Source organism: Armigeres subalbatus, chromosome 2 (assembly GCF_024139115.2).
Source record: "Armigeres subalbatus isolate Guangzhou_Male chromosome 2, GZ_Asu_2, whole genome shotgun sequence".
Classification (NCBI taxonomy): Eukaryota; Metazoa; Arthropoda; class Insecta; order Diptera; family Culicidae; genus Armigeres; species Armigeres subalbatus.
Genome location: NC_085140.1, coordinates 128,377,620 through 128,665,977, shown reverse-complemented (window position 1 = coordinate 128,665,977; position 288,358 = coordinate 128,377,620). Strand labels below are relative to the sequence as shown.

The window sequence follows — 288,358 nt, the reverse complement described above, 5'->3', positions numbered from 1 at the left end:
TTTCCTCTACCGAGAATTGATGACATTCTTGATCAACTCGGCAGAGCCAAATATTTCACAACTCTAGATCTAATGTCTGGTTTCCATCAGATTGAGATAGACAAAAATTCAAGAGAATTCACTGCGTTCTCATCACAAGAACGTGGCCACTTTCAGTTTAAAAGATTGCCGTTTGGATTGAATATAAGTCCAAATAGCTTTCAGAGAATGATGTCCATGGCACTAAGTGGCTTGAGTCCCGAGTGCGCATTTTTATATATTGACGACGTGATTGTTGTAGGTTGCTCGGTATCACACCATTTAAAAAATTTAAGAAAAGTCTTCCAATGCTTCAGAGAACGAAACTTGAAATTAAATCCTGAAAAATGTTGTTTTTTTCAGCCCGAAGTTACATTCTTAGGGCATAAGATTACCGATAAAGGCATTTTACCCGATGATTCCAAATTTGAGGTAATAAAGAATTACCCCATACCACAAAATGCTGATCAAATTAGAAGTTTTGTGGCAATGTGCAACTATTATAGAAGATTCATTCCGAATTTCGCTACTATTTGTAACTGCTTGAACAAATTATTGAGAAAAAATACAAAATTTTCTTGGACAAAAGAATGTCAAACTGCTTTTGTTAAACTTAAAAATAATTTACTCTCGCCCCATATCTTACAATATCCAGATTTTGAAAAAACTTTTATTGTTACAACAGACGCATCTGACTTTGCGTGCGGTGCTGTCCTATCTCAAACACATGGAAACGATGATCTGCCTGTTTCTTTCGCCAGTCGCGCGTTTACAAAAGGCGAAGCAAATAAACACATCATCGAAAAAGAATTAGCTGCTATTCACTGGGCGATAATGCATTACCGACCATATTTATTAGGTAAAAAATTCATAGTGCGTACTGATCATCGACCTTTAATTTACCTCTTTGGCATGAAAAACCCTTCCTCGAAGTTAACTCGGATGAGAGTCGACCTCGAAGAGTTCGACTTCGAGATAGAGTTTGTCCCAGGTAAAAGTAATGTCGTAACAGACGCTTTATCTAGAATTAACGTAAACTCTGATGAATTAAAGAATATGAATATCTTACAAATGCAGACAAGGTCAATGACAAGCAAACCTTGCCTAGCAAAAAGCAACGAGAAAAATAATAAAGTGAAGCCTGATCATCTTCACATATATGAAGCGATAAATAATGAACAAATTTATAAATTACGTAAAATCGCATTCAAAATATTGCAAAATTTAAATCCACCGGTGGGAAACATAAGCTTATTTGACAAAAAATATAAAAAAGGCCTAACTCTAGCGTTAGGACTAGAATTTACTTTGAAAAATTTAAAAAACATTTTTCATATTATTAATGATTATTTCCAACAATCCAAATTTGAAAACATTATAGCAATTTCGAAAAACGATGATATATTCAATTCTATACATCTTATGATTTCAAACAAATTGGAAACAAAATTTTAAACAAAGTTCAAATTATTATTTTTGAACCACCTAAATTTCTATCAGATAGCACTGAAATACAGAAACTACTGGAATTAAATCATTGTTCACCAACTGGAGGACATATTGGTATATCACGATTATACAAAAAAATACGAAATTCATATATTTTTCGCAACATGAAGTACATTGTTAACAAGTTTGTTAAATCGTGTGAGTCATGTAAAATAAACAAACATTTCACACCCGTCAAAGAAAAAATGATTAAAACAACGACACCTATCAAAACTTTCGAAATTGTTTCAATTGACACAATTGGTCCATTTAGCTTAACCTCTAACGGCAACAGATATGCTGTGACCATGCAATGTGATCTCAGCAAATATACAATTATTATTCCAATTCCAGACAAATCATCAGCTACAATTTCCAAAGCAATAGTTGAGCATTGTATCTTAGTTTATGGTCCTATGTGTGCCATTCGCACGGACCAAGGAACCGAGTACAAAGGAATATTTGATAACATATGCGATCTTTTAAAATAAATCATATTTGTTCTACGGCATATCACCCTCAGACAATAGGATCATTGGAGAAATCATAGGTGTTTGAATGAATACCTACGATCATTCATCAATGATCTGAAAACTGACTGGGATAATTGGCTTCCATTCTATAGTTATTGTTACAATACAACTCCAAATTCATCACATGCATACTCACCTTTCGAAATTCTCTATGGTAAACCTGTACACAAATTCGATCACATAGACTTAAATTATATAGACCCAATTTATAATTATGATTCATACTTACAAGAAATAAAACACAAATTACAAGTGATACATAGATATGTCTTTAATAAAATAGAAAAACAAAACTCTAGAATACAGAAATTAAACAAATACTTGAATCCAACAAATCTGAGTTTAAATGATACAGTATATTTGAAAATAGAAGGCAGAAAAAAGTTAGATAACGTACATAATGGACCCTTTGAAATCATAAAGTTAGATGGAAGTAATGCTGAAATTAAGCACAAAATTACAAATCAAACCATAACCGTGCATAAAACAAGATTAATAAAACACAATAATTAAAAAAAAGGTAATGTCAATACAAAATGATGAATGAGTGAACGACAGAGTAACCAATTTTTTTTCATTCGAATGGTTCCACCATTCTTCTAAAGGAGGGAGGTGTAGTAATACAACACCACACTAAGATTCATATTTCAAACATGTATAAAATGTGTACCCTTGCACAAACCCATAAATTAAACACTTCCTCAATCCGACACAGTTATTTGCCTAAATTCCGACCACCCGTACTTGACCTAATGAGAAGGTCTCACTAGGCCAATTTTACACGTATTGTATTTACTCTTCGTTATTATGAAACCTCCAAATTATTACCACATGTGCACAACAAGCACCATGTGCATTCACGCTGTTTGTTAAACACACCGACCGTCGTTTGCTCACTTCTCGTTCAAACATTATTTCCTAGATGATAAGTTAACTTAAGAAGTTTGGAAAAATACAGAAGACACTTGCAACTAGACCTTCTCCTCGTTAAGTTCATTCTATCCGAACAACCTACGGCAAGCTCGTTACAAATGTCTTCCTCTAGCTACCCATTTCAATGTCTGTCGGGTTAATTTCGTATGTCTTCCTTTCGTTATTGTTTCCCAAGAAAATGTTTGTTTGTCCCGTTACAGATGTGAAACATCGCGAAGAATATCAACTATGTGAACATCAGCATCGTAATTACTTAAGCACCCTAAATTAATAATTAATAAATCCTACTGTATTATTGTATTCCCTAACCTCGACCAAACCGCGAGTCTTTCGGTTCCCCAAAATCTAACACTATATATCAGTGGTTCTCAACCTGGGGTACATGTACCCCTTGGGGTACTTTCGCTAGCCTCAGGGGGTACCTTGGACAAAAATGCGCAATGGCGGATGTATTGCTATTCCAATAAACACTTATTGATAATGTTTTGATAATTGTGTAATTTTTTATTCGAAAAATTTGTATTGTACATAATATGCATGGTGATCAGTAAATCAAAATCTATTAAATCCTGCCACTACAACCAGCACAATGTATGGAGGGCTGTGGGACAAAACGTAGAGTGATTAAAATCCAGATCCTAAAGTCTCACAGGCCTCTATTTGAGAGGCATAACGCCTTTTTCCAAAAAGCTAAATAGCTTCGTTGCAAAAGGATTGGAAGTCTCCTTCCAAGCAGCTCGTAAGCTACCTTTCGAAAGACTCCAAAGCTTCCTTTCGAGAGACTTCGAAGATTCCTTTCAAGAGGCTCGGAAGCCTCCCTCGCAGCACGCATGTTCTACATAGGTTACTGCAACTCATATGTGACCAGATTCAGTCACAATCAAGTTGCGTGATTATTTTTGAGTAACTTATGCTGCTCAGGCTCCTTTCAACAGGCTCGGAAGCCTCCTTTCAACAGGCTCGGAAGCCTCCTTTCAAGAGGCTCGGAAGCCTCCTTTCAAGAGGCTCGGAAGCCTCCTTTCAAGAGGCTCGGAAGCCTCCTTTCAAGAGTCTCGGAAGCTACCTTTCAAGAGTTTCGGAAGCCACCTTTCAAGAGGCTCGGAAGCCTCCTTTCAAGAGGGCTCAGAGCCTCCCTTTCAAGAGGCCTCGGAAGCCTCCTTTCAAGAGGCTCAGAGCCTCCTTTCAAGAGGCTCAAGCCTCCTTTCAAGAGGCCTGGAAGCCTCCTTCAAGAGGCCTGAAGCCTCCTTCAAGAGGCTCAGGAAGCCTCCTTTCAAGAGGCTCAGAAGCCTCCTTCAAGAGGCTCCCAGCCTCCTTCAAGAGGCCTGGAAGCCTCCTTTCAAGAGGCCTCCAGCCTCCTTCAAGAGGCAGAAGCCTCCCCTTCAAGAGGCTCGGAAGCCTCCTTTCAAGAGGCCTCAAGCCTCCTTTCAAGAGGCTCAGGCCTCCTTTCAAGAGGCCTGGAAGCTCTTCAAGAGGCTCTGGAAGCCTCCCTTCAAGAGGCCTGGAAGCCCTTTCAAGAGGTCTGGAAGCCTCCTTTCAAGAGGCAGCCTCCTTCAAGAGGCCTCCTTTCAAGAGGCCTCAGGCCTTCTTTCAAGAGGCTCGGAAGCCTCCTTCAAGAGGCTCAAGTCTCCTTTCAAGAGGCCTGGAAGCCTCCTTCAAGAGGCCCGGAAGCCTCCTTTCAAGAGGCCTGGAAGCCTCCTTCAAGAGGCCTGGAAGCCTCCTTCAAGAGGCTCGGAAGCCTCCTTTCAAGAGGCCTCAAGCCTCCTTTCAAGAGGCTCAAGCCTCCTTTCAAGAGCTCCAGCCTCCTTTCAAGAGGCTCAAGCCTCCTTCAAGAGGCTCCGAAGCCTTCAAAAGGCTCGGAAGCCTTCCTTCAAGAGGTCTGGAAGCCTCCTTTCAAGAGGCCTGGAAGCCTCCTTCAAGAGGCTCAGGCCTCCCTTTCAAGAGGCCTCAAGCCTCCTTTCAAGAGGCCTGGAAGCCTCCTCCAAGAGGCCTGGAAGCCTCCTTCCAAGAGGCTCAGCCTCCTTCCAAGGGGCTTGAAGCCTCCTTCAATAGGGCCTCAGCCTCCTTTCAAGAGGCTCGGAAGCCTCCTTTCAAGAGGCTCCAGCCTCCTTCCAAGAGACTCTGGAAGCCTCCTTCCAAGAGGCCTGGAAGCCTCCTTCAAGAGGCCTGGAAGCCTCCTTCAAGAGGCTCCGGCCTCCTTTCAAGAGGCCCAGCCTCCTTTCAAGAGGCTCAGAAGCCTCCTTTCAAGAGGCCTGGAAGCCTCCTTCAAGAGGCCCAGCCTCCTTCAAGAGGCTCAAGCCTCCTTCAAGAGGCCTGGAAGCCTCCTTTCAAGAGGCTCAGAGCCTCCTTTCAAGAGGCTCGAAGGCCTCCTTTCAAGAGGCTCAAGCCTCCTTTCAAGAGGCCTGGAAGCCTCCTTTCAAGAGCCTGGAAGCCTCCCTTCAAGAGGCCCAGCCTCCTTTCAAGAGGCCTCAAGCCTCCTTTCAAGAGGCCTCAGAGCCTCCTTTCAAGAGGCTCAAGCCTCCTTTCAAGAGGCTCAGGCCTCCTTTCAAGGGGCTCAGAAGCCTCCTTTCAAGAGGCTCAGAAGCCTCCTTTCAAGAGGCTCAGAAGCCTCCTTTCAAGAGGCTCAGAGCCTCCTTTCAAGAGGCTCAGAAGCCTCCTTTCAAGAGGCCTGGAAGTCTCCTTCCAAGAGGCCTGAAGCCTCCTTCCAAGGGGCCGGAAGCCTCCTTTCAAGAGGCTCAGAAGCCTCCTTTCAAGAGGCTCAAAGCCTCCTCCAAGAGACTCCGGAAGCCCTTCCAAGAGGCTTGGAAGCCTCCTTCAAGAGGCCTCAGGCCTCCTTTCAAGAGGCTCAGGCCTCCTTTCAAGAGGCTCAGCCTCCTTTCAAGAGGCCTTGGAAGCCTCCCTTTCAAGAGGCCCAGCCTCCTTTCAAGAGGCTCAGAAGCCTCTTTCAAGAGGCCCGGAAGCCTCCCTTCAAGAGGCTCTCAAGCCTCCTTTCAAGAGGCTTGGAAACCTCCTTCAAGAGGCCTGGAAACCCTCCTTCAAGAGGCCTCAAGCCTCCTTCAAGAGGCCTCGGAAGCCTCCTTTCAAGAGGCTCAGAAGCCTCCTTTCAAGAGGCTCAGAGCCTCCTTTCAAGAGGCTCAGGAAGCCTCCTTTCAAGAGGCTCGGAAGCCTCCTTTCAAGAGGCTCAGAGCCTCCTTTCAAGAGGCTCAAGCCTCCTTCAAGAGGCCTCAGCCTCCTTCAAGAGGCCTGGAAGCCTCCTTTCAAGAGGCTCAGCCTCCTTTCAGGAGGCTGAAGCCTCCTTTCAAGAGGCTCCTGGCTCCCTTTCAAGAGGCCTCAGAAGCCTCCTTTCAAGAGGCCTCAGAAGCCTCCTTTCAAGAGGCTCAAAGCCTCCTTTCAAGAGGCTCAGGCCTCCTTTCAAGAGGCTCAAGCCTCCTTTCAAGAGGCTCGGAAGCCTCCTTCAAGAGGCCGCAAGCCTCCTTTCAAGAGGCTCGGAAGCCTCCTTTCAAGAGGCTCGGAAGCCTCCTTTCAAGAGGCTCGGAAGCCTCCTTCCAAGAGGCTCGGAAGCCTCCTTTCAAGAGGCTCGGAAGCCTCCTTTCAAGAGGCTCGGAAGCCTCCTTTCAAGAGGCTTGGAAGCCTCCTTTCAAGAGGCTCGGAAGCAACTTTCAAGAGTCACGGAAGCCCAAGACTTTCAATAGGCCCGAAGGCCTCCTTTTAAGAGGCTCGGAAACTTCAAAAAGTCGTCATAGTAATTTTTTGGAGTGCCATGATATATCCCGTAACTTTTCAAGTCCTTTTTTCATGCTTATGCGTTATGCTTATTTTCATTTACAGCGAAAAAATGGGGGGTACCTCAATGAATGTAAAACTTCGAAGGGGTACCTCTCAACAAAAAGGTTGAGAATCGCTGCTATATATAATAATTCAGAAATAAATTGTTAAACTTGATTTCGGCTCCGTAACGCTTCACGGCAATTGAGCCTCCAAAATAAACGAAAGAATAAAAATAAAGCAAATATGTTCGTTGTAGTTTCCGACTGGTTTATATATGATATTTCGTTTCTATTCTATACATCGTGAAAAACTAAAATTGAGTAGTTCACAATGTGCATTCACGCCTATACTACACCCAAAAAAATCTTCACGTTGTTTCCACCTGAAAAAGTACGTAGAATTTTTCCACCTGAAATTCACGTAACTTTTACCTGATTTTCCGATAAAATTTTCATTCTACGTGAAAGTCAGGTAAGTTCTACCTGAGTTTTTGGATAGAATTCACCGGACACGTAAGTTTCACCTGAATTTTCTGAAGCATTTACAGTTACGTGTGCACGTAAAATGTACCTGAAAAATCAGGTGGAAACAACGTTTAGATTATTTGGAGTGTATGTAGGACAACGTCTGCCGGATCGCCAAGTTTAAGACTGCTGACAAGATATCTATCTGCGATCAACATTGTAGAGCATTGTTGTAGCAGTTCATAATAATCAATAGCTCAAGTAAGCCATGAGCTTCCACTCTGCTCATTGTTTAGTTCCTAAAGATGCCATGCTTTTGTCAGTTCTTCAACAAATCCAAACAACATCGTACTGTGACCGGTGCCGATGGCGCGCCATCGATTTCCAACCATTCTAACTTTGACCGTGAAGGCAAAGTATCGGCATCGGAGGTAGTTCAACTAAAAGCCGAGATATGGACGCTCAGAAATGCCCTCTCGGACTCCACTGACATGAACAACAACATGCAGGTAAGCCATTATTCACTTTCCTATGAATTGCGAGGAAATAAAATCGCCGAATGGGAAATGGAAATGAAATTGCGCCGTTTTTCATTCCTTTTTTTATTCCCGCAGGATGCCATCACGCAAGCGGTGGCAGAGAAATACGCGCTGCTCGATGAGCTGCAACGGGCGAAGAACGACGTTGCCTTGCTGGAAACGGAACGCCGGGAGGAACGTAATCTGTACTGCCAGGAAAAAGATAAATTTCTACAGGAAATTGCATCCTATCGGGTGAAAATCAACGAGCTGTCCTTTTTGGTGGTTTGTATTTGGCTGTGTTCTCGATTAAATGCATGCAATAATGTGATTTATGATTCCCCAGGATGAAATTTCCCAGCAAAATATTGATTTGAAACAGTCACTTTATGAGGCAAACGATACGGTTTATAGAATAGGTCGAAAATATATAAAAATAAAATCACTCAGTTGAAAAAAAATGTGTGCAATCTCAATTAACCCTTACTGTTTGAGCTAGAAAATCCTGTTGACTAGTCTTCGTGTCTTTTAGGTATGTCTCAGTCTATTGAAGTTTTTTGCAAGAGCCGTGAGTCCCGTGGATCATGTGCAAATAGTTTCTTAAAAATACTATTATAGCCATAGTCTAGCAGAAGTTCATTAAAGTTATGGTATATTAAAAATATGTTTCACTTTTAGATTTGGTGCGAAGATAATTCATTATTCGGCCTACGTCATTGGGTGTTTGTTTGAAGCTGATTTCCTGAACCCTTCAAAACGTTACATACTGACGAAAAATGTTTCCATAAAATACCATTATCCTCGCACCTAAGCGCTCTACAGCATGGCGCAAATTGAGTGAAACATTCATTATGTTTATGCAAAATCCTTGTTCCTCGTTTTTTGTTTCAGTATAGCGAGTGGTAACTTACCAGCAGCCGGTCACCAAAAGGTGTGAAAACCAAGTCCCTGCTTTGCCAATAAAACAACTTGGCGCTGTAGTGCGATATTGCTCTTCGCATGTCATGGCCGGATGCAAAACAGCTTTGGATAGTCAGATTCTCACACCACAGCTGGAACGACGAGAATCGAGCCACGTTTTGTTGTGCCGACAGCAGAGAGCACTATACGCGAGGTCTGTGGGGAAAATTTTCATCATCCTGTCCCGCTATTTCCGATGGAAGAGGCGCCCGGCAGCCAGGTCGGAAAGAATCGCACCGGACGAGCGACCCAACAACGTTAGTTCAGATGATGTGTGTTCTTTCGTTTGGCCCACGATGATGCCCAGGGGTACCATTTTTGCCGCGCATACCGAATGGTTCCAACCTGAGGAACTGTGTGTCCGATCCGGAATACACGCAAAAAAAAGCGTTCATGAATTCGTGAACTAACGAGTTCACGGTGTATTTTTTCGTGAACAACAATCACGGATTCGGGAATACAGTCACGTTTTCAGGAACGTTCTGGAAAACGTGACTGGTGTTCCCGAATCCGTGATTGGTGTTCACGAAAAAATACACCGTGAACTCGTTAGTTCACGAATTCATGAACGCTTTTTTTGCGTGTATAAGGCGTATTGTGGGGAAACGGTACCGCTAAGCCGCTGGAATAGATGATGTTTTGGCGAGGTGGAAATTTTGATAGTGTTTCGATGATTTGGTTGGACCTTGTGAGGATTTATTAGAACAATATTTTAAAAATCTGTTAACAGACGAGTCACATTGGTTGTACTTAAGTTAATAAACTTGCAAACGATAAGTTATAACTTGTTTGATCCATATGGGTGTAAGGAACAGAGTCGGGTAAGGTACTCAGTTATTACAATACCAAACGCATAACAAATTATTTTTCGTTTGATATCAAAATACCTAAGCATATTATGCTCAAAGTATTTTGCATATTAATTTTTAATATTATTTTTTGGTATTTTACCTCTTATGCAAACCAAGTTCCGCTATCGTGGTCGTCGCTTCAGCTCGGGTACGTCGTAAATATACAAATGTTGTAGATTTATGGCATGACTCCAAATTTTAAAACATGCTAACAGAAATATGATGTGATGCTTAAAAACTCAAAAACATGCCAGATAAGAACTAGAAATCTTAGATTTGAAGAGGTGTTGGTTTTACCCACAATTTATTCTTTTAATAGGTTTTCATAATGTCGCCAAGAAGATATATTGTAGCAGGATTCAAGAAATTATCTAATCAGATGATTGCCAAAATGTGAAAAGGATCTTAAACAGTTTGTAAAAATAATCTTGTTTAACGTAAGGATCACAATGATTATGTTACGAATTGATGCCATTCAATTGCTCGAAACTTCTCGAATATCCTTCCATTGTCATCGCCTTCAAGACCCAGACTGAGATAACCCTCCCTAGTCTGAACTTGAATCGCGTAGCACTACATCCTATGTAACGCAAACAAAAATCACCTGCTGGAACGATTGGAAACCGAACCGTCCGTAAATGGTGAGTTTGCGCACATTTCGGGCCACACACGAATCAACTTTGGCAACACTGCTCCAGCACATGTTTACTCTTTATAAAATTCTAATCTGATAGCGACACAATGTTCTTTGTGTTCAATCGTGTCAGTAGCACCCTTGATTGCTCAATCAGTAGCTGATAAAATAGAGCGAGCCTCTCATCGTTCGGAACCTTCCTCAGTTCGCATCCTTGAGCCTGCCGTATCATCTGCTACCAATCTAAATGCTCCACTGCAGACCGGAAATTGGATACTAACCAACTTCTCACTTCCCAACCGTGAAGGAATCGACTTCCTGATTGAGCTTCTTATCTCGTCCGGAGCGCGGCCCACGGAGACGATGACGACGGCGAACGACCGACGACAACGGAAGGCTCATCAAAGCATTTCAAGCACAACTATGACAGCCAGATAGTGAACGGCGAATAGAGGTGAGAAGCAGCCAATGGCCTTGAGCGTGGAAGCGATAAAATGTGACATCCTTTTTTGAATAATACACACACCTTTGGGCGGCCAACCTCACCTTACCTCACACTTCGAACGTGTGGCTTTGTAAAGGGGAGTTTAGCAACCTTTTATGAAGTCGTCTCACTTCTGGTTCTTAAAGAGAACACCTCTGTCAGAGATTCAGTCAGACTGCCGTCGAGAGCTAGAAAAAAGTGAGCCCACCCGACACGATTGCTTCAGAAAAGGCACAGATAAGAGTCATCAAGACTGCTAGTGGCAAAATATTTTTTCATTAAAATTATCTGATGCTTAGCCACTGAAAGAGATGTATGCCGACGTAGGCGAACGATAGCGACACTGAAAGCGTAGTGCTACATAGATGAAGAGGGTGATTAAGCACTCTCTTCTGGATGATGCTGGGAGTTTCCGGATTGAGTGAAGGGTTCTTTAAGGATGTTGAAACTCCACAGAATGCTTTAATGTTGGCGCGGGGTAGTTCTGTGAGTACGGGTGAAGTGCACATATAACTTTCGAATGATGATAGAAGGTGTCCACACTACTCCACAGTTAAATTGCATTACTTTCATTGGTCGTGTTTTTAATGAAATGGCTTTAGCAGATGTTATTTACACTGCGTGAGTTTCAGTGCGAAATTTACATTTCGAAAATGCAGCCGAAAGAATGACATGTGTGTGAGAAAATTTTGCGCACCCACCTAAACAACCCATTTCTTATGAAAAGATGTTAGGGGAAGAGGCCCCAAAACGCGAAAAAAGTTTCAAAATAGTGTATGGGAAGGTCGGAAAAACCGAAAATTTCCACATTTTGAAGAAACATCTAACATTTTGGCGAGGCAAAACGCCCTAGTGGCAATAACCTACAAAGTACTTGCGTCTCTGCGATTCGCCGACGCGTGGTACTTTGTTCCCTAGGAGCTGCCAGCTAAAAGGCGTTTTGTCTCATGAGTTTTCCGGCAACAGAATATCACCACTTTTTTTAAATGTGAATATTATCAATATGATTGAGATTTTTGACAATTTTTGAATGGCATCAACTAGCTATCTTGTTTAACTGGTGCATAATGTAAAAATACCCATGAATAGCGTTACAAATAAGACAATAGAGCAGTGTTTGCTTAGATAGGGCATATTGTCCCCCCTTCCCCTATGTAGTGATCAAAAATATATCGGAGGCACCATAATTTTTCATTACGGATTATTAGATGTTGGATTGACCTCTCTGGTCAAAATTTTTATAACACTAACGTCTGTTACGTTTAGTTTTGATTTTCAATAATTTTGGAAGTACACTCAACCCTCTGTTTACGTCACTTATTGGGGGGGCGTAAACCGAATGTGACGTAAAAAGAATTTTTGCTAAAATTTCTAGTAGGCTAGATGTACCAGTTGTGGCTACCGTGGGGCATCGAAATCCGTACACTTAAGCACCTTAGTATATGAAAAAGTCATTAGAAAATAGGAATCGAATGTAAATAAAACGTTTGTCATCGACACAGGAGCATGGAGGCTCTACTTGAAGGTTTCACATTTAATCATTAAAAACTACGAAAAACATCAACCGTCTAAGACGAATTAAGTACTCTCCATTTAATTCTACCAATTAATTGGTGGAATTAAATGGAGAGTACTTAATTCGTCTTAGACGGTTGAATACATTCCACTAAAAGAGCTTTATATATTTTTCTACGAAAAACATGATAAAATAATGAATTGAATCAACTACTCCTGACTCGTAATCCGTCCACCGTGGACGGATTTCGAATCAAAAGATCAAAATCCGTACAGCTATTTTTTAACTAAATATTTAAATTGAAACAGTCTGATTGACTAAACTACCATTGCAAATAGTTCGATACGCACCTTGAGAAGCGATCCCTTCGATTTGTATTCCGCTTATCTTATGTAATGATTCTCAATTAAAACACAGTTACTTTTGGTGCAATTATGCTCTTCCCGAAAACAAAATAGCGGCACAAACTCCGCGTTTGGTGGGTGGAGATTTGTTTTTGATTTTTGTTGTTTTAATTTCGTAGCCTTCTTTCCAATTCTATGCCCTAAAAACTTACTGTCAAGAATCTGAACAGGATAAGGTTAATTATTTCTACATGAATTACCTTTAACCCCCTTTTGTTTATTGATATCTCATGAGGTGGACGGATTTCGGTGCTGTACGGATTTTGGTCCCGCACGGTATAGCACCAGTTGTCGCACTAGTGCTTTATATGCCAAATGGCCAATCAAATAATCGCAAACCATTTTCATATCGATAAAACATATTCATATGATACTATAACACCTTTGATTTCCTCTAAAACAAGCAAAGCATAATTGTAACAATTGATTTTGCTTAACTTTTGACGTCCTTTGAACCAGTTGTCGCACTAGTGGTCCCAATTTGGCCAATCCCATAAGAAGACAATGGGATTCGCCAAATAAGGAACCAAAATTAAGAATAGTGCCACAACTGATGCATGCGTTCCCATTATGGATTAATCAATTTTAAGGATAATAACAAACTTTATTGTGGCTTTCACAGCTGTTCTAAGGGGCAGGAAGTAAAATCTTTCGCTTGATATATAAAGACCACCCAGATGCCTTTTACTTATTTTTGACGTAGGACTTACGTCTTTTCTTTACTATACTGGGTGTCATTTAGATTTTTGGAAATCGAGAGCGTTACGCTGGAAAGGAAGATTTTGAACGCTACTAGCGCCTTTATCTTTCGATGGATTTATAAGATTTAGATATCAATCGACTCGGACACTCTCCACCATTTTGTCTATTTCATTGAAACTTAAGATTATTAACAATAAGCTATTGAAAATTTCAATTCTTGTCAAAATTTCATATGTAACCAATCCCGTGCATTCCTAACACGGACATCAGAATTCGGTATGTCACGGGCCTTCGGGTCTACCGGAAGATTTTCTTTGTGTATAAAAGATGCAGTGCCTGCCGTGTGCGAGTCATTCCAGTTCGAGACAGCAACACGTACGGACGTGTTTTTTGCTCGCGCATTTTTTCGAAGTGTTTTTTCTCGTTCTTTCGCTGTTTACGTTTTCGCCTGTCGCGTTGGCGTTATTTTCTCCCGGACCCGTCATGGGAGACTCGGTGGCCGATTCGGTCGCTGGAAAAGTGCCTAAGCGCACTGCTCTTGGAGGCGCGGGTAACCCCTCCAAGCAGCTTTTGCAGAGCAACGTGTTTTCGCCGTTGCCGCTTGATGACGCCGGCAATCCGCCGAAAAGAGGAAGAAGCAGCAATCGCAGCTACGCAGGTGCAACCGGAGCGGAAGGAGAAGTGCCCGCCCGTGTTTGTGAAGGGCGATCCGCCGGATTTACGCCCAAAAATTCGCCAGCTGATCGCTAAGGGGCTGAAATGTACTTTTCGGCTCTGCAGCGAGGGCGTGAAAGTGATGCCGGCCAACAGGGACCATCATCAATCCGTCGTGGAGTTCCTCGAGGTCCACAAGTATGAGTACTACACTCATGACCACCCCGGCACGAAGCCGCTCAAGGCTTTGCTGCGAGGACTTCACGACATGAAGGAGGAAGAGCTCCAAGCAGAGCTTGAAAGTTGCGGACTGAAGCCAGTAGCCGTCCACAAGATCGCTCGTCACGACAAGGCGAGGAAATATCGCGACCAGCTTTACCTGATCCATCTGGAGCACGGCTCCACTACCTGGAAGGACCTGAAGCTGGTTGGCGTTATAAATTACACCGTCGTTGACTGGGAGCGATATCGGCCAGTGCACCGCGATGTCACGCAATGCACCAACTGCTTCAATTTCGGGCACGGCACCAGGAACTGCCGCATGAAGCCGCGCTGCAACAAGTGTGGCGAACCCCATCCGACGGACGAGTGCGACAAAATGGAGGTGGCCGATCCCAAGTGCGCCAACTGTGGCGACAAACATCGGGCCACCACAAAGGGCTGCCCAAAGCGAGCCGAGTTCCTGGAAATCCGGAAGAAGGCTTCCACCAGGACCATTCCGAAGAAGAACCGTGTTCCTGTAATCAACGAGGTGAACTTTCCAGCCATCCCGGCTCCCCGTCGTGTGATTCCAATACCCCCACCGCTACAGCCGCACAAGCGACTGGCAGCGGCAGCTGCATCGGTCCAAGCTTCAGCATCGTCGGCATCATCCACCGGTGAATGGCCCCCGCTTCCTCCTCCTGGGTTCCGTCGGCAGTCGGAGAACGAAGCCGTCCCACCGGAAGAATCTGCCCCGCTGTACACTCCGGAGCAACTGATGCCGATCTTCGCGCAGCTCGCCACTCGGCTGTGCGGCTGCAAAACCCGCTTCGACCAGGTCTTCACTCTTGGCATGTTCATCATTGAAAATGGCTGCTAGGGTGGGCCTGGTCAACTGGAACGCTTGCTCGCTAAGGAGCAAAATAATTGAGTTGTAGGATTTTCTTGAGGAGAAGGAAATAGACGTCAACATCCCGGACTTCCGCATCGTGCCACTTGACCGGCCGACCAGGGGAGGCGGTGTGGCTATCGCTCTTCGCTACAACATCAACTGTCGTCTGCTTCCAAGCTTCCAGCTCAGTGTCATCGAGGCCATCGGTGTCGAAATCACCACTTCGGTCGGCACAATCGCGCTCATCGCGGCGTACTGTCCAACGCAGGCCAAAGCCGGCGATGGATCATCGGCTGCCCTTCGGAGGGACATCGTCAAGCTGACGCGGAGGCAAGGCCAGTATATCATTGCCGGCGACTTGAATGCCAAAGATCAAGCCTGGGGCAACAGTCGCGGCAATCGAAACGGCACCATCTGGAGCAACGACATGGAGGAAGGCCACTACACGATCCTGAGCCCGGATTCCCCACTCGGCTGAGTCGGTCCGGTGCCCACGCAACGCTCGACCTCTACGTAACAAACCTGAGTGACCACGTCTCGCAGCCGGTTGTATACCAGGAGCTCAGTTCGGATCACTATCCGGTGGTGGCGGAACTGGGCTCCTCGGTCAATCGGCACCAGCAGTTACGGCGGAACTACCACCGAGTGAACTGGCAGCGTTTCCAGCAGTGCGTCGATAACACCGTCGACTACGAGGTGCGTCCGGAGACGCCGGAAAGTATCGACCGCCAGCTGTGCGCTATCGAGGAGGCGATCACGGCGGCCCGAGAGCAACACGTACCGACGGCTCGGCAGGTAAGCAACTCCTTAAACACCGATACACTCACCAAAGATTTGATTCGATTGCGGAATGTCACTCGCAGGCAGTTTCAGCGTACTGGACTGCCTGAGCTTAAGGCACGCTGCAATCGAATCACAAAAATTATCAAGGCCAGAATGGTGGACCTCAGAAATAACGACTTCTCGAATAAGATCCGCACTCTCCCAGATTATGCTAAGCCGTTCTGGAAAATGACCAAAATTCTAAAATCCAAGCCTCGGCCCATTCCACCTTTGATCCCACTAGACAATAATGGCTCTAAGGATCGCTTGATAACTCCTGCAGAGAAGGTCGCTGAAATAGGTCGTCACTTCGTCAGCTCACACAGTCTTGGGCAGAACATCGTCAGTCCACACGAAGCAGCCGTCAACGAGCATGCTAACAACATCCATTTGATTCCCAACGACTTCTCGGAGGAGTTGGAGATCTCAGCTGACGAATTGACGGCCTATATCAAATCGTCGAAGAACATGAAGGCCCCAGGCTTCGACAGCATCCTGAATCTCGAGCTCAAACACATGAGTGCTCCGTTCTTTGAGCACCTCTCGCTGATCTTTAATCAGTGTCTCCGGCTTAGCTACTTCCCATCGTCCTGGAAGTCAGCGAAAGTCATCCCCATCCGGAAGCCTGGGAAGGATCCTTCCTCTCCCAAAAGTTATCGACCCATCAGCCTTCTCTCAGGGTTATCCAAGCTATTCGAAAAAGCTATTCATCATCGGTTACTTGAGTCTGCCGAAAATCTCAACATCTTGCTCGAGGAACAGTTTTGTTTCCGACGCGGTCGGTCAACTGTACACCAACTGACCCGAGTTACCAACGTCCTCAGACGGAACAAGTTTGACTCAAAAATCTCCGCCATGGACTTACTCGATGTCGAGAAGGCATTCGACAATGTATGGCATGATGGCCTAGTGCACAAACTACAACGGTACAATCTTTCCAGCTACTTGGTGAAAATCATCCACAATTACCTGTCGGCAAGGACATTCCGGGTCTCAATCAGCGGAGCGAGTTCCAATGCGCACAACATCGTCGCAGGCGTCCCCCAGGGCAGTATCCTCGGGCCCCTGCTTTTCAATCTGTTCACCTCCGACATGCCAGAACCTCCAGAGGGCGGCATTCTGTCTCTGTTCGCAGATGACACATCCATCGTCTACAACGGTAGAGTGATCAGAGCGCTAGTGGCAAAACTCCAACGAGGCCTGGATGCCCTGACAGAGTACCTCACCAGCTGGAAGATCTGTATCAACGCGGCGAAGACCCAGGTCATCATTTTCCCCACTCCAAATCCCCTAAACTTATTCCGCCTGGGGACTGTAAAATCATCCTCAATGGACTGTGGAATGGGCCAATGAGGCCGACTACCTTGGCTTGACCTCGACAGCAAGCTTATTTTCAGGCAGCAGGTTGACAAAACGGTGACAAAGTGTAACGTCTTGTTGAAACTACTGTACCCTTTGATCAACCGCCGGTCGTCATTGTCCCTGAAAAATAAGCTTGCTGTCTACAAGCAAATCATCCTCCCTGTGATCGAATACGGCATGCCGGTCTGGGAGAGCTGCGCTAAAACCCACCACCTCAAACTTCAACGGGTCCAAAACAAATTCCTGAGGATGATCCTCAACACCCCTCCCAGGACAAGAACATCCGAGGTAATAAAAAATCTATAAATGCCCTACTTTTGCTTGAGTAAATAGGGGTTTAATAGTTAGAAACAAAGCAATTCTAATTATGTATTTAATTATTAGTTTTATTTCCAGAAGTTTTGAACACCAAAGTTAGAAGTTAAATGTAAATACGTTACGTTTATACAAGTCCTACGTCTACTCGCGGTTATGTTTAAAACATTACCCATTGCTCGTTTTTAAATATATTTGTTCTTATGTATGGCGACAATTGGTACACCCACCCTATTTCACATAATTTATTGATCGTAGGATACTTTTAAATACATTCACTTGCGTCTTACATGAGGTATTGTAAGATCTCTTCAAATCCAGACATATGAGATGTTATGAGATTTCCAAATTGTCCTGGAGTTTGAATCAAATGGTCAACCGAATCAACCAAAGCCTTCATGATAACCCAAGCCGTGGTTTTAACTCAATTTTGTCCTCCGAGGATTAGTCTTTCACTTGCGTCTCAAAACAAGACAGATTTAAGGTCTCCAAATTGTCCTGGAGTTTGAATTAAATGGTCTATCGAATCAACCAAGGCTTCCACGATGTCCTCAGCCGTGGTGTAAACCTAATTTTGTCTTCTGAGTATTAGTCACGAGTATTAGTCGAGACGTACTCACATACAGGAATATGAGATGTTGTAAGATCTCCAAATAGGGCCCTTCTTAGCCGTGCGGTAAGACACTCGGCTTCAAAGCAAAACCATGCTGAAGGTGGCTGGGTTCGATCCCCAGTGCAGGTCTAGAAAATTTTCGGATTGAAAATTGTCTCGACTTCCCTGGGCATAAAAGTATCATCGTGTTAGCTTCATGATATACGAATGCAAAAATGGTAACCTGGCTAAGAAACCTTGCAGTTAATAACTGTGGAAGTACTTAATGAACACTAAGCTGCGAGGCAGCTCTGTCCCAGTGTGCCCTAGCAGCACACATGTTTCACATAGGTTACTGCAACTTATATGTGGCCGGATTCAGTCACAATCAAGTTGCTGCAACCATTTTTGTCTGACTTGTGCTGCTCGGGTGGGGATGTAATGCCAATAAGAAGAAGAAGAAGAAAAAGATTTCCAAATTGTCCTGGAGTTTGAATTAAATGGTCCATCGAATCAACCAAAGCCTTCATGATGTCCCAAGCCGTGGTATCAACTCAATTATGTACTCCGAGGATTTGTCTTTCACTTACGTCTCAAAACAAGACATATGAGGTGTTGAAAGATCTCCAAATTGTCCTAGAGTTTCAATCAAATGGTCTACCGAATCAACCAAGGATTCCACGATATCCCCAGCCGCAGTGTAAACCTAATTTTGTCTTCTGAGTATAAGTCTTTCACTTATGTCTCAAATATGTGATATCAACTCAATTATGTTCCCCGAGTATTTGTCTTTCACTTGAGCATGAGCATGAGCATGAGCATTATGACCGCACAATTCGTAGTTGCTACTCCGTGATTGACTAGAACTTGCGAAATTGTACAGAGAACACAATAAATGGGGCTTGGCACTAGCTACCCATTCTCAATATACACGTTTCGGGAGCTAAAAATATCTAAAGTCAATAACGGCGCCGGCCACGTCCTCACGGTCATATTGGAAGGGAAGGATTGCTAGTCCGACTCTCGTTGCTACTAGAGACCGAGAGCACCTCTGCATCTCCACGATTGTCTTGGGATAGGATATCGTTTATAACCCGCCAGCCTGTCAAGCTTCCCGTTCGTAGATGGGTGATTTAAGCGCCACTTCTAGAAGGAGACCACCCAGCAGTTTGCAGGTTTGTCCGGCCTGAGACCATTCAAGGAAATGGGTTTAGTTTCCTGAACTTGGGAAAGAAGCCGACTGGTTGGCTAAAAATAATGGGGTCAAGTTCAGAAGTTCTACTGCCACCTATAAATTTCAGTTACCCACTTACAAGATGCGACAGAACCAAAATATTTTAAGGGGGGGGGGTTGTCATCTTCGGAACAGCCCGAAAATTCCTTAATCTAGCTGCTTCCAATTGGAAAATGGTCAAGGGTCGATATCGGGTCGACTTACCCAGCAAATAGAAACTACTACAGTTACTCGACAACGAAACACAGGAAAAACTCTCGTAAAATAAAACTAATTCTTTGTAGTGCTCTACTTTACGTTAACGTTAAACGTTAGGGAACCGCTGATGACCATTTATTTGCTTGCCATAAAACGTTTGCGCGTAGCCTATCCAAAGGCTTAACTCTCAACCTCCAGTAAAAACCATAACTAGTCGATATACATTTATTCCCGGTCGTTCTCCTTGCTTCTCATGTTTGCCTAGACATTCTTTCTTTCCCCTGCTACGTCATTACCTTTTCAACAAGCATCTCTACAAATGTAGGCTTGTATACTCCCTCTTCACAACTTCTGCTCTCCTGGATATGAACTTCGGCTATTACGGCTTCTCTCATTCATGTGGTCTCACAGCTCATTCACAACAATAACCTATTAATTGTGCCTTTCGGTCACGTGCGCATGGACAACACAACGAATAGATAGCATGCGTTCTCAGTACTTAATCTACCATGGATTTACGAGTCGGCTGGATATCAGCTAGCGTGGGTGGATCAGCGGCGAGCCGATGTTACAGACAAACTTCTTCGGCTGAGCAATGGTCGCGGTTGCGACCAGCGGATAACGATTTGATCCTCCACCAGAATCGCGGGCTTAAGCGTGATTGAATTGCGCTTGACCGGGATCTAGCGTTGTTTTGATTTCGGCGCTTGCAACTGAGTTGGGGACTCATTTACGCTGGCGTATGCCAGTTGCAACATCTGGAAGCACGTGGTTCCCTTGCGGTGTATCAACTTTTGGAATAATTTAGAAAAACGAAAAGACATGTAGACAATTTGAATGACGAACATTGATTCGAATTTCCAGAGAAAATTATAAATAAAAACCCAGATTAATCCACCTAGCGGTGATAGTGCCTTTCTCGCGCAAAAAGGTAATAAATGAAACCTTTACGCTTACACCTCGATGATGTATAGTAAAGGCAAAACAGTTACACCGTCTAATGTTATGATAGAAAATTTACACTAGTAGATGATAGATAGCGCTGCCAAAAGTTTCTCGAATTTCCTATGTTCGAATTTTGACTTTCGGACAATTTCATAGTGCTATGAATCTGAACGAAGAGCATACTTAAGCCTAAATGCGTGCAACACGAGCATCTTCATAGCACGATGAAACTCTTCTAATGGGAGCAAGCCATGGATAAACTTTAAAAATATTTTTTTTTCTATTTCTATTTACACACACACACACACACACACACACACACACACACACACATACCCACACACACACACGTACACACGGACAGACAGACATTTGTTCAGCTCATCGAGCTGAGTCGAATGGTATATAACACTATGGGTCTCCGGGACTTCTATCAAAAGTTCGAATTTGGAGTGAAATGATAGCCTTTCGGTACAACTTAGTTGTACGAGAAAGGCAAAAAGCGTACTTGAACCGTTTGTTTGAGAAACTGCATATGTAACATTTTTGGTCAAAATGAGATTTTTATATATTCTGAATCCTCGTCCAAAAATACGTATTCTGGCAAAAAATACAAAAAAAAATTTTTGTTCAGGAATGTATGAAATTTTTTTCGTTTGTTTGAGAAACTACATATGTCCACGTACTTTGAAAAGCAATTGTGGAGTACTGCTTACATTTTTTGCACTGAAAGTGCCCCAGGGTGTTGACTTTTACCAAAATCTATTGATCTGTATCGAAGAAATCGAAAGATTCGGTGCAAATTTGTTCCAAAAACAGTTTTTTGTTGTTTTCTCGAAAAAGTGTAAAATGTACTTATGCAGTTTCTCAAACAAATGATTCACTTGTTGCACGTTTTAGTTACAAAGGATAATTTATCTGTATTCACTTCGGTAAGTGATGCGATCTATGGGATGGGAAACAACACTCTCGCTGTCTGAAACTTTCACTTTCTGATTTATTCACTCACCCGCGCAAAGCAGAACAAAATTACTGCGACCGACCGATCGTTTTGCCTTCCCGGATAAAAAATTACAGTAACTTGAATGACATAACCCATTGAAATACAATAGATTGTGTGGTAAACAATATAAACTATTGTATGCTTATTGTAAAATGTTCACGGTTGTAAAAGATCTTTATTGTACTTACATTAACATAACAATATATTTAAATGTTACCAATACATTCTATTATATTTTTATTGTTCGCTTATGTTTGGTATTGCACATCCAAAAACTAAACAAATTATGAAAGTTTTCGGTTTGGATGATCTGGAAATTCCTCTAATGTAATTGAATTATTATAATTTTGGAATATTTCATGGATTTATTATATTTTTATTATATTACTGGGCCTGAGCGCGAGTATTTTGTTCACACTCGCAGTGCTATCATTTTAGATTTGTCAAACTTTTTCGCATCGGTTACTATTTTCGGTTATCATTTTGGAGGCTGCATTCTGTACAGGTAACGTTTGACATTTGATAGTTCATCAAATAGCAGCGGTGTTATCGCGCTGCCAAATTTGGTCACCTAGCGCGTTTAGTAGCGACTAGGGATCCTATATTAAGAGATGTGCGAATACTTTTCCAGACGATTTAGCAACGCTGTTACTTTCTGAACGCTGCCAGCACTTGCCGCAGGCTTGCACATGACGTTACATTTGAAGACACTTTTTGATTATTTTGTCTATTCTCTAGCAGTGCATTTTCACTAAAATTAAAGAGCAATACGAATGAACACGATATAAGGCATCAACTAGGCTACTTTTACTTACGAAAGCAAAACTAATTGTTTATTCGATAAAACTTTTCATAAAATCTATTTCACCAAAATAGCAATACCTTTCGATCTGCAACAGTAACGATGTTCATTTGGCTCAGATTTTGACAGTTCTCAATGCTCGATTTGCTCATGATGGCCGCTTTCGCATATCTCTGATATTTGTCAGAGGTTTATAACTACATGTATTGTCTATCCGGAACAAAGTTAGTACGCTTTTTATACAGAAGTTGGATTTTTCTCCAGATACAGGCAACTTACCCAACTTTGAAAGTAGTGCGCAGGATTCGCCTAAAGATGCGCTAAACAACACATCAATTAGTTTGACAGATACAACTTGGAAAGAAAGTTAGGTTCGGAAGTCCCGACAGCAAAGCGAGGTAAAATGAGTGAAAATGGAGTTTAAACTGATTTAAAATTAAATTGAAAATAAAATAAATTGTAAAGCAAATAATTGTATTGTATTTTTATTGTAATGTTGGAGTATAATGTATTCTAAATCCTGTTGTATTTCTATTGTAAAACAATAAAAACAGTAATTGAAAACATTTAAAAAACAATGTTTTCTATTATTTTGTCGCTCAAAATCATCCCATTGAAGAACCGTAAAATAAATTGTTTTGCTCAAAATTTTGTATGGTAAATTTCCTTTTTTTATTGTAAAGATACATAACAACCCCCTTTTTTATTGTAAAAGTGCCATTTACCATTCATGTTATCGTGGAAAACCATTATTTACCATTCATGTTATCGTGAAAACCATTATTTCTCATGTGATTTTATTGTCAAAATTCCATTATATTCAATGGTAAAAATTATGTCTTAAATGGTGTTGTAACAATAAAATTTATGATATTTTAATGATATTTTTTATCCGGGTTCCGCCCGAAGCAAAACTAAATTTCGACGACCGGCCGATCCGCTTACTGGAGAAACACGACCGGACAAGAAACAAACTGTCACTTTCTGATTCATTTACTCACCCGCGCAAAACAGAACAAAATAACGAAATTTTGTATTCCGCTTAAAGCTTCCGAGTATTTGTCTTTCACTTGAGTCTCAAAACAAGACATATGAGGTGTTGTAAGATCTCAAAGTTGTCATGCAGTTTGGATAGCTTGCAAATTGCGTCTCAATTGTTCTAGAGATTGAATCAAATGATATGCCGAATCAACCAAGGCTTTCATTATGTCCCCAGCCACGATATAACGCCATTATGTCCACTAAGTGTATTTAGATTACTTACCAAATGAACAACGAATTGCATGATGGCCTTAGCAACGATATCACTCCAATTGTGTTCTCCTAGCATTTATCGTTTACTTGCGATCCTCTAAATTTCCCTAGAGTAGGAATCAAACAGTCTACCAAATCAATCTCGCCCGAACTATGTCCCCAATGAAAAACAAATACTCGGAGGACATAAATGGGTTGTTACCACAGCTGGGGACATCATCGAATCCATTGTTGATTCGGTAGACCATATGATTCAAACTCAAGGAAAATTTGGAGATCTTAGAACAACTCATATGCCTACGTTTGAGACGCGAGTGAACGACAAATTGTCGGAGAATATAATTGTGTCGTTGTCGCGTCTCTGGGGACATCATGGAAGCCTTGGTTCATCCGGCAGAACATTTGATTCAAACTCCAGGACGATTTGGAGATCTTACTACAAGACCATTTGATTCAAACTTCAGGACAATTTGGAGACCTTACAACATCTCATACTTCCAGATTTAAGATGCAAGTGAAAGACAGATACTCAGAGAATATAATTGGGTTGTTACCGCGGCTGGGGACATCATGGAAGCCTTGGTTGATTCGGCAGACCATTTGATTCAAACTCCAGGACGATTTGTAGATCTTACCACATCTCATATGTCTGGATTTGAGACGCAAGCGAAAGACAAATTCTCGGAGGACATAAATGGGTTGTTACCCCGGCTGGAGACATCATGGAAGCCTTGGTTGATTCGGTAGCCCATTTGATTCAAACTCCAGGACAATTTGGAGACCTTACAACATTTTATACGCCCAGAGTTGAGAGCGAAAGATAAATACTTGGAGGACATAATTGGGTGGTTACCGTGGCTGGAGGCACACTTCCGGCACCATGAGCTGACGAAAATCGAATGCCTGGTGGTGTGACTGGTGCGAGGACAGGCTGAAACGCTCATCGGATTGAGCAGAAATACCCCGTTGGGTAAGTGCCGGAAGGGAATTTAATCGTGGATATTTTTCTTTGTGGTTTTTTCGATTTTGTTATGGTTTAGTCCTCCAGTTTTGTGCACTTTTTGTCCGCTTTGGTAGTTCTGCGCTTGCAGAACTTCTGGAAACTTGCAATACGTAAACATTTTAGATTATTTAACTTTTCAGGCCACCTTCCCCTACGAAACCATACGTTTGACGCCTCTATAATAGTTTATATTCAAACCAAAAAAGTGTTGATATATAATTTTGGACTGATCTTCGGTAGATTTTAGGTTAACCTCATGCTTATTCTTTGGCCCGTCCTTGACCTCCGCCGAACTTTGGAGGCGGGTAAATGCAATTGGTGGAAAATCGAGGGCGGCTCCCATTCACCTCGATCAAGGCAACCGCACAATTTCTGACCCTGCACAATAGACTGGCGTTGGGCCTATCCAGAAAAGCAGCGTGCCTAACCGTGATGAATCAGGCCAATCTCCCTGACCTCGTGTGCCGATGAAAGGTTTGTCTACCGTCAACACGCTTTTTGCCCAGGCTATGGCACCCGCACATACTTTGCCAACCTGGGCAGTGTTCTCCAAGAAGCGTATGAAGAAGAGAAGCATGTTGACCTTGCGTCACTCGATATCGCCAAGGCTTTTCACCGGGCCTGGACCCCTTTGGTCCTTAGAAAACTACAAAACTGGGGTATCACAGGCGACATTTCATTGGTCGCGGTCGGCAGATCGCCTGGATTAAGACTCAAGCGCCAGTCTCCCCTCAGGTGGCGCGGGTTCACTGGCACGGAGCAAAGGATTGGCTGATGCCTCATGTCAACATCGACCGCACCATCGCCTCCCGGTTCAAAAGAGGTGATAACACAGATGAACTCCGAAGATCCGTACTGGAACACATTGCACAACGCTTTCGAAATAGTGAAATTCGGTTTACCAACGGGTCCGTATTCAGCCGAGGAGTTGGCTTTGGAGTCCGTGGACCTAATCTGGCCAAATCGGAAAGCCTACCTCACCAGTGCAATATTTTATCCGCCGAAGCCACCGCCGTTTTTGTCGCGGCAACCCGTCGAACAAGTCAATCGTTGCCTTCAAGAACTCCGCAAGTGTATTTTCCGCCCTTTAAAGTGAGACTCTAAAACACCCCTGGGTCCAGAGAATCCTTTCAGGTATGATCCCTGGTACCAACGCCTGGGTCCCCGGCCACTGCGGCATTAGGAGAAATACCGAAGCCGATGCCCTGGCCAGTGTCGGATACGAGGGTCTACTTTGCACCTGGTCTGTCCTGCTGGCCGACGTTAAGAAATGGACGAAGAGCGTCGTCGGCCAGAACTGGGCTCGTATTTGGAGCAATAGCAGAAGATTGTTTTTTCAAGTGAACTCAAGCTACTCAAAAAGAACAACAGGTGATATCGAGACTCCGGACCGGTAACACAAGGGTATTGCACAACTTCGGTGAAGGCCGCTTCCGGTCACGTTGTGATCTTTGCGAAACCGAAAACAGCGTGGAGCACTTTATCTGCAGGTGTCCCAATTATGACTAGCCCCCAAATCTCGGGTAGTATTCGGGACGCACTGGCAGATGACGAATTGTTCGATGCCGGATTGTTCTACGAAGTTTAGTACTCCTATCACCCCCATCCCCCCACCCCCTCATCGGGGATGAGACCCTTACCGAAGACAAACGGGCATTTTTCGTATATAAGTTTCACCACAACCCCCCTCCGTGTTCGGCGATTCGGTCGCGGGAAAGGTGCCTAAGCGCACTGCTCTTGGAGGCGCGGGTAGCCCCTCCAAGCAGCTTCTACAGAGCAACGTGTTCTCGCCGTTGTCGCTTGATGATGCCGCCAATCCGCCGAAAAAGAAGCAGCAATCGCGGCTGCCGCAGGTGCAACCAGAGCGGAAGGAGAAGTGCCCGCCCGTGTTTGTGAAGGGCGATCCGCTGGATTTGCGCCCGAAAATTCGCCCGCTGGTCGCTAAGGAGCTGAAATGTACTTTTCGGTTCTGCAGTGGGGCGTGAAAGTGATGCCGACAAAAAAAGACCATCATCAATCCGTCGTGGAGTTCCTCGAGGTCCACAAGTATGAGTATTACACTCATGACCACCCCGGCACAAGGCCGCTCAAAGCTTTGCAACGAGGGCTCCACGACATGAAGGGAGAATATCTAATTGCGGAACTTGAGAGCTGCGGCCTGAATCCAGTGGCCGTGCACAAGATCGCTTGTCACGACAAGACGAGGAGATATCGCGACCTGCTTTATCTGGTCCATCTGTAGCACGGCTCCACCACGTGGAAGGACCTGAAGCTGGTGCGCGTTATAAATTACACCGCGACGTCACGCAGTGCACCACCTGCTTCAACTTCGGACACGGCACCAGGAACTGCCGCATGAAGCCATGCTGCAACAAGTGTGGCGAACCCCATCCGACCGAAGAGTGCGACAAGATGGAGGTGAGTGATCCCAAATGCACCAACTGCGGCGACAAACATCGGGCCACAACCAAGGACTGTCCAAAGCTCGCTTTTGGGTATCCGAAAGAAGGCCTCAACCAGGACCCTGCCGAAAAAAAACCGTGTTCCTGCTCTCAACGAGGTGAACTTTCCAGCCAGCCGTCGTGCGATTCCAATACTTCCACCGTTACAATCGCACAAGTGACTGGCAGAGGCATCAGCGTCGGTACAAGCTCCAGCACCATCGGCACCATCCACCAGCGAACGGCCCCCTCTCCCTCCTCCTGGGTTCCGTCGGCAGTCAGAGAACGAAGCCGTCCCACCGGAAGAATCTGGCGCGCTCTACACTCCAGAGCAACTGACACCGATCTTCGAGAAGCTCGCCACTCGGCCGCGAGGCTGTAAAACCCGTTTCGATCAGGTCTTCACTCTTGGCATGTTCATTATTGAAAATGTCTGCTCGTGTGAGCCTGGTCAACTGGAACGCTTGCTCGCTCAAGAGCAAAAGCATCGAACGTGGCGTTCATCACTGAAACGCAGCCACATCCTGGACTTCCGCATCGTGCGAGTCGACCGGCCGTCCAGGGGAGGTGGTGTGGCCATCGCACTCCGATATAACATTAACTGTTGCCTGCTGCCAAGCTTCAAGCTGAACATTATCGAGCCCATTGGTGTCGAAGTGACTACTTCCGTCGGCCGCCCTTCGGAGGGACATCGTCAAGCTAACGGGGAGACAAGGCCAGTGCATCATAGCCGGCGACCTGAATGCCAAACATCAAGTCTGAGACAACAGTCGACAACAGACCATCTGGCGTCCATTCGACAATCGACTTGTACATCACGTACATGAACGACCACGTCTCGCAGCCGGTCGTCTATCAGGAGCTCAGCTCGGATCACTATCTGGTGGTGGTGGAAGTGGGCTCCTCGGTTAATCGGTATCAGCTGTCCCGACGAAATTATCATCGAGTAGACTGGGGCCGGTTCCAAAGGTCCATGGACGCCAACGTCGACTACGAGGCGCGGCCGGTAACGCCTGAAGCTATTGATCGTCATCTGCGTTCCATCGAGGAGGCGATCTCGTGGGCCCGTGATCAACATGTACCGACGACTCGGCAGGTAAGCAATACTCTCATCAAAGATTTGATTCGATTGCGGAATGTCACTGTACCCGAGCAGCACAAGTCAGACAAAAATGGTTGCAGCAACTTCAATGTGACTAAATCAGCCATTAACGAGTATGCACGCAACATTCATCTGACTCCCAACGACTTCTCGGAGGAGTTGGAGATCACAGCTGACGAATTGACGGCCTATATCAAATAATCGAAAAACATGAAGGCCTCAAACTTCGACAGCATCCTGAATCTCGAACTTAAACATATGAGTGCTCCGTTCTTCGAGCATCTTTCGCTGATCTTTAATCAGTGTCTCCGGCTCAGCTACTTTCCATCGTCCTGGAAGTCAGCAAAAGTCATCCCCATCCGGGGATCCTTCCTTACCCAAAAGTTATCATCCCATCAGCCTTCTCTCAGGATTATCCAAGCTATTCAAAAAAGCTATGCATCACAGGTTACTCGAGTCTGCCGAAAAGCTCAACATCTTGCTCGAGGATCATTTTTTCCCCACTCTAAATCCCCTAAACATGTTCCGTCTGTGGACTGTAAAATCATCCCCAATGAGGCCAACTACCTTGGCTTGACTTCCGACAGCAAGCTTATTTTCAGGCAACAGGTTGACAAGACGGTGACGAAGTGTAACATTTTGCTGAAACTGCTCGCATATTTGTCCCATATGAATAGGAAACCCAGCAAAGATGGGACTGATATGCGATCATTGGCAGTACTGTACCCTTTGGTCGGGGGTCAACTGTGTACCACCGGAGAACAGCGCACAAACAGGATTATTGGAGGACACCAAGGTCGCAGAAGGACCATAACTTTCCCGTACCATGACACAGTGATATCTACTCTACAAGACAAAACTCCCTTGTTGTGTCAATTTCATTACTGTTTGCTTTCATCAATTTTTAAGTTTGATTATAACGTTTATTTTAAAGTGTTTAGGTTAAGCTACAATTAATGGCGATGCCCTTGGTTGGCACGCTAGGGCGGCCCCTCTGGCCTACCCTTCCCTTCAAATACGTTGGTTCCACTGCAACTGGCGCGGCGGGACTCTAGGGTGCCCAACAAAGGGGACCCCTGCAGTCCCCTTTTATACTAGTGTTGAACTTAATCTAGAATTAAAAAACACTTTATATTCATTTATTTAGTTTACATCTAAACAGATAACACCGAATCAACAATTTGACGCCACAATACACGGTTCGAGGCCGCATCTCTCCTTCTTCGAAAACGCCCCACATTCGCCAAGAGGTCTGCCCGCCTCGCTCGCTGTGCTCCACGCCGTCTCGTACCTGCCGGATCAGAAGCGAACACCATTTTTGTAGGGTTGCTGTCCGGCATTCTTGCATCATGTCCTGCCTATCGAACCTCTTCCGGCTTCAGCTACCTTCCAAATGCTGGGTTTGCCATAGAGCTGGACGAGCTCGTGATTCATTCATCGCCGCTACACACCGTCTTCTTGCACACCGCCAAGCACCCGTTTCTCGAATACTCCGAGTGCTTGCAAGTCCTCCTCGAGCATTATCCATGTTTCATGTCCGTAGAGGACAACCGGTCTTATAAGCGTCTTGTACATGACACATTTGGTGCGGTGGCGAATCTTTTTCGACCGCAGTTTCTTCTGGAGCCTGTAGTAGGCCTGACCTCCGCAGGTGATGCGCCTTCGTATTTCACGACTAACATTGTCATCAGCCGTTAGCAAGGATCCAATGTAGATGAATTCATTGACCCCGAATATATCACCGTCTATCGTAACACTCCTTCCAGGTGCGCCCTGTTGCGTTCGTTTCCGCTCGCAAGCATGTACTTTGTCTTCGATGCATTCACCACCAGTCAAACTTTTGTTGCTTCACGTTTTAGATTTTGATCAGTCTGGTAGGCTTCCCAAGGAAGCTGCTCTCGTCCATAATTTTCCATATCTGTACGTGGTCAATACTGTTTTATGCCGAAATCGATAAACAGATGGTGCGTTGGGATCTGTTATTTGCGGCATTTTTGGAGGATTTGCTGTACACCACTTGTCTACTAATTAGCTGGGAGGGAGATCCAGATACTACACACGAAATAACAATAAAATTAAAAGTCATGACGCAAGAAAAAGTATGATATCAATCCAATGATATATTATGGCAAATAATTTCATAAATGATCACCACTACACCTTTATCCCTTTTTGTTCATCGAATCATCGGTATTTTGGCGTTTGTTTATCTCCGTTATCTTGTTTATATTTTTGAGATAAAAATTTATTGAAAGAAACGACATTAGCTTTTTGATTATAAAGGGATAGCCTTGTCGTCATGAAGAACTATTTCACAAGGACATTGCCAGTAATTGATGTTTTGGGGTAAGGAAAATAATCCCCCAACATATTGATTATATTCGAATGAAAATTATATGGGATAGAATGTTGATGCAATTTAGCTATTACCAATCAAAACTTCATTGTGGTCTAATTATTAAGATCTCTGAGCAAAGGTTCTACAGTATTCTTTCTTCCAGGTTCGATGAACGATTGAGCAAAAAAATAAATAAATAAAAATCTGCATAAAAGATAATTCTCGATGTTCCTTTGAAGAACCCTTAAATCAAAAATTCTGACATATCGATAAAATGTAACAATGAAAAATCATATCGTTTTAACCGATTTAACGGTATCGATATTTTGGAAAAGATCCTTTGCAATTTTTGAGTAATTTAAAATTCTTTATGAAACGACATCTATCGCTATCGATGGTTACTAAGGAAACTTTCAAAATTGGATATGAAGAATTTTAAAGAAACATAAAAAAATGGTTGGCAAGGATTGATTATTCATGTTGGCAAATGTGTTTTTTTTTTCTTTTTTGCATTTCGAAGTAGCTTGTAGCGGGTGGGAAAAGACAGAAGTTGCAAAGCGAAATCTCTCTTCCATTCTTTAACCATATATGCTAGATTCGGACGACGAACACTTTACAGATTTTTTCAAATCGTTAAAATCCGACTATTCACGACTAAAATTACGAAAAAAAAAATTTATGGTAGCTGCAGATTGGGTTGACTTTGAAAAACGTGAAACGAGCGATGCAAATAATGAATTAATAAGCGATAAGCAAAGGGAATCATTGCAAGAAGATGTATCCTAGATGTCTCCTTTTCGCTTTACAATGGACACCATTTTCAAACGAGTTTCACAGTTCGATTGTATTAGGCATTTTTTTGTTCAACAACCGTCGTTTCAAATATAGATTGATAATGTTCAATATAATTTTCTGCTTTTTATAGTTTTCAAGCAAATTATCAGTATCGATACTCCCCATTTATTAAACATTTTCAGCTAGGTCTGCGGTGACGTTTCATGACAACTAAAGTTAAGTCTGCACTGACATTCATATTTTTTTAATCTGAATCTCCCTCCCAGCTAATTAGTGGTTAAAAATCTTTTTCTTTTTCTTCTTCTTCTTATTGGCGTCCCCACACTGGGACAGAGCCGCCTCGCAGCTTTGTGTTAGTGCTCATTAAGCACTTCCACAGTTATTACCGAGGTTTCTAGGCCAAGTTACCATTTTTGCATTCGTATATCATGAGGCTAACACGATGATACTTTTATACCCAGGGAAGTTGAGACAATTTCCAATCCGAAAATTGTCTACACCGGCACCGGGAATCGAAGCCAGCCCCCCCCCCCCCTCAGCATGGTCTTGCTTTGTAGCCGCGCGTCTTACCGCACGGCTAAGGAGGTGGTCAAAAATACTTCTTTTTATTTCATTGAACAAAAAAACGGATAAATTTACAATACACAGGATTTTGTTTTTACACGATTTTTTTTCGCTCGTATTTTTGATCGTGTGACTTCAATTTACCACCAAACTCTTCGCAACATGTTTCAAAAAATCCAAAATAAATCGAAGAAAAATCACATGATAATTAATATGCGTTAAACATTTAGGATGAGTAGAAAATTGAGATAATGTAAATCGCGTAAAAACAAAATCCAGTGTACTAATTTTTATTTAAAACTTTTTGAAGGAATATTGTGTGGGCTGTTTGACATTATCTTTGGATTTTTGCGTAGAACAAAGTTGTACAGAAAGGAGATCATTTTACTCCAAAAACGAACCTCTGGTAGAAGGCATAAACCAACTTTTTATATAGTAATCTATAACCGACTTCCTCGAAATAGGTTGCCTTAGACACGGATGAAGCCTAGTTGATAACTATTTAATTAGATAACGATAAAATATTAATCGAATTGAAATGGTTGGTGTTTTGGGCAAATGGAGGAATCACTACTAGGCGAAGAATTTGTTTTTTGATAGGGGTCTCCAGTAGCCTGGCGGGCAAAGGCGTAGAATTACCAATCCGGAGATGGCGAGTTCGATTCTCGGTCCGGTCTAGGATGTTTTCGGGTCGGAAATTTTCTAAACGCCCTTGGGCGTAGTGCATCCATTGTACTTGCCACACAAGATACATATTCATGCAATGGTAGGCATATAAAAGCTTTTAAATAATAACTGAGGAAATGTTTATAGAACACTAAGATGGAAATGTCGATATGTGCAAAATTATAGACTACTAGACCGCCTCTGGCCAATAACAAACAAATCAAAAACAAGGAATCCCGACCAGTTAGTCATAACAAAATTGTATCACAATTATATCAATATGTGTTACAAATAACAAACATTACAATAATTTTGTTTTAAGTCTTTGTCAAAGATGTTGGAAAGAAAATTTCTTGATCGTCATAACATGATTATAACATAATGTGCTATGTTCATTTTCACCGAAAAAAATGCCTACAATTCTGGTAGATATGAATTGAAAAAACCCAGAATAATCCACCTAGCGGTGATGGTGCCTTTCTCGTGTATTATAAAATGTAGCAAGAAAAGCACATAAGAGAGGTGAAAATTGCACTTTAGGGAGATAGATTCAGTTATTTTCATCAATTCACATTTATTTACGTTCAATTGAATGCATTGCAGCAGTTTTTGAAAAAAAAATTTTGATTTTGAAATTTTTTTTTCCGGGGGGGGGGACCCTTGGGAAAAATGGGGAAAAAAGTAATGTTTTTTTAATAACTCCGGAACGCAATGACCGATTGGGCTTATTTTCAATAGAAAAAAAAGAAGGATTCCGCGTCGAATGCAACTTGTTGCAAGCAAATCGGATGAGGCTAAGTACGAAAAAGTGTGTCTCACATTTTTTGTACACACACACACACACACACACACACCTACATACATACACACATACAGACATCACCTCAATTCGTCGATTGGTATATAACAGTGGTTCTCAACCTTTTTCTCGAGAGGTACCCCTTCGAGGTTTTGCATTAATTGAGGTACCCCCTATGTTTTTTTTTTGCTGTAAATGAAAATAATCGTAGCTCTTAAGATATATGAAAAAATAACCTGAAAACAAAACTGGCTCTCCATAACCTTTGCTAAAATTTTCATTTGCTTTGAATCTTCCCAATTCAAATTAAGTTCATACATCGAGCTTCCTACAGAATATGTTTGACTATTGGAGGCTTCCGAGCCTCTTGAAAATAGGATTCCGCGCCTCTTCCGAGAGAACCTTCCGAGCCTCTTGAAAAAAGGCTTCCGAGTCTCTGAAAAGGCTGTTTTCGAGTCACTTAAAAGGAAGCTTCCGAGCATCTTGAAAGGACGCTTCTGAGCTGCTTGAAAGTATATTTCCAAGCCTCTTGGAAAAAGAATTCCGAGCCTCTTGAAAGAAAGATTCTAAACCCCTTCAACGGAAGCTTCCGAACGTCTTGAAAGTAGGCTTTCGAGCTTCTTGAAAGGAGGCATTCGAGCCTCTTGAAAGACCTTACGAGCCATATTTTGGAAGGCTTCCGAGCCACTTGAAAGGAGGCTTCTGAGTATCTTGAAAGAACGCTTCTGAATCTCTTGAAATTAAAATAAAAAATAATTCCGAGGATCTTAATTTGAGGTTTTCGAGGTCTTTCAAGGAGGTTTCCAAGCCTCTTGAAAAGATTCTTTCGAGCCTATTGAATGGCGGCTTCTGAGCTGAGCCCGCTGAAAGGAGGCTTTGGAGTACATATCTTGAATAAACACTTTTGAGCCTTCCGTGCCTCTTGAATGGCGGCTTTCTAGCCACTTAAAAGGCGGCATTGGATTATCTTGAATGGACGCTTCCAAGCCTCTTGAACGAAAAAATCCGAGCCTCCTAAAGGGAGGCTTTAAACCTTTTGAAAGAAGGCTTCCGAATCACTCGAAAGGAGGCTTCCGAGCCTCTTGAAAGGAGCTTTCCGAGCCTTTTTGAAAAAAGTCTTCTGAACTAATTCCGAGCCTCTTAAAGGAAGGCTTCGAGTCTTTTGAAAGAAGGATGCTTCCGAGCCTCTTGGAAGAAGCCTTCCGAGCCTTTTGGATGAAAAGATGCTTCCAAACCAGGTTTCTCAGCCTTTTGAAAGAAGGAGAAAAGATAAAAGAAAGTTTAAAAAAGAAAGCTTAAAAGAATACTTCCGGGTCTCTATAAAAGAGGCTTCCAAGCCTCTTGAAAGTAAGCTTCTGAGCCTTCCAAAAGGAAGCTTTCGAGCCTGTTGAAAAGTGCCTTTTTCCCGTTTGGGTGCACACACACTGCGACCAGTTATTAGATCTATTCTAGCATTCTCCGTATCCTTAGTGTAAGAGGGCATGTCGAATTACTTCATTACTATTGATAAGCAATGCAGTTTTGGTTTCGATTAAGGGTATGCGATAACACACTTTTTCCTAACGAAACGAAACGAAACGAAATTTCAAATGTCCATGTATATTCGAAACGAAACGAAACGAAATATAGATTTACTTTCGAGACTTCGAAACGATACGAAATCAAGGTCCATTTAATTCGAAATTTTACGAAACGAAACGAAATTTGAATTTTTTTTCCGCGGATTTTTTTTTTAATTGATTTTACATTATGTACGGAATTTTGATTTCACTTTTCAAAGTCAAATAACTGTTTTGCGACCAACAGAGTTATAATAACAGAACATACAGTCTGTGATAAATCGCCGCGTTCCCATTTATATACCATTGGCGATTAGGCAATACCCCAGAATTTGTGCCGCTTTCAAAGGAATACATTGTAGAGCGTGTGCTCCCGAATTTTAACAATCAGTTCAGTTTTATGTAAGTAAGTATATAAAAATATAGAAATTGGGTAATTTTTCGTTTCAAATTTCGTTTAAAACCTTATTTCACATTAGAATTACAGAAGCATACTTCATATTGATTTATCAGCGTGGTTTTATGGCATTGAGCTAATCGAAATTAAAAAATGTATGCATAGACTTACTTTTTAACCAGTAGGATACTCCGCCGTGCGTATACGCAGATAGAGAATTGATAATACCTAGTTTATATTTCCTCACTAGAAGAATCCCCTTTCTAAAAAGCACAAAGATATGTATTTCAAATTGTATTTCACAAATGTGTACGCAAAGTTTTTACGGCAGCAGTTCATCAGATATGAAATATTTTTTGCTTTCTCATGCAAAAAGTTGTATCAGAAGGCTATCATTTCTTCCAAATTAAAACTTTTCATATGAGGCTCGGTCCATAGTCTTATATACAATCAGCTCGACGAACTGATCTATTGTCTGTTTATCCTCGTAGGTGATAATTCATCAACATAGGTGATAATCATCATCAACCGACTTCAATTATGAGCAAGAAATAGCTGTTATGGTCAGTATGAGCTGAGAGCAATCCTGAGTAAAGAACTCAGCAATTTCAATGATCTTCTCGCCCTTCCTGGATTTTTTTTTGCAAAGTTCATTCAAAGATCTAGAAATTCCCACGACTCTATAATAATCCGTACATATTGCGCAAATAGTCAAAGAAGAGCTTAGCTTAGATTGATTAACTGTAGATACCTTAGCTGCTAATCATGATTGGCCGAGAAACAGCAAATATGCTCAGCTCACCAATTGTATAATCTACTTTGGATAAAAAAAAATTATCCTCATTGTACTAACTTCGGAATTTCCAATTCATGACCAATAACGATGCCGGTCATGTGCTTACAGTCAATTTATCTCTTAGGGCTTCTTAACTCTTAAGCGGTGCTTACCCATGTGCTTAAACCTGATTTGAGGCCTAAGTGGAGGTGAAGAAATCGGTCATTAATAAGAAAAAGGTGCCTTAAAAAGACCTCACAAGGGCCCTTGGAATCCACCCCACGGCTTTGCCTTTGACAAAGCTTTTTATATTGTCTTTATTAAGGAGACTTTCAGCCCTAGGCTGGCTAGTCTCCGAGATTGACAATGTATACTGATCTGATTTATATCTGATTACATGTACACAAATAGGATAAAATAGTTAAAGATACTTTTCGTGTTCTGTTAGAAATTTCTAACAAAATACAGAAGACGTTTTATAGAAGAAAACTAAATACGTATTTGTCGACTCAGAATGGGGTTATGTAGTAAGCGTCTCAAGTAGCCATGCGAGCAAAGGCGTAGGATTGCGGAAGTTGAAAAGCAGGCCAAGTTCCAGTTGGAATCTAGAACCATTTAAAAAGAAGAAGTAAGCGTTAATAGATAATTTGTATAACATAAAGTTTTGAAAATGTTTTAACGATTAAAATCAGCGGCGCAGCCAAAAATTTTTAAAATATAAAAAAAAAGGTTTAAGTTTAAATTTGTTTCCGTTAAGTTTAAAAAACATTCCGCGGAATTCCGTTAAATTTCGTTAGAAGCTAGTTTTTTCTAGCGAAATTTTTGTAATTTTACGAAACGAAACGAAATCAGATTTCGTCATGGTCAAATTCCGCGAAATTCCACGGAATTTCGTTTCGAATCACCTGAAACGAAATTTTTCGAAATACCGCATATGCTTAGTTTCGATACAGCTTTTGTTTAGTTTTTTCAAGAGTATCATAACAAGGTCTCGTTATTTTGGTCCTTCACAGAGAAAAATCTCATTGAAGGCGCGCCCCTTATCAATTTTTCCTTTAGAAAACAGAACATGTACCCCAGGTTGAGAACCGCTGGTATATAACACTTCAGTATAACTGGAACTTACATTCTAAGTTGAACCAGCTGGACAAAGTTAATTGCTTACGTTATGGATATTCATAATCTTTTCAATATCATAATTTGTTATAGTATAAGCTATTTTCACCCCTTTTTTATGTAACACATTGAGTTATATTTTTTATTCAATTAATAACATATTTAATAATATTTTTGTTAAAACTAGAAGAGATTTTGTTACAAAACATGTTTTATAACAACCTCAGTTACAAAAAAACTGCTGTAACAGAATAACAAGGTCTGATACAAATCTGTTACTATCCACTGGTCGGGATGGCATTTGTTTTGTTGTCGTTTTACATGGCAACTTAGCTTTCTTAGATCTAGTACCCATTTCAGTTTTCCTCTCATTTCTCGATCTCTCCTTATCTCGATGGTCTTTTCAATATCGAGATGTGGAGAGGCGACTGCAACATGTTCAAACTTTTTATAAAACTGGAATTTATTTATATAATTATTTATATGATAAAACTATGAAACTATTCATCATAAATTTATTTTCTTTACATACATGCAAAAATCTATAATACAACAAAAGTTCGTTTGGACATCCCTTAAAATTGCATATTAAATAGGTAGAAAACAAATCGATTGCGGAGTGGCTGAAAACAGTCGGTAGCTATTTGTAATTAATATTTCAACTGTATTTACCAACATAATACATATTGACGTCAATATTTTGGTTTCCAACAGCAGAATACTAAGCAGTCAAGCCACTCAGTATCAATCAAACTGTTTCATTGCTGTATTTTCCGCAAACCCCGAGGTGGCACCACCGTTCAAATAAAATATAATCTATTTGTCTACTCAACTATCGAACAGGCACATGCGATGTGTGAACTTCTAGTATAAACAAATGGAACTGATAGAAGGTGATATGCGAGTTTGCTAAATTCCGTTAATATTTTTTTCATCATAAATCAGCAATACGAATATATTTTCCTATCGTGTCATAGAGAATAGAAAAATCAAACAAGTTGGCTATTGCTTGTTTAATTGTTTGAAAACAAAGGTGACTGTGGTACACATTTTCATATTGTTATTTACATGACAATGGATGGAAAGGTAAGTGAGATACTCATAGATTCAGCCACAGGTGCCAATTCCCGGAAGATACAGCAATAGAACATGTAGTGTCTTCTTGGAATTAAAACTTGGTATAGAACACGGTATGAGAAAATAACAATTGAAAAGCATGGCTTTAAATTTATTAGGCCGTTACAAATATTTAATTAACATTTTGTCCTACTGGTCTCCGAAAGGTCAAGGGGGGGGGGGGGAATAAAAAATAAATATTAAAATGAAAAAAAATCAAAACTCCTCGGATTTGTTAAAGAATGTTTTGAAAATCCTCAAAATTATCCGAATTTTATTTTGTTGCCCCCTCAAAATATTATTTTTTGGAAAAAAAATCCGAGGGGGAGGGAGACAAAATAGTTTTTAAATATTTGTATCGGCCTTATTAGTTCTACCTAAACTCTGATTCTTATTGTTCTACATTTCCACAAAGAAGCACGGTCTCCAAGTTTTAAAACAGTCGAATGAAAAGCTTACAGTTCCATATTCAGACACAATTCCCTGCAATCGGCTTGAGGAAATGAACTAGCAATAAATCTGTCTAAGCTCGTCTAATCCAGCCGCTTCCGATTTGCCATGCACCGGACCAAAGACCCTACCAAGATTACTTACGGTTTGGTTACCGACTGCTTCTCGAACATTCACATATCATCCACCCACTCATAGACCAATCCTCTTCCCCGTGTTGAAATCGATAAATTATACTTTGCTTGTTATTACGAATCTATATCCTTGCCAGAGTGTATCCCCTGGTCTTGACTGGTACTAAATTGAGGCTTTCGGTTCACAAGCGTATTGAATTTACAAAATTATGCTCCTGGGACTGTGGTTTAGGATCTACCTCCCTTTCAGTCAGGTAACAGTTCGTTGACCAACCCTTCGTACATCATTGTGTACCTTTAACATGCATGTTCCATAGCTAAAACATGTACACACTCACATGCTAAGTTCTGAATTTATTAGCAATAAATGTTAAGTGAAATAAAATGTTAACGATCTGCCCAAGAGGTGCTAACTTGTAGGCCGGACATTTTCATCTTCATTCTATCGACCGACGACCAAGAACCCGACTGGATGGCCTTCGAAGTCGAACGAACTATGGAGACGCACGGTGCCCACAACATCAACTGGTTGGCAACAATTCAATTCTACTGGCTGCCAAAGGCCGTTCATCCTGTGACGACGACAACGTCGACCACAGAACATTTTTGCCATCTGAGTAGCAGTAAATCGGATTTACTAAATGGTTTCCTGGCAAATAATTTCGGTTGATGTTGGTTCTAAAATGACGTGTCGCAATGGCAGCTGTAGGGGAAGCGTTCAAAGGAACTATAACAATCAAAACCCCAAACACACATTCACAAATTTCAATGGAACTTTCTGAACCTGTAGTTTTAGTCACAAGCATCCACGGCACCTCATGGTAATAGAATTAATACCTTGAAAATGTAAAATGGGTTAATTATCCATGTATAATATAACTGATATTAAATTTGTCAAATCATGTTAATTTCATCTAATTTTCTTTTAATATTAGCTTAATAAGTGATTGTGTTCATTATAAATAAAATCTCCAATGGGTTTATAGAAAATTTTCTCCGTAAAAACCACGAGTAAGAGTAGAATTAGGATTTCTATGAAACTTTGCATGTGCAGTTCATAACTCGCATTCTTACTTACTTTTCGGGACACCGTCATCCGGGTAAGTAGGTTATTAGTTAATATATTCAACCATAAATGTAATTTGCAGTGTTCAAATTTCTGACTTTATATTTGTGATCGAGAATGTGTGACACATACGCGTAAAATCATCTTCCAAAACCCCTCATTTCATAATGTTCCTTTTATCGCTACTCTATTTTAAGTATGTACACATGAATCCATGAGCACATGCTTGTTTGTGCAGTCAATCCCGGTTGGAGTCCGCTGCACGGTAAACCAGTGATGCAAAGCATAAAAAGATTTATCTGCTGTTGGCTTTGGGGTTGCTTTTTTCCCCCCACTGACTGCCGGAACCGGGATGTGGAACCACCATCCGAACATTTTCTGGAGGTTTTTCGGTGACAGAAATCCACTTGTGCGCCACTTTGCGGTTGATGAAGGGGCAAAGCCTTAAAACTATATTTTCCTGTCCGGGAGCAGGCAGCCTGGTGTCAGTGTGCCAGTGAGGTTGGCAACGTGTTTTCATGGATCAAGACTTGAAAAAAAAAGTTACAACTTTCTGGCTAGCGAGTGGATTTATACTTTTAAACTTGGCTTACAGTGGAAATGACCCGTAAAGCAGCGGGATATTGCGGTGTTCCGGCTTTGGTTGTATGTAGTAGATGTGGACTGAAAAATAGTTTGCAGTGAAAATAGGAACGATTTATGATGTTTTTGGGTAAGCAGCTCAAAACTTTTGTGTTAGCAACAGGGAGATATAAAACAACTGCTTTTCACATCTAAGTATGGAGAACCTTCTATAATGTTATTTGCTCGATTCTCATAACTAATGTTGTAATTATGAATCTTGAGAGAAATTCGACCTTAGATTAATCTTGGGGTAGCTTCGCTGCAGTTGTCTGTTGGGGTTCTCTGACTGATGTAGTTCACTGTCATTTGGCTAATTTGTCGGAGACTTGTTAATGCAAGGCCTATGTGGGTTGTAGTCCCGTTACATGGTGGATCACTTTGACGTAGTGTGTTACGGTGAAAGATCTAGAGCCCTAGCTTAATCCATTTTTCGATCTAGGGCAATAAGTTATGGTAATTAAGGATGCTTCGTATTTAGTCCTCACTACCAATATCAGTGCTTGAACTATAACAACATTAACGTTACCCTGCAGGGACCCTCCTTAGCCGTGCGGTAAGACGCGCGGCTACAAAGCAAGACCATGCTGAGGGTGGCTGGGTTCGATTCCCGGTGCCGGTCTAGGCAATTTTCGGGTTGGAAATTGTCTCGACTTCCCTGGGCATAAAAGTATCATCGTGTTAGCCTCATGATATACGAATGCAAAAATGGTAACTTGGCTTAGAAACATCGCAGTTAATAACTGTGGAAGTGCTCAATGAACACTAAGCTGCGAGGCGGCTCTGTCCCAGTGTGGGGATGTAATGCCAATAAGAAGAAGAAGAAGAACGTTACCCTGCAGATAGTTCAAAGACTCTGATTTCTATCGTTTGAGGCTGTACTGTATGCAGCGGAAATAACTTTTCGGCAATTAGTTGAAAAAACCTCGGTGCCCATTCTAGGCTGAGCTGATCGCTGGAAAAAATCGAGTTGGGGGTTTAAATACGTACTAACTCTTCATGGACTGTTAACAATGGTAGTGAGAGGAACAACCAGAAATTCTTGTTACTAAACAAATTCTTTAGCTAGAAATCGTTTTCTTTTTTTCAGATAGAGCTAAATGGCCAACTAACAGTATTACTATTCTGTTTTCTCTAGAAATTGAGAAAACAAAACAAGAACTGTATCTAAACCGATACTGCATTGCTTCTCAATAGTAATGGAGTAATTCGACATGCACCTCTATCAAAGCTGTTTTATTTCGGTTTAATCTGTCGGGGGCGGAGTCAAAGTTCGCAAAACATGTTTTAGCGTTTATAGTGAAGTCGTGCAAACCCCCATATTTTTTTTTTGATGGTTGGTGTTCAAGTTGGCGCGTCGGTCATTGGTGTGATATTGTTGGTCGAATAAATGTGTTCGTGTCATTATTTGTGGAACATGGTAGATGCTTGACTAAACAAGAGGTGTACGCTACATTGGACCGGATGAGGAAGAACAGCAACACAATATTTGCCATGCATGAATCCTGGAATATTGGTCGCCAGGCAGACCGAAATCAGTACACAGAGGTATTTCCTCTCCTGCGTTATGCGAAACCAGAACGATACAAACTGTCAATTTGAATACTCCCTTAAGCCAGGGTAAGGCTATATGTATCGTTCTGGTTTCGCATAAGGTACACCGGGGCAAGTTGAAACGGTTTTTTCAAAGTTGAACTTTGAAGTGCTGTAAAAAAATCACCCTTTGATAAATTTTGAATCCGTTTGCGGTGTTTGCCAGTTCGGGCCAAAGATTATACATAAAAAATAAGCAACCTTTCAAAAACTTTTTATTAATATTTTGCATACTAAAATTATTTTTTATATGCTCCGTTTCAACTTGCCCCGCATATCGGGGTAAGTTGAAACACTGCGCTGTATACAGACATAAGCTAACTGTACCGTATCAAAAAACAAAATATATGTACTCAGTGTGACTCAAGACGCACGAGGTTGTAAAGGTGACTATACTGCCAAGATTCGCATAAGAGTCCTATGTATATTTTTGACAATTTTGATTATCTTTCAGAAATTAGCTTAAAGTTGTCTCCTTAAACCCAGATAAAATAGTAGGCTTTGTTCTAGAAATTTGAAAATTAAACTCCACTTGTCTCATCTTGATATTTACTCCATAAAAGTCACATTCCAGATTTTGATACTCTATACTCTTTTCTTTGAATTGTACACTTGATTAATTCGGCTGTGGCTTCTTCATAAATTCACATTAATTAACCAGCGTATCTCTCATAGACCCTCGATTGGATAAAGGGTGGCTGGGGAAGTCAAAGGTGGAGTTAACGAAATGTTTACATGCTCTGTGATTTATTTTTTGAGAGCCAGTGCTCACAGCGAGGCAAAGTAGATTAAGAATCTCAATTATTCTATTCTTCAGTGGAGATTGTAGGAGGGTTGCATTCACGACGGAATGGGCAGAAATTTATTAAATTTATTTTCAGAGTTTTGGACCTTTCTATTAATTTTTGTTTTCCGAATGTATTTACGAACCATGTTGAATTCTGGAAATTTTAATTGCGAGGGTGACGTTCTGAATCGTTGTTTCAACTTGCCCCGCACCACGCATTTCTATTTGCCCCGATGGGTTGAAAATGCGGAGCAATATCAAACTACCAAAATACAAAAATTAAAACGTATCTTCCATCGATTTTTCATAATCATTATGTTTATTCAACAATTAATGCTTACCTACCGTGAAAATTTGATGAAAAACACTTCCAAACATCATTTTGGGACCTGTTTCATTGGTACGTCAAAAAGTTGGTTCGCATTTTGCAAAGGGCAAAAAATAAACAATGACAGGGATTGCTTTTAGTAGCTGCAATCTTCCGGGAATAGCAGTCAGAAGGTGCGTTTAGAGGAGTAATTTGTTGAAAAAAAATAATCAGGGCATTCGGTCATTGCTGATCTAATTTACAACTTCCGTTTCAACTTACCCCGCATTTCAACTTGCCCCGGTGTACCTTAACGCAGGAGAAGGAATAATGGGTATTTCTCCATGGGAAAACTGTCAAAACGCACGCAAACGTATCAATTGTGTTTGGCCCATAACTCTGCGTACTGATTTCGGTCTGCTTTGCGACCAACAATCAGCTTAACCTAACGCTAGATCTCATATAACCATCGCACAACACTTTATTATGAGTGACATCGCAAATAGAACAAAAACTGCATCTTAGATAAGTTCAAAAGAAAACAGTTCCGACTCATTGCCTGAGTTAAACAATGACATCTGACATCGTTTCCACGGAAGAAGGATATCTGTGGGTCCTGTGCATCCCGGGAGATGGAGACTGTCTATTTGCCCAGCATGGATGACATGAAGTTCAAAGTAAGGACGTTGCAAGCAGCAGTAGTACAGTTCTACAGTAGGAACCTTACCTGGGGCGGCGGTATCGGCATTGTCAGACATTAAAAAGGAGATATCTGCAGCGATTATTCAACCACCGAGGTGATTCAGTATTATCTGAATTATTTGAAACAAGCCGAATTCTGGGGAAAAATGTTTTGACCCGCTTAACGGCATTTATTCGCCATAGTGTCTTCCTGTGACATGTGAAGATTGGACAAATCAAGCATCCGAAAGATACTCAATTTGCAAAAAAGAGCTAACCGCGGTGGTGGTTAGTAATCAGATTCTGATGACTTTTCCGCAAACGTGACTGTAGGGATTGAGATGGGTATAATCAAATATATAGATTGAATTGAATAAGAGGGCATGTACATTAGTCATGAGTATTAGATGCGAAATTAACAGATGAACGAAGTCAGATTTCAGTTTTGTGCTGTATTTCGCGGGAAGTAGTGGTGCTTCCGAGCTACTGCGGATCGAGCAGCAGCTGGAGACGGCTGATTCGGATGCAGCCGTCTCCTCCGGACACGACAATGGCCAAGTCGGTGTAGGGTCTGTGGGGAATAAAGTGAACATGCAAATTATCCTTCGGTGTTCCGCGCTTGTTTTCGTTGGTAAAAGGCAAATCGGAAGACGGATTTGCTTGGCTACGACAGGGTCTTGCCCTAATAGTATCAGAGATCAAAGTAGGCACTGAAATAGATGACAAGGAGACAGTTAGTGTCGGACACCGAAAGCGAGTGGGTGGTTTGTGACAGACTGTATGAAGTGAAATAAAGCCAAGTGGAATTCCTATCCGAGTGATATAATTATCCTGTTTCATCATCCGAATATTCTACAATTAGCGACGAGGATGGGATCCGAACCCACGCGTGCAAAGCACATTGGATTAGCAAGTTGTTCATATTCCTGGAAACCAGAACATTGCAGATTGTCTTTCTCGGTTAACAACAGTAAAGCCAAGGGCCTTTGACGCAGATGAATAACTAATAATTAGAGAAATAGTTGCAAAATGGCTGCAAAATGGTGGGTTGACATCAAGGAAGGAGCGCCCAACAGAGCTCTGGTCCCCACTAGTCCCTATCTCACGCTTCCACGGGTCGTCCGATGACAAAATACCGCCAGCTAAGGGTTGTGTACTTAGCTGGTAGTGCAGCCTGGGCACTGTTGTCCTTCTGACATCAGCTAGAGTGAGAAGGTACGCCTCGAGCGACTGTTTACCAGGAGGTGCGGCTCAAACAGCGTCTGCCTGGTACCCAGCGGCTGATTAACGAAATGCTGTATCGCGTCAGCTATACCTAAGGTGGCAGCCCCATCATCGCGATGTAGGTAACGCGACCCCGGTAAGGTAGCTTACTGAAGCCTCTCAAATACCACGAAAAATGGAGATAGAAGAAAAAGAGAACGTTATTTTTGGCAACCGACCCGGCAACGAAATAAGGACTATGATTGGAAACTCGGTACCTGGAATGTCAGGACCCTAAATGAACCTGGACGAGTGAGCCTTCTGGCTCGTGAACTGCAGAAGGTTGGAGTGAACGTGGCTGCTAAGGCTTGTACGCGACAAAATCTGGACACCTTTAAACACGTATAACTTTTGAAATAGAACATCAACAAGTGAAATATTTCGTAGATTGATGAATGTATGTGTGTACTTTCTGAAAATATATTTCTTATAAGTGTTACAAGTTCGTAGTGAAAAATGGCGTCGAAGAAATTGTAGGTTCGGAAAGAATTGTGTGCAATCGCCATTGAAATTCGGGTCTCTCGATCCAGAAACTGACTAAAAACATTTTGTTTTCATGTGAACACTGCTCAAAGCGTTTTAAAATATGTCGATGCTTGTTTGACAATATCTAAAACATCAGAGAGTGGATCAAAAACGAATTTTATGAGCCACCAGAAGGATACGAGCTCGAAACAGATTCTACTGAGGATGTCAAATCATTCGGCACGTATTATTTCTTAGAAAATTCAAATATCACCAAGTTTCGTGCATACATTGAAGCATCGATAAGGAATGAAGCCATTTGAAGTGAAAAACGTACCGAAATAAACCAACAGCAGTTTATTTTTATTCTTAAAGTTATGTGTCCAGATTTTGTCGCGAACAAGCCTTATTCAAGAAATCCGATGGCCTAGATCCGGAGAACGTGAATTCCGAGCCGTGGACCCCACGACCAACACTGCATTCAAGTATAACATCTATCACAGCGGCGGTGAAAAAGCAGAGCATGGAGTTGGTTTCGTAGTGATGGGCAAGCAGATGAAGCGAGTGATGCGGTGGAAACCCATAAGCGAACGAATCTGTGTGTTGAGGATACGGGGCAAATTCTTCAATTACAGCCTAATCAACGTTTACGCACCGACAAACGATAAATCCGACGACGTGAAGGACACGTTTTATGAATGTCTTGATAAAGCCTATGGAGAGTGCCCAAAGCATGACGTGAAAATTGTTATCGGAGACGCTAACGCTCAGGTCGGTAGAGAGGACTTTTTCCGTCCCATAATCGGTAAGGAGAGTCTTCACTCCGCTACCATGGCCATCAGTAGCACCTTCTTTGCCCGAAAGAACATCCGAAAGCACACCTGGAGACACCCAAATGGTGAAACTTGCAACCAGATAGACCATGTTCTGGTGGATGGGCGCCATTTCTCGAATGTTATCGATGTGCGGACATTCAGAGGTCCGAACATTGACTCTGATCACTACCTCGTTGTCAGTAAAATTCGATCACGGTTGTCAACTGTATCGAACGAAAGATCACAGCGAACGATGCGTTACAACATCCAGCGATTGTCGGCGGAAGGAGTATCGGCTGAGTACCGCCAGAAGCTCGACGAACGGATAAGTGCAATCAACGTTAGCGACAACATCAACAATCTGTGGGAGTCGATCCATGGAGCGGTGAGTACAACAGCACGAGAAGTGGTAGGCACTGCACAGAGGCGACCCAGGACGGGTTGGTTCGATGTGGAGTGTCAGAGAGTGACAGACGAGAAGAACGTTGCCAGAAGCCGGATGTTGGTGTCAGGTACCCGATCGAATAGAGATCGGTACAAGGAAGCAAGAGCAGCCGAAAAACGAACCCACCGCAGGAAGAAAAAAGAGTACGAAGAACAAGTGATTAGTGAGGCGCAGGAAAAAATGGAGCAGAACGATATGCGGAGGTTCTATGAGTCTGTCAATGGCGTGCGGAGAAAGACAGCGCCATCTCCCGTCATGTGCAACGACCAACAAGGAAATTTGCTGACAGATAAAACTGAAGTGGCTGCCAGGTGGAAGCAACACTTCGAGACTTTGTTGAATGGAGGAAGTGACGGTGCATCGGTGAACAGAATAAATATTAGCGACGATGGACAAGCTGTGGAGTCACCTACACTAGATGAGGTTAAAAAAAAGCTGTTAAAGAGCTGAAAAACAATAAGGCTGCGGGGAAGGACCAGCTCCCGGCTGAACTTCTCAAACATGGCAGTGAGCAGCTTTATGAAGTTCTGCACCATATTATGTCGAAAATATGGGAAGACGAGGAAATGCCTGCTAGCTGGTTGGACGGCCTCATTTGCCCTCTCTTTAAGAAAGGGCACAGACTGGAGTGCGCCAATTACCGAGGAATAACCCTCCTTAATTCGGCGTACAAAATTATGTCCCGTATTCTGTTCAACAGATTGAGACCGCTTGAAGAGTCCTTCGTCGGCGAATACCAAGCAGGTTTTCGTGAGGGCCGATCAACGACGGATCAAATGTTTACCCTGAGACAAATCCTTGATAAATTCCGGGAGTACAACTTGCAGACACATCATCTGTTTATTGATTTCAAGGCGGCGTATGATTCAGTGAAACGGAATGAATTATGGCAAATTATGCTTGAACATGGTTTTCCGGCGAAACTGATACGGCTGATTCGTATAACGTTGGACGGATCGAAATCAAGTGTAAGGGTTGCGGATGAAATATCGACGTCATTTGTTACCTTAGATGGATTAAAGCAGGGTGATGCACTCTCGAACCTACTGTTCCTCGAGCGAGCGATTAGGAGAGCTGGTGTGCAAAGAAGCGGTACCATTATCACAAAATCGCATATGCTCCTAGGATTTGCGGACGATATCGATATTATCGGAATTGATCGCCGTGCCGTGGAAGAGGCTTTTGTGCCTTTTAAAAGGTGTCCCCCTGCGAGGATTGGACTCACGATCAATACCAGCAAAACGAAGTACATGGTCGCTGGCAATCAACGTGGGTTCATTAGTGGTGGTGGTAGCGAAATAGTGCTGGATGGTAAAAATTTGAAGTGGTAGAAGAATTTGTGTATCTTGGAACATTAGTGACGTGCGATAATGATGTTACCCGCGAGGTGAAAAGGCGTATTGCAGCTGCAAATAGGGCTTATTACGGACTTCGTAACCAGCTTAAGTCCCGTAGTCTGCAAACGAAAACAAAACTCGCGCTGTATACTACTCTGATTCTTCCGGTGGCTTTATACGGCCATGAGACATGGACGTTAAAGAAGGCTGATCGGAGTATTTGGGCGTAAGGTGCTGCGGACAATACTCGGCGGTAGACAGGAGAACGGTATCTGGCGGCGTCGCATGATTCACGAATTGTACCAGGTGTATAAAGGGCTGGATATTATTAAGCTTATACAACACGGCCGACTACGGTGAGCTGGTCACGTTGTTCGTATGCCGGAAGAACGTCAAGCGAAGATAATATTTAGTAGAGAACGCGGAAGAGGCCGCAGGCTTCGTGGAAGGCCGCGTACACGATGGCTTTTTGCAGTTGAAGAGGACCTGAGGGCGCTCAATGTTCAGGGCGACTGGAAGCGATTGGCCCAGGATCGAGTCCAGTGGAGAAGGATACTCCATTCGGCGTAGGTTTATCGAAGAGCTGTAGCCCATCAAGTATCAAGTAAGTAAGAGAAATAGTTAGTTCAACAAGCTCATCCGTTGCTTTTAAATGGAACACAATTGAAGCAGCCAGCGGGAATGATCCCGAAATAACCAAGGTCATTGAATTTATTAAAACTGATCGCGAAAAAGACATGCCTATTGCTCACAGAGTCATCTCTACAGAACTTTGTGTTATTGGTACTGTCCTGATACGAGTAGACCGAATTGTCATTCCCGCCAGTTTACAAGACAGAGTATTACAGCTAGCTCACGAAGGACATCCAGGGATGAGAATGATGAAGAGTCATCTAAGAACAAACGTTTGGTGGCCACGAATGGACCAGGATGTGAAGAAATACGTCAAACAATGTAAGGTACACTGGGGGAAGTGGAAAAGGAAAAGTCGATAGTACATGTTTGAATTAGTGTAAAATCAGTTTAAATGATCTAAACGCATTCAATCAAAATGGGCTATCAAAAACAGTCAATCTTGCACCAACTGTGTGGTCATTCATACCATTTTGGTCGCTTGAAATTTATGGAAAAAGATTTAAAAATTAGAAGTTGTTTTTCCACTTAACCCATTGGGATGGGGTAAGTGGAAAACCCATGTTACCTTGACCTTTAATTGTTATGAGTAGTTACATATAACTAGAATCAAAACGGTAATAGCTCTGAGTATCTTTTGTTGAATAATTTTATTGGCTTAACGGAATATGTCCCCAAGGAATTCTTGTAATAGCTAGTGGAGGGCTGGTTTTGCCTTCTCGAACATTAAATGTACGTAAAATCGAAAATCGTAAGCCCCTAAGATGAACTTTTTATAAAAAAATGAGGCTTACAGGGTTATAAACTAATTAATTTAGTGCATTGAGGTGATGTCTGTGTGTGCGTGTTTGTATGTATGTGTGTGCGCAAAACACTTACAAAATTATCTCCTATTTTTTAGCACTTGTCCTTAACCAATTTGTTCGCACAAAAAATTGCATTCAACGGCAAAACTTGCTATACATATAAATAAATGTGAATTATGGAATATATTCACCTACCAGTGCATTTTTTTCTTTCTCATACATTTTTTCATATGTAAAACATGTGAAAGACATTAATACGGAAAGGTGGGTTAATCAGGCGTTTTCTAATGTACATTTGTCCAATCACCACGGAAATCACAATGATAACAAAGAAGGAACGTAGTAAGATTCACAGCTATCAAAATAAACCCTGTAGGGAAGAAAAAATTTACATGATCAGAACATTTTCCACTTCTCCCGCAGTGCTTGATACCAGGGGTAAGTGTAAAATAACTTGCTTTTATGGTACAAACCACTATAAACTGATTGTGATTAGTTTAATTGTATTGTAATGGTTACCTGTGATTCAAATTCACTGAAAAAAGGGACAATATGTGCAAAAAAAACTGAAAATTATGAATGCAAAAATTAACTTCTCGCGAAATCTAAAATGACAGTTCAAGCGTTAACCGTGTTAGTGTATGTATTATACAAATTTTAATATAGTATTAGTGTGGGCATCAAAGTATATTCTTGCACAATGTTATGGTGTGGTAAAAAGTATGTACAATTCCTATTTTTTGAGTCGATTTTTACACTTACCCCTTTTTTCCACTTCCCCCAGTGTACCTTAAAGGATGTACTCGCACTCGCACATCTCTTAATATAGAATCCCTATTCGGTACATTGTGGATTGTGATTAGTGGCGCTCCCGAAATGACAAGCTCGGTCACGGTAAAGTGTGGAAAAAGAAAAAAAAATGGAAATCGCGTGTGGTTGTTTAGATTGAAAAGAAATGCACGGAAAAAAATATTTTCGTTCGTGACATTAGTGACACTGAACTTTTTTTTTTGCAAAAATAAAATGAGTGCCATTAAAGAAACCTCGCTTAACTTTTCAAAAGGACCTGAGTAACATGAGTTTTTTTTTTGTACACGTAAATTAGTCGAGACACATTATTTTTATTATTTGAATATCGCACACTTATGAAATTTGTTTTATCAATACGTTTATTTGAGAGGCTCAGTCGTGTATTTACACTTTGCGGAGCCGCAAGCTTGAGTCATCTCGGCGGCAGCTCTAATATTTTCTCCTCTTTCTGTAGCTTCTTTTGGTGTACCATTACCTTGCTCTTTCACTACAGCTTGCTTTTGCACACTTTGCCGTTCCAACCTATTTGGACATGACTTCTTTTTATGCGTGTCCGCCTTACAGGCAAAACACTTCGGTTTTAGTCCGTCATAATAAATTCTCCCCTTCAAAGTGCGGAAATAGAGAATCTCCGGTATCTCCTTCTCTACCTCCATGTAAACACCACGGACCCCAGTGAATATATTCAGGTTATATTCTGCTGGGAACCGTTCACGTATCGTGCGTCTTATTTTTCCGAATTTCGCCAACACAAATGATATGTCGGAATCCGAAATTTCCGGCGGCAGATCGAAGATCCTCACATAGCGGCTATTACCACCAGCCACAGACATCTGCACCATTACCACTGTACCATTGCTATAGTTGAATGGAAGCATTTGTTCATTGCTTTCGAAAGCAAACTTCATCGCTTCTTCCGATTTGAAACGAATAAATACGGACTTTTCGTCCGATATTTTGTATGCTGTTTCCATCATTGTCTGGTCCCCTTTCAGCGATTTTATGAAACTAGCCATATCCACTAGATTTGGCTGAGTTGCACTTTCGGGGAATACGAAAGCCAGCGTGTTTTTTACTGCAACCTCACGAAACATTGCGATCGGTAGGTAGATACCACGTTCGATAAAAACAACGCCAAAAATTAACCTACGAGTGAACAAACGCGTGTACTCACATCGAGGTGTGATCGCCCACTGAATAAAATTTGTTGATTGCATTGATTTACATATAACAAAGTATGGTATATTAGTAGTGTAGACTAGACAATTTTCCGAGAGGTAATCCCTGATAGGGTAAACAATCATTCCCCCGAGAGGGTATCTATGTAGAACATGTAAGCAAAGAGTTGCGTAGAATATTGTTGATATTTTTTCCGATTTTGATTCAAGATTGATGTAGCCTGGTAGCACTATACATGACTGCATTCCGAGATCAGTGGATGACTTGAATTCAGTGTTAGAAAATGCAAACAAAGAGTGAGAAATAGTAAGCAAAGAGTTGCGTAGAATTTTGTTGATGACTTTTGTCTGCTTTTGATGCAAGATTGATGTTCTGGAGTCTGGTAAGCTCTATCCATGACTGCATTTCGAGATCAGTGGATGACTTGAGATCTATGTTAGAAAATGTAAACAAAGAGTGAGAATAAGTGAGGAAAGAGTTGCGTTTAATGCTGTTGATGAATTGTTTTCGGATTTTGATGCAAGATTGATGTTCTAGAGCCTGGTTAGCTCTATCCATTACTGCATTCCGAGTTCAGTGTTAAAAAATGTAAACATTGATGTTCTAGAGCCTGGTAAGCTCTATCCATGACTGCATTCCGAGATCAGTTAATGATATAGGATCAGTGTTAGAGTATGTAAACAAAGAGTGAGAAAAAGTAAGGAAAGAGTTGCGTAGAATGTTGTTGATGACTTTTGTCTGCTTTTGATGCAAGATTGATGTTCTGGAGCCTGGTAAGCTCTATCCATGACTGCATTCCGAGATCAGTGGATGACTTGAGTTAAGTGTTAGAAAATGTTAACAAAGAGTGGGAATAAGTGAGGAAAGAATTGAGTAGAATTTTGTTGATGACTTATGTCTGCTTTTGATGCAAGATTGATGTTTTAGAGCCTGGTAAGCTCTATCAATGACTGCATTCCGAGATCATTTGATGATATGATATCGGTGTTAGAAAATGTAAACAAAGAGTTAGAACAAGTAAGGAAAGAGTTGAGTAGAATGTTGTAGATTACTTTTGTCTGCTTTTGATGCAAGATTGATGTTGTTATCGCAGTCAGCAGGCATTGTTGATAAATAACTGGGGGCATCATCGATCAGTACCTAAACGATGACAATATTTCAGTTGCCTGGTTGTAGGAAACCCGTGAAGTGCCTGTTTGTACGAGACACGGGGATTGTGTCTTCCTCACAATCAGTTAAGGTTAGGCCAAACAATAGACAAAAAATAACAATATTTCCCCCCTGAGGAAGACACAATTCTCGCATGAAACGTGAAACGTTTGGTAAATAACATACTCGTTTTATTAAATTAAGATTGAGTTGCCGTTTTTTACTACTATAAAAAAGAAACAGTCGTCACACAGACTGTACAATATACATAAATCGAAGTTGAATTCCAGCCTTTCACTCCACTAGGGAAAGTAGGGAAAGCACCTGTCTATCGTACTGGGGTCGTGGGATCAAACCCCACCGAAGGGGCGGTTACTCTCCAATACCTTTTCCGAACTAAATCTATCACATGTTGTTCATATGCATAATCGAGTTTCAGACATAGTAAAAAATCCAGATTAATCCACATAGCAGTGATGATGCCTTTCTCGTGCATTATAAAATATATTGAAAAAATAACATTAGAAAGGTCAAAAAAGCTCTTTAGGGGAATAGATCACATTTTTTCGATCATTTTTCATTGATTAAAATGCATTGCCACCATTTCTGAAAAAAGAATCGGATTTTTTTTTTCAAGTCCCCCAAGTTTCCAAGGGACCCCTTGGGAAAAAAAACAATGATTTTTCAATAATTCCGACATGCCAATCGGGCCAATTTTCAAAAGCAGACAATGGGACCGCATTCCCCGTCGAATGCAACTTGTTGCGAGTAAATCGGATAATGCTAAATACCAAAAAAAGTGTGTCTACAAAATGTGTACACATACACACACATACATACACACATGCAGACATCACCTCAGTTTGTCGAGCTGAGTCAATCGGTATATAACACTATGGGTCTCCGGGCCTTTTATCAAAAGTTCTTTTTTGAAGCAATCATACTTATAGTCTTTCGGTACAATTTTGTTTTACGAGAAAGGCAATAACATGAGGATTACTACTCCTGGCCACGCCCATCTTCACAGTAACTAGGGAGAGGAAGAAAGTGTTGATGTGGTACTTACTTAACGAGAAGCCACCGACTTAGCGACACCCTCGTAAGTACCACGGAGTTGGATAATAAGGAAGTTATTCGTTGAGTCAGGATTTGCCTATAGCTGGAAATGTAACCGTGGTAGATCTGACCCTGTAACACACCACGTAAAGTTGTCTACGCAGCGTTACGGGTCATAAATAACTTCTTTTTACTTAGTCTGCACAAAGTTGGCGTCGATCAAAAATTAAGGCCGCACCGATTCTGTGCGGCCTAAAATATTATCCTCGGCAAATAAGCGTTAAATCTATGGAAAAGACAGAAATTTTCAGTACACTTTTTTTTTACTAAATCCAGTGTTTTATTTGTCACTATGTAATAAATACATACATTCAAATCGATTGATTGATTCCAAAATATGTTTCCTCCAACAAGTACAGGTAAATATAGAATCGTCTTTGTTTTACACCATTTGTTAATCTGTTATAATTTTGAATTTTAATATGAACATTTCTTCGTCTTTGTCCAACATAAATTAGTTAACATCTTAAAAGTAAGTTAAACTTTACTAAATAAAAACAATGCTAAAAGAGTGATGCTAATTGCCGTGTAAGAATCGTTTGAGCTCCTCCTGCGTATCGAAGATCAACACCGGGAATGGTGATCCCGGTACCAACTCGCCGGCCCATTTCACCTCCACGCGATAATCGCCCGGTTCCGTTGGATCGTACTGAAAAAATAAGAATGCTTTATTCCGAACGGAACGCAAATTTCATGTCTCCTCACCTTGCAGAGAATAGTCCTATCCTTCTGACTCTCCCGCTGCATCTCCACCCTGAACGCACCCTTGGGACCACGTACGCGAACCGTCAACTGACCGGCTCCCGCACCCCGTGTGTCAACGATAAACCTCGACTGGAACGTAGCCAGCACGCCATGTTCGATCCCCGGTCCGTAGACGCGAACCTTACTGGCATCGGGAGCCCCTGCCACCCGAAGTGTGTAGGGAGATCCTGGAACGTGTTGGCCTCCGTACTTGATGGTGAGCGTATGCCGTCCCGGTTCCTGGGGTTTCACATTCAACGTGAAGGTGGCATCTCCGTGATCGTACAGCTCGCAGTAAGCAACCTTCCGCGGGCCGGCGCAATGAGCCGTCAGTTCACCTGGCCCTGCCCGTCTGGTGTCAATCCAGGATTTGATGTCCCTACCAACAACGCCGTTTCGAAGGCCTTCACCAGAGCACAACACTTTGGCGGCATCTACTGCCGGACCGACGGATATCGTCAAAGGGCATCCCTTGATAAGGCGGCCATTCCATTCGACCGAGAGACTCAGTGGTCCTCCGCTCGATTTGTGTGGATTGTACGATGCGAGCCAAATCAGTTCATTTGGCCGTGGTTGTAGGAGAGTTACTGGCAGATTCTCACCGTCTTCGTATTCCATGTGCACTTCTGGTTTACCGGATATCGTTTCCGATGCATCTATGGTGAAATGAGAAATTTCTCCTACTTGAGCGGATGTCAACCCTCTTCCGGTGAGTACGACCTTATCGGCAGACGATGAATTTCCCGTAACGAAAACGTATCCGGGACTTTGAGAAATTGGAAGCCCAGACCAAGTCAAATCGAAACTATGCTCTCCTTTTGACAGTTCCTCATCGGACAAATATAACAGACAACGTCCATTGCTCTGCTTCTCAACTGTTATTTCGTTGTTGTCTACGTAGCAGGTTAGTTCGCCTGGACCTGCCATACTGGTATCGAAGGCAATCTTCGCTGGCAAAAGCAGCTTTCCATTGTTGTCCAGCAGGCTACCCCAACCTCCAATTGGCGTGACCTTCGCAGGATCCAAACAACAAATGGTCCACGGAGACCCTGGTAAAGGACCTCTGTTAGTACAACTTGCCCGGATTTCGTACTCTCCAACCGTCAGTATAGTATAAAATATCTTCCACTCGTTGTTACCCAAATTCTTGATCTTGGGTTCGATTCGTTCCGCTTGTTCGTCGCATCGCTCGATCTGCACGTTGGGCATCGTCGGGCAGAACACCACAAAGGAGGTCTCCTTGCCACGGTGGGCCACTTCCAGACCATTTCCGGACGCGTGGCTATCGGTTTTGCTGCCGACGGCTTGCACGGCAAAGGTAATCGGCGAACCCGGAACATTCTCCCCTCCGTACATGATGGTGGCTTTGTAGTGACCGGCACTCAGTGGCAAGAATTCAACCTGGTGAACGTAGTCCTCCTGTTGGGTCAACTGGACGGGCACATTCTGTCCGGTTGGGGATAGGACCGTGACTTCGATTTCGGCAACGCCGGCCGCTTCTGATTCAACTGTGGAATGGGTGGAAGATATTGGTTTACTCTGTTGTGGAAGAGAGGTTTAAAGACTTACCATTCCAGGTTATCGGTGAGTTGGTGCAAAGGTTCATCTTGGGCACTTTCTGCAGGTGGATCTTGGATGGGTCGTACGACTCGCAGGTGTACGGACTTCCTGGCAAAGGTTTCGATTGATGGAGAACGTCTGTTGGTGATAATTCGAAAGGGTTATGTAGTAGATAATATCAGGTTTATAAAAAAAAAACAAAACTAACTGTGAATTGTAAAATATTTTAATTTTTTCCATCATGTAAAGAAAAATCATCGGAAAAACGATGTGAGGATCTGTTTGCTAAGCATTGTTGTGAAGGAATTAAATCCAAATTAAATTCAAATCCATTCCAAATTCAATCCCAATCTATTACAATCCATTCCAATCCAAATCCAATCCAATCTCAATAAAATTCAGGATTTTAATTGCATTGGATTGGATTTGGATTGGATTTGGATTGGATTTGGATTGGATTTGGATTGGATTTGGATTGGAATTGGATTGGATTTGGATTGGATTTGGATTTGGATTGGATTTGAATTTGATTTGAATCTGATTTGGATTGGATTTGGATTGGATTTGGATTGGATTTGGATTGGATTTGGATTGGATTTGGATTGGATTTGGATTGGATTTGGATTGGATTTGGATTGGATTTGGATTGATTTGGATTGGATTTGATTGATTTGGATTGATTTGAATTTGATTTGAATTGGATTTGGCTTGGATTTGGATTGATTTGGATTGATTTGGATTGATTTGGATTGAATTTGGATTGATTTGGATTGATTTGGATTGGATTTGATTGATTTGGATTGATTTGGATTGATTTGGATTGATTTGGATTGGATTTGGATTGATTTGGATTGATTTGGATTGGTTTGATTGATTTGGATTGATTTGGATTGATTTGGTTTGATTTGGATTGATTTGGATTGATTTGGTTTGATTTGGATTGGATTTGGATTGATTTGGATTGATTTGGATTGATTTGGATTGGATTTGGATTGGATTTGGATTGGATTTGGATTGGATTTGGATTGGATTTGGATTGGATTTGGATTGGATTTGGATTGGATTTGGATTGGATTTGGATTGGATTTGGATTGGATTTGGATTGTTTTTTTTTTTTTTTTTTTTTTTTTTTATTAGAGACTCTTTAAAATTTTATTCGAGTCTGTCAAGAGTTTACAGAGTTTATTGACACTGCTTAAATTACTACGTTGTATGACATCGTTCGTTTTCTCCTTGAGAGTTATTGCAGGGATTTCATCTTCATCAAGGTGTTTCCATCTTCTTCTTCAAGGTTTCACTTTGGGGTCAAATCGCGTCGATCAGCGATATTTCTTGAAAGAACTCCAGTACTCTTTTTGCTTGACTGTTGTCGTCGGCTAATGCTTCCCTCATGTTTGGTTGGAGTCCGATTTTCTTTCTTGCGTCGTCGTATCCAGGGCACTGAACGATAATGTGTTTAATGGTGAGTGGGTGGTTACATTTTACGCACTTTGGTGGGTCTTCCTTTTCCAGTAAGTATGCATGTGTTAGCCGGGTGTGGCCTATTCGTAGTCTGCTGAGTATGACATCTTCTTTACGATTTCCTGTTAGCGCCTCTTTGAATGGTTTGGTAGTGTTTTTATCTCTCTAAGTTTGTTGTGGGACGTTGAATTCCATTCGGATTCCCATTTTTAGTCATACTATTTTTAATGATGGTTTTTATTTCGCGGTGATCAACTGTTTTCCGCGTAATTGTGCTCATCTCTAGCGCACTCTTTGCTTCTTTGTCCGCTTTCTCATTTCCTGGGATGCCTATGTGACTAGGGACCCACATGAATGTTACCGATGTACCTTTCTTCCCTATGTTGGTGTACAGATGAACTATCTCGTCTTTCAAGCTGGTTCTGATTTTCTTCTTTTCTAGTGATGTGACAACACTTAAAGAGTCGGTGCAAATAATATATGCGCCTACTCTTTCCTGGTTTGAAATCCAGTTTAGGGCCTCTATTATTGCAAGGCTCTCCACACTATAAATACTGAGTAGACTATGGGTTCGCTTGCGTATGATTCCTTCGTCGGTTACTATGCTGTATCCCGTTTTAGAGTCGTTTTTGATCCGTCCGTGTATATCAGCTTGCAGAACTTATATTTGGTGGATTCTTTCAGCAAACAGTTTTTAAGTTCATTTGGGTTTTTCCCGTTTCTACTAGCCGACATCATTGTTTTGTCTATTAGAATGTCTTTTCTTATCCATGGCGGAGTTTTTGGTATATTTAGGGATTTGCTTGGTGGTAGAGGAATTCCAATATTTTCGATAATATTCTTGCTTCTTGTTCTGATATTGTTTGGCTCTGATGCTGGGCCTTGGGCCCACAATTCTCCTGAGCTGTTGTTATTCTCTTCGTCTGTTGCACTATTTGTTAAAGCCTGTTCATTGTTTGTTTGCTTTGTTGCGAAGATAGCGAGTCTTTGACTGAAAAACTTCTAAGACTTGGTATACCCGATTCGGCTTGTAGGCTTTCTATTGGGCTGGTTTGAAAAGCTCCTGTTATTATTCGCAGTCCTTGGTTATGTATGCTCTCTAGCTGCTTCATTGTAGATTCACAGGTTGAGGAGATGATTGGCGCGCCGTACAGCATTTTCTCTAGTACAGCTGATTTGTATATTTTGATAAAGTTTGCCGGTCTGCACCCCATTGTTTGGTGGTTGTGCAACGTAAAACTGTATTCTTTGCTGGCATGCTGCCTTTATTTCTTCGATGTGTATTTTGAATGTTAGGTGTTGGTCTAGTGTTACTCCAAGACATTTATGACTGAGCTTGTACGGTATTATGTCGTTGTTAATTTTAAGGTTTACGTTGGCTTGTTTTTTGATCTCGCTTTTTTGAATACTACGGTTGCACATTTTCGGCTGAGATCTTGAATCCAGTGTGGGTTTCCCAAGCTTCAATTTTTTCAAAGCAAGTTGCAGGTTTTAGCTATTTTCTTCTGGTTACTGTCGCTGGAGATCAAAGCTACGTCATCTGCATAAAGTAAGACTTGGACGTTTGGTGGTAGGTCTGAGCATATGGTGTCTATAGCTATCAAGAACAGGGTCACGCTTATAACTGATCCTTGACACAAACCATTTTCCATTAGCGTGTCGCGGGAGTATGTGCCGTTTACCTTAACTTTGAAGCTCCTTTTCATCAGCATTTGTTGAAGATATTTGATGAGGTTTCCTCCTATTTTCCATTCGCTGATTCTATTCAGAACTAATCTGCGCCAGGTTGTGTCGTAGGCTTTTTAATATCCAGAAAAACTGCTTGTGTTAGCCGTTTTTTATGCATTGCTTCTCACGATGTTGTCAAATGGCCCAGATAATCGGTAGTAGATCTACCTTTCCTAAAGGCATACTGGTGTTGATTGATTAGATTTTTTCTTCTAAGATGAACATTAGCCTGTTGTTGATCATTCTTTCCATGATCTTTCCAAGACAACTGTTTAGGTAAATAGGTCTATAGTTTCCAGGGTTGTTTCTTTCCCTTTTCCTTTGTAAATAGGTACTACGAATGATTTGGTCCAACTAACTGGATACATGGATTCATTCCACAACCAGTTGTATGTTTTCAGCAAGAGGTTCTTATATTCTACTGGCAAATGAGTGATCATGGTGTAGTGTATGTTGTCTGGACCAGGAGATGACCCTTTAATCCTTCCATTGCCTCTGCTAGTTCGTTTTTGGAGAATGGTGCGTTGTACTCTGCTGTATCCTCATTTCTTATTTCGAGAGGTGTTTGCTCGATCCTGTTATTCAATGGTATAAAGTTTTGATTGTACTCTTTATCGCTTGATATTTTTCCAAAGTGGTCGGCTAGGCTGTTTGCTATTTCAATGTTTGTGTTCATGCGTTGGCCGTTAAAGTTGATTTCTCTGATAGCTGATGATTGGTATTTTCCTGAATTTTCCTAAAATTGCTCCACATCTCTTTGGCCGGAGTATGAAAGTTGAATTTGCTGACGAATTTTTTCCAAGAGCTAGTTTTTGCTTCTGTGATTTTTTGTGCTCTGTCATTGGCGTCTTGATATTCGTATATTAGTTGCGGGCTTGGAGGTTTGTTCTTGTTATTTTTAAGTTTACGTAGAGCTTTTCTTCTAGTTTTTACAGCTGTGGCTACTTCTTTGCTCCACCATGGCACACGTTTTCCAGCAGTTGTTGGTTTAGTTTTTGGAATTGATTGTTCTGCTGCTATTATTATTTGTTTAGTTATTTCTTCTACTTGATCGATGACATCATTTTCGTCTCAATGTTAATGTTATTTTGGAATTTTCCCAATCCGCATCTTCTATTTTCCATCTTGGAATACGATCACTTGCTGGCGATTTTGACGGTGTCGACATAATTAGTGGAATATGATCACTTCCGTGTGAATCCTCACAGACGGTAAGCTCCAATATTCCCGCTAGTTGATTAGAGCAGAGGCAAATGTCGATGCAAGATCCGATTCCTGTGCCGCTGTTTATGTAGGTTTTCTCACCGTTGTTCAGAACTACCAGGTTCTTTTCGTTTATTATTGATTCTATTGTTGTACCTCTAGTGCTGATATTTTCCGATCCCCATAAGGGATGATGGGCATTTATGTCACCTACCAGGATGAAAGGTTCAGGAATTTGTTCTATTAAAGCCATAATATCCTCTTTTGTGATCTGTTCCCCGGAGGAGGTATACGTTTAGTAAGTTTGCGTTCAGTGGTGCTCCGATGTTAACTGCAATTGCTTCTAGATCTGTATCAATATCTATGATTTGACTATCGATGTCGTTTTTACTGCGATTATTACACCGCCTGCTGCTCTTGCTCCATTTGTTCTTGGACGATGGTATATTGAATATCCTCTGATTTCTGATTGGTTGTCATTTTGGCACATAGTTTCTTGAAGGCAAATAGCTAATGTATTGTAAGTGCTTGCAAGGATGTTGAGGTCAGGCCTTCTTCCTCTTAAGCCTCTTACATTCCATGAAATTATATGGTGTTCACTGCTGATTGTACTTGAGTGGTCTTGTGTTGTTTGTGCTATTTTGTAATGATTTTTGGTTTTGCTATTATTTTCTAGGATTTCATTTTCTCGTTTCCGTCATCTGAGTTATTTTCTGGGTCTGTGGAAATATATCCTACTTCTTCGGTAACTGCTTTCATTTTGTTTCCTTTTTTCCTTGGAGGTGAACTTGGCTGCTTCTCTTGACTTCTTGTGTGCTTAGTTGGGTTCTTCTGTCCGCTATGGGAGGGTGCGTACAAATTCAATGTTGCTTGTAGTTTACTGTTGTCTTTTTTCAGACTTTCAAGTTCGTTCTCGGCTGCTTTTCTTCTTGTTTTCTCCTCTTTGTAGACTGATACCAGATGTTCGAATTTGTGGTTCAGTGCTTTGTATTTTTCCTCCATGGATTCCATCTTTTTCTCGTTTTCATTTGTGACTTTTTTGATTTCTTCTTTGTATTCCTTCAGCTTCACTTCGAACTGATTTTTTATGTCAGCTCTGATCTTTTCTTCAAGGGTTTTCTTTTCTTCGTTTAGTTGTTTCACTTGGTCGGCGTAAGTATTCGAGCTTTGATCTTCTATCATTTTTCTGGCTTCCCAGAAAGACAAGTTTTTATCCACTTTGACTTTTACTATTTCCTTTTCTCTTTTAAAGGCGGGGCATCCATTAAAGAACGCTCCGTGCTCGTTTCCACAATTTATACACTTTTCTCGGTTTTCACATTCTTCATGATAGTTATTTCCACATTTCCCACTTTTCTCACTTGAACAGTTTCTTCCAATGTGGCCACACTTTAGGCACTTAAAGCAACGCATCGGATTTGGATACCATGGTCTTGTTTCCAGCATTTTAACTTCTTCTTCCTTTAAGCGTAAGAACGAAAACTCCCATCGGAGTTTTAACATTGTCGCGCATTTTCATCAACTGTTTGACTTCCGTAACTCTTTGGGAGGATAGGTTTTCCAGAAGCTCGTCGTCACTCACTTCCTTCAAGTCTCGGCAGACTATCACTACTTTGCTCGAATTTAAAGTTTTGTGCTCGTACACTTTGACGGTAATTTCGTCACACAATTTTTCAATTTTAGCCAGGTTTTTTGCCTGGTGTTCGTTCCACACCGTCACTAGAATTTTTCAATCCTTCGTTTTCTTTGCGCTGGTTCCGCTTCCACAGTAACTTTGGATTGTTTTTTCCACAAGTATCGGGGACACTCCGTGGAAATTTTTATCCTCTTCCATCCTTTCCATCACCATTATCATTTCTCTGGGGTTGCCCCCAGAGGTTGCCCCCAGTCTGGGGAAATTGGATGCACTCATCCGGCAAGTTGGTGTCGCCGGTGGCGCAGGGTTTATTCAAGTTCAGAGCCCTATGTATGTTGTTTACGCTTCGGTCGACGGCACTAGTAATTGGTGATTCGACACTTTCACGGTCTCGGTCGGGGGTAATATGATACTTTCGCGATCGCGGTAGTTGGTTTAATTAATTGCCAGTAAGCGTCTATACTCGACCGGGGCAGAACTCGGACTGCGGGATTTGGATTGGATTTGGATTGGATTTGGATTGGATTTGGATTGGATTTGGATTGGATTTGGATTGGATTTGGATTGGATTTGGATTGGATTTGGATTGGATTTGGATTGGATTTGGATTGGATTTGGATTGGATTTGGATTCGATTTGGATTAATTTGGATTGGGTTTGGATTGGATTTTGATTGGATTTTGATTGGATTTTGATTGGATTTGGATTGGATTTGGATTGGATTTGGATTGGATTTTGATTGGATTTGGATTGGATTTGGATTGGATTTAGATTGGATTTAGATTGGATTTGGATTGGATTTTATCGGATTTAGATCGGATTTTTAATGGATTCGGATTGGATTTGGATTGGATTTGGATTTGGATTGGATTTGGATTGGATTCGGATTGGATTTGGATTTTATTTGGATTGGATTTGGCCTAATGACTATTTCAACTAAATGGCATTCCGAAAAAAAAAAAAAAAAAAAAAAAAAAAAAGGCGTTTTAGGCGTTATGACTCTCGGCCAAATGATCCTTTCCCGTTTTTTTTATTTAAAAATCTCGCACTTACCAATCAAGCATTGCCCAACCTTCTGCACGGTGAACTCCGCCTGCAGATGGCCACCCTTGGTCTGGTAGCAGCGCACCGGCAGAGCTTGACCTCCCGGGCCAGAAACGACCACATCAAACTCCCGTGCCGGATGACCAACGGTGTCAATGGCAAACGAGGTGGTCTTGGTGACGCGGGCCTGGTACAGCCCCAGACCATTTACGGTGATCTAAAAGGTGAAATCCTTTATCAATATTTTTCGCTATTTGACGCCTGTAGCGTATCTTACCTCCTTTGTCATTGCTGGTGCCAAAACATTGATCTCGATAGGTTTACTTGCGATCGGGACCTGATTATAAAGAATCATGATCTTGTGCGGGGCAACACGCGTGGGGTGATAAACAATCTCCCAGGTACCGTTTTTGGTGGGTCCACGGATCGAGTGCGGCACTTCCAAACCACCGCATCTAACCACGGAAGTTAGCGTTCCCTGACCGGCATCTACGATCGACACTGCTAGGGATGCTGGCTTATGGCAATAGGCTTCCCCAACTTCTACGATCTTTACCATAGAAGGATCAAATACGTTTATGGTCCTGGCAGCGATGAAGGAACGAGTTTCCTGATCGATGTAACGAACGACGTAGCTACCGATTTTGGTTGCTTTGAATTCAGCAGATTTTCTGGATAATGTGAACGGTACCATCTTGTTCTCTGGGTCGTAGATTTCCACGGCCTGATCTTCACTGACCAACTCGATAAAGGTGTTGTTGCCAACCTGTACGTTCTGCGTGTTCTGCTGCACCTCGCAGCGGAATGGACTTCCGTCAACTGGAAGATCGTTGAATGTGATGTTCACGAAGTGTGGCTCACAGGTTTGCGGTACAAATGTCACATCGTACAGCCCCCTTGCGCAAGCAGTGACTTCAGCTTTAACTGTACTTGTTGCAGTTGATACAACTAGCTCGAGAGTTCCTTCACCGGCACCCGCTGCATCAACACTAAAGGTAAGGGGAACACCCAAAGAAGCTAAAGTGTTGTGATGGTCAAGGCCACTGATAGCAACCCGCGAGACATCGAAGACATTGCAAGAGAACGGCGAACCATTGATGTGTTGATCATTAGCCGTCACGCTGATTAGATGTCTGCCGACTGAAGTCGGCACAAACGAAACAAAATGAATGTCATCCCGGAAAGTCACTCTACTGGAAACTGTATCGCCCGACGGAGATGTTATCAGCACTTGAGGATCAATGCCATCGAATCCTTCCAGCTCAAATATATTCTCACATTTAACGGGAGCTTGCCGCAAACATTCGCCAGCCGCAATAGCTTTGGACAACGATACAGGAGCATGCGTTACATGGCAGGCAAACGGTGAACCTGGAACTGGATACCCATTGAATCTGACCGACAACGAATGTGTTGCTGCTTCAGTAGGTTTAAAGTTGACCTTGAACCGTGCATTGCCCTCCGATTGGACAAAATTCGGCACATTTTTCCCTCCAACTGCGACAATAATCTCCAAATTTCCCGCTCCAGCTTGACTTGCGTTGATTCCGAAACTGACACTCTTTCCAACAACCCCGGGTCTGATATCGGTCACCACAACTTTCTCCGCCGAATATGCCTTCAACAGGAATGGACTTCCTTCCACATGCCCGCTACCAGGCAGACGCACCTCCACCGAATGATCACCCACCTCAATGGGTTCAAACTTCACCCGATAGGCACCGGAGACGGGAATAACATCGGCGCGCACTGCACGTCGGGCAGGGCCAAGAACTTCCACGACCGGTGAGATGTCCGACTCAACGATGAAATCGAACACATGCCCCACGCTCACCTTGTCCATCAAGTCACTGGTGACGATGCGTGCCGCTGGCGAAACCTAAAATCGATACAATTCAATATAGTTCACTGGTTGAGTCATTTAAGTTAGAGCTGCATACCTTGCAAGTGAAAGGACTTCCCGGCACATCCTGTCCATTGAAGCGTAACTCAACGGTGTGGTTCTGTGCCTCTCGCGGCGTAAAACTGATGGCGTACGTATGTTGACCTTGCGCTTGGGCCGATGTCGGCACTCGTCCACCGTTCACCGTAACCTCCAGATTGCCCGGACCAGCTTGAGATGTTTCGACTAGAAGAGAAATTTGTTAGCATTGGAATGATGTTCGTTAGTCAATTATCCGGAACCTTACCCAAGAATACGACCGGTTTTCCCACCGTGCCATTGTTGACGTTCTTAACCTTGATCGCCGTTACATCGTAGACCTTCGCCGAGGACGTTCGTTTCCACATTTTGGGGATTCAATGTTGCAGCAAACGTTGCGTAGAAAGAAATGAAGCAGTGAACGGATTATTAGCTTGAGCGAAGGGGTCGCATGGCTGATGTTTGAAGTTGGGTGCTGTGGAGCTCCCGATAATGGTGTGTTTGCCACTTCTGGTGACGGCTGCAATTAACGGTAATTATAATGTGGTTTTAGGCGCGAGCCTGCCTTCGCAGACAGGGTTGAAACCGAACAGTTAATTGCTCTGAAACGATTCTTTCACAAAGTAAATGTCGCCGAATTGAACCATGATAAACCACGAAACCACAAACCGTAGGATAGTCGAGCTTTTGATTATCTATCAGCGTTTACATTGGCTGCAGTGGCGTTTGTGTTTCGGTTTTCCTACAACAGTTGAGCTGACACGTTCTCGTTGATGCATCACAGGTTTTACGAATCACACCGTCACATACTCCAACGCCATTTCTGAGTGGCAGCGACGTGCATGCAGCTACTTAGTAAAGCACATTGAAGAAATGGAATGCACAGTCCGAATGGCCGTGATGCGAGAAAGTACTTGTTCTATATTGAAGGCGTGGTTGTGCAAAACAGCGAGTTTAGCTAATTTGTATTCTGACCACGCGGTTAGCAGCCATTCATCTGATGTGGGATTTATTGACGTGGACAGGTGGAAGTAAATACTTCGACTTGATTGACGGTTGGTTTTAATAAAGGTTTTGTGAAAATATCAAATTGTTCATGGTCATTGAAACTATTTTAATCACATAAGAAACCACTTTTCTCCTGAAGATGAATAATCCGTTCCCAAACGATTTGTCACCTACACAATTTGTTTGTTCACGTGAATGGAATCGAATAAATATCTATTTCGAAGTAAGGTTTAGCGACGTTTTGTTTAGATTCAAGGTGCTGCATTGACTTTAAACTAAAAATCTCCAGATTCAAACCAAAAAAATATTATCCTAATGATACAAATAGATTTGAAATCCAATTTATATTTTTCCGGAGATTACGTATTTATTCATGTGCTTTTTTGTTTAACTATAAGCTATTGATTTGACAAAGACATGCCACAACCAAAGCAAAAAGTGCAAGAGTGTTTAGTTCAAGAAGTGCGAAAAACATTGTCTATACATCTGCAGGCATCTGTATAATGCAGATATATTTTTTCTATTTGGAACATGCAAACATTCACTTGTCATAAGACGAGTTAAAACTTTCACATTTAATTCCACCACTTGATTGTACTTTGACAGATACGTATTTCGACCTCAACAGTAAGGTCGCCTTCAGTGTCTCGTACTTGACTCGACTCGGGTCAAGTACGAGACACTGAAGACGACCTTACTGTTGAGGTCGAAATACGTATCTGTCAATGTACAATCAAGTGGTGGAATTAAATGTGAAGTGAAGGTTCAAACTCGTCTTATGACAAGTGAAGACATTCCACCAAAAAGCTCAACATAATTCTCTTCATAAAAACATTGTTCAAGTCGCCTCCGACTCGGATCAACAACCTTTTTAGTTCAGCGATAATGATTGGTTTGGTATTTCTCCTGTGTCTAATGTGGTTTTCAACAACCTCCTACAAGCAACTCGCTTAGGCTACTATTGATGCTCAAAAGTTTTTAGATGAAATCAATGGATTTTCCAATTCATCGTTTTCTTTTGCGTAGGACTATGACTGCGTTTCAGAGTTACTGTGCACGTGCTTAAGAGTCACTCCTGACGGAATCCAAGTTTAAAGTGCTCCGTTTTTGGGGCACGCCACTCGATACGAAGCAACGCACAACTGTCATTTTATTATTTCACGCATGCTGCGACGCAGCAAAGCTAAATCAACAAAAATGACAGTTGTGCGCCGCCTCTGAATCGAGTGGTGTGCCCCCGAAAACGCGAGCATTTTGGAACTTGGATTCCGTCAGGAGTGACCTTAACTTGGTGGTGCATGAGACGCATATTTGGTTTTCTCGTATGAGCGAAGAAGGTGATGCGCTCCTAAATTGCGCGCCTCCTGCTAGTTGCTATGTACCTCATGGGCTGTACATGCGATCCGTCCCATGCGCTCGTCGCATGAGCTGATCACCTAGTAACCCTAGTGACGAAACGCTAGGGAAAATAAACAGACTCATGAAAAAATGCACTGGTGCGCTTTTCATAGAACTTGACAACATTACAAACATCGAATGGGATGGAGCACCTAATAAATTACAGGATAATTGTAGCTGATTTATTGAATTTTTTATTGAATCGTTAACGTCCAAGGTTTGAAAATTTGTTAGCTTGAACCTCGTTGGAAACAAAAATCATTCATTTTTTGTTGATGGAAGCATAAAAAACCATGGATACGCCCTAGCATTTTCATTCAAAACATTTCGTTTATTTTAAGGGAGCGCATGAGATAGCGCCCGGCGACGAGAGCGGGACACGCGCACTTGATTTTTCTGAGGTGTCACATTTATTGCGTGCTAAAATCTTTGATTCATGCGTCCCTCTATAATCCAGCACGCTTCGATTCTTATGTTGGGGAATTGTGGGTAAAACCGACACTGCGGGTAAAACCGACACCACTTCAAATCTCTGATTTCAAGTGATTATCGGACAGAATTTCGACAAACTTTGAATAAACGATAAGAAAATTATTTTGAGCTTTTTAGTGGAATGTCTTCACTTGTCATAAGACGAGTTAATACAATCCCATTGAATTCCACCACTTAATTGTATCCTGACAGATACGTATTTCGACCTCAACAGTAAGGCCGTCTTCAGTGTCTTGTACTTGACTCGACTCAACGACTTGTACGAAGTCGAGTCAAGTACAAGACACTGAAGACGGCCTTACTGTTGAGGTCGAAATACGTATCTGTCAGGATACAATTAAGTGGTGGAATTCAATGGGATTGTTTAAACTCGTCTTATGACAGGTGTTTGATTTCATTTTTTCTAGTTATTTTGTAACTGGCGGAGATGTGTAAGAGTCATAATAAACAGACAATTAGCATTGATCACTATTGAGGAGATAAGTTATGTAAAAGTTTGGCATCGGTGTATAAGCTTTTTCGACAATAATTGGTTAATTTTCAGTATTGAATTCATATCTGATCCGCAATTGAACATCATTTTGTGTATGTTGTGGAAAAATAGTTAGCTTTTCTAATTATAAACATCCACATGTATCTCATCATTATTATGTTATCAGTTGGGGTAAATTCGACACCTGCCATCGAATCACGAAATACCTCTGTTTTATTAGACTTATCATTCGCATAATATTATTCAAGTATTGGAAAACGAGGCGCCGAGGAATATAACTTAATCATAGACTGATTACATACCATATCATCATTGGGCGTGACAATAGGTCTAGTAGGTAATATTGGGTCATTAAGGAAAACTTGCAGATCGGATAACAATAGCGCTTAAAGAAGAACCGTATTTCTAGGCTTATTTTGCTCTTAGATATATTCAATCCGTTCTCTAGTGTTGTTCATGTGTCAACATTCTTATACTCTATATATTTTTCACTCGACCTACTAAGGAAACTAAATAAAATATGATATGTGGTGATGATTATAAACATATAAAATTTTGTCAACCATCGTTCATGAGTGATCCCTAAACATTAATTTCATACACAAATATTAATATGAATGTTGTTAAACATTTTCTATTATGTTGTAACATCATTTAGATTTGTTATGATGTTCAATACCATAAAGACTTTATGTGCCGGTTTTACCCTCATGTGGAGTCTATCTTACCCGCACCCCAGCTGTTTGGGCTGGAAGGTGGACTGTTCGCGTTTTCATCATAAATCAAATTCTATCAAGAAATACTGCCCTGAGACCTCATGGACTGATGCATGAAGAGCCAAAATATGCTTGTATGAAATTTCTAGACCGTAAAATTGCTTCATAGATTGGGAAACTGTAAAGTTGCTTAAGGTGTCGGTTTTCCCCACTTTTCCCCTTCTATGAGCCAACTTGGTAAGAGTCTCAGTAGCACATTTTTGTACGCATGAGAAAAAAGTAACTCTGCTGCGTTTTCTATATTGGAGACACTTTGCGACTTCAAAAATCAAAAAGCGTCACCAAAATATGATAGACTTCACCCACTGTTAGATTTTCCAACAATTTTGTATAAGAATCTACCAAAACTATTAGAACTGGGCATATGCGAAATTGTTAGATTCTTATACAAATATTGTATAAGAATCTAACAATTTTGTAAGCTTTTCTTACATTTTTTGTATAAGAATCTAACAATTTCGCATATGCCCAGTTCTTATACAGGTTTTGGTAGATTCTTATACAGAATTGTTAGAAAATCTAGCAACCGCCGGTTGGGTGTTCGAACGCTAAAATTTCAGTCGTTTCTCAATGGATTTCCATCTGTCTTGGACCAGTCGATGAAGGAAGAGCCAACGCTTTATTTCCAATATAGTAAAATATTGATTTTAAAATATTTTTATTCAAAATTAGCTAACAATTTAGTAATTGGTTTTAGTTTTAGTCCCCAAGCAGGCCCTATCAAAGCGACCGTGTGCCGCTCAAAGCGCACTAGCCTAGTCCTGGTGTTGGGTGGGACTTTAAACAAATTGACCCGACTGACCGAGCGTCTGTTCACCGAGGAGGTGCGGCTCCAACAGCGTCTGTTCTGTAAATCAACCAATCCCATACGTGCATCGCAAGCACAGACATCATATTCATGCAACTTACAGGTTTGTTTTTATTTATCAGTTTGATTAAAAGGCTAGGCGAGGGCCACATCAGACTACCTCTATGAGTGGCGATGATTACTGTAGTTTTTACTAACCACAATGATGGCATCGGGGCGGTATCACTGGCGTTCATCACCGGTAAGTTAAGTTACAGTAAGTTTATTAGCATCGGTGGGGTAAGTAGCATGACTTAAAAGGCGTATTATTAAAAATAAATCGGACCTTTTTAAATTCAGCTTTTTATACAAGAGAGGGGTTTATTTGCGGTTATTTATTACCGAAACAATTGCAAGGTGATTGCAAAAAGTTTATTCGCAACAATGGCGTCGATAGTTTGAAATCAAAATTTGCTGTCATGATGTCAATTATTTGATAACTCCAGTTGATCTCGTTTTGTATGGATTAACGGTGAACACAGCAGAAATGGGAGTATATTTCTTACACTGTGAAATCATAATTAAAACAAATTTAGCTGTCAATGAAATCAACATGATTACTAAATTTGAAATCACAAGATTCTTAATTTGATATCAAAATGAGTATTCAATCAAATTATTTTCATGAGCATTCATGACAGCAACAGCATATTTTGTTTGCCGATTAGTTTTCTTAGATAACACACTTTAGATAATCGACAGCATAATTTGATCTAAAGCTGCTATCATTATGATAACTGAGGAATGCATATTGAAAACATGTTGCGATATCAATTTGTATTAATGACCAATTGACAAGACGAGTAATTTGCTATAAAATTTGTCTGTATCTTTTTTCATTTACGAGTTACACTTCCGGCCATTAGTTTGGGTTCACCTTTTAAAAAAATATGACAAAACGTTTTTCACATCTTTCTTTGAACTCAGGTCCGATTTGTGATCTTCTTGGCTCATTTGAAAGATATAGAGTAGATTTTGAGAGGTGTTTGACAGAACACACTCTTATTGGAAAGCATGTTGAAATTTTCGTTGAAAATTAACATAACTTTTTAAACCTTAATAATTCGAAAATGAGCTCACAAAATTTCGAAGCAAGTGTCGGAACAGGACCCCAAATGCACGCTCTTTTTATATCACTTTTGAAAATACGACAAAAAATCTTAATTTGTTTATCTTTACTGAAATAGTGACGAACATGTTTGATTCACGGGCTGCGAAATGGTGAATTGACATCCGGGATGGGGCGCTTAACATAGCTCTGGTCCTCACAAGTTAAAATACTCACGCTTCCACGGGTCTTCCGATGACAATTGACCGCCAGCTAAGGGTTGCGCATTTAGCTGGTAGTGCAGCCTGGGCACTGTTGTCCTTGTCCTGTTGTCCTGTTGACATCAGCTAGAGTGAGAGAGTGCGTCCTGTGGGGTCTGTCAAGGATGTGGTGGGATTCGACAGTGGGCTCTGTTGAACTTCTATACAAAGCTGCATGTGTCCCCAGGCAGGCCCTATCAAAGCGGTCGTGTGCCGCTCAAAGCGCACTAGCCTAGTCCCGGTGTTAGGTGGGACTTTAAACAAATTTGACCCAACTGATCGAGCGTCTGTCCATCAAGGAGGTGCGGCTCCAACAGCGTCTGTTCTGACATCCAGCGGCTGAGTATGAAATGCTATTCCCCGGAAGCTATACCTAAGATGGCAGCCCCATCCCGGTGGATAGGGAACCTTGGGCCAACAACCTAATGTTCCCGAAACATCAATTTGTTCGAGAATCCGATAATGAAAGAATACGGACTGATTTTACGGCGACGACTTTTAGCGCGAAACAACGGATACGAATAGGAACATGGAACGTTTTAACCCTAGCCCAGTAGGGTAAATTGGTACAACTTGTCAATGAGGCACGCCGCATGAAGCTTGAGATCCTGGGACTGAGTGAAGTCCATTGGCCAAACTTTGGAGAACACAGAACGCCGTCGGGACAAGTTCTGCTATACTCTGGTTTACGAGGTGAACACGCTCCCCGGCATCGCGGAGTTGGCTTCCTACTAAGCGCTCAGGCACACTCTGCGCTTATGAAGTGGGAACCTATAAGTGAAAGGATAATCGTTGCCAGGTTTAGAACACGGGTCCGGAACCTTACTATAATCCAATGTTATGCGCCAACCGATGCTGCCGACCTGCAAGACAAAGAGAACTTCTACAGTCAACTCAATGCTGTCATAGATAGAACTCCGAAGGGTGATATCAAGATCTGTTTGGGCGACTTCAATGCGAAGATCGGATCCGACAACTCGAACTGAGCACATTATGGGACGCCATTGTCTCGGAGAAATGAGCGAAAACGGATAGCTGTTCGCAGAATTTTGTGGTAATAACGACATGGTGATCGGGGGATCGCTCTTCCCTCATCGACCGGTTCACAAGGTCACGTGGATCTCCCGTGACGGCTTTACAGAAAATCAAATCGACCACATCTGCATCAGCCGAAAATGGAAACGGAGCCTTCTTGATGTACGGAATAAACGTAGTGCCGATATCGCATCTGATCATCCCCTCCTCATCGGCGAAATACGCCTGCGCATTGCGCGGATTCGTCGGCAGGAGGAAAGAGTTGGACGACGATTCAACACACGCCGACTGGAAGATGCCACGGTAAAACGGTCCTTCGTTGAAGAACTGGAAACGCGTGCTGCAGGTATTCCGGAAGGTGGCAGCGTGGAAGACCAATGGATCGTCATCAAGAATGCCTTCATCGCCACCAGCGAGAACAATCTGGGCGAACTACGCACCCAGAGAAAACAATGGATCACCGATGAGACCTGGAGAAAGATAGAGGAGCAAAGAGAAGCCAAAGCCGCGATAAAGCGATCGAAAACCAGAGAGCCAAAGTCTTAGCCCGTCAACGATACGCGGCTCTTGAGAAGAAAGTAAAACACTCATGTCGACGGGACAAGCGAGCGTGGGCAGACTCTCTGGCCGACGAAGGAGAGAGAGCCGCCGCAACCGGGGACATTCGCCTCCTCTACGATATCTCACGACGCTTAAGTGGGGCGAAGATGAATGCAACGATGCCTGTGAAAGACGCGAATGATTGACCGACCCAACTGACCAGCTAAAACAGCCATCCAAAGCATGAAATCGAATAAAGTCCCAGGAGTCGACCGCATATCAGCCGAGATGCTCAAAGCTGACCCCATGACATCCGCTCAACTACTGCATCGTTTATTTCGTAATATCTGGGACACCGCAACTTTCCCGGTCGACTGGATGCAAGGTATCTTAGTGAAGGTGCCCAAAAAGGGTGACCTGACTGTATGCGATAACTGGATAGGCATTATGTTGCTGTGTACGGTTCTCAAAGTTCTGTGCAAAATTATCCTAGCCCGGATTCAGGAGAAGATCGATGCGACTCTCCGGTGGCAGCAAGCCGGATTCCGTGCCGGAAGATCCTGTGTGAACCACATTGTCACGCTCCGCATCATTCTGGAGCAGGTCAACGAGTCCCTTTACTTGGTATTCATTGACTACGAAAAAGCTTTCGACCGTCTCAATCACGAGAATATGTGGGGCGCCCTGAGACGCAAAGGAGTTCCTGAGAGAATCATCGGCTTCATCGAGGCACAGTACGAGGCCTTCTCGTGTAGAGTGCTGCACAATGGGGTCCTGTCCGACCGTATCCGGGTCGTAGCTGGTGTGAGGCAAGGATGTATTCTATCACCGTTACTGTTCCTCATCGAAATCGACGAGATTCTGGTAGATGCGATTGACCGTGAACCAAACCGCGGGCTGTTATGGCAGCTTATAACCATGGAGCACCTAAATGACTTCGAATTGGCTGATGATGTTGCACTCCTCGCGCAACGGCGCTCTGATATGCAGAGTAAGCTCAACGACTTTACCGAGCGCTCCTCTTCGGCAGGTTTAGTCATCAACGTCAACAAAACCAAATAGTTGGATGTAAACATGGTGACTCCTTCCAGTTTCACAGTAGCCGGGCAAGTGGAGAATGTTGAAAGCTTCCAATATTTTGGTAGCCAAATGGCGTCAGACGGCGGTACCAAGATCGACATAGGCGCACGGATCAAGAAAGCAAGGGCTGCCTTTGCAAGTTTAAGAAATATCTGGAAAACAGGCAGATAAGTGAACGCACCAAAATACGAATTTTCAACTCTAACGTGAAATCTGTGCTGTTATACGCTAGCGAAACATGGTGTGTATCAGTGGAGAACACTCAACGGCTGCAGGTGTTCATTAACAGATGCCTGCGTTATATAATTCGAGCCTGGTGGCCTCACAACTGGATCTCAAATAAGGAGCTCCATCGTCGTTATCATCAGAGGCCGATGGCAACAGAAATTAGGGATCGGAAGTGGGGCAGGGTCGGCCACACTCTACGTAGGGGCGGAAACGAAATCTGTAAACAAGCATTAGACTGAAAACGAGCGGGACATCGCAGCAGAGGTAGACCCAGAGGCTCATGGCGGCGAAGCCTCAATAAAGAAATAAAAGAAGTCGACCGAAATCTAACCTGGCAACAGGTTAACGCGATAGCCGGGCAACGCTCAGGATGGGGATCTTTCAAGTCGGCCCTTTGTACCACCGGAGGTGTACAGGATCCATAAGTAAGTAAGTAAGTGCAAAAAGTGGTCATGGAGGTATGGGCTGATAACTCAAACGTCTTCCAACCGATTTTGAAGATTTGGACATCAATCGATCGGCGAACTCTTTAATATTTTGCCCAACTATTAAAACACATCGGATTAAAAGCGCCAAACTATTGCAAATTTTAATTTCATCAAGTACTGTTAAAATTCGGCAATCCAACCAATCCCGCACGTGCATCCCAATCACAGACATTATAATAGTGAAACTTACGGGTTCTTATCCTCACCTTAATCAAGAAAATGAAAGTGAAACTGGAAAGAAAATTGTATCTTCTCAGGACCTTAGCGGAAAATCATCCAGTGGCCGTCGTCCATCCACTATTGCATTACAACACCCATAAAATTATAACACCAAAGCTGGCTTTTCATACAAAATGGTCATATTTAAGAATCAATATCTCGGTTTCTAGCGATTATACGAAAGACATTTTTTGCACCCGAGCCTGAATTTTCAATTGATGATTGTTATTTGTATGCATGCTTACTGAAAACGCTGTTTCAAATGGAAATTATAAAGCCACTCCACTTGTATGGAGCTCCATATAAAAGTAGTGGCTTTATAATTATCTCCATCTGAAACAGCGTTTTCAGTTAACATGCATACAAATAACAACAATCAATTGAAAATTCAGGCTGAAATGTTAAAAATGTCTTTCATATAATCGCTAGAAATCGAGATGTTGATCCTTAAACATGACCATTTTGTATAACATACATAACCAGCGGTGGTGTTATAATTATTTCCAGGGTTCGGATTTCTCACTCACTCACGCGACAACTGATCACTCCACCATGCATTTTATCCGGATAAATTACAGTGCGATAAACTCCGGCACAAGCGATGGTGCGAAAAATTGTTATCCTTCTTCCCATGCTTCGCGAAAATCAAATGCCGCTTGCTTTGCCACTCCAAGCTGATTGAATCTAACGATGCGCCACGATAAGCAAAAGGTTTAATACAGGAGTTTTTCCGATCGCTTTCAATCAATTCATGTGGTGGTGTGGTTTTAGTGGGCGCTCTGAACATTTTAAAATTGTTTTGGGTTCGAATCCCGTTGCGGTCCTAAATTTTTGTAAATATGCTTGTAAAATTTATCTGATGAGGCGACGAGAAGGAAAATTTGTGGATTAAAATTAAATTATCCGGCGATCTGGCGCTCACGAATTTATCACCCGCCATTCTATCCGGATAAAAATGTTGTGTGAGAATACTTCCTCACAGGGGGAACATGAAAAATCACACTCCGCTAAATGGATTAATCGCATGTTTTTATTCATATGAGTGAGGATTCCGAAGCCTGATTATTTCCTTTTCATGGGTGTACATGTAGGGGAAGGTGACTGGTTGTCGGCAACATTTTGATATTGGTTCAAAACTTTCGCTCAATTGAACAAAGTGGTGATAATTGCACACCAATGGTAGCCTCTAGGCATAAGCTATTAACTGGTGAAGAAATTTGATTTATTTCATCTATTAGAAATTTTTTAATATAATTTTTATGATTTTATGCCGTTTAGAAAAAGGTGGTCGGTTGTTGGCACCCCACAGAAAACCATTAAAAACGTAAATATATGAACTGAGGACGAAGATATCAAGATTCATTATGCAAATGGCAATGAAATTAATTACATTAAAGTACATTACACTCAGCAGCCCAGCAGTTCGAGAATGCCTATAATTTTAATCTAGGTCTCACTAGTCCAATTGAGGATCAGGTTACACGGAGCTTCGAAGACATTCTCAATCAAGAGAATGTTTTTGACCCTTCGTTGGGAACTAATTTGGATGAAGTGAGATCTATTACTAGAAAATTTAAAAATATGAAAGCCCCGGGTGATGATGGTATTTTCTACATACTTATCAAAAAACTTCCTGAGAGCTCTTTATCCTTTTTGGTTAATTTATTTAACAAATGTTTTCAATTGGCATACTTTCCAGATAAATGGAGAAACGCCAAAGTTGTTCCAATTTTGAAGCCGGACAAAAATCCAGCTGAGGCTTCTAGTTATCGCCCAATCAGTTTGCTTTCTTCAATAAGCAAACTGTTTGAAAAGATTATTTTAAATAGAATGATGGTTCATATTAATGAACTGATGAGGAATTTAGTTTACGCCATGGGCATTCAACCACTCATCAGTTATTAAGAGTTACGAACAAATCTGAAGGATATTCGACTGGAGTTGCTCTTCTTGATATAGAGAAAGCATTTGACAGTGTTTGGCATGAAGGTTTGATTGTAAAATTGATGAATTTTAATTTTCCTCTGTACATTATTAAACTGATCCAAAATTATTTATCAGATCGCTCACTGCAGGTAAACTATCAGAATTCTAAATCTGATAGATTACCTGTAAGGGCTGGTGTCCCCCAAGGCAGCATACTGGGGCCCATTTTGTATAACATTTTTACTTATGACTTACCTGATTTACCACCAGGGTGTCAAAAATCTTTGTTTGCAGATGACACAGGTCTCTCAGCCAAAGGGCGAAGCCTTCGTGTCATTTGTAGTAGATTGCAAAAATGTTTGGATATTTTCTCCACTTACTTGCAAAAATGGAAAATTTCCCCGAATGCTTCCAAAATTCAGTTTATAATTTTCCCACATAAGCCGAGAGCTTCTTATTTGAAACCTTCTAGCAGACATATTGTCACTATGAATGGGGTTCCAATTAATTGGTCTAGCGAAGCCAAATATTTAGGACTTCTGCTAGATCAAAAATTAACTTTTAAAAATCACATTGAAGGCCTTCAAGCCAAATGTAACAAATATATTAGGTGTCTATATCCACTTATAAACAGAAAATCAAAACTTTGTCTTAAGAACAAACTTTTGATTTACAAACAAATTTTAGACCAGCCATGTTGTACGCTATGTCAATATGGACTAGTTGCTGCGATACCAGAAAGAAGGCACTTCAGAGGATTCAAAATAAAATTTTGAAAATGATTCTGAAGTTGCCTCCGTGGTATAGTGCCAATGAACTTCATAGAATTTCTAATATTGAGACATTGCAACAAATGTCCATCAAAATAATTTCCAATTTTAGACAAAAATCGTTGCAATCTTCTATTGCAGCGATTAGCGATTAGCAACGATTTAGTATAAATTAGGTTAGGTTTAGTATAAGTTAAAAACATTGTAATTCCTACATGGTTCAATTAAACCAGAGGAAACGTCCGAGTTCTGCCCCGGTCGAGTATAGACGCTTACTGGCATTTAATTAAACCAACTACCGCGATCGCGAAAGTATCATATTACCCCGACCGAGACCGCGAAAGTGTCGAATCACCAATTACTAGTGCCGTCGACCGAAGCGTAAACAACATACATAGGGCTCTGAACTTGAATAAACCCTGCGCCACCGGCGACACCAACTTGCCGGATGAGTGCATCCAATTTCCCCGACTGGGGAAACCTCTGGGGAAACCCCAGAGAAATGATAATGGTGATGGAAAGGATGGAAGAGGATAAAATTTCCACGGAGTGTCCCGATACTTGTGGAAAAACAATCCAAAGTTACTGTGGAAGCGGAACCAGCGCAAAGAAAACGAAGGATGGAAAAATTCTAGTGACGGTGAGGAACGAACACCAGGCAAAAACCTGGCTAAAATTGAAAAATTGTGTGACGAAATTACCGTCAAAGTGTACGAGCACAAAACTTTAAATTCGAGCAAAGTAGTGATAGTCTGCCGAGACTTGAAGGAAGTGAGTGACGACGAGCTTCTGGAAAACCTATCCTCCCAAAGAGTTACGGAAGTCAAACAGTTGATGAAAATGCGCGACAATGTTAAAACTCCGATGGGAGTTTTCGTACTTACGCTTAAAGGAAAAACACCCCCCATAGAAGTTAAAATTGGAACACTGTGCTGGAAACAAGACCATGGTATCCAAATCCGATGCGTTGCTTTAAGTGCCTAAAGTTTGGCCACATTGGAAGAAACTGTTCAAGTGAAAAAAGTGCGGGAAATGTGGAAATAACTATCATGAAGAATGTGAAAACCGAGAAAAGCGTATAAATTGTGGAAACGAGCACGGAGCGTTCTTTAATGGATGCCCCGTCTTAAAAAGAGAAAAGGAAATAATAAAAATCAAAGTGGATAAAAACTTGTCTTTCTGGGAAGCCAGAAAAATGATAGAAGATCAAAGCTCGAATACTTACGCCGACCAAGTAAAACAACTAAACGAAGAAAAGAATACCCTTGAAGAAAAGATCAGAGCTGACATCAAAAATCAGTTCGAAGTGAAGCTGAAGGAATACAAAGAAGAAATAAAAAAAGTCACAAATGAAAACGAGAAAAAGATGGAATCCATGGAGGAAAAATACAAAGCACTGAACCACAAATTCGAACATCTGGTATCAGTCTACAAAGAGGAGAAAACAAGAAGGAAAGCAGCCGAGAACGAACTTGAAAGTCTGAAAAGGACAACAGTAAACTACAAGCAACAGTAAATTTGTACGCACCCTCCCATAGCGGACAGAAGAACCCAACTAAGCACACAAGAAGTCAAGAGAAGCAGCCAAGTTCACCTCCAAGGAAAAAAGGAAACGAAATGAAGGCAGTTACCGAAGAAGTAGGATATATTTCCACAGACCCAGGAAATAGGTCAGATGACGGAAACGAGAAAATGAAATCCTAGAAACTACTAGCAAAAACCGAAAGCATTACAAAATAGCACAAACAACACAAGACCACTCAAGTACAATCAGCAGTGAACACCATATAATTTCATGGAATGTAAGAGGCTTAAGAGGAAGAAGGCCTGACCTCAACATCCTTGCAAGCACTTACAATACAATATCTATTTGCCTTCAAAAATCTAAGTGCCAAAATTCCATCCAATCAAAAATCAGAGAATATTCAACTTACCAACGTCCAAAAGCAGCTGGAGCAATATCAGCAAACGGTGTAATAATCGCAGTATAAAACGCCAACAAAAGTCGAATCATAGATATTGATACAGATCTAGAAGCAATTGCAGTTAACATCGGAGCACCACTGAACGCAAACTTACTAAACGTATATCTCCCTCCCGGGGAACAGATCACAAAAGAGGATATTATGGCTTTAATAGAACAAATTCCTGAACCTTTCATCCTGGTAGGTGACATAAATGCCCATCATCCCTTATGGGGATCGGAAAATATCAGCACTAGAGGTACAACAATAGAATCAATAATAAACGAAAAGAACCTGCTAGTTCTGAACAACGGTGAGAAAACCTACATAAACAGCGGCACAGGAATCGGATCTTGCATCGACATTTGCCTCTGCTCTAATCAACTAGCGGGAATATTGGAACTTACCGTCTGTGAGGATTCACACGGAAGTGATCATATTCCACTAATTATGTCGACACCGTCAAAATCGCCAGCAAGTGATCGTATTCCAAGATGGAAAATAGAAGATGCGGATTGGGAAAAATTCCAAAATAACATTAACATTGAGACGAAAAATGATGTCATCGATCAAGTAGAAGAAATAACTAAACAAATAATAATAGCAGCAGAACAATCAATTCCAAAAACTAAACCAACAATTGCTGGAAAACGTGCCATGGTGGAGCAAAGAAGTAGCCACAGCTGTGAAAACTAGAAGAAAAGCTCTACGTAAACTTAAAAATAACAAGAACAAACCTCCAAGCCCGCAACTAATATACGAATATCAAGACGCCAATGACAGAGCACAAAAATCATCACAGAAGCAAAACTAGCTCTTGGAAAGAATTCGTCAGCAAATTCAACGTTCATACTCCGGCCAAAGAGATGTGGAGCAATTTTAGGAAAATTCAGGAAAATACCAATCATCAGCTATCAGAGAAATCAACTTTAACGGCCAACGCATGAACACAAACATTGAAATAGCAAACAGCCTAGCTGACCACTTTGGAAAAATATCATGCGATAAAGAGTACAATCAAAACTTTATACCATTGAAGAACAGGATCGAGCAAACACCTCTCGAAATAAGAAATGAGGATACAGCAGAGTACAACGCACCATTCTCCGAGCTAGCAGAGGCAATGGAAGGATTAAAAGGGTCATCTCCTGGTCCAGACAACATACACTATGCCATGATCACTCATTTGCCAGTAGAATATAAGAACCTCTTGCTGAAAACATACAACTGGTTGTGGAATGAATCCATGTATCCAGTTAGTTGGACCAAATCATTCGTAGTACCTATTTACAAAGGAAAAGGGAAAGAAACAACCCTGGAAACTATAGACCTATTTACCTAAACAGTTGTCTTGGAAAGCTCATGGAAAGAATGATCAACAACAGGCTAATGTTCATCTTAGAAGAAAAGAATCTAATCAATCAACACCAGTATGCCTTTAGGAAAGGTAGATCTACTACCGATTATCTGGGCCATTTCGACAACATCGTGAGAGAAGCAATGCATAAAAAGCGGCTAACACAAGCAGTTTTTCTGGATATTAAAAAGCCTACGACACAACCTGGCGCAGATTAGTTCTGAATAGAATAAGCGAATGGAAAATAGGAGGAAACCTCATCAAATATCTTCAACAAATGCTGATGAAAAGGAGCTTCAAAGTTAAGGTAAACGGCACATACTCCCGCGACACGCTAATGGAAAATGGTTTGTGTCAAGGATCAGTTATAAGCGTGACCCTGTTCTTGATAGCTATAGACACCATATGCTCAGACCTACCACCAAACGTCCAAGTCTTACTTTATGCAGATGACGTAGCTTTGATCTCCAGCGACAGTAACCAGAAGAAAATAGCTAAAAACCTGCAACTTGCTTTGAAAAAAATTGAAGCTTGGGAAACCCACACTGGATTCAAGATCTCAGCCGAAAAATGTGCAACCGTAGTATTCAAAAAAGCGAGATCAAAAAACAAGCCAACGTAAACCTTAAAATTAACAACGACATAATACCGTACAAGCTCAGTCATAAATGTCTTGGAGTAACACTAGACCAACACCTAACATTCAAAATACACATCGAAGAAATAAAGGCAGCATGCCAGCAAAGAATACAGTTTTTACGTTGCACAACCACCAAACAATGGGGTGCAGACCGGCAAACTTTATCAAAAATATACAAATCAGCTGTACTAGAGAAAATGCTGTACGGCGCGCCAATCATCTCCTCAACCTGTGATTCTACAATGAAGCAGCTAGAGAGCATACATAACCAAGGACTGCGAATAATAACAGGAGCTTTTCAAACCAGCCCAATAGAAAGCCTACAAGCCGAATCGGGTATACCAAGTCTTAGAAGTTTCTTCAGTCAAAGACTCGCCAGCTTCGCAACAAAGCAAACAAACAATGAACAGGCTTTCACAAATAGTGCAACAGACGAAGAGAATAACAACAGCTCAGGAGAATTGTGGACCCAAGGCCCAGCATCAGAGCCAAACAATATCAGAACAAGAAGCAAGAGTATTATCGAAAATATTGGAATTCCTCTACCACCAAGCAAATCCCTAAATATACCAAAAACTCCGCCATGGGTAAGAAAAGACATTCTAATAGACAAAACAATGATGTCCGCTAGTAGAAACGGAAAAACCCAAATGAACTTAAAAACTGTTTGTTGAAAGAATCCACACCAAATATAAGTTCTGCAAGCTGATATACACGGACGGATCAAAAAGCGACTCTAAAACGGGATACAGCATAGTAACCGACGAAGGAATCATACGCAAGCGAACCCATAATCTACTCAGTATTTATAGTGTGGAGAGCCTTGCAATAATAGAGGCCCTAAACTGGATTTCAAACCAGGAAAGAGTAGGCGCATATATTATTTGCACCGATTCTTTAAGTGTTGTCACATCACTAGAAAAGAAGAAAATCAGAACCAGCTTGAAAGACGAGATAGTTCATCTGTACACCAACATAGGGAAGAAAGGTACATCGATAACATTCATGTGGGTCCCTAGTCACATAGGTATCCCAGGAAATGAGAAAGCGGACAAAGAAGCAAAGAGTGCGCTAGAGATGAGCACAATTACGCGGAAAACAGTTGATCACCGCGAAATAAAAACCATCATTAAAAATAGTATGACTAAAGAATGGGAATCCGAATGGAATTCAACACCCCACAACAAACTTAGAGAGATAAAAAACACTACCAAACCATTCAAAGAGGCGCTAACAGGAAATCGCAAAGAAGATGTCATACTCAGCAGACTACGAATAGGCCACACCCGGCTAACACATGCATACTTACTGGAAAAGGAAGACCCACCAAAGTGCGTAAAATGTAACCACCCACTCACCATTAAACACATTATCGTTCAGTGCCCTGGATACGACGACGCAAGAAAGAAAATCGGACTCCAACCAAACATGAGGGAAGCACTAGCCGACGACAACAGTCAAGCAAAAAGAGTACTGGAGTTCTTTAAAGAAATATCGCTGATCGACGCGATTTGACCCCAAAGTGAAACCTTGAAGAAGAAGATGGAAACACCTTGATGAAGATGAAATCGCTGCAATAACTCTCAAGGAGAAAACGAACGATGTCATACAACGTAGTAATTTAAGCAGTGTCAATAAACTCTGTAAACTCTTGACAGACTCGAATAAAATTTTAAAGAGTCTATAATAAAAACAAAAAAAAAATCCAGAGGAAAAATTCTAACTGCCAGAGGCAATTGAAATGTATTAATAATAACTAAAAACGTAACATTTATCTTTTTAACCGTTAAACTTCGCTTTGTAACACTAAGCAAATGACCGAAAAAAATACTTAGTATACGAGAAAGGCAAAAACTTCTGAGTAGGTTTTCACTTGTTAAAAAAAATATTTGTTAAAAGAAAAAATATCTGTTTGGATCGGTAGTCGACACAAAAAGAACGTGCTTATATGTATATGTCTAAACGTCCACACAGATAAAAATATGTTGTGATTTTAAATGTATTTTCATGCACATATTTGGAGCATTCAAATAAACATAACATTCAATCGATCTTGCTGTTCGTTTAAATATAAATAAATTTAAACCGTGCTTGCTTGTAAAATCCAATTGAATTTTATTGAATATCGAGTGTTTATTCGTTTATTGAGATTAGCTGCAATTTTACACGTCATTGAATTTTCAAAATTATTTGCTGTGCATATCTAATTCGTGTCAAAAGTTACGCCGCGGTGCCGACACCCGAGCAGTGCCGGCTACCGACCACCTCCCCTACTGTTCACGCAAAAGATCCTGTCACCAATACATTCACAGATTTTAAGCCAACATTCCCAGTAAAATACAATGTAAAATAAAGAATGCTTGATCACCAAGAGAATGCAAACTGTAAGCCAACTGAAACAATCCTCCTTAAATATTAAAAATAGGATTGAAGATGAAGATTCTTACGATTCTTTAGCGGGTGATTGACAAAGGCAGTCTGGGTAATCTACTTTGTGAAGCCTTGAGTTTCGACGACATTGACATTCCGGGCAAACACGAAGCCAACGCTTTGGTGTACGTTATAGGGTTTGTCATACCGAAACTGCCCATTCGCTTTCATCCAGTAAATGCGTGAAGAGCGAAAGTAATATTTTCACGAATCATTAGTATTATCCTAGGTGGTGCGGATAGAATCGATTTGGTTGTCAAACTGAAGCCAAAATTTTCTATTGTGCCGGAGCCAAACATTGAAGATTGTGGTTATGTTCGTTTCTGATCTAATATTGAGAAGTATTGTTATTATTTTGGGAAAAAATAAAAATAAACTTTGTTTGAGTTTTGTATTCTTTGCAACAAATATTCTCACATTATATTCCGAGTGGAAAATTTGTGGGAATGCAATTAAAAAGCACTCGTTACGAAATTTCACGAGATTCAGCAGGTGATTGGAGCATGAATGTATGTAAACAATCGTAAAGTCATGCAGAGTCTAGCGCATTTGTGCGCCCTCATGCAGCGCGGAAAGAGAAATTCGAAGAGCGGGAAGTGTTTGACAGCCAAGTAACTGCAAAATAATTTTGTTTATGGGAGTGATTTCAAAATATCCCTCTGCTCGCTTGAGCGCAGAAAAGCGGCTCTATCCGCAGCACCCAGGTATTATCCACTTGTCTGAATGAAATTGCACCAAAATCAGGGCTGGTAGCAGTCAATGCCGCTCAAAAAAGTGACTTTAGTGACCAACACTGGCGAAAAAAAGGACCAAATAGTGACTTTCAGCTGCAGAAAAAGTGACCAAATAGTGACTTTAAATTTCATTTGCAGTGACAAAAATTTACTTTTATATGGAGTTAATAAGGCCGATATAAATAATTTTCAAAAATTATGTCTCCCCTAATATCTTTTAGCTGAAAATATCAATTTTAAGGCGCAAAAATTTTGCAAAAATATGAATTGCGAAAACATTATTCAACAGATCCGATGAAAAGCAAATTGTGTGCTTATTTAGTGGATTATTTAATACCACCCCATAAAAAATTTGACAGCTCCGAAATTTTGCGATCACCCGACGAAATCGGGTGACTACCAAATCGACCTATTTTCATACCGACGAAGTCGAATGTCGTAGACTACTTATTTTCGTCGCCAGATTTGTTGAACAATTAAATTGTTGCCGATTTCATCGGTAAAATAATCGATTGATTGTATATTTGTTGCTTATTTTGATTGCCTGATTAATATGCAGACGAAATCGGGTCCCTGTGTTTATAAATATAAATTGAAGCAAGTAAGTATTTGATATTTAATTAATTAAATGCGAATTATATGTGAGTTTTTACAGTCCGAGGCACATCCCAGAACATGTCGGAAGACTAATTCTATGTGATAAACAGTTAATCAAGGTAAGTTTTCCAATTTAGTGAGATTTTAACAGTTGTGTAGATTACTGGATCCCAGAGGAAATTCGATAAAGTTTGGAAATGATTTTTTAGACACTCTAGTAGAATGTGACTATTTCGGCTTGATCCGGTAACTTAAGTAGACTGACTTTCTTTGTTTTAATAAAAATACATGGAGAGAAAAATCCGGAGAAAAATTTTCCCCTGGTTTGAGGCTGCAGATGATCAGTCACAGTTTAGAACTGAAAAGTATGACAATTTTCCCTGTAACGGGATATTGGGATGTTTGATTATCCGTACCATCATTTCGTGCATCTCACTCTAGAAAATACATCCAAATATCTGAAAAGTGAATACTAAAGATTATTTTCCAAATTGTCACAAAATAGAATGAAGATTGAGTTCATAAAGGTAGCATCATACATATTAGTAAAATTTTCCGTCGGACTTTGATCCCATGTATTTTAAACGTTGTTAAACGTTAAACGCTGTCAATCAAGTTGATACATGGGGGCGTACTAAATTCTCGAGGTGTTAAACTATCTTAGGCCAGACTGAGAACCGAACAGTAATCACTTTCTCAAAAGATTCAGTATTTTCTTTCTCTTGCAGAATTATGCAGTTTGAGACGATTCCAAAGGATAACAAAGTAATTAATTTCCACTCCGGGTGGCTTAATACCCGGCATATAGGCAATTAACTTTGAATGTACTGATCTCGAGTGGCGATCTCTCTTCGCTTGTGTGGTCGTGTTGGGATCTGACGACCAAACTGGCACAACCTCACACAACCCTACTTCATTGAGCGCCGTTGCTGATGAAGCAAGTGTGTAGGAGCCGGACAATACTAAATACTCATCCTACTTGGTTGACATGATGTGTACAAAAATACATTTGAGAGAGTTAGTTCTGAACATGTATTGCGAGAGATCGGCTGGTACCTGGTGCTGGGAATTTGGTTTCATCAGTACCCGCTAAGCTGCGGTGGACGACGGAGGTCCTTCGTAGCTTAGTAGGGAAAGCACCTGTCATGCGAACTGGGGTCCCCCTCCAATACCTTTTCCGAACTAAATCTATCACATGTTGTACATATGCATAATCAAGTTTCAGACATAGTAATTAATTTCCACTCCGGGTGGCTTAATACCCGGCATATAGGCAATTAACTTTGAATGTACTGATCTCGAGTGGCGATCTCTCTTCGCTTGTGTGGTCGTGTTGGGATCTGACGACCAAACTGGCACAACCTCACACAACCCTACTTCATTGAGCGCCGTTGCTGATGAAGCAAGTGTGTAGGAGCCGGACAATACTAAATACTCATCCTACTTGGTTGACATGATGTGTATAACACTACCTCTGAGAGTGTCAGTTCTCAACATGTATTGCGAGAGATAGGCTGGTACACGGTGCTGGGAATTTGGTTTCATCAGTACCCGCTAAGCTGAGGTGGACGACGGAGGTCCTTCGTAGCTTAGTAGGGAAAGCACCTGTCATGCGAACTGGGGTCGTGGGATCAAACCCCACCGAAGGGCGGTTACCCTCAATACCTTTTCCGAACTAAATCTATCACATGTTGTACATATGCATAATCAAGTTTCAGACATAGTAATTAATTTCCACTCCGGGTGGCTTAATACCCGGCATATAGGCAATTAACTTTGAATGTACTGATCTCGAGTGGCGATCTCTCTTCGCTTGTGTGGTCGTGTTGGGATCTGACGACCAAACTGGCACAACCTCACACAACCCTACTTCATTGAGCGCCGTTGCTGATGAAGCAAGTGTGTAGGAGCCGGACAATACTAAATACTCATCCTACTTGGTTGACATGATGTGTACAAAAATACATTTGAGAGAGTTAGTTCTGAACATGTATTGCGAGAGATCGGCTGGTACCTGGTGCTGGGAATTTGGTTTCATCAGTACCCGCTAAGCTGCGGTGGACGACGGAGGTCCTTCGTAGCTTAGTAGGGAAAGCACCTGTCATGCGAACTGGGGTCGTGGGATCAAACCCCACCGAAGGGGCGGTTACCCTCCAATACCTTTTCCGAACTAAATCTATCACATGTTGTACATATGCATAATCAAGTTTCAGACATAGTAATTAATTTCCACTCCGGGTGGCTTAATACCCGGCATATAGGCAATTAACTTTGAATGTACTGATAACAAAGTGTTTGTGGACCCGGCCCTGTTCCCACCAATATCTACGGAAGTATGGACATTCCTCAAATAATCGCCCATGCCACCCAATTAAACACCCTATTTGATCGGATTGCATTGTTTTGCACACCGATCAATCTATAGATTTAGTCAGATCCACTCAATGATAATATTTAATAAACCGATTTAACACCCTATTTGGTCTGATTTAATTATTTTGCTCATCAATTAATCAATAGATTTAGTCTGAACTGCTTCCTAATAAAATTCAATGAATCGATTAAACGCCCTACTTCGTCTAATTTTATTATTTTACCCATCGATCAATCTGTAGATTTAGTCTAATCTGCTACATAATGAAATTTAATAAATCGATTAAACATCCTATTTCGTCTGATTTCAATATTTTCCACACCGATCAATCTATAGATTAGATCTGATTTGCTCAATAATAATTTTTAATAACTAGATTAATCATTCTATTTCCTCTGGTTTCATCACACATCATTCAATACGAAATTGACCTATCATTCATTCGATTTTATCGATGTTGGTCTACCGATTTCGTTTGGCGTCGCGTCGGCTGCCTACCCTGTAAAAGTCCCATAAGGCTCGGTGAAACAATCTATAAATTCGTCGGGTCCTGCATAGGTCGATCGTACCGACGTGAACCGATTTAGTCGGGGGGAAAGTCGGGAGTATTTTTTATGGGGCAGTACTTTGCATATTCTTTACAAGTTTACGACCTCAACAGTAATGACGTCTTTAGTCTCTAAAGTCGAGTCAAGTATGAGACACTGATCAATGTTTACAAAGTGATGGAATTAAATGGAATAGTTCGTTTTATGACCAGGGAATGGAAAAAAACAACATTGTCCTCTCTTGTAAATGTTGGGACAAACTCAACTCACAAACTTGTCCCAAACTGCACCAGAATAGGACAATGATCGATTGTCGCGCATATTGAGAAGTAGTCGGTTTTCGATGATGTTTTTGATTAAATAAGTATCAGTCATTAATGTCTAGGCATGAACATAACCATAATCTGTTGACATAATTTGTGTTTTCCTTTTAAATTGTGCAAGTTATCGCAGTTTGAAAAGTTCACAACAATTACTTCTCCATATTTGTTGCAGATAAAATGGAACGGACAAAGACTTATCGCTATTCTCTTTTGTTGCTTGTTTTTTTTTGCATTTCAGCGACAATTACATTACTGGCTTATAACAAATGAAATCTGAAGAGTTTGTTTTATTTTATTCTTTTTAATATTTATTTTTGTATTTTCGGCTCTTTCACTTCTGGAAAAACACAATTTGAGGCAAGTCATACAAAATAAGGAGCAATAATGTTCAATATGGGTTCGAACTTCAAAAACGGAAATTATTCGCTTGAGTTTGAAAATGGCACTTTTTTATGATAGAAATTTATTTGAATAATTTTTCGACATATATTTAATTTTTTCGATGGTATATCCAACGTTTATACAGTCTCGAATGTCCATCAAAATAGATTTTGATTTTTTTTTTTAGTTTTTATCTGAGCAGATGTCGAGAGACCATTCATTTAACTCCTTACGGAAAAAATATGAAAAAAATCTTTCTATGAGGGATCTCTTACATTAAAAATGTTCCATTTCCAAAGTTCTTTGCAGTATCAAGCAGTGATTCAAATTTTTCCATTCTATTTAAAAACAATCTCATGTTTCAAATTATATAATGATAATCGCTGTTAAAAATCTATCAAGAACACCGAGATTCAGAGCGCATTTGAAGTGACTAAGAAGTTGCGAACAGCTTTCGGGTCAAAAAATAAGTGGCATTTTTTTTTAATCCGTCATTTCATGTCCGTCATGAATAAAGCAGCTTCCAATGAATAAAGTTTCAAACTTTTCAATTTTTTTTTTCATTCCGCGAAGATGAAACCGAGTCGATAGTTTCAAAATAGTTGAAAATAGTGACTTTTTCCGAGAAAAAGTGACTTTAGTGACTTGAGGTCGAAAAAAGAGACTTTTTAGTGACTGACCCGAAAAAAGTGACCAAGTCACTAAAAAGTGGCTCGCTACCAGGCCTGCAAAATGTACGTAACATTGTTGATTACATTCAAGCAAAAGTTTTAAAACATTTGAAACAACATCGTTGTGAGGTAAAAACAAGATTATCATATTACATAGGGGCCGTGCGGTAAGACGCGCGACTACAAAGCAAGACCATGCTGAGGGTGGCTGGGTTAGACCTGTGCGCCGAAGTATTTGTGATCGGCGGCGGCGTAAGGCCATTTTTACACCGGCGGCGTCGGCGACGTCACGCCGTAAGCAATGTTCGGCGGCGGCGGCGGCGACGTGAATGATTTTAAGCTGAGAAAAAAAATCACGCGGCAAGGCCTATCATGCTTTTATTGTATTTTAGGTTTTTGTACAATTGCTAGCTACAGATAGACTGATAGGGTGAACATGCTAATAGCTATACCTTGTATCTCCATAGCAAAAGTTTACATTACATTCTCCACTAGGATATTGCCGCATCACGCACATAAATTCAGTGTAAAATACTTCAGATATTAAGATTGAATTTTTTCGGCGATAGCAGTATTAATAAGTAGCAAATACTGTGTTGCTCCTACATCCGACGTTACAAAGTATTTGCTACTTATTAAGACCGCTATCGCCGAAAAAATCAATCTTAATAGCTAAACTTCAGTCGTCTACTCCCAGATAATGTACTTCAGATATAAATCCAGAAATTCATTTGGACATTCCTCAAGATATTCCTCAGAAAATTCGAAAAAGGAATTCGGTGAACTAATTTAGAATTACCCTATGAATTCCTTCAGAAATTTCTCCAAGAATTCCTTTGAAAATTTATTTGGGTATTGCTTCGGAAATACTTTCCAAAATTTCTTCAAGAGTTCCTTCAGGAATTTCCTTGGAAATTACTTTAGGGATTGCTTCGGAAATTCCTTTACGGAGTCTTTTGGGAATTTCTTCGGAAATTCATTCGAAAACTTTTATGGGAATTCCTTCGGAAATTCCTTTAAGAATTCTTTAGAAAATACCCATGGAAAATCCTTCATGAATTTCCATCGGAATACCTACGGACACTGTTTGAGGAATAAATCCGGAAATCCCTTCAGGAGAAAGCCTTCGGAATTTGATTTTGTTTTTTTTTAATTCCGTCAAAAATTTCTTTTAGGAATTTCTAATAGAAATTCTTCCAATAATTCCTTAAAGAATTTCTTCGGAAACTCTACGAAGATATTTTTGGTATTCTTTCGAAATTTTCCATCATTTTCCTTCTGAAATTTCTTTCTCCAGAACTTCGAAAATTTCTTTCAAAATTCCTTTAAGAATTCTTTCGAGAATATCTTCAGACATTCTTCTGGGAAATCTTCTAAAATTTTGTTTGTTCTTCTTCTTCTTCTTCTTATTGGCATTACATCCCCACACTGGGACAGAGCCGCCTCGCAGCTTAGTGTTCGCTAAGCACTTCCGCAGTTATTAACTGCGAGGTTTCTAAGCCAGGTTACCATTTTTGCATTCGTATATCATGAGGCTAGCACGATGATACTTTTATGCCCAGGGAAGTCGAGACAATTTCCAATCCGAAAATTGCCTAGACCGGCACCGGGAATCGAACCCAGCCACCCTCAGCATGGTCTTGCTTTGTAGCCGCGCGTCTTACCGCACGGCTAAGGAGGGCTGTAAATTCCTTTAATTTTTTGAACCTTTGTTTAAGTGTTTTTTTAATTGAAAATAAGTTTAACGTTCAAATACCTCTGGAAATTTCTTCGAAAATTCCTTTATAAATTCCTCCAAATAAGATTCTTTTCCAAAATTATGCTTGTATGAATTTTGTATAGTTTATTGAAGGATTTTCCTAAGGAACTCCAGGACGAATTTCTGAAAAAAATTCCCTCCTAGATGAATTTCCGACTCAATTCTTAAAGGAATAACCGTAAGAGAACCTGAAAAGATTTTCTAACAGAATTTTAAATAAATTTCAAAGAGGTGAACCAGGGCTGAAAACCTCTATAATAAATTTTGTTTGACTATTATCGGCTTTTTCAGTCATATAAGTATCACGAAAGTATCACATCAACTCTATAATAAAGAATGAAAACTAACCGAAAGAATTCTGAAAGTAAATTACCAAGAAATGTTTAATGGATTTTCCGAACAAATAGCTATTGATATGTACACAGAAATTCCTATAGTTCTCCAGAAATTTCTTCGAAAGTCCGGACAGTAGTAAAACAAACTCAGTTTTGGCTCTTGAATCAAGGCTACATGCCAAGAAAAAACCCAAAATATCGAGATTGCAGATATTCGGATATTCTCAAGAATTCTTTGGGAATTTCCTGCACAAGTTTCTTCGAAAATTTCTACAGATTTTTTTCATAAATACCTTAAGTAATCCTCTAGGAAAAATATTCAGGAATCAATTCGGTAAGTCATCAAGAAACTCATTCTAAAATACCTTCAAAAACTCTGTCAGCAATCCGATCAAGAATTTCTTCAAGAAGTCCTTTAAAAACTCTCCACAAATGAAACCAGGATTTTCTTTTAAATTCCCCCTAGGAATTGCTTCGGAACTTCTTAGGACCTTAAGAAATTTCTTAAGGAATTCTTCTGGAAATTCCTTCAAAAATTCATATAAGATTCATACTGACCATTCCATAAAGAATTCCTTCAGAAATTCTTTTTGGAATACTTTTAATAATTTCTACTCATGTAGATGGGTACACTTCCCCACAGTTGTAATGGACTCGACGTGCCCTTCTTCAAAGAAGCCATCCCTCGGAAAGATCAAAAAGGATTGTGAATCTATTTATTAGTCTGTTGAATTACATTGCTGAAATGAGATTCTCTCTATCCCGCGGGATGTGGAAGTGTCTCTGGTTACGGGTCCGCCCCCTCCGTTTCTTGCCCTTCACACAGAAGTGCATTGAAAGCAGTGTTGCCATATATAAAGATTTATCTTATTTATAAAGCTTTTTTAATATTTTTTGATAAAGATATCTGTATATAAAGATTAAAGATTTTTTTGAAGAAATAAGATTTTTCAAGATTTTTGTGCATTTTTAAATTTAGTGTTCTGTTTTTTTCTCATTTTTGACCGATACTTTAATCCGATATCATGACCGATAAGACAGTTTTCACTCAGTAAGGTCCGTCAGCTACCAGATGGCTATCGCTTGACTCAGTAGTCAAACGGAATGTTGATCGTTTTTCAAAGCTTATCATGTGCTTTACGTTCTATTCGAACTGTGACCATTATTGAACTGCCCAGCGCCACCGTCGTCACCTCTACGATCCCATCCCTGGTAGAAGTCATGAACAGAATAAAAAAACATGATATAGACTTGATTGATATAAGAGATAAAAGAACAGGCAACAATATCAAAAATTTGCACCGAAATATCATTTAAATATCAAGATATGCTATGGATAAGAACAAACTAATGGCACATGATACTGATCTCTTATTATAAATAGCATAAATTGATCTCCTCATGATATTTTCATGCAAAATATTGATATTGTCGTTTGATCTTTTATCTCTTATATCAATCATGTTCATATCTCATTTTACTATCTTATCAACATTTGGTATTATTCAGCTATTTTCTTCTACTCGGGATGACCTACTGCTTGTTAAAAAAGTCAATCGTATTTTCCAATCGGAAAGCCCTGAGTATACGAATATGTACAGTGAAATTAAACCGCTTTATCTGATTATCCTTTCCAACATCTAGAAAGATGAATTTCTTAAAAATATCATAGACAAATGGCTTACAAAACTTTGAACAACATCTTCACGAGAAAATGAAGACCTATGTAGGGCTAGCGGCAGATATTCTGGCAGGACCTCTTGATTAACCGCTGAAGGTAACTTTCTATTCTCTCGCATGTAATTTCTATGTGGACCTGGTGAAGCAAACAATCAAACTCTTGAATGATCCCGTTCTTAAGACAGCTTGACTCATCGATCCAAAGAATTTGGAGAACATTACCAGTCTCAGTTCGATCCTGAAGAAGATTCCAAACTTTTGCGGGAGCTCAGGGGTGCAAATCTTTGCAAAACTAATCAGATCGAAGAGCAAGCCGATACGACGAAAAGTTGCGAGACATCGCTGGGCGGTAAACGGCGAGAAGGAAAGCTGGTATTTCCATTATTAAGAAAGTTCATCAACATTTCTATCTCATCCCTCATTCGGCAGCAGCTGTCAAAAGGCTTCTTCTTCTTCTTCGTTGGCATTACATCCCCCACTGGGACATTGCCGCCTCGCAGCTGTTCATTAAGCACTTCCACAGTTATTAACTGCGAGGTTTCTAAGCCAAGTTACCATTTCTGCATTCGTATATCATGAGGCTAACACGATGATACTTTTATGCCCAGGGAAGTCGAGACAATTTCCAATCCGAAAATTGACTAGACCGGCACTGGAAATCGAACCCAGCCACTCTCAGCATGGTCTTGCTTTGTAGCCGCGCATCTTACCGCACGGATAAGGTGGGCCCCTGTCAAAAGGCTGTTTTGGCCGAATAACTTTATTAAAACTTTGGTTAGTAACCGACTGAATATATATACGGTATACCAGCACGATTAATGCTATTTTGCGTTAAAAATGTTATGTTAAAAAGAAAGGAGTTGCCAAGATGGCTTTAAAGTTGCAATTCAATTCAAAATGCAAAAAGTCAAAATATTCACACTACAAACCTGAAAGGTTTATAACTTTTGATCACCTTGATTTGCAATAAATGGGATGGTACAAAAATACCTCGAAACTCGTTTCAAAATATACTTTCAATACAAATATCTACCTGCTTCTAAAAAACCCAACAGATTTAAAAACATTTGTATATTTTAAAAAAAGTGAATATTTCAGGTATTAAGCACCTATTCAAGTTTAAGCCTGGAGCACAAAGACAAGTTCGCTAATCAACTCGTCGAATTTGACAGTTTATACACGGGAAAATGTCAAATTTTACGGGCGAAATGACGAACGATGTTATGCGCTTCAGCCTTAAGTACATAAAGATTTTTTTCAAGATTTTTTGCTCACAAATGAAGGTGAAAAAGATTTTTACGCCTGAAAATGAAGGTGAGGTTCGAAAAATAAGTGACAACACTGATTGAAAGCAGAATGGTAATTAAATTCGATTGTACTATTAGGTGGAGCCGCATGCAGAGCAAGACTCAAGCCAGGGTGATGGATAACCACATACATACAAACATACATTTGAAAATTTCTACAAAATTCCTTCGGAAATTATTTTAACAATTGCACTGGAATTTTTCCATGTATTTCATAAGACATTTCATTCCCTCGGAAATTAATCTAGTAATTTCTTCGGAATTTCCAACACCATTTCCTTTCCAATTTTAAAAGGACCTCCTAAAGGAATTACTGACATACTTAAATTTCTTAAACAATTTCTTTGGACATTCATCGTATAATTCCTTCATGATTTTCTCCAGAGATTCCTTCAGAAAATACTCCAGAAATTACAACGGAGATAAATTCAGAAATTCCACAAGGCTCTAAGAATTTTCTTCAGATATTCCTTCAGGACTTCCTGGAAATTATTTCAAGAAAACCAAGAAATTTCTTTGGGAATTGTTTATCCAAATAAATCGAAACCAATTTTTTTAAACAAATCTAGCAATTGCAAGGAAGAGTGCAGGAAATGTTCAATTTGTTGGGTCACGTGCTCCAGCTCCAGAAGCCAGTTTTGCATTCGCATATCATGAGGCTAACACAATGATACTCTATGCCAAGAAAAGCTAAAAAAATCATATCAGACTGGGAATCCAAATCCAACATTCATTATGGTGTTGATTTGTAGCCGCGTTTGTACACACTTAATTTTTTTTCGGGATCTCAGCAATTTGTTGAACTTTTACCGAGATTCGTACAGCCGAGCCCCAGCAAACGTGTTTTTTGCCGAGATTTCTGTAAAAATTGCTGAAAATCAGCAAATTATTTGCCGAAAACCAGCTAACAAACGTTATTTTTGCCGGGATATCAGTTTTTATTTTGCTGGGCTAACGGCTGTGTGGAATTTGCCGAGCTGTATAAATAAAAACTGAGTGTGTAAGCACTGGACCAATTAAGATATGTAACATTCCAACCTTTAAAAAGATGATGAACCACCCAATGCGACCAGAATGAGGTTATTCCACATGAAGTTACATATGAGATTAGAAGTTAATCGCCACGCTCATTAATTTGTAGATCTGTAGCCAAGAAGTTTTTGGATGACCTAATATTTAACACGCCAAAGCGGGTTAAAGTGACAGGGATAAAAGTAAACAAATCTGCTAAAGGTATAATTACTATTTAATTAATGCTTGATAGGTTGCCTTGGGTCGGCAGATGCAAACGCACTGCATAATGTAATTTTTGTGTTGGCCAAACATCGGCGTGAAATACGAAATTCGGCGGCGTGGAGCCAACCGGCGTATGGCGCGCCGCCGACACCTCGACCGGCGTCGGCGTACGTCAATAAGTGTCGGCGGCGGCGGCGTGGCGCGGCGGCGCACAGGTCTAGGCTGGGTTCGATTCCCGGTGCCGGTCTAGGCAATTTTCGGATTGAAAATTGTCTCGACTTCCCTGGGCATAGAAGTATCATCGTGCTAGCCTCATGATATACGAATGCGAAAATGGTAACTTGGCTTAGAAACCTTGCAGTTAATAACTGTGGAAGTGCTTAATGAACACTAAGCTGCGAGGCGGTTCTGTCCCAGTGCACTGTGGTGTGGGGATGTAATGCCAATAAGAAGAAGAAGATCATATTACATTGATTATGCTGAATACGCTTGCTTTGTTTGTTTTCGAACGTTGTAATCAATTTTAATTCTTAATAAGCATTAGCCGGAAAATAGGCAATTTCCTCTTATTGAATGCATTGAATTACTTTCCTTCGCTTAGAAAAACGTATAATAAATTCGTTTGTAAACATAAAATACGCTTTGATTAGATTTAATCGCTTTTTGCAGCGTAATCATTTTTTGGTGAATGAGCGGAACATTGCAACTCTACGTGAAGAACTCAAAGTCGCAGCCCAATTGGATTGTACGCAAAGGTCCATTGATACTCACTCTTCTCAAAACATCAGTTTTAACCCTCTCTTGGACCGTATGCGTCGGCATCGTTGCAAATAAATTTTCTGCAGCAGCCACCGCCGACGAACGCAACTGATACTGAAGGTTTAACGCTGAGGATTAGAACTATACCTGTTGTAGCATTAATTTGACTTCTATGTTTGCGATGCACTCAGGGGAACTGTACCGGTTTTGGCCATGTTCCTAATTTGGCCAATTTTGCGAATAACTCTAAAAATAAACAAATTCACAAGAGTTTTATTAGTTCCAACAAGAGATATATCTCTCACGCTTCAACGCTGCTTTCAACTGATCGATTATTTTGAAAAAATAAGTATTCTTCAGGGTTGGCCAAATTAGGCACTAAGTTGGCCAAAACCGATGCACTTCCCCTATAGGATTGGTTGATTTATCGAAATCGACTGCTAAACAGTTAGCAAATTATCAATAGTAATGAATTATAAATCATTATTTTAATACATTAGGAAGCGTTGACTCTTGCTTGATCGAATGGTCCAAGAGAATTGAAAGTAAATCGAGAAACGGCCGAGATATATTCTGATCCAAACGTCATAACATGCTATCACATGGCTTATTTTGTCAGCTTTGATAAACAAAGGAAAAAAATATGCACGAACGTATCGGAATAAATCATAGAGGCAATATCACAATTTTGATGTTTATAATTCAATTATATATGAGGAACTTTGTTTTACGGGGATATATCGTGAAAATAGTCGCTGAACAGTGCAAATAAAACAGTCAAAACAAAATCCCGCCATATTAAGCAGTGACGGTCAACGTTCAATTCAATGATCGTTGGAATGTAGATGAAGAGAACTCGAATGCTTCGATTGGATTCGAATCCACAACTCTCATCGTGCCAGAGGAATGTTTCTGTGGGCTTTGTGGTCGTATCGTTAGCCGAATATTTCAACTTCACATACTTTTTTAATGGTAAAACAGGCTTCATCTTCGTCCTTATTCTCTGAAATTCTTCTAACTCTTGCTTCACTACTGGTATTATTCATCGATACAAGTTTGTGTAAGAAAAAGTGTTTGATCAAAGTGTATCTCATAAGTTTTTTTTAGAGAGAAGAAATCAAACGGGCTTTGCCAAACAGTTGCTTGTTGTTTCATACAAGCCGTTTTTGCTGAGGAATTGATAAGACTACCTCGAGTTTGGTGTAACGAAGAACAGTTTCATCAAAGTTAATTGCCTATTTGCCGGGTTTTTATCACCGGACATAGATCAGAGAATAAATTTCAAAACGTGTTGTATGATGGACTTCTAGTGCGAAGGCTTTTCTACAACTCTGCCTAACAGTGTTGTTTTAGTTCCACTAACAACGGAGTTAAAGCGTTAGTTGCAGTAACTCATACTAAAAGATAACACGATTTCAATCATTTAACTACTAATAATAAGCTATGAAATGATCAAATCCAGATTACTAAATGATCGAACTCACATTATTAAATGATCGACAATATTAATTATGGTGTTAGAAAACTCGATGTGACAGCATGTGAAAGTTCAATTCGAAAAACGTATTGAAGATTCCACTTCTCATTGATGGGAATCAAACGCACGATTTTCATGTACAGAATGGGTTCGAATTTTATCTAAGGGAAGTGGCTACCGCAAATACATTTCGGATTTAATCTACAGGTGTGGATGGGATACTGGTCGCTACCTTCCTCTGAAGGTAAATGGTGTGTGTTATCATTCCTCTCTGCTTATGCAGTCACACTCATCCAAAGTACCAGCTGGGACAAAATGTCATAAACAATTTATTTTGAGATACATTGTGTGTAGAGTGGTCTGAATATCCTAAACGTAGGCAATTAATTCGAAATGTTTTGTATTTGCCAATAGGGCACTAGGCAGGGTTTTAAATATTCAGCATTTTTACTAGCTGACCCGCCGAAATAGCCCAAAATTAATGAGTTATATAGGGTGTCTACTACCTGGAAAAACCTGGAAAACCTGGAATTATCAGGGAATTTCTCCCCACCTGGAAAATACCTGGAATTATCAGGGAATTCCTGACATAATCAGGGAAATTTCAATACCCGGTGATCATGAGTGAAATTCTTTCAAAAGATGAAAAAAATCATTAAAATTGTTGGAATACGTTGATAACGAAAATTCTAGGTGTAGTTCTCTAGTTCATTTTTCCAATTTATTTTTGCTGTACAGTATGGAATTTTATTTTGGATTTCATATCTGTATATACAATTGCTTTGTTTGCAAAACCGATTACATTGATCTTATTTAATTATCTTAAAGATAACTCGTCCAGCTCAAACCTTTGTAGGGGTATGTGGCGGGACCATCATCATCATCATCATCATAAAAATACCAATCAAATCTATTGAAAATGTAGTGAACGTTAATGGATCGTTGTTCCGCAAAAAACGTTTTGCCATCTTCAAAAGAATTCCTGGAGAATTTTCTTGGTGATATCTAGGAATTTATTCGGGAAATCAATTAGGGATTTCTTTGTAAATTCTTTTGAGTATTCCTTCGGAAATTCTTTACGAATATATTAAAAAATACTAATAAATTAATAAATTCCCGAAAGGTAACTTGAAGGGATTTTAAAAAAAAAGTGTAAAGTGATTTGTGAAGGTTTTTTTTTCTAAAGTAATTCTAGGAAGAAAGCTGAAGGAATCCCGCATGGATTGTTCAAAGGAGTTTCTAAAGGTATTCTCAAAGAATTTTTCAAAAAAATCTTAAAAGCTAAATTTCCTCAAGATTCTTCTGAATGAGTTCCTAAAAAATCCCTAGGAATTTCAAAATAATACCCGAAGCATTTTCCGAAGGTTTTTACAGTAAAGCAGTAATAGAACACTAGTGGCGGCTAGTGGCTAGTGCCAAAATATGCTTCAATAAGCCTAATAGACTATTCAGATTACGATTAGATATTTATCGTAATGAATATCGTGTTTAAGCTGAGAAAGAAAATTGAATGTATGAGGATGGCATCAGGTTGTTATTATGTTATGCATAAAATACCCCAAAAACAGCCCACGACATAAAGAAGGTATTATCTGTCCAGTTAGAATCCGGAATAATTTATTGTATTGCAGCGGCACGGAAAGTGACCGCTGCAAGAATTATTTTACAGCGGTATGTCCACCTAGGCGCCCACTTTCTGTGGTATAAATTTCATGGTGTTTCGTGCAGCGAGTCAAAAATTATTCCAGGGGAGAAAAAAATCTGCACACCCCCGTTGATATTCCTGCTCATCGACGGTGGAACCTACGTCAAAATAAATTTAGGATAGGCCAAAAGTTTGCTTTTATGGACAAATTTGCCAAACAACTGATGATTTGGCGAGGGATATGCAGCTGTAGAGCAGAGACCAAAGTGTTCGTGACGAAAACCGCGTAGGCTAGATGTACCAGTTGTGGCTATAGCACCAGTTGTCGCACTAGTGCTTTATATGCCAAATGGCCAATCAAATCACCGCAAACCAAGTTCATATCGATAAAGCATATTCATATGATACGATAAAACCTTTGATCTCCTCTAAAACAAGCAAAGCATAATTGTAAAAATTGATTTTGCTTAATTTTTGACGTCCTTTGCACCAGTTGTCGCACTAGTGGTCCCTATTTGGCCAGTCCCATAAGAAAACAATGGGATTTGCCAAATAAGGAACCAAAATTAAGAATAGTGCCACAACTGGTGCATGCGTTCCTATTATGGATTAATCAATTTTGAGGATAATAACAAATTTTATTGTGGTTTTCACAGCTGTTCTAAGGAGCAGGAAGTAAAACCTTTCGCTTGATATATAAAGTCGACCCGCATGCCTTTTACTTATTTTTTTTAAAAACAGTTGTTCTTATGTATGGCGACAATTGGTACACCCACCCTACTAAGTTTCATGAAAGCCCATGAAGGTCCCGTGATGATTTGGCGAGTTGCCACTACAGCCGGGAAGTCGTCCAGTTGTACCGCAATAATAACGCAGATTCCAACAATAAAAACATAATCCACCCAACTGCCCGCAGTTTAGGCCCATCGAGACATTTTGGGCAATAATGAAGCGGAAGCTTAAGAAAAGTGGATAAACAGCTCGGGACGCGACTCAGATGACCAAAATATGGAACAAATGTGCCAAGGAAGTCGTCTCCGGAGGTGTGCAGCGTTTGGCGAGAGGAATAAAGAAGAAAGTGCGAATTGTCCCAAGAAAATTGGAAATGATTTGCATTTATATTTTTTCTTTGAAGTACAAAGGTAATTTACTCCTTTGTTTTAATGTATTAACCTTATTTGTGTGTCAATCCGATACCTAGATACAGATGTTTTACTTTTTCCGATGGAATATATGGAGAAAATTCCACGTTTGTTTTTACCTGGAAATTAATGTAAAACACCTGGAAAAAACCTGGAAAAATCAGGGAATTTTGTTTTCACAGATGAGTAGACACCCTGTTATAGCTTTTTTTTCGAATTCACACTGTTTTGACGTTTGCTCTGCGCTTTGATCCCATTTGGCCGGTTAGAAACCTAGTCCTTGAAAGAGACGATGTAGTATTCTGAAGGGCGAAATGTAATCGCAGAGCAAAAGACATAACTTTGTTTTCTTTGAATTAGCTCTTGAGTTATGCAGAAATTTGCGTTTCATTTGTGAAGGAGCCTAGCCCCCTTCCAAAGAAGGGAGGAATTTCGAATCACCATAGAAATATTTCTTGTCTTCAAAAACCTCCATATATCACATTTGGTGCCATTTGTTTTATTAGTTCTGGAGATATGTAGAATATGTGTTTCATTTACATATAGGGGCTCCCTTTGCAGAGGGATAGGGGTCTCAGTCACCATAAAAAAACGTCCCCGGCACCAAAACCCCCACAGACTAATTTGCACGCCGATCGGTTCAAAAGTGTCCGATTTCATAATGGTCAGACAGACAGACTGAAATTCTTTTTATGTATATAGATTTCCTAATTTTCTTTCCCCTAGGAAGTTTTCAAATCATTCAAGAAGAAGACAGTTAATGTCACTCAGAGACGCACCTGGCACACATATAAAAATCACAATCGTAAACTCTCTGCTTATTCAAAATTACAATTCTGACTCGACTTTTGATATTTATTCAACAACTAGTACAAAGTACGATTACAAAATACTGCCTAAATGAAAATATGATTTATTTCGTGAAAGTTGAGAACAATTTTCTACGAGTGGGAAACAACTTTATCTCTCTATCTGAGTGACAGATCTCTAACTTTGTTACTATCATCATTCTAATGAAGAGATACCTTTACTCTTTGTCTGAGTTGATATATTATTTTCAAAAATGAGTAGGGTTCGAGGCAATTTACTTTAAAGTACTATTTTATGTGATACTTATAAATTTATAAACATTCCACTATTATGTTTATAGACATTTCTATTAGAACTAATTGAACCGAACTTAATCAGACTTTGCTATAAATTTGTTCAATTGCTTACTGAAATATTTCTTAAAGCATAAAGAGTCAATTCGAAATCTTACCTTGGCCGAATAAGGACTGCCGACGGTCGGTTGACCCTCCACGGTGACGCTGACCCGATGCTCGCCGACCACCCGCGGCACGAACTCCGCCTTGAACACACCGTCCGCCGTCTGTAGCACTTGCGCTGGCACCGAGTGGCCCGATGGTCCTAATACGCGATCATGGTATGAAATGTGTTCCAAATAAAGTGATCGTATAGTGATACACGGTGTCGTCCAAGAAGGAAAGCGTTTTGTAGTCTTGTTTAATTGGGTGTTTATTTGAACTCGTTTTATTTTTCAATACAAAGTCAATCCAAAACATAATATTTTATAAACAAAAGTAAATCAAATCATTCAATAAGCACTTGGAGGAAGGAAACAGGGTGGTAGTCATGCTGTTAGTCGAAGGATAGGATCCGGAAGCGTTTGAGTTAGATTGCGTCTAATATGTATTCTATTCACTAATTTATTGCATGTTTCATGCGATGGCCCCATTTGGTTAAATACCTCAACCGGTTGCGGTCAGTAGCTCGCAGATTTAGTCTCACGGTACTGGTTACCTCGTTAGTCGAGTTGGTGTAGTTTGTAAATCGAGAAATAGGACTACTCGTTAGTGGTTATGTTGCCGTTTTAGTAAAGTTGGTAACCATTAACATTTGATTATTTCATTCCTACACTTTAAAAGATAAATTAATAACGAAATAATTGTATTTAATGTAGAAAATGTTGATCTTGAACTTTCGATCTATCGTATCTTCCTAGTAGATAGAGTAGGGGGCGATGAACAACAACTTAGTTCGAGCTTAGGTCTTAGTACAAAAGTCTACGTCGCCCTGAAATATACATGTAAATAAGAAAGTTGAAGAGGATTGATCAGAATTGGATTACAAATTCAAAGCAACATACAGGGAAGGCAGTACTGATTTTTTTTTCCAACGCTTTGGAAACAAAATATTGTTCTTTACCTAACTAATGATAAAACTGTGGAGCATTGCACTTGATAGGAATCTTCTACATCTACATCTTTGTCAATGGCTCTAGGTCCCTACAATATTGGCTATGATAGCATATTTGTAACATTTGAAATTATTTATTTTAAGTCTGAAAATTGTTTAAAAATTTTAATACTTCCAGGAAAGCAAACAGGCAATACTATCTTGCTAAAATGTTGCAAACTAACAATTTCAGACAATTTACAAAATAAGCAAAAGTACAAACGTTACAAACATGTGATCATTGACAGTATAGACTATAGCAATAATAATTTAATATCTATATTATGTGGAAAGCATAATGTATACGTTATGCTTACGGAGTTAGAAATGTTCCCATCCAAAAACATCCTAGACCCCACCAAGAAACTTTGATCGCAACACTCACCGGAAACTTGATGAGAGTTCTAAAAAGATCATAAAAACGGGTAAATTCTCACTAAAGTGTGTTTAAATTAGTTTATTTTACTATGAAAGATCGTCACCACCATGTACCTATTTCTATAACAATAAAAAAAACAGTATATACTATATAGTATTATTGAAATACGTACAGGGATATGATTAACTGTATGTACTCTATTGCAAAGAAAGGACAATAAACTTTCAGTTCGCACTACTACAATCATATCAACGTCAGATCAATTTCGACAAGAGCCAAGATGTATATTCAGTATAAATTAACTGATATTATCGCATTCTTCGTATTCATTCTTCTTACTCCATTACATCCCTCTTGGAGACATTGCCGCCTCGCTGCTTAGTGTTCATTCAGCACTTCCACATTTATTAACCGCGAGGTTTCTAAGTCAAGTTACCATTTTTGCATTCGTATATCATGAAACTAACACGATGATACTTTTATGGGAAGTCGAGACAATTTCCAATCCGAAAATTGCCTAGACCGACACCGGGAATCGAACCCAGCCACCCTCAGCATGGTCTTGCTTTATAGCCGCGCATCTTACCGCTAGGCTAAGGAGGGAGAGGATATGAGAATGCAAAAGTGGTAACTTGGATTAGAAACCTCGCAGTATATAACTATGGAAGTGCTGAATGAACGCTAAGCTAAGAGGAATCAATATCCCAGCGGGGGACGTAATGGTAATAATAATTATAAGAAAAAGGAGCAGAAGAAGAAGAGAAGTGAGAAGTGAGAAATGAAAATGAGAAGTAAAAAATAAGAAGTGAGACGTCTCACTCTCTACTTCTCACTCTTCATTTCTCCCTTTTCATTGCAAAATGAAAGAAGTGAGAAGTCTCACTTCTAACTTCTTACTCCTTATTTTCCATTTCTCACTTCTCCCTGAAAAAAGTGAGAAGCGCTAAGTGACAAGGGGTAAAAAGCATTTTTGGCCATATAAACTTGTTCAGAAAACGACATTCACGGTCCGAGTTGCTTCCTCAAAATACAAAATACTAAAACTTATAGCACAATTTTTCATAAACAAATTTCCAATATTCACTGCAACTTTCCAATTCACATTAAATTTATACATCAAGCTTCTTACAACATGTCTATTGGAGGCTTCTGTGTCTCTTGAAAACAGACTTCCGAGCCTCTTGAAGGGAGGCTTCTAAAAGTAGGCTTCCAAGCCTCTTGAAAGAATAATTTCGAGCACATCGATCGAAGACTTCTGAGCCTCTTGAAACATCCTAAAAGGAGCTTCCAAATCTCGTGAAAGTGGGTTTCCGCGATTTTTGAAAAGAGTCTTCAGAGCCTTTTAGTAGAGAGGCTTCCGAGTCTCCTGAATGGAGGCTTTCGAGTCACTTAAGAGAAGGCTTCCTTTGCATCTTGAAAGGAGCCTTCCGAACCATTTGAAAGGAGGCTTCTGAGCCTATTAAAAGAAAGCTTCTGAACCACTTGAAAGGAGGCTTCCGATCCTGTTGAAAGTAGCCTTCCGAACCTTTTACAAGGAGACTTTCGAGCCTCTTGAAAAGAGCCTTCCGAGCTTCTTGAAAAAGGCTCTTTAAACTAAGTTTTCGAGCATCTTGGCAGGAGTCTTCCGAACAACTTGAAAGGAGGCTTCCGAGCCTCTTGAAAGAAGGCTTCCGAGCTTCTTGAAAGTACGCTTCCAAGCCTCTTGAAACGAGTTTCCGGGCCTCTTGAAATGAGGCTCCGAACTTTTTGAAAAGAGGCTTCCAAGCATCTTTTAAGGAAGCTTCAGAGAGGTGACTTTCGGGCCGATAAGGCTTCCAGGCCTTTTGAACGGAGGCTTCCAGGCCTCTTGAAAGGAGGATTCCGAACCTTTTGAAAAGAGTCTTCCAAGTCTTTTGAAAGAAGGCTTTTGAACCTTTTTAAAGAAGGCTTCCAAACCTCTTGAAGGGAGTCGACCGAGCCTCTTGAAAGGAGGCCTTCAAGCTCCTCCTCCGATAAATGTAGAAGGATGCTTCTAATCGTCTTGCAACGAATCAGCAAGACTCTACATTTTAGTTCAGAAGTTTTAAACATATTATTCAACATTTTTATTGCAATCAGGTAGATTGCATTGAGGCACGGCAAATGCTGAGTAAAGCGTACCATTGGTACTTCGCGTACCTGAAGGAAAAAGAGACCCTATTTCACGGCCGGGATACGAGCAACCTTAGGGAAGATCGGGTAACCAATTTCGGTGGGAATTATGATCGTATGCTGACTGGGAAGGGGGGATTTGCTCATCTCCGGAGGTGCATATCTGATCGAGCGGCTATTCCCAATGTTAGAAGTGGCTCTCAACAGCGTATGTTCCTGTTCTGAACATCGTCCGAGTTCCAGCGAGGGACTCTAAACTAAACGGTGCACACCATGTTGCATCGTGTCAGCATCGAGAAGGCAGCCCCTTCAACGCAATGTAGGTACCCTGGTAAAATAGCCTACCGAAGATTCTACAGTTACCAAGAAAGGCAAAAGTAGAGCAAACGGATTGATTTAACGACAACAGACCCGGCAATGAATAAAGGACAACGATTGGAAAGTCGGATCTTGGAACGTGAGAACTTTGAATGAACCCGCACGTGTTGGGCTCCTGGCTCGTGAGCTGCAGCACGTCGTCGTGAGTGTGGCAGCAATCCAGGAAATACGGTGGCCCTGAACAGGAGAACATGAATTCCGGGCGGTGGATCCCATAGTGAACACTCCATTCAAGTACCACATCTACTATAGCGGTGGTGGCCGAACAGAACGAGGAGTTGGCTTCATGGTGATCGGGAAGCAGATGAAACGTGTCATCCAGTGGAAGCCGATAAACTACCGCATTTGCATGAAGGGCAAGTTCTTCAACTATAGCCTGATCAGCATCTATGCCCCAACGAACGATAAGCCTGATGACGTGAAGGATGAGTTCTATGAGAGCATTGATAAGGCCTACGGAGAGTGCTCAACACACGATGTAAAGATTGTCATCGGGGATGCAAATGCGCAGATCAGAAGATAAAAAATTATTTCGCCCTGTTAACCTTTGCTGCTTCTAGAGGGATGGCAATAAGCAGTACCTACTTCGCACGTAGTGGAGACTTTTGCTCACAGATAGACCACGTGCTGGTCAACGGACGACATTTCTCAGATGTTATAGATGTAAAGTCCTTCAGAGCTCCAAACATTGACTCGGATCACTACCTTGTAGTTGCTAAAATTCTGGCGCGACTTTCCAGCGTCACGAATTCACGAAACAACAGAACGATTCGTTTCAATATCCAACACTTGTCAGTTGAAGGAGTTGCTGAACAGTACCACCAGAAGTTGGACGAGCGATCCGAGATGCCACCGGATCTGGCGACGTTAACAGATTGTTAAAAAATATCCACGAAGCTGTGACTACAACAGCGCAGAAATTGTTAGGGTACAGCGACGAGACGGACGAGAAAAATGTTTCTAGGAGTCGAATGCTAGTGGCGCGTACCCGTTCCAACAGAGAGCGGTACAGTGTAGCAAGGGCAGAAGAGAAACGAATCCACCACAGAAAAAAGGCAACAGTGCAGAGAGTGTGACAGATCAGGAGATCAGGAGCAGGAGATCATGGATAGAAACGATATGCGGAGGTTTTACGCAACTGTCAATGGCGCGCGCAATAAGACTGCGCCACCCAGCCAACACAAAGTCGCATATGACGAATTTCGCGCCAACTCGTCCAGCGGTTGGCAGCACCATCTCAGAATCGAATGAAACTTGGTGAGCATAAATATATGGTATTTCTAAGCCACTCTGCATACTTAGTTTTTCAAAAATTGTCGAGAGTAACATTTGATGAGGGCCTAATTTTTTTTCATTGATTTTTAAAAAATCGATGTAACTCTAAAATGACAAGCCCTACAAAAAAGTGTTGTATGGCGGACTGTCGTGAAATTCCCTGAAGTTTTTTGGAAAAATATCCAAAAAATAAAAAATCAGAAAGGTTATGTACAAGACACAACCGCCCAACGTAAACTACGTAAGACAGTTTGTTCATTGAGGATTGTAGTGCCATCATACATGAATATTTTTAGAAAATTCATTTGATTACTTATGTCACTGGTTTCGAACAAAACTAGCGTATCTTAAGATATGAAAATTGTTGGATACGACAATTGTTTAAAAAATTTACTGTGAAAAGCCAAATTTATTCATCAGTGGTAATGATGCCTTTCTTGGATCCGAATTGCCTACATTTGGGTTTTGAAGCATTTGATGAAATATTTCAATAGAAATATTTTCCGTTTGCAACTTTTATTATTCAGAAACATTCCAATCATAGGCATATCTTGTTTTTCGTGCATCACTAGAAATCATAAAATGTCAATCATGTACCAAAACCCAATTAATTTGGTGGTGATGCGCGCGAGTAGTAAACGTTGCGGACGGGAAAAGAGGGTGTGTGTTATTACAATCTAACTCCCACTGTCTGGCAGTGTCACAAGTGTTGGTAAAATCTCAAAATCTCAAATCTCATCGGCGATTCAAACCATGCGTGAGTCAAATCCCATCAGAATCATGGCCCAGAGATTTGCTCATGATTCGAATCACAATTTGCATCATTGCATGATATTTACGTGTTCTTCATTGTTGAATGCATTGAATTAACTGTTTTTCTTCTAAAACAATGGCTAACATACGCCTCGATTGCGTTTTGACGCTTTTTAAAACGAAATCATTTTTCGGTGAGTGAGCGAAGCGATGCGATTCTGGCCGAGAAACTCAAGCGCGATGCTCCCCCTGCAGAATCGCAGGTGAGTTAGCTCGTGCATGAAACCTCGATGATTCAGATTTGAGTATGATTCTACCAACACTGAGTGTCACTATGGATAAAATATTCGTGCAACCATTTTATTAATATCATTGCAAGACTTTTGGATCAGGGATCAAGAAGGTGATAACTCTATTGTAACTCATATAGCCCGTTTCAAGAACGTATGCGTTCCGAAGCTTTTGTCGTGTACAATAAGTACCGCATGATTCATTCCTGTAATAACACTTCCTGAATCAAAGTTAAATCCTTCTGATTCAGGCGCGCATTTAATTGGACAAAATATTATTAGGCCGATATAAATATATAATTTTGCTTAAAAATAACAATTTGAGGGGCAACAAAAAACAATTCAGGTAAATTTTGAGAATTTGCAAAACATTCTTTAACAAATCCGAGGAGTTTTCATTCAATTTTTTTTAACATTTTTATATTTATTTTTTAGTAGCAGACCCGACGAACTTTATTTTGTCTAAAATTGATTTATTCTCTGATTAGTTCTCGAGTTATGCAGAAATTTTTGGTTCATTTGTATGGGGGCCCCTCTTTCCTCCACACGCCAGATTTGGTTCCATTTGCTTGATCTCGAGTTATGATGAAATTGGTGTTTCATTTGTATAGGAGCCAGGTTTCAAAGAGGAGAGGCGTTTCGAACCATCTTAAGAACCTTCCTCGGCCCCAAAGACCTCTGTATGCAATTTTTCACGCCGGTCGATTCAGTAGAAGAAGAAGAAGATCACCCCTTCCCACCTGACTTTGCAGAGAGTCGGAGGCCAGTAGACCTTGACCTTGCGTAGACCATAATCTTCTATATAATAAAAATGAGTTGAGATTTCCTTCCTGACGATTTAACTCCCGATTTGCAAGATTTTTTCCCTAATCGATTCGTTTTGGGATCCACAAGGTTTGTATATACAAAAAGTTGGTGAATTTAACGGGGAAATGTAAAAAATCATTAGAATACTATTTTGGGTCAGCTGTTGAGGAAAACAAAACAAACGGACGAAAAATGATCAAGAGTGCGGTGCTGCAAATAGTTCATTGTGACATTTTCAACATCCGGACAAAGCTGGATTTGTTTCGCTAGTTTTTAATAAATATGTGTAACGGCCTTATTAGTTTTCAATTTGCAAAAAAATGCTCAACATTTTTCCAAAGTCGTTTTTAAATATAAACATGTTTATGCAATTAAATTGCGATGATTGCATTACTAGCAAGGGCTTTGGCATTGATAACAATTGAACGTCTCATGCCTGCACAAACATGCCCCTATCTGCATCACTTTTTATACACCATGCACTACATTACGCATTTTCGTTACATTTGTTTCGAGCGCGGTCACTGGTCCGGCTCCTTTGTTCTACTTTTTGTGCGAAACACCGCACAAAAAGCAAAGTTCAAAAGCCAACTGCACTGAACGGCGACAACTGAAACGTGACTCTTGCGGGCAAGAAAAGAGGGTGCTGCCAAATGATCCGATACCCTATTTTAACGTCCTAACCCAAAGTTTCAATATAATTGACAAATTGGTAGAGAATTTCCGCGTAGATTGATATATAAATCTCAAAATCCATCGGAAGATAAAGCCGCTATTAAAGTTCAAAATCTTACATGATTTCGTGACGGTCTCGAATTTGGAAATTTTCATTTGTCCCCCTGTATCCGAGTCTTCCCCTTAGACGTAGTTTACGTCAAAAACGTTTTAAAAATTAAAATCGATATTACAAAAAAACCTCATCTCAGAAATCGATGAAATTTTTTCTGCAGATAAATATTTAAATTATCTAACTTTTCTGGGAATAATGTTCCTGTGACATATTTAAGGAAAAAAAGTTTTTCTAACAAAAACTTTTTTCATGTCCATATTGAGTGAAAATTTATCAGCGTGTTTTATGCATACAGCGCCAAATATAGGTTCAGTAGCCTATCATCAACCAACGACACATTTTGGACGTATAAAAATTTGTTTAGGAAGCAATTTCTAACATTAATGTGGACCAACATTTGAAAAGGGCGTATATTTTCCTAGATATCTTATATCAATGTTACACACAAATGACCAGATTTACAAAATTGTGATGTTTGATAGATTATTGTAAATTTGACAGTAAAATCTGAAACATAAAAGAGCGTTTCGTTAACCGAGAAAATAAATCAATGAATGTAAAGCTTAAAATTGGCTTAGCAAAAAAAATACTCATTAATTTGTAAATTTACTCGAGCAATTTGAAGACATTTGGGTCTTCATCTGAGTTGGAACATTTTTTAGCCAGGAATTTACTATGAGCGATTGGTATAAAATAATGAAACTTTTGTGTGCCAGTTACAGTTTTTGCTTTTTTGAATAGTTCATCAAACTCACACACAACTCCCGAGGAGTCTTAATTGTATTTCCATAATCTTTGGCAAGACTTGCTCGTTTTGCCATTCGTTTGAGAGAGCCACCAATTATTGGTGGCTATTATAGCTTCGCAAGGGTCTTTTTCGAGCGATGTTGCCAAATCGACCATTTTAAAACCTTTCCTCCAACCCTCCTTCAAACTTTTTATATCAATCATTTTAAATTTGTGTATGGATTGTCACACCTAAAATTCATGGATGTTCATTTAGGTTAGCAGAGTTTAGATTCAGTTAACAACTTCAGCAAAACTAAATTGTTAGTAGTGACCACGGCGACCCCTTCTAGCGGAAAGGAAAGAGGAAATTTCCCAAATTATCTTTAAATTTTTAACATTCAGATAATTTTAAGACGCATAGTATTACATACCGACCGTCTATGATCGGCGAATTGAGGTGATGTCTGTGATTTTGAGTGCAAAAGATCAAACCAATTTTGCGGTACTTATTCTTATCCTTATTTGCTTCCAACTGGTTGCATTTAATGGGAAATCCTGTTTCCTATTGAAGCATATTGTTTTGTATTGATAATTTCATTTATCGGACAATGAACTCAAAAGAAATAAAGGCAAACATACTATTTTTTGTACAAAAAACTTAAATAGTCTAGCTATTTTATTGGCACCTATTCTCAACCATCAAGTTGCAATGCATCAAGACTGAATCGGACTATAGACTCAAAAGTTTTGGCAAGAATACTATTTTTCCATATTACACCAGAAAGTCACCGATACCGCTAGGTGGATTAATCAATGTTTTTCTCAAATAAATTCTGACTACACCACTGCAAATAAAATAAAACATAAGTTTTTTGTCATTTAATTGCAAATTTGATTTTTTTGTGGTGATTCGATTATCCGGAGGATTCGATTATCCGGAGTGAAAATAAAATCGATACTCCGGATAATCGAGTCCGACCTGTATTACAATTAAATATCACTTCAATTTCGTTTCGGCAACATTAGCCCGTTTTCAAAGCAATTATTTGTTTTTTTTTTGTAAACTCAATTGTTTTTAAACTACTTCGATACAAAAAGTCAAAGAAAATGTAAACCCTTTTCAAATGTTGGTCCACAAATATGTTAGATTATGCTAAATTGCTTCCTAAACAAATTTTTATACGTCCAAAATGTGTCGTTGGTTTATGATAGGCTGCTGAACCTATATTTGGCGCTGTAGACATAAAACACGCTGATAAATTTTCACTCAATATGGATATGGAATAAGTTTTTGTTACAAAAACTTTTTTTCCTTAAATATGTCACAGGAACATTATTCCCAGAAAAGTTAGATAATTGAAATACCTATCTGCAGAAAAAATTTCATCGATTTCTGAGATGAGGTTTTTTTGTAATATCGATTTTAATTTTTGAAACTATTTTTTTTCAGTGTAGAAATCGTTTTTTTTATTTTTTGGATATTTTTCCAAAAAACTTCAGGGAATTTCACGACAGTCCGCCATACAACACTTTTTTGTAGGTCTTGTCATTTTAGAGTTACATCGATTTTTTTAAAATCGATGAGAAAAAATTAGGCCCTTTTCAAATGTTACTCTTGACAATTTTTGAAAAACTAAGTATGTAGACAGAGTGGCTTAGAAATATCAAGCCCACCAAGTTTCATTCGGTTCTGAGATGGTGCTGCCAGCCCCATAGAAGGGTTGGCGCGAAATTCGTCATATGCTAGCGAATAAGTATACATGGTGGAGGCGATATAGGCGCATGCCTCCATTTGACTGCATGCAAAATGTACCTATATGGCCTCCACTTTATACACTTATTCGCTATGATATACGATCTTGTGTTTGCTGAGCAATGCCCGCCATGTGCAATGACCGAGAGGGGAATTTTCTGACAGACAAGACTATGGTGGCAGCCAGGTGGAAGAAGCACTTCGAAGATTTGTTGAACGATAGAAATGAAGGTGTATTAAGGAGCAGGATGGACATAGTCGGCGACGGTCAAGCTGTGGAACCACCTACGCTGGACTAGGAAAAGAAGGCTCTTAATGAGCTGAAAAACAGTAAAGCTGCTGGGAAGGACGAGATTCCGGTCGAGCTTCTCAAACACGGTAGTGAGCAGCTGCATCAATCAATCCACCACATTATCCAGAAAATATGGCCGGATGAAGAACTGCCTGCCGGCTGGTTGGATGGCCTCATATGCCCAATCTATAAGGAAGGGCACATACTAGAGTGTGACAATTACAGAGGGATCATCCTTCTGAACTCGGCGTACAAAATCCAGTCGCGTATCCTGTTTAACTGACTGAGACCGCTTGAGGAGTCCTTCGTCAGCGAATACTAGGCAGGTTTTCATAAGGGCCGATCAACGGCAGATCAGATGTTTAGCCTGCGGATGATCCTTGATAAATTCCGGGAGTACAACTTGCATACTCACCATCTGTTCATTGATTTCAAAGCAACGTACGATTCAGTAAAAAGAAATGAGCTGTGACAGATAATGTCCGAACAATGGAATCGGACCTGGGGACCCTGAACGTTCAGGGAAAGTGGAGGAACATCGCGATTATGGAGCTCTACAATACGCCAGGCATAGGTGTGTCGACGCTGTAGCCAACCAGGTATCCAGGTAGGTAGATTGCATTTAAATTAATTTAAAATTTGCCAATAAATTTAAAAAAAAAAAAAACTGAAAAGTTTTGCACGTGTGAGCTGAGCTGATGTTGGCTCAAACTTTAACAAACATGAAAACAAACAAAAAAATATGACATTCAAACCTGAGTTTCCCATCAGTAAGCAGATAGCTCGGGCGGCCGAGTGAGTAAATTCTAGCTTAACTTTTCAAAGGGACCTAAGTTACATTTCATTTTATAAAATATTTTAAATATTGCAATCAACAGACCAATATGAAAGCTTTTGATTGCAGACATCTATGAAGATAGTATGGGTTCCCTGCATCTTCACTAGTAGATGTTGAACTAACAATCCTTCCCTTCCTTCCGTGATTGTAAGGGCGTGGCCAGGTATACAACTGCTACTGTATAGGAACAGGTACTAATCCTAAGTTCCAATTCGCGACAATATACAGTAGATTGCTCAATTGAACATTGTATAGCCACCACAGTTTGTACAATCACATATGCTATGCTATGCTAATATGTCATTTGGATTGGTCGGTGTATGAAAAATAAAAACTGCTATTATTTTGAACAATTTTATTAGTGTATGTTTTAGACAAGTGATTCGAAAAATTTAATACATACTTAGTATGTGAAAATTTAAACATATTCGTTTGTAGTTCTCTACCGAAAATTCAACTTAATTGGTTATCGGACAATAAACTTAAAGCTAGTCAAATTTGACCATTTTGTGTGAAAATTAACTTTCACTAATATTATTCTGAACACAGATATAAACCAAAAAATCACTCCGAATGATTTTGAACCCTTTTTGGAAAGAACTTATTTTTTCGTAAATAAGTAAAACGATGCAATTTTACAAGCGAAGCTCAAGCACAATGTTTTCATTCAAAATCGCAAACAAGTTTGTTCGCACGTGAGTGCTCAACGATTGAAATTTGAGAATAATTTAATCAACACTGGGCCTACTCAATCATAAGCTTATTTATCTTTCAATTACAGCAACGTTGATATCTTGCGACAGTTTACAAACATTGCTATTTAATAGCTGATGAAAACATATTAAGAATCAGGTGTTTTATTACAACTTGCCGATGGGAGCTCTAATTCTGTTTTGAATGTACTTAGAATTCTGCTTATCGTTTGTACTTCCGAAAATCAGTAGACATAAATTCTGAAGATGAATCCAATGAAATACAATAAAGTTTAACTAATTCCGCTTTCTAATCTCCGGTTTCCTGAAGAATTAAAAAACGTTACATTATGTACGGTAAGAAAAATTCCTAATCAAGTGCAATTTTCCTATTACAACGATTTTATAAATTCCTTTATTTTAAAGTTCAAAATCTTGATTTGAGAAAATGAAATACCCTACTGCAGCAAAGTAAGTGCCACCATGTACCTTGGTGTGCATTTTGGCAAAAGGTGCTTGGTGACAGTGAATGTTTTGCTTTTTGGTGCTCTGTTCTATACACACGAAGCCTTACAATGCGGAAAACAAACCTAATTATGATTCCTTCAGTTATATAAAATATGATAATACATCAATAGACGAAAAAAAGGAAATGTATCTAACACTTTTGAATGACCTATTTTATATATTTAATCAATTTTGAATGCTGTACATGGAAAGAATTTTGCAACAGATAGAGATACAGTGACAGCGAATGGATAGCCGAAAGAATAGAAATTAGGGGACAGTGTTGCCAAACAGGTACGTCAGAGATTTTCTAACAGTAAGAATTGGATTACATAGTTATGCGTACGATTTCAAATACAAAGGTTGCTTTCAAGCAAAACGACAACTCACCTTCAACATTGACTTCGATGTCCTCCAGTCGGCCTCCGGCGTGATTGATTATTAGCGAATTCGGCAAATGTAGCGGCCCGGGCCCTCCGAGGGACACCTGTGGCCCCGTAGTGCCCCCGTTGATTATAACCGTGATGGGGCAACCCGGGACAAGCATTTTGTTGAACGATACGTTGATGATGTGTTCACATGGCTCGGCTGGGACAAACGACACAGCGAATCTAAAACGATTAAAGACATACGTCATTTTTACCCACAAGAATATGTTTAATGTTTTGTTCTTACTTGGCATTCCCCTGCGGATGCACCTGGGTGGGTATGTTATGGCCTTTGGCGGAGATGGTGATCTCCAGATTTCCTTCGCCGGCGTCTCCGGCATCGACGGTGAACTGCACGGGTCTTCCAACGGTACCCTTGGAAACAGATCCAACTCCAACCTTGGTCGCGTCATAAGACTTGGCAACGAAGGGAGTTCCCTGCACCGGATAACCGTTGTACTCCACATTGATTGTGTGAGCTCCAACATTATTCGGAGTGAATTCCGCTGTGAACCCTGCATGGATGTCACCAGTCACTCGTACGGGTAGCTCTCCCTGTGGACCACGCACACTAACGGCCAGTTCCGCGGCTCCTCCACCACTCACGGTGATGTGGAAAGAAGCTGGCCTGTTCACCGGAATCAGCTCTAAGTTTGATAAGTTGAGCAACACTCGACTGGTGTCGGCCACCGAACACACAAACGGACAACCGATGACGGTCTCTCCATTGAACTTGATATCAATCAAATGAGGCTTCGCCTGCTCCGGAGTAAACGAAACCAAACATCTCCCACCCCCAACGACTTGTACGTGATTCGGAACTTCGCCTTCATTGATCGAAATTTCCAGTTGGCCTTCACCGGCCGCGCTTGCATCCACCCTAAACTGGCAGGGCTGGCCCACCACTCCACCGTTCACATCCGTGACCTGAATCAAGCTCGAGTCGTACACCTTGGCAATCAGTGGTCCCCCGACCAGGGTGGTGCCGCCGATCGAGGCCTCGACAATGTGCGTTCCGACCTCGTTCGGGACGAACTCAATCCGCACTGCACCGTTGGCCGCCTCGTGGGTGACCCGCGCGTTGACCTTGCTCTTGCTGGGCGAAAGCACGGTCGCAACGCAGTCACTGCCCCGGATCGAAGCTCCAGGAGGCGGCAGCACCTCAAAAACCGCCGGCACGTTGGCCGGCACCAGCCGGGTGGATTCACCGAGAGCCGTCAGCCCCGGTGACGACATTATGTTGATATTCCACGGTGAACCTGCAGAGGGAAGAGAAAAAAATCACATTAACACTCGTTCGTTTTATTGCACAACTAGATGGATGATCAATGTACTTCGAAGGAAAAATGTTCAAGAAATCATTTAGTACCTTTAAACTTTTTTCTAAATATTTTCTTCTAGCAGGATCAATTCCCGTTGAGTGTTCCAAAACTTGATTTGTGAAAGCTATTCGAAAAATTGTTTGTATCTAAATATTAAGATAAGGTACACCGGGGCAAGTTGAAACGGTTTTTTCAAAGTTGAAATTTGAAGTGCTCTAAAAAAATCATCCTTTGATAAATTTTCAATCCGTTTGCGGTGTTTGATAGTTCGGGCCAAAGATTATGCATAAGAAATAAGCAACCCAACCAAACTTTTCTATAAATATTTTGTATACTGAAAATATTTTTTTATATGCATTGTTTCAACTTGCCCCACATATCGGGGCAAGTTGAAACACTGCGCTATATACAAACATAACTTAATTTTGCCGTATTAAAAACAAAATATATGTACTCAGTGAGACTCAAGATCCACGAGGTTGTCAAGGTGGCTGTACTGCCAGGATTCGCAAAAGAGTACCTTGTAAATTTTTGACGGTTTCTATTTTCTTTCAGAAATTAGCTCAGAATTGTCTCTTGTTTAAGAAAAATTGATAAAATAGTAGGCTTTGTTCTAGAAATTTGAAAATCAAACCCCACTTGTGTTGTCTCATCTTGATATTTACTCTCATAAAAGTCACATTCCAGATTTTGATACTCTTTTACACAAAAAATAAACTTAAATATGGAACTCTTATGCGAAAAAGGGCAGTATTCAACAAAGTCACAAACGTAATTTTCAGGGACCAAATTCTAGAGATCACACTACGCTGAAAATTTCTCACACGCAAAAAAAATCGTGAACCAGTAAAAATACACCGTGATTTAATTCATGGATTCGGGAACACCAGTCACGTTTTCCAGAACGTTCCAGAAAACTTGACTGTGTTCCCGAATCCGTGACTGTTGTTCACGAAAAAATACACCGTGAACTTATTAGTTCATGAATTCATAAACGCCTTTTTTTGCGTGCCGATTGATTACGTCCTACTTGTGACCACTCGGATTACTTTTCAGGATGGTTCATTAGTTGGTTCACTTGAATCGTGTGCCTAATTAATTCGGTTGTAGCTTCTCCATAAATTCACATTAATTAACAACCGTATGTCTCATAAACTCCTCGATTAGAGAAATAGGGGACTGCGGAAGTGAATGGTGGAGTTACTGAAATGTTTACATGCTCTATGATTTAGGGTAAGACGGTATAATATGCCCCCCCTAAGGCAAATCCTCGATAACTTTTTACTTTTCAACATAATTTATGCAAACTTTGTGTTATTTGGTAGTCCACGAAGTCGCAAATGCATTGCCCGTGAGTAGTCATATAAAAATATTACAGAAAACACGTAATAAAGCTTTTTTGAAAAGTCGTGAAAAAATGAATTTTAAATAGTGCCTGGGCAATACGCCCCACCTCAACCAAAGTCATTGAATAGCCCTTCATTAGTATTTTATCAATCCCATAATAAAAAGGCTACAAATCCTTATGCGCTTGACAATAAAAACCAACATAGGTCCATTCAAGCAGGTATGAATTACATTTCAATATTTTCCATACAATTTGGAAGCAACTGCTGCAGGCTCGCTGCGCTTGTGTCCAGTTGGTAAGGCATATCGTCCTGCCTACACTGGGGCGTTTTTGGCCAGTGAAACATGTTTTCGAAAATCGTTACATTTTTGAAGATGGAAGCAATTTTATATCGTATTAACCACTGAGAAAAGTAATTTTGTTGCCCAACTGAGTGTTCCAGTGCAAGTTTTGCGGACAGTATGCCAGAGTCGCTCCAGAATGTTCAACAAACAAACATTAAAAGTTACATCAAAACTGTGACTTTTTGTATTTTGCAAATATTTTCATTATGTAATACAAAAATATTCACATATTCACATAGGATGATGGTTCTACAAATATTAATAGCCACCAACTGAATTTGACCCTTAGTTAGTTATAGTTTTCTAGAAATCAAAGGGGGCGTTTTGGCCAGGTGGGGCGCATTATACCGTCTTACCCTATATTTTTGAGTGCCAGTGCTCACTACGAGGAGAAGTTGATTAAGAATTTAAAAACTAAACCATGCAGTTTAACCATGACCGTTGTTATCCTATTCTTTAGGAAAAATTGTAGGAGGGAATTCATGAAGGGATAAGCGGAAATTTATTAAATTTATTTTCAGATGTTTGAACCTTTTTATAAATTTATGTTCTCCGAATGTATTCACGGACCATGTTGAATTCTGGAAAAAAAAATTACTTTTAATTGCGAGGGTGACGTTTTGAATGGTTGTTTCAATTTACCCCGCACCACGCATTTCTATTTGCCCCGATGGGTTAAAAATGCAGAGCAATTTCAAACGACCATATTTCAAAAAGTGAAATGGGTTTTCATTGATTTTTCATAATCATTATGCTTATTCAACATTGGATGATTGCCTACCATGCAAATTTCATGAAAAAAAATTAATGCAAACATCATTTTGAGACCTGTTTCATTGGCACGTCAAATAGTTGGTTTAGATTTTGCAAAGGGTGGAAAATAAACAATGGCAGGGATTGTTTCTAGTAGCTGCAATATTCCGGGAATGGCAGTCAGAAAGTGCGCTTAGCGGAGTAGTTTGTTGAAAAAAATAATCAGGGCATTCGGTCATTTCAGATCTAAATTACAGCTTCTGTTTCAACTTACCCCTCATTTCAACTTGCCCCGGTGTAACTTATTCGAGTATTCATAAACATACATAGGTACTTAAGAATACCTATATGTGGGGAAATTAATCCAAATTAACTATATTCGAAAGAGATGTGTTTGAAATAAGAAAAGGGGATCGGGGCTTCCTAGTCATTCCCAAAATCCATAAGTTAAACAACGGCATTCAAAGTCGTAGGTATGCTTTCGATGTGTTCTTCTATTTACAACCAATAAAAAGATATGGAATATTGAAATTCGGACATTGTCCTACCTTTATGAAAAGCCAATTGTGCAATGCTCACCAATAATGTATCGGGCCAGCAGCTGTGAGCTGCTCTGTTTTTAATACTACCAGAACACAGTGGCAGTGCTTTGAACAAAAGTCGGGTAAATAGATGAGACGACATGGATAAACTAATGCCCGAATTATGAGAATTTATTTGTAATAGAACAGTTCTATAGTTACTATTTTTTCGTTTGAGCAATAGAGGTGATGACGCAGGAAAAGCGTCTGTTCGCGGTCTCCAGGAAGTAAAGCCGCCATATCGATAGATGAGTACGACATGTACCCGAGGTAGGAAGGAAAAATCAGATTATATAACAACTGTAACAGCTTCAGTTTTTATAGCAATCATTGGAACAAATCTGTTAAAATTATTCAATTTATTATCATTTTATGTGACATTTACTTCAAACAGTTTTATTACAATAATTGGTTATGATTCAACGAATTTAATCACTTTAACAACATCCTGAATGGAGTTTATAACAACCTGTGTTAGAAAAACTGCTGAACTCAGTAACGCAACATGAAATGAATCACTAATGTTATCCCATTTGGGAAGGGTTCATGTGTACGAATAAGGGTCGTTTTCCACGCGTCGGTAGTTGTCATTCACAAATCCCAACTTATTTGAAAACCTAAAAAAAACTTTCACTACCCTTTTACTGGCGAGGATAGCGCAGCAGCTAAATGTTGACGAAATTTGAAAATTGTTTAAATTTGAGTAAGAATAAGTAAGAGATTCCATTAGAAATTCGTACTTCCGAAATTGCGAATATCATATTTGTGATTAAGACACCGATCAAATTCACAAAAGCTATCTCATAAACATTCGTTAAGACGTTTAGAATATTTTGATAAAATTTACGCTAGAGAACATTAGGTTGCAACGGTCTTCTAAAGTAAGGTCTCCATAAAACGCTGGTAAAACGTTTAAAAACGACTTTATAAATGACATAAAAACGGCTTACTGCGTCACATTTTCGAAAGCAATATAAATAACTTTACATTGTTTGTCAAAAACATTGACACCGCAATCCAATACTCCAGAAACGTATTCAATTTTAGTCAAAGAATGTATCTTTGATTTCATATATGAACATCCGTATTTGGTTGACATTTGGCAAAGCTATAACTTTATAAAAGTGGGTTTTCTTTAAAATAGAATAAAAGATATAAATCAATGCAAAACTTCCAGTTGCCATGCATTAAGAAAGGTTCAATGTTCTACAAACTTTTGGCAATCTGAAGAGAAGAGTGCTGATATATCTTGAATTGGTTAGAAATTGACATAGTTACGACATTTTCTTCAGTACATTCAAAGTAAATTGCCTATCCAGCTTTTTACGCAGGTCATGCTATAAATTTTGCATCACCCTTTTCTGACATTTCATGTGTCCACCATAATTTTCATAATCCAATCAAAGTGTACTTCTTTGTCATTTTGAAAAACATATTAACCTAGTCCATGGAAACGTAACAAAATCAAATGTTTTCGTTTATTGATTTTAATTTTCTTGATTTTTAATTCATTTTTGGTTTAGTTTTAGGCAATTCGAGGGCAGTTGATTACTGACCGTATTATTAAATAAGCTTATAACAAGATGCAAGAGGATTGGACTCATTTATGTGGATAGGAAGCTGTGAGATGGCGAAATCTAGTACATTCATGTTCCACGCCTCACGAGATCAATTTTGAGATGCTACGGCCGGCCACCGGCAGTCAATAAAGGCGAAATATCGTAACAATGCTTTCAATAGAATCTTGCCAAGATTCTTGTTTTCAAATTTCATCTCGCAGGAGCGACAATTGCCCTACCTACTGAACATATTGTCTGTCTCCTGCCGACTATGAGAAATCTTTTTTATCCAAGCAAGATTAACTGATTTTCTGCATAATGACATAATCGTAGTGTACTTATCCTAACTTTTCCGAATATTTTTCGTTCGATGTTACTGGCGATGTGAGTTTCTATAATATGTGTGATTGGTCCTAGCTCTATGAATGCACTGGTCTGTGCTCGACATCTATCACGGCACACAGAATTCTAACTGTTATATCCTTCGTAAAGTAATAAGCCGGACAGGTTCTGGAGTCAATCCAAACGAGGTGTACCTTCTTGACGGTTTACTGTGGGATATTATGTATACGGCAATTCCAACCGTATTCGATTCCTAGTTCTACGTTTTAAAGTTTTGTAATAATCGAAAGAGATAGGAAGCAAAGAGAAACTCTCTTTTACGCATACAGCACTCTAGAATTGTTTTGATCACTTCATGGGTCGAAATAAGATTCGCTTTACATACATTGTTAATCTAACTTCTTTACGGTCATGATCCCTAACACGATAAGTGCTTAACGGCACATTTCCACACTATTTCTTGATTTTTTTGGACTGGTAGGCATTTGAAAAAAATATTATTTTTTACACAATATATGCAACGTGAGAATGCCAGTTTTCAAATGACTAGCAAAGACACTCTCATACCTATGGTAGAATTGAAACTGATTACAAAATCCGTTCAGGGGCCGACTTTTTTTCCCAATTTCAGAGATTTGTGATACACCCGATTCTTTTTTTACACGGTTGGGTTTTAGTCGATTATGACCTTAAGCGTCAATGAAACTATGAGTTCACCCCACAAAAAAAAATCACAAAAAATAAAGAAAATTCAGGTGGTATTTTAAAATCTGTAGAAGTTCAGGTTAACCGAGAAATTAAGAAATACCAACTGTGTAAAAAAAATAATGCACGAGTCCTAATGAAGAGACCGTTTACAAACTGCGTGGCGAGACATTTGTCAAACTTTGTCAAACTATACGAAGGACGCCTTCTGATGCTGGGATTTGAATACCTCCATTAAAATTGTTCCTCTCAACGGGTATGTTGGACGGGACGTGTTGATTTTACCCGTCAAGGATAACATTTGGAATCGGAATATAAACTAGTTAAATTATCCAAATCCTGGATAACAGGTGCATGATTTTACATATCCCGTATTTCAAAACTAACAAAGCGAACAAAAATTCATGGCTACTAAGACGTCGCCATAAGTTTGTACACAGCATACGTCAAAATTGCTGCACCCCTTGTAAATTTATAGCTAGCGTAAAAAGCTGGATATGCCGGGTATTAAGGCACCTGGAGTGGAAATTAATTACTATGTCTGAAACTCAATTATGCATATGCACAACATGTGATAGATTTAGTTCGGAAAAGGTATTGGAGGGTAACCGCCCCTTCGGTGATCCCACGACCACAGTACGCTAGACAGGTGCTTTCCCTACTAAGCTACGAAGGACCTCCGTCGTCCTCCGCAGCTTAGCGGGTACTGATGAAACCAAATTCCCAGCACCGGGCCACCAGCCGAACTCTCGCAATACATTTTCAGAACTAACTCTCTCATATGTATTTTTGTACACATGCCAACCAAGTTGGTTGCATATGCATAATCGAGTTTCAGACATTTTCTTTCAAAACTACTTCCGGAACGGCAAAAGTCTACCTTCAGGGTGCTTCAGGGGTAGGGGAGGGCAATATGCCCTAGCTAAGCAAAGACTGCTTTAATGTCTTAGCTGTAACGATTTTAATGGGTATTTTTACTTCATGTAACAATGTAGCTCGGTGATGCCATTTAAAAATTGTAGAAAATCTCAATCATATTGATAATATTCACATTTAAAAAAAGTGGTGATATTTCGTTGCCGGAAAACTTATGAGGCAAAACTTCTATCTGGCATCTCAAAGCCTTCTATCTGGCAGCTCTTTGGGAACAACGCACCACGCGTCGGCGAATCAGCATTCTGGTATGAATATTGCGTGGAGACGCATAGTACATTGTAGGTTAGTCAGCCTAGGGCGTTTCGCCAAACTATTAGATGTTTCATCAAAATGTGGAAAATTTCGGTTTTTCCATAACCTTCCTATCTTTTATTTTGACATTTTTTTTGCCTAACTTACATAATTTTAGGTCTAGTTTCGGCCATACCAAATGCGGTAAATATGATGGAATACTCAAAAGGCGTTTAGTCCCGGGGGTGGGCTTTTTGGGGTCTCTTCTCCTACAAATTGATATTTAGCAAAATGTTTGACTTGTACTCTGAAGCTACTCTTTTCTTGCCGTAAAAAAGCGTTTAAACACAAGAATGTCAGGTTTAAGAAGCATTCGAAAAATACGCCGCATCCTTATGGGCAGATCATGAGATTGAGAGCAGCAGGCGAAAATCGTCTATCGTCGTAGGGGCCAAAACCAACAAAAGCAACTAACTCCACTATATCAGAACAATTCTCCTTAGCTTACGATTTGGTATGGATAAGTTTGTCAAAAAAGTGTCTCTTTTATTGCTATTTCGTATACTATGACGAAAAGACGAAAATATCTGCATTAACCCTATATGACAAATCTTTATTAGAACAGAGGCCCGTGCCAATAATTAAATGCGAAATAAAAACAAAATATGCACAATGGTAACATTTACCCAAAAGTACGGAGGTTCGAATAATCATTTTTGCTATGATGGAGAAGCATTGTTTTACGCGTACGCTCATGTTTGTATGAAAACCGAGAAGCCCTCCACGCAAAAGATATTTTAGTTACCAGATAAAGATTGTCGCTTCGGTTCCCTTTGTTCTGCTGTCCGAAACATGTGTGGTACCTAACTGGTGACATCTCTCATCTAAATTGAGAAATTCCAGTACTGGTCTTACTTTTGCAAGTAGAAGTTGTTTGGATCATGCATTGTATTTTGTTCCTTTGTATTGCACTTTCATTTGGATGATAGTGCACTGTTGAAGGATAGACAACATATTCGAAAAGTGTCATCAAATACAAAGTCACGTATAAGCTCCAACATGTTGCGCTGCGGCAAGTGCTGGCAGCTTTTTTTTGCGAAAGTAACAGCGTTTATAAACCGCCTAAAAAGTATTCACCCACCTTTTAATTTTGGCCGAGAAAAATTGTTTGAACGAAATGGACTTACGGCCGACAATGCTGTTCGGCTGAACTGGGAATTTCGCCGAAAACGTCGTTTGGCCGAATAAGTCATTCGATCGTAGCGGTCGTTTCCACAGGGAGGGTCATTTGACTGAAAATATTATTTGGGCAAAAAAGACGTTGGACCGAATTGATCATTTGGCGAAAAGGCTGTTTAGCCGAAATAGTCGTTTGACATTAAGGGTTGTTTGGCCGGAAATATCGTTTAGACGAAAGGTTCATTAGGCCAGAGCTTCCCAAACTTTTGGGTATGCGACCCACCTAACAAGATTCTATATGTCTCGCGACCCACCTATGAAAAAAAAAATTACCAAGTAGTATTAGGCATTAATTGAATCAGAATGTCATCTGTTTCGGCAAGTTTTACAAAAATATTTTCGTTACCTTCATGTACAAATGCAAAAAATGACAAACATGATATTGTTTGTAAAAATGTTTTTATTTTACTTCATTAAGGGGACAGCTTTTAGGCATAAATGTTTTCTAAAATAGCGTGGTGATGAATATTTAAAAACAAATGCGGTTTGAACTTGAAATTATGTTCCCGAAAAAAATGATCAAAAGGTTCGGCATTCGAGCTGCAATTAATATTTGTTCTACGCGACCCACCAACAATCCGCTCGCGACCCCCCTGGGGGTCGGGACCCACAGTTTGGGAAACCATGCATTAGGCCAATAATGTCGTTTGGCCGAACAACAGTGAATGTGAAAAGTTTGCTGTGATTAACGACGATTGAGGGGGTCAAACGCGAAGGAGTTCTTCTTCTTCTTCTTCTTCTTCTTATTGGCATTACATCCCCACACTGGGACAGAGCCGCCTCGCAGCTTAGTGTTCATTAAGCACTTCCACAGTTATTAACTGCGAGGTTTCTAAGCCAGATTACCATTTTTGCATTCGTATATCATGAGGCTAACACGATGATACTTTTATGCCCAGGGAAGTTGAGACAATTTCCAATCCGAAAATTGCCTAGACCGGCACCGGGAATCGAACCCAGCCACCCTCAGCATGGTCTTGCTTTGTAGCCGCGCGTCTTACCGCACGGCTAAGGAGGGCCCCTTTTCTCATTCTAGCACGATGTATTTTACAACATCTGGATTTTGATCAATCCTGGGCTAGGTCCCTCGAATTTATGGGTGAACGCTCTACCACAGAGCAGGTGTTCCCCATACGTCAGGTATTGCAGAAATGCCACGAATACAACGTGCCCACACATCATCTAGTTATCGACTTCAAAGCCGCATATGATACAATCGATCGGGACCAGCTATGGCAGCTAATGCACGAAAACGGATTTCCGGATATACTGATACGGTTGATCAAGGCGACGATGGATCGGGTGATGTGCGTAGTTTCGACTTTCATGTCCTATGCAGCCAAATGTCCTACTAGGCCGAATAACCTATTTGGCGAAATGACCTATTCGGTCAAACGACCTATTCGGCCAGATGGGTTTGGCCTAAGGATTTGTTCAGCCTGGTGGCATTCGGCCAAATGGCTTTCGGCCGAAACGGTTTCAACCAAACGACCCTTCCCCGTCTCTGTCGTCCAAATGTTCCGTTCAGGTCTAACGACATTTTCGACCAGCCAAATGACATTTTCGACCGCACAGTTTTTGGCCTAATATAATAAAAAATGGGTTGCATAATATTCATTATAACACTCATTTGGGTGCTATAATGAAAAACCATCATCAGAACAGTAGTTACATGACTTCATTTTGCTGAATTAGTTTGGGTAAGTGCTCAAATAGCGTATTCTATGCGCCGCGTAATAAATTAAATAGTTTGGTGGACATGACATAAAAATTTCCAAAGGCAAGTACATCTATCGCTCCACTGCTTGTAGAACTATGTATTTTGGCTCGGTAACATGGAATCTGATTGTTTTCCACAGCAACATAATTTATTGGCAAGAATTAGCATGTGGAGTAATTAGACTGTACAATTTTGGTACAGATTTATAAAATTAAAGTTCATTTTTCGTCATCGCAAAAAATAGCGTGTGTAACTCGTTGCAAAACTCGATTTTTTCTGCACTCGTAGTATTTATCCAACTCGGCAAGCCTCGTTGGATAAACGTACAACTCGTGCTGAAAAAATCATCTTTTTGCAACTTGTTGCACAAACTACTATTTTAAATGTTGAAGCCAAATGACAAAAAAAACGATATGCAAATTTCTTTATGCCTATTAAAAAACGAAAAAAATCTTTAAAGTAAAAAAAAATAAGTTGAAGCTTATTTTGATTTTTTTCGAACTTTCAATGACCGTTCCCGTCAAACATTGTATCTCGTTTTCCAGACTGACTCATCTAAGGCCATTTTTATAAAAAAACATATTTTGAAACCTAAGAATCGAAAACAAAAACCGAAAAGTACTGCACGTGTGAACCAGTCTGTAGGATTGCATTTGTCTGATGTTGGCTCAAAATTAAATATTAGATCAAAATTGAAAACAGCACTTATTTGATTTTTTGTTTGATTTTTTTTTAAATAGTTAGAGGCGTTAAAAATCATGAGATCTTTGGAAAAGTCGACCATAAAGAATCAATTAGCAAATACACATTTATGACGGGACAGATTAATTCCCAAAAAGAAATAAATGTTTATGGAATTTTAAATGTTTTTGGTTTGAAATATGTTGCAATTTTGTTTATTGATCAACATTTCATAAATAAAAAAAAATTGCTGAAAATTTCACAATTCTATGAAAATTTTCATATTTAATTTTATAAATATTTTTGAAATTGTACAAGAATTTGGGATCTTTTAGCAGGTATTTCAGATATGTATGTTTAGGTCAGAAATATTTGTTCAAACTTATTCTTGAAACCAACATACTGACTGTTTACAATTACTATAGTGTCAGTTGTTACGACTTTCCTTGGATGTGTGCTTTTTCCTCTTTGTATCATGGGTTAAAAATAATTAGAAATTGACCATTTCTGATTTACTAGAATATTGATTCTGTGTAAGAACTATCTCAAAAAGGACCAAAATAAAAACTCCTCCTAAACAATCAAAAAAATTCCCTTAAAAATTAGGAAATTGTCAATAAATAAATATAAAATTTACAAATGATGCAATTTTTTTATAAACAATTAACCTTCCGGAACTCGCTTGGTTCAGGACTGCTTACGCAATCCCGCTTCTGTTGTGAACGAGAAGCGTGTTTTTTCGAAGATGTTGAACTTTTTACGCAAGTTCCCGAAGGTTAAGAGTTTTCCACAAAACAAAAAATAAATTAGCACTTATAAATGGAAACATTGCACAATGGGGAAATTCGATTCCAAAGGTGGAAAAAATTGATAACTTTCTTCACGAACAACTTACAGAAGAGATCAAGAGCTTATTCGAAAGGGAATTTTGCAAAGAATTCAGTCAGTGCTGTTTCATGGACGTGGAACGCTTCTGTATGTAGTAAACCATACCCGATCGCACAACTAGACAAGAATAGTCATATGTTCTGAGTCTTGATGTGATCATAGATAGGAGGTGATGGGAGATACACTTTTTTTACCTTTTTGCCCAAATTCCCCTATGAAGCAATATAACTCAATGATTTTGAGCAAGGAAATGATGTAGTATTGTTAATTTAATTGATATTTTCCAATGATATAATTAAAATAACAAATAATCATATAATTCATTAAAAATATTGAATAATAGGGGATTTAGGGGTCATACAGCTCATTTAATGTAATTTTTATTCAAAATAGCATAACATTTTTCACAGACGACGCACATAGAAGATAAAGGGCTTATTCAAGAGGGAGTTTTCCAAGAAATTCCGTGAGACATCTTTAATAGATGTGTGACACTTCTGTATGTAGTTATTAAGCTAGTTTTGCCCCAATGTCCCATACATCACAGTTTATCAAATTTTTCGTGCTTTTATCTTCCAAGTATTGTACTAAAGATGTGTTCTCCTCTTCATTATAGATCAATAGAAAAGCACTATACATATTTTGTTGGAAAAAGTTGGAAATTTAAGGGATTTTGGGGTCAAATAATCATCAAACTGCATCTATGTGAATTTTTCATGTACTCTGTAAAAAATAATAATACCCAAAAAGTCATTTGCACTATATTACGTCGAATGATCATTTAGGGTTAATTTACGGTGATTTAAAAACTTGTAAGCATTGATGTAGCTCTACATATGGTCAATTTTGGCGAAATCTACAACCTATTGATTATTCAGATATTTACAGATAATAGTTTATATTATTGTCATAATTTTTTTAACAGAAATTGATACCATAAAAAAACAAATATCCATATATTACATTAAAAATGGATTTTTAAGACATTTTGGGACAAATAAGTGAAAAAATTCATTAATTATGTATTTAAAAATCTAGTTGTTATCTAGTTGTGCAAACGGGTATGGTTTGGTATGGCATTTAAAAAATCGGGGTTTACCCAATAAATCACAAAACAAAACACTTGCGAAATGATTTACTTCATTAGTAATTGAAAAATGAAAAATTCACGTAAAGTGCAATTTAATACTTATTTGACCCCAAAATCCCTTCAATTTCCAATTTTTACCAACAAAGCATGTATAGTGCTTTTCTATTGATCTATAATGAAGAGGAGAACACATCTTTAGTACAATACTTGGAAGATAAAAGCACGAAAAATTTGAGATGTATGGGACATTGGGGCAAAACTAGCTTAATAACTACATACAGAAGTGCCTCACGTCTATAAAAGATGTCTCACTGAATTCCTTGGAAAACTCCCTCTCGAATAAGCCCTTTATCTTCTATGTGCATCGTCTGTGAAAAATGTTATGCTATTTTGAATAAAAAATTACATTAAATGAGCTGTATGACCCCTAAATCCCCTATAATTCAATATTTTTAATGAATTATATGATTATTTGTTATTTTAATTATATCATTGGAAAATATCAATTAAATTAACAATACTACATCATTTCCTTGCTCAAAATCATTGAGTTATATTGCTTCATAGGGGAATTTGGGCAAAAAGGTAAAAAAAAAGTGTATCTCCCATCACCTCCTATCTATGATCACATCAAGACTCATAACATATGACTATTCTTGTCTAGTTGTGCGATCGGGTATGGTTTGGAAATGTTTGGCATCGGTGCTATTCAAAAGTTTTTAAAAATCGTTTTTTACTCAATAAATAACCAAATAAAACATTTGTGCAACGATTTATTTCATTAATTTTTGTTCGGCAAACGTTTGTCAATATCTGTTCAACACTTTGAGACAATAATATCAACACTTATCTGTAAATATTACTATTTTTACAGAATACATGAAAATTGCACATAAAATGCACTTTGATGCTTATTTGACCCCAAAATCCCTTAAATTTCCAACTTTTACCAACAAAATATATTTAGTGCGCTTCTGTGGATCCACAGTGAAGAGATAAACACAATTTTAGAACAATGTCTTAAAGATAAAGTGACAAATAGTTTGGAAACTCTCAATATATGGGGCATTAGGGCAAAACGAGCTCAATAACTACATACAGAAGCGTTCCACGTCCATGAAACAGCACTCACTGAATTCTTTGCAAAATTACCTTTCGAATAAGCTCTTGATCTCTTCTGTAAGTTGTTCGTGAAGAAAGTTATCAATTTTTTCCACCTTTGAAATCGGATTTCCCCATTGTGCATTGTAATTATAAAAGAATAATTTTTCATAAGGAAATCAAAATGTTCCACGGAAAAAAATACAAAATTTTTATAAATAAATCAATATTGGCAATAAACTAATAGGGACACGGCAGGTATTTCCATCGTCGTAGGGGCTAAAACCAACGAAAGCAACGTACATTTCCTAGAACTCCACTATAGCAGAACGTTTCTCCTGAGCTTACGATTTGGTACGTATGAGTTTTACAAAAAAGTGTCTCTTTTATTGGTTTTCGAGACTATGACGAACAGACGAAAATACCTGCCGTGTCCCTACAAAAGAATTTTTTTTTCATGAAAAATTAAAAACTTTCCACGAAAAAATCAACGAAGAGCAATAAAAAAATATGAAAATTTCCATAAAGAAATATAAAAAACTAAGCATTTTTTCACAGATGACTTTAAAAGGGTTTCAATTTCATGGAAATTTTTATCAATTTTATTGCTTTTTTGTATTTTTTAAAGAAAATTTTCTTATTTGTTTTTGTTCTTTATTAACTATTTTGTGGACAATTTTCATTTTTTTCATAGAGAAAAAATATTTGTTATGTGGAAAACTTTGTAATTGTTTATTGCTAATATTAATTTATTTATGGAAATATTGTATCTTTTTCCGTGCAACATTTTGATTTCTGTTTGGAAAATCTTTTATAATTGCTATTTTGCCTTTAAAAGTGCTAATTTATTTTTGTTTTGTGGAAAATTTTCAATTGCTTATGGAAACTTTGCATTTTTTGTGGAAATTTTATATTTATTTATTGTTCATACCGTGATTTCTTAATTTCCTTATTTTTTATGGAAATTTTACAATTTTTCATGGAAATTTTATTTTGCTGTCCTCAAAAAGTGAGGTTTCATTCCTACTCCGGACACTGCGCTCGGTCAGTGCTCGATCGCGTTTCGTGAAGCGATTATTTATATACTTTTAACTGCTTATGAAATTTGCGGATGCATAATGAAAACTTTCACGTTCACGTCCAACCGGCGCATTTTTTTTTTGGTCGATGCACTACGGGAGGCATAACCAGCGGTCCACTAGCCAAGTAATAATGGATGCTTGTTTACCATTACTAATTACGGCTAGCGACTCCAAAACAGTGCAATGTTTTTTTCGGGTTAGTTACGCGGTTGTAGTAGCTCAAAATATTGAATCAGAAAAACTGTTGAAAGTAGGTTACAAGTATGATGTAATACTTTGAAACATTTTTTAGACTTCGTAAGGTTGAACAATGTAATTATGAGATGAAAGCGATGTAATGAACAAAAAAACCATTTGCCGTATTTTCTTCACCGATTATTTGCCCTATCAATTCAATATCGATTAAAACGTTGCTTTAGTATTTTGGATCATCAATTCAATGGTGTTCATTCAGTTAACTATCGAGCCATTACCATCGCATTAGATTACTTATTGGACAACCAGGAAATGCTTTATGCACAAAGTAATTATTGAGCAGCACAATAGCCAAAGATTCATCTCATACCGTCTTGACACAACATTTATAACATGACTTATATATTTATAACAAAACTCACTGTCCGGACCCGGGGGATACAGAAATTGATGTTGCACCATAGATACATTATATGTATATTTATAGCAAATCATGGTAGCTATTTTAAATATGACTAATATTAACCATCTCGACATAATCAGAAAGCATTCGACGGATTTTAATATTGTTGATTCAAAACTTCTAAAATAAGACGAAAGATGATTTTTTTTAAACATTTTTGTTTAATTTCAAATTTTGTACAAAGTTTGCAACATGGGGATCTTACATTCTATGCAGGTAAAGGACTTTTCAATAGCTTTCTTTTGTACTACATAAGATGATGGAGATATCTCTGCAAGTGCCGTTTTTAAAAGTGTCCGGCGTTATGAGATCTCCTCCTATATATATTTTTAATTACACCATCCGTCCCCCCCCCCCTTTTCCAGTAGGACATAATTTTCAGTATTTGTAACGTGCTGATTGGAGCTTTATTAACTACACTTTCCCGGTGGAAACTAAAAATTGCATTTAATCTTATTCCTATGTATTAAATTCCTGTTGAATATATAAAAGTATAGGGTAAAACGTCCTATCGTTGTGGTATGTCCTAATGTTGCGGTAGTGTTAAAGTAGCCCATTCTGGATATAATAGCATTAAAAACAATTGTAGGTACGCTAAAACTCTTCGGATTAACGACTAGAACAGCTTTTGTTTGACAAAATTCCGTTCAAAATGATGAAAAATCAACATTTTTCGTTAAAAATATGAATCCTTTGAGCCTATTATTGCGGTAGTGCTAAGGTCCTATTGTTGCGGTATCGCTCTCCATAAGAATTACATGCAATACCGCAACAATAGGACTGACCTTCAAAAAATATCGCAACGATAGGCAACTGCGTCCTATTATTGCGGTAGTTTGTTTTTATTGTGTTAAAAACAAAACAACAAAAGTTCAGCACAATTGATGTAATATTTACGAAACTATAGTTAACAAGCATTCTATTCAACTAATACACTGTGGAAATCGACCAAAAGGTAATTTTTGAAGAATTTTTGAAATCAATTTTGTTTTGACACGGTGCTTAACCCCTCCATAATAGGTCGTTTTACCCTATGTTAATATAATTTGTAAGGTGTTGAATTTTGATGTTTGCCTTTTCAATTTAGAAATTTAAGTCCTAATGGTAATTTATATAAAATACAGCGTCAACAGAAGCACACTTCAACAGTGCATATACAAACAGACCTCCTTCTGTCGCTACATATTTTCAGCCCATGAAACATGGATAAGCCGAAGTTTTCTACAGATCAGATGCGAAGCCAGATAAAAATGAAAGCAGCCCAGCCCAATTTTCCCACTTGCAGGAGATACGCTATAAACCATTCATTCATTCGACAGCAGTTGTCTTGTTTACATATCGCGCGCGTTCGACCTCTCCCCCTTGCAGGCGTGGCTGGGTGCTCATATCTGTGTCAACAGTTGATAATAGCATCGATGGGAGCACTTTTACCTCTTTTTGTTCACTTGCTTGCAGTTTGTAGAGAAATCTGGGTCTTTTTTGTCTGTGAAGAGTAAACGGTGTTTTTAGGATCTAATTAGTAATGCACGTGTAAAAAAATACACCTTGTTTTGTTTCAGAAAACTTTAAAACATATTTCGCATGTAAGGATAAAGTTAGTTAACTCATAATTGATTCCAACTGCACGTTGAATCCTGTGAAACCATTAGGCGCATGGGCTTACGGATGATTGGGTTGTGTAGGCTCAAAACTTAAGCAACCCTTCTGCCTGAGCGTGTTTCAGGACATGCTCCTACAATTAGCCTTTTTCACCCAACGCATCACAGCACGCACGCACAGTGAGAGCATATGCACGAACAAACTCATGCTATCGATTGACTTTGACCATGCGAATCACGTTCAACGACCGGTCGCAAACCGTATCTCACCACCTTTCCTGTCCGACACGTATCGACTCACCGGGCAAGTGCAGTGCGTTGGTGATGCACCCCACACATGACCCCCCCCCCCAGAGCGTGCTGTTTTGCAATGATGTGTGATTGTTTTTTTTGTGAGTTATATTTTATTTCACTTTTTTTGGATCATCCACATCCACCCAGTTCAATTACTCGGAAGATTTATGCCGTACGTTCGGACGTGTGTTCCATTTGTTGTTTGGTACACTACCGGGACATGTGCGAGAGGCGGCTCAATTTAGGTTTATGGTTGGCCAGTTTTCACGCCAGTGTGGGTTAAATATTTGCTAATTTGAAATTCAGATTTTATCTGCCGCAGAATGTGGCCCGGTTTGACAACCACACGCCCAATGGTGGGAAAATTTTAAAGTTCGTAGTGAAAGTGGAAAGCTGCATTGTTGTATGAAGTGTCTGCCCTGATGAATAGAGTTTAATTACATTCATTAAAGGTGTAATGGCAATAGGTTGATAAGAATTACTTGTCTTCATGATAACACAGAAAAGTGATGATTTTGTCTGCATGTGCATTTTGCTTTTCAATGACGACGTCCTGAGTCCTGAAAAAATGTACGCCATAGAAGTCGTTTAACCATACACATTTGTTTTCCCACAACCTGTTATAAAATGAAATATCAATTTGCAGTGTATGACTATTCAGTTGTCAAAAAATTATTTTTTGACACCACAATGAATTCTTATTCACTTCATTGTCTGCCGAGAAAACAGGCAAAAAGAAACAATTTCCGCTTCTAACTGGCGACCAACCAAATCGAAAATTTGTATACATTAGAAACACGCAGCAAGTGTTCCAGTTTATGAAGCCTCAAATTACAATGCCCTTGAAGACTGCCAAATTGTATCGCCGCCGCCTGGAGAGACCCAATCTTATGCATAGCTACCATGTCACGGTGAGCGGAACAAACAGCCCAACGAATTTGGCACCCTTGCACTTGATTCGCCACAGTAATAATAGAGCGCGCAAAGCAGATGTTAATTGAGCTCGTCGCACCACAGATCAATGGGGCCCGGTAGGTCTGGGAGAAATAAAACAAAGCGCGTGCAACAATTCCTACGGAGATGAACGGAATGTCAAGGTCGGAAATCGCGCGAGCGATACGAGTGAATGCACACAAAACAGTCGTCTTTTGTGCAGCAGTGACAGGGTCAGGAAATTTATTCCATCGGTATTTTAATTGGAGTCTTCTGATAGTGTTGATGGAGAATGTTTCACAAAGTAGGGTGATGGTCGGTATTCCCGTTATCGGTTTAAAGCAAGGGCCTCGTACGCCTGTCACTGACGAACAAAGCTCGTGTACTCTGCATCGAAGCTTAGAAACGGTATTAGGGCGCAATCGTTACTGCGAACATATTTAAATTCGGTGGGTTACTGTAAATAAATTCTTTTTCGAGTGCCTATAACCAAGCAAGTATCTCAAGCATACAACATCGTTATATTGCTGCATGATTGAGTGTTTAATTTTGATAAAATATCGAAAACAAAAGTGTGCATAAAAATTGCCTCGCCATAATAAAAAGGTGGTAGAGAATTAACACTGTTGTTTACAGTTTAGAACCAAATCCAGATGTCGCACATGTTGGGGTAGGGATTCAGTGCTCCGCCTTCTCCCCCTGGTTTAAAGGCCAAGTGAAGCTACACGGCGAGTAATCCACCAATTTTCAATGGAAAAAATATGTATGTTTAACTAATGAGGTTTATAAGAGCATACATAATCACGTTCCATGTGAAGTTCAAATAAAGTCAGATGAAAATCATGCGTGGAGCAAACAATAATTGAATTTATGTGTACATTTATTACGAAATTACAAAAAACAAGTTTGTGATGAATATAATCTCCATGAAATTTTTTTCTCAGTGTAAAGGAGTCTGTATGAAATGCACACAACTCATTATTTTACCTTATACCTAATACCCAAATCATTAGCCTGAAAAACAAAGAAGATATTAATTCAACATTCGAATTCCTTTCCCCGAAGTTCGAAGTCAGAGATTGTTCTCAAAACTTGACGACAGATTGATCTACACAATTAAAGACACCGCCAATGGGCGCAGAAGAAGGCCATCTACCAGGTCTTATCGCTGAATCGTCGAATTTAGGAAGAATTTTCCCGAACAAACTTCAGCAGATTCTATCAAACTTTACAGACCTTGAATACTGACACACTTTGGAGAATTTTGAAAGCATTGCGGAAGTCATCGAATCACAGTCTTTTTTTTTGGTTCCGGACTGCAATCGCATTGCTTCCTCTCCAGTGAACTACTGCTAACAATGGGCGTTGCACAGGTTCACCATGATTTGATGACAGTTGATCTTAAAACTGTTGAAGAGCGGCCTGGTATAGTTCAGTTGGTCTCATAGACCACACGAACCTAGAAGAAAGGCCGGTTTGGCTGATTCGTCAATTCATTCGTAATCCGAAAACTCAAAAGACTTCTGGGGCACGACAATATTCCGAACTCAGTGTTCAAGAGGCTACTGGGCAAAATTTTCACCGCTTGCGTTTGATCCTTACCAATATGATGGAAACACACAGTGGTAATTGCTATCCCAAAGCCGAACTCCGGAAATCCATCAAATTAAAGGTTTGTTGGCAAGTCCTGAAACGAATTGCTTTGAATCGCATTGAACAACATCTGGAAAACTTTGGTCGAAGAGTATCATGGCGCTTTTAGATGTTGAAATGGCATATGATTATGTGTGGCAGGAAGAAATTCTACATACAATGTATCAAGAAAACTTTCCTACCAATGTACGTTTTGAAAATTATTCGCTAGTGTCTGAGAAATCACTCTTCATATTTTCGTGAACGGCCACTGGAAGCTGCCAATACTATACAACATTTTTACCAACGACTTGGTGACGGTCGATGGCGTTCAATACACCCTTGTTGAAGATACTGGATGTATCGCATCGGATTTCGAATCAGTTTCTGTAGTCACGTCAGACCGCATAGAATGCTACAGAGAATTTATGAAAAAAAAACATGATTGATCCACCTAGCGGCGTTTGTGCCTTTCTTGTATCGCAAGCACAGACATCAAAATCAAGCACCTTGTGGGTTTGGATCTAATCTTCAGCTCGAACAAGATTTCACGCAGAGCGGACGCAGCGGAGCGGAAACAGCAGCATGATGGCAATTTCAACGGAAAACCATAGCATTGATGGGGTCGTCGGCGTCGGTTCGGTGGTCGTCGTTCGTCATTCGTTGAGAACCAGCATTTTATGCGAAGAAAGGATTGATTACAAAAATGTCATCTGTCGAGTTTGGTTGCAGTTAACTATTGGAAAAGCGCATTGGGGAAAAAGAATTGAATCTTCTTAGGACCAGCATTTTCTGGACAGAGAGGGTTGATTGAAAAAATGGCGTGTTTCTGTGGAATCGCCGTGCCGCTTGGTTGCTGTTAGTGATATCGTCCATTCGAACAAATGGATTGCCTCATCTTCCTCCGACGTGCGCTCGTGATTCTGCTACCAACGGACAACTTTATATTGTCGCCAAACGATTAAGTTTTGTACTTTGAAGAAAATTTATCTCGAATCAACCTTCTTTTGTATAAAATAATGGACCGGAAAAAAATCGATTTCATTTCCAATGATTAACAAAAACAAAATCGAATACTAACAGAAACAAACCATTTGCCACCCACCCACCGGCGACCGTCGCTCAGACCGACAGACGCCAAGCGACGATGTTTTGTACAATGAAGGTAATTTCTTCAGGGGTTAATTTATTTTGTTACTTTTTTAAATAAACCGTATTTTGAATTATCAACATAACCAAATACAGCATCGTGCGAAAAAAAATTAACAGCTTGCTGAATTAATCACATTAGCTCCACTCCTTAAGGTCACTCCTGACGGAATCCAGGTTTCAAAGTGCTCGCGTTTTCGGGGGCACACCACTCGATACGGAAGCAACGCACAACTGTCATTTTTATTTTTTCACGCATGCTGCGACGCAGCAAAGCTAAATCAACAAAATAATAGTTGTGCACCGCCTCCGTATCGAGGGGTGTGCCCCCGAAAACGCGAGCACAGGATTCCGTCAGGAGTGACCTTAATCGTTAATCGTTATGAGTGCCCATCATATTTACACCCATATCAGATCACAAAGGGGTGGAGCTAACGGTCTTACTTGATTGAATTCAAGAAACCTGCTTTCTGACTCTCGCGATCCAGATATAGTCAAGCTCACTTGGCGGCAGGGGCAGCTCATCATCGCCGGAGACCTGAACGCAAAGCACCAATCGTGGGGAAACACCGTCTCAAACCGGAATGGAGTCATGTGGTCCAACGACGAACTAGAGGGCCACTACACCATCCTGAGCCCTGACAGCCCTACCCGGTTGACACGGTCCGGGACCCATGCAACGCTCGACATCTTCATCACGAACATGCACGATCACGTCTCCCAGGAGCTCAGCTCGGACCATTTTTCGGTGGTGGCGGAAGTTGGAGCTTCAGTGAATCGGCACGAGCTAACCCGGCGAAACTATCATCGAGTGAACTGGCAGCTGTTCCAGCAGTGCGTCGACAACACCATCTATTACGAGGTGCGTCCGGAGATGCCGGAAAGTATCGACTGCCAGATGTGCACCATCGAAGAGGCAATCTCGGTGGCCAGAGAGCAGCATGTCCTGAAGGCTCGGCAGGTAAGCAACTCCCTAAATATCGATACACTTGTCGTAACTGTACCAGCCGAATGCTGGTGCAGTTACAGGCCGAAAGTGCTAGATACTTCTTTTTTTTAAACAAGTTAGCTACGCGTCCGTTGCGCTTCACTATATCCGACTAACTGACTGGCTAGCGCTGGCCTCGCTTTTCTTCCTTCGTTCGCAGCCCAGTCCAATTCCACCCGTTTCCGCTATTCTCTTTTCTTTCTTTCCATTAAGAGAGTGACAGTTCGCATTTCCAATGGAATTTTTGGAACGCGTTCACGGTATTGTTTACCGATGTAATACGAAAGAGTAACATCTTAGCACGGTGAGAAACATCCAATGCATTTTTCAAACTATCATTATTTCACCAGCACTACCACAACACTCAACAAAGATTTTATTCGATTGCGGAATGTCACTCGCAGGCAACGATTTTTGTCTAAAATTGGAAATTATTTTGTTGGACATTTGTTGCAATGTCTCAATATTAGAAATTCTATGAAGTTCATTGGTACTATACCACGGAGGCAACTTCAGAATCATTTTCAAAATTTTGTTTTAAATCCTCTGAAGTGCCTTCTTTCTGGTATTGCAGCAACTAGTCCATATTGGCACAGCATACAACATGGCAGGTCTAAAAACTTGTTTGTAAATCAAAAGTTTGTTCTTAAGACAAAGTTTTGATTTTATGTTTATAAGTGGATATAGACACTATATATTTGTTACATTTGGCTTGAAGGCCTTTAATGTGATTTTTAAAAGTTAATTTTGATCTAGCAGAAGTCCTAAATATTTAGCTTCACAGACCAATTAATTGGAACCCCATTCATAGTGACAATATGTCTGCTAGAAGGTTTCAAATAAGAATCTCTCGGCTTATGTGGGAAAATTATAAGCTGAGTTTTGGAAGCATTCGGAGAAATTTTCCATTTTTGCAAGTAAGTGGAGTAAATATCCAAACTTTTTTGCAATCTACTACAAATGCGGAAGGCTTCGCCCTTTGGCTGAGAGACCTGTGTCATCTGCAAACAAAGATTTTTGACACCCTGGTGGTAAATCAGGTAAGTCAGAAGTAAAAATGTTATACAATATGGGCCCCAGTATGCTGCCTTGGGGGACACCAGCCCTTACAGGTAATCTATCAGATTTGGAATTCTGATAGTTTACCTGAAGTGAGCGATTTGATAAATAATTTTGGATCAGTTTAATAATGTACAGAGGAAAATTAAAATTCATCAATTTTACAATCAAACCTTCATGCCAAACACTGTCAAATGCTTTCTCTATATCAAGAAGAGCAACTCCAGTCGAATATCCTTCAGATTTGTTGAGCCGAATTAAATTCGTAACTTAATAACTGATGAGTGGTTGAATGCCCATGGCGAAAACCAAATTGCTCATCAGCAAATATAGAATTGTCATTACTATAAAGCATTATTTAAAATAATTTCTTCAAACAGTTTGCTTATTGAAGAAAGCATACTGATTAGGCGATAACTAGAAGCCTCAGCTGGATTTTTGTCCGGCTTCAAAATAGGAACAACTTTGGCGTTTTTTCCATTTATCTGGGAAGTATGCCAATTGAAAACATTTGTTAAATATATTAACCAAAAAGGATAAAGAGCTCTCAGGAAGTTTTTTGATAAGTATGTAGAAAATACCATCATCACCCGGGGCTTATATATTTTTAAATTTTCTAGTAATAGATCTCACTTCATCCAAATTAGTTCCCAACGAAGGGTCAAAAACATTCTCTTGATTGAGAATGTCTTCGAAGCTCCGTGTAACCTGATCCTCAATTGGACTAGTGAGACCTAGACTAAAATTATGGGCACTCTCGAACTGCTGAGCAAGTTTTTGAGCCTTTTCGCCATTTGTTAATAAAATTTTATTTCCCTCTTTAAGCGCTGGAATTGGCTTTTGAGGTTTTTTAAGAATTTTCGTTAATTTCCAAAAGGGTTTCGAACTGGGATCCAACTTCGAGACATTATTCTCAAAGTTGGTATTTCTCAGAATAGCGAAACGTTTTATAATTTCATTTTGCAAATCTCGCCAAATAACTTTCAACGCGGGATCGCGAGTTCTTTGGTATTGCCTTCTTCTCACATTTTTAAGACGGATCAGTAGCTGAAGATCGTCGTCAATAATAATGGAGTTGAATTTAACTTCACATTTCGGAATTGCAATGCCTCTGGCTTCGACAACTAAATTTGTCAAAGATACGAGAGCATTATCAATATCACTTTTGTTATCGAGAGGTATATAAACATCAAAATTCCTATCGATATACGTTTTAAATCCCAATAAGCTCCAAGATAATTAAAAGTAGAGCTGATTGGATTATAAATGGCTTCTTGTGAGATTTCAAACATCGCAGGAAGGTGATCACAGTCAAAGTCAGCATGAGTTATCAATTGGTTACACAGCTGACTTGAATCTATTAAAACTAAATCAATTGTAGAAGGATTTCGACTGGAAGAAAAGCAAGTTGGTCCATTGGGATATTGAATAGTATAATATCCCGCAGAACAATCTTCAAATAAAATTTTACCATTGGAATTGCTTTGAGCATTATTCCATGAACGGTGTTTGGCATTGAAGTCACCAATTACGAAGAATTTTGATTTGTTGGACATTTTGATTTGTTGTCTCGCTGATCTTTAATCAGTGTCTCCGGCTCAGCTACTTCCCATCGTCCTGGAAGTTAGCGAAAGTCATCCCCATCCGGAAGCCTGGGAAGGATCCTTCCTCCCCCAAAGTTGCCCGGATTGAAACAATGGTGGCTGTAATCCCTTCTTTAGAAGTAGGTGTGTGGCCCAAATTGTGGCAATGGTGGATGTGATCCCTTCTTAAAAAGTAGGCCCTGGTCAGATTATGGCAATGGTGGATGTGACTCCTTCTTTATAAGTAGGTCTTTGCCAGGAATAAATGAATGGTAGATGTGATCTCTTCTCCTAGTAGCACAATTCAGATTGATTTGGTTACAGTAACTCATACTTGATTGGTTTTAGTAACTCGTCTCAATGTAATCCCTACTTTAAAAGTAGGCATGTGGCCGGAATAAGTAATTGATGAATGTCTCTCCCTCGGAAGTTTTTCTGCCGTTTTGTTATTTCGTTCTTTCGGAAAATGTCTACCATCAGTCTAAATTTATCAGAAAACAGCCTCGACGTATTTTATCAGTTCGAAATCATGCCAAATGTCCGTTATGCTAAATGACCCACTCTTTTCTTGCAGTTCAAAATTATGCCAAATGTCCGTTATGCCAAACGACCAGTATGCCAAGTGGCCTTTATGCCAAATGACCTTATGCCAAATGGCGTTATGCCAAATGACTTTATGCCAAATGACCCAGACCCTCCGCCATGGCCCTAATCGATGTCGAGAAGGCCATTTGACAATGTATGGCATGATGGCCTGATGTACAATCTTCCCAGCTACCTGATGAAAATCATCAACAATTACCTGTCGGCAAGGACATTCCGGGTCTCAATCAGCGGAGCGAGTACCAATGCGCACAACATCGTCGCAGGCCCCCAGGGCAGTATCCTCGGGCCCCTGCTTTTAAATCTGTTCACCTCCGATATGCCAGAATCTCCATAAGGCGTCATCCTGTCTCTGTTCGCAGATGACACCTCTATCGTCTACAACGGTAGAGTGATCAGAGCGCTAGAGGCAAAACTCCAACGAGGCCTGGATGCCCTGACAGAAAACCTCAACAGCTGGAAGATTTGTATCAACGCGGCGAAGGCCCAGGTCATCATTTTCCCCCACTCTAAATCCTCTGAACATGTTCCGCTTGAGGACTGTAAAATCATCCTCAATGGCACGACTGTGGAATAAGCCATTGAGGCCGACTACCTTGGCTTGACAAGACGGTGACAAAGTGTAACATCTCGTTGAAACTACTGTATCCTTTTTTAAACCGTCGGTCGTCATTGTCCCTGAAAAATAAGCTTGCTGTCTACAAGCAAATAATCCTCCTTGTGGTCGAATACGGGTCCAAAACAAATTCCTGAGGATGATCCTCAACACCCCTCCCAGGACAAGAACATCTGAGGTCCACCGTCTGGCCGGGATAAAAACCTTACATGAACGCTTTGGTAAGTGTAAAGAAAAGTTTAGGGTCCGTTGCTTGCATTCGGATCAGGCTCCAATTAGGGCGCTAGTTCCAATCTTAGCAAATTTTTATTGTAAATATTAGTGTTCATAGTAGTTAGGTTATCAAATTTTAAAAACACACTAGCGCCTCCTAAAGGCCGTCATGAAATATTATATTTTAAAACTCAAAATAATATTTCAAAAAACAAATCTAATCGAAGTTGGAGGGCCAAGCGGCCGGCTTGTACATGTACATGATCACTGTACATGTAAAAAATAATTGTAGAACAAAAAATGATCAAATAAAGAAGAATTTTATTACTATACACGCGCGATCCATTTTGAGAGTTCAATGCGTGATTTCTCTTGTTTCGGACAGCAGAAAATCGCGCGTTCGGCCGAAATATTGTGTTCTGTATTGCGCGGCCGGTAATAAAGCTAATCAGTTCGGTGCGTGATTTCTCTTGTTTCGGACGGCCGAAATATTGTGTTCTGCATTGCGCGGCCGGTAATAAGAGTAGCCATCGAACAAGTAAGTGCAGTGCGTGTTTTAGTCGTCGGGAAAGAAATAAAATATCTATCTTGTGTTCGGTGGCTCATGCGCATGTCGCGCGCGGTCAAAAAAAGCGCTTTCTTTAATCGTTTGCTGTAACCATCGAGCAAGTGCGTACAGTGTGCTATGCTTCCGTGCGGTCGTCCAAAACGCGAATCTCCTCCGGGCGTGCATGTTTTAACTTTCAACTCGTATTAGTGTTATTGCCCATCCCATAGATCGCATCGCTTACCAAAGTGAATCCAGATAAATTATCCTTTGTAACTAAAACGATATCCTATCCCAAGACAATCGTGAAGATGCAGAGGTATACTCGGTCTCTAGCACCGAGAGTTGGACTAACAATCCTTCCTTTTATGACAGTAAGGACGTGGCCTGCGCCATTATTGACTTTAAATATTTGAGCTCCCGAAACGTATACATTGAGAATGGGTAGCTAATCCCAAGCCCCATTCATTGTGTTCTCTGTACAATTTCGCAAGTTCAGTCAATCACGGAGTAGCAACTACGAATTGTGCGGTCATAATACTTATGCTCATGCTCATATAATACACGCGCGACCCATTTTGATCGGAATTCTTTAAAGAGCGGTCGAACAAGGGGTTGTCACGCAGAGCGGGCGCAGCGGAGCGGACTCAGCAGCACGAAGGCGCTGGTAGAGGTTTCTCCGGGAAAAGCGTCGCATTGGTGGTGGCGTCCATAGCAGCTGCTGTGGGCTAATTAAATATAGCCATCATAAAAAAAAGTTGTTTCCAGAAGCGCAGGAAAGAATGGAGCAGAACGATATGCGAAGGTTTTATGAGACTGTCAATGGCGTGTGGAGGAAGACAGCGCCAGCTTCCTCCATGTGCAATGAAAAAGAAGAGAATTTGTTAGCGGATAGGACCGAAGTGGCTGGTGGTGGAAGCTAAACTTCGAAATTTGTTTTGAACAGTGGAATTGACCAATGCACAGAATAAACATGGACAAGCTTTGGAGCCACCGACTACACTAGGTGAAGTTAGAAAAGTACAACTTGTAGACACATCATCTGTTTATTGATTTCAAAGCAGTGAAACGTGGTGAAACCGTGTGTTAATTTGTATTAACTTGTGTATGAATCAAAAGAACTTTTTCACTTTCCACTTAATAATTGAAGGGCATCTAAATTGTTACCATGGGCTAGACTCATTTCTTGTTTACGCAATTAGATAAATTCTTAATATTTCTCTACCTGAAATGTACTTTCAACAATGGAGTGTTGAAGTCACTAAAACGCTCAATTACAATTGTATAATCAATTTATTGTATTTGCAAGCAAACGATTTGGAGCAAGTGTGGCCAAGTCCTGGAGCTATAACAACATGCCTTCTTCGTTCCCAATTGAAAGGCCATCATTAGTGTCTTGATAACAAAATATTATATTATATTCAACACTACTTGCATGACAAACAGAAAATAACCTCACAGTTGATATCAAATACGCGTATCTGTCAAGACACATTTCCTTCATGTTGTTGAATTGATTGCAACCGTGCGAACTCGTTTTCTGCGGCTGTGAAAACATTCCACAAAGATGCATTTTAAATCATCACTTTGTGTTGTTCTTCTGAAAAAGAATGCATACTAAAATGTAGTTTGCTTAGTTGCTGCCAACCTTGCCTCAAACTATATGCAAAACAACGTTCAACTGAATCAGCATAAAAATATGAATAAGCCAAGCGAGTTGCATTCATGTGCCCCAGACCCGGTGATAGGCTGCTCTTTAAGTTGCATGTGGAACTGAATCGAGGTGCCACCCACAAAACACAAACCAAACTGCAACGGTGGTCGGTGTTCGCATACAAGGTTTGCGAGAACGGGCTATAAGAAGTTTCAAACAACATTACTCATTGCTTTGAAGCTTTTTTGTTTTGTAGCGTGCATTGGCACGAGCGTTCGAAAGTAAGCAAAGCTCAAGAAGTTGAGATCGAGTCCCAAACAGTAGAATGTAGGTCAGATCGTCGTCGTCGACGGCGTCAGCGCTGTTTATGTTGATGTTGGTACGGCTGCGGCCGCACTCCGATCCAGCTCTATTGAACAAGCCCCCAACCAGCCAATCAACGAGAGGTGGCCGAGGCAAGCGGTTGGCGAATGGCACAAGAGCAGTACCTTCGTTTAACATAAAATAGTGCTCTCAAGATACAGTTAAGACTAGATTGTGGCAGCTTTGTAGCGGTTCTTTATGGCAACGACGCTTTGCAAGTACCAGCTCAGCAGTGAAGCTTCGCGCAGCTACATAGAAACCACTTTGAGTGGAGGAAACCGGAGAGGAAGTTGTTAGCTTGATACCCAGTAATAACCCAAGTAACAATCTCAATGCTTCGAAGATTTATGCTAGTTTTATAGAGGTTTTATTACGGCATGTTGAAATGCTTAAAGTTTTATTTTGGTTTTATTCAGTTGTCATTTAATTAGATCCGCAAGAGTACTTGAGAACTACGTTTTGAATTCCAATATAAAACCACAGCTCTTTAGGTTTTATAATGCTCCTGTGTTCCTCCTCAGAGCTAAAAAATGGAACTGACATAAAGCCAGCAGTTAAGTTATATGTTGGTTTTGATCAAGACTTATAAAAGCTGCCAAGTTTCGTAGAGTCCTGTATAAAACCCACATATAACCTTTACTCCTGAAGAAGACCTGCATAGGAATACGAAGCTTGAAACTACTAACTACTATGGATAGAAACTAAATTTTCAGCACAAATTGTTTGACCCACGCAAGTTTTTTCATTTCGCTTTCAGTCGAAAATGAAAAAAAAAACATTAGCAGTTTTTTCTATGTCGTGAATTATGTAGGGGAACTGTTCCGATCTCCGTCTCACTCACTGAAAATACATTCATCTTATCGGGAAGTAAAGAAATACGGCACCAATTTTTTCACTTCTTTTTGCCAACATGCGAACTCCTGCTGAAAAAAATCACAAATCAAATACCTTTCCATTGCTCTGCTTTCAATGGGATGAACATCGGAGCCATGATTTGAAATCCAGGAGCAGCTCCCTTATATATTTAAGTGGTTGAAAAAACTGTTCAAACAGCATTTCCTCATGAGGGGTATGAAAATATGTATTTAATCCATACATGCTTTGCCAATTTAACACGAGTAAAACACTTTTATGGTACAAAATATACCATTGACAAATTGCCACTATATGCTTTTTAATTGAAATACTTATTTTTAAAAGTACTTGCATTCGATGCCGAGGGCAGAAAGGTTTGTTTATGATTTTTTTATATCTGTCTACATTGTCATGTTGTCATTATATATAAAACTACCAAGCTTTAGGTTTGACCAAGATAAAACTTGCTAGTCGTAACATGGTCTTGAAAAAGGCCAAGATAAAACCTCTAGGTGTTTGAAATGCCCAGATAGGGCCAGTTCAGGAGTGATGGTTATATAGAGGCATTTTTTATGCAATCAAAGTTTTATTCGAAAAAATGTCGCCGATATGAAAAAATAATGAATTTCATAATCATGCAAATTTCTGTTTCACCTTTTAAACGGTAAAATTGGACATCCTAATAAGTTTTAGGAACAATGCTTTGATTATTTGATCAACCAAAGTGGTTATTCATTGAAATTATTTTTAAAGTAATTAACTAAGGCAATTAATTAAACTTGAAAAATTCTAAATAATAACAAATTAACGAAGCGCATTGTTAAAATACTGATTATTTATCATGGTTTCACCATGAAAAATCCCTGGCATGCCTTCAAACATGCATAGAACACTCAAAGCCAGATATGAACTTTTATTGAACTGGCTGATAATAATTCTTTTATTTTTGTTGTTGACATGTAATCCATGTATTGCAGGAAGAAAAGCATATTTTTTCGAGTACAAACAATAAACAAATAATCAACCTGAGAGTTGACAACTGTTTCATTATCGGCTTATTTGTTGTTGTATCATAGTCATGAAGTGGTTGTATCATGGTTATATAGTGGTTCTCAAAACCACCAAGTCTAGAGGAGGTTTTATGTTGCATGTTTTATGTGAGACTTGAAGTATATTATAAAACCGTTGGTTCTGAACTGGAACGCATATTAGGTTTTAATGATTGCAATAAAACTGGGCCAACTGGCTGTAACATGGTTTTATAGAAATCTACAGGAGGTTGTGGAAACTGCGAGGACTGCATGGAAGGTTTTGAGATTAGGTTTTGAAGAACGCTATAAAACTCTGATACAACCTTAATTGTTACTTGGGAATGTAGGAATGAGTTTAATGCGAGAAGGAAGCGAGAACGTCTTGCGGTTTGCCGCGGATGATCGGACCGACTGAGACCGACAGAAGATCAGCACTGACTGGAGGTCGATCTGATTGATTGGTAATTGGTGCTTAATTACCCAGAAGATTGGAAATGAGGTAAAATTGCTGGCGTTCCGATCTGCTATAGCGTTTGATCGACGGGAATCAATCGAGGTTGATGCCGAATCAGAACGCAGCAAAGCATTCGGCTCAAAAATTAATCTAATTGATTGTCTGATTAATGATTGCTCTGCCGGGAGAAAGTGGACACACGTGGTCCCCTATTTATGTTTTATTCTTGATATTCAAGCCTTTGCTCAAATTAAAACGTGTTTTTTATATTTTTTAACAATAAAAGTTTTTAATAAAAACATTTGATATAAAAAATATTTTGCTAATAAATTTTACCAACATCAGTGCAGTTCCAATGGATGTTGTACACTGGAAGCATTAAAATGTGTAGTTTGCTTTTTTTCAAATCATGTTCTTTTTTTTTAAATTTTGATTTATCTTCATATCTGATGACATTATTTTTTGGTTCCGTTTGCTAATATTGCCAGGTTTGATATTCCACAAAGCCGTACACAATGCAGTACTTCCTTGTCATCAACTTTCAGATTTCTGTAGCAAATACCATCCTTGAGTTTGCACATCAGATCAAGTGAGTAGTAGTAATGCACCCAAAGAAGTCGCAAAAAAAATCCACTCCAAAGTTTTATTTAAGAAAGTTTTCATATTGCAAAATTATCAATAAAATAGTTTTTAATTTTATCTCACTGATAAAGTTTTGATTACACATTAAAATCGTTCATCAGATCAAAAAGTGATTCGAATTTTGCCACATAAAGCCACAAGAAAAATTTCTTCTAATAACTGGGTGGAATCTGGATAGTTCACCAAGATAAGTTTTTAATGGGAATTTAATTATTATTTAAAAATATTACTGGTGAGCCATTACTCGATTCTTTAGTATCTGTACACACAGTTTTTATTTTTGCAGCTCAGTATCCGCTCAATCCGCACAGCCATGTGCCCAGCACAATACAAACTGATATCCCGATAAATTTCGTTTGATAGTGGATTTTGACAGAAGTCTCAGAAAAAAACATGTTCGGCTGTGCGAATCTCGGTAAACGTTTAACAATTTTCTAAGATCTCGGTAAAAAATAACTGTATGGATGAAGTTGGTTGTCTTCTCCATACTCATTTTGAAAATTCACCACCCGTACTGGACCGAAATTCGTGATGCATAGGTACTTGAATTTAACATTTCGAAATAGGCATGATGCTCAGTCACGCACGCAGTACCTCCGTGCGTTTTATGCAACAAGCGTAGTTACTGATCAGCGCTGTTTTTGATTGACTGTTTTTCCACTTTTAAGATCGGAAGTAGGTCTTGAAATTTAATTTCAAATAATCAAATCCTTTTGAGTGCCATTATATTGTGATTTACATTTTGTCATTCCAAAAGAGCCTTAACAGAAGTTTATAAATCTGGGGTGTGAACCGGAATACAAATTATCAGTACCACGATGCGTGTTGAACAATAAACAATTCGATTTACTGCTCTCTTCGTGATGTAATTTAGTTATCTATTCAAAGAAAACCTGTATGGATTTAGATTCGTAAAATCGAAGTCCACTGTGAACGGAATTTGATTGATTTGGAGTTTTTCTTATCCATTTTTGTAACAAACTTTGAATAATGTGAAGTCAATAGAATTATAATAAATTATCTAAACAACAGAGGCCTGCTCTCATCTGCACAACGTGTAAATTTTTGTATTCAGATTTCGATTAATTCGTATGAACAAAACTACCAGCCTGCATGAATAGGAGCGATATCGTCGTTCCTGTACAGATTCTCCCGGATGGAGGCAACGAACAGTACACTTTCTAATCATCCTTTGATTCTGCCATTTTCTGTCAGGAGGGTTATTGATGCACAAGAAATATTCTCGGGTACTTATTCAAAAGGACGTATGTTATTTTGTAAACAAAGACTCAGACGTCGATTTGTCCAATCTGATGGCACTCCCACGCAAACCATCACCACGGACAAGTACAGGAAGCCTTCGGCTACCTGTTGGTGGTGTTGGTTTGCGTGAGAGTGCCATCAGATTGGACTAATCGGCGTTTGAATCTTTGTTTACAAAATCACATACGTCCTTTTGAATAATAAGTACCAGAGATATATATTATTCGTCTTGAAGCTACAAACAAATGTACATGTTTATCTTCTGCGTAAAAATGAATATTTTGGCTGATATTCTGACATCCCCCACTGGGACAATGCCTCCTCGCAGCTTAGCTCTTTCACAGTTATTAACGAAGTTTCTAAGCAGAATTAGCATTTTTGGATTTGTTTTTCATGAGACTAACAGGATGATACTTTTATGTCCAGGGAAGTCGAGAAAATTTCCAACCCGAAAATTTGATAGACCGGACCGCGAATCTAACCCAGCCACCCTCAGCATGGTCTTGCTTTGTAGCCGCGCATCTCACCACAAGGTTGATACTAGAGATACAAAAAGCTTTTGAATGTGCATGATGTTACTTGATACAGATCTCCATGTCTCTGGACGCAAAAGTCCAACCAGTTGTCATATTCACAAAAACTTTTTCACTTTGTATTAGCTTGGATCTATTAACAGACAAACATCCAATAAACTTTAGATGTAAAACAAAAGTTCTCGTTCATAACATGAGGAATGCATAAAAAAGGCCGCTTTTAGTGAGTTTTAGATAACTCCCTTCCTCAGCATTTGGTGTCTACTCCTCGCAATACGCCGTGATTTCTACCTCACAAACAAATAAGACGTGTGTGTTACCAAAATTTTTGGGTACACTGAAAAAATTGCGCAGATGTGCTTTGCTTTCAATAAGTTTGCTCAACAGTTACCTATGCGATGGTATCAAAATGCATTCAATTTTGATCGACAACCGATTCAAACTGCAAGAGGACGTCTAACCAAAACAAAATAGCTGTTTACTGCCCTTTCTCACAGAAACGTGGCTCAACGATAAACACTGAGATGAATTTCAAACCAATCAAACAGTACGTGATCTATCGCTGCGATCGGAACCCTACTGCTTGTCAGCATCCTCGTGGTGGACATGTTGATTGGCACCAGAAAGCACATTCAAAGCAGTATTCTTTGAGGCAAACACAGCATTTGAATCACTTCAATTTGAAAGACAAAACTAGAATGAAAACTGCTATTGGCCATGTGGTAAAAATGTATTTGACCACTAGCTTGAGTATTTGCTCAATTTACTGGAGCAACCTCCGAAAATCCGTTTTTGATAAGTTGTGATGACTGTGAGATATGTGAGATATATTAGAAAATGGGTAATCCACTTTCAGCATGCATTGATGACAGATATGTAAATATCATTCGTATAACGGTTTGGTTGCCAACATTGACTAGTGAATAGCATGCCATGACTTTGCCTCTTTCCTCGTCGGGCAACGAACGGATTTCGATTTCGACTTGTAATATCGATGACGTTCTGGAAGAGCGTCGGATTGAATGATTTGGTCATCGGTTTCGACTTGTAATGTCGAAGACCCTCTGGAAGAGCGTCGGATTAAATGATTTGGTCATCGGTTTCGATTTGTAATGTCGATGACGCTCTCAAAGAGCGTCGAATTGAATGATTTTTCCATTGGTTTCGATTTGTGATGTCGAAGACGCTCTGAAGGGCGTCACATTGAATGATTTGCTCATTGGTTTCGACTTGGGATGTCGAAAACGGTCTGGAAAAGCGTCGGATTGAATGATTCGCCCATTGGTTTTGGTTTGTGATGTCAAAAGGCGCTCGAGGAAAGTGGTGGATTGAAAGATGTGTTGTTTCTCAACTGTTTTGACTTAAAAAGTCAAGCGCCAGCATAAATGATTTGATGTCTCATCGGTTTCGATATGTGATGTCAAAGCTGCTGTGATAGAGCGTCAGATTGAATGACTTGCCCATCAGTTTTAGCTTGTGACGTGATAAGCGATTTTTTCATCGGTTTAACTTAATCGAGCTATTTAAGATGTCCAAAGAAGTCTGGAGTAGCACCGAAGCAAATTTGTATTTGTATTTGTATTTATTTATTTCAACTGACATGATGTTGTCTTATTGAAAACTTATATCTATATAGAACACTATTAACAAAACGGATATTCATAAGCACTACTAAAAAAATAAACAGACATCACGAACAAATTTAGGGAACAACAAAAATGATAACATCGATCAATATTCTCTTCAACCACATTAAACATGGTAGTTCTAACGGGCTGGCCTCCACGTTGTATTTGAGAATTCCCTGAACTCTCTACATCGGATTCCTTTCGGCCATTTCGATGGATTTAAGGTGATCGAGCGGTAGCAATCAGCAACTTCAACTTTAAACGAGATGAAATCCATAGTTGCCGCATCCTTCCAAGCAGGTTTCAAGCATTTGATTTCCATAACTTCCGTGACACCAATAGAATCGTATATCATCTGCAAAACTTCGTCCTCCGAAACATCATTAGCGATGTTCGATAAATGCAGTTTCACTGTAGCGGTATCTGAATAAACAGTAGATGGCGAGACGATCATCGTGGAGCTCAGTGGTGGTATTTTCGCAACCGAGTGCTTAAGCGATTTACTGGACATTGCATCCGCGTTTGATGTAGAAGGTGGAGAAAAATTATCACATGCATTTGTATCATTTTGAAGCAATGTCTCAACAGTTTCGCTCAGTTTAGCTAGCTTAGCTTTCATATTGACAATTTCTTTTTCAACCGGGTGGTTACATGAACGAAGGGAATTAACGGTTTCACGGAACCTCATATTCTCGATTAAATCCCGGCAATTATCGCACATCCACAATATATTACGATGCAGGCAGGGCGGGCGGGCAGAGGGGAGGATTGGTCGTGTAAAAGAAACGTTAATGCGGTGGACCAGCAGAACGCAACGATTCAAATTTGAATTAGGATGTATTTGAAAATGGGAATTGAGTACGGATATTGGATTGTGAAATTAGACTTGGCTGTAATTTAAAAAAAAAATGTGATGTAAATAGTTGTTCATGAAAATCCCAAGTCAGTGTTTTTTTTTTCTTTTTTGGTGAGAGGAGAAGGGGAATGTGAGGGTGAGATATATTAGAAAATGGGTAATCCACTTTCAGATGGAAATTGATGACAGATATGTAAATTCGTATAACGGTTCGGTTGCCAACATTGACTAGTGAATAGCATGCCATGACTTTGCCTCTTTCCTCGTTGGGCAACGAACGGAGTTACAGGCTCGATAAGACAGCACACTAATGATCACACAAATGGATAGCTCGTTTGGCAGAATTGGGCCACACAAAGACATCTAGAAGGATCATAGGTACATTAAACGATCTAGAGTGGCCCGCGTGCTTAAGGGATATGTCATATTCAGGGAAATGTCATTCCTTGGAAAATGTCATTTTCGGGGAAATGTTATTTTCGAAGAAATATCATTTTCGTTTCAGTCACTTTTGGAAATGTTATTTTCGAGGAAATGCTTTTGTCCAGGATTTGCTATTTTTAGGAATTCGGGAAATTGTTTTCCGGAGAATTGTACAATAAAAAGATCCTTTGATAAACTAAAGAATAGGGAATTTAAATTATGTCTACGGGGATCACAATTTATACTGTATTGTTCGCTTTCTAAACAATACCCAACCCCAATATCCTCCCGCATTCCAAATGACCCTCTCAAACTCTCTGTAATTGTTTCTTTTAGTTAGAGAATACGTATTTCAAATTTAATTAAAAATAAGCTCTTCTTTTCAGCCATCTTTGACACTCCCACTCAAACTGATATCGTCTTCATTAGACATTGAATGTGTGTTCCAAATTTGGTAGAAATAAGTAAAGGAGTTCATAAGTTACACTGAATTCATCGAGATACAGTGATCGTTACGCGCCAAGAAATATCGATCCCTCTAAACACGGGAACCAAACGTCAACGCTTGCGCTGTTTTGACACCACATTTTGACGTTTAGTTGCCTTTTCATTAACAAATTTGAGTTAGCGAACCACCAACCTAAAAGCACTCCAGCTAAAAAAACCCAATTAGCGAACGTTCACTGTACCTAAAGAATAGCCCGCTCGCACACCCTCCCCCTTTACCAATGCACAATGGGAAAAAATTCCTTAACACGAATAAAATCAATATCTCGGTTAGGTTTTGCCGGATTACGCTGAAATTTTGAGACAAATCGTAGAACTTTTTAGGGAATCGTGCAAAGGTGGTTAATTTCACTGCACGAAGCTACAAGGACTTGTTTTACCCCAGTGCCTCATATTTGTTATGTAATTCGACAAGTTTGGAGTAGGAAATAATCGACAAAACATAACACATTTGACCTCAAATGTCGTCAAAAATCGTGTTATGTGACCTCTGTCTACTGCACGATGTTGGGAATTGAGATCTTGCTGATTTAACCCACGTTCTCATATTTCTCAATTTGCTTACTAATAGCCTCACATTACTAGTATGATCTAGGATTTACTAGGGAATCGAGTGAAGCTATGTTTGTCCACCGCACGGCTAAAGCAGGTTGAATATTACTCATTCTAACCCACGTTCTATTATTTTCTAACTATTACCCAAAAGGTCTCCCGAGGTCTTCCGGAAAGCATAACAAATAAGAGGCATTAAGGTAAAACGAGGTCTTGCAGCTTCATGAAGGTAGAACGGAGGTAGAACGCGGAAACTCATATAGGCATTTTTTCAAAAACCATTAAGATTCTCAATGGGAAATTCCTTTAGTAAAACCACAGGTAAAACCATACAATATTCTTTCAGGATTTCATTCAGAAAATTTATTAAGGAGTGCAATAGTTTCCAAAAGAATTCCTAAAACATTTTTCGAAAAAAATTGCTGGAAATCTCCATATTAATTTCCAAAGAAATTCCTAAGCAAACTTTCAAAGACTAAACATATTTCCGAAGGAATCTGTAAATGAATTTCTGAAGTAATTTTTAGAGGAATTCCAAAATATTTTCCGTCGATATTTCAAAAGGAATTTGCGAATGATTGTTTGAAGATATATCCGAAAGAATTTCTAAGGGAATTACGAAAGAATTCCTAAAAGATTTAATGAAGCAAATCCTAAAGCAATTTCCTACGAAATTTTCAAAAGAACGAACTGTAACGAATTTCCTAAGGTTTTTTTTAAGCGAAGGAATGCGTGGAGGAAACTCTGACGTAATTCCTGAGGTAAATTTTAAAGAATATCCGAAAGAATTTCCGAAGAACTTTCTGGAATTCGTTTTTGTAGAACTTTTTGAGGCAATTTCCTAGGGAATTTCTCAACGAATCTTCAAAGGAATCTCTGGAGGAAATTGCAAATAAATTACTGGGGAAAATTCCAAACGAATTCTAGAAGAAACCTAGGAATTACATCAGAAATACCAGTAGGCACGAACCCACCGCAGGAAGAAAAAAGAGTACGAAGAACAAGTGATTAGTGAGGCGCAGGAAAAAATGGAACAGAACGATATGCGGAGGTTTTATGAGTCTGTCAATGGCGTGCGGAGAAAGACAGCGCCATCTCCCGTCATGTGCAACGACCAATAAGGGAATTTGCTGACAGATAAAACTGAAGTGGCTGCCAGGTGGAAGCAACACTTCGAGACTTTGTTGAATGGAGGAAGTGACGGTGCATCGGAGAACAGAATAAATATTAGCGACGATGGACAAGCTGTGGAGTCACCTACACTAGATGAGGTTAAAAAAGCTGTTAAAGAGCTAAAAAATAATAAGGCTGCGGGGAAGGACCAGCTCACGGCTGAACTTCTCAAACATGGCAGTGAGCAGCTTTATTAAGTTCTGCACCATATTATGTCGAAAACATGGGAAGACGAGGAAATGCCTGCTAGCTGGTTGGATTTATTCTCATTTGCCCTCTCTTTAAGAAAGGGCACAGACTGGAGTGCGCCAATTACCGAGGAATAACCTCCTTAATACGTCGTACAAAATTATGTCCCGTATTCTGTTCAACAGATTAAGACCGCTTGAAGAGTCCTTCGTCGGCGAATACCAAGCAGGTTTTCGTGAGGGCCGGTCAACGACGGATCAAATGTTTACCCTGAGACAAATCCTTGATAAATTCCGGGAGTACAACTTGCAGACACATCATCTGTTTATTGATTTCAAGGCGGCGTACGATTCAGTGAAACGAAATGAATTATGGCAAATTATGCTTGAACATGGTTTTCCGGCGAAACTGATACGGCTGATTCGTATAACGTTGGACGGATCGAAATCAAGTGTGAGGGTTGCGGATGAAATATCGACGTCATTTGTTACCTTAGATGGATTAAAGCAGGGTGATGCACTCTCGAACCTACTGTTCAATATAGCGCTCGAGGGAGCGATTAGGAGAGCTGGTGTGCAAAGAAGCGGTACCATTATCACAAAATCGCATATGCTCCTGGGATTTGCGGACGATATCGATATTATCGGAATTGATCGCCGTGCCGTGGAAGAGGCTTTTGCGCCTTTTAAGAGGGAGACAGCGAGGATTGGACTCACGATCAATACCAGCAAAACGAAGTACACGGTCGCTGGCAATCAACGTGGGTTCATTAGTGGTGGTGGTAGCAAAATAGTGCTTGATGGTGAAAAATTTGAAGTGGTAGAAGAATTTGTGTATCTTGGAACATTAGTGACGTGCGATAATGATGTTACCCGCGAGGTGAAAAGGCGTATTGCAGCTGCAAATAGGGCTTATTACGGACTCCGTAACCAGCTTAAGTCCCGTAGTCTGCAAACGAAAACAAAACTCGCGCTGTATACTACTCTGATTCTTCCGGTGGCTTTATACGGCCATGAGACATGGACGTTAAAGGAGGCTGATCGGAGAGCTCTCGGAGAGTTTGAGCGTAAGGCTGGATATTATTAAGCTTATACAACACGGCAGACTACGGTGGGCTAGTCACGTTGTTCGTATGCCGGAAGAACGACAAGCGAAGATAATATTTAGTAGAGAACCCGGAAGAGGCCGCAGGCTTCGTGGAAGGCCGCGTACACGATGGCTTTTTGCAGTTGAAGAGGACCTGAGGGCGCTCAATGTTCAGGGCGACTGGAAGCGATTGGCCCAGGATCGAGTCCAGTGGAGAAGGATACTCCATTCGGCGTAGGTTCATCGAAGAGCTGTAGCCCATCAAGTAAGTATCAGTAGGCATTTTCTCTGAAATTCTATTAGGAATTTCTTCGTAATTTCCTTTGAGAATTCATTCGAGAATTCCATCATAAAATCCTTCAAAAATACCTTTATGGATTCCTCTGGAAATTCCTTTAGGAATTATTTTGGGAAGTATTTTACCTTCAAAAACTCTTTTAGAAGTTCCTTCAGGAGTTATTCTCGAAAATGCATTCAGGTTCTCTTTTGGGAATGCCTTCAAAAATTTATTTGGAAATTCCTGCACTAAACCCAACACAAATTTCTTCAAAATCGCCTCCAAAAATTTATTTGGGAACTCCTCCAGAATTTCATTTCTTAAATAATAAAAAAATACCACCCGGAATTCCATCGGATATTCTTCCAGGGACTTCTTTAAAACTTCTTTATTCGAAAAACCTCCGAGATTTCCTTCGGAGATTTCTCCAGATTTTTTTTTCGAGAGGTCTTCCAAGAAATCCTTTGAAATTTATTGAAAATGAAGTTGTTTGCGATGTAGTTACTTATTGAATTTTTGAAAAAAAAAATTCAAAAATAAACAACGAACACTGAAAGACTTTCAGAAAGATGAAGGCATTTTCAAAGAAATTCCTGCAGGAAGTTCCGCGGAAGAATTCTCGGAGAATGTTTTAAAATAATTGCTGGAAGAAGTTCTTAAAAAATTCCTTAGGCAAATTTTGAATGAATTCCTTATGGATATCTAGAAGAATTCTTTCCAGCGATTCATGAAAAAATTGCCGGCACAATTTCAAAAGGAAATATTTCCGAAGAAATTCTCAGAAAAAATTCCAAATTCTCAATAAATGATTTTTTTTAAGGAATTCCTTAAGAAATTTCCGCAGGAATTGCTGAAGAAACTTCCAAAGGAATTTTTCAAGGAGCCTCCGAAGGAGAATGTAAGGATTCGTGGAACAAAATCCGAAAGCATTCCTTAAGCAATTTCGGAAAAAAATCGCAAAGGATTTCTGAAGAACTCCGTTATGAAAATTCTTTAGGAAATTTCGGAGAAATGTTGTAAGGAATCTCCGAAGGAATACCCAAATTCCTAATTCCTAAATAATTTTTTAAGGTTTTAAAAAAAACTTTCGGAGGAATATCTGGAGGAATTATCAAATAAATTTCTTGATTTATTTGAAAAACAAATTTCGATGGAATTCAAAAATGAATGTTTAAACGATACTTTTTTGAATATTCTCAGAAATTCCAGGAATTTTATCACAGTAAAGCAATCACAGTTGGGATTTAATTATTTTGCTAAATCAGTTTGTCTTATAAGTCAACTGTCCTAGTAGCACAAATCTAAAAACAAAGAAAACTGATCAAATAAATTGATTAAAATAAATAAAACAAATATCAAAATAACTGTGCAACTTAACTTGAAATTTCCAAACTGCAATAATTTACCTGCACCAATGCCAGATGCTTTAACCCTTAAGGCAGTGGCAACTATATTGCCACCAACAAATCATATGTTTTTTCTATTTATTAACATATTATTTCCCATGTAGTGGCTTTATTTGCCTCCTAGTAACACCCAAGGGAAGATCCATAAAGCACGTCACGCAAAATTTGGCGATTTTCAACCCCCCCTCCCCCCATTGTCACACTTTTTGTATTAAACCTCTAAAATGTTTGTAAGAGTCGTCACGCTGCTCAAAACCCCCCCTCCCCCCTGGGAGCGTGACGTACTTTGTGGATGTCCCCTCAAGATGAATTTGAGCCATAAAAAAAAATTAAATGTTAATTTGAGAACAGTTTTGTACGAACAGATCGTAAGTTTCGTAGTTTTGAATCTCCTGTGTTAGATTATTACGTGATTAGCGTGGAAGAAGCTTTGCCTTTCTGTATATTTGATTTTTAGATTTTTGACGAAATTGTGTTTTTTTTTCCAAGGGTCTTTTTTTCGCTTATAATGCGTTTTCCGATAAAGACTCTTCACCAAAAAATGAAACGTGCCTTGATTTGAATGGTTTTACGTAGAACCTAATTTTTAAAAATCTTTTATTTATTTTTGTTGTTGCTTGTTTTCCCGCTTGCCTGGCAGTGGCAACTATATTGCCACCAATTTTTCAATGTTTCTGAACTGTTTAATGTATAACAAACATACATTCGAGTTTAATATCATGTCAACATTGTGTCCCATTGCCATTTATTGTTTAGATTCGTCTGGCTTATAAAGGGTTAAGAATGGGGACGATTTGGGCATGTATCCAGGCCCCACAAAAGCTCATGAACCACAACAAACCCATTTTGCGAGTCACCTACAAATTTTGGTACCCGACTGAATGAGGCCTTAGCTTAACGCATTCCAAAGATCAGTTTGTTTGTATTATTATACTAGTTAAAGCCTCATTCAAACTGTCAAACTAATTAACCAACCTATTAATTAACCAAGATGATGTATGTCACTACACCGACTTTAGAGACATCATCGCTTGATGTAGATTTGAAATTGAATTTTGACAAGATCCACCTTAACAACATTTATGAACTGTCATAAGACTAGTTCAGTACTATTCCAATTAACTCCACTACGCTGTATTTCTTCACAGATACGTATTTCGACTTCAATTATTAGGTCATTTTCAGTGTCTCGTGCTTGGCTCGACTCGACTCAGGTTTATTTTTTTTATTGCGATTAGTCATCGGCGTGGCAAAATTATGATCGGCGGCGTGCCGACCCAAAATGATCATGAACCGATCTACCTGTTATCATAGTCCAGAATGAAGGTATTTTGCCTGTAGATGCACATGAGAGGATTATCGTTCGCTGGTTGTTGATAGGAGTTGTTGGGAAACCAATAAAACTTCAACTTGATGATATGACACACCGCTCAATGTGTTTCCGTCTATCAGAATGGGGATATTCTGCTTAAAGTTACATATGTGATGGTCTTTGCTACGTTGGTTGATCCATAGGTCAGTACTCCAAGTAGTTCTTGAAAGACTTACAAACTTCGAAAACGATGATAAGCCGCCCAACGTGTTTCCTCATAACACAATGAGGCTATCCCGCTTGAATACACACATGTGACATTCATCGTTGCGCTGGTTGATGCAGCGTGTTTCTACGAACCAAAATGGAACTATATCGCTAGAAGTCACAAGTGAGAAGACCATCGTTATGCTGGTTGATCCTCAGATCTATGCTTTAAGAAGCTTTTGGATAGCCATCAAACCTTGTAAACCATGATAAACTACCCATCGTGTTTCTGTGGACCAGAATGGGGCTACTACGCTTGAAGTCACAAGTGAGAAATCCATTGTTACGCTGGTTGATCCGTAGGTCTATACTCCAAGGAGTTCTTGGATGCCCTACAAACCTTGAAAATTACAATAAACCACCCATCATGTTTCTATGCACCAGAATGGGCCTGTTTCGCTAGAAGTCATAATTGAGAATTCCATCGTTACGCTGGTTGATCCGTTAGTTGGAACACCTAAACTGCCTTTAAGGCTGATCAGACACAAACACACCTCGAGATAAACAAGAAGTGCTGAGATCTAGACGAAAAGAATTATGTGTGTATGTTGTCACGTCCCGGAATCACAACCGTTCCAGGACTCGTAATCACTCAATATTAGGAGCACAGGATCCTCACTGACAATAATTTGCGACTAGAAATCTTTTTTCGGGAAAGAAAAACAGCATGAAGAGTGATAACAGTTTTTCGCTCACTTCGATTGCCGCGAGAAGTTTGTTGCTCGTTTTATTTTATATCGGTGCGCGCATCACTAAGCTTTTTCTTCTTCTTATTGGCATTACATCCCCACACTGGGACAGAGCCGCCTCGCAGCTTAGTGTCCATTAAGCACTTCCACAGTTATTAACTGCGAGGTTTCTAAGCCAAGTTACCATTTTTGCATTCGTATATCATGAGGCTAACACGATGATACTTTTATGCCCTGGGAAGTCGAGACAATTTCCAAACCGAAAATATGCCTAGACCGGCACCGGGAATCGAACTCAGCCACCCTCAGCATGGTCTCGCTTCATTATCATTCAGTAATGAAACGAAAAACGAAATCTTCCAAGGTTAGTTCTAGAGTAAACTGCGATGGGTGGAAGATGTTCCTCACCAAAAAACATCGGAAAAAGATTCTCCATTGACCCGAAAATCAAAGCGTCTGTCAGCCGGTTAATTATCGCTTCTCCTTGAGAGAACTATTATTTTTATTTATTCAGCCAGGGCTTAACCAGCGGAGCCCCTATTATAATGAAACCTATGTATGAAAACTCCAACCAGGTGTTCTAAAATCGAGATAAATGTTTTGGCCGTTAAACATTTGCAAAGTTGATCCATTTGAAACAAAAGAATTCATATTTGTATAATCATAAATCGAAGAAAATAGTTCCTATTTTCACATGAACCGAAATGTGCAGTAATTGTCCAAATAGATTTCTTTGAAGATGGACAGTATTTACGAATCGAAAACAAATCCTTTTCTGGTAACGGCTTTCGTAATCAGTCAGATGTACGGCTATGTACAACAGCATGATCAGATCACCCATCTACTGTTGTGCGTCCAAGACTAGCAATCGAAACGGTCAGTTTCATCTGTCTGTTTGCTAGAGCGATCCAGTACAATATTGAATATAATAATATTTTATACTTCATCAATTCAACATAATATGCCCGTACTTTTTGATAAGAAAATTATTTTGAGCTTTTAGTGGAATATTTCACCTGTCATAAGACGAGTTTGAACAATCCATTGAATTCACCATTTGTATCCTGACAGATACGTATTTCGCCCTCAACAGTAGGGCCTTCTTCAGTGTCTTGTACTTGACTCGACTTTCGAGTCGAGTCAAGTACAAGACACTGAAGACGGCCTTACTGTTGAGGTCGAAATACGTATCTGTCAGGATACAATTAAGTGGTGGAATTCAATGGGATTGTTCTAACTCGTCTTATGACAGGTGATGCCCGTACAGTTTGTTTCATACTTTCGAATATTATGCAGGTTTGAGCATAAAAAAAGATAAAGGTATCCAACATGTTAATTCGTTGACCCACCCTACAGTGGATGCGGTTGATCGCTGCCCAAACAACACTGACCGGTCAAGTCTCGCCAAATGGCTTCGATTGGCTGGTTGATGATGAAAGACGCACTACCGATTTGGGAGAAAGCGAGACTCGCTGGCGATCTCCTACAGTTTGCTGAAATAAACAACCCCAGCATGCAATCAGCACAGAAAGACGGATGGTGAGTTACGTGGCTCAGCTCGGTGATGAACAGGAAAGGTACAATTCACTTGCATCCAGTTTGCGTACTCTCGGCAATTATCTAATCGAATGTGTTTAAGTCGAATGCGAAATGATTAAGTCCTGTGCGGAATGAGATTGCATTAATGATCGCCAATCGACACAGGAAGGTTCGCTGAACTTTAAAATTGAAAATGATAAAATTATAATCAATTTGCACAATTCCTCCATCATGGTATGATGTGAAATTCTTTGCCGATGACGTAGCTTAAGTCAGTTCAAAACCAGTTTCACTTGGAGACTCTCCTACGTGTCTTTTGATATTACTTCGTTCGACAACCGAGGAAACTTGATAAAAAACATTGCGAATTTCGCATTCAACATCTAATTAAAATCGCTCGCTTGCTTGAATCTTAGAAAAGCACCATTGAATTTGAATACGAGCCTGGACTGTTAATAGGCTGGTCCGCATTTGAATGAGAGAATTCGTGCTATTAGTTTTGTCACGAACATAAAATTTGGCCATTTTTGTTATCTTCTCGCCATATCTTTTAGGTTTTGGTGTGCCTCTTCTAAGAAATTGATTTAGGTCGCTTTGTTTCGGATTTTTTTTTATCAGAGCAAACGCTTTTTCTAATCATATATCTTCCACTCCCCTAAACATGAATGCATTTAAAGCATTTAAAGTAAACATAGATTAACCCTCCAAAAGGTTTTAACCCCATTAACTTTTACTTTCCACATGCTGCCACCACACAATGGGATAATCCATTAGCTGAACAAAGGTAAACTTTGTGCACAAGTCTAATCATCAATTACAGTTCACAATTAAACGTTTATGCGTCTGACGGTTCGTTTGTTTCAAATTAAATCGCCTGCCTATTCACGTTCAATCACTTCCCTGCCTCCCGAAAGAAAGACGGTTAGCGTGTGGATGAATTGCGCGAAAGTGAAACATCCGTTTGGCTGTGCAGAAAACCAGCAGAGCAGACAAACTGGCGGATGCTGCAAATTCGGTTCGAAACTTCGGTTCGGATAAACGAAATGGAAACCCATACGCGGTAATGGTATAATAATATGTTGGCAATGCGCATCACGGCGGAGAGCACCGAAGCAGAAGGCTCATCTCCGGATGTATACAAATATGTGTAGCTCGTGCCAATCTTCGCGGTCCCGGACTGCGGCGGCTCGAGAAACCGGTGAAAGTTGAGTGGGTAAATGAAATTTCGCGCGCTGTTTGCCTTTGTTTGATGACGAACGCGAGAGCGATGCAAGGATGGCGAATCTGACGAACGCGAACGAAAGGTTTCGGTGGGATAGGAAACGTATTCACAGAATTTACGATTGTTTACTGATTCACTTGGTTTTAACCAACGTTTCACTTATGAAGATTTAATTTTGCTTTTCTTTTACTCTGTTAATGAAACTGGATGATTTGTGGGTCTAAGAATTCAGTCATAGTGACACATTCGATATATTTTACGAAGATAGTGGCATAGCTATGGATAAATAATGACTAATTAATGCGATTTTCATAAGCATCTCTCCAGATATCATCAAAAGCAGATTGAAGTAATTGAGCCCTCCCCTATCCCCGCACACACATAGAGATATGTGCTAGTCCGGAAATCGGCGTCACGTCGAAAGTCATTTGAACTGGCCGCCGTGAATCGGTGTGACAACTTTTTTGTTGCATTTGATTTAAAAACCATGATTTTTTAGAGATTTGTTTTGAACTTTTAGTAGAAATTTTAATGAAGGTCTCTGGGGGATTGGGAATTAGATTAGCAAATTAATCTGAATTCCTCTTAGTTCCCATGCAAATCCTCAGAGCCTCCACTGGAAGTTTCTCAGAAGTTTTCCTAGGAATTAATTTCTCCTAATTTCCATGAATAATTCCCTTGAAATTTAACGTAAACTACGTCTAAGGGGAAGGCTCATATACAGGGTGTAAAACGGAAATTTCCAAGTACGAGACCGTCACGAAAATCTTTCAATGGATTTTCGAGATTTTCTTATCAATCGGTTCGGAAACTCTCCAGCAATTTGCCGAATCCATCAATACTATTGATTATCTTAAGGTTTATAATCAATATACTATTGAACTATTGAAATTTTTTTTTTCAAAACCTGGTAAAAAAAATCAGAATTTGTCAATTCCGTTCATGCATCCCCAACACGGACATCAGATTAGTGTAAGGTAAGGGACTTTTGTCCCGCTGCTTCGTTTTCCCTGTGATTCAGGTCGTCCGGAAGCGGTCCCAGCGACAATGGCTGTCCGTTGGTGGTGCAGAAGAATATTGTTCGCACTCACGTCCGTATACCAATCAGCATGGTCGACTGGTTTCGCGAACGACGACGTCCTTAGCGCCGAATCATTAGATGGCAATCTCTTAGGTCATATGATAAAGCATAATCGTTTGGCGTCACTAGCGGAATCATGGCGTTAGTGTCGGTCAGAGAAAAAATTATTCAATAATATGGCGTCTGCACCGATTTGGAAGTCGGCACAAAGTGAAACTTTTCCGCGAGACTCTAACTTTGGTTTTGTTCCTGTTAGTGATTGAAAATGAAATCGATTGAACTGATTTGAACTTTATTCAAAGGGCAAAACATAATCGCTAGACAACGGCACACAGTAGTAGAATCCCAAGCACGTGTCGGAAGGAGACGATACAATAAATTTATTTACATTATGACTGAAAAAATTCTATGGGTCAGTATTGGTGGTCGAATGTAGGTGGTTGCTATATAAACTTTAAATCACTTATAGGAACGAAAGCAAAGTCCCAATCTTGTAAGAAAACATTCATTTTTAATAACGACAGCCAAATCGATGAAGACGCTAATAAGTGTCTGGACTAACCACCCACCGACAGTCTCCCTGATTTCGCGGCGCGACCAACACTAGTAAGAAGAAAGTTTGTCTCGGATCAACTCCTTTGTTACTTGGCTCAATAATACGGAATGGAAATCAAAACAGCATAAAACTAAACTAAGAACCTAACGAGAAAATATAACTGGTCATGAACTTGCTATAGTCACAGTAAAGCCTTTTACTTTCTTCCGAATATAATGGTGCGCCTGAGAAGAACCGATTTATTTTTAAAAATATTTCCAATTACTAGGGGAAATGTTCCGATCTCAATCTCATATCCATCTCATCGCTAAACAAAGAGATACGGCGCCAAATTCGTCGCTTCTTTTTGTCAACATGCGTGCTCACTACTGAAAAAAGTTACAAAAATAATAAACAAACCAAATTCCTTTCCATTTCTTTGTTTTTGATGGGATATGAGATGAAGTGGTGAACCGTTCCCCTATAAGCAATCACTCAATAGTTCAAATCCGGCGAGATAAATCTGACTTGAGAGCTGCTTCCCAGCTACTTAGTTCTGCACCGCCACCGATGCGAAAAATTTCACAAGTGCTGCCACCGGCCTGACCATCGATGATTTACTGCTCCACCATGGATGACCGCTACCCACACCACGCATCGTTACGCCGAATGTTCTGTAGTAACCGCGCCGATGACCACCATCTAATAATTTTAACTTGATGCAGCTGCTGTGACTAGCAAAATCATGGCAAGTGAAATTTTCTCGCAAAACTTTGAGACTGAAATTTGATGGCGTCAGTCGGCTAGTGGTTGACAAAAATTGAATATGATTGCGTCGTCCACGAAAAGTGTAATTTGGTCGAAAGATTGTGACTTTGGTTTTGTTGCTATTAATGTTTGGAAATGCGTATTGTTAGAAATAAATTAGACTATTGATAATAAATGAATTTTATACACGAGAGAGTTGATCCGAGACGAACTTTATTCAAAGTACAAAACATAATCGCTTGGCAATGGTAGAAAATCGGCGTCAGTAGCGCAATCACAAATGTGCGTCGGACGCTGCAATAAGTTTATTCTTATGGATGGTGTATGTAGCCTTTAAAAACCTAATATTTACATGACGCTAAAATTATCATTGCACCAAATGGTTTTTCGTAGTTTACTTTGGACGTACACAACCGTTCTGATTTTTCTGGGAAAAAAATTAGAGTTCCACCAGAAAGTTTTTCTGAATTAAAAATTTTCTTTAGGATATGCACAAAAAAAGTTTTAGGCACGATTATTTTTTTTACTATCCCCTAACGTAACAGAGGGGGGAGGGGAGGTCTAGAAATTTCAAAAAGTAGCGGACGTCATATTCGAACCGCACATTAAAAAATCCTACAGTGCGTATTCAATACTCTCAAAAAATCAAAATTTTCTAGGTACCTTTTCGATATATCCTCGGACATCTTTGGAAATTTCTTGGGACGCTCTTCGGTATTTCCTCGGAAATTCAGCAAACGTTTCGACATTGATATGGGAAACTCTTTGGAAATTCTTTAGACAACTCTCCAAAATTTCCTTGAAAAACGTTTCAGAAGTCGGAAAACGCATCGACATTTTCCCGAGAAACTCTTCAAAAAATCTACGGGAAACTTTTCGGATTTGCCTTTTGAAATGCTTGAAAATTTCATCCGGAAACTCTTCGCACTTTCCTTGTAAAATACTTCGGAGTTTCCTCGAGAAACGCTCCAAAATTTCCTGGTGAAACTCATACGAGTTTCCTCAGAAAATGCTTTAAAATTTCCTGGTGAAACTTTTCGGAGTTTTAACGGGAGACGCTTGTAATTTACCTAAAAAAATTCGGAACTTCCTCGGAAATCTCTTCGGAAATTCTTTGTGAAACTCGATGCTTCGATGCTTCCTTGAAAAACGTTTTATAAATTCCTCGGGAAACGCTTAAACGTCGAGGTAATTCCTCGGGAAAAACATCGGATTTTTCTCAGGAAACTTTTCGGAATTGTTTCAAGAAACTCTTCAAAATTTCTTAGGAAAGCGCATCGAAATTTCGCGAGAAACACTTTGAAATTTCCTCAGAAAAATCGAGAAAATTTTCAAAATTTCTCGAGAATCTTTTCGGAACTTTGGGAAACGTTCCAAAACTTCTTCGTGAAATTTCCTCCAAAAGCACCTCAAAGTTGCCTTAGGAAACTTTTGGGATTTTTCATGGGAAACGAACTGCAGTTTCGTAGGGAAATTTTTCGGAGCTTAATGGAACACGCTTGGAAATTTCCTTAAGAAACTCCTCAAAGTTTTCTCGTGAAACGTTTCAAATTGTTCTCCGAATGTTTCTTTGGACGGAATTTTATCGGGAAATTGTTTGAATTGTTCACTACAAACTACTCGAAAACTCTTCCAGGAATATTAATCAATTTTACGAAATATTTTCGGGAAACTCAAGAAACTATTCGGAATTCAATCGGAAAACGCTTCAAAGTTTCCTCGTGAAACTCTTCGCAGTTTCCTCGAGGAACGCTGCAAAAGTTCCTAAGGAACCTCTTCGAGGTTTTTTTTCTCGTGAAACTCTTCAAAATTTTCTAGGAGCTCTTCCAAATTTCCTCGAGAGACGTTCCAGAAATTGATCAGAAAACGCATGAGAATTCCCTAGTAAGAAAATAAAACTTTCCATTGAAAACACTTTGAATTTTCTTCAAGAAACTCTTCGGAAATTCCTCGAGAAACTTCTCCGAATTTCCTAGTGAAATGCTTCAAAATTTCCTCCGGAAACTCTTCAAAAATCACTTGAGTTTTTTTACGGAATTCTCTCGGGAAACGATTTGAAACTTCCTCGGAAATCACTTCGGAATATCTTTGAGAATCTCTTTGAATATTCTTTGGAAAGTTCTTCGGTATTTTCTAGCGAAACGCTTCGGAACAAACGGCTATCATGTATTGGAATCTATTCTCTGTTTAATTTCCGGTGGATGGCGTGGTGAATTGCGACTAGCTGTGCCGAAGCTAGAAATTGACTGTTTCAATGTTAAAATGAGGACGCTTTTACTGCTTCAGAGCTTAAGTCATGGGCTTCCGGAATTACTAGAGAAGCAAAGTATGTGTCGGATAACAATCCTAACCTCAAAATGAATTCGGCGTTCCAAAATTACTATTCACTCACTATTGAAAAATTCGAGCGACATATTAGGTTTTGATTGGCATTTGTTTGGAGGCCCTCCACTGTGCGCCGCTGAATTTTCTCGGCCACGCCGGTGAATTTAAGGCGCATCGTTCAAATAATTTCAGTACCGTAGCCTGCGGGTGGTTTTTGTAGTTAATTCTGTCACCCAACTCTTTAGAAGAAAAATTCCGTACAGTCCATATACAGTTGCAAAATTTGTAACAACATATTTGTAAAAAAAGGTGCTTTGATGCTTTCTACAAATATTCTTGGAAATAACTCTTCCAAGAATTCTGGAGAATGAAACGTCTGAGGGATTGCACTCCCCATTCCAGCTATTCTGGAAAATTGCCTTATCAAGAATTCCAGGGACTTCCTTTTTCCTCTAATTCTGAGACAATCTTTCCTTAGGAAATCTGCGAAATTCCTTCTCTAGGAATTCTCGGAAACTTCTTGGCAGGAGTTCTGAGAATTTACCCCTTAAAAATTATAGAGAACTCCTCCTCTAAGGATATTAGGGAACTTCGGCCCCTGCTTCATGAACTCTATGAAACTGATTTTCCAACCATTCTTGGTTCTTGTATCTTATTTCTTTCCCAGAACCTCAGAGCTTTGAATACCTTCAAGAATTATGAGGGATTCTTCCACCAAAAATTCTTAAGTTCTTCAGCATACCCTCCCCCCTTCTATAGGAGTAGGAAACTTTCCGAAGATCAATTCTATAAGAGTTGTGGAATGTTCTTGCTTCAGGACTTTTCAGTGATTCCACTCCCAGAACCTATAAGGATTACCACTTTCAGAAGCTTTGAGGAACTCCTACTTCGAGAATCATGGGGAATTGATTCCCTCAGCCTAGATACTCTAATAAATAGGTTGTTCACAAACTACGTTGTAGGGAGAGGGAATGGGTCGGGTCAAGCGTTACAATTCATGAAAAAATATTAAACCTGTAAAATATTAATATCAAATCTGCTTTCTGACAACTCTGGGGATTTTGTCCCCCTCGAATTATGATTAAATTTTATCTCATTAAAAGAAATTATTCGTACTTGTATTCTTGGCAATTCCTTCAAGATAACCTAGGAGAAGTTCCATCTACAAGAATTGATGTGAAATTCTTATTAAAGAAAGAGGGTTTTATTCCTACACTTCGACATTGCCTTTACTTAGTTAGAAGTTTTATACATTCCCTTATCCAGAAGTTCTGAGGAATGAATTAATCATATTTTATAAATCACACAATTTTCACTGTGAATTACACTCCTTTCCGGACGAACTACTGGAGAAATTAATGAAGAAATTTATAAACGAATTTCTGGAGAAATCAATGAAGAAAATCGTAAATAAACTCCCGAAGATTTTTTTGAAGGTACCTTATTTGAAACTTCTCATGGTATTCCTGAAGGATTCCTGAAGAAACTTATAAGCAATTCTCAAAGAAGTTCCTGGGGGATTTTTGAGGAAGATTCTAGAGGATATCTAGGGGATTCCTAGGAACATGTTTTAAAAGTATGTGGAAAAATTATCGGGATTTCCGCAAATTTCCAGAATTTTCAGATGTGTCGATGGATTTTTTCCAATCATCGATGTAGGATCTGTGAAGAATTTTATGGAATGTTCTCGTAAACCTTTTCGTAGTTTCTTCGAGAAATGCCTCGAAATTTTTTTGTGGAATTTTCGGAGATCTTTCCTCGTGATACTCTTCGGAATTTCTTCGGGAATCTTTGTCTTTGTCTTTGTTTATTTGTATACATTCATCTGACACTTTGGTGGTCTTAATGAACAATTGGCTTAATATACTAACTAACTAAAACATACAACATATAAAAACGCCTTAAGAAATAAAAATTATGCTTAGAAAATAGTTATCATCTTAATGAGAGTCGTTCTTGAAAGGTCCGCGTGGTCAAGTTGAAATCAAATAGTTCAAAAACGTCATTGAAAATACTACACATAAATCTAATAGGATAATGCTGACCATACTCAACGTTTCGCGTTTCAAGGTGGAGGAAATTCCGCTGGCGTAGAATTCTTGTAGGAGCGTAAATATTGATCTCAGATAGAACAGATGGGGCGTCAATTTCTCCTTTTAAAATTTTTGCCACAAATACAGCTTGAGCGATGGATCGTCGTCGTTCTAGTGTTTGTAGTCCAAGAAGTTGACAACGTTCTTCATATGGAGGCAGGTTTGTGGCACGGGAGGAAGCGAAGAGCATATCGTAAGAATTTTTTCTGAACTGATTCGATCCTAGCAATCCAGTTGGCGTGGTATGGACACCAGGAAACCACACTTGACTCCAAAATGGATCGTACCAGCGAGCAATACAGTGATCGCAGGCAGAATGGATCATGGAATTCTGAAGAAATTTTGAGTATAAATCCAAGCTGTTTATTTGCTTTAGAAATTACATCAGAGTAGTGGACTCGAAATGTGAGGCCACTATCCAGCATAACGCCCAAATCTCGTACTTGCGTTACTCTTTGCAACGGCTGGTCTGCGATGGTATAGTCAAAGACAAATGGTTTGATCTTTCGATGGAACGAGATGATACTGCATTTAGCAATGCTAACTGTCATGAAGTTTCTGGAACACCACATTACAAAGCAATCTACCATCTTCTGAAGCTCCATGCAATCTTGTAGACTCTTAATTATCATGTAGATCTTGACATCGTCTGCGAAAAACGATCGGCATCCGGGTGGCAATAATATATCGATTTCATTTATGAATAGCACAAAATAGAATAGCGCTTCAAAAATCCCTCCGGAGACGCTTCAATATTTCCTTTTAAAATGCTTTCAACTTTTCTCGGGAAACTTTTCAAAACATCCCCGAGAAACGCTTCAAAATTTACTCAGAATTAATCACTGCCGTACAAATTATGCAAAATTCGGACCTCTCAATCAGATGATGGCTATCTATAATCAACACCTACACATCTAAATTTACATTAAATCGCAAAATTAAACACTACTTAACCAAACTATTTTCATTTTTATACACTATAATACCGTATTTATAGCATTAAGAAAATAAAGAAAAGCATGTATATTGTATATGTACTAGTCTACGTCGATTGACGAAATAAATAAATAAATAAATAAACGCCAGTGTTCGGAATATGAGTCATGTTCGGGATTTGAGCCAAAACGGTATGTTTATCAGCTTCTTTTGGATTACTTATAAGTCCTTCCAGAATTTTAAATAATTTAGTGATGATTACGGGGTGGCAGGAAAGCAATTTGTGTTTTAATGGGATGAGTAGCATCACCTTCATCCGTTACCACAGATATTAATTTGGGACTAATCACTATCTCTTAGATGGAAGCAATGCACTCTCCAATAGTCCAGGTCTGTCCTGGCCACGTCCTTGCGAATGCTGGGGAAGGGGTAGGATGGTTAGTCGGACACCTACTTAAGAAAGATGCAGAGAACATTGCAAAAAGAAGCTTATGTATCTACATATAAAAGTTGAAATTTTCGAAAAAATTTTAAATTTGGAGTGCCCTACTCAAGCAACACCGTTTGTTTCTCAGTGAGTTACAGCTATTATGGCATGATTAACTGAAGGTCAGGATTATGTACAACGCGTTGTATGTGGCACTCTTTTGGAGCACAAAAAGCGCAAAAGGTTAAGTCTATTTGTACCATCTTGCGCCTACAATGAGCTTGAATTTGAGCTTGATTAACTGTCCCTAGTTGCTACTCCATTATAACCAGACCAACTGTTCTTGCATAGAGAACCAACGGATGTTTGCTTGGGACTAGCACGCATCTTCAATGTACAAGTACTGGTGATTTCATTTGTTAGGTCATATTGGCGCCTGCCACGTCAGAATGCAAGTCAATGTAGGAAATGATCATGTAATCACTCGCCACTGCAAGTCGAATATATCTCTGCTCTTGCCACGAGTTCATACGGAATTCATTGGAATTTTTGGGTTAGTTTCGAGAAGCAAAAGTTCGTCTTGGTTAACGAGCTACCAATGTTATAAATAGAAGATAGCAACTGATGGAATTTCTAATTGGGTGTAGGCAACGAGCTGTTTAGTTCATTTTCAATTCTAGCAGCTACTGCTCAAGTTGAAGGTATAGGATAGAAATGGAAACGGTATAAAGGTTCTAACGATTGCTAGAACATGAGAAATATAGAGAAAGATACAAAGTATGAGAATGGAACGGACCTGGGATTGAACTCTCGACCTCCTGCGTATGAGGCAGAAGCAGTAGCCATATGACTACCAAGCCCGTTGTACCATCTTGCGGCTACAATGAAAATAAAAACACAAAAACCAACTGGGAATCGAATTCCTTAATTAATATTTAAGGTGTTCAGCCCTGGGATGGTTCACCTCAGGCTGTTCACCTTCTACTATAACCATCTAACCTCCATTTCCATTTGGAGATTCTGCCTACAAGTGCACTACATAAACAACAACGTTGGCTGCCACTTCATTGTACCTTTTGGGGAACATGCAGGGGACAACGTGTTTTGCAACAGATCCAAAACATTGTGGTAAAAGCAATGGATCAGAATGTTACTATTTGTGCCATTTATATGTTATGTTTCTGATATGCAACTACACATAAGCATCTAAGGAGTCAGTTACGAGGCAGATATGTGCATCTTTCGCTACATTGAAAACGATGAAGCCGATGACACTCACTCAGTTCGTTTCATATTGGAGCCTGAAAATTTATTAAATACCTCACAATACTTTGCTATGCGATATGTTCTTAAAAATAAAATCACAATAAATTGCTTATCGTAGTTCAACGCTTCGTTTAACATCCCACAGTGATACTAATCTCGCAGGAATGTGGTTTGTTTCGTGTCATCTTCGTCACAAAGCTGGTTGGTATTTTTGTTATTTTAGGAGACGCTTTCCCATCAATGGGTGGGACAAACCTGTCTCGTTTGCATACATCTCACACTTCACGGAGTGGATCCGTTAAATCGAAGATACTCCGAAAAGACCTGTTTGTTGGGTTAGCGACGAAACTTATTTCCTTGTGTCCATGTTGTTATTTCCAATTAAGCCAAATTGCTCATGTGTGCTAGTTTTCTCATTGGCACCTAATCTTTCCTTCAAATAATGTACTACATTTTGCCCACTCTCTAGTGCCTAGTATCGATTAGTTCCAAATCAACTGGCTTCAAATGATCCATCGAAACTGTTTGCTTGTATCTATGACGTTACCACCGAGCTGGTCCGGTTGTCGAAAGATGGTAAACCGAACTTTAGCGGACACGCTCGGCGCACACACATGCCCATACCCGGCCGCGAGAGTAGTGAGTAAATCGCACGAGAAAGAAACTTTCCATTCAATTTCCTTCTGGGAACACGATTTTCATCTGTTGCAAGCTCATCTCTGGCTGTGTGATGGATGGTGGATGCAAAAGCTGCTCGCACCATCAACTTTGCGCCACTGCCGAAAGCCGGTTTCTACTCGTTTGCTCAGATCAGCTAGCCAGAGCGGTGTGAATGAAAATATTGCGAAGCGTCTGTCTGTACTAAGAAGCACATATACCTATCTTAACACGTTGGAGGAATTGGTTGCACAATTCAACACGCACCGTCCATCAGATGCCTACCCAATACCCATGAGATTGGGTGTATTTATGTTATTGCATTCGATTGTTGGTGTGATTTGGCTTAGCAAAGCAGCCTTGCGCTCGGCGGAGCAATTTAAATCAGCGTCAAATCGATTATGCATTGGAAATCTTCTCATCAATTAGATTTGGCGGGGAAGCCAATGCCTAATCAATCGACAAAGAAACTTTGTTCCAATTATTTACACATCTCGCTAGTCAAAAGTACAAAAGAGAAACTATAAAAGGCGATGATTAGAACTGAATTTTTAACCCTTATGCGGCCGACGGGGTACCCGTGTTCCTTTTTCAAATTCAAGTGGTGATATTTCAATGATTTTTTATAGCTGAAAGCTGAAACTCGGTGACATCTAAGAACTCCATAAAATGTAGCATCTGTGAGAAAATCACGTTGATACAGTGAGGAGGGACGTGGGGAGGGGCATCTGATCTTTTTTACCACGTGGATGGCCGACAGGGTACCCGTGTTCCACTAAATTGATATTTTCATAACTTTAACAATTTTCAACCGATTTTGATAATTTTGACAGTTTTAGAAACAGAAACTCATATACTTTTTGCCCATTGTCAAGGTTTACAGTTTTTGTCTATGGTTATACAAGAAATCTTTGAAGTAAGGCTTAAGAGTCTACACACGTAACCGAAGGACTATCAACCAGTTTCAAATATATTACATGCTCATTGCGCTTCTTAGAATAGTCGGTGTTCACAGTATATATTCTGGGTCTCCAAAACCCCTGGAGTAAGGCCTCAGTCATCCAAAAAATCCCTGAATAAGATCTTATGGTCTGCTAACGTTACCAGAGGTCTATCGTGCAAATTCAAAACGGTACATGCTCTTTATGGTGCTTAGCATATAATGCTTTTACAGTATATGTTCCGAGTCATCCAATGACCTTTTCTTAAAACATGTTTGCATTCCAAGTAGTTCTTGTTGCTGTCATTCATTCCAGGTAGTCTACGAGCTCCATACAGTCAAGGTCTTCGCATCAATCTCCGTAATGGAGGCAGTTAACGGAGAATAAACAAGTTGTGTGACCCCGTCTTGGCATATGTTTGTATTCCAAGTAGTTCTGGTTGTTGTCGGGGGCTCTAGGTAGTCTACGAACTTCATAGATTCAAGGTCAGTGGATCAACCTCCGTAATGGAGGCAGTTATTGAAGAATAGACATGTTTTGTGACCCCTTCTTGGCATATATTTGTTTTTCATGTAGTTCTTGTTGTTTTTGTGAGTTCCAGGTAGTCTACGAACTCCATACAGTCAAGGTCTTCGGAAAAATCTCCGTAATGGAGGCGTTTATCGAAAAATAAACAAGTTGCGTTACTCCTTCTTGGTATATGTTTGTATTTCTTGTAGTTCTTGTTGTTGTCGTGAGTTCCAGGTTGTCTACAAACTCCATACAGTTAAAATCTTCGGATCAATCTCCGTAATGGAGGCAGCTATCGAAGAATAAACAAGTTACGTGACCCCTTCTTGGTATATGTGTGTATTCCAAGTAGTTCTTGTTGTTGTCGAGGACTCCAGGTAGTCTACGAACTCTATAGAGTCAAGGCCTGGGGATCGACCTCGGTAACGGAGGCAGCGTTTGAAGAATAAACAAGTTTTGAGACCCCTTCTTGATATATGTTTGTATTTCAAGTAGTTCTTGTTGTTGTCGTTGGCTCCAGGTAGTCTACGAACTCCATAGATTCAAGGTCGGTGGATCAACCTCCGTAATCGAGGCAGTTATTGAAGAATAAAATGTTGTGTAACCCTTCTTGGTAGATGTTTGTATTTCATGTAGTTCTTGTTGTTGTCGTGAGTTCCAGGTAGTCTACGAACTCCATACAGTCAAGATCTTCGGATCTATCTCCGTAATGGAGGCAGTTATCGAAGAATAAACAAGTATCGTGACCCCTTCTTGGTATATGTGTGTATTCCAAGTAGTTCTTGTTGTTGTCGAGGACTCCAGGTAGTCTACGAACTCCATAGAGTCAAGGTATTGGTAACGGAGGCAGTTATAGAAGAATAAACAAGTTGTGTGACGCCTTCATGGTATCTGTTTGTATTCTAAGTAGTTCTTGTTATTATTGGTTCCAGGAAGTCTACGAACTCCATAGAGTCAAGGTCTGTGGATCAATCTTCGTAATGGAGGCAGTTATTGAAGAATAAACAAGTTTTGTGACCCCTTCTTGGTATATGTTTGTATTCCAAGTAGTTCTTGTTGTTGTCGTGGGTTCCAGGAAGTCTACGAACTCCATAGAGTCAAGGTCGGTGTATCAACCTCCGTAACGGATGCAGTTATTGAACAACTGGGAAGGACGGAAGGTAGCGGTTTTCCTCCAATACCTTTTCCGAACTTAATCTATCACATGTTATGCATATGCAAAATCGAGTTTCAGACATAGCAATTAATTTCCAATCCGGCTGGCTCAATACCCGTAACATAGGCAATTAACTTTGAATGTACTGAACTCGAAAGGCGATCCCTCTTCGCTTATGTGGTCGGGTTGGGATCTGACGACCAACTGGCACAATCTCACACAACCCTACTTCATCGAGCGCCGTTGGTGATGAAGCAAGTGTGTAGGAGCCAGATAATACTAAATACTCATCCTACTTGGTTGGCATTGTACAAAAACATATATGAGAGAGTTAGTTCTGAGAATGTATTGCGAGAGTTCGGCTACATGCCCGGTGCTGTGAATTTGGTTTCATCAGTACCCGCTAAGCTGCGGAGGACGACGGAGGTCCTTCGTAGCTTAGTAGGGAAAACACCTGTCTAGCGTACTGGTTTTGTGGGATAAAACTCCACCATAGTAGATCAGATGTAAATCAATCTCCGTAATGGAGGCAGTTATCGAAGAATAAACAAGTTTTGTGACCCCAACTTGGTATATGTTTGTATTCCAAGTAGTTCTTGTTGTTGTCTTGAGCTCCAGGTAGTCTATGGAATAGAGTCAAGGTCGATGGTCCTTAACCTCCTTAATGGAGGCAGTTATTTGAAAATAAACAAGTTGTGAGACCCCTTCTTGGTATATGTTTGTATTTTTAAGTAGTTATTTTAATTGTCGGGCTCTGCAGCAAGGCAAAATACGTGAATGGAATCCGTATTTTTTTGTCGAAGAGACTTACAAACTTATTAACAGGTACTCATAAATGATTCATAATAAGCTACAGGCAGTGAAGGTTTAGGCAAAATAAGGGGTAGACAAAATCTGGGAGTGACAAAATCGGGTCAACCTCATCTGAGTGAATGTACGCATTCCTAGTACAGTAGCCGTTCGATAACTGCAAAATGTTTACTTTTCAGTTATCGAATGCCGTTCGATAACTGCAACGCACTCTGGACGTCAAACGGTTGTCAATCGACGTCAGATGCAATAAAAGTGCATCTTAATGTGCAGCGCAATGCAGCTGTCATTGAGTCTGACATCGGTTTGAAGTTTAGCGGTCCGATAACTGTAAAATTGTTGCAACTATCGAATTGCAGTTTAAAAGCATTGCAGTTAAATGACTTGCAGTTATCGAACATCTGCTGTAGTTTTTGTTTTTGCCATGGTACTAGGTAGTCTATGAACTCCATATAGGAATGATCTGCAGATCAACCCACGAACGGAAGGCTATTGGTATACGTTTGCATTTCAAGTAGTTCAAGTTGTTGTCATTAGCTCTGGGCAGTTATTGAAGAATAAACAAGATGTGAAACCTCATCTTGATATATTAGCATTCCAAGTAGTTATTGTTGTCTTGTTGTAATTGGTTCCAGATTGTATACAAACTTCATTCATATCCCTAATATGAAGTTGTCTATTCTTTGGAAATGCAAAATGTAAATAAATTGGAACGATACAACTTCACGCCGAGAACGTGAGGGAAAAACGGGCTAATATAGCAAAGATCATGTACCATATTAAAATTAGATTATGACATTTCACGGAATTGTTTCAAAGTGCTCGTGTTTTCGGGTCACACCAATCGATACGGAGGCGGCACAACTGTCATTTTTGTTGATTTAGCTTTGCTGCGTCGCAGCATGCGTGAAATAATAAAAATGACAGTTGTGCGTTACTTCCGTATCGAGTGGTGTGCCCCCGAAAACGCGAGCACTTTGAAACTTGGATTCCGTAAGGAGTGACTTTAAAGACCCTCTAGATATTCGTGTAAGCCTAGAAGTCTTACTCCATAAATTTCTAGGATGACCATTAGCATATGCCATGAACGCTTTTTATTCTAGAACCCCAAAGGCATGTACCAAATTTAAAACAGGCTCTGGTGTAGATCCTAATGCCTTTCTCCAGGGTTTTCTTGGATGACCATGAACATTTGAAATGGGTGCATTCTATTCTACGTATCATAAAAGGCATGTATAACTATTCAAATAGACCGAAAGAGCTCTGGTTACGCGTGAAGTTCCTGAGGATTGTTCAAGTGCAATGAAAGCGGTATATTCTATGTACCACAAAGGGCATATGCCACTTTTGAAACAATCCGAAAGGTATCTGGTTACGTGTGAAGATCCTGAGGCCTATTCTAACATTTTCTTGGAAGACCATAAACATATGCAATGGACGTATTCTATTCTATGTACCACAAAGGGTATGTACCACTTTTGAAACAAGCCAAAAGATCTCTGGGTACCCATGCAGATTTAAAGGCCTATTCCAGGGTTTTCTTGGATGACCATGAACCTATGCAATGGACGCAATCTATTCTATGTACCACAAAGGGCATGTAACACTTTTGAAAAAATCTGATAGATCTTTGGTTACGCGTGTAGATCTTAAGGCCTTTTCCAGGGTTTTCTTGGAGGACCATGAACATATGCAATAAAGGCGTTCTATTCTATGTACCACAAAGGGTATGTACCAGTTTTGAAACAATCTAAAAGATCTCTGGTTACGCGTGTAGACCTGAAGGCTTTTTCCAGGGTTTTCTTGGATGACCATGAACATATGCAATGAAGGCGCTAGAGGACTTATCCGAGAGATTTCTTCGATAGCGCAAAACATATGTAGTGATCACATTTGATTTCAAGATGCACAAAAAACGTGTACCACTTTTGAGACAAGTCCATAGACCCATGGTTTAGAGTGTAGACCTTAAGGCCTTACTCCAGAGATTTCTTGGATGATCCGGAACATTTTCTGTGAACGCATTCTATGCTAAGTACCACAGAGAGCATGTACCGTATTTGAATTTGCATAAAAGGCCTTTGGTTACGCAAGTAGATCTTTAGGCTTTACTCCAGAGATTTCTCGGATGACTAAGACCTCATTTCAGGGATTTTTGCATTACCCGAAGCATATACTGTGAACACCTTCAATTCTAAGAAGCGCAAAGAGCTTGTAGCATATTTTGAAACTGGTTGAATGGCCTTTGGTTACGCGTGTAGACTCTTAAGCCTTACTTCAAAGATTTCTTGGATAACCATGGGCATAAGCTGTAAACCTTGACAATGAGCAAAAAGTATATGAGTTTCTGTTTCCAAAACTGTCAAAATTATCCAAATCGGTTGAAAATTGTTGAATTTATGAGAATATCAATTTAGTGGAACACGGGTACCCTGTCGGCCATCCACGTGTGTTTTTTTTGTTGGCCGCATAAGGGTTAATCGAATTTTCGAAAGGAAGTTCGAATTTTCGGAGGTAAACTCTTTCGAATAATGGAAAATCCTTAGGTGGTAGTGATGGGGCAATGATTTCTATTACTGTGATCGATTAGCCCAACCATGATTACACAGCAGGATACTATACGAGCATCTTCAAAGACCATCTCGATGATATGAAAGCATCAATTGAACATAAAAAAGCATCACCAAACCAGTTTATTACGGCACTTTTGCGCAATTGCCACAGCGAGTGCTAGTTCCTGCCAGCAGTAGACAAACGCACAACTTTACCCTAGTTAGTAACCCGCTTGTTCCGCCAGTTTAATGGCAAAATGCATACATATAATAGTGATGATACGAAAAACTTGTTTTATGGTCTGGTTCATGTTTTGTCTCTGGAAACAACAACACCATCTTGTTTGCAACCAACCGAGTCTACTTAGCGCAGCCATGTTCGTTGACCAAACGCGGAAGCTAGAGTCATTCCTGTGCTTCTTCACGTCCAGCGAGGTTGATGACTCGCCCGTTTGTTCCCAGTGCGTGAAAGGAATGTGCACAGGAGGAACTTCGGCGATGAATTTTGATTTATCGAATGGGCCTAGCTAGAGTGAGTCGAAAGCTACTCCTAAGGTTCGGCTACTCGCCGGACCGGTAGAGAATGCTTGGGCTCGTTTCGAGTGGGTGCGTTTCTTTGGCTTTCGGCTTTGAGGTGCTGTTGGTGTTCTTTGCCGTCGAATCAAACGTTGTGGTATGTGGCTCTACCAATAAATGCCACGAGAAGTTGAATTAAAAGCTGCCATGAAGGGCATCTGCATTGACATTAATGTTGATACATGTGTGGAAATATTGCCATATTCTGCTACAAATCACGTCTTGATTTACGATCTGTGCGGTTCGGTGGAGAGATCGAGGCTTGGTTGTTTGAGCAATGTGAATTAGCAAAAAAATATTCATCGTTATTTTGAACGACTGACAAATCCTACTTGAGAAGTATATCTGGGAACAACTTCCATTAAGCTAAAGAACATCGTTATAATTCAGATAACACGAAGAAATATAAATTGAGATAAACTTCATCTAACAATTATCATATCTACTGGACATATCGTGAATCAAAGGATTATAATCCGTATAGAGGATTGAAGATGTAACATAACTGGCATGTCTATTTTTTTTATCTATTTTGCTATTTTTCTAAATAAAAAATTGCATGATATTTGTTCTAGTCTACAATTAATACATCGTTCAACACTTTTCTTTCCTCTGATCCGAATAGAAGTCAATCCAAAAATCTTACAGTCTTGACTAGCTTGCATGGCTGAACTGAGGCTCACATTATATGTTGCATTCGGTGGTGATATGCTGCCATCCAACATAATCCGCCATTACACAATAACCAGAAGAAATGAACAAAAAAACGAAACCTTCAGTCAAAACCTGTTTTCTGATTGACTTCTTTTGTCTTACCGGTCGGTCTTTGTCATATCGCGAATGCAGACATTTTTGACAATTCAACATGCCACCACACACATCGACCGATCATTGCTGCAGCAGCAGCAGTAGCAGCGGGAAAGGGAAACGCAATTCGCCTACTTTGTTGGGCTGGCTGTCTGTAAGTTACGCAACATTCCCCCGCTGCAACAAGGCGAAATTGCTCAACTGCCACCATTCCAAATTGGACGGATTTTGCATGCCGGGGCCCGTTTGGCTGTCCGATTGTCCATCGGTTTGCGGCGTGATTGCTTATGGCTATAAATTTGACGTGGTATTAATTGGATGCAATTTGTTTTGTTTCCAGCGGAATTTCTGTACCAAAACATGGAAGGTTGCATTTTGGTGTTCGTCCAGCACTGCCGTTATCTGAAACAGTGACGTAAGCGCCAAATTACAACGAGCAAGTTTTCCATTTTTCTGTCAAACAGCACGATGAGTACTACTCGTTTACGCTATTTTTGTAAAATGGCGTATATTGTTTCGTTCCAATACTCAGTACTTTTGTGTGATGCATGTTCTGGCACCACTGCGATACGCGAGAAAATGACGTTCTTAGAAACGTCTACCGAGAAACGTCATCGGAATAATGAGGCATAAAGAGGGAAGGCTTCTTACTTACTGACCTTCAGCCATCAACAGAGGTAGCGTGCAGGAAGTAATTTTTCAGCTTGGTTTGAGAGCCGAAACGCGTCACCGAGAAAAGCCAATCTAGCAGATGAATTAGTTTACTCTGAAATGGTCTATTCTGGCAAACGACTTGCTTGGTCGAACGTTGTCATTAATCGTACCATGTTTTCGTGCACACCACACGACATTTTAGACCGTATGACCCGTCATATGAAAGACATGTATGGCCGAATTACTTATTCAACCAAATGGTCATTCCTTCCAAACGACCATTCTGGCCAAACTGAATGTTAGAACAAGTGACCTGTGTGGTCAAACGGCCGAACTATATTTTCGACCATATGTCCCATTCGACCGTTCATTTAAATGACACTGAGGAAGATGTCGCTCATTTTGACCAAAGCGATGCGCAATACAAATGCATGATTCGCCCTAAACTAATTATCTAATGTCAAATTCGTTTTTAAACCTGGGTCAGTGCCAACCCGAACCCTGAATAAAAAAACATTTTCAGTTCCATCTATCATTGGATATGATTGTGTGCGTGGCATCGTGTTTGTTTTGATTTGAAACATATTATCCAGTGCGTTGGTCTTGACTAATCAGATCATGATAAATAAGAATGTTTAAGTGCGTGAACTGATTTTTGTGGATAGTGCAATTTACTTTTGGGCGGATACCTATTCGTATTTAATTACATCCTATAATCATGTGCACATTTATTTACCAAAAATTCTGTATGGAATTCATGTTTAGGAAATTTTCTATTCTACAAGAATTTATCTAATGAATTATATTGAAATTCCAATTATTATTTCTGTAAAAATTCTCCAGGATTCGCTTTTTTTTTCACCACCCCTCCTAATAAAGATAGCCTCACACCTCGGGAAAATTTTCTGCCGGATTTTGGGCCTCGATAGCTTCAAGAGAACTTGGAACTGCACCAACGCTTTTGAGGAGTGGATCAGCTTAGTCGGATGTATGCCGCATTTTTTGAATCCCGCTTTCAAACTGCTTTTCTGATTTTCCTTCAAACTGTCAGGTCCTTCAGTAAACTGGGAAAATGTGCTTTTTGGAGAGTAATAGCTTATGACAAACTTGTTTCCTTGTATGCACGCAGAAGGTTTCGCCAATTGCGTTTCGTTGGGCCAAAGAATGCCACATCTAACGGCTCTGTGAGGTGTGTTGAATTTGGTGGAAGACACGTGGAAATAATGTTATTTGATTCACACATTTTGGGTGCATTCGAAATGTAGCCGGGATTTTGAAAATCTATTCCCAAATTCTGAAAATATATGTATAAATCCGCGGACCAAATTCCCGAGGTGTGAGGCTACCTTTATGCTAGGAGTTGCTTCTGATATTCCTAAACTTTCAATAGTTTAACATGGAAAACTTAACAACGTTTTCTCCGAAAGTTCCTTCAGGAATTTACTTGAAGTTTCCTTCAGAAATTCCCCCGCAAGTTTCATTCTTACATGTTCCTTGAGGAATTCCTCCGGAAGTACCTTGAGGAATTCCTCCGAAGGTTTCTACATGATTTCCTCCCGAAGTTCCTTCAGGGATTCCTCCGGTAGATCCTCCAGGAATTCTTTTGGGAGTTCCTCAAGTAATTCCTCCGGAAGTTCCTCCGGAAGTTCCTCCAGAAATTCCTTTGGAAGTTCCTCCATGAATTTCTCCGGAATTTCCTTCAGGAACTTCTTTCACACACAATTTCGCACAATTTCAATTGTGCCATAGATAATAACCTGACGTGATAATAATCCGGTGTTTAAATTAACAGTTCACATAATATAACGGATACCGGATTAGCTGATATTTAGAACACTCAATTATTTGACTATACGAAGGACACTTATAACAATGAAACGCTGAGCGATTTTAATTCATTGAAAAAGGACCAATAAAGGTACCGAAACGTCGGATCAGAATTAATATAGCGTTTTAGCTGGTCATCAGACATAGCCGATAAACACTTCAATTAAGCGTTTTGTATAATACATCGCATGTAATGCGATCAGAAATGTCATACACCGAAAAAAATAATGAAAAGTGATCAGCGTGTAAATAATAGAGACGTGGAAAATTACACTATTCTGGGCGAACACGAACCTCTTCCAACAAGTTCGCCCTAAATGTATGCAATTTACATAGCATTATGACACTTTTTCGTATAAAATGTGATATAATACAATACAAATTGCATACATTTAGGTGATAATATCGTTTAAATTTACGCTCTTTTGGCATTCCCTTTATGTGCATTACTTTCGTGTAAATTTCATCAACTTTTTCTATCTGTGTACTTGTTTTGCCAGCTCATTGCATTAATTTGGTGTATTTGGTTTCGATCAATGCATCTAAACGAATTTCCCAGAACAAGGATACGAATCGTGTACAGCAATAAAACTTTGACCCACACAATCTTCTCGGTTCCATTTAGCTTGATGACAGAAAAGGACACAAATTTGCATGGTGCTAATTCCACTTGTATCACTCATTGTCATGAAACGTGGATTATGATAGCCTTTGGTCGCATCTTCCCTCATTTGGTATGTAGTTTAAATGGTTAGCGCATCAGTCGAAGTGTGGAGGGTCCAGGTTCAACACCCATCTTTGCCCAAATTTTATTGTAAGGTTTTAGGTTGTCGAAGTATACAGCATTTCATCCGTCGATGGGAGTGTAAAATTAGTTTCAATGTAAACACAAACACGTAACAAGTTCTTATTTTATCGTGATCGGATACCTAATGCCTGCTGTTTACTTAATGCAATCTGTGCATTTGTCGCAAATTTTAGCAAACTGAACACGAAACTAATGCAAGATTGCAATTAAATGTTGGGTGTAAGTGAACAAAACCCCCGTTTGCAAGAATAGGTACTTTATGTAAAGAAGTCTGTTATCAAACAACCTTTTTTTCTCCACGACCTCCTGCACTTGGTCCGCAGTTGCGAAGCCTGTTCGTTACACACGTGCGAAACGCCTCTAGCGTGGTCTATGCTATTATTACTCATTAGATCTTTTGGGATGGGAATGGGAACAAGATGAGGCTCGTCCTCGAAGGATCGCAAGGCAGGTTTATGCAACTAAAGCTATAGGTTTCTACTTTTCATTTCGATGAGACCAAAGTAAGCATTTTTCGGGATTAAGGAGAACCTTTTTGCCTTTCTCGTATAACAAATATGGTATGGTACAAACCAGCAGGCTGTAATTTCACTCCAAAAGTCAAATTTTAATAAGAGACTCAATGGTCCATAGTGTTATAAATCGACTCAGCTCGAAAAACTGAGCATATATCTGTCTGTGCGTGTATGTGTATGTGCGTAACCGACGATTTTTTTTTCTGTTAAACGTGATTCATATAGAAGGACTGGACCGGTTCGAGTCCAACTGGTTTCATTCGACCGAGCAAATTTTCTAGTTGGACACTATTGTTTTTGTTTTTCAATAAATCAAGCAGTTTGAATTATATTTTTATTTTTCGGAGAACGGTCGTTTGGCCGATACCCATTCGGCCGAAAGGGACGATTGGCCGAAAAGGTCATTTGGTCGAAAGGGTCATTTGGTCGAAAGGGTCATTTGGCCGAAAGGGTCATTTGGCTGAATTGGTCATTAGACCGAAAGGGTCATTTGGCCGAAAGAGGTATTAGGACGAAAGAGTCATTTGGCCGAAAGAGTCCTTTGGCGAGCGATTCCAAGCAACAGCATCAAAATTTAAGAAAATTTTTAATTCATGATTTTCTATTGAGTTGAAACTTTGCACAGTTTTTCAATTTCATCTAAATCGTCATTTTTCGATATCAAATCTTCATATTGAGTCACGACTAACTTTTCAAAAGGGTGTATGTGAAAATGGTTCAAAAATATTTAAAAAGCTGCACAGCAAAAACGGAATGTTCGATTGTTATGATTTTTTCAGCAAAGTTAGACAACTAAATGGTGATTCTTAAGAAAATGTGCACAGCAAAAAAATTTTTTGCCTTTAAAAATATCATTTTTGTCACAAAACTCAAATATCTCAAAACCCTATCTTTTTCGAACGTAATTTTTTAGGAAAACGGTCCATTATATTAGCTATCTACCATAAAAATTTGGTGATGGTAAACTAATAAACAAAAAGTTATGACATTTCAAACATTTCACAATTTTCACATATAGTAAACAAAAAAAAATTTCGGTGTATTTTTTTTTCAAGAATCGCAGTTTGATGCTGATTTTATTGTTAAGGGCCTTGCGTGAGTTAAACAAGTTGTTTGTATGATATTCCATATTTATGTATTCATCGATATTATGTATATTATATGTATAAATATTATATGTATAAATAAATAAAAATGAATTAATATTATCCTAAGTATTAAATTAAATGTGGCAGTTACACAATGTTGTTATAGAAACTCTAAGAGTTTTGGGTTTGAATTTTGGTATGGGTTATGATATCATGAAAACAGTTTATTAATACTTATTTTTTATTTATTTTTATTCAAATTTTTTAAAATATCGAACCCTTTTAATTATTATCAGCACAGTTTGAGTATAGTTTTGCTTTAATTTTATTTTCCGACAATGGAATGAAACAGTGAAATTTTTGGGTTCCTTGGATCGTTTTCGCGTTATTAAATTGCTCGCTGAGCTCTGAAGCCTTTATTTCTTACTCTTCAGTAGTAGTAAAACAAAATGATAATTTGGTTAAATCTTTTTCTTTTCTACGATTTGCCCAATCAAAAAGTTCTTTCGCAGTTTTAATTGGATGCTCACGTTCTTTGGCTAAACTTGCTCTTGTGGCCATGCGCTTTATTGTTCCTCCAATAGCATCACAAGGACCTTTGCCATGTGATGTAGCAACAAAATGCCATTCTGCATCAATTCCGTACATTGATTTAAATTGACATAGGCTCGAAAAATTCTTACGATTTTTGTACTGCGACGCTGCTCCATCAGACATGAAATATATCTTTTGACTTCTTTATGCTTATCAACGCGTAAAAGTTAATCATTTTTTCAATGAACAAGTTTACGGATACTGAATCGTGTCTTAAATCTTCGGAAATTATAATAAAACTTAAGTGTTCAATTTGCGTACTTCCATTAAAATAAATAACGAATGGATGAATTGTAGCTTGTTGTACGTTCCAGTGATGGGACTGCACTTCATCTTGCAATACAAAGCTGTAATTTTCAGAAAAATCACAAATGACTAAAAATTCACCATTTTGTAATGTATTTTTCGTATTTTTAAAAAGCTGGATTGTTCTGTTTTAATGAAATCGTGAGGGATTAAACTTTCTAATTTCAAGCAAAAATATGACACAAACTCATCTACAGGTTTTACAATAGTTTCTATGTCACACCTATCCGTGGTCACCCATTGCTCAAATGATAACTGATCAATATATTTTTCTTCAAACTCAGCGAATAAAGTATTTTCCAATGATGAAGAATCTGGACAATCCGAACAAGATCGTAGATAGCAATTTGATGTTGTATTTTCACACAAAAGACTACCAGTTAACATTTTAATATCCTTTGTTAAATTGATTCTTTTCAAACTATGTAAAATAAGATTAATATTCTCATGGGTTGTGCACACACACACATTATGTGTTCCTGAATTGGAAAGAAGCTTACATTGCCTTGGCTTAAGAAGCTTAATATTATCGTGAATTTCCTTGAAGCGTGTGTACGCTTCTTTCAAAGTCGTCATCATTAATCGTTTTTGGATTGCTTGACGCTTTCCATCTTTTTTTACTGATACATAATCTTTTTGACCAGGCATAGCTCGACTTACTTCATCATCTTCAAAATATTGAACTACTATTTCTTTTGTCTCATCTGTTAATGCAGTACTAGACCTAGTATTTTTGGTTGAAAGACAGTTATTCTTCAATTGTTTTGCCTCTTTTACTGTATTTCTATTGGTTTTGAACTCATCAATGGCATCCTGAATAGACCACGAACTTGGCTGCATCGACAAAATCTATAATTTTTCTTTCCTTGTCGTGGCTGCATTCGAGAACCTTTCCTTCATATTTATAATTACCTCATCGTAGTCTGTATTTTCCACATCATCAGGTCCTAATTTGAAGAGGTTTCTTCGTACAGCTTCGTTTATTTCACGGTATTTTTTCTCCGGGTAATAAACGTAGTCCATCTTACTCCATTTAATCGGAGTCACTTTTATCCCAGCTATGCCCTCGTTAAAGCGTTCGATGTTGACCTTTTGGATACACTCATCTTCCGATTGATTTGTTGAAACAGATTTCGCTGATGGTACGGTGGCAAGGCTCTCAGCACTTAATACTTCTGGTAATTCCTCAGTTGTTATCGATACATCTGGCAATTCCTCAGTTGCTGTCGTTTTCGAACTTCCTGCGCTCTGCTCAACCGATGATATACAGATTGCTCTTTTGTCAACGTTTAGACGGCAGGACGTGCAAATGCGTAAATTTGTATTCAATGTGGACATTGGAGCATAACCAGTCGCTTTCAGTTTATCTATGGTGCTTTCGGTGAGATTTCGTAACTCTTTTGAACACTTTTTTCCATCAAACGGCCTACAACAGTTGAGAAAGCGGCTACTCATGTTGTTCGTAATATTTCAATAAACAAAATCACTTTTAAGTTTTTTCTGACTAGTTTGGTGTCATTTGCTTGACTGAAAAAAAAATTACTATAAGATCTTTAACAACCTTAGTAGTAGTAATTTTTTGCTTTTTCGTGAGCATTGTCATGGTATGTACCTATCATGCATTTGTTGTTGTTGAAGATACCTGTTTCCTCCCGATCATAAAGTCTATTCTCTAAGAGGTATATTTTTGCAGGTAAACTATAGACGTACACGTGTATATAAATCTTTGATTTTGCAGCTTTTGTCTTAAAAATAACATTTCTGATATGTTTCTATCAACGTTATTATCAACAGGTTTCAACACTATTAAAAGAATTTTCGCCAGTCACGTGCAATGAAAACTATGACACTATCAATACTTTTGATCACAACACTGGATCGTGTCTAAGTTTCTTATAGATGCTATGAATAATTAAATCAAAATATCATGAAAACAACTTGTTTAAATCACGTCCCTTAACAATAAAATCTGCATCAAACTGCAATTCTCGAAATAACTTACACAGAAAAATTTTTTTTACTAAATGTGAAAATTGTGAAATGTTTGAAATGTCATAACTTTTTTGTTTATTAGTTTACCATCACCAAATTTTTATGGTAGATAGCTAATATAATGGACCGTTTTCCTAAAAAATTACGTTCGAAAAAGATAGGGTTTTGAGATATTTGAGTTTTTGTGACAAAATGATATTTTAAAGGCAAAAAATTTTTTTTACTGTGCACATTTTCTTAAGAATCACCATTTAGTTGTCTAACTTTGCTGAAAAAATCATAACAATCGAACATTCCGTTTTTGCTGTGCAGCTTTTTAAATATTTTTGAACCATTTTCACATACACCCTTTTGAAAAGTTAGTCGTGACTCAATATGAAGATTTGATATCGAAAAATGACGATTTAGATGAAATTGAAAAACTGTGCAGAGTTTCAAATATTTTCGAAATGGTCGCTCAGGATCGACTGACATGCCCCCGTGGAATGCCTCTGGCCGAATAGGACATTTGGCCGAATGGGTCATTTGGCCGAATTGATCATTTGAAAAGAGAGTATTAGGAATGAGAAGAGAGACGTCTCACACAGTCTTGCAAAATGTCGTGACCATCACCAGATGATCAGATATGAAAACAAAAACCACCACGCTTTTAAACGATGTTCTTTACTGACAATCACTGCAAGCGCATCGTGACATGTAGAAGCTGACACGTGAGTACCTTAGGTAAGCGTGACACCCAGATTGACAACCCCAAGCTGAGAGCCATAAAGAGCATTAAGTCGGTCAGCTGTCAAAAGTGCAGGTGAACACCGTTATTGATTGATTCTGTTGTCGTTTGATTGGACTGATGTCGTTTTTAATTGATAAATCAATAGATAAATTATTACTAAGTTTTTCAAAATTCAATCTAGACAATCTTTTGGAAAGGGCCAAACTTTGTTTTGCTGAATTTTTCAAATGGATATACAGTTAAACCTCCATGAGTCGATGTTCTATGACTCGATATCGACTCATAGAAGCAAATTACTCCATATTAAAAATATATTTTCTGGGTTACTACGATGGTCCCTTCAAACAGCATCACAAGGTTTGTATATTCCACATCTCGATATTTCCTTGAGTCGATGGTCACTTCAATATCGACTCATGGAGGTTTTACTGTAATCGAAAAACAACGCATCCTACAGAAAAGTGTTGTATGGGTGACTATCGCAAAATCAGTCAAATTTTCTATTAAAGTTATTGGAAACAATTTAAATTGCGCCCTACGCTGAAAAAAATCAGATTTAAAAATAAAACTCGATTTGCGAAAAAACGCCCTTTTTGATTTAAATGAAATTGTGTCTCACGATACACACTTAAAAATATTCATGTAAATTTATGGCTCCTTTGATGCACATAAAAGGAGCGGCATCTAAAACATAAACTTACGTTTGGTTTTAAAATTACATGAGATCAAGAATCCAAAAAAAATACATGTCATGACGTAAAAATAAGCTATGCTTGCTCTTACATCATGACATGTAAATGCTTTGTTTCGGGATTTGGTTGTTATTTTGGAAATGGTTACTTGACCGGTTTTATTATGATCTTTTCACATTTTGAACATCAAAATTATATTTACATACCTTGCTCTTGTTTGAAGTACTGAATATGTGTCTCACAACAAAAACATGTTTGATCAGATCAAATTATTATAAAGCATATTTATGGCAACACATTCATTCCGTCAGTAAAACCCACCAGATTCCATTTCCAGCTGCACAATTTTTTTCTCGAATCACAAGTTATGTTTAGTATGGCTACTTTCTTCACAGTGCCTTTCTTCAATTTGCCCATTATTTTGAATTTGAGAACTATATGTTCTAAATTATTTCACTAAACGCTCAGCCACTGCTGAGTCATACAATGCGCATTCTCACGAAACGACACATATTTTGTTGCCGTCGAGAAGTTTGGTAACTATCAATCAAATAATCACTTTTTTTCCTTGCCATTTACACAAAACATGAATACCAATATATTTGTTCAAGCGCACCGCAGTCTTTTTTTTTTCAAATAAGTAAGAGAAAAACAGAAATCGACGCGTACCAATGAAAACACGAGTTTAAACTGAGTGATCTGCATGACGCTGTTTTCTTTATGTCTGCAATCCGCAAATTATGTAACTTTACGTCTAATGAAACAAGAAGTTAAATGGCCTGTTGTGTAGCGCATGTTGACAAATCAATTTAAAAGAAAGCATTAATTGGGACGTAAATTCCAGCCATATTTTGGATTATGTCATCAAACATTTACAACTTAAAGTGAATACGTCATATGTAAGATTCATTATTTTTTGGTGTGTAGGTGATTATGTACCCTACCAATGTTCCCTACGTATGGACGCATCGCAAGCTTTCTTGTCGGAATTATTTTCAGTGTATTTTCATCCGTTGCGACCAGTTACGACCTAAACATTGTACTCTGCTTGACTATACAGGAATATTTTAATATATGTATGAATATATGGGTTAAATCCACTGACACTCCTTGACACTGAAAAACAAATCAATTCCGCTAAGAAAAATATTTTGTTGGAAAAACTTTTTTCCCTTAAAAGTGTCAAGCTTGCGATGTATGAACGGTTGGAAGGGAACATAATCACCTATCTTGAGACACAATATCATTTAAATCAAAAAGGGCGTGTTTTCGCAAATCGAGTTTAAATTTTTTTTTTTTCAGTGTAGGGTTCAATTTGAATTGTTTCCAATATCTTTACTAGATGCTTTGACTGATTTTGCGATAGTCGCCCATACAACATTTTTTGTAGGATACATCGTTTTTTGATTGTATCCATTTGAAAAAAACATATAAAAAATTTGGCCTTTTTCAAAAGATAGTCTGGATCAAATTTGGTAAAACTATGTATGTACTTTTCTTTTTACAGCACCTCTTAAAATATTGAACAAAAAGTCAACATAAACCATAAGAACACTTGAAAGTTCTTTTTTGGCTTCATGGATTTTTATTACAGCAAAAATCTATTTCGATTTTAAGGACGGCTACGCAGTCTTGAATTATTGGAAACAGATGTGTATCTATCCGACGTTTCGACACGGGGATGGTGTCTTCATCATCCTTCATCGACACCATCCCCGTGTCGAAACGTCGGATAAATATACATCTTTTTCCAATAATTCAAGACTGCGTAGCCGTCCTTAAAATCGAAATAAAAATATACAGTCGATTTCTCAATAGTTCATCGCAAAAATCTATTAATTTCCTATTTAAAGTGGACACGGTGACACTTTGCAGCACTGGTCTCACATGACCATTTCAGTCAAACAACTTTTTCGGCCAAACGATCTTTTCGGCTAAATGACCCTTTCGGCCAAACGACCCTTTCGGCCAAATGACTTTCGGCCTAATAGTCTGTTCGTCCAAATGGTATATTCGGCCAAATAACTTTCGGCCTAGTGGCATTCGACCAAATGGCTTTCGGCCAAACGACCCTTCGACCCTTCGACGAGGATAAATTTAGGTTTTTTTATTTCGGTGAGAAACATCATTCACTCTCAACAAACATTGATAGCTGACAGAGCGCTTATTCAGCCAAATATAGTTTCCGCAGCTAAAAAATAGCTTAATCAGCCTTAATTATTAGTTGGAAATTCTCTAGAGCTACTCTCGGAAGATAAACAAAAATCGTGCGCGTTTCGGCGCTTTTCCTCTCATCTGTATTTTGCGTGATTTATTGTCGAGTAATTTTAAAAATGTATAGCCGGGACGGGATTTGAACCTAGAACATCAAAAATAATACCGTAGTGATGCGCTTACTCTGGTCTTGTCTGACACCACCACGCTATATGCATGTAGGCGTTAAGTTACTACCGTTTGCAATGATGATGGCACGAAAAGGCCCGCTAGAGCAGTGATGCTCAGCACTTTGAATGTTTTTATCCTTTATTTGCTTCACACGCAATAAAATTAAGCTTTCATCATACAAGTTGGACGAAAGCTTTCAAATATATCCATCAGCTGATGGTATTAAAAAGGACATTGGTGCCAAAATCACTCCGTACGACTTGATCAAAGTAAAATTACAGTGCTTTATCACCGAAAATTGTCCTATTCTGTGAGTGAGCATTACGAACCTTGCTAAATAAGTCACCTGAGCAGGGTTCGTATTGGTCACTCAATCTCAGGAGCACAGGAGCGTGAAAATTTTCGGGGAGAAATCGCTTTTCGGCAAAGAAAAATAGCCCAGTGAGTGATAACCAATTTTCGCTCACTTCGCCAAACGCCACTTCGCCACTTCAAACGTCGAGTCTTTTCGTGGCATCATGAATGAAAATGGTAGTAGCTTATGAGGAAACAAATAACTGAATGCTTTCATACAGATAACGTGGTGGTAGGGCTAGAGTAAGCGCATCTCTATGGCTATTACTGTTACTATTCTGGGTTCGAATTCCGGCGCGGCCACACAATTTTGTAATTGTTCTGCGGTAATACTCGCGAAATGTGAGTGAGTGGGTAAAAGTGACGAAACAAAAAAGGAATTTCATGCAAGACTTTCGTTTATCTGTCAAGGCTAACTCTGGAGAAAGGCTGATGGGTGAAAGATGATCCTCATGGGATCATTGAAAACTGAGGGTATTTGGGCTGGGTCTGGGTCATTTGGCATAAGTGCATTTGGCATAACGTCATTTGGCATAAATTTGAACTCCAACAAAAAAGTGGGTCATTTGGCATAACGGACATATGGCATAATTTGGAACTGTTAAATGGAAAGGGTTATTCGATGCATTCTTTCACTTAGTTAGAGTAGATCGAGGAAATGTTCTGATAGACGATAGACAATTTTCCGAAGGACGGACAAACGAAGCGGCAAACCTACTTCCGAGAAAGGAATCACATCCGTCATTGACTTATTCCAGAAAAACGCCTACATCCAAAAAGAGAATCTTGATTCCTCTTGCTTGATTTCGGACAAACAGCTACTTTTGAAGAATGGATTAAATCCAAGATTGTCTCAATCCGGGCAAATGCCTACTTTCAAAGAAGGAATCACTTCCACCATTGCCTTACCCCGGGCCAACGTCCGGGATTAAATTCACTACCTTATTCAGGAAAACGCCTACATCCAAAGGACGAATCACATCTACCATTGCCGTATTCTGGATGAACTTCTATTTCCAGAAAAGGAATCACCTTTACTTAAAAAATTGATCAAATCCACCATCGCCTTATTGTGGGCATACGCCTACTTTTAAAAAAGGTATCACATCCACCATTGCTTTAATCCAGGTAAATGCCTAATTTTAAAGAAGGTATTACAACCACCATTGCCTTATTCCGAACGCCTAATTTTAAAGAAGGAATCACATCCACCATTGCCCTAATCCGGGCAAAAATTGATCACTTTCACACTCGGCTTAATCCGAGCAAGCGCCTAGTTTTAATAAAGGGATCACATCAACCATTGCTCTAATCCGAAAATTTAAAGCAAAGGTCACATCCATCATCGCCTTATGCCATGCACACTCTTTCATTTAGAAAAGAGATCATATCCATTTTAGTAATTCGAGCAAATGAATACTTGTAAAGAAGAAATTATATCCACCATTGCCTAATTCCAGGCAAGCGTCTACTATTAAAGAAGGGATCACATTCACCATTTCCTTAATCCGAGCAAGCGCACACTTTTAAATAGGTGATCACATCACCATTTTCATAATCCGGGCGAGCGCCTACTTTTAAAGAAGAGGTCATATCCACCATCGCCTAATGCCGGACAAACGCCTTTTTTAAAAAAGATCTCATCCACCATTGTCTTAATCCGAGCAATCACCTACTTTAAAAACCCAGATTAATCCACCTAGCAGTGATGATGCCTTTCTCGTGCATTATAAAATATATTGAAAGAATCACATTAGAAAGGTCAAAAAAGCTCTTTAGGAGAATAGATCACATTTTTTCGTTCATTTTGCATGTTTTTGCATTAGTTAAAATGTATTGCCACCATTTTCGGAAAAAAAATTTTTTTTCGGTTTTGAATTTTTTTTTTTCCAAGGGGGGACCCTTGGGAAAAAACAATTATTTTTCAATTATTCCGAAATGCAATGTCCGATCGAGCCAATTTTCAATAGCAAACAATGGCACCGCATTCCCCGTCGAATGCAACTTGTTGCGAGTAAATCGGATAATGCTAAGTTCCAAAAAGTGTGTCTACAAAACTTGTACACATACACACATACACACACACACATACATACATACACACATACAGACATCAATATAGCGATGTTATATGTTAATGTTATTTATATCTGTGGAAATAATCGGATCGTTTATTGTTTGCCAAATCTGATTAAAATTGATCATTATTAATTATCTTAAAGATAAATCGTCTAGCTCAAACCTTTGTAGGGGTATGTGGCGGGACCATCATCATCATCATCATCATCAATATCACCTCAATTCGTCCAGCTGAGTCGATCGGTATATGAAAATCGGCCCTCCGGGCCTCCTATCAAAATTTTGTTTTTGAAGCAATATTATAGCCTTTACGTACACTTAGTGTACGAGAAAGGCAAAAAAGAAATTTCTTCCACCATTCCCCTAATCCGGGCAAGCGCTCATTTTTTAAGAAGCGATCACATCCACCATTGTCCTAATTCGACCAAACGCCTACTTTTAAAGAAGGGATCACATCAACCATTGCCTTGACCCGGGCAGACGCAACCCGATGGATCATTTATTTTTAATGGAGATATAACATTTATCATTGATTTATACTCGGCCGATGCATGCTTTCTTCGAAAGGATTATGTCTTTTAAATATTATTATCGAGCTCTGTTACATTCACCATTTCGGTTGTTTTGAGCACCATTTAGTTTAGTAACTAATTTCATGAACACAAAAAAAATTATGTCATATGTCCGTTATGCCAAAGACACTCACTTTGATCGTTGTTCTTAATTATGCCAAATGTCCGTTATGCCAAATGGTCTTTATGCCAAATGACCTTATGCCAAAAGGCGTTATGCCAAATGACTTCATGCCAAATGGTCCGCTCCCATTTGGGCTCATCTTCAGCCGTTTTTTTGGTAAAAATTTGTTTCAAATACACCTCATTCCTGTACTCTGTACTTAAAGTCAGCACTTTGCATTTTAACAAGCTTCACTCGCAGGATGTCCTTCGTAACTTTGTTGGTTAAAAGTACCAGTCTAGACTTCTGAGTCAGAAGTCTAGACCAGAGTGTAAAATAATCGAAAATTTTTAGTGAAGTCCATTTTTCTTCATTTGTCAGTTCACTTCCGACACATTCATAGTCGGCTCTGGACAGTCAATATTCAGTTGAATATTAGTCATTGAATATTTATGCACATTTTACAAATTGATAAATTATCTGAAATCTGAACACGTTTCAAATGAGTAAAGTGATTTATCACACAGGACTGAATCCGATTTTCATCCGCGAGGCACTTTCAGCGGTAAACATCAACATAAACAATGATAATTATGTTTTTTTTCTACACATAGTAACCACATTCAGTGACAGTCGAATGAATGAGTTCGTGGAGTAGTCGTCTGACTATGTCATTCTATGTTTTGAATATTCATGCGATGTTTGTCAAAATTCGGACCGAAGTTGCTTCATGAAGATGAATATTTTAAGCTCTGCTTCTGAGGTTCGTGGGTTCGAGTCATATCGATGGAACGTGGTTACTTTCAACACATTTTATTTTTAAATCCAAAACTTCCATATAATGTACATACCAACGTTTTAAGTTGAAGTAGTTAGATTTTGTTTGTTTGGTATTCACATCTGAGTTTTCAGAACATTGCAAAAAAGCTTCACTCAGATCATAGTTGATCTGAATTGAAAGTTATATTGTAGACATCTCCAAGTTAAGTGGAGCTTTCACTGGATGCAATGGCTGGCGGGTTGAGGTATTGGCAATGATTTATAAAAGTTTCTTCAAAGCAGACAGCAACGTAAAGCTTCTTTGTATTATTGAAAACGTGGAGTTTAAAGATCTCCTTCAATTTGGCGATCTCTACCATTGCTTTATCCCCAACAAAAGCTTTTTCCACAGGTTGCAAGTTCTCTATATTGTCCTTAATGTCCTCTGGAAAATGCATTGATTGAGGGCCACACATTGGGATTACAAACTCGACCAACATTGGTTCATACAAACCTGATCAGCTCAGTGTACATTAGATCTATGAACGGTTTTTTCCTCTAGAAGAAAACTTTTATAAAAGCATTGGAATACTGATACTTTTTGATAGTATCAGTATGCTTATAAACAGATACATTATCAAAGTCCTTCAGATCAAATTCTACTTAACAAGTTTTGCAAGTTTAACAGTCAAAGTATAGTCTATGATTTTTTTATATCTACTGTACTACCATTATTCGCATAACTGTCCCATGTGCTTGAGAATCCCAGCAAACAAGAGACAAATATGCGTATGAAGACAGTATACCATGAACCAAGATTCTTTATCACAGAAATTTAGACCAAACAAATATCAAATTTTTCATGTGCGAATTTTAATGGAACTTTGAAATCATTACGCTTTTTGACTGAGCTCATCTGACTATGCTCAATGTTTTGAACCGTCAAAACGCTAATAAAATTATTGTTTATGATTTGTATCTAGTAGAATTGGTTTATGACTTGGTAAAAATCAGCGAAAAAGGTAAGTTCACACGGTTTTCGCTGTAAATAGAAGGATTTTTTCTGATGATGATGAAACTACAAGTAATTTTTACAATAAAAAACAAATTGGCGGTGCAAAAATAGTGACTTAAGTGTCAGTTTCTCACTATTAATGACAATCCTCACGCAATCCAAATTTAAATCTACTCGCGTTTTTAAGGACACACCACCCAATACGGAAGCAACGCACAACTGTCATTTTTATTTTTTCGGCTTGCGTTGCTTTCGTATTGTGTGATGTGCCCTTAAAAACGCGAGTGCATTTAGTTCTGGATTCCGTGAGGAATGTTCTGACGATTCACTTCACATACACACAGTGAGTAGTGAGAATGAGAAGTTCGAAGTAACAGGAAACGTCTCACATCGCAATCCTTTTTTTGTTCACAAACATTTCTCGCTTAACTTTTCAAATGGACCTAAGTAACATTTTTTTGCATGAATTGATTTGAAAAGTGCCATCAAAAGCTTTCATATTGGTCTGTTACTTAGGTCCTTTTGAAAAGTTAAGTGAGATTTCTTACTTCTTATTCTCACTTAACACTTCTCCCAGTGAGGAAAATAAGATGTTTGAAGTGATAGAAAAGACGTCTCACTCTTATTTAAATCACTTGAAACTTTTCATGGTGAAAATTCTCACTATAATTTATCATTAATCACTTCGTAACCGGGGAGCTTATGCAAGGGCTTGCGATTGACCTAATGCAAACTGCCCATTTGTCTTAAACTGTACATGGAATTGATGCAAGATTGTCTTGTAATATTTGAGGTGCGTCGTGTCGTGTTCTCGCTTATCAGAGTGAGTAGTGAAAACAACCTTTTTAATTTTTACTTCTCACTTCTCACCTCTCATAGGAAAAAGGGGAATGTGAAAAGTCATATGATGTTTGGATTTATAGAAACATATAGACGAATAAAGCTGCAACATTTAGGAGTCTTCAGTTCGCGTCGCGAACAATAGCGTAGGATAGTCAATCCAAAGATGGCGAGCTCGATTCTTGGTCCGGTCTAGGATGTTTTCGGGAAACATTCTCGACTCCCAGGGCATTGTGTATCCATTGTACTTTCCACACAAGATACATACTCGTGTAATGGCTGGCATAGAAAAGCTTTCAGTTAATAACTGAGGAAATGCCAATAGAATACTAAATTGAAAAGCAGGCCAAGCTCCAGTTGGATTGTAGAGCCATAGAAGAAGAAGAAGCCGTAACATTTGTAGACACTGTCCTCTTGCGATTTGTGTCTTCATTAAAATTAAATGAGATTCATACCATTACCAAACAACACAAATATGGGTGGAAACAAATCCTATTAATTCCACCCAGCGGTAAATAAACGCTAAAAATTACGACCCAAGTCTGGAATTCGTTTCACTATGACGCGCCTTTAAGCCAACTTGCGTGGCTGAATGTGTTAAACAATTTCTGCAAAAGCATCAGTTAGACTTACACTTAATTAAAAAATCCTTTCTCCTGGGTGCCGATTCGCTACTCCGCTTTAACAGCTTTTCAATCCACTTCCGCTACTCTGCTGTCTGCTACCGGAGGCCGACTTGGACGAACAGCCGCGCGTTGAACCTGTCAATGCCCAATTTTTAAAAGCCCCCCGTCCAACACTTGTGGCACACCACTCAATTACAATACGCTGCTTTTATATGACTTCCACTTCATTTAGATTCTGCATTCGACAACATTCACATAGGGTTTCTTTGCTTGGATGGATGCGGTCTACTCACTATGGGAGGCCATTCACCAGTAAATCAAACCTTGCATCAATCTGTAAAATATCTACCGAAGCCAAATGTTAAACTACAAGTTGGTTATTTATTAGCATACTACCACCAAAAAGCAAAAGTAGGTTTGAAATTCCACAAACGAAAGCCATCCAGCGAAAGAAATTCCCCTGAATCAGAATTTAAATGTGTCACGTCATCTACGCGCGCGCGCTCCGTGGCGCGCCCGAAGTCTTCATCTGTTGTCAACTTTGTATCTTCTGTGAATATCTCCGCGAGAAACTCTCCCTCCGACCGATATGAACATCAACAACAACACAACGGAAACCGACACAACACCTACAGCTCGGCTTTCGACGACGCGATGGTCAGATTCCAAGGCGATCACCAATACACGTGAAAAAGGCACTTCCAAAACGAGACGATCCTAAGATGTTATACGGCGCATCGCGATATTGATTCAAGTTGTTAAACAATTGCTGCGCCGAAATTTGTTTACAATCTTGAAATTTTGACCTATTTGAAGATTACAGTAAAATTGCACTTAAACCCATATTTTTTGGGCGTTTCTACTAGTGTGCTCAATGTGTTTTTCATTATACTTTATACAGATTGCTTTACAAGATTCAAATCTTTATTTGAACGGAACTGGTCTGCGATACGTTTCTACGTGGCTTCGCAATTTCTTACTAACGTATATTCGAACAACATTTGATTGCCCAAATATCTCTAGGATCGCTATCAGAAAAAAAAACTATTAAGCGCCAAGACGATCACAGACAAATTCAATCAAAATTGGGAGCAGCCAAATCAACACTTCGGAGTCGCGTATTCCTCTCCTATGGCAGTGTCTCGGCCCGCGCGATAGCCCAGTTCGTTCCCGATTTCCGCACCATTGCAGCTTGCGCCCAATTCACACGCTTATTCACTTCAGGCTGCGATCTTATAGCAAAGGTATTTTCTCGATCCGCCACACACTACTGGCTCACTCACACCACCTTAGTACGCAAGCAACCAACGCGACAGCACAAGGGAGAGCTTTCGAATCAGCAGCGAAAATATGCGCGACTTTAAAGAAAAGATATATGAAAAACCCACATCAGCATCAAAGGTGAAAACTTCTTTTTGGTTTTCTCCTATTTTTATCTGTCACACGCGCCCGATCTACACTCACAACTCTATTTCTACGGAAACTGGGAGCCCAACGAAAAACGCATCCGAACCGTGCCACGACCCAACTGAAACTGATCGGTGGCCAGGTATTCTCGCACGATCGCCTCCCAAGATCGGTTCCTTCAGGTGTGCATACGATCGTAATTCAGCAGGTAAACGATTGAGCAAGAAAATACCTCTCTCGCGCTCCTATATTGCAATTCATTATAATGCACCTTCCAACTCTCCGAAAAGCTTATAATGATCCATTCTTGGTTTGTTTTTGTTGAATTTTCTTGTTTCATGTGATTCAAAATGAACTTTGAAGGCAAGTGTGGATTGCAATAGGGAAAGCACCTGCTTAAAAGTTTCCAAGACGAATGTTTTGAATTGAATTGGGATGTGTTCATGAAGTATAAGTTTATTTGTTGCCTTGAAGTTGGAACGAATCATGAATCTAAATGAAAGTCATGCCCCGGTGAATGAATTATAAAAGAGCGTAAAATGATTGGTTCTTGAAATAATCAGTGAGAACTCGAGTGAATATGATCAATAACTGAATAATGTTATCTTAGTAATATAGGACCTATGCATGAGAAATCCAGTAATGTATTGTTTATTACAGTTTTCGAATACTTAACCTTCCTACAGTGGTATGAGAACTTACACTTAAGGTATTCGGGTCAGTGTCTCGGATTTGACTTATCAATATCCCAGGACGTTCTCATTCAAATTTTCATGTTTCTTTACCCAAAATAATCAACAATTTGTAGGGGTATGTGGCGGAACCATCATCATCATCATCAACAGCTTACATTTTCTCCGAAAATGACATCATATTGATAATCGAATGGGTCGACAGTTGCTCTATGAATCAGGTGGCCGAAAATCATAAATCGGCTGACTCCGATACGTAAGCTCACCAAGAGGGTGTAACCTATGTAGCTGGCACTGGTCGATCTCGGAAAAATGTGCGGCTTAAGCGCCACTCCGTTAAGGGAGACCGCACATTCCTTTTTAATTTGCCCGGTGAGACTCCGCTTAGGGCGAGTCCATTGATTATTTCCGAAAAAGAAAGTGATCGAGCCAGCGCATCTACTTCCTACACCTGAACTGGGTATTTTACCTTATGCAACCTAACCAAACTGTCACCTGACCTGTTTCTCCAAAGATTCCGGTAAAACGTCCCTCATGCCCAACAAGCAATACAACTTATGCTGTACGTTATTTTCTCATCAACGGATATTCCACCTGTTTCCGCAGGAGGCGCGACTAGTATGGAAGAGACAACGCAAATACGCAAGACGCCACATTCATTTGCGCCACGCAACACTAATTGATCGACACGCAGTGACTAAACCATATTTCTAACACCTAAACTGAACAAACTACGTAGGTACTCCATGTATTGCTGGTAATAAATAACATTTATTTAGGGAAAATCATGGCCAAAAACAAGGAGATTTATTATAATAGCATGCTTCTATTTCGTGGTGTACGTACAACCTTTCTATCTCTAACCTACTCTAGTGCTTTTCTGTGCGTTTCTATTCGTCTTCTTCTCTGCTTGTGCTATACTCCATTCACATTCTTCACTCGACGATGCGGCGACCGATCTAGCTAGCTATGCACCCGGGTGGCTTACACAATAGGGTTGGGGGTGTTCCGAAAACTACGTGTACACGTTTTGATTTTACTCCCGCTCAACCGAAATGGTTATTGGACGTCGGGACGATTGTCCATCTGTCGTGATTCCTCGACCTATGGTCGGCAAAAAACTTCCTCCGAGGCGTCCTCACCGGACGCCCCACTCCACAAAAAAGATCGTTTGGAATAGGCGACTCACCGATTAGCTGCAGTAATTTGACGATGTGCTGCTGTGATGCATGCGCTCCTGGTACGTTGCGCGGCAGGGAGGGACTAGATGCCGGTTTAGTCGCGCTTCCACGTGGATGAAGACTTTCGCGGGGGGGCCGTCGGCTGAGTCTGGCCACGTTGTGGCTATTGATGACCACTGCGATGGGATAGCGGCGTGTTGGCGGGCCGCCGGCTTCTGATGGCTGCAAGAAGCCGTACTCTTCGCGTCGAAAAGCAGGAAAGCGTCGCTAGCAAGTAGATATAGCCGGGCTATTCACAGAAGATTTAGCACATTCACGAATTTCTTGATCAGCAGATTAAGCACTTTACCTGTTTCTTTTCTTAAACGCACACACTTTGTAAAGCCCTATTCTGAAGACAACTTTTGTTCTAAAGACTAACAAAGGAACAATGAACAGATTAAAATTAGAAAATATTGCCACGTCACTTAACTCACATTCAACGGATATTCGACTCGGACAAGCTCGCGACACTTCTACACTAATCTGCAGCTCGAACGAGAGTGAGATGTAACCTTGACCCTCAGATTAGGGAAGGTGACCTCGGCCGAACTACGGAAGTTCGATTTCCCGCGATCATCTTCGAAATAGCTCGGTAGTGTCAAAGTCTAAAGTCGGTTGCTCGCTCAGTTTCGGTTTTGATCGTGAATCTTTTTCCAAGACCAACTTTCTCAAAGATAACAAATGGTCCTGACCTTCGCGAATGTTCTCATGGATTATTACCGTCCTCGCGAGCTTTCACTAATGATTTTGTTTTATCTAATTTATGGCGCTGAATCTATTACCTCCTTGGCTATGGTGTCGTACCAGTTGATTCGATTCTAGTCAACGACGACTTTGATCAATGATCATGAATTAATCATTCTATCGTTTCTTATTCAAGTCTATCATTCGAAAATGTGATCATTCTATAACTAATCATTCACGACGATGGAGCGTAGGCTACATAACACCAGGCTTGTTTTACGAAAATTTGGTTGTAGGACTACAACCAAATTTTCGTAAGGGCAAATCCAACATTGTAACATTTACAAAATATTCTACAAGAAAAATTCTTCGACTACATCCAAAGTTTACTTTTTACGAACATACACGAAAAATAATTTAATAATCCCTAAGTCTACTATTTACAATATTTAACTAATTAACTGTCTGGTCCTTATAAATCAGTACGGAGGAAATGATCACATTGTAGTTTACTAGTAGGTGGTTCAACACATAAATAAATTTTCAAACATCACAAATCCCCAAAAAACGGCATTTGAACTGAAATATTCACATTTTAGTCAAAGCCTAAACCCCAATTACTCAACACAACATAAATCCATAACATACATATGTAACTCCAAATAACAGGTGAAACCAGTCTGGGAATAACTCCAATCATATTGTTGGAACGATATCCCCTTCCCGATCAAACCGCAACTATTTTGATCTTAGAGCGCCACACCATGGCTATTCCTTGGTATACGTGACGCACTAATACACAAAACGTAGACCCTAATATAAATCATTAACTCAATTGTATTATGAGTACCGAAGTTACATCGGCACATAAAACATAAACAACCGACAACATTTCCAAACACTTTACACCGCAGTAACGTTTCTAATGCCTAAGCACATAGGCCAACATGAAACATTAACTCATACTACGTGACATTTGAATTGCACATTAATTCAAGTTTCCAACACCAAATATGCTATTTGGCCATAACGAAACGAGAATAAAATGCTAAAAAAAATTCCCACCCTATTCCTATGCAACATACGACACCCATACATTGAACCTCCCACAAATAAACAACAACGTCAGTTGAGTGATAAAGTGCATTACCAGACGGAGTGAAGTGTGTTGTGACCCGGTAATTTTTTATTAATTTTACTTACATTCGGGTCAAAATAATCATTGGATGGACGAAAATATTACCAAGGTAGGTGGATTGAACTGTTTTTAATGTTTATGTTTTTGTTTTCCCAGGAAATCAACCCAAGGCGACGGATCTACCACCCGGCGGGAGGATTTGTTTACATCCTGGACGAGGAAGAATGGCTGGACTGAATCATATGATTCTGCCGCCTACTTTTGAAGAACGGATACGTATTTGCTATTGCTGTTCTTCGAAGCACGAAGGAGAGTTGATTCCGATTTTCAGGTGAGTTTATTGAGCAAATAATAATATTCTATTTTCAGTTTTAGGTATACCAAATATGCATCAGACAGGAATATTGCACGGCCCTACGATGATGTTGCATGAGGGTCGCATAAACGACGGCCGAACAATTTTTCCAATTCAGCCGTTGTGTGCTGATTTTAATAAATGAAAAATAAATAAATATCAAATCTATGAATAGTGAATAAATAAATAAATAATTTAAATAAATAAATAAATAATTTAGTAATAAATAAATGAATAATTCAGCAACGAATAATAAATCAATAAATAAGTAAATAATATAATAAATAAGCAAATTGTAAATAAATATTAGAATAAATAATAATAAATATTTTCTATAATAAATAATGAAACAAATAAATACGAAAAGGCATCAAAATCTGTACATAATATAGTGAGAGATCCACGAATAAATCTATAGCTTTAAGGTACTAAATTAGACGTAAGACTCGATGTTCACTACAATACTAACATTAATCCACAAAAAAATTGAAAGAAACACCCCAACATAATTTTGAAAAGTTTGTTCCGTTATATATTACAGCTAGGGAGAGACAATCATAAATACAAAAATAGATTTTTCTAGACAACAGTTTCTTTCTTAGAGATTAGTTGATCTGCTAGCTCGATTTACTCGGGTGTGCTCTTCATCGTCTACCTATATGGGGTAGACCTCCGAGTCTTAGACGGTCATCATCTGAGAACCCTCGGTCTCTAGACTCTCGATTTTATGCTTCACGCTTAGTTACTCCTCATCAACGCTGTATTAGCTCCGAGTTTCTGTTAAATAGGTCATCGTCCTGGAGTAAACTCCATGGACTCGCTCTGTCTTCTGGTCGAGAGGGTAGGCATGCGCAGACCAACAATCTTCAACAAAGATCCTCCTACTAGAACAATCCTTAAGTGCCTAGTCCAGCACGTCTGTGAGATTTCTTCTAGGAGTCCAGCTAAAGCTTTTCCCCTAGGAAGCACCCAGTAAATAACGTTGTTGTGGGGCTGCTCTGACCAAATGGCCAGAGCTAAATCTCACAAACGGCGGTAAAAGTATTTTAAGCAACCAGAGCGAAAGCATCATGGTGCGTTGTTGCTACTCAACCGAGAGCTACATAGCTTGTTAATAGTTTAGCTCAACTGGTTTTCTTAATAGTGGACCTATGGGACCAGCTTCTTAAGAAACTTGCAGTTGAAGATGCCAAGTCTCTTCCCATTTACGTCTTCAAGATCGTAGCAGTGGGCTCCAACAATCCGCTTGACTACAGCTTGGACGTACTTTGGAGCAAGTTTAGAACAAATACCCTTCCCCTTGTCCGATAACTCCATGTTCTTTTTCAGGACTTTTTCTCCTACAGAGTACGTCGGACAATTGGCATTCGAACGCAAGTTATAGTAGGTCGCATGCTTTTTGTAAGCTGATTCTACGTTGCGCCTCACTTCGTTGTGCAGTTTTTCTCGTTCGATGGTATTCGGCGAAACAGTAGTCACTGCTGGAGCGTCTCTCAAAGCCCGGAATTCGGCTCCATCCGAGATCATATTCCTGCCGAACATGATAAAATACGGAGTGTATCGTGTCGCTTCATGGACGGAATTTCGAATGGCGCAAGCAATGTGTTGCAGATTATTGGCCCACTCCTTATGGTCCTTTTTTATCGTCGCTCGAATGGCTGTCGTTATGACACGATTAACGATTAAATCCTGTACCAATCAATTAGTTGAACAGAAATTAGTAACTTTGAATAATTCAAACAGCTGGTACAATCTAGATCTTTTACGTCTTAAACGTAAAAGAGATAAGTTGTACAAAAAATGTCGTAAAAGTAATAATGAAAATCATTGGAATAGGTACCAGGTTGCGCGGAATAAATATTCGCAATGTTTAAAGCATACTCGATGCGAATATATTCAGAGGAAAATTTATCAGCATCAAAACAACAGCAAAGAGTTATGGAAAATATTAAAATCTTTGTTAAAACCTAGTTCTTGTAAACCGCGATCCATAACTTTTAATGGCACATTAGAAGAGTCAGAAGAAGTAATTGCGTCTAAATTTAATGATTATTTTGTCAACAGTGTTTCAACCATTAACCGATCTATCGAGTTAGTGGATGAACCTAACGAAATAAAACAGCCAGTCAACAGTAACTTAAGATTTGAAAGTTTTCACCCCATAACATTTCAAGAACTTGAAACGATTTGTTTTAATTTAGGGAAAACGGCTGGTATTGATAATGTTAATGCTAAAATTATACAAGATTGCTTTCATGTCATCGGACACAACCTGCTGGACCTGATAAATGAATCATTGCAAACTGGGCACGTGCCGCAAGTTTGGAAGGAATCGTTAGTGATTCCAATTCAAAAAGTTGCTGGAACGATTAAAGCTGAAGAGTTTCGTCCCATCAACATGTTGCACACAGTAGAGAAAATTTTAGAACTTGTTGTTAAAGGCCAGCTACTTATGTATTTAAATAGTAATAGCTTGTTAATACCGGAACAATCGGGATACCTCCTGCGAAACCGCTTAGAACTTGGTATTAGCTAAATGGAAAGAAAGCATAGAGCGTAAAGATACGATTGTTGCTGTGTTCTTGGATCTGAAACGCGCTTTTGAGACAATTTCTAGGCCCTTATTGTTGAAAAACTATTGAGCGCTTTGGAATTTCGGGTTCTGCATACAATTGGTTTAAAAGCTATTTGTCTGACAGAACTCAACGGACTGCTTTTTAATGATTCTGTATCTAATCCCGTGGAGAACACCCTCGGAGTGCCACAGGAAGTGTATTGGGGCCCCTTTGTTTATTATGTATATAAATGACATGCGACAGGTTTTACGTTTTTGTGATATAAACTTATTCGCAGCTATTTATTGCAGCTAGAGACTTAGAAGATGCGATTGAACGCTTGAATGAAGACTTGCATTCTTTAAGTAGATGGTTAAAGTACAAACAGTTGAAATTGAATATTAGTAAAACAAAGTATATGATTATTTTGCGAAATCGTTCAATAGATAATGTCTCTGTGAAAATTGATGACGAGACACTTGATCGCGTACGGGAAATTAAATATCTTGGCGTGATTATTGATGATAAATTGAAATTTGACCAACATATTGACAATGTCATCAAGAAAATAGCCAAGAAGTATGGAATCCTCTGTCGACTGAAAACGAATTAAATATTGCTAGCAAAATACAGTTGTACAAATCAATCATCTCTCCTCACTTGGACTTTTGTCCTTCCATTTTGTTTTTAGCAAATCAGACACAAATATCGAGATTGCAGCGTTTGCAGAATAAGATTATGCGTTTGATTTTGAGATGTAGCAGATTCACTTCCTCAACTTTTTGTTGGATGCTTTGCAGTGGCTCTCCGTGAAGCAAAGAATTGTGTATTTGACAATGGTGTTCATTTTAAAGTAATTAACGGATTGCTGCCTCGATATTTGTGTGATCGAATTGAAAGAGGAAGTGACATTCATAGATATAACACAAGAAACGCGGAAGATATAAGAACACCGTACTTTTTTGCATGGAGCTTCACAAAAATTCTTTGTTTTTTAAAGGTATCAATTATTTCAATTCGATGCCTACACATATCAAACGTGCAACTACACTATCACAGTTCAAGAGACTTTGTGTTTCACACGTAAAAGCTGCCTTTTAAGCAGCTACTTAGTTGACTTTTTATAATTCAATAAATTTTGTATCTTGACGAAGTTTGACCTACGGATTGTTTGTTTGGACAATTGTATTTTTTTATTTATTGAGGCACTGATAAACTGTTTTGTTCGCCTCGATGATGATGATGGATTTTATATATATTGACGTAATTGTAATTTGACCTTTTTTTGTGTAGTCTACAAAAGTTTGAGTCTGTGCGCGCAAAGCAGATATGGATGATTTTTAAAATTTATGTACAGACTTGCGCATTTTCAACTTTTTGAATGATTCTTCGGATTAGTAATGGGCTATCTGGTAGAGTTTTGTTCCCGTTGTTGAAACCTGAAACTTTTGATATTAAGTAGTCTTGTAAAAACATGAAACGCGATTTTTGGTGAAACTTTTGAACTCCGTGCGAGAGGTATCAAAAGTTTTGCATTTTTGTATAAACTTGTAGTATCACTACCGATGCTTATGAGAATCTGCATATGAAAACAACAGTTTTTTTCTTTGTAATATTTGTGCTGAAGACTTATGGAAAGTTATCTAATTCATATCTGTGATGATAATCAGATCATTTTTGCTTTTGGCAAATCTGATTAAATTGTTTTTACAATAAATTCAATTAATTATCTTAAAGATAATTCGTTTAGCTCAAACCTTCCGGGACCATCATCATCATCATCATCATCATCATCAACGCGTTCTGAGTCGTTGATTTGCGGATGATAATTAGGCGTTCTCCAATGGGTTACGCCGTACCGCTCAAGAAGATTTCGGAAAAGTGAGGAAACAAATTGCGTCCCATTGTCGGATAGGACAACTTCGGGTGCACCAAACAGTAGGAATACATTGTTTTCCACAAACTGAACAAGGGAATCTGCTGTGGCCTGTCGAAACGGCTGTATCAGGACGAACTTACTAAAAAGATCTGTGATTACAAGTAGGCAGGTACTACGGTTTTTCCCTGATGTCGGTAGGGGACCAACGTAGTCCATCGTTAAAAATTGCCATGGGTACTGAGCAATTTTCTTCTGCTCTGCCATTGGAGGCGTTGTATTTTTGTTTGTTGCCTTGCTAGTCTGGCATGTGAGGCATGATCTGCAGAACTTTTTTACTTGGCTGCTCATGTTGGGCCAAAATAACGCTACTTGACTGCGGCCAACGTTTTTCTGCCCCCAAGTGTGCCTGGCTATGGAGTTTATTCACGATTTCAATCCGTTCAGGCTTTGGCGGGTATTTCTTCCAACTGAACCTTGGATCTTCGACTTTCCCTGCAATCTTCACATACTTCAGAATCTGACCATCGATTACCTGAAAATCCGGATATTTTGACGGATTGTTCATTATTCCAGCCGCCATTTCCTGGTAATCCGCATCGACTGCTATGGCATTAATCGTCTCCACTGACCTAGACAGACAATCTGCAACAATGTTGTTCTTTCCCTTTCTGTATTCAAGTTCTATATCGTAGGACTGTATCTTTAACGCCCATCTCAGAAGTTTGGCGTTCCCCGATTCAACGCCAATTGTGAACAGCCACAGTAGGCTGCGGGCGTCGGTTACGACCTTAAACCTTGTGCCCTCGACATAGTGTTTTCCTAAAGTTTTGGATGGCCAATAAGACACCTAGGCATTCTTTCTCAACACTAGCGTACTTTACGTTGCGTACTGCTTAACTTTTACTAAAGTACGCTATCACCCTTGACTGGCCATCAATGTCCTGAATCGATGCCGCATCTACCGCGATGTCCGACGCATCCGACTCAGCCATAAAAGGCTTGATGAAGTCGGGATTTCTAAGTATAGGACCTGTTACCAGTTCCACTTTTAATTCTCGGAGAGATTTTTCGGCATCCTCCGTCCAGCAAAACTTCCTCTTTGCTTTTCTCAGAAGATCTGAGATCGAAGCAATAATCCTGCTATATTCTCGAATAAAACGCTAGTGGAATTCTACTAGACCGAGTACCCGTCGTATGTCTTTAATATTTCTTGGGCGGGCGTAGTTGAGAATAGGTTCTATGCTAGAATTGTCGATTGACAATCCGTGTCCTTTGTTAATAAATGACCTAAATAGGCAAATTTCTTCCAACAAAACCTGCTTTTGTCCAGAGAGTTGGTGAGGTTAGCGTTCGCTAATTGCTGCGCAACGAATTTTAGAAGTCTGACATGTTCGCTAAAAAGTCCTGGTTGCGATCACAATGTCGTCTAAGTACACAAACACGAACGGTTCGAGATCAAAACCTATCACGCGGTCCATTAGACGACACATGGTAAACGGGCGTTGGTTAACCCAAAGGGACAAACCTTGAACCTGAATAAACCCTTGGGGTTCGGAACGCCGTATAATCCCTAGATTCCTCCTTCAAAGGAATCTGGAAATACGCGTCCTTCAGGTCTACTACCGAGTAGTATTTAGCTTTCCTAGTCGGTGAAAAATCTCCCCATGTTCCGCATAGGATACGAATCCTTTGGTCCAGGAGTTGATTTTTCGTGAGTCTAGGCAGACTCTCAATTTACCATTCGCCTTTCTCACCGGTACTAACGCGCTTGCCCACTCACTCGAGCATTCTTCTATGGCGTCCATCCTCTTATACCGCTCGATCTCGGCCTCCATCTCGGCTTGAATTGCCGGAGAGCATCTGTATAAGGCTTGTCTTCGTGGTGTAGCTTCCTCTTTTAGGATTATCTCATGCTGTATGAGCGTCGTCCTTCCTAGCTTATTCTCTGTCGTACGAGGGAACATTTCGATCGCCTCGATCAGCACTGTTCTCTCTGCTGGGCCTAATTCATGTTCGGTCTCGACTGTCTTCGGGGTCGTCTTCGAAGGCTCTGGTAATTCCAGTGCTGGAATGTCAAGTGTTTCGTCCGGTTCTGATTTCTTGATTTCCGGAAGTGTCTGAATCGGCAGCACAGTGAAATCGATCACCTCTAGTTCCACGGTGTCCCTTCTCAGTGTAACCAATTTCTCGAAACCTTTTGGTCCTTCCATCATTGGGTGGATCCCAAAGGCTTTCCAGAAATTGTATCCAAGAATCATTTGTCTGCAAATTTGAGGTACCACGAGCACCGGTACAACTTTCGTTACACCATTGAACTCGATTGGTAGTTGCACATATCCCAGACTCTTGTGAACCGTTTTGTCTGCTGTTACTATCCTCAAGGGGCTTTCTTTCATAATAAGTCCATTCCTTTCAGCAATGTCGGCGACGCTGGTAACGCTGACGCTCGCACCTGAATCCAATAACGCATCGTAATCTGTACCAAAAATACGCACCGTTACATGAGGGCATCTCTCTGCGGTTGCCCTTACCTCGCATAACTCTGCCTCTTCCACGTTTAAGTCCGGAATCGAACAACCCTGAAGGATGGAATGCCGTTGTTCCCTTCTCTGCATTCCATCTCTAGTTTCCCTGACACGTTCTGTTGATTCGCCCTCGGGTGATTCGGGCAGGTTACAGAAGTCTTTCCTGAGTACCACATACGTAGCAAAATAGACGTTTCTCCTCACGGCAGTATCTCCACATATGTCCTGGCTTACCACAGTTCCAACACAGTCCAGTAGCTTCTCTTGGTGCATCGAGTCCCGCCATTGCTATTGGTGGGTTTGAAGTTTCTGGCGCTCTTCTATCCGGTTGCCTTCGTTCATCCTTCGGTCTTCTGTCCTTATTGAACCTCCTGTCCATCGCATTGACCTCCTCTGAATCTGAGTATATTGACAGTGCATCGCCGGAATCATTGCCCGCCTCTATCTGATGAACATTTCCCGTTGTTCGATTCTGTACCTCTCGATGACTTCTGAGCGTCGGGTCATTTGCGTCTATACGGTACGCATAATATTCGAGAGTTCGCAAATCCCTAACTGTTCTGCATGCCAATCGTGACCTATAATGTGGGCGCATGTTGTCCCATATGATCTCAAATATGCGCACTTGGTCCAACGGAGTACTTAACAGTTTATTAAGCCGCTCTACCTCCATTTTGAAAGTCAGGAAGCTCTCATTCCGCTGTTGCTTTCTCTCGTATATTTTTTGTCTGTTTCCTTGATCCCTATTAGGATTGCCATACATATAGCGAATCCTTTCTTCGAAATCAGCCCAATCGATAAACTCGTCTGCGTAACATAGGTACCAATCATACGCTTCTCCTCGTAATATGGTATGGACCCTTTGTAACAACAACCCATCAGAGATTCTGTCCATTCTGGCTAATCGGCGTACTTTGTGCAGAAAATCTTCCAGTGATCTTTGACGAGCGTCCCAGCTGAAGGTTAGATGCCACTTCTCCATCCTTCTGTCTGCGTTCATGATGTCCACCTCGATGTTCCTTTGGCTGTACCTACTTCCCTGGCGTTCTCCTCTAGATTCATTTTCGGTATGTTCTGACCTTGCGTATTCGTTCGCTAGTCGACCAAGTGGTTGGCGGCCTAATCTACCTTCTCGTCCCTCGTCCTCTATTGTCCTAATTCTACACCGTTCGTGTTGATTTGCCTGATAGTGTTCAGCATACGATTCCTGAAACCTTCCTGGTTGCTGGGCTACATTACTTCGTATTATATCCCATGTCTCTGCCTTTGTTCCGAATATAGTGGATTAGTGTTTCGTCTTGGACATTCATCTTCCCATCTGTTCATCTCGTACTCATCTTCGCTTATCTGGGCTGACTGCTGCCACGATGCATACCTTCCTCCTTGCCGCCCCATCTGATAACTTTGTTGACCATCCGTGTGATTGACGCCTTCACCTCTTTGCCTCTCCTCTTCTCTCCTGTAATTGAAACGATCGTACCTTGACTGCTCGAAATTGTTTAATCCGTCTTGTCGGGTTTGTTCTTGTCTTTCCTGATATGGCTCCATTCTCGTGAATCGTTTGGAGTCACTGATCAGATTGTTATAAGTCTCAACATCTTTTGACTGCATTCCCTTGTTCTAAACTAGAATTGTCGACCAGCTTACAAAACTTATCCAGTTTCTCTTGTAATTCCAGAATTTTAGACTCATATGACTTTGTTTTCGCTTTCTGTTCTTCTAATTGTTTCCTCAACTCCTTCTCCACACTTTCTCCTATTTCCTCTTCATGTTGCTTGTTCTTCTTTTTTTGTTTCATAAATTCCAACGACTCCGCTCCCGTCTCTTTCTACATTTTTACCATCTGTGCTACTGTTACTAGTTTCTGTGTTAACTGTGTTCTTTTTTAAATGCCTGTCCTCTGTAGTTTTCTTCCCACTAAATTTGCTCAACAAACCATTAATTTCTCCTTCTAGCCGATTTTTCAATTGTTCGCCTTGCGGCCCACGAACCTGCAACCGCCCAACTCTCAACGAATAATGTTTCAAACGAGAAATACACCTATCATCCGGTCCTTTCTCCAATTGTTTTCAATAGAACCAATTTTTCCCAGAATAAAATCAAAAACTTGATCCACCGTACTTTTCGATCCATATTCCTCTCCTCTTTCACATCATCAAAGAAAAGATTCCTCAATAATCTTTGTTTCGACTCCAAATCACTTCTCGTTTCCTCTTCCCTATTCCTAAGAATCAATTCGTAATCCACCTCTTCATTCGTTAAGTGATCCGCCCTTGGGAATCTATGAGCCATTTTAGTTTTATCTGTACAACAGCTTTAGAAAACCCAGAATAAATATATATATATTTTTCTTAATGCCGATTCTCTGTACTTTTTTTTTATTTGCTTTACGAAAATATCTCCGTAATACTTGAAATGCACTATATCCTCAAACTTTATCTCCAGATACTTCAATATTTCAACGTAAATCCCAAACAATATACATCATACAACCAAACATAAGTAACAAACTCTAAAAAACTCATGAACATAATTTAACATAATAACTTAATATGGACCATAAGAACTAATATGCAAAATTTACTCCAGATATTCACAAAAACCTACAATAAGACCTTTCAGTTGGGCGCCATTTTGTAGCTGGCACTGGTCGATCTCGGAAAAATGTGCGGCTTAAGCGCCACTCCGTTAAGGGAGACCGCACATTCCTTTTTAATTTGCCCGGTGAGACTCCGCTTAGGGCGAGTCCATTTATTATTTCCGAAAAGAAAGCGATCGAGCCAGCGCATCTACTTCCTACACCTGAACTGGGTATTTTACCTTATGCAACCAACCAAAACTGTCACGCTACAAACTGTTCCTCCAAAGATCCCGGTAAGACGTCACCCATGCCCAACAAGCGATACAACTTATGCTGTACGTTATTTTCTCATCATCGGAGATTCCACCCGTTTCCGCAAGAGGCGCGACTAGTATGGAAGAGACAACGCAAATACGCAAGACGCCACATTCATTTGCGCCACGCAACACTAATTGATCGACACGCAGTGACTAAACCATATTTCTAACACCTAAACTGAACAAACTACGTAGGTACTCCATGTATTGCTGGTAATAAATAACAACATTTATTTAGGGAAAATCATGGCCAAAAACAAGGAGATTTATTATAATAGCATGCTTCTATTTCGTGGTGTACGTACAACCTTTCTATCTCTAACCTACTCTAGTGCTTTTCTGTGCGTTTCTATTCGTCTTCTTCTCTGCTGGTGCTATACTCCATTCACATTTTTCACTCGACGATGCGGCGACCGATCTAGCTAGCCATGCACCCGGGTGGCTTACACAATAGGGTTGGGGGTGTTCCGAAAACTACGTGTACACGTTTTGATTTTACTCCCGCTCAACCGAAATGGTTATTGGACGTCGGGACGATTGTCCATCTGTCGTGATTCCTCGACCTATGGTCGGCAAAAAACTTCCTCCGAGGCGTCCTCACCGGACGCCCCACTCCACATAAACAAATTTCTTTTTAACCCCTTTATATTTAGCCTCTGTAGCTAGGATTTCCAGTTCCAAATCCCAAATTTCTGTTAACAGGGAATCTCTTTCCTGTTCATCATCCTCCTCATCAACTTCCGCTTGCTTTTTCTCTAATTGTGCGGATAATTCTTTTATTCTAGAAAGAAGGACTTCCTTCTTACTATCTTCCATCTTCCATCATTCCACAACAAAATTCCCATGAATTATTCAACTGATTCACCCTCAATAACCTTAGAATACAGCCAAATTATCTTAGAACCGTTTATTTAAAAATCCCAGTCTCAAGTAATTTCCATACAACGTAATATAATTATTCAATCATATTCATTAATTGCATTCCACCTCCTCAATACCAAAAGATTCGTCTCCAATTAAGCCATTTTTGTCTGTATTCTTACCGACACGGACGCTTTTCAACAAATATCACCGTAATACTCGTACTGCAGCAAATCCTCAATATTTCCATTTTGTAGTCGGCGCTGGCCGATGCTCTAAAAATCGTGCGGCTTAAGCGCCACTCCATTCGGAGACCGCACGACGCGTCTAAATTTGCCCGGTTGAGACTGCCTCAGGGCGAGTCCATTTCAAAAACTCCGAAGAGGAGATCGATCCAGCCCGCCTACTGACTACGCAAAAACTCGGGAAATTACCCTACTACACTTCAACATAAACCTCAAAACTTCCAAATTATTCCTCCGAAGTGCGGTATGAGATCACGCATACCCTCCAACGTTGCAACCAGTAATGCTACGTTACACGTTCTCTTTTCATCACTGGTAACTTCAACTAAAGTCCACCAGAGGCGCAACCAACGCGGAAGAGCATGCGCAAACAGTCAAATTCCGCCACGCGGAAGACATTCAAACCTAACATTAAACGAACCGAAGCAACGGGAAAACACCTTCTCTTCAAAACTATAACGCAGAACATCTAATAATAATCCATCGGTTTGACAACACAGCCGGAATTTTATTTATTGATAGAAACGAAGAACATAATTAATTTAGCTAGCATGTTTAATGTTGTATTTTGCTCAATGACTTTCTACAAACTACATTTGTCCTGTCTGTGTGTGCGTTTTTTCTATCTACTCTATTCTAGCGTGCTCATGCATTGTGTCGTCCTATCCTCATTCAGCAATCAATGGATGACGAGTAACTTCACACCCGGGTGTCTAACAATAGAGGTTGGATGGGTCGTTCACGAATTACGTTTTATAAATTCCACATCCAACCTCAAAATTTTATGGACGCGTCCAAATTCCTGACTCAGTCAGTCATCGACCTACGGTCGGCACAAAAAATCCTCCGAGGCGTCCTCACCGGACGCCCCACTCGACAAAAAAGATCGTTTGAATAGGCGACTCACCGATTAGCTGCAGTAATTTGACGATGTGCTGCTGTGATGCATGCGCTCCTGGTACGTTGCGCGGCAGGGAGGGACTAGATGCCGGTTTAGTCGCGCTTCCACGTGGATGAAGACTTTCGCGGGGGGACCGTCGGCTGAGTCTGGCCACGTTGTGGCTATTGATGACCACTGCGATGGGATAGCGGCGTGTTGGCGGGCCGCCGGCTTCTGATGGCTGCAAGAAGCCGTACTCTTCGCGTCGAAAAGCAGGAAAGCGTCGCTAGCAAGTAGATATAGCCGGGGCTATTCACAGAAGATTTAGCACATTCACGAATTTCTTGATCAGCAGATTAAGCACTTTACCTGTTTCTTTTCTTAAACGCACACACTTTGTAAAGCCCTATTCTGAAGACAACTTTGTTCTAAAGACTAACAAAGGAACAATGAACAGATTAAAATTAGAAAATATTGCCACGTCACTTAACTCACATTCAACGGATATTCGACTCGGAAAAAGCTCGCGACACTTCTACACTAATCTGCAGCTCGAACGAGAGTGAGATCTAACCTTGACCCTCAGATTAGGGAAGGTGACCTCGGCCGAACTACGGAAGTTCGATTTCCCGCGATCATCTTCGAAATAGCTCGGTAGTGTCAAAGTCTAAAGTCGGTTGCTCGCTCAGTTTCGGTTTTGATCGTGAATCTTTTCCCAACTTTCTCAAAGATAACAAATGGCCCTGACCTTCGCGAATGTTCTCATGGATTATTACCGTCCTCGCGAGCTTTCACTAATGATTTTGTTTTATCTAATTTATGGCGCTGAATCTATTACCTCCTTGGCTATGGTGTCGTACCAGTTGATTCGATTCTAGTCAACGACGACTTTGATCAATGATCATGAATTAATCATTCTATCGTTTCTTATTCAAGTCTATCATTCGAAAATGTGATCATTCTATAACTAATCATTCACGACGATGGAGCGTAGGCTACACCTATTATCTATCAAGTATTAAGTAGGGGAACTGTTCCATTTTCCATCTCACTGAACATATATTCATCTCATCGCAAAACAAAGAAATACAGCACCAATCTCGTGGCTTCTTTTTGCTAACACGCGTGCTCACTGGTGAAAAAAATCACAAAAATAGGAAACCAACCAAATTCCTTTTCATTGCTTTGTTTTTGATGGAATGGAAATAGGAGCTATGGGATGAAGAGCCGAACCATTTCCCTAATTAAATATAAAAAAGAACTTTTGAGGGTAAATGTTCGAAAAATAAAATATACGCCAGAGAAAGGTGTAAGTATGCGCCTCTTCGTCACTGTTCGAAATGAGCTACTAAGCACATCTGGTAACACACAATCACAGTAACCTGTCCACGAGCTTTGACAGATCGTCCTCTTTCAACGGCTGACTATCCTCGAGGTAAGACGTGTGTGCACACACGTATGTGGACCAGATATCACGTGCTGAGTGATTCCTGCTTACAGTCCAGTGCTCATATTTTGGCGATCCTGCCATAAATTTAGTTTTGGATAACTGAGTTATAGAAACCTGCAGTCTGTGAATAAACAGGAATCACTGGGCACAACAAATTATAAGTGGATAAAAAGTCAAGGCGAAACATATTTTGAGTGTTAACAGTGAAGCAGTCAATTAATGTACTGGATTGGTCGGGATAACTCGAGAGAAAGGCAATCTGAGAGAAATAGGTGGACCGTTTTCACTCTTTAGCATACTGCGGATATTGCTAATAAGATGAATTTGCGATCAAAAGATGAACTGTTTTCACTTTTGTCAGCGAACCGCGTAGGTTGTCATAAAGTTTTTTTTTAATAGTATCACTAAAGTGACCTTTACTGTATTCGAAATAACCTATTCGGCGTTTGTCAAAAGCTGACCCTTTTGTTCTTGACTTAAAGGTTGCTGCTCAGTGTTGGTAAAAACTCAAAATCTCAAAACTCATGGATGATTCAAATCAAGCGTGAGTTGAAACGCACCCAACTCAGCACCTAAAAACTCATGAATGAGTTGAATCATCCATTTGAATCATCGTAGGTTTCCTTTCGTTCTCCTTCGTTAAAAACAGTGAATTGGCGTTTGTCGCATGAAATATTAGACACTCTTTTGTGTATAAGCAATAAATTGCCTCCAAATGGATTTCAAATGCGTTTTTAAACCAAAATGATTTTTTGGCAAATGAGTGAAATGATGCGTTTTAGCATGAAAAATTCAAGCGTGATGCATTTCTTTAAAATCGCAGACGATTTCGTTCGCACGGGAGCGCTCGTTGATTGAGATTTATGAGTGATTTTACCAACACTGGCTGCTACGAAAAAAATCTACGATGGCAGGACAATACGTGAGAAACGCTGATGGTTTGGATAGCAAACACGAAGAATCGGAAAACCTCAATAACTCTGTCAGTTCAGATGGTCGAAGCCAGGACATGGAAAGAAGTGAACATAGCTATGGAAGCAAGGGAGAAAACTCCGATTCGTCCAATTCAGACATCTCTGATTCTCCAGACACACCAATTGAGAACGATGTACGCGCTGATCCAAAAGCTATTGCAGAGTTATCCTCTGAGAAACCGAAATGGACGGAATCCGAAGCAATGATGAAGATCAAGAGCTTGCAGAAAACCATGGCGAAAATTACTGAAAGGTTGAGTACATACGAGCGGCCTGGTACCAGCACACTTCCCGATGTCGACAAAAGTTTGGGCATTTCTCAGGATAACGATCGGTAAACCGGGCACACGAACACAGTAAGATGGGATCATATTACACCTTTCCCAAGCGGTGTTCCCGCCTACAAAATGTGGGAAGAATGGAACCGTTTTCTGCAAAATTTTGAGATCGCGGCATCTTTGGGCAGCGCTGTGGATTCTGCTCAACGTTCAAAATTGCTGTTTCTTTGCTTGGGTCATGAACTTCAGGGCATTATGCGAGCCGCAAAGCTGCTGCCGATTTTACCAGACCCTAATTGCTATTCAGATTTCGTGAACAACGTCCAAGGATATTTACAGTCGATGACGAACACGGCTGTAGAACACGAAGCGTTCGCAGCGATGAAGTAAGAACCTAAAGAATCAGTTGCAGCTTTCCACGCTAGGCTGCAGGAGAAGTTCAGTTATGCGGCTACAGTATGCCAGATCAAGGACGCTTAGTAAGAACACAACTGCTAAAGGCCCTGCGAAATAGAAATCTTACAAAAACGGCAAGGATTTATAACTACGACATCAATTTCATCGTTCAATCCGCCACGAGAGGAGAGGCTTATATGGCTGAAACGGCACCGCACACTGGCTCCGAAATATCTGCAGTTAAGGGGGAATAAAGGTTGGCAACACACCACTACATAAATCTGTATTTTTTACTGAGTTTTTGTGATATTGCCCGGTGCACTAACACAATCACAATTTCCCGAAGGACGGAAAGAGACAGACGACACACCGCCGATGGTGAATTATTCAGAAAGCTTTTTTGGTAGCCCAGCTTTCCTTGAGCCTTAATCGAGGAAATTGGAAAAAGCCTACGGAATTGCAACGAAAGCGTAAAAGAGACGACAAAAAAGAATATAGACATCAGTCAATGCGATACCACAGGAGCAGCGCTAATTGTCCGGCCTTAAACAAGAGCTGCAACGGGTGTGGCGAGCGTGGACACTTTATCGCGACATGTAGAAAGCGACGCGTTAGCAACGTGCAACGTGAGGCGGACAGCCTACCGGTTGAACCGCCGAAGAAGAAGGCAAGAAGATATGGAAAAAGAGAACATTCGGGGAAATTGCATTCGGTGAGGTACGGCAAATGCTGGGTAAAGCGTACCATTGGTACTTCGCGTACCTAGTAAGGAATAAAATAGACCCCATTTTGCGGTCCTTAGCCTCATACTCAGCAACTCCTATCCCTACCATGGATAGGGATGAATGACCGCCTGAGTTAATATCCCTCAAAAACAAACCATCATCATCATCTATCCCTACCTCCTCGTGGCGCTGGCCGGGATACGAGCAACCTGAGGGAAGATCGGGTAACCAACCCCTTAGGGAACTCTGATCGTATGCTGACAGGAAAGAAGAGGGGGTTGCTCCTCCTCTAACAGGTGTGCAAATCCTACTGAGCGTCTGTTCTCCATACTCGGAGCGGCTCACAACAGACTCTGTTCACCATGTTAGGGGCGACCGATTATCGTCCAAGTACCACTAAGGGTCTCTAAGTGAAACTGTGCACCATGGTCCACCGGAAATAATCAACAAGAGAGTACGGACCGGAACAATTGACGAAGACCACTGCGACGAAAAGGGACTAGCGATTGAAAACTCGATTCGTGAAACTGCAAATTTCTCAACTTCATCTGGAACACACGCATACTCGCCGATGTGCTAAAGGACCATGGATTCGGCATCGTAGTACTGCAGGAGGTTTGTTGGAAGAGCTCAATGGTGCGAACGTTTAGAGGTAATCATACCATCTATCAGAGCTACGGCAACACATACGAGCTGGGAACAGCTTTCATAGTGATGAACGATATGCAAAGGCGAGTGATCGGGTGGTAGCCGATCAATAAGAGAATGTACATGTTGAGGTTTAAATGCCGGTTCTTCAACTTCAGCATAATCAACGTGCAGAGCCCACACTCAGGAAGCACTAATGATGATAAGGACGGAGTGGGTTTTTTCGGCTTGCAGTATTTGGAGGGAAGCTGAATGATGTCTATTTAATCATCGCGACGGACGGTACGTGGAGGAGGCGAATGAACCACGAATTGCATCAGCTGTTGGGAGAACCATCCATCGTTCACACCGCGAAAATCGGACGACTGCGATGGGCCGGGCACGTAGCCAGAATGTCGGACAGTAACCCGGTGAAAATGGTTCTCGACAACGATCCGACGGGCACAAGAAGGCGAGGTGCGCAGCGGGCAAGGTGGATCGATCAGGTGGAAGATGACTTGCGGACCCTCCGTAGACTGCGTGGTTGGCGACGTGTAGCCATGGACCGAGCCGAATGGAGAAGACTCTTATATACCGCACAGGCCACTTCGGCCTTAGTCTGAATAAATAAATAATAGATTAAACATGGCGATGATTAAATAGACATCATTCAGCTTCTCTCCAAAGACTGCAAGCCGAAAAAAAACCCATTCCGTTGCACACAAATCAGTCGATTACAATCATGATGATAAGGACGCATTCTACGCGCAGCTGTAACGTAAATACGACAGCTGCCCAAGCCAAGACATCAAAATCATCATTGGAGCTTTGAACGCTCAGCTTGGCCAAGAGGAGGAGTTTAGACCGACTATTGGGAAGTTTAGCGCTCACCGGCTGACGAACGAAAACGGCCTACGACTAATTGATTTCGCCGCCTCCAAGAATATGGCCATTCGCAGCACCTACTTCCAATACAGCCTTCCGTATCGGTACACCTGGAGATTACCACTGCAGACAGAATCACAAATCGATCACGTTCTGATTGATGGACGGCACTTCTCCGATATTATCGACGTCAGGACATATTGTGGCGCTAACATCGACTCTGACCACTATCTGGTGATGGTTAAACTGCGCTCAAAACTATCCGTCATCAACAATGTTCGGTACCGACGACCGCTGCGGTACGACCTAGAGCGACTAAAGCAACCTGATGTCGCCACTGCTTACGTGCAGCATCTCGAGGCAGCGTTGCCGGAAGAGGGTGAGCTCGATAGCGCCTCTCTTGAGGACTGCTGGAATACAGTCAAAGCTGCCATTAACGACGCAGCGGAGAACATCTGGGAACGACTGGTTCGACGAAGAGTGCAGACAGATTCTGGAGGAGAAGGACGCAGCGCGGGTGGTCGCGCTGCAGCAAGGTACCCGGAAGAACGTGGAACGTTATAGCGGAGATAGCAGACCCGTCATTTTTAGTAGAAGAAACGCCGCCTGGAAGAAGCGGAGTGCGAGGAGATAGAACAGCTGTGCCCTTTTCAAGAAATACGCAAGTTCTATCAAAAGCTCAACGCATGCCGCAAAGGCTTCGTGTCGCAAACCTAAATGTGCAGGGATAAGGATGGGAGCATCTTGACGGACGAACGTGTGGTGATCGAAAGGTGGAAGCAGCATTATGCCCTGCCCATCGTTCCCTTCCGGCTTCAGCTACCTTCTGGATACTGGGTTCGCCGTAGAACTGGGCGAGCTCGTGGTTCATTTTTCGACGCCATATTCCGTCTTCTTGCACACCGCCAAAGATGGTCCTAAGTTCTCCTCGAGCATCCATGTTTCATGTCCGTAGAGGACAACCGGTCTTATCAGCTTCTTGTACATAACACTTTTGGTACGGTGGTGAATCTTTTTTTACCTCATTTTCTTCTGGAGCCCGTAGTAGGCTCGACTTCCACAGATGATGCGCCTTCGTATTTCACGACTAAAATTGTTATCATCCGTTAGCAAGGATCCAAGGTAAACGAATTCCTCGACCACATCCCCGTCTATCGTAACACTGCTTCCCAGGTGGGCCCTGTCGCGCTCACTTCCGCCCACAAGCATGTATTTTGTCTTCGATGGATTTACCACCAGTCCAACTTTTGTTGCTTCACGTTTCAGGGTGTACAGTTGTGCCACCTTTGCAAATGTTCTGCCGACAATGTCCATGTCATCCGTGAAGCAAATAAATTGACTGGATCTGTTGAAAATCGTACCCCGGCTGTTACACCCGGCTCTCCGCATGGCACCTTCTAGCGCAATGTTGAACAACAGGCACGAAAGTCCATTACCTTGTCTTAGTCCCCGGCGCGATTCGAACGAACTGGAGTGTTCGCCCGAAATCTTCACACAGTTTTGCACACCATCCACCGTTGCTGCCGTTGTTGCCATCGTTGTCCCGAGCTGTTTATCCACTTCTATTAGGCTTCCGCTTCATTATTGCCCAAAATGTCTCGATGAGCTGGAACTGCGGGCAGTTGGGTGGATTATGTTTTTATTGTTGGAATCTACGTTAATATCGCGGTACAACTGGATGACTTTCCGACTGTAGTGGTAACTCACCAAATCTGGCCAAAACTTCACGGGACCTTCATGGGCTTTCATGAAACTTAGTATGCGGTTTTTGAGACATCCTTCCTTGTACAGCTTTGAATCCATCATCTTATTCGTCCCGAACACTTTGGTCTTTGCTCTGCAGCTGCATATTTCTCGTCAAATCATCAGTTTTGTTTTTGTCAAATTTGTCCATAAAAGCAAACCTAATCTCACAGGAACAACTCCTCGTGCCGTCGCCATGCAGAATTTTTGGCCAGGAAGCTGTACCAAATCCAAAAAAATGCTTACGTAATTAGTGTACGGCCCCAAAGTACGTTTAGCCGAAGGGACATTTGTTCGAATGGAAATGGTTTTCTTATTCTTTTCATTGATACTCTTTCTTTCACTCAATATTTATACAATAATTAGTTCAGTATGAAATTGTATTCGAACCATAATTCGTGTTACCGGCGGGTAACATTTGTGCATTAATACATGATAAGTACGGAAAATTAGGGATCATTATTATAAAGATAGGCACATCTAAATAAACGATCAATTCAGACGGCTACACGAGCACAGTCGACAAAGTTGCGCGAATGAACTGAGCCTCTATCTGGGTGATTGGTGGGTGATGGATCGCCACTGAACTGAATAGAGGAAATGGATAAACGAGCATTGGAGAGTGACCGTCGGGTAGTTTGGAACGAAAGAAAACGGACGAATTGGCAACGAGGAGTCAGTAGATTGTGATAATTGCCAGAAGTGAGTCGAAGACGAGTTTTGGTGAAAAAGAAGTTTGATCGTGAGATTTGTTGGTTGTTGCTGCCCGGTCATCTGCAGGCCCATCGTTTTCCCTCGGAAGATCGGTCCCAAGAACAGCAGTGGAGTGTATTAAAATTTCGGTCCGGGTTCTAAGGAACTCCGGAGAGCTCAACCCACAAAAATTACTTCTAATATAAATCACGTGCCGCCTAGCCGGCGTACGAGAGGCCATCTGGGCCAACCCTGGCAACTGCCTCGCTCCGGGCTTACCGTTCCGCGTGTCCAGCAATCTGGTGTCATCGACCGATTCGGAATAACCCTGGTTTTGGCGCCAATCTCGTCCTCCAACCGAGCAACCAAGCCACGAGAGACGCCATCGAAGTCACCTCACACTGTCGTTCCATTACCGAGTTGTAAACCGCCACGTATCACCGCCAAGCAGTCTTCCGCTATCTCCTCACCGCCAAATTGCGTCCCAACGCCTGGCCGTCTTCCGCTATCGCCTCACCGCCAGTTGCGTCCTGCCATCGTATCACCGCCAAGGCATCGCCCGCTTCCGCCTCACCGCCAAGCGACGTTCCGCAACCGCATCCCGCCATAGTAGCCGCCTTCTGCTATCACCTCACCGCACAGTGGCTAAAATCGAGTTTTCAGCGCGTTTATTTAATAGTATCTTTATAATGTGATTTAGCGTGATGGCGTCTTCGAGACATTTTATCAGTAAGTTGACGCGCTACTTTGGAGGTATTCATCCTTATGAACAATCCCCCTAAGAGTGAGATGAAAAATTTATTTTTTGCACTTCACAACATATAAAGTTTGATTCTTCATAAAAGTTGTAGCAAAAGTTCTCCTGAAATACTTTGTCGAAAACACCGAGTTCGTAATTTCTTTACTTTTGGAGATTTATTGATTTTATGTCAACAAGTTTTTAGCATGTTCGATGTATAAGCAACCAAGCACATGGAGACGCATGGTGCATTAGTTCATCAACTCATTGAAGGGTGATTGAATTCTACCTTGCATAGTCGGAAATGGGTTTTGATTAAACATTCCTTACATTTGCGTACAACTCTGCAGTTCAGGTATTAATTTAAAGTTCATTAGTTGTACTTTGTTATGCGTATGAGATTGACTGCCAAAATTTGCCCCTTATCAAATTGTAGTTAAATTAAATATGACTAAAAAATCCAATAAAACTGTTATAACTTTTTTATTTTTTAAATTTTTAAGTCACAATAGTCACCAAACGGCGTATTTTAATATTATCTAAAACTTTCTAGAATATGCATAAAATGTAGAAATAAAAGTTAAAAAGATATGATAAAAAAAACATTTTAAGGGGTTGTCTGCATAAAACGTAAAAAATCTCCAAAAATAACGGAATTACAAATTTGGTGTCTTCGACAAAGTATTTCAGGAGAACTTTTGCTACAACTTTGATGAAGAATCAAACCTTATGTTGTGAAGCGGAAAAAAAATTTCATCTCACTTTTAGGGGGATTGTTACTGACTGAATACCTCTAAAGAAGCACATAAAATTACTGATAAAATGTCTCGAAGACACCAAGACGCTAATTTGCATAATAAAGGTAAACGCGCTCCAAACACGATTTTAGCCACTGTGCACCGCCAAGTTGTGTCCTGCCATCGTATCACCGCCAAGGCATCGTTCGCTTCCGCTTCACTGCCAAGCTACGTCCCGCTACCGCATCCCGCCAGTAGCCGCCTTCTGCTATCGCCTCACCGCCAAGTTGCGTCCCGCAACCGCTTAACCAGTAACCATCGAGTGCTATTTTGAAAAGCCGAATAAAGCGAATGAGTTGACCGTAAGTACCAGTTCTCAGATAGGTTTCCGTACTCCGAAAACTTCCCCAGCGTCTCAACACCCTGAGACCCGGAGCCAAAAGAGGTCTTGCGTACCCTCCCCGGGGCTGCCGTTGGCTCTAGACCAGCAGCCTGGGGTTCGATTCCTTTCGACCAAATATCCTGCGTCTCTAGTGGATTAAAAATTAATTTTCGACTAAATGTCTCTTCGACCAAATGTCCATTCGACGTAATGTCTTTTCGACAAAATGTCATTCGACTGAATGTCATTCGACGAAATGTCTTTCGACGAAATAATATAGATTCCTAGCAAACACATATTCGCAATCGACTGTATGCGTCTGAAAAGAGCAGCATTCAAAGATACGTTCAAGAGTGTCTTATTGGACATTATCAGATCAATATCCTTTGGTAGTTTTGAATGTTCTTGATCCTCCAAGATGTGTTGTTGAATTATAAATATATCAGAGAACAGTGATTTCCAAGATAGTTGTTTTATAGCAGTAGTTTTGAAACATACAATTGCTCAATATTAATCCTTTATTATACCTGGCAAGCGCGCTCCTTTAGTGAACGAATTATCTCCTCTTCTTGCCTTATTTCGGACAGATATTCTCTCGAGACGCCTTATATAGGATCCTATAAGGATTATATATAGGACGAGTTTATATAAAGAAGACATTATCTTTTGCATTCGCATTACACCCGGCAGGCGCGATCAATTTAAGAAGACATTATCTTTTCCATTTGCTTTAAACCGGCCAAAAGCAATATCTCCTTACTTCGCCTTATACCGACCACATGCGTTCATTCAAAGTAAGTATAGCCTTCTTTCAGCGCATTCTCTTCATCTTCAAGGGCTCTACATTTTATCTGAAACTTGGGCTGTTTTTCAACTTAGTGTTCTACTAGCATTCCAAGAGTTATTGAAAGCTTTCCCGTGCCTGCCAGTTCCATGAATGATTAGTGTGGCAAGTACAATGGATACACTCCCACCTGGAAGCATCCTTGGCCGAAGAAGAAGAAGAGAGAAGCATTCGGGGAAATTTGCATTTGGGGAATTGGTTTTCGGAGAATTGTCGTACAATCAGCGGGAGCACTACGACGAACACCTGAATGGCGATGTGGCAGAAAACGAGGGCGGCAAGGTAACGAATTTGGTAGTACGCGCGCAATACATACGTCTTCCGGCTCCGGATCTTCAAGAAATCCAGCATGAGATGGCCGGCTGAAAAACAACAAAGCCACTGCGGTTGACCAACTACCAGGAGGGTTATTAAACGATGGTAATCCATTGGCCAGAGTGCCTCACTGGGTGATTACCAAGATTTGGGAGGAGGAGGTTTTGCTGCAGGAGTGTATGAAAGGTGTCGTGTGTCCCATCTACAAAAAGGGCGATAAGCTGGATCGTATAATCCACTCTACAATTTCATAACGATGCAAACCATATTCTTTTTCTTTCTACCCCTACAGTATCTTTGTAAAGGTTGTCCTATTTGCCTCTGTAGTTTGATCCAATGTGTTCATGAATTTATTAAGAACTAGCAGACCCGACGAACTTCGTTTCGCCTAAAATTGATTTATTCTCTGATTAGGTATCGTGTTGTGAAAAAAAATAGTGTTCCATTTGTATGGGAGCCACCCTTTCCAAAGCGGGGAGGGGTCTCGAACCATCTTAAGAACCTTCCTCGGCCCGAAAAACCTCTGCATTCAAATTTTCACGCCGATCGGTTCAGTAGTTTCCGAGTCTATAAGGTCCAGACAGACAGAAATTCATTTTTATGTATATAAAGAAGAAGAGAAGAAGACCTGACGGCAAAATGGTTGAAACTTACATCAGACTCCATTTTTACGACCTTGTTTGATATTATGGATAGTTGTAGGTATTCGTTATTGCTTAACACCCACAAATTAGCTCAGGAACTTATTTTATTTCGAGGAATACCTGTACATGGTTGAAATGATCATCTTGATTCAGATTTTTTTCTGCAAATTACAAGTACGGTACTATTTACATAATTTTGCAACTAGAGGCACAATCATGCGCGAAAAAAGACATTCAAAGAATTTTTTTCATTGCTACTACAGTTCTACAGCTGAAGATAAATTCCAAAGAATTTAAAATAGCATTACATACATTATGCAATTGCATAATTCTATCAATCTTTGAAAACGACCTATAAATACTAAGTGAGAACCATAGACTCTTAATATAGTAAATACTAACAAACGTTTAATCATTTAGTATAAGTTACTCTAATTCCGTAATTGGTGAAATTCAAACAAACGAACTGTTAGGCAATATGGTAGAAAAAACCCAAATTAATGATCGAAATCATCCACGTTATCGAAACCAATATGTTTAACGTATAATACACTTATTTGTAGAAATTCTGATGCTATATTTATTAACGGTACTTAGGTATAGGGCACTGCACGGAAACATCTCTTTCTCTTTCGTTCCTCATAAATGTTGACGTTTACTGGCCTTGTTGTTTTCTAATTTCTTTGCAGCGAGAAAGAGACAAAGCAGTCCGTGCAGTGCCCTATACAGGCTTATTTATTAAATTATAAAACGGCTTACAGATGCATTCCCGTGTAAAATGGACGCTTCTGTTACCAGAAACACATTTACACTTTTACATTTTCAATCTTAGTAGAAACTGTCAAAACCATCGGCATCGTCTAACATGCAGCTATTCTACCCGTATAGTCGCACATAGAAGACAAGAGGTTGAAAATGAAAAAGAGTGAATGAATTTTCAGAATCACTACTGGCTGGGATGCGATGATCCATAAAAGGATCAGCTAATTACCCACTGTTCCCCTTACTCTTTGGTTTACTTTGAGAGACTTTTTTCTCCCACTATAAAAAAAATTCCCATTTTCGGATTGATACCAAAACAGGTCCTTCGGAATCAGTGAGTGAAATTCAGCTGCAAGCGCAGTCTCTTACCTGGTACGGTTTCCTCATTGAACGTGATCTGGACAGTATGAACTCCCGATTCGTGCGGGGTAAAGCTTGCAATGAAACGCTGATTTCCCAACGCACGCACCGCCGAAGTCACACGACCGCCGTTGACCAATATTTCCAGATTACCGGAACCGGCTTGGGAACCGTCAACTAAAATTACGAACAACGTCAATCAAATGTTTGTATTTATTTTACTTCACGCTTCGTTCTCACTTTCGAATTCAACCGGTCGGCCCAGTACTCCATCGGGGATGTCCTGAACCCGGATCGCTCTGGCCCCGGAGACGTCTTGTCCAATAGGTTCAAATCCGCTGTTCAAAGTTGTGTACTTTTCGTAACGTTCGCTCGATTCCGTCTTGTAGTTCTTCAAATACCCTCCCGGACGGTAGAGGCCATCGTCTTCAATCAGCTTCCGATCGCCGCGGTAGTTGTTCTCGCCGAGAGAAAACTTGTTGAAGTGCGTGTTCTTTTCCGTTTGGGAATCAACTGTGCGGTCATACGTCAGATCCGTGTTCAGTTGCTTCTCAGTTAAGTTGGCCAACGATTCCAGCGAGTTCTGCGAGAACATGTGCTTCGTCTTGCTGATGACATCGCGACTATCGCGGCGGGATGGTCCATTGTTGGAGGTCACTCTAATGTTGGAAGAGTAGTCCACCGCCGATGGAGAGCTGACTTTGTACATCTCGATTGGGCTGTCACGGGCTACGTCCCGTGTGATGGTGCTCTTGTACGTGGATTCCCGTTCGGTAACTTTGTATGTTTCGTTCTTTTCGTGCATATTGATTGGACTGGAGATTCGATGCTCTACCGGTGACGGAACGTAGCGCGTTGTGGAAGTGTAGATCTTTGGACTAGCCGTAGCATTGCGTGCGTTGGATTCGTAGATTGTTGAGGATACCGTTTGAGGGCTTTTGAGGCCAGGGCTAGCGCGAAGTAGACTAGGACTCTCTGAATCACGATGCTGGCGGATTGTCTTGGTAACGTGATTTTCCGTACGAACCGTTTTGACATAGTTGTAGCCTTCATCCTTGGGAGGCGTCTTGAAATCGCTGTTCAACAGTTCGGTACTCTTCTTGAAACTGTGATCGTTGTCTGTTGAGAAGTTCTTATACTCGGTTTTGAAATTGCTGCTGTTCAGCACATCTTTCGGGGATGGACTTTCCCGAAGCGGGGATGTTACTCGAGTGCTGTAGATGTCCTTCGTTGTGGGAACTGTTTGCGGAGAGTAGATATCCCGTTTTACTTCATTTTTCCTGTTCAAGGATGAACTATGAAAATGGTACGACGGACTTTCCGACCGCATTCTACTCTCGTGCTGTGGGCTACTTCTTGTCTTTCCGGAACGTCCCTTGCTACCGACACGCATGATATACGGCGAACCTTTCACGTCATATCCATTGAAGTAGATATAAACTCGGTGCTTACCGTTTTGTCTTGGCATGAAAGTCACCTGGTATTTGTTTTCCTGTAGCTTTTCTACCGAACAAACCAGTGAGCGCTTCTCGTGAACAATATCGACGTGCAGTTCTCCGCTGACTCCGACTCCACGGGCATCCACTTCGAATGAATGCGCCCGTAGAGGCATGGCACCGTCCAATCCGTGTACCGAGACACCACTGGGATCGAATACAGAGCAGGTGAATGGACCACCCTGGATGTGACGTCCCTGGTACGTTATGGCAATCTCCCAAACGCCGGCTTCGTCCGGCTTGAATATGGCACTGTGTCCGTGGTCAATCTGAGATGAGAAAAAAACACTTTTTTATTGAAAATATCATAAAGTCAAACAAGTCAAAGAAGTCAAAACAGTCAAAACAGTCAAACAAGTCAAACAAGTCAAAGAAGTCTTAGAAGTCAAAACAGTCAAAGATTATGTTTTATTTACCTTTTTCAGTGGACACTTCAATGGTCTTCCGGACGGGCTGTACGCCGTAACCAGAATGTCTTCAGTTTTTGGAGCACCTGTTGCATTTACGAGTACTTCCACCAGACTTCCCAGGGCACAGGGAGCCATTCCCGGTGGAGCTACATTCACAAGTCGAGGTAATACCCGGAAGAAATGACCTCCCAATCTGAAAGTATGAAAAGTATTTGATTAGACAACACATTTAAAGAGCAAAGATGCATTTCAACTTACTGATTGTTGTCAACCTCCAAAACAATTTCATGCATTCCGTACTTATCTGGAATGTAAGTGCCCTCCCCTCTGGAGCTTAACTTCACCGGCTGTAGCGTATTACTGTTTGGAGTACTGACATACGCCTTCACGCTACTCATATCAATCTCCCTCGAAAGCACTTCCACCCGGAATCGAGTCGGTTCACCAATTCTTCCGGAAGTGCTTTCCAGTTGAACAGCCAACATATCCGTCAAGGGAGCCCTCGGAATAACCCAACGCAACCACGTTGCGTAAGCCATAATTCCGAGATGTTCTTCATCCGCAGTGGCCATGTCTTTGGCAGCCAATACGGGCTTAACTCCCAGCTTCAGACCGCCTTCGATGACTTTATTCTGGTTGCTTTCCCACATCATCGGTTCCGAACTTAACTTGCTTGGATCTGGGACAGGTCCACCAAGATCTTTGATGATCTCACAGAATACTTTACCATCGTTAAAGTCCGTCTGAAATAAAATAAATTAGTGGTTATCAAAAAGAAACTATAAGATAATTGCAGCTAACGTTTACTTACCGTAAAATTATTGACCGGGCGCTTAACGACGCTGTTGACCCATCTCATAGTGGTATTGTAGCCTGGTCCATCGGGTTTCATGAAGTACGACAAGTACGTCATTCCTGAAAGTTCATCCAACCAGCTGGACGCTAAATATTCCGGTTCCAGAACTTTCGGTATTCCAAACCTGTCGTAGGCGATCTTCATCGCTCGCTCACAGTTCCGAACCGAATCATGAACATCCAGTGTACGCCAATGTGGAAACAATCCCGGCTCACAATAATCCAGCAGAGCCGACAACAGCACCCCACTGTTCCAATCGGTCGTGAGATTGGTAACCTTACAGTCGGGCAATGCAGCTTGTAGCCACGCCAGCATGAGCTTCCTCGGAGGGAACTTACTCCTTCCGATCTGGTACCGAACAATCAGGGACCATATAAGGCCCAGTATCAGCTTGACGTTTCCGTTGACTATGTCAACGTTTCCGATATTGACTAGTTTCACTCCATCCGCTTCAATCGCATTGAGGGCGGTGGTTGCATTCTCCAGATAGTGGTGCTGATTGGCGGGTCGCTTGTTCCAGTTTGGCTTCAGAGGACGCTTCTGAAGACTTTCCACCAGGGCACACAGGAATGTACCGTTGCAGAAATCCTCGTGGAAATCATTGACCTGAAACATACCCAAATTAAGGTTATTGCTACAAAGTTGATTTATTCTTCTACTTACCCGCAAACCAGACTCCCTCACATGCTCATTAACCCAATTTTTAAACGTGTTCGCCTGAATCTCCACCCACAGGTCTTCGTTTCCTCGGATGTTCATACCCTTCGCAGCGGTTCCTTCCGGCGAGCGCGCCACCAGACCGGCCTGGGTGATTTTCTGTATCTCGGTCTTGCCATCCGGAGTGTGCTGCAGCAGCCCGGCATGGGTTATTTTGGCTCCCTTAGGCAAATCCATTTCGGTATGCTATTCTGGTCTTATCGGCGAGTGTCACGCGGTTACGGAAAAGTGATGTTCGGCTGGTATTCAAACCTCTAGACCTCTTGGAAGGTCATTTTACTTCACCTGTTGATATGATATGAAAACCGCAATTAGTCAGAAGGAAACATATTTTTTGTGAAGTTTGTTATCAACGATGGATCTATTGGAATGTTTGATTTCAACAGCTTTTGTGACACTGAAGCAGCCACGTTCACATATGGAGGTTTTTATGTCATGTGCACTGAATTGTGAGTAATAATTTAGAAAGGTTCTCAGTCCAAACTACTGCTGTTGTAGGAGGATTGCGATGTGTGGTGACTGTTCGATAGTGATCAACTGGAAACTAACATCCTTCTGTCAGTCCATGATATTAATTTACAATAAGGAACTGAATTGAATTAATAATCGTTCGTTAATTGGGGCAAACTGAATGCTTCAGTGAACCTTGCTGTCGGAATATGAATAAACTTCATTTATAACCTATTTGACCACATCGTCCTTGGAATTGCAAACATACAAGTAGCTCCTTGGGTAGCCCAATTCAATAAGTGATGAGTTCGTGTCATGTGCCATGAAGTATTTCGTTCATAGCAGGATTAATAAAAAAATGAGGCCAAGTATTTAATATTGTGGATAAAAGCAACATACAGAACTATGCTTGGATGGATCTTTGTGTTCTGGATTGTGAGTCACAATGTCACAATGAAAACTGTATGCTTACGTAAAAGAACTGTACCGGTTTTGGCTATGTTTCTAATTTGGCTAATTTTGCGAATAACTCCAAAAATAAAGCAATTCGCTGCTTTGATTTTTTGGAAAAATATTGATTGATTTGATTTTTTTGGAAAAATGTGTATTTTTCAGAGTTGGCCAACTTAATGCCTAACCGGTGCACTTCCCCTATGCGTAAGAAAATAAAGAGCGTAGCCAACACGGGGCAGGAATAGAATAAGCGAAAGGCTCAGAAGCCTCCTTTCAAGAGGCTCGGAAGCCTCCTTTCAAGAGGCTCGGAAGCCTCCTTTCAAGAGGCTCGGAAGCCTCCTTTCAAGAGGCTCGGAAGCCTCCTTTCAAGAGGCTCGGAAGCCTCCTTTCAAGAGGCTCGGAAGCCTCCTTTCAAGAGGCTCAGAGCCTCCTTTCAAGAGGCTCAGAAGCCTCCTTTCAAGAGGCTCAGGCCTCCTTTCAAGAGGCTCAGAAGCCTCCTTTCAAGAGGCTCAGAAGCCTCCTTTCAAGAGGCTCAGAAGCCTCCTTTCAAGAGGCTCAGAAGCCTCCTTTCAAGAGGCTCAGAAGCCTCCTTTCAAGAGGCTCAAGCCTCCTTTCAAGAGGCTCAAGCCTCCTTTCAAGAGGCTCAGCCTCCTTCAAGAGGCTCAGCCTCCTTTCAAGAGGCCAGGAAGCCTCCTTCAAGAGGCTCAGAAGCCTCCTTTCAAGAGGCTCCAGAGCCTCCTTTCAAGAGGCTCAGAAGCCTCCTTTCAAGAGGCCTCAAGCCTCCTTTCAAGAGGCTCAGAAGCCTCCTTTCAAGAGGCTCAGAGCCTCCTTTCAAGAGGCTTGGAAGCCTCCTTTCAAGAGGCTTGGAAGCCTCCTTTCAAGAGGCCTGGAAGCCTCCTTTCAAGAGGCTCAGGCCTCCTTTCAAGAGGCTCAGAAGCCTCCTTTCAAGAGGCTCAGAAGCCTCCTTTCAAGAGGCTCAGAAGCCTCCTTTCAAGAGGCTCAGAAGCCTCCTTTCAAGAGGCTCAGGCCTCCTTTCAAGAGGCTCAGAGCCTCCTTTCAAGAGGCTCAGAAGCCTCCTTTCAAGAGGCTCAGAAGCCTCCTTTCAAGAGGCTCGGAAGCCTCCTTTCAAGAGGCTCAGAAGCCTCCTTTCAAGAGAGCTCAAAGCCTCCTTTCAAGAGGCCTCAGAAGCCTCCTTTCAAGAGGCTCAGAAGCCTCCTTTCAAGAGGCTCAGAAGCCTCCTTTCAAGAGGCTCAGAAGCCTCCTTTCAAGAGCTCAGGCCTCCTTTCAAGAGGCTCAGGCCTCCTTTCAAGAGGCTCAGAAGCCTCCTTTCAAGAAGGCTCAGAAGCCTCCTTTCAAGAGGCTCAAGCCTCCTTTCAAGAGGCTCAGAAGCCTCCTTTCAAGAGGCTCAGGCCTCCTTTCAAGAGGCTCAGAAGGCCTCCTTTCAAGAGGCTCAGAAGCCTCCTTTCAAGAGGCTCAGAAGCCTCCTTTCAAGAGGCCCAGAAGCCTCCTTTCAAGAGGCTCAGAAGCCTCCTTTCAAGAGGCTCAGAAGCCTCCTTTCAAGAGGCCTCAAGCCTCCTTTCAAGAGGCTCAGAGCCTCCTTTCAAGAGGCCTCAGAAGCCTCCTTTCAAGAGGCTCAGGCCTCCTTTCAAGAGGCTCAGAAGCCTCCTTTCAAGAGGCTCAGGCCTCCTTTCAAGAGGCTCAGAGCCTCCTTTCAAGAGGCTCAGAAGCCTCCTTTCAAGAGGCTCAGAAGCCTCCTTTCAAGAGGCTCAGAAGCCTCCTTTCAAGAGGCTCAGAAGCCTCCTTTCAAGAGGCTCAGAGCCTCCTTTCAAGAGGCTCAGAAGCCTCCTTTCAAGAGGCTCAGAAGCCTCCTTTCAAGAGGCTCAGGCCTCCCTTTCAAGAGGCTCAGAGCCTCCTTTCAAGAGGCCTCAAGCCTCCTTTCAAGAGGCTCAGAAGCCTCCTTTCAAGAGGCTCAGAAGCCTCCTTTCAAGAGGCTCAGGCCTCCTTTCAAGAGGCCTCAAGCCTCCTTTCAAGAGGCTCAAGCCTCCTTTCAAGAGAGCTCAGGCCTCCTTTCAAGAGGCTCAGAAGCCTCCTTTCAAGAGGCTCAGAAGCCTCCTTTCAAGAGGCTCAGAAGCCTCCTTTCAAGAGGCTCAGAAGCCTCCTTTCAAGAGGCTCAAGCCTCCTTTCAAGAGCTCAGAGCCTCCTTTCAAGAGGCTCAGAAGCCTCCTTTCAAGAGGCCTGGAAGCCTCCTTTCAAGAGGCTCAGAAGCCTCCTTTCAAGAGGCTCAAGCCTCCTTTCAAGAGGCTCAAGCCTCCTTTCAAGAGGCCTGGAAGCCTGCTTTCAAGAGGCTCAGAAGCCTCCTTTCAAGAGGCTCAGAAGCATCCTTTCAAGAGACTTAGAAGCCTCTATCAAGAGGCCCTGAAGCCTCCTTTCAAGAGGCTCAGAAGCCTCCTTTCAAATGGCCCGGAAGCCTCCTTTCAAGAGGCCCGGAAGCCTCCTTTCAAGAGGCCCGGAAGCCTGCTTTCAAGAGGCCAGAAGCCTCCTTTCAAGAGGCTCAGGCCTCCTTTCAAGAGGCCCGAAGCCTCCTTTCAAGAGGCCCAGGCCTCCTTTCAAGAGGCCCGGAAGCCTCCTTTCAAGAGGCCCGGAAGCCTCCTTCAAGAGGCCCAGAAGCCTCCTTTCAAGAGGCCGGAAGCCTCCTTTCAAGAGGCCAGGCCTCCTTTCAAGAGGCCCGGAAGCCTCCTTTCAAGAGGCCCAGAAGCCTCCTTTCAAGAGGCCCAGGCCTCCTTTCAAGAGGCCCAGGCCTCCTTTCAAGAGGCCCAGAAGCCTCCTTTCAAGAGGCCCAAGCCTCCTTTCAAGAGGCCCGGAAGCCTCCTTTCAAGAGGCCCGAAGCCTCCTTTCAAGAGGCCCAAGCCTCCTTTCAAGAGGGCCCGGAAGCCTCCTTTCAAGAGGCCCGAAGCCTCCTTTCAAGAGGCCCGGAAGCCTCCTTTCAAGAGGCCAGGCCTCCTTTCAAGAGGCCCGAAGCCTCCTTTCAAGAGGCCCGGAAGCCTCCTTTCAAGAGGCCCGGAAGCCTCCTTTCAAGAGGCCCGAAGCCTCCTTTCAAGAGGCCCGGAAGCCTCCTTTCAAGAGGCCCGGAAGCCTCCTTTCAAGAGGCCCAGAGCCTCCTTTCAAGAGGCCCTGAAGCCTCCTTTCAAGAGGCCCGGAAGCCTCCTTTCAAGAGGCCCAGAGCCTCCTTTCAAGAGGCCAGAAGCCTCCTTTCAAGAGGCCCGGAAGCCTCCTTTCAAGAGGCCAGAAGCCTCCTTTCAAGAGGCCCAGAGCCTCCTTTCAAGAGGCCAGAAGCCTCCTTTCAAGAGGCCCAGGCCTCCTTTCAAGAGGCCTGGAAGCCTCCTTTCAAGAGGCCCGGAAGCCTCCTTTCAAGAGGCCGGAAGCCTCCTTTCAAGAGGCCCAGAAGCCTCCTTTCAAGAGGCCCAGGCCTCCTTTCAAGAGGCCCAGAAGCCTCCTTTCAAGAGGCCTGGAAGCCTCCTTTCAAGAGGCCAGGCCTCCTTTCAAGAGGCCCGGAAGCCTCCTTTCAAGAGGCCCGGAAGCCTCCTTTCAAGAGGCCCGAAGCCTCCTTGCAAGCGGCCGGAAGCCTCCTTTCAAGAGGCCCGGAAGCCTCATTTCAAGAGGCCCGGAAGCCTCCTTTCAAGAGGCCCGGAAGCCTCCTTTCAAGAGGCTCGGAAGCCTCCTTTCAAGAGGCTCGGAAGCCTCCTTTCAAGAGGCTCGGAAGCCTCCTTTCAAGAGGCTCGGAAGCCTCCTTTCAAGAGGCTCGGAAGCCTCCCCAAGTAGCACACGCAACATCTTCCTAAAAGCACCTTGTTTCTATTCAGTTTCATTAAAGGCATTGGAAAAACATCAAAGCACGAAAAAGTTGCATCAAAATGTCAAAAACGTTCGAATTGTGATCAATGTTTCATTAAAATTGCAATGCAGTACGTGTTTGACATTTGGAAACAAACAAACAACGAATATTGCACTTCATGTTGCAAACACGAAACAAAATCATTAAGTTGCATATTTTTTACCATGTGACTTTAATGCGTCTTTCAAAATTTAATTGTTTGTTTAAATTAAGTTGCAGATAAGTTGAATGTGTCTTCATGTTTAATTTAGCATCGTTCAACGTTTTGACAACTCACATTTTTTCCTGTGATGGTGCAATCAAGTAACAGGAAACCCGAGTACAAAACTTCATAATCGTATGGTTTTTATTGTGAGTCAACATGCAGTCCCTTCGAAGTGTTGAATGGTGCTGTGGTAGAGTGAAGGACTATCAATCACAAGATCCATAAATCGAATCCAGTTTTATATTTTTATTTTATTTTTTCCCGCTGTAGTAATTTGATGAAACATTATTGCAATTTTACTGCAATCGAAGCATGTTTCCGAAGGCTCCTCCTCTTGCGCTTTTTGGATTGCAAGAGAGTTATATTTGATGGCTCATACGCAAAGATTGTTTCTTTCCGAATGGTTGCAACACAGTGAAATGTTCAGTAGTGAAACAATTTGTGCTGCTTGAGTCCTTTCAAGAGGCCCGGAAGCCTCCTTTCAAGAGGCTCGGAAGCCTCCTTTCAAGAGGCTCGGAAGCCTCCTTTCAAGAGGCCCGGAAGCCTCCTTTCAAGAGGCCCGGAAGCCTCCTTTCAAGAGGCCCGGAAGCCTCCTTTCAAGAGGCCCGGAAGCCTCCTTTCAAGAGGCCAGAAGCCACCTTTCAAGAGGCCAAGTCTCCTTTCAAGAGGCCCGGAAGCCTCCTTTCAAGAGGCCAGAAGCCTCCTTTCAAGAGGCCCGGAAGCCTCCTTTCAAGAGGCCCAGAAGCCTCCTTTCAAGAGGCCCAGAGCCTCCTTTCAAGAGGCCCGGAAGCCTCCTTTCAAGAGGCCCGGAAGCCTCCTTTCAAGAGGCCCGAAGCCTCCTTTCAAGAGGCCCAGGCCTCCTTTCAAGAAGCCCGGAAGCCTCCTTTAAAGAGGCCCGGAAGCTTTCTTTCAAGAGGCCCGGAAGCTTCCTTTCAAGAGGCCCGGAAACCTACTTTTAAGATGTCCAGAAGCCTCCTTTCAAGAGGCCCTGGAAGCCTTCTTCCAAGAGCCCGGGAAGCCTCCTTTCAAGAGGCCCGGAAGCCTCCTTTTAAGAGGCCCGGTAGCTTCCTTTTAAGAGGCCCGGAAGCCTCCTTTCAAGAGGCCCAGAAGCCTCCTTTCAAGAGGCCCAGAAGCCTCCTTTCAAGAGGCCCAGGCCTCCTTTCAAGAGGCCCAGGCCTCCTTTCAAGAGGCCGGAAGCCTCCTTTCAAGAGGCCCGGAAGCCTCCTTTCAAGAGGCCCGGAAGCCTCCTTTCAAGAGGCCCGGAAGCCTCCTTTCAAAAGGGCCCGGAAGCCTCCTTTCAAGAGGCCCGGAAGCCTCCTTTCAAGAGGCCCGGAAGCCTCCTTTCAAGAGGCCCGGAAGCCTCCTTTCAAGAGGCCCGGAAGCCTCCTTTCAAGAGGCCCGGAAGCCTCCTTTCAAGAGGCCCGGAAGCCTCCTTTCAAGAGGCCCAGAAGCCCCCTTTCAAGAGGCCCAGGCCTCCTTTCAGAGGCCAGAAGCCTCCTTTCAAGAGGCCCGGAAGCCTCCTTTCAAGAGGCCCAGAAGCATCCTTTCAAGAAGCCCAGAAGCCTACTTTCAAGAGGCCCGAAAGCCTCCTTTCAAGAGGCTCCCGAAGCCTCCTTTCAAGAGGCTCGGAAGCCTCCTTTCAAGAGGCTCGGAAGCCTCCTTTCAAGAGGCTCGGAAGCCTCCTTTCAAGAGGCTCGGAAGCCTCCTTTCAAGAGGCTCGGAAGCCTCCTTTCAAGAGGCCCGTAAGCCTCCTTTCAAGAGGCCCGGAAGCCTCCTTTCAAGAGGCCCGGAAGCCTCCTTTCAAGAGGTCCGGAAGCCTCCTTTCAGGAGGCCCGGAAGCCTCTTTTCAAGAGGCTCGGAAGCCTCCTTTCCAGGTTTCCAGGTTCACTTGACTTGTGCTGCTTGGGTAGTTCTGTGTAGTCCTGCTTCTGACGGAAATTGAGTGAAATTTCCGTGGGAAAGGAAGAGAGGGCAATGAAATTTTACTTAGTCCATGAATAGGTGAAAGTTAGCTTGTCCACCGGAACAGAAAGTGAAAGTTTATTTCTTGTCCGGTCGTGTTTTTCCAGTAAGCGGATCGGCCGGTCGTCAAAACTTAGTTTTGCTTTATGCGGAAGGCAAAACGATCGGCCGGTCACCGTAATTTTGTTCTGCTTTGCGCGGGTGAGTAAATGAATCAGAAAGTGAAAGTTTATTTCTTGTCCGGTCGTGAATCTCCAGTAAGCGGATCGGCCGGTCGTCAAAATTTAGTTTTGCTTTGTGCGGAAGGCAAAACGATCGGCCGGTTGCCGTAATTTTGTTCTACCTTGCGCGGGTGAGTGAATAAATCAGAAAGTGAAAGTTCCAGACAGCGAGAGTGTTATTTCCCATCCCATAGATCGCATCACTTACCGAAGTGAATCTAGATAAACTATCCTTTGTAACTAAAACGATATCCTATTCCAACACAATCGTGGAGATGCAGAGGTGTACTCGGTCTCTAGTAGCAACGAGAGTCGGACTAACAATCCTTCCCTTCCTATATGACCGTAAGGACGTGGCCGGCGCCGTTATTGACTTTAGATATTTGAGCTCCCGAAACGTGTACATTGAGAATGGGTAGCTAGTCCCAAGCCCCATTTATTGTGTTCTCTGTACAATTTCGCAAGCTCTAGTCAATTACGGAGTAGCAACTACGAATTGTGCGGTCATAATGCTCATGCTCATGAATAGGTGAAAGTTAGCTTGTCCACTGTGTCTACTCATGAATGACTTCGATTTACTAGCAGAAACAGTTATCTGATACGCGGAGTAAGCTGAACGACCAGGCGGAACGCTATTCAATGGCTGGTCCCACCATGAACTTCACAGCCGTTCTACGCATGCTTGTACCAAATTCAAAAAACGACAAATGAGAAAATGGCATTTGAAATTGAACCTTAATTTTCATTGCTGACGTATAACCTAAATGAAATATAAGTTATTACATAACAGAACCATTTAGAAGACTTAATTTCATTGAAATCATTCATAATTTTCATAGTTTGGCGGGACAATTATGTCAAGAAATAGAGCACTTGTTTTGTGGTTTCTACGCACATCAGCCCGGTTCAGTGCATGATTTCGTGAATGACTACAGCGATTGACATATGTATCCACATGCCTTTTCTATGAAAGTGAACCTTACACGTGGTTGAAGTCATTATGTCGCTTAAAATGAGTATTCTACAAATTTCCCCCTATTAACCAGTGGAACAGGCTAAGATTGGAAGATCTAAACAGAAAATGCTATTTCAATGTGTGTTGCTCCATAGAATAACAGAATCCGCCATAAGGATGAATTTAATCACCGCGAGACAATGATGCGTAGAAATTAAGCAATGGAACAAATAGACTTGATGTTGTTTTCAATGATTTCTTGAAGTTCGAAATCTGTTAGAGTTTTATAAAAGTATACATCAAAATAGACTGCTTTATGGCGAAAAGTAAAAATCCACAAAAACTAACATGGGACAATTATGCGTAGAAGGGCAGTTCAGCAATACTAAACCGTTGGATTTCAAAACGAGCCAATCTACAATTAGGCGATTTCACAACAATAAAATTAGTTATCGATTTGCTCTCAAGCTTTGCTCGAGTCTCCACTATAACCTTCTATTGAATAAGGTTGCTTGTAGAAGAAAAACTAAACTAAAAATAATTCACTCTTCAAAGCTATACGAGCGAAAACACGGAGGAGCAAAATATAACTCAATTTTCAATATTTTTTTTATAAATGTATAGAACTTTGAAAATTTACTTTAAACCACACGCATTGAAGTTTATATTATTGATCAACATCAAAAACTTTTCATAGTCTGATTAATTCAAAATTACAAAAAAATAATCAAAATACCCCGTATAAAGGTTCCCCCAAACACACGCGATGCGACAGTTGCGACGCGATTCTATCACTTGGCGACAGCGATTCTGTCGTCGGTAATATGGAAGCGTAAATACCAAATTGCTTGCAGCGACCCAACGATAGAATCGCGGCGACTAGTTGTCGCCGTCGCGGCGATGAAATCGCTTAGGTCTGGGGGAGCCTTAAAGGTGGTCTTGGGCATTAGAGAGTTAAGGATTAATTAATTAATTATTCTTTTAAACTTCAACTATAACTACGCGCGAATTCTCAAAACAGGCATATAATAGTCTATTACAAAAGCGACTATTTATTTTAAAACATTCAGTTTTTTTCTCGACGATAGTTTGGATCTCCGGTTTATCAATTTGACCAGAGATAAGTATTTCTTCTGCGATTCAGCAGTGTAGGACCTGAACAGCAATTTACTAACTAATGGTACACCTAGTAAAATGGCTTCATCGGCCAGCTAATAAGGTTGTTATCTGTTGCCATTTTACAGTATTCAAAAGGGTTCAAATTGGATTTTGTAAGAAAGAACCCTAGAAAATGATTTTGTGTGGGCCCTCCTTAGCCGTGCGGTAAGATGCGAAGCTACAAAGCAAGACCATGCTGAGGGTGGCTGGGTTCAAATCCCGGTGCCGGTCTAGGTAATTTTCTTTTTTGAGTTACCTGACAGTGAGCCGCCCAGCGACACTATAAATGTTTGGTTTGAGAGAATAATTCTTATAAGGAGAAGTGTTGAATCTTTATTTTATAAGTTAGCTCTTCATGCCTCATATTGTGAAAAGCTTTTCGTCGCCTATGAGCGTTATGGCAGCTGATTTTTCACGCGTGATGATGTACTGTTGGGTGACCCTTTCTGAAGCCGAACCATTTCAGAAGCAGCTACTCGTTGGAGTTAACATGTTCGAACAGGCTGTCGAGTATGAGCCTTTCAAATAGTTTACTTAGAAACGGGAATAGACTCAATGCTTGACGATTAGGTTGGACTTTGGACAGATTTGATAATGGGGTACTCTTTGCTTGTTTTCGATTATGGAGTTTTGTGCCATCGAAAGCTAGAGGTGATAGTTAGGCCGGTCCTTTCCTTAGAATTTCTTAACCTTCGTTTTTCATATAACAATATAATCTACAATATAACAAATTCATTGCCAAAACATAAAGGTAATTGAAGACAAAAAGCTTCTTCATCCATCAAGCACGAACAGCAAAAGCTTTCCAAGCGTGGGAAACAGCTGGGCCCAGCATAGCATAACTATGAGTGCTTTGAGTTCCAACAAACGCTTCACGCTTCAGCAGTCATATTTGTGTTTGTTTGATCATTTTAACACATGTGCACAAGTCATGAACTTACACATGTTCCTATTCATGTTTGGGAGTGGTTTGTCGCTGTATCCGTTTGTTTTCGATTCATTTCTGTCGTGCCGACAAACAAAACATAAACACAAATTCCGAGAATAACAGCGCGAAAAAAACGGCGAATGCCGCATGTGATTGTCTATGTTGTTGATTGCATCGTTTTTGCTGCGTGGTGCGACTGTATGCGATTTTAAGGCTCCCCCACACATAAGCGGTTTCATCGCCGCGACGGCGTCAACTATAGTCGTCGCGATTCTATCGTTGGATCGTTGCGGACAAGTGATAGAATCGCGGCGCCGTTGTCGTGCCGCGTGTGTCTGGGGAAACCTTTAGAAGGTGGTCGTTGTGTCGCAGTATTTGATCGTTGTTGATCAATCGGTCAGTTTACCTTACAGACATCTGATGCTGGGGGAGCTGGTGGATGAGCATTCCTGCTATGCATATTGAAAACGGCTCAGTATTCAATGCAGTTTTTTTCCCGATTCTGTAGCACATTTTTTCTTTGTCTTTATAGAGAGGCTTGAAGCCCTGGGGTGGCTCGCCTCTTGACTTCAAAAATGATTAAGACGTTTTTCAGAGAAAATTGAATTGCTTGACAATCCGTTTGGTGCCACAGTCCCCCAAGTAACAAATATTGAGTACCTGTAGGGTGTGAAATGTTTACGTTGGATTACGTCACAGAAGAACGAGTCAATGGATACGAACGATGGGGTCCTACATGAAAGGAGACATTCGATTCGAGTGGCGAACGAAGCCAGTGAGCTGGGTGGAGGGGGATTACCAATCAAGACGGTGAGCCTACGAGCATTGTTGCTGGCATTACTGCGATGGAATGTGGAAGCGGGCAAAGGAAGGAGGAGATATGCCTCCGCCAACCGCCGCGTCGCTATGAACAAGTTACAAGCCTGTGTACGAGTGCTACCCGCATAAGTATTGCAAAGGAATTTGTAAACAAATTGCTTTGCGACGATGACTATGGCGACTATCGGATATCTGCTGACCACTGGTGGTTTTGTTGCGCTGTTTAGAACAAGTGTGAGTGGCAAAATATAGCAACTTTGATGTTCACCGATTGCGAGTTTTGAGGCGTGAAGTTGCGAAAGGAACTGAAACTGACGTGATTTTTTAAATATTGACTTAGTGATTACTCTGGTTGGATGTGTAAGACATGTTGTCTTGCAATGCAAAGTATACAAAAAAAAACAGAACTCGAACAAGGCATCAGTTGTTAGGAAGTTTACTAAATTTAATCACTATTTGGTGCTTGACATTTTCCTTTTATTCCTCTTGAGTAAACAAATTAATTCGGATGTTAAAAACCTAATCAAATGTCATAATAGATTAATCTAATGTTATTGCGGTATTAAAATATGTATTCGTAAACCATTAAAAACTAAGAAATTATGAAAATCATGAAGGGAATTTAAAATGTTTCCGGTATACATTATTTTCGCATTGAGTTTAGTAGCAACAACGACGAACAAATAAAATATTAATAATATTCTATTTCAAGTTTCTAGAAACGTTTCACCCTTGATGAGTTCATCCCATATCATTCGCACGCCATATCTCATCAGATTTATGCACAGGGTCACGCAAACACGTCGTTTGCCCTTCGTCGTCTATGTCAACGCACCGCGCGCGCTCAGTATTGAGACTGTCGATGAAGGTCCCCAGTGATGCCATTTATGGAGTGGGTGACATTCGTCTCTAAAGAAGCTACGTTTTTATCGAACCCCTCCTGTGGAATTCCTTTCCGTTGAGGTTCCTATCTTCGCACGCATTTGAATCACTGTGACCAGTAGAGGCAATCAATACGGCTTTTTACTTAACTTGGCAGTAATTGTTTTTCATACAAACGCTGACTGGCACAGTCGACTAGTCGAATGACTACAAGACAAGCTGCTTTGGGATGAAGAAAATCGTTGCAATGAGGTATTTACTTATGCATTTAATTGTTGGTTCGATATGGCTGGCTTGTAGAGGTTCATTAGAATTTCAAACAAGAGCCACTTAGTGCCCCTACTTAACGACGTCGACGCGACAATGAATAAGTACAGCAGCAAAAGCAAGCTTCGAGCTTGTTTGGGTTGCGTTTAAAAATTGTCCAAGTTTAGCCAAACGGTACAGTGACTAAATAGAAAATCTCGTTCTCGTGACGTATAAATTCCGGAGAATCACTATTCCGCCGCTCGTCAGTCACTCTACCATAATTGGATTGTCTTTCGAGAAGCAAGCGGGAAACAAGGCAGTTTAAAAATACCGATGGTCTTATTCAACATCCTGCTCTGTACTTTGTTTTCGCTGTGTCTGATGAACCGTACAGTCAACAGAACATCTAGAACGGATTGGGTCTCGCCCACCTACCGACTATGCAATAATGCGATGAGGAATGATACCGACAATATTGTGTGGTATGCTGTGGCGACCGCGAAAATATTACAAAGCAAAAACAAACATGGCGTGGGTGCTGCTTTCCTGGAAGTGGAGCTGTATGGACACGACACAAGTTGACTACTCAAAGATGATCGCGTTTTATACGAATTATTCAAATATACCGTGGGGGACCAAGATTCGTCCAGCACCGAAATCCGTACATTTCGTGAGATATCAATAAATTATGAATCATTTAAACACAATTAAAATACGAGAAAGGCAAAACAAATCGTCACCCAGTAAATCTACCACAGCTCATCCCAATAGCTACACTCGCCTCGTAATAAGTGATTCAGCATGGTATTAATTCAGCAATGTAATTGGACGACAAATTGAAGAAAACGTGCTTATTCTTTGTTAAAAAAAACATCCGATCAAAATGTGTATAGTATCTACCCAATGAAGTGTTCATAGCCTTATCAACTATCTGTTTTAGTACCTTGCCTGATAGTTGGTCAACCACAGATCCTCTCGATTTTTTGTGGATGTGCAATCATTCCGTGATAAAGATTTCCATTCCTGTCGTTGAACATAATCACTTGAAAAAAAAATTAATCTCATCTTTTCTATTTCTGTTTTGGAGCCTTGCTCGGTCGTTCGAGCTATGTAGGGTAACAACTGAACTTTTCTAAAAACAGAATTAGGCTTTGTGCACAAATAACGTAATTCTTTATGGGGAGGGAGGGGATTGAGTAACCGTTACTTATTGTGACACAGGGAAGAACGGGGAGTTTATGAATCGTTACGTAACAAAATGACAAAAAAAAAAATCAAAATCGTATACACAATTTGCATTAATAGAATTTCCTGCTTAAAATCTTTTATTGAGACATTCGTATATAAAGCTGAATGAAGCTTTGCAGTAGACGATTATACATAAAACAGAATATATAGCTCTAAATAGAAACCCATAGGTCATGTGGGAAAGTGGAATATTTTTCCAAATTTCCAGTGAAAAGATTAAAGTAAGATTGTATAATATGCCACCTCTAAGGCAATACCTTTGATAACTTGTTGCATTTCAACGCAATTTATGTAAGCTTTGTGCTATTTGGTAATCCAAAAAGTCGCAATTGATGTGAGTAGTCATATGAAAATATCATAGAGAACACGTAATAAAGCATTTTTTGAAAAGTCATGAAAAAATGAATTTCAACAAGTGCCTGGTCAAAATGACCCTTTATAACCAAATACGTTTCATAGTCGTTTCATGGCCTCCTTTCAAGAGGCCCGGAAGCCTCCTTTCAAGAGGCCCAGAAGCCTCCTTCTAAAAGGCCTGGAAGCCTCCTTTCAAGAGGCCCGAAAGCCTCCTTTCAAGAGGCCCGGAAGCCTCCTTTCAAGAGGCCCGGAAGCCTCCTTTCAAGAGGCCCGGAAGCCTCCTTTCAAGAGGCTTGGAAGTCTCCTTTCAAGAGGCTTGGAAGTCTCCTTTCAAGAGGCTCGGAAGCCTCCTTTCAAGAGGCTCGGAAGCCTCCTTTCAAGAGGCTCGGAAGCCTCCTTTCAAGAGGCTCGGAAGCCTCCTTTCAAGAGGCTCGGAAGCCTCCTTTCAAGAGGCTCGGAAGCCTCCTTTCAAGAGGCCCGGAAGCCCCCTTTCAAGAGGCCCGGAAGCCTCCTTTCAAGAGGCCCGGAAGCCTCCTTTCAAGAGGCCCGGAAGCCTCCTTTCAAGAGGTTTGGAAGCCTCCTTTCAAGAGGGCCGAAAGCCTCCTTTCAAGAGGCCCAGGCCTCCTTTCAAGAGGCCAGAAGCCTCCTTTCAAGAGGCCCGGAAGCCTCCTTTCAAGAGGCCCAGAAGCCTCCTTTCAAGATGCCTGGAACCCTCCTTTCAAGAGGCCCGGAATCCTCCTTTCAAGAGGCCAGGCCTCCTTTCAAGAGGCCAGAAGCCTCCTTTCAAGAGGCCCGGAAGCCTCCTTTCAAGAGGCCCAGAAGCCTCCTTTCAAGAGGCCAGAAGCCTCCTTTCAAGAGGCCCAGGCCTCCTTTCAAGAGGCCCAGGCCTCCTTTCAAGAGGCCAGGAAGCCTCCTTTCAAGAGGCCAGAAGCCTCCTTTCAAGAGGCCCAGAAGCCTCCTTTCAAGAGGCCGGAAGCCTCCTTTCAAGAGGCCCAGAAGCCTCCTTTCAAGAGGCCAGGCCTCCTTTCAAGAGGCCCAGGCCTCCTTTCAAGAGGCCCAGGCCTCCTTTCAAGAGGCCCGGAAGCCTCCTTTCAAGAGGCCCAGGCCTCCTTTCAAGAGGCCCAAGCCTCCTTTCAAGAGGCTGAGGCCTCCTTTCAAGAGGCCCAGAAGCCTCCTTTCAAGAGGGCCCGGAAGCCTCCTTTCAGAGGCCCAGAAGCCTCCTTTCAAGAGGCCCAGAAGCCTCCTTTCAAGAGGCCAGAAGCCTCCTTTCAAGAGGCCCGGAAGCCTCCTTTCAAGAGGCCCAGAAGCCTCCTTTCAAGAGGGCCCGGAAGCCTCCTTTCAAGAGGCCTCAAGCCTCCTTTCAAGAGGCTCAGAAGCCTCCTTTCAAGAGGCTCCGGAAGCCTCCTTTCAAGAGGCTCAGGCCTCCTTTCAAGAGGCTCAGAAGCCTCCTTTCAAGAGGCCAGAAGCCTCCTTTCAAGAGGCCTCGGAAGCCTCCTTTCAAGAGGCTCAGCCTCCTTTCAAGAGGCTCAGGCCTCCTTTCAAGAGGCTCAGGAAGCCTCCTTTCAAGAGGCTCAGGCCTCCTTTCAAGAGGCTCAGAAGCCTCCTTTCAAGAGGCTCAGGCCTCCTTTCAAGAGGCTCAGAAGCCTCCTTTCAAGAGGCTCAGAAGCCTCCTTTCAAGAGGCTCAGAGCCTCCTTTCAAGAGGCTCAGAAGCCTCCTTTCAAGAGGCCCGGAAGCCTCCTTTCAAGAGGCTCAGAAGCCTCCTTTCAAGAGGCCCAGAAGCCTCCTTTCAAGAGGCTCAGAAGCCTCCTTTCAAGAGGCTCAGAGCTTCCTTTCAAGAGGCTCAGAAGCCTCCTTTCAAGAGGCTCAGAAGCCTCCTTTCAAGAGGCTCAGGAAGCCTCCTTTCAAGAGGCTCAGAGCCTCCTTTCAAGAGGCCCAGAAGCCTCCTTTCAAGAGGCTCAGAAGCCTCCTTTCAAGAGGCTCAGAAGCCTCCTTTCAAGAGGCTCAGAAGCCTCCTTTCAAGAGGCTCAAGCCTCCTTTCAAGAGGCTCAGAAGCCTCCTTTCAAGAGGCTCAGGCCTCCTTTCAAGAGGCTCAGAAGCCTCCTTTCAAGAGGCTCAGAAGCCTCCTTTCAAGAGGCTCAGGCCTCCTTTCAAGAGGCTCAGAAGCCTCCTTTCAAGAGGCTCGGAAGCCTCCTTTCAAGAAAGCTCAGAAGCCTCCTTTCAAGGGGCTCGGAACCCCCCTTTCAAGAGGCCCGGAAGCCTCCTTTCAAGAGGCCCGGAAGCCTCCTTTCAAGAGGCTCGGAAGCCTCCTTTCAAGAGGCCCGGAAGCCTCCTTTCAAGAGGCCCGGAAGCCTTCTTTCAAGAGGCCCGGAAGCCTTCTTTCAAGAGGCCCGGAAGCCTCCTTTCAAGAAGCCTCCTTTTAAGAGGCCCGGGAGGCCCGAAAGTCTCCTTTCAAGAGGCCCAGAAGCCTTCTTTCAAGAGGCCCGGAAGCCTCTTTTCAAGAGGCCCGGAAGCCTCCTTTCAAGAGGCCCTGGAAGCCTCCTTTCAAGAGGCCCAGAAGCCTCCTTTCAAGAGGCCCAGAAGCCTACTTTCAAGAGGCCCAGAAGCCTCCTTTCAAGAGGCCCGGAAGCCTCCTTTCAAGAGGCCCGGAAGCCTCCTTTCAAGAGGCCCGGAAGCCTCCTTTCAAGAGGCCCAAGCCTCCTTTCAAGAGGCCCGGAAGCCTCCTTTCAAGAGGCCAGAGCCTCCTTTCAAGAGGCCCAGCCTCCTTTCAAGAGGCCCTGGAAGCCTCCTTTCAAGAGGCCCGGAAGCCTCCTTTCAAGAGGCTCAGAAGCCTCCTTTCAAGAGGCTCAGGCCTCCTTTCAAGAGGCCTCCAGAAGCCTCCTTTCAAGAGGCCTGGAAGCCTCCTTTCAAGAGGCTCGGAAGCCTCCTTTCAAGAGGCCTGGAAGCCTCCTTTCAAGAGGCTCAGAAGCCTCCTTTCAAGAGGCCCGGAAGCCTCCTTTCAAGAGGCCAGGAAGCCTCCTTTCAAGAGGCCAGGAAGCCTCCTTTCAAGAGGCCCAGAAGCCTCCTTTCAAGAGGCCAGGAAGCCTCCTTTCAAGAGGCCCGAAGCCTCCTTTCAAGAGGCCCAGAAGCCTCCTTTCAAGAGGCCCGGAAGCCTCCTTTCAAGAGGCCCGAAGCCTCCTTTCAAGAGGCCAGAGCCTCCTTTCAAGAGGCCCGGAAGCCTCCTTTCAAGAGGCCCGGAAGCCTCCTTTCAAGAGGCCCGTAAGCCTCCTTTCAAGAGGCCCGGAAGCCTCCTTTCAAGAGGCCCGAAAGCCTCCTTTCAAGAGGCCCGGAAGCCTCCTTTCAAGAGGCCCAAGCCTCCTTTCAAGAGGCCAGAAGCCTCCTTTCAAGAGGCCCGGAAGCCTCCTTTCAAGAGGCCCAGAAGCCTCCTTTCAAGAGGGCCCAGAAGCCTCCTTTCAAGAGGCCCAGGCCTCCTTTCAAGAGGCCCGGAAGCCTCCTTTCAAGAGGCCCAGAAGCCTCCTTTCAAGAGGCCAGAAGCCTCCTTTCAAGAGGCCCGGAAGCCTCCTTTCAAGAGGCCCAAGCCTCCTTTCAAGAGGCCCAGAAGCCTCCTTTCAAGAGGCCCGGAAGCCTCCTTTCAAGAGGCCCAGGAAGCCTCCTTTCAAGAGGCCAGAAGCCTCCTTTCAAGAGGCCCAGGCCTCCTTTCAAGAGGCCCAGAAGCCTCCTTTCAAGAGGCCAGGAAGCCTCCTTTCAAGAGGCCCGGAAGCCTCCTTTCAAGAGGCCCAGAAGCCTCCTTTCAAGAGGCCCGGAAGCCTCCTTTCAAGAGGCCCGGAAGCCTCCTTTCAAGAGGCTCAGGAAGCCTCCTTTCAAGAGGCCTCAGAAGCCTCCTTTCAAGAGAGGCTCAGGCCTCCTTTCAAGAGGCTCAGAAGCCTCCTTTCAAGAGGCTCAGAGCCTCCTTTCAAGAGGCTCAGAGCCTCCTTTCAAGAGGCTTGGAAGCCTCCTTTCAAGAGGCTCCAGGCCTCCTTTCAAGAGGCCCAGAAGCCTCCTTTCAAGAGGCTCGGAAGCCTCCTTTCAAGAGGCTCAGGCCTCCTTTCAAGAGGCTCAGATGCCTCCTTTCAAGAGGCTCAGAAGCCTCCTTTCAAGAGGCCCGGAAGTCTCCTTTCAAGAGGCCTGGAAGCCTCCTTTCAAGAGGCTCAGAAGCCTCCTTTCAAGAGGCTCAGGCCTCCTTTCAAGAGGCTCAGAGCCTCCCTTTCAAGAGGCTCAGAAGCCTCCTTTCAAGAGGCTCAGAAGCCTCCTTTCAAGAGGCTCGGAAGCCTCCTTTCAAGAGCTCAGCCTCCTTTCAAGAGGCTCAGAAGCCTCCTTTCAAGAGGCTCAGGCCTCCTTTCAGAGGCTCGAAGCCTCCTTTCAAGAGGCTCAGAAGCCTCCTTTCAAGAGGCTCAGAAGCCTCCTTTCAAGAGGCTCAGAAGCCTCCTTTCAAGAGGCCTGGAAGCCTCCTTTCAAGAGGCTCAGAAGCCTCCTTTCAAGAGGCTCAGAAGCCTCCTTTCAAGAGGCTCAGGCCTCCTTTCAAGAGGCTCGGAAGCCTCCTTTCAAGAGGCTCAGAAGCCTCCTTTCAAGAGGCTCAGGAAGCCTCCTTTCAAGAGGCTCAGAAGCCTCCTTTCAAGAGGCTCAGAAGCCTCCTTTCAAGAGGCTCAGAGCCTCCTTTCAAGAGGCCTCAGAAGCCGCCTTTCAAAAGGCTCAGAAGCCGCCTTTCAAGAGGCTCAGAAGCCTCAGAAGCCTCTTTTCAAGGGTTCTATACCAATCGCCCGAAAACCATTCGCCCGAAACCCATTCGCCCGAAACCCATTCGCCCGAATGCCATTCACCCGAAAGCCATTCGCCCGAATGTGCCATTCGCCCGAATGAGCCATTCGCCCGAATGAGCCAAACGCCCGAATGAGCCAATCGCCCGAATAAGCCAGTATGAACTGATTTTATTCTTAGTTTAAAACTATCAGAAAGAACAGCATGTGAAATTAAGAAGGGAAATATTGATTGAAAGCTATTAGCTTATGTAAATTGATTATTCTTTTTAAAGGTTCAATCGTTGATCAGCAAATCTGCCCAACGCCACATAATACATCGTCGGCGACGTCGTGATATGCTACCAGAGCCACTGGAATGTAATGATTTCGATCATATCGACGAACGCTATAAAGTAAAGGATGGAGAGCTCTTCTTGCAGTCTGTAGTTGATAGCGTTGATGGTAAGATCCTCTTTTTTGTTTCGGCACAACACATAAAAGTGCTGTCGAAATCGGAAATTTGGATTATGGACGGAACTTTTATCACGGCTCCACAACACTTTTCTCAAATTTTAACGATACATGGAAGTGTAGGTGACGAAAATCATAGACGCTTGGTTCCTTTGGTTTATATGTTGCTACCGAAGAAAAATGAGAGAACCTACGAATCAGCTTTCAGTGCGCTGGAAGAAATTGCGGAGAAATACCAATGCGAACTTGAGCCGGAGCACATTCTATTGGATTTCGAAATAGCAGAAATAAATGCTGTTAAAAGATTTTTCCCTAGAACCAATCTCCACGGTTGCTTTTTTCACCTAAACCAAAGTTTCCTTAAGCTGAAGTCGATTTATTCCAAAGATTTCACTATCTAACTTGCGTATAAGAAAGTGGTTGCTTTGGCATTTTTGCCGAGTCAAGAGATTCCAAATGCATTTCAAGAATTGCAAAAAACGATCCCAGAGCCTCTCTGTAATTTTTTAAACTATGTGAGTGAGTTTTACGTTAATGGTCGCCAAACAAAAAGCAAAAAAAACAGTCAAAGTCCTCTATTTCCGCCTATGGTCAGTTCATGGAAGAATGACGCAAAATATTCCACGGACCTCCAACCACATTGAAGGATGGCATAACAAATGGGGTTCGCTGCTAGAACAGGGTAATCCTCCCTTCTACAGTGTTGTAAAGCAATTCAAGCTAGAAGAACGAATAGCTAGCACTGATATTTTACGATCGCTTCAGTCCCAGCCGATAGCAAAGCAGCTTAAAAAAAAACATTGAGAAAAACATAAAGTTAGAAGGGCTCGTTGCGTCATACAAGCCATGTGAGTGGTTGAGCTTTTTGACGGGGATCTCGCTTGAGTTAATTAGTTCCTAAGTTTCCTATCACCTAAGACTTATGTTGTAATGATTCTTTTAAATATGATAATATATACTATAAAAATATCAAACAGATTTTTTTTTTCATTTAAAAGGCTCTCGGGCGTTTGGCTCATTCGGGCGTTTGACCCATTCGGGCGAATGACCTATTCGGGCGAATGGCTCTCGGGCGTTTGGCTCATTCGGGCGTTTGACCCATTCGGGCGAATGACCTATTCGGGCGAATGGCATTCGGGCGTTTGGCTCTTTCGGGCGTTTGGCATTCGGGCGAATGGGTTTCGGGCGAATGGTTTTCGGGCGATTGGTATAGAACCCTTTTCAAGAGGTTCTGAAGCCTTTTTCTAAGAGGCTCGGAAGCCTCCTTTCGAGAAGCTCGGAAGACTCTTTTCGAGAGGCTCGGAAGCCTCCTTTCAAGAGGCCTTATTAAAGTGGTTTGAAAGTCTCTGTGCGGATTTCTCAATGCTAATGCTAAAATATTGATACGTTGGTGAAAATATGCAAAAGAACTGGCAACGAGAGAAATACGGTAGGAAAATTAAGCAGAGAAGCAGTGGACAATGCATGAAAAGCAGAAATCGTTATTTTGAATTTGAAGCATAGATCATTTATTAACGGCTACGCAGTCTCATATAATTAAAACGAGTTTTTATTCGTCCGACGTTTCGACACGGGATTAGTGTCTTGTTCAGGGGAAAAATGATTTGTTCGCTTTTTGTCTTATGTTTCGGCCTTCCTTGGCCGTGCGGTAAGAAGTGCAGATACAAAGCAAGACCATGCTGAAGGTGGCTGGGTTCTATTCTCGGTCCGGTCTGCGACATTTTCGGGTAGGAAATTTCTCTAACTTCCCTGGGCATGAAAGTATTGTCGTGATATAGAAATACAAAAATTATAACTTGGCTTGGAAAATCAAATGACATTCTTGGCCAAATCATTTGTTCGGTCAATCGACTGATCAGTTCGGCCAAACAACATTTTCGCTCAGATGGCTTTTGATTCGATGGTTTGTTAGGTTAAATGGTCTCGGAAAATGAGCGAAAAGGAAGAACTGGTCCCCGAGTTCTTTGCCAACAACGACATAGTGATCGGAAAAATCGCTCTCCCCCCATTGACCGGTTCACAAGGTCGAGATATGCAGTCCATTTTTAGCAGAAGATTTTAGGAGTGCGTTTTTAAAAATTGATTCATCATACGGCTCAATTTGAATCTTATTTCCTGGAGCGACATTTTGGAAGGAATCAAGAATTTTGGAAGGAACGCGAGCTTGAACGGAAGTGTTTGTTATACTTTTAGGAGGAAAGATGAGAAGTTAAATGAATGTAGGGCTAAGGGAGGTATTTCCGTCTTTGAGTCATAGTATCGAAAACCAATAACAAAACCACTTTTTTGCTAAACTCATCCGTACCAAATCACAAGCTCAGGAGAAAGGTCCTGCTATAGTTGAGTTCCAGCAAATGGACGTTTCCTTCGTTGGTTTTAGCTCCTACGACAATGAACGGAAATACCCTTGGAAATACCGATATTAAAGAAAAATAAAAGTTTGAATAACCGGCCATGTTCCAGTAAGAAATGTAGAGTAAATGAAGAGGAAGAAGATGTTGTTTAGTTTAGAACCAATTCTTGGAACTCGTTAATATTCTATAATCAAACCACATTCCAGTGCCTCGCAGCGTTCTATATAGTGTGATTCGAAAAATGTATCGATAAAATTAGGTCTTTGCATCCGCGAACTTGATTTATTTAATAGCAGTGCTTCCACGCATGTGCCGGTAGATGAATTTACATAAACCAGCACTTCATGAATATTTTTGAATATGGTCAAGATATTCATCCATTTTACACAACTTATCACATTCAAGTGATCAACAATAAAGTGTTTTACGCTTTTAGGTGGGATATTGAATACGCCGTAACAAACCACGCAAAACATAAAAGTATAATACAAAACGCGTTGTCAATAGTGATGGGAGTAGGAAATAGTCAATTATCGTTCTAAATGTATTTAATGTATCTGAAACATAACAGAATCGCTCATTTGCTGTTAAAGCCTGCTCTTTTTTTGGCATAGTCTGTTTAAAACAAGTTAAAATGTAAAATTGCGTGATCATGACTTGAAAAGTGAGAGATTTTTCTATTTCTCTATGGGTTCAATCCCTGCCGTGCGACGTTGGTTTGGGAATATTCTCGACTTCCCTTGATACCAATAATGTATCATCGTGTAAGCCTCATGGTAATGCAAAATTGTAAATGTGGAAATGCTTAGTAAACGAGCTACGTGGCGGTAATGCCGTAGTGTGAAATGTGATTCCAACAATAAAAAAGAAAATGGCTTAATGGATATTTAATTTAATTTAAAACTATGGACATCAATCGCACACTCTAGTCGGTGAGACGTCTAACGAGAAAATAATTTGAACGTCAAATTATCACACCTCATATCTACCACACGATGGTAAACTCGACAGTATCAGATTATTTATTAATTTCAATTTTTCAATTTCCCTTCACACATGGTGCACTTTTGAGGTCAAACCACCATTCACCATAGTGGGTCCAAACAAGACTGAATGGACTAGGGTCTGACTAAAGCCAACCGACACTGACTGGCATGGTGGGTATCGAAAGAAGCGAATCGATTGTGTTTTCTACCAGTCGATGTGACTGCAACTCAGAGGTGACTTTATAGCCTTAAATGAAAGCGTATGTCATTTGCCGAGACTTGTGAATTGACTTGCATTGCTTGGTATGGTATGCTGGTCAAAGACCGCGTTTCGATGAGACCTTGAGCGAATGGTTTTCTCAATCGTGCAATGGCATTTGAGGTCGGTTGGTTTATAAGCACTGTGAGGTTAGCTTTTTGATATGATGCATTTTGAATTAAAGCTTTGAACGCTATAAAGTCTCGAAATTAAGACCTCGAATAATATAACAAAATGCATCAGTTTTCAAACTGCGATATCAAATATAGTGGTTTTCCTGTTTCGCTACATTAAAGTATTCACCTTGGTGTCCAATCACAGCTGCCTCGTCTTTGAACTTTGGAAGTCGAAGTGGATGACCAACGAAACAATTGAAGGGTGACCATGCAATGATAAATTTTGCACTTCTTTATCCGCTTCCTATAGTAGATATCTGCGCAGCAGAAACAGCTACGTATAAACGGAAACGACAAATGCGAAGGTTGCCTTGGACAGAGAGTGTAAACAGCTGCACAGGACAAATAAATACAGTGTTGGACTCTGACTAGACGTACGTACATTAATGATAAAATCAAGGAACTATAAAAGCAAATCACTCCTACATTGGTGGCGTCATCGTTAATAATCCCACTGCTTCAGATTCAAAACTGCTTCGTTTCGATCTAGTTGAGATCCGTGGGCACTAACGTCTAAAATCAACAAAAAAAAAACTTCGCGGCAATTAACCAGCACACGCTCTCTATCGAATTGTGTCACCCGAACGACTATAAGCCACGACGCTGAGTTGCAAATAACACCAACCAGTTTAAAAGAGGTAAAGCAAATTTGCAAACTCCGAGGGTACGTTACAGCATATCAACCCCGACGCCTCTTTGCATCACGCCACGTGTGGGTGGAAGTCGATTAGCATTTTTGCCAGACCGCGCTCTCAGCCTAACCCTCGGCACGGCGCTCGTGGGATGAATGAAATCGAATTTGTTTCACTTTCAGTTGGAATAGATGCCTTCATTCCGGTTCGTTCTTTTCCTAACAGCCGGTTGCCACTATCGACACGAGTGAGTCTGAATTGGTGCAGTTTACGCAGCACTCAACCAAACAGCTGTTTTCCTCTGAGAACGAAGGTGCGCAAATATGCATTGTGGTGCTGTGGGTCAATGGGGGCCCGTGAGCAAACTTCACTGCCATGCCAAAGCGGAATTTGAATCTCTGATTCGGTGGTAGACGAATGAAAATCTACATCAGCTCGGGAAATTGCTTAATTGTCGATTGAGTGGTAATTATTCTAGCACTGTAATTATACATAAATGACTGACAGGGCACGTGTACGTCTGGAAAAAAATTCAATACAATACCATTATCAATAATATTCGACTATGCTTGAAAAAATGAGATGGAAATCACTTCAACAATTTTCAAAATTTACTGCAACAGCTGGAATCTAAATTTACCATAGTAATCACACCTAATTTCATTCGCAATCACCATAGTTGTGGTTCACGCAAAACATTACACGCAAATTATTATTACCTATTATTATTATTACTAGCTGTATGTACCCGGCCTTGCTCGGAGGTGCCAGTTTAAATCGCATTTTTTTTTTCATAATCGGAAAATGAATAAACCAATTGGTCAAAAGGATAATTGTGTTTTCTGATTGACACTTCATCATTTGACTAAAAGAAGGCAGATTTCATTTAAAAACATTGACTGATTTTGAAGAAGGGATAAACCCCAAAATCGCCTTATTCCGGGCAAACGTCTATTTCTAAAGAAGGAAAAACATCCATCGATGCCTTATTCCGTCTATTTTTTAAGAAATGATTACATTCACCATCCAGAAGGAAACACTTTATTCATTGCTTTTCACTGGGCAAACCATGATTTCGATGAAGTGTTGAGTCGATAACTAAACACTTAATTTTTTAACCGGGATCTCAGCAAAATATTAAACTTTTACCGAGACTCGCACAACCGTGCCCAGCAAATTTTTTTTTGCCGGGATTTCTGTCAAAATTGCTCATAAAAAAATCAGGAAATATTTTACCGAAAATCAGCTAACAAACGTAATTTTAGCTGAAATATCAGTTTTTTTATTTTGCTGGGGCACGGCTGTGGGGATTTTTGCCGTGCTGCAGAAATAAAAACTAAGTGTGTAAACAATACAACTTCACCACACCCTCCCCTTTTCCATTCTTAACCCGCTATCGTCGTCTCCTTAATATGAAGAATGTGTGCTCCAAATTTGACTGAAATCGGCTAAGGGGAGATCAGAAGTAACACTGAGGTGAACAATGCCAGTCCCTCCACAACCTTCCCGTTTTCTAAACATCATCCCTATCATCTTCACCTTCTTAAGAAAGAGAATGTTTGTTCCAAATTTGATTGAAATCGGGCAAGGGGTACAGAAGTTGTGCTGGAACATTGGATCATTGCATATCTTGCTTTTATTTATTAATCTTTAATAATAATCATATAATTTTTATACCTTTTAAAATTTGGAATAAAGGTTACGATTATGGATCACTATGCAAATCATTCAATTTGATCATTCATAATCATTAATCATTAATCATATCGATCGTTAATCATTAATCATACACATAATGTGTCAATATTTAATCACGATCGGTAATCGTTAATCAAACGCCAACGGTTCTTTCATTATTCATAATCGATAATTATTGTCATAAATTAAATTAATCGTTAATACTTATCATTCATCATTGTAAAAAAATAATAAATCATCGATCATCATCTTTAATCATAGAGTTGAATGATTTAATCATTTAATTTGGATTGAATTGGTCCTGGGGATGGGAGTTACACTGAATTGCTCGTTTTCTAAGGACAACCCCTTCCCTTTACCCTCCCTCTTGTCACAATGACCATTTCACCCCTTTGTTATCTTCTCCTTGGGATAGAGAATGTTTGTACCAAATTTGATTGAAATTGGTACAGGGGTTCAGAAGTTACACTAAATTGCCCGTTTTCTGAACAATACCCCTCCTCCAGACCCCTCCCCTAGTCCAAATTACGCTCCTGTACGATTGGCTCCTTATAGTGTATATGTGTACAAAATTTGATTGAAATCGGTCCTGGGGTTGGGAGTTACACTGATTTGCTCGTTTTCTAAAGACAACACCTCCCCTATACCCTCCCTTTTTCCCAATGACCATCCCACCGACTTTGTTATCTTTTCCTTATGATGTAGAATGTGTGTACCAAATTTGGTTGAAATCGGTACAGGGTTCATAATTTACTTTGCCCGTTTTCTAAACAAAACCCTCCTCCAGACCCTCCCACTTTTTCTGCAAATCCTCCCATATGATCGCCTCCTCGTAGTGAATATGTGTACAAAGTTTGGTTGAAATCGGTCCTGGGAGTTGAAAGTTACACAGAATTGTTCGTTTTCTGAACAAAACCCCTCCCACCACCCCTCCCCCTTTTCCACATGACCATCCCACCCCTTTGTTAACTTCCCCTGAGGATAGAGAATGTCCGTACCAAATTTGGTTGAAATCGGCCAAGTGGTTCAGAAGTAGTTAGCGAACATACATACATAGATTGGTTTTTATATATATATATAAGAAAAGAAGATTATCTTTACTATGTAGGCTATCAGCCCTAGGCTGGCTAACCTCCTACGCAAAATTATATTTCAATATGATTTTCTTATCACAAAGAAAAATGTTAGATTATATTGGGGGCTGTCCATATACCAAGTAGACAGGTTTTGGTCAGTTTTAGATACCCCCTCCCCCAGCGTGGACAACCGCTCATATAAATTAAAAAAAAAAATATATGTGTGGATCGTGGACATTTGCCATACACCCCCTCCACCCCAAACTATCTGCGTGGTATATGGACAGCCCCTTGTACATTCATTAACGAAGAAAATATTATCGGTTCTTGTAATAAAAATGCCTGATCACTGCTGAAAAACGATGCAAAATTAAAACCTAGTCCATTTGCGATTTGCTACTTTGTTTTGTGATAAGGTTTCGTGCATGAGAGCTATGAGATGAGAAGCTCGAATAGTTACCCTGCATAATTAAGTCTACGGGAACACCAATCAAAGTCGAATTAGTGGTTGTCTCTTTGTGTTATGTTTTTTCATGCGCTTCAATGCAGTTAATTATTTAGCTGTAAGTTGACATGATACAAGTTTTCAAACAAAGGTTTTGTTAGTGGAGCTAGCACCTACTTCTCCTTTCGTGATTCCTTTCCTACTGGACGTTGTGCTGCTTTTGAATTCTCATACTTGTCATGTCGAAACGAAACGAATATAACATTCCATATTGGTGCAGAATGGAATTGAAATGGAATATAAAAATATATATTTGAAACTAATTCCCAATTTCTTATTTGATTCCATATGGTTGATTACTACTCATTGATCCTGTAGGTACTCTGTGTTAAAAAAATAGTCCATACAACGAACGCATATTAAAATCAGAGTCTATTATAAACAGAGTTGCACAAAGAGTGAAACCAAATATAGGGTTACTGTTCCTGCCAGGCGGCAGGACTTCCTGGACTTCATCTCATAGCTCAGATATTCATCCCACGAAAACAAGAAATTTTATTTTATTTTTGTGATTTCTTTCTGTAGTGAGTACGCATGTTACCAAAAAGAAGCGACGAAATTGGTGCCGTATTTTTTTGTTTCGTGATAAGATAAATATATGTACCGTGTGATGGAAAACGGAACAGCTCCCCTACTGAACTGTCAAACCATCTAACTATCGAGCAAATGATCCTTGATAAGGCGGATGTTATGGTATCGCATAATGATTATTATGGCGAAACAAATCGCAAGAATTGAAATGCATTGGATTTGTTCAAGAAACAGCTTCAAAACACTTCACTACACCAATCAAAAACAGTGCACAATGGAGAAAAAAATGGTCCATAATTGAATATCTCGGGTAGGTATGGGCGGATTGCGCTTAACTTTTGACACAAATCGTAGAAACATTCTGGGGAATCGTGCAAAGGTGGTTGAGTTCACTGCACCAAGCTTCAATACCTCGTTTTATCCTAATGCCCCTTATTTGCTTTGCATGCCGGAAAACCTTGGCCATTTGGTTAATAGTTAAAAATTAATAGAACGTGAGATAAAATTAACAATATTTCAGCTTCTTTAGTCGTGCGGTGGACAAAAATACAGGGGTTGGACAGAATGATCGGGACAGGCAAAATTTTATCGAAATTCAAATGACCATAACTCTGTGAAAAATCAACCGATTTCTTTGGTTCTTACAGTGTTCGACTGGAAAATTAATCAAGTTTTGGAAAACTGTTTCAAATCCATGTTCAGACCGCTGGACACCGGAGATAATCCGGATTATTTGAGGGCATGTCAAAAATGCTTTTTTGAGCGTTTGTATTTTTTGCTTGGGTGAAATGTTACACTTTTTTATATTTTTTTACATAAACATATTTTTTTACATAAACTCAGGAAGAGCTTGTCCCATGTACATGCGAAATCTCAGCAAATATGGGACAAATATGCGTATAACGGCAGTCTAGGACAATTTATTGTGATTTAAATATTTGCTCAGAGCCACAGGATACCACTTGGTGCGAGAACGCTGCCTACTAGAACAATAGCGTGCATGCGACAAGGGGTGGATCCGGTTTCACGGATTTCACGGAAACGGCCATATCTCAGGTTTTTGTTGCCCGATCTGTGACATCTGTGACTCTAGTTTATGTAAAAAATATAAAAAGAGTCAACATTTCACCCAGGCAAAAAATACAAGCGCTCAAAAAAAAAGCATTTTTGACATGCCCTCAAATAATCCGGATTATCTTCGGTATCCAGCCTTCTGAATATGAATTTGAACCAGTTTTCCAAAACTTGATTAATTTTCCAGTCGAACACTGTAAGAACCAAAGAAATTGGTTGATTTTTCACAGAGATAAAATTGCCTGTCCCGATCATTCTGCCCAACTCCTGTATTATTGTCCACCGCACGACTAAAGAAGCAAAGACTGCTTTGATGTCTCAGCTGTAACGTTTTTGACGGGTGTTTTACCGCATGCAACAGTTGAACAATGTAGCTAGATGATGCCATTTGAAAATTGTAGAAAATCTCAATCATATTGTATTTCGTTGCACAGTGTTTTATTTCGACATTTTCACGATCGAAATACAAAAACTCGAAAAGTGTTGATTTTGGAAATCATATAGGGTTTGTTCACATAAGTTTCAAGATATTTAGGAGCGCATCTTTCGATAAAAACAGTTTGATGATTAATCCCCCTAAAAGTTAGTTGAGAAAATTATTCTTCCACCAGAATAAGATAGACACGTAGTGTCTTCCGAAAAGTTGTAGCAAATGTTAATACGAGTAACTTTGCTGAACATCCCGAGTTTCTATCTCTTATATAATATAACAAACTTAAGACGTTTTATGTAAAAACCCCATAAAAATCTAATTTTTCATTCTTAATCTTTCCAAAGATTTTTCACTTTTTCCGTCTCTTCTAAAAGTTGTTAACTTAAACTAGCTTAAACTAACTCAGCATTCTGGTATGGACAGTGCGTGGAGACGCGTAGTACATTGTAGGTTAGTCAGCCTAGAGCAGTGGTGCTCAGCACTTTGGGCGTTTTTTCCTCAATTTGCTTCTAACTCAATAAAAATGAACTTCGACCATACAAATTAGAACTTGGTCGAAAGCTTTCAAATATATCTATCTACTAAGGGTAATAAAACGGATATTGGTGTTAAATTCACTCCGTACGAAACGATCAAAGCAAAACAAAGGTGCGGCCCGCGGGCCGCAGTGTAATTTTACTTTGATCAAGTCGTACGGAGTGATTTCGACACCAATATTCGTTTCAATATCCTCAGCTGATAGATATATTTGAAAGCTTTCGTCGAAGTACTAACTTGTTAGAAGAAAGCTCTTTTTCATTTTGTGACATGCAAATTAATGGGAAAAACGCCCAAAATGCTGAGCACCACTGGCCTAGAGCGTTTTGCCTCGCCAAAATATTAGATGTTTTATCAAAATGTGGAAAATATCGGTTTTTCCAACCTTCCTATCTTTTATTTTGACACTGTTTTTGCCTAACCTACATAATTTTAGGTCTAGTTTCGCTACTGTCATGCCAAATACGGTGAATATGATGGAATACCCAAAAGGCGTTTTGGGGCTTCTTCCCCTCCTACTATGCAAAGCAAAATCAATCTCCCATCACAAGGAGTTAATGAATCAGCGCACCATGCGTCTCCATATGCTTGTATGCTTATCAGGGAATCAATATTCGAGCAACGCCTAACAATATACCCTTTGTCGCCAACAGCGTTTGTTGCTGACAAACGCACCTCGCAACAAGCCTTTGTCAGAACCCAAACACAATATGACATGAATCATTTTGCTTGCATGCTCTGATATTTCCGAGAATACGATGCTAATTTTGTAATGATAGTTAGATTCTCGAATATTTTCATAAAAACAGAATCTATGGTGGCTTAAAATCGAGATTTGATGTAAAGATAATGCAAAATAACGGGATGAAAAGTTAGCAACAAAATTGTCTTCTTTTTTTATGCTGACAAAAAATTTCGGATCTTTGTCATTATTATCTTCAACAAAAACAAAGCCTTGTCGTTGCTTCTCTTTTGTCGCTTATTTCGTATGCGCATCCAAGAAAAATTGATTCCCTGATGCTTATACGTCGAACATGTTCAAAGCTTGTTGACATTATAAGCAATAAATCTCCAAAAGTAATGAAATCACGAACTTGGTGTCTTCGACAAAGTTTTTCAGGAGAACTTTTGTTACAATTCTCACGAAGACATATGATTTGTATCTATTACGAAGCTATATATGTTTTCTAGGAAATAAACTTTTCATTATTACCTTATGTTAATGTTCATAACGTATCAAAGCATCCCGACAAGTAGATAGTCACAGAATTGTATCATAATAACTTGTTATTCTTATACAACAGTTTTTTTTATAACAGCGGTTGTTATAAAACTGGTACCATTAGTAGTTAAAATAACAAAAATTGTAGTAAAATGTCTTCTAGTTTTAACAAAAAATATTACTGAATATGTTATTAATTGAACAAAAATATAACTCGATGTGTTACATTAAAAGTGGTGAGAATAGCTTATACTATAAAAAATTATGTTATTGAAAAGATTATGATTACCTATAATGTAGGCAATTAACTTTGTCCAGCTGGATCAACTTTGAATGTAGGTTATGTTATACTGAAGGTTTTTTTATTTCGGTAAAAATAAACATGACACATTATGTTATAATCATGTTATGACGATCATGAAATTTTCTTTCCTCCATCTTTGACAGAGAATTTATAACAAAGTTATTGCAAGAGTTGTTGTTTGTAACACATTTTGATATAATTGTGATAATATTTTGTTATGACTAACTGGTCGGGATATTACGGTTTTGTTAATGTTCGTAAAATATTATAAGAAAATAATTGAGACGTTTGAAAAAGTATTTAGAGATAAGTAATAAGAGGATATGAACTGAGCATGAGCATGATGACATGATGCTACTCCATGGTTGACCAGAACAATCGCAATTGCACAAGGAACAAATGGATGGGCAGGGGATTTGCTGTTCAGCTTCGCAATGAATGTACACAAACTCTATTATCATTGAATGGTTAATAATGCCGCTGGCCACGTCCTCATGGTCTATCGGGGATGGGAAGGAATTAATAATGGACTCATTCGCGCACTGCAAGCCGAGTATATCAGAGGTGGGCCAGCCAGCGAATGAATTTCCTCATGGATTATTGGCAAGCGCATAGGTATGCTAGTCTTTATTTTTTTATTTTCTAGTCTTTATTGAAGAAGCTTGCTCTGCCGTAATCTGAGAAAGTGACGTAAGCGCCAAATTACAACATGCATGTTTTCCATTTTTCTGTTAAAGAGCTCGAAAAGTACTACTCGTTCACACTTTTTTTTTTGAAAATGGCGTATATGTCACTTTTTCAGATTACGGCAGAGCAATCCTCTTCAATACAGACTAAAAAATAAAAAAATAAAGACTAGTATACCTATGCGCTTGCCAATAATCCATGCGGAAATTCTTTCGAATTTGGTGGCAGTGTGATAGAGATGAAAAAATAGTGTCCTAAATTGGGCGCCGAAACAAGTTTTTGTTCATTTCCAATTCTAGCATTACTGCCAGAATAGTTTAGTTGGGGTCCCGTAGCGTAGTTGGCTACACGTTCGCCTCATAAGCGAATGGTCATGGGTTCGATTCCCAGCCCCTCCACCAAACCTTGTCAGTCGCCAGAAGCGCAGTCCGTACGGTGGCGTTTTGGGGAACGCGCCTCACCGACACGGCTGCCTGATGACGACTGACAAACCTGTTCTTCTCGGAAGCATTCCTCCAACGTGGTTCGATTAATGGCAACCGAACAAAGCAACGATCACTGGATTCACCACATGGACAAATGAAGACAATGGACTCACGATGCTATGGACTGGCAACGACAACAATAACGAATTATGGACATCTAAAAATATATTCTGTGTGGACTCTGTATAGCAGATTACCACAGTAGATCACGGCACAGTAGCGGTTAAAAACACAGAGTGCCTACCAAATAAATATACGAATAAAAAAATAGTTAAGTTGATATAGGATAGAAGATGAAAACGGTATGTAGTCCATTTCCCGTTCCATAATTTGTTGTTATTTTTCGGTGAAAATTAAACACACACACCAGCTTTTAACGATCACCATAATGGCGCATGCTATAATTTTTTTGACATCAACTCAAGACAAAATTTTCAAAACGACTTATCTGCTTTTGTAAACAAAGATTCAAACGTCGATTTGACGAATCTGATAGCTCACCCACGCAAACCAATACCATACACAGGTAGCGGAAGCCATACCTACCTATTGGTGTTGTTGGTTTGCGTGGGAGAGCTATCAGATTCGTGAAATCGTCGTTTGAATCTTTGTTCACAAAAGCAGGTAAGTCGTTTTGAAAATTTTGTCTTGAACTGCTCCCGACATTGATCTGAAATTTTAATCCAAGCAAGCGATGATGTTTTTCGTTACCAATGACAGTTCTGTCAACAAAAAAAAACTTGTTTTGGAAAATAACTTTTGTTTCTTTAACATTTCCTAATATTTATATTATTTATACTTATTATGCATTGCAAGAAAAATTTGAATTTCACGAGACGAGCCAGCCTTGGGCTGAAAGTCTCGCTAATAAAGAAATCAATAAAATTTGAAGACCTGGAAAATCCAAAGCGCCTTCAATGAATATTTTCCAGACTAGTGATCAAAGCAGCTACCTAATGCTAGATTTGCGATGTTTTGTTTACAGGGTCCGGCAATTGAACTGCTACATAAGTGATTGAAAGTAATATAATACAAAATACGTAGTGGGAATTAGTTCTACAAAACATCGTCGAACCGTGGGCACGTCGTTATTTTGATACCAGGGGTTAGGTCTTACGACAGGATTAGACGCCGGCTCAAAAAGTGAAGAAAACCCAGCTAAGGGGTTTTCAGGGGTCATTTCGAGCTGAGAGCGGCCAGCGAGTTCACCGGACATAAATCCTATGAATTTCACTGTCAGGAGTATGTTGGAGGCCGCAGCTGCTCTATAACATCATGTTTTTTGTGCAAGTCCTGCAGCGACATCTGGTGACCTGTGGTAAAATAATACAAGAGCAGCCGCGGGACTCGTACGATGCGTTACTCAATCGTCTGCGACGAGTGGTCCAGCTCAAGGACAAAAAAGATGAACTTTACCCATGAACTTTCAAAAAGTGATATGTTTTCTTGTGAAATCGAATGAAATTTAAATGAAATATTTTTGTTTTGATCAATTTATCTGAAGCACTTCAATAGCCGGACCCTGTATATTCATAATTATGACATTCCTAGAAAATATGCTTTACTGAGCAGAAAACACATAAATTAAATAAAATGTTGAAAAGCTTTGAAATTTTGTGTGTCTCTGGGGTCAGTAGAAGCACTGCGATTTGTGGCGGAGTTTGGCTGCGGGCTCTGGTAACCTTTTGCAAGGTGTTTCTGTATGTATCTGCAAACTGGCTCAACTAAAGCGATAGCGTTTCGCTCACAACCAAGCTAGCGCACTGGTCCAAATCTTGGTAATGGGTGGGTTCCTTAACAGAACCGACACGAAGACCTTCGGGCGAAATGGAAGGTCCGCTCGATTCAATAAGCCGGCGATAAAACCAATTATTGCGAATAGTGTAAGCGTGTTTGACAGCATTCTTTCAAATTTGATATAAAGTCGAGATTGTGTAGAATATTTCATTGATTAGCTTCCCTAAGTAACTGAACCACAGAAAAATTGAATTTCTGTGAAGAAAACATCAATAAAGAACTAAACTGCGGTAAAATTGATATTGATATTTTTTCATTGGTAACCAATAATACTAATACGTTTATAAAAAACGACTCCCAACCGCAAGCTGATTTGCATTTCCAAGACAAGAATCAAGAAACTGTATACATTTGGTTGGACGTTGCTAATCACCAAATTAGAAGTGAAAGGAGATACCATCTGTCCCTTGGCCCAAATTTCAGTACTCTGGACCAATCAACGCATACTAAAATGATACGCTTTCTCTAGGGACTACGGCATACAGTCCCGTAGATGGAGCATCAATAACTTTATTAATACATATGTTTATTGTTGTAGCCTGAGCTTTCCCAGCGGTTCAGTTTCGTATTTTACTTTTTCGTTAAATCATTTTTATTACTGTTTCCGTAACATCCGAATATAAGTGTGTGTAAATAACGCATTTTGATTCGAACATATTCGGTTGATTCGAAATTTTTGGTCGTCTGTAAGGACGGAAGCAAAACTAATTAAAAGGTCTTGGACGGAAGCGTCTGATCTTTTTTTTTACTTTTTGGGTTTTTTTTTGGCTTGTGTTGTCAACGGATGAAACTCAGTTAAATTTTGCTAGTCTTAAGGCTGGAATTTATCTTTAATATGCTTGTTAAGCTCTGCCTTAATTACCTATGTATACATGGATCAGGTTGAGAGAATCTTTGACGTGTCTTTTGCAAAAAAGCATATCGACAACATTTCTGATAAGAAGAATGCAACTTTGTCCTCCAAAGCATCAAATTAGGAGGAACCGATACCTTGTTTAAACGAATTCTTGTCTGTAGTGGCTTCTGGTACTAAAATGCCGAGCATAGCAACATTGCTTGAAACTTTGTAGTATTGGATTACTCCGGAGCTGCGAAGCTTGCAACCACAATCGTAACTACTTTTCCAAGAATTAAATAATATGTTAGTAAAAATGTATAGACCAGTGCATGATGACGTAAGTTAACAGTTCACAGAGCTTCTTCACCAGGACTTAGTCTCTGACGTAGCTTCCTATAAAATTGTTTCGTCTTTTTATTCACATGTAGATGTCAATTGCGATTGGTTTCATGCTGAATGCAAAGAATATCACTGAAATATTCGGGTCATAGCAATTTTAAACTAAAAAAATTAATTTTAATTTTCTCCTCATCGATTTTTCTTCTAACAGCTTGTAAATAAGCTTTGTGAACTTTCATAATAAATGAGGTTAAGTTCGAGTTTGCATTGGTCTATTTAATTCATATTTTGAAAGGTAAAAATAGAACGTTAAAACATAACAAACTCAAGGCTGTCATTGGTAACGAAGAACATCGTCGCTGGCTTAAACGAAAATTCCAGTTTAGAGTCGGGAAGCTCTCATTATTTTATAGCATCCGCCCTTATGGCAAGCGTGGAAAGCTGGATTTTGCATGACGTTTCGGCCAACTGCTTTTCATCCATCATCAGATCTTAAATTTATTGAACTCAAAATGACCAAATTTCATTGCAAGACATACAAAACCCATTTTTTTTTTCAAGCTAAAACCCTCCTTAATTTCTGCATCCCACTAAGATGCTCTGCCTGACGTCACTCATCTCTCATTCGTGTTGTATGTGTTCTGAGTGATCGTATTTTGCACACTAGGCCATTGTATGCAGACACAATACCATCACATTCAAGCTACATGTCGCCACCAATTAGCTTTATGAGGATTGTGGAAAGCCTCTGCTGGTAGGCTTCTTTTCACAGTCTGGCAAAATTTAATTAATAAAATCAACTACCACTACCAGTGCACTGGCGTTGCCAGAAAATTGGTTATTCTCTCTATGTCGATATATTCAATTTTCTAGGCTACTAACCCGTCTTTGAACAATAACAAACACATTAGAAACAAGGGATGACATTTGTTTTGTTGTCGTTTTTCATAGCAACGAGCTTTTTCTGATCAAGTATCCACTTAAATTCTTCTTCCATTCCTCGATCTCTCCTTATATTCATGGTCCCTTAAATATCGAGATGTGGAGAGGCGACTGTAGTTACTAGTTAATCTTTTGGATCTTGAATAAAAATGATCTGTGAATGTACTATAAGTTCCATTCAGCAGCGCAGCCAAAATATTTTTAATTTGAGAGCACTCGAACATATTTTTTCTTTTAAAACCTTTGTCTCTGGAGGGCTGAACAATTAAATTGAAAAATTTAAAATGTCCTCCAAATAATCAACAAAGAGCAATAAAAGATAAGAAAATTTCCATAAAAAATACAAAAAAGCAATGACTGATTGCTTTATTGGCAATTTCTTATATGGCAAATTTTTAATTTTTCAGGGGATATTTTTATTTTAGGGATTTTGTTCCACGGAACAAATTATGGGCAGAAGTCGATTTCGGTGGGTGTGCCATAAGGCTCCTTATTCGGACAAACGCTCTGAAACGCAAAATAGGTATAGTGGAGTACTGACGTTGTAGTTGCCCAAAGTGGCCACGATCTTGGCTTCGCGGATAACATCGGTTTAACAATAAGTTGCGAAACAGAAGATCGACATAATTGAAAACTGGATGGACGGTGTCAATTACAGTGGGCTCATCATAAACCGAAGATAATGATTGTAACTGTAAGCCTGTTAAGCAGTTGCAGATTGTAGTCGTCTCCCAGAAGTAATGTTGGGAGACAGTTCCTGGGGGAACCAGGGTACTAGTAGAGAGGGTAACTCAAGTAACCTTCCCCAGTAACATGCTTGTTTTATGCTGGTTTTATAGAAGTCATGTAGAGTAAAAATTGGTTTTCATAACTAAAGTTATAAAACTAAAAAAGTTACTTGGGTTCCGTTGTTTAGGTGGGTTTAGTGGGTCCGGCGTTCCGTCAACCCCACTTCCTGAGTGATAATTTAAGGTGTCTGTTTGCAGATTTGTCTTCATCCCTGTATAAAAACAGATTGTTGTCGTAGACACAAAAACAGTTATAAACATACATTACAACATCTGGGAGTGGTGATCGACGATCGGCTGAATTTCAATAGCCATGTCGAATATGCTTATGAGAAGGAGGCGCGATAGCCGGAATCATGCCGAACATTGGAGGCCAAGAAGCGGAAAAAGACGACTTGTGTATCTACAACGACTCTGAGAAAGATAGATCCCGTACAGCGCTGAGCATTCGAATATGGGAGCTTTTATGATTGTTCTTTAAAAAATCGTTTCTGGAATACACAGAATAAATAAAATGCTATGTAGATAGCGTCTTCTAAGAGAAAAGCACTTTGAATACATAATCTCAACATGATCGGTAATGGTATCGTATCAGGTATCAGAACGTCGGCTCAGGAGGCACGTCCCCTCAATTTGGGAGATTTGTGCCATCGCCTTCACTGGCCTTTCTCATCATTTACCTGACGGAAAAGGAAGTGAAAATGGGAAAGGAAGAGGAAGTGAAGTTGGAAAGGAGAATGGAACCATTTATAGGAAAGCCAATTATGTGGACTCACACGCATTCAGCTAGGGACTAAAGAGAGGTCACAAAAACACAGAGGACGTAACAATGGACGAACGTCAAAGACGAAACACAGAGTGCACTGTGAAAAACGCATAATGCGAATCCATACAGGTGACAATCACAAAATATATTGTAAAAATCGCATAATGCGAATCCATATAGGTGGCAATTTGTTGAAAACTAAGTAAAACACATATTCATAACCCATTCTTATTGAACCTAACGTTGAGATAGAACAAGAGTAGCCGAACCCGAACGTCAAGAACGAAACACAGAGTACACTGTGAAAAACGCATAATGCGAATCCATATAGGTAACATACACAAAGTACATTGTAAGAAAACGCATAATGCGAATCCATATAGGTGACAATTTGTTGAAAATACATATTCATAACCCCATTCTTATTGAACCTCACGTTGAGATTGAACAAGAGTAACCGAAGCCGAACGTCAAGGACGAGACACAGAGTACACTGTGAAAAACGCATAATGCGAATCCATAAAGGTAACATACACAAAGTACATTGTAAAAAAGACACAAAATGCGAATCCATATAGGTGACAATTTGTTAAAAAAAAAAACTAAGTAAAAAAAAAAAAAAACATTTTCATAACCCCATCCTTAATCAACCTCAAGTTGAGTTTAAACAAGAGTAGCTGAAGCCAAACATCAAAGACGAAACACAGATTACACTTTGAAAAATGCATAATACGAATCCATATAGGTGACAAACACAAAGTACGTTGTAAAAAAAAACGCATAATGCGAATCCATATAGGTGAAAATTTGTTGAAAAACTAAGTAAAAAACATATTCATAATCCCACCCTTATTCAACCTCAAGTTGAGATTAAACAAAAGTAGCTGAAGCCGAACGTCAAAGACGAAACACAGAGTACACTGTGAAAAGCGCATAATGCGAATCCATATAGGTGACAAACACAAAGCACATTGTAAAAAAAATGTATAATGCGAATCCATATAGGTGGAAGTTTGTTGAAAAACTAAGTAGAACACATATTCATAACCCCACACTCACGTTGAGGATGAACAAGAGTAGCCAAAGCCGAACGTCAAAGACGAGACACAGAGTACACTGTGAAAAACGCATAATGCGAATCCATATAGGTGACAATTTGTTGAAAACTAAGTGAAACACTTATACATAACCCCACTCTTATTTAACCTCACGTTGAGATTGAACAAGAGTAGCCGAAGCCTAACGTCAAGGAAGAGACACAGAGTACACTGTGAAAAAACGCATAATGCGAATCCATATAGGTAACATACACAAAGCACATTGTAAAAAACGCATAATGCGAATCCATATAGGTGACAATTTGTTGAAAACTAAGTAAAACACTTATACATAACCCCACTCTTATTTAACCTCACGTTGAGATTGAACAAGAGTAGCCGAAGCCTAACGTCAAGGAAGAGACACAGAGTACACTGTGAAAAAAACGCATAATGCGAATCCATATAGGTAACATACACAAAGCACATTGTAAAAAACGCATAATGCGAATCCATATAGGTGACAATTTGTTGAAAACTAACTAAAACACATATTCATAACCCTTTCTTACTTAACCTCACGATGAGGTTGAATAAGAGTAGCCGATTATCTCGGAGAAGTAAAAAGTCAACTACGCCATAGCTCCGGTTAGCGCAGCGAGGGCTCAAATACTGTGAAGGGGGCCCTGGTGCTTCACAGGCTCCGTTTGCGGTTAGGTTCTTATTAGACCCCCCTAACCATTCATTCGTAGGCACGGTAAGCATAAAGCCGCATCACACCGAAAATTAGGGGTCACCTGTATGGTGGACTTTTACCACTGGAACAGGCAATCCGTAATGTTATTCTTAGCCAGATAACCAGCTGCCGACACCACACGGCTATCTAGGCTGTTCGTGGAGAGAAGTTGACATTGACTTTACGTCAACTCTCAATGTGGCCGAACAGCCATGAAGTGGGTCCGGCGTTCGGCAACCCCACTTCCTGAGTGATAATTTCAGGTGTCTGTTTGCAGATTTGTCTTCATCCCTGTATAAAAACAGATTGTTGTCGTAGACACAAAAACAGTTATAAACATACATTACAACATCTGGGAGTGGTGATCGACGATCGGCTGAATTTCAATAGCCATGTCGAATATGCTTATGAGAAGGAGGCGCGATAGCCGGAATCATGCCGAACATTGGAGGCCAAGAAGCGGAAAAAGACGACTTGTATATCTACAACGACTCTGAGAAAGATAGATCCCGTACAGCGCTGAGCATTCGAATATGGAGGCTTTTATGATTGTTCTTTAATAACTCGTTTCTGAAATACACAGAATAAGTAAAAATGCTATGTAGATAGCGTCTTCTAAGAGAAAAGGCACTTTAAATACATAATCTCAACATGATCGGTAATGGGGTTATACGAATGTTTAATGGTTAATGGACAGACATATTTGGCTATCTGCCTGACTGTTTAATTCAATTTCAAGAGTATGTAGTATTTTTACGTATAAGTATTTTGTTATATTCGAATCCTGCTTACCCATCCAACAGAAGCATAAAACTATTGTAAAATTCAACTGTTAGTGTTACGAGTTGCTTGCAATAGAACTAGAAAACATTACATTCGTATCCATTACGAATGAAACAGGTGAGGTTCTAACTACTGTATGAAAAATTTCCCACGTTGTTTTATTTCAAGAACAATTCCCACACTCACATCACCTTGACTCATAAATGCTTACAAATTGAGCGATTATTTTTAATTATTTATTATGTTCATCTTAAAGCCACTGAGTGCTTTAGATCTTAAACTCTTACTCAAATGTATGGGTGTTACAAATGTCACGAAATAGCGCACCCATATACCGTGTACATCAACGGCGCGGTAGCACCCCTACGATCAGTTCAATGTATGTATTTAGGCCTTCACATGTTGTTGCTAAACGCTAAACTCATTTGCAGCATCGCTGGACGCGGTTGGAGCTCACTGTTAGTCGGTCAGTAGTCGGTTTGACCGTGCATTCAGACATTGACCAACCGCACACAACCAGACTGGGTCGTGTGTGAAAATTAAGAAGAGTAACTAAATCTTATCATGTTGGAATTTGGCGGAGAATGTAGTAGATAAATAAGGCTACTTATAAATTCTGGGTTTAATTCGTTTTTTTGTTTGTTTGTACCGGTCTTGCCACTGACTGTCCGCATGAATGCCCTGAAAAGGAAAGTAGATTCGTTTTCATTGCAACACTTTTTTTTCTCATGGCCACCGTCCGCGGCACCGGCGGCGATTAAGGTGTCGCGTGTGGTAGCTAGACTTTTCCAGAGATCGTCACCCAGCCGTCGCATTTCAACGACAGTAACGTCGAATCGATAACGTAATCACACTGCAGCAAATTGCGTTCGTATTACCGCCGAACGCAACTCAGATCGTGACCATTCATTGGTGTGTCGGTACTGAACTCTACTCGGCTTAGAGACCACGAATAAATGGAACTGATCAGTGCCAAGGAGGAGGAGGCATCCCAATAAGGAGTGTGCGCCCCCGTCGTTGATCGGTCGGTCGTCGGCTTGGCCGTATGTTAATCACCGCCGCCGCCGCCATCGTCAAACGTAGGTACGTGGAGTGAGTGAACGAGAAAATTGTTGGTTCAGACAGTGGGTCGGGGCGAAGCAGGGATATACTTTGATGGCGCAACCTGATTGGAATACAGAAAGCTATTTTCTGTTACTTCCTACGCAGTGTGTTGATGATTTTGAGAGTTGCTCGTAGTTTCAAATAATTAGAGGGACTGAGAATTGAGCCATTTAGAGTAAATGCAGTAATAAAAGCTGAATATTCCTTATGGAATGCTGTTCTGATCGAAATCACCTTTTAAAATCAAATTCAAAACATATTAAACTTTTATTCTCATTTCCTACCACTCTACCAGTGTCTTACCAAGCCTTGAGCTGCCTTATTTATATACTTATTTGACCGCCAAAAAATCAATAATGTATTGATATTTGCTAACATCTATCGATTTCCAAGATAATCATTACTCTGCATACAGAATTGTGGGATCTAACACAAATTCCAGAACTCAGAAATATATTTAGTTAATAATTATTTGCAAGCGTCTTAGGGGAATGTTACACGGTTTAAGAAACTGTTGTCTTCCTTTTTAGAATTAATCTGTTTATGTTTATGTTTATGTTTTAGAATAAATCTGTGTGAAACTGAAACATTCCAGAAGTAGTCACACCGTGATATGCTAAATCGTTTTCAAAAATGTGGTTATATCCGTGGAGGTAGGTTCGATCCAAGCTTAAGTCTTGAGAATTATTTGATTCGACTAGGATTTGAAGATAACACAGAGACACACAAAACAAATCGATAAATGATAAATTTTACCAAACAACTAAAAATCAGTTCGTGTCCGTAATGTAGCGTAATTAATCGCATGTGGTCAACATCGTCTGCATCAGTAACATTCCGAGCCAATGATGAACTGAAACCCGTTTCCTCAACAAGCACTGCTTGCTTCGCTGCTGACAAACATGAATCCCCCAAAACTGCTCTTTATTCTAGTGACTCAATATGTGTCTTCAAAAGTTGCAAGAAGCATCTATTCCAGCTGATTAACACTGCGTCTGATAGCCGAAATATCGTCTTGGTAACCATCATTAACACTGTGGGCCATGGAGAAATTTCGGGAAAAAGATTGCACTCATGGTTGCTCTTTGGCCCGGAGTAGTTTAGCCAAATGATCAGGGGGTGCATCGCATATCATTCTTCCTTGAATATAGGGCTCTGATACTTCAATCACATTAGCCCGCATCATCCATGCAACATTATGGGCATCGCAATATAGGCCATGCTCACCACGAAGTTTTGCAATTAGAGCATCTATTGTTGCGTTAGAAGTAGACCTGTGCGCCGCAACCGCCGGAGGTTTTATTCACGCCGTCGCCGCCGACGATTTTGGGTCGGCGCGCCGCCTATTTACTTTTATTTTTTTTTTAATATCAACCAGGCCACTCATTTAATCAGTTTTCTTTATTTTATAATTTGTACTATTGGGACAGTTGACTTATTTGGCAAACCAATAGCAGCATTATTAAATTTTATTTTAATTTTATTTTGAAATTAATGTATGTTTGACACAACCACTCGATATATTTATTTCCTTGTAAATTCCTCCAGCTATCCCTCCGAAAAGTTTCTTTACAAGGACCTTACTTTAGAAATTATTCTAAAATTTCTACGAAAATTCCTTCCAACTTTTCATTACGGATTTTTTAGAGAATCTTGTACGAATTTCTTTTGGGAATTCCTTATAGAATACATACGAGAAAATTGTTTCAGGAATTTCTCAAGACATTCTATTGAGAGAGAGGGGTGTCTTTGAAATTTCCTCAAGGGATTTCTTCAGAACTTCTTCCAGCAATTCCTTGAAAACATTCTCTGGGAATTCTTCCAGAACTTCCTGCAGAAATTCCTTCGAAAATGCCCTGTTGCGGCCAGCAGCAAGCCACCGGGGTGCTTTATTCTAGCACCACACCAGCGGATACAGCATGCCTCATGCTGCCAGCCGCACTTCAAAACACCACTAGATTCCATTAAATACTTACCCTTTTGGTCATACCTAGCTCCACAGCTGAAGCATCATAAAATCATGCCTGGAAAGAAGAAAACATAACATTAATCAAATAATTTACTCATTACTTCAAACTACTTACCTTCGATCATTCTAGATCTTCAACACAGAATCATTTGTTTATTTACATTCAATGTTATTGATAGTTCTAGAACATTCAGTCATACGTACACTTTACACAATACCAATCTTTAGTACTTGCATTGACTTGCATACAATAAGCTTACGAATTGAATAGAATTCTAGAAGGTTCCTCAATGCATAATATGGTAGAGCCGACTATAAATAGGACACGCAGAAACACATGAATTTAGTCTTGAAATAAACGTGAACTGGAAAGTATCTCTCTCGTTATAAATTTTACCCCGGTACTTCGTCATCGCTCGAACACTAAATTGGCGCTGTAGACAGGATTAGTAGTGTAGTGAAGTTTGTGTAACAATGGAGCAAGTGTTACAGAAAAGTGAAATGCTGAAAGTTCGGTTTGCTGACATCAAGGTCCGAGTTAGTCACATGAACGACGAAAGCTCTGTCGGGAGTCTGACCGCCGAATTGGACCATTTGGAAAGCTGGTGGAAGGAATTTAAATCCCTACAAGATGTGATACTAGATTCCTGTGTCGACGACAGCCAGCTGGACAATGTCATCAAAGAGCTAACGGAAGCTGACGCACGAAGGAACGCAATTAAGGCAACCCTCAAACGGCTACTTCGAGAGGCCCAAATTTCGAATCAAGAGAAACCCAGTATCACCATTCAACGACTCAACGAACAGTGCCTTCTTTACCCGAAGTTCTACACCATCGGATCGACAGAAGCCTTTCATCAAAACGCACCAACCAAGCAACCCTTGGAACCCACACCGCCGAAGCATACGAACGCTCAACACGCAGCTAACAACGTTTGCCTTCGAAACCTCAACACATCCATCGACCACAATCCATCACTGAAGCGATTTTCAACTGCAGCAACGATTGAAAATTATTGCCTTCAGGATGAGAACACAGCAAACTCCCACGTTTCATCATCATTCAACCAATCGCCACAAGAAGACATCTCTCAAGAAGACATCGTAAAACAACCTTCATCACAAATCGTCATCAAGACACTGCAACCGTCGGGAAGTGAAGATCAGCCACAGTTTTCGTCCCAATCCCATTCGATCACTTACCACACAAGCAAGCAACATTCATCGGAAATTCAAGCAACCAAACCCATTCATCATACCAAGAACGTAGCTTCCATCAAGAAGCTGAATGAAATCTCAATCAACCATCGACAACAATCATCGACACACTATGAAGCATGTATACGTCTATCTGCTAACGGAGAACAGAGCAGGAAAAACCAGTCATCCAACATGGCAGAACATGGCATCTCATCACCAGCAAACGGAATCATTCATCTGGATGGGTCATCCACCAACATAGCCGTCTTCAGGTCACCGAAATCGATCGACATCTTTTCTCCATCACATCGACAATTTCCACCACTCAAGAAACAGCTTCAGCAAATTCTCTTCAACACCACATCATATCAGCATATCATTCGTGCACGGTGGGCGGCACGAGTTACCAACCATCTTCGTTACAACATGCAAGTCTTCGCTTTCATCTTCATCCGAAGGAGAGTATGGGAGGAAAGTCACCGTCATCAACAAAGGATTCCCTCCCAGCTAAACAAGTCAAGCCGATTGCTCAAGGTGGGTAGAATGGAGCTCATCAGGAACCCACATCACATCGATCAGCATCATAAGCCAAACCTCGTCAGCACGACATCCTCACACCAAGTGATTCGTCTATGGTGGGCGGCATGGATTGTCTACTTTGGCTGCAACGCGCAAGTTGTTGGTATCATACGAAGGAGAGTATGGGATAAAGGTCATTGTCATCTACGAAGAATCCCCATCCAACCCCGCAACTCAACCCGATCGCTCAAGTCATCGAAGCGATACTCCGACGTCATCACAACAATATGCATTTTGTCATCATCAAAACCAAGACCAAGAGCAGTGTCATATCCAGTCTTATGAAAAAGTGCAAATATCCAACGTAATCATGCATTATTTCCAGCGCATCTTTTGCAAATTATCCCTAATTTGGTGGGCGGAATGTTGCGGCCAGCAGCAAGCCACCGGGGTGCTTCATTCTAGCACCACACCAGCGGATACAGCATGCCTCATGCTGCCAGCCGCACTTCAAAACACCACTAGATTCCATTTAATACTTACCCTTTTGGTCATACCTAGCTCCACAGCTGGAGCATCATAAAATCATGCCTGGAAAGAAGAAAACATAGCATTAATCAAATAATTAACTCATTACTTCAAACTACTTACCTTCGATCATTCTAGATCTTCAACACAGAATCATTTGTTTATTTACATTCATTGTTATTGACAGTTCTAGAACATTCAGCCATACGTACACTTTACACAATACAAATCTTTAGTACTTGCATTGACTTGCATACAATAAGCTTACGAATTGAATAGAATTCTAGAAGGTTCTTAAATGCATAATAGGGTAGAGCCGACTATAAATAGGACACGCCGAAACACATGAATTTTAGTCTTGAAATAAACGTGAACTGGAAAGTATCTCTCTCGTTATAAATTATTACCCCGGTACTTCGTCATCGCTCGAACATGCCTTCATGAATACTTTCCGAAATTCTTTCAGTAATACATTTGAAAAGTTTTAATGTTTGTTTATTGTTTTGTTTTATTCTTCGAAAATTAAATGATTAACTCCATCGGAATGGGGGACCTCCTTAGCCGTGCGGTAAGATACGTGGCTACAAAGCAAGACCATGCTGAGGGTGGCTGGGCTTCGATTCCCGGTCCGGTCTAGGAATTTCTCGTTGGAAATTGTATTAACTTCCCTGGGCAATGGGCATAAAAGTATCATCGTGTTAGGCTCATGATATACAAATGCAAAAATGGTAACTTGGCTTAGAAACCTCGCAGTTTATAACTGTGGAAGTGCTTAAAAACACTAAGCTGCATGGCGGCAATGAAGAACTCCATCGGAAACTATTTCATTATCTAATTAATTTCAAATGATTTCCTGGAAGAAAATCTAAAAGAATTTCTGAAGAAATTTACGAAATCCCTGGGGAATACCCGAAGAAATTCTTGACGATTTTTTTAATTATTTAAGGAAAAAAAATCTTGAGGAGTTCCACGGAGTTCTCAAATGAATTTTTGGAGGAGTTTTTGAAGAAATTCCTGGAGGGTTTTGTGCAGAAATTTCCAAATGAATTTTCGAAGGCATTTTTGAAAGTGAGCCTGAATGGATTTTCGAAATTTCCGTTTTGCAGTTCCAAAAGAGTTTTTGAAGGTATTTCTAGAAGACTTCCCAAAAGAATTCCTAAAGGTGCTTCCGGAAGAATAAAGGAATAAAGGATTTTAGGAATGAATGTTTGAAGAAATTTCCGGAGGAATTATCAAAGGCTATTCCTTGAAAGTATTCCTTGAAGGTATTCCTTGAAAGTTTCTACAGGTCTTTTAGTTCGAATTAGTTCGAATCAATAAGAAGAATAAGTTCGGATTTTTCTTGGGAAAATTAGGATATTCTTTCGAAAATTCCTTCAGAAATTCTTCTAAGAACTCTATTTGATTTTTTTGAAAAGTTCTTAGACGAAATTTCCTTAAGAAATCCTGAACAAGTTCCTAAAAGAATATCCGAAGAAATTCCTGAAGGGTTTTTTTCAAAGTAACTCCTGAAGGAACTTCCGACAGTCTTAGATTTCTATGAAAATTCCTTTGGACATTCCGTCAAGACTTCGTTCAGAAACTCGGAAATACTTTCTGTAAATCCTTCGCAAATTCCTTTTGAAATATCTACAGAAAATGTTTTAGTAGTTCTTCGGAAATTGTCAAAATATTTTCTAAAAACTCCTTAAAAAAACCATTTACAGATTACTTTAGAAATTCTTTAAGCTTCTTTGAAAATTAATTTACGAATTTCTTGGGAAGATTCTTTTAGGAATTCCCTCTGAATTTTCTTTTTCAGAAATTCCTCTAGGATTTTTTTTTTCGCAAGTTCCTTGACAATTTTCCTGAAATTTCCATAGGAATTATCTCAAAACTATCTTAAGCAATGTCTAAAGAATTTCTCCGGGTAATCCTGCAAAAATTCCTCCAGTAAATTCTTTGGTAACTGTAGACTTTAACAAAACTAGATCAGTACACATCATTCATTCTTCCAGTCGCCCTGTACGGTCATGAAGCATAGACGTTAAAAGATGCAGACCATCAAATTCTCGGAGTATTTTAGTGGAAAATACTACGCACAACACTTGGCGGTGTGGTAGAAAATGGTAAATGGCGCAGCCGCATGAATCAAGAGTTGTACCAAGTGTACAAAAATGCAGAAATCGGTAGGCTGATAAAATGCGGCAGATGACAGTGGGCTGGACATATAGTGCGTATGCCGCAAGATAGACCTGCAAAAGTTATGTTTAGCAGAGAACCTGGAAGAGGACATGGGCTCCGGGGTAGACCCCGCACTCTCTGGCTGTGTGCAATCGAGAAAGATGCGCGTGCGGCCGGCGCGCAGGGAGACTGGCGACTAGGGTAAGAGAGGTATTTTGGACCACCAGTTCGACGGCTCATATTTTGGATCACTGAGTGCAAATTCCTCTTGGTGGTCCAAAATAAGAGCCCCCGTAAAGGTGGTCCAAAATACATCCTTTACCCTAGCAGTCCAAGAATCAGTGACCTGAAACAAGACATTACAGTCGGTTTTGCTCCGGACAACACGGAGTGTACAACCAACATAGGTAAAGGTAAAGGTACACTGACCCCACAATCATGGATCACACACTGATATGAGTCGTTTCCATTTAAACAACATGCAAATTTCAGTGACTAATTATTGTTACAAAGTGACCCATATATGTTGGGTCAGTGTAATTTTAAGGAGAAAATCTTGAACATTTCCCTCAGGAATTCCTTCAAAACATTCTCCATTTCTTTCGATTTTTTCGGGATCTCTTCAGAAATGTATTCAAAATTCCTCTGGAAATTTCTTCGGAAATTTATTTGAAAAGTCATTGAGATGCATAGCAGCATAGCATAGCATAGTTACGGTGTACTTCGTAGATTGGACACTAGTGATATTCATGTTTTTCTTTTGAAATCCTTATTCAGATTGCTATCAGAAATCAAGGTGGGTGTGGTCCTTGATTTCAATCTCGGATAAAAATCACAAAAGCATGAGGATTACTACTCCTTGCCACGCCCATCTTCACCGTAACTTGGGAGAGGAAGGAAGTGTTGGCGTAGTACTTACTTAACGAGAGGCCCCCGACTCAGCGACACCCTCATAAGTACCACGGAGTTGGATATTGGGGAAGGTATTCGTTGGGTCAGGATTTGCCTGTAGCTGACAATGTGACCGTGGTAGATCTTACGGCTCCACCCCACTACCCCGAATGCCAGTACCACGAATGCCATTACCCCGAAGGCCACTACCCCGAATGGGACAGTACCCCGAAAGCCATCACCCCGAATGGGACACTACCCCGAAATCCATTACCCCGAAAGGCAATTACCCCGAAAACATTTAGAATCTGTAGTATTCTATTATTATGTTTAACACCAACATATATCGATGAATCGCAACAGTTTTTAACCAACAGTTTTGATTTTTCTTCTAATTAGCTTTAATTGTCATTCCTGTCATTATGGCCTGGAAAAGTACTATTCTACGAAATGGAGTAAGAGATCCTTTTTTCCAACAGAACACGTTTTACCGGTATAAGGTAAACAGAGGAGATGATGCCTTGTTTAAATGAACGAGTTTGCCCGGTATAAGGCAGACAGAGGAGATGATGCCTTCTTTAAATGGACGCATTCGCCCGGTATAAGGCAGACAGAGGAGATGATGCCTTCTTTAAATGGACGCATTCGCCCGGTATAAGGCAGACAGAGGAGATGATGCCTTCTTTAAATGGACGGGTTTGCCCGGTATAAGGCAGACAGAGGAGATGATGCCTTCTTTAAATGGACGCGTTTGCCTGGTATAAGGCAGGCAGAGGAGATGATGCCTTCTTCAAATGGACGGGTTTGCCCGGTTTAAGACAGACAGAGGAGAGGATGCCTTCTTTAAATGGACGGGTTTGCCCGGTTCAAGACGGACAGAGAAGATAATACCTCCTTTTAATGAACGTGCTTATACCTCGATAAGGCACACAGAAGAAATACTGCCTTTTTAAAAGTAACGTCTGATCGATAGAAGGCGAAACGAGATGATGCCTTCTTTAAGTCAACGCAACTTCCCGAAGACAAACAAGATCTCCCTTTCTCTTACTCTCATACACAAACCCCCTTACTCACTCACTTCCTCTGTCTCACTAATTATTACTCATTCACCCACTCTCATTCATTCACCCACTCTTACTTACTTAACTACTCTTACTCACTCATCCACTTTTACTCACTCATTTACTCTCAATCATTCGCTTTCTCTTTCTCGCTCACTCTTACTCACTCACTCTTACTCGCTCGCTCACTAACTCTTACTTGCTCACTCACTCTTACTCACTAACTTAATCACTCACTCACTCTTACTCACTTATTCACCCCCTCGTCGATTCTGAGATTTTGACCACGCTTCAACCAGAATCCGTTGCTTTTACTACAGCGATCAAGGAACAACTTCTACATTGTTGCCCTAGTAGCCATGCTGACGTGGACCGCAGTTGCCTTCAACTCTCTGCAATTAATTGCATATTATTCAGCAACTCGGCCGTACGAAAACCATTTTTTTTTTGTTAAATATCTTGGCTGTGCATATGCACAGCATATGTTTCGAAATGGACTAATTGATATGAAATTTGCGAAAAAGAATCCACGTGTCTTGGAGGGACTCGAACCCTCAACCTCCTACCTCAACTCTCTGCATTGTGCATGAAAACGTGCTGCATAATCTCCCCCTGCCATTCAGGAATCTTGAAGAGTGCCATACGAAGTGGAACGGGATCGTACGGAGTAAGAATACTTAGTTCCATAGTGCATTGAAACAATTTCAGTTCCAATTATTGTTCATTCATATGAATTATGAATAAACTTTTGTTGAGTAACATTTTTTTCATTGAAATAAAGTATAAACTTGAAATAATGACTAATTCGGGGTACTGGCTCATTCGGGGTAGTGTCCTATTAGGGGTAATGGCATTCGGGGTAGTGACTCATTCGGGGTAATGGCATTATGGGTAAAGGAATAATGGGTAGTGTCGTAGAGTCAGATCTTACACCGTAACACACCACGCAAAGGTGTCTACCCAGCGTTACGGGGAATTTGAGATGCATTTATGCAGAATTATTTTTAGATGCATTCGAAAATTCTGTTGGGATTTCCTTTGAAAATGTTTGGGGGATTTCTTCGAAATTTTCTTAAAAGGTTCCTACTGATTTTCCTTCGGGAATTCCTTCAGTTCCCAAAGTTCTTCCGGAAATTCCTTCAAAAATTTTGCAGAAAATGCTTTCATAAACTCTTTCCGACATTACTACTATCCCTCGGATAGTTCTTTAGAAAATTCACTTAAGAATTTCATCGGAAACTAGTTCATTCTGTAATAAATTTTCGAATGAATTCCTGCAGGAATATTGTATGGTTTTACTAAGCGAAGATCCATAAAGTACGTCACGCAAAAAAATGTAATTTTTAGCCGCCCTCCATTTCCTCAATTATTAATTGAAAGCTTTTCGGTGCCCGCCATTGCATGAGTATGTATCTCGTGTGGCCCAGGAAGTCGAGAATGTTTCCAACTCTAAAACATCCTGGACCGAACCGAGAATCAAACTCGCCATCTCCGGATTGGCAATCCTACTCCTTTGCTCACAAGGCTACTGGAGACAAATTGGTTTTATGACTCCGAAATCTAATTCTCAACATTGCTCAGGGGTCACGAAGCAGGATTTATTGTTAAAATTATATTTAGGGGCCATCCACAAAGTACGTCATGCTCTTAGGGGGGAGGGGGGTTCCGAGCAGCGTGACGACTCATACACAAATTTTAGAGTTTTAATACAAAAAGTGTGACGAAGGAGAGAGGGGGGGTTGAAAGTTGCCAATTTTTGCGTGACGTACTTTATGGATCTTCCCTTATCAAAATCAGAGAATAACAAAATAGTACGGGTATTCACTCAACAGCGTAGGTTGCTGCGTATCTGATTATAGAAATGTTTCACACTCAATCACAAGGGACATATTTCAAATCGCATATGAAACATTTCCATAAACAGAAACGCAGCAACCTACGCCGGTAAGTGAATACCCTTAGTGTTAATTTAAATAACATTTTGAAATCAGATAAAGATTAGTGTCGCTGGTAATTAACCATTTTTAATGTGCTGTTTGATGATCGACAAACGTTTGATGATCGACAATTGCAATTTTAATCCACTGAAATTTATTTTTATACTAGTGATTCCTACCCCGTGAATCAAAACCGCTTGAATCCACCCATCCGCGTTAGAATTGATTTTTTCATCCACGCCAGTTTACGCAGCCGCCCGCCGGTGCAATAGTGACCACTACGCAGCCGCCGATGATATGACCGGCGCACAGGTCTAGTTAGAAGCAGCTCCGGAAATAGCGCATGTGTCGGGTCCCAACAACGTATCTTGCACAGACTGAAAAGCAGCTTTGTTGTTCACAGCAGTTGAGTAGACATGAAGTAGAAGGTGTATTTCCTTAGTTCTCCAATTTTGGAGAATAGTCTCAGTTATTTGATCCGGACAAAGAGTCCTGTGGCATACCTTATCGTTGAAAAGTGCAAATCTAACAAAGTCGTCTTCTTCTGGAGAAACCTTCCATGATGGTTTTGCTACACCACTTTTGTCACAAGTAAATACAAAATAATAATTGCATAAATAACTTCTTTTCCCGAGCTATGTTCCTTGACAATAACATTTTCCCGGTAAAAACATTTCAAAAAATGGCTTTAACGAAAATGATTTTTCCCGAAAATGATACTTCCCGATACACATATCCCAGAATATGACATTTCCCTGAAAATAACATATCCCTGAGTGAAGTAGGCCATTAACATAACACTATTTGGCCTAAGGTCATTCAACGTGAAGGGCATTTGGGATAATTATGAACAGCATCAGAAAAATCTTTCATAGGAAGCATGCATTTGCTGGGTAAAAAGCAATGATAATTGTAAACCTTAATCGGAATCATGGTTTGCCCAGTGAAAAGCAATAATTAATGTTTTTCTTCTGGATGGTGGATGTGATTGCTTCTTTAAAAGTAGGCATTTGCCCGGAATAAGGCAAAGGTGGGTGTGATCCCTTCTTTAAAAATATGCGTTTGTCCGGATTAAGGCATCGGTGGATGTTTTTCCATCTTAAGAAATAGACGTTTGCCAGGAATAAGGCTATGCAAACCCACGATCCCTTCTTCGAAATCAGTCAATGTTTCCAAAAGCCTTCTTTTAATCAAATGCCGAAGTATCAATAAGTAAACACAATCACCCTGTTAACCAATTGGTTTTATCTTTTACGATTGTGAAAAAACAACGACGAGGTTGCTAGTTTGGTTGTTATGGCGTTCGTCAGTTAGTTATTTGAACACAGTACACCCCCGTTTTTGAAGCACCTGATTTCTCCGCATTTTATATTTCTAATGCCATCGAACCAAAACGGGAGCCCAAAGATTGTCCAGAAAGTATTAGTTATAGAAATAATTGTTCAGTAATGGTTTAGGAATTTAATTTTAAAGAAATAAAGTGTTGCCTAAAACGGGGTGGACTGTATTCACTGGGTGGTGTTGTGCTTCATGCTTTCCCAACCAGGTCTCTCTGATCAATTCACGATAGATACAACATAGTTTTTTGCTTGTATTTGTTAGTATTTCTGGATACTGTCGAAAGTTTAGAGTTGGTTACCCCTTGTATTAGCATTATTATTAGCATAAGCATTGTGCAATTTTCTCAAATTCGTAGGAGTACAAAGCTAGACTATTGTATGAGAGAAGCATCCGTTACCACACGTATTAATTTGTGACCAATTACTATATTTTAGATGGAAGCATTACACTCTCCAATAGTCGAGATCTCTATTGGCCACATCTTAGCGAATGGTGAGGTAGGAGGATGGTTAGGTGGACACCTGCATGTCTTCCTTTGTTTTTTGATATGTTTGTTATTGTCCAAAAATAGTCTAGTAGGCTAGAAATTTGAATATGTATTTACATAGGGAGAAAGAATCTTGAACAAAATATGACCAGAACACATCGAGATAGAGAGATATCGTGATAGGGAGATTATCGAGATTTAGAAAGCACCAATGTATGTAGACTGAAGGGACCGTGAAAACCATCGGAATAGGGAGAGGTATCGAGATATAGAACATCGAGATGTCGAAAGTCGACTATATCGGAAGATATCTACCTGCATTTATCAGCAAGATATTTGAAACTGGCTTTAGGATGTCCACAACTGGCAGTCATGATTGAAATCTGAATGAGCATCAACGTCATCAATACTTGGGATACAAAATATCAGTTGACAAATCGCTGCATAAAACACAATTAGAGCAAATACTCTATAATGCTTGCTTGCTATATAAAGGGTCATGATGTAAAATAAAAACCTTATGTTATAAACCAAACCGTCTGATATTATATTCCACATTAAGGTCAATGTTTGATATTCTTAATCTTAAAATTGCATGTAGGACTCAAAACGGTGTACCTATTCTATGATTTTTTTATACACATTAACCGAATACTGCCACGAACAAACAACTGGCCTGTGCACTTTGCTACCGAACCAAGCCTTCACTACACATTTGTCAGACTTTTAACAGCGTTGCGCAATTATTGCCGTCACGTTTACATAAGCTCATTCCCTGCTTTTTGTCACCAGCTTACCCTGTTCGTTCCATATCGGGGCCTTGATGGTAAACCCCATGAAATGACATCGCAAGGAAGAGCGGAGAAAAACAAATTAATGTTCATTGGTCTGTCGGACTGCTTTTTGCCCGGTCCAAGTCGTACCTACTCCCATTACAGATTTATACTCACTGTTGCAGCTGACCTTAAGCTTTCCTCCTGTAGCACTGTAGACTGTTTTTTTGCTGATGCACTTTGAATTGATTGCTCCCACCTCTGAATCGTCAAGTCACGAGCGAAGCATAATTTTCTCAACGGCTGTAGAACTGAATTAGCTCAAACTGCACAACTGAGTTTAGGATAATAGTAACGATTCCCATACAACATTATGGAGCTTAAATTAGTTTGCATTGCGTTTGATAAATGAAAACCACTGCAAAACTAAATTAAAGCATCTACAAAGTTAAACTTTAATAATTTCCATAATTCTAGAGTATGACACGGTTTCTACATATTAAATGATATGTGTATGTAATCCACTAAATATCATCTGTTTATGTTTCAAACTAATTGTGCGGAATAATAGTTAATTTTTCTCAAACACAGTATTCCTAATGTCTGTATGCCTAATGGAATATACCAAATAACTTCATTATCATTGCACTGGCTGGATTGCTAACTGCGCGAGCATGGGTGGTGTTTCAAGAACAAACTGCGCCGTGATATTTTTTTGTTATTTATGGCTCGCCTTCTCAGAAGAACGCGGGCTCGCAGCTTGACATCACGCCCAAATCTCTTCAAATGTCGTCCGTCGTCGTCGTCATCGCCAGTTCTGGCATTCGCTCGCGCACTATTTTGCATAAATATGTAATCATCCGTTTGTTATTCTTCATTTCGCATAACAAAATCCATTTCCACCGTCACCTCGCTTTTCCACCTCCGCACTTCACTAGCAGCAGTTTAAAATCACGTCGATCTACACCACGGTTGTCGCTGCTGATGTCACAGACTGAGAGACAAAAAAAACACCTGGCACACAAATGGTTGGAAAGATTAAAATTTCCCTCATTTCGCACAATGCCATCCCGCCGGATCCGTTGCCATTGTGAGTACAATCGTCGAAAAAAGTGCCTCCCAGGCAGGGGAAAAATCTGAAAAACTCGTTCCAGAAGCAACGGCCTGTGGACACTTTTCTTCGCAAGTAACTGCAAATCACTCTACCGCCACACACAAAGCCACAACGTTCCTTCTGCTGCTCGGCGCTCAGACACTTGGTACTGAGTCATCTTTCCATATAGATCCACCTTCTCGAGGCGCAGAGCTTTCGGCGCATTGCTGGGAATAGTCACTTAACTCACCTGTGGAGACTGAAGTGAATAAAAAAACAACCAAAACACAGCGAACACGGCGAACGAATGAACCAACAGCGAATGCGATCCGGTGCCCTTTAGTGTGGATTACGAACTCGGAAACTTGGTATGCGCAACTACACTGTCTCACTGTCAAACGCGAACTAAACGACCGACGACGAAACTCAACAAAGAAATAATACGCGACTGCGACTGTCCGCTTGAGGGTGTGCGGACCAAGTTAGTATTGGGGCTTTGACACTGCACTGGTCATGGGAGTACCGCCCGACAGACTGGTTCCAGTGTAGTGCAACCGGTGGGGACCACACTGATTAGAATTGGCGCCAATTTAAATGAATGAGTTCACTGGATCTTAGTTGCACATTGTACAGAGCCTCATATGAATAAGGCTTAATTCCAAGCCTAGTTATTCGTAATGTAACGTAAAATAGCTCAACACTTTTGCTGCCAGATTGAGAAATCATCTACATCTCTACATCTCCAAAATTGTTGTAGGGGGAGTAGGTTAAGGTTATGTTAACGCAAACATGCAATCATTTAAATTTCTGCCAAACAAATATTTATTTCTTCCATATTTCGTATCAATCACGATCGAACATTTCAATGGGGTAATAAAAATTTTCACTAAAGGAATCTATTTTTTTCGTAGAGCTGATTCTTTAAATGTACAATTTCATTGTTGAACATCATTCTGTGCAACATAAATTGCTAATGATATAAATTGTGAATACACTGGAAGATCTTCTGTCTCTTTGTAAAAAAAAAACAATAATATTCGACTACACTTTCGGAGGCATGACTCTACGGCTGAGCTAGTTGTAAAACGACAAATTGCTTCTGTGGGTCTCAGTTTGTGTGATTCTGTGTCACAGGCCGCACTTTATATCTACATACCTATATGTGCCGTTGGAGCTGAAACGAAGAGGTTAGGAGGTTGAGAGGTCGGCAGAAAATGTGCCCCAAAACAGAATATGCACACGAGTGCTTGTAGCTTGGGGCCAGCTTAGCTTGTGTGCGACACCCTAAACGTTCATCTCTGTAAGCGTTCGTTTTGTTGATGAACCTTCGTTAGTTGGTTTGTCACTCGTTTAGGGTTGCTGTGGGGTGGTTCGTGAATGAAAGTTCGTAGCGGTCGCTTTG

General features: G+C 40.5%; 3 protein-coding genes across 11 annotated transcripts; 2 read left to right on the top strand and 1 right to left on the bottom strand.

Moving 5' to 3' along the window:
- The first annotated feature begins 7,442 nt into the window (after positions 1-7,442).
- On the top strand, positions 7,443-8,191 carry LOC134215103 (uncharacterized). The gene is made up of 3 exons (XM_062694354.1): positions 7,443-7,710; positions 7,816-8,004; positions 8,066-8,191. The coding sequence occupies exons 1-3, from the start codon at positions 7,507-7,509 to the stop codon at positions 8,171-8,173; spliced, it is 501 nt and encodes a 166-aa protein (XP_062550338.1). The 5' UTR covers positions 7,443-7,506; the 3' UTR covers positions 8,174-8,191.
- A 45,937-nt stretch (positions 8,192-54,128) lies between these two features.
- Positions 54,129-287,352, bottom strand: LOC134210838 (filamin-B). Of its 8 annotated transcripts, none has more exons than XM_062687171.1 (17): positions 287,207-287,352; positions 231,832-232,170; positions 231,124-231,774; positions 230,571-231,055; positions 230,319-230,505; positions 228,647-230,171; positions 228,416-228,583; positions 115,663-116,674; positions 115,378-115,598; positions 102,398-102,546; positions 65,438-65,510; positions 65,189-65,376; positions 63,526-65,127; positions 63,258-63,465; positions 56,186-56,314; positions 54,578-56,124; positions 54,129-54,521 (listed from the first exon to the last, which is right to left on the bottom strand). In XM_062687171.1, the coding sequence occupies exons 2-17, from the start codon at positions 232,060-232,062 to the stop codon at positions 54,390-54,392; spliced, it is 8,508 nt and encodes a 2,835-aa protein (XP_062543155.1). In that variant the 5' UTR covers positions 232,063-232,170; positions 287,207-287,352; the 3' UTR covers positions 54,129-54,389. The 8 variants fall into 8 exon arrangements, with proteins under 8 accessions (XP_062543155.1, XP_062543156.1, XP_062543157.1 ...); XM_062687172.1 differs by lacking the exon at positions 287,207-287,352 and adding an exon at positions 286,041-286,152; XM_062687173.1 differs by lacking the exons at positions 228,416-228,583; positions 228,647-230,171; positions 230,319-230,505; ... (2 more) ...; positions 231,832-232,170; positions 287,207-287,352 and adding exons at positions 198,518-198,855; positions 199,899-200,041.
- On the top strand, positions 275,330-277,592 carry LOC134215102 (uncharacterized). Of its 2 annotated transcripts, none has more exons than XM_062694353.1 (2): positions 275,330-277,003; positions 277,068-277,592. In XM_062694353.1, the coding sequence occupies exons 1-2, from the start codon at positions 275,438-275,440 to the stop codon at positions 277,263-277,265; spliced, it is 1,764 nt and encodes a 587-aa protein (XP_062550337.1). In that variant the 5' UTR covers positions 275,330-275,437; the 3' UTR covers positions 277,266-277,592. The 2 variants fall into 2 exon arrangements, with proteins under 2 accessions (XP_062550337.1, XP_062550336.1); XM_062694352.1 differs by having other exon boundaries at positions 275,330-277,006.
- Positions 287,353-288,358: the final 1,006 nt, after the last annotated feature.

What these genes read in the sequence shown, in the direction of transcription:
- LOC134215103 (XM_062694354.1), top strand. Translation starts at nt 7,507, where the DNA reads ATGCCATGCTTTTGTCAGTTCTTCAACAAATCCAAACAACATCGTACT. An exon ending in ACATGAACAACAACATGCAG is followed by an intron (nt 7,711 to 7,815) that starts GTAAGCCATTAT and finishes TTATTCCCGCAG; the next exon opens with GATGCCATCACGCAAGCGGT. An exon ending in ACGAGCTGTCCTTTTTGGTG is followed by an intron (nt 8,005 to 8,065) that starts GTTTGTATTTGG and finishes ATGATTCCCCAG; the next exon opens with GATGAAATTTCCCAGCAAAA.
- LOC134210838 (XM_062687171.1), bottom strand. Translation starts at nt 232,062, where the DNA reads ATGGATTTGCCTAAGGGAGCCAAAATAACCCATGCCGGGCTGCTGCAG. An exon ending in GCCCGGTCAATAATTTTACG is followed by an intron (nt 231,056 to 231,123) that starts GTAAGTAAACGT and finishes ATTTTATTTCAG; the next exon opens with ACGGACTTTAACGATGGTAA. An exon ending in GCAGTCCTTATTCGGCCAAG is followed by an intron (nt 65,511 to 102,397) that starts GTAAGATTTCGA and finishes TCCTCGGCGAAG; the next exon opens with GTCTACGATGTAACGGCGAT.
- LOC134215102 (XM_062694352.1), top strand. Translation starts at nt 275,438, where the DNA reads ATGGAGCAAGTGTTACAGAAAAGTGAAATGCTGAAAGTTCGGTTTGCT. An exon ending in CAAAACCAAGACCAAGAGCA is followed by an intron (nt 277,007 to 277,067) that starts GTGTCATATCCA and finishes CATTATTTCCAG; the next exon opens with CGCATCTTTTGCAAATTATC.